Below are 288,358 nucleotides of genomic sequence, written 5' to 3'. Positions count from 1 at the left end.
TGACTATAAAATCTCGTATCTTGTCTCTTCTTGAGGATAAGCATTCCCACTGGTGACCACCCTTTTTTCTATTTCTAGTATTTTGCTTTTCACCTCAGAGCTTCTCTCAATGCTTGTCTCTCCTGTCTTTTTCTTTTCCAAAGAAAATGTTTCTTATGCTTTAATTCTAGTTTCTTTTCAGATTCTCAAGCACTCTTCAACAAAATTGATTTTTGACAATTAGTCCTCTAGGGACCAAATAATGCATTCCACATGTTATAACTTATTAATTCCTTGCTCTAGGCCTTAACTCTTGAGAGAAAGAATAAAAAAAAAAAATCTGCTTTCTTAGGAAATGGATTAGATGACATATTAGAAGTAAAAAAGTGGAGACGGAGGTTGTGTGCTGCTGCTATGTGTTGACCGATAAATAATTGTACATAAAAACTCCCATGGAACTCTAGTACTCTGAAGCTCTCTAGATAAGTGTCAGACTAAAAGTTTCTCATTTCTATGCCTTAATGTCAATTATCTGTAGAACACAATGATAAAATTTTCCTTCACACCCTTAAACTTGTTATTGGTGAGAGAAGGAATAGCTATCATTCCCTAGGAGGAAGTTTATAGCTTGCTAGTGTTAAAGCCACTTGCCACATAGTGATACTGCTCCTTCTCAGCATTTGCCTGCCCTAATAGCATACAGCAGAACTACAGCAGAATCATCCAAAGAAGATTTAGTTTTCCCCAGTAGATCACAGCCTGCATCATATAGTAAAATACCTTATTCTTTTATGTTTCCCATACCACCAGTGTTTGAATATGGGTATTAATTACATTTGTAGACCTAATAGTTTTCCAATAGTACCACTACTACTGCAAACACTATTTTTCAGACAGGATAGTAACTTCTTTCTGGTACACCATTCTCCTCCTTATGAAGTTTCTTGGTGATACATTATGTGCCAATCACACATGCTTAGCATAAGCATCACTAGGACTGCTCTAACTCAGGCTGCTGACACTGTAGAGCCTGAGAATGAAATCAGCTATCTTAATTCCTTTACAGTTTCTTATTATCCAGTTACTTCCAGTTTTTTAACTCTCTTCAATCAGCTTGTGTGGTAGAGAGTACACTTTCAAGTAAATAAAGAAGAGAAAAAGGGAAAAATGTCATATTACATTCTCTCCCTTCTGCAGTCACTTCTACTTGATACTGGCACAGCTTTATGTGAAACAAAACTGGTTGCTGAAGTCAGACTATATAGAACTTGTACAGAACATCATAGTCTTTCTTAATTAAAACGTTGAAGAAAGGATGTGAGGTCCTTCTTAATATGTTGCAAATGAATACAGTAGAGAATTAGAACATTTCTAGTTTTCATACCCATGGAAGATTTTTCCAAACAATCTACACAGACAAGCGTAGAACTTTCCCTTTTATGTCTTCTGTGGTTTAACTTCAGGATGCATGACTTCAAGATCACTGCCAAATACATCTGGCTTCTACAGAGCTTTCAATCAAATCAAATTTGCATTATAAAGCAGCTTTTGTCCATCATTCTAGAGCACTGAACAAATTAACTTTAAAAATAAATGCAACTGAATATTAATAAGTCAAGCTAAACAAATAATTTTGTTTCATAGTTAGAAATGCACAGTTCTTCTACAGCTCTCATACAAATAGGGATTGAATTTCACAACCGAAGATCATACTAAACAGTATTAGGCGAGCCCCAGACACAGAGGAAATAAATGGCAAAGCAGAAGAGGTATAATGGTGAAGAATTAATTGGGCTGCAGCTCAGGTAGAATGGAGAAAAGCTCTGAGCACACAATGAATCAGTGTCAATCTAGCTGTTGGCCAGTACATTTGAAAACCTTAATCCAAAATTTTCAGAGAGATGTGCCTAACTTAGAAGCTAAATGTTTTGTACTTGGACAAAAAGTTTTGTAGTTTGAAAGACTTTGAAATATTAAGAATTTCTATCATTAGTCATCCCTAGGAACGTCAGCTCTTACAAAGTTTACTGGATGCGTCATGAATGAGAAAGTTCATTATTCAAATAAAAGAGGGCAGATACATGTAATCAATAATACCCGTGATTTAGTATTTCTGCATGCAGAATAATCACTTCTAGAGCTTGAGTTTAAAATCTGCAGCTACAGCCCACCAAAATATTTAAACAGTTGCTTAACGCTAAGTATGTGAGTAACCCTGCCAACTTCAAAGGTGCTATTCATAGGCTTAATACAAAGCAGGTCTTAAAGGATATAGTCTTAAACAATTTTAGATCTGTCTCTGTTACTATAATTAAGAGATAATGAGAAGAATATAGGTCAACTGTTTAAGATCACCTAACGAATTTAATCATGGGCATTTATAGCCCCCCCTACTTACCATCTCCTGCGATGGCTTATGATTTGAAATGACTGACAGAGTTGGTTTGGGTTTTTTTCTATTTCTCTGTGCAGATTTTCTAATTTATTATTTTTACTACATCATCTAAGCAATGCTATCATCAGACACCTCATCACTAATGAGTCAAAATCTCAGCACTGTTAATAGCAATATTACAGACCTACATTACTATTCAAAATCAACATGATAAAAATTAGTATTAAGCTTCTAACAACTAGCATCAAAAAAGACAAACTTTTTCTGTCCTTTTTGTTAACTTACAAGTGTCAGTTTGCTGCCTGAGCAAGTGCTGTGGATGTTAAGAAACCCCAGTGTTGCTGAACAGAACTTTTAAGGAAACTTTGCTTCTCGGCTTGCTGCAAAATGTAACTTTGTGCTCATTTAGTCTTAGAGCAAAATAAACTCAGTGCTTATATAAGTGCCCCAAGGAACTTCAGAGACAAACAGAAAGTGTGCATCATGCATACTGGCATCTTTTTTTTTTCCTCACTCTTTTCTTCCTATTTTTCCCCTCGTGATTCAGAGTATATACTAACTTCACAGGGTTACTGCACTCAGGGAAGAAGGTACAAAACCAAGTCCCTCTGGTGAGAATGAAGTCAGACATGGCTGTGCAGTCTCTGGGGACCAGAAAATCAACACAGCAGGGAACACTGCAAAACCTAATAAAATACTCTGGCTGTGCTCCCCTCAGCTATTTCCTTTTAGTTAAATGTTACTGAAAACATTTAAAAGCAACAAACAATGCAAGCAATGTGCATATCCGTGTGCACAAGCACAATTCCGAGCAATTATGATGCCATACAATTTAGTGTATGCATTTTAACTACAATTTTTGTTCCTTCCACTATTCCACCTCATACAACTCATACCACAGGAAGAGATACAGATAACCCATTCTATGGGGTACCATCTGAAAAGACAGGTACACTCAGGGATCTCTACTAGAAGCTGGGGAAAAAAAAATTAGTCCTGCCCAACTAGCAAAGAGGTTATGCACTAGCTCTCCTCAAACTAGTCTCCTGTTCTTTCAGGAAAAGAGGATGGAAACCAGTAGAGCTTTACAGATGCTTCCCATCTCTCCCACCCAGCACCCAAGATGGGAACTTGCCAAACTACCAGGTTTGGTATTCAGACTCTCATGTAGCAAAGCCTAACGTGTTCCTCTGCCAAGGCAAACCTTCACAGCATTACAGCCTGGGGTAGGATCCACCCCACAGCTCTGAGAGATCACTCTTCCATGCAATTTTCTCCATTCTTTGCACACTCTTCACTTCTGTCTCCACCTCCTTCATTTTGCATGTATGGCTGTTGGGTTTTGTTGGTCTGGGGGTTTTGGGGTTGGATTTTTTTTGTGAGGGGCTTTCTTGTGTTTTTTTTTTTTATTTGTTTTGGGGTTTTTTTTTGTGGTTTTTGTTGTTTTTTTTTGGGGGGGTGTTGTTTTTTTGTTGTGTTTTTTTTTTTTAAATAAAAAAAAAAAATAACCCTTACCACTAGCCTTATCCTGATGTCAGCCAGAAACTTTTTGTTGACTTTAGTAGAAACTGGATTAGGCCTTTAATTTAACTTCACTCTCAAGAGAGAAATTAATCACAAAGTAAAACAAAAGCTAATTTAAACAGCTTTCGTCTTCTCCTTCACTAATATTTTTACAGGGCTTGAACTTTCCCAAATAAATTTAAGTATGCCTGTTTTGTCATGTTCATTCAAGATTTGGCATGTTAAGTGCATTGGTTCCTAACACGTTGAAAGGCCCTCATCCAAATGGAGCTAGAGTTGACACACGTCATTCTCGTTAAGTATCAAAGGCTTTGGATTAAGCTTAGAGATATCACTGCTGAATAAAGGTCCACCAATTAAGAACGGCATGAAACACAGAATAAAACAGTACCTATTACTGGTCATCTTCTGAACAGAATGGCTTTATTTCTGTACTTGAAACATCTCTTATGTAAGGCTTTTCCCTAACTTCTTTGGGTAAATGCAAAATACATAGAGTTTGCTACTTGTTATTATTTTTATGCATAACATGTTAGTAGGATTTGATTCTCAGGTTGACTCTGATAATGACCCAAGGCACTTCTACCATTTCGACAAATATCCTGTTTTATATACTTGGTTGTTAAGAGAAGTCCAGCATCAAGAGAAATGACTGAAAGCACGAGATACTACAGTCCAATCATCACATCTCAGGAAAGAGCCATCAGGAAAAACAGAAGCTTCCAATTGATCATTATGTAAAGAGCATGCTAGGTGCTAGTTGGGTTCGTAAGGATTGCACATGAATTGCAACACAAGCATGAGGTTGCTTGTCTTTTTCATCAATGTGAAGTAATATTTGTCTCATTTTTCCCACCTGTGTTTAATTATCAATTTAAGACTTGTGAGAGGCCTAAAAAGTCACAATCAATCTCACCAAGGGTATATGCATTTTCTTGTAGATAAAACTTATGACAGCTGACTTCATGGAAATTCATTACTACAAGGGAAGAAAAGCTGCTAAAAAACAAGAATGAAAAAGATTTTACAATGGGAATCATTTGGAATAAACACTGTGAATAGTAAAAAAACTCCCAAGATAATGTATAACAAACAGAGTTTGTTATACAAAAAAAAACAAAACAGAGACAACAACATCTGTGCTATGTGATGCTGGTGTTAGAGTCCATGGAGAGGGATTTATGGTCACAAACGTACTAAGCAGTGATTTCAATCTATTTGTACATACACACATCATTACTGAAGTCCCAGGTTTTTGCGTCCTGAATGTGCAATGTAGTTAAAAACCTTTATTTCCAGCTAGTACTTGAAGAATTAAGACTGTCATTCAGTTAATACTCATTTAAAGTTACAAAACTATTGCCAGCAAGAACAATTTATCAGAGCATTTGCCAAGCTATTTGGCTGATTGGTTTTGGCACAAGTCTTCTGCAGCCTGCATCATTCAGTCAGTCAAAATGAAAAGACTCTCATTCACAAAACATTGCTCTATTGAAGCAAAGCAGTATTTTATTTTTTCATACTACATTTCTGGGTTATTTCTGTGACATGTAGCACAATTAGAATTACAGGGTTTTATCACAGACTTCTGGATCTCTATGAATATAGTGGAGCAGCACAAAGATTTCCAGACCATACCTAATATTTGCACTTTTCACTCAACTGAAAATTGTGGGCTGCTGCTAATCTCAGGTAAACTGATGATATAAGTAGAGCGTGCATCTATGTAGAATCATAATCTGGTTTTGCATCATTCTTTTCAAAAAAAACTCTGCATCTGAGCCTCTGAAAATTAAGTATGGACTCCACATTCTCAAGAGAGTTTAGTTAGACAAAGGGCAGTCTCCCTCAGCCCCAATTTGTGTCAAATTCTGGGCTCAGAAAAACTTTCTGCTTGTTATCAATAGAGAGATCCTTAGGACTTTTAAAAAATCTTCAGAAAAGTCTTACTTAGTCGACAGTCCTGATAAAAGCATCCTTAGTGTACAGTCAGATGTCATTAATAGGACATGCCTATCAGATATGAAGGAAAGCGATAATGTTACGACATGAAGAACTATTAAGCCATCAGCTATACTTCATAGCATTTTCCATTATCACTTTCTTTTATATTCTCAGCCATCTCAAACGTTTATGAAATTCTTGGTGACTTTCACTTGAACATAGAATGAAGTTTAATTGAACCAAAAAATCTATCCAATGAGATGATGAAAGTAATTTCTTGAATAAATGTTAGATCAAAAGCCCAAAGGTTTAAGATCCAAAAATGCAAAGTTTCAGCCTGTCCCCATTATGCTCAATTTTCAAAGAATGTGTAACACCAAGCGGTACTAGTTTAAGTCCAACTTCTCAGGGGCAATTGATTTTTCATAATGAAATTCATTGTAAACTTACATGCTCTGTCACGTGAAGACTCATACAGTTTTGCTCTGTCTGAAGAAGGCTAAACACTGTACACTGCCCCTGTAGTCTGATCCCCTTCAACATACTACACTTCTTACTGTGCAAATCCAAACCCTTCAGCCTCTCTCAAGCTACAGTGCCAACAAAAAGCCTGTTTGCTGATTTGAAAGGCAGTTGGTGTGGGCCCATACTTCATTTTCATCACACTACAGTTTCACTGACTACATTAAGAATGAAGAAGCATATCTTCTATTCCAAGAGAAAAGAAAGAATTTTTAATTACATAATTGCTATTTGAAGGCTTTGAACTAAGAGAGATGATGATTAGCCTGTTTTCACTAGACTCTTCCCAGATATTATATTCTGTCCTTTGGTATGCAGTTATCTAAACTACATGCAAGTCAGAGATAAGTTTATCCACACAGTTTGTACTATATTCTGGCTACTGTCTTCTGAGGTGTGACCTCTTGTAGTGACCCTAACTGGAAACCCGCTGTACATCCAGGAGTTAGATGTTCACCTCACAGTTAACTTGGGTGGACACAAGCTCGTGCTGTGCTATGCAACACATACAGCTTGTTCACCAGGTCTGTGCTGTGCATAGCCCTTGGCTGCAGGATAAGCTTAGCCAGTTAATTATAGCAGAAGAGCCTGCAGGCAGCTCCCACTCAGCAGTAGCTATTACACCACCTGCGTGGCCTTGCATTTATCCAATACTGCAGTAACAAGTTCCTCTGAACACCAGTTTTTGTTTGACAGTAGAAATAATGAACAGAATTGTTGTCTTTTCAGCCATTTTCAAAATTAGTATTTCAACCAACTCAGGCAAAACTAACGTAACTTAGAATTTTCTGGTTTTTGTCATCTATATGAAGTCTCTTGTCAGCTAATAGTAATACAGGACTTTTCTCTGCAAGTGTGAAAGCACAGCATATTTCATGTGCAGCTCACTGGTTAGATGTCCTATGGAGCCTTAAGAGCACCTTCTCCAACTACTTCTGTTCAGAAAGAGTCTTCAGATTTTGTTTTTTAGATAAAAGGAAAAGAGCCCAGCTATCTCCAAGTTTGCAGAAGCCCCTCTCGCTCACAGTCAGCACAGAAGCCAGGTTCTGTTCTCCATTCTGTTCAGTAATGTCTGGCTAAGAGAGGAGCATTGCCTTTCCAATAAACTTTCTGCCAAAGAATGCAATTTTAAATGGGGAATTTGATATGGGAGCTGTTTGGAGGAAATATTAGTCATACAGCACCACTACAGATTTATTCTGTATGTATTTCCACAAAAATGATAAAGCCCTCTTGAAGCTTTGAATTTGATTCCAGTGTAGTATTAAACTGTTTAAGATGGCACTGCATAATTCAAAAGTAAAAGTGAATGTGCTGTAGAAAAGAAATTGTATAATAGGGACTTAACGTATGAGAAGTCAGCATTATCTGGATCTTTCTAATCATAATTTCAGTTGTTAAAGCACTAGGGACTCCATCAGTATAGACACTATATTCTGATTCAATTACATTATGCATTAAAAAGTGGTGGTTTACAGCATCCATTAGACTTGTTATTACCCTTGTGCCATACTCAATTGACCAAAGGAAAAAAGCTTTCTCCTAAGGGAGGTAAAAACAAAAAAGCATATTCAGTGAAATGCATTAATAAGTACTCCCCAAGAGAAGTTTCAGTTCATTTCTTCCAGACATGAGTATTCCTACAAAATGCATCAAAGTAAACGTCATGCCTCATTACTCCTTTATATTGTTCAGACCCCACATATATAGGTGTAACATTGATTAATGGAAATAAATTACAACATTCTGTGACTCAGAATAGGTGACTCCAAAAGCTTAGCAGGACTAACAACAACAGAAAACTTGAATCAAACTAATTTAGCAGGAAGCTAATCCTAGCCCCATCCATAATATCCAGCATCTCCTTTTTCTGTTTATCTTGAGCCTCAAAGCCATAAAAATAAAATACTGCCATTCTTAGCATTGCAATTGATGGCGATAGCCATGAGAGGATGTTTAACTTTGGTCAGACTGACAAGATACTATTTGCTGTTATTACTAAATATAAGATGCCAGTTTTGCAGTTCACCAATTTAGCTGTCAATTTAACTCTGATCTACAATGCAGCAATTTTCCATTTTCAAAGAGATGAGAAAAAAAAAAGATCTATTCCTAGACTCTGTATAGGATTTTTCAGGCATCTGCAATCTTTAACTACCAGCAACTGCTGTGTTGAAGCCACTCTACTTAGTATTCAGAATGTTACTGATCTCCAAATTAGATTTTAAACACTTTTAGAGTAATTCAGCCACAAGGTTAATTTTTCTTAAGCAGGGTGGGTAAAGATTGTTCATATATTTATTGGTAAATTAACACATTTATCAAATAATTGCACTGTTCTGGTTTTCAGACTTTACTCAATCAACAGCAATGAGCAGGAAATTTTCCCAATCTTCTAAGAATTTGACATGTAAAATACTCCTCATTCAAAAATTAAGCAAAATGTTATTTCTTCTATGTTAATAACAAAGCAAAGCACGTGTTTTAAGGATCAACTGAAATATTTCACTTACTTGGTCATTTCAAAAACTTGGAAATCTTGTTAATGAAGGGTGGGGGTGTCATATTAAATTATGTCAGAGTAACATTTTATTTGAAAACTGAACTAAGAAATAAAAAATTAAGTCACTGACAAAAAATAATTCTCACCAAAATAGAACCTCTTTATGGAGTTTTCTTTTGGGGTAATGAGATATTTTCAGCCAAAAAAAAACCATTATTCTATAAACGTACAATAAATTTACTCATCATTCATGGCAATGACATAATGCCTTTTTACTCTTTTGTGGCAGCTGTAGATACCTCTATTCCTTTACATTCCTATGCTTTGGAACAAAGACTTCCTACCAAAGTCATTCTTGTTCATGAAATATGGACAATAGTATTCAGTGGCCAGTCCGGCCCAAACCACAACAATGAGATAAACATGATCCATAACCAATTGCTTGTCATTCAAATACAGTCAGTGCCTCCTATGTCTCACTGTTTCTCTCCCTTGTTGTTTGTTCCACCAAAACACACCGCTCATTTCACAGCATTACAAGCCTACTAGGCTCTGGCCATCTGTTTCCCTGCTGCGGTGAATCCCTTTTAGACACATTATACAGCTCATGAGACTTCTTTTCCAGTTTGCTCAGAAAAGAAAATGTCTGGCTGATAAATGCTGCCTAGTTGACAATACTGAACACTATTTACAAACTGTAGCTACCTTACCTTTAATCAACACATTTGTCCCTGATTCCAAGACATGATCATGATTCATGCCAAGTCTGCAACAAAATTGTTTTTGAGATGGATTGTATTAACTGTAAGCGTAGGCCCCGCTCCTACAGCAAGCTCCACTCAAGTGGGGTCCTCTGCCCATGCCAGATCCCCACCACAATCAACATAGCTTTATGCAAGTTTTTGGAGTAACTGGGATGATGTTCACACCAAAGAAGGACATCAGTAAATGATTTCTCAGTATCGATACATAAGCTGAATCCCATACATATGCATCTTGCTCTCTGCAGCTTACACCAAGGCACATACCTAGAGCGTGTACATGTAAACCAAAGTCAACAGCAAAATTAAAGTTCTCTTCTGATAAAAAGACAAATAAGAGGACTTGAAGTTCACATTGACTGCAATATCAGATACATCTTTGGGCATATAGATTTGTCCCATGCAAAGTGACTGAAATAAGATGGGATCATTAGAACCAAGAGTATATAAACTTGCAGTGGCCTGTAACCTTTATATATTTTTTCCCCCTCTCTGGCATGCTCTAAATGAAATTCAAGTCATTTTCATATTATCTCATGATGGGCACTGTGGCTATAGCCTTCCATTTATTAGCCAGAGGTACAGCTTCAACATAACACCTTACAAGAAAGGGATCTGGTTCTCCAGTAACTGGCCCTTTTTGTAGTAGCGTCCAGCTGTGCGAGTGGATGGACAATATCCTTCCTGATCTGATGGATAATATTTTCGGTTCTTTCCAGTTCACTTGGGATTCATGTAAATATATAAGACATGGGGTAAGATCCCAGTCCTAACTTTCTTGTCCTGATGACGAGTCCTTACAATCTAAGGGCCAAACTGTACAACACCTGCTTGGGAAGCATGTGGTTGGTATAAACAGTGAATACATGATTGATCAGACAAAAAAAAAAAAAACCCACAACAAAACACACACACAAAAAACCCCCACACACCCAAAACTGTGAGACAAAAGGAAAGTAGGCAGAATAGAAAAACAGATTATTTTTTTTTTTAACTTGTCATAAAACTTGTGATTTCTCTTTCATTCTCATTGTAGAATTGTGTTTATGCTAATCTTTTTTTAGGGAAATTGCTCAACATTGTCTTCCAAACCCAGTTCCTCCAGACATTTAGAATGCACAAGCTTGCTCTCTCAGTTCCAGCAGTATATTGATTTAAAATCCAGGTCTCAGAACGTGGTGATAAGAAATTCTTATTCTAATAGGAATTATACCATTTCATCATTCCACAGTACAGAAATTGTGCTGAGCTTTCCACACTCAGACTTAACTATTCTAATTCAGAAAGCATTTATCTGCCTGTCTGTGAAACAGTATTGTTTAGCAGAGACCCAAGAGCCTATAAGCTTTGTGGCCCACTTAATAAAGGTACATGCTTATGACCTTTGAAATCCATCTTCCCAATTTATTCAAATACTTGCTCAATCATACTCTGAAGCTTGTGGACGTCTTTGTGTCACCTATAACAGGAATTTAACAGTCCAGATATAAAGAAGCTAGACATGACTAGGAATCTCATGGTAAAACATTTGTCTAGCAAACGTTATTTAATGGAAAGTGATGGAATTTTCCTTGTTTTTAATAACACATTAATGTTGGTGAAAATTCCAAAGAAAAATATTCTCTCTGATGAGAGACATGCATTCTGTCATTGCAAAGAGCTGCAGGAGATAAAGTCCCTGATAGCCCGAGTCAGAGTGGGAATTTTACCCTGCATTCCCCCCAGATCCCAAGTGAACATTCTTTTCAATAGACTGACATTATTGCAGGACACTTTTGTCCTGTGAAAGTCTTAAATTCTTGGTTTGTGCAGAAGCCCAGTGGTATCATGTTGATGTTAAGAGTTACTGCTACAAGCTTGTTTCTGACCAGTCACAATAAAAATATTACAGAATCACAGGCTTACTGGAAACGAAGTCAAGAAGCAGAGTTAAAAATTATTACTAAAATCAAATGGGTTGTTTTATTTTACTTTGCTTAAGGCGGTGTAGAGAAAGAAGATTGACATGGCAAAATCATACCTATCACCTTCAATAATACTCCACAGATCTGCAGCCTCAGATATGAATTTTCTTCTTTTATATCTTATTTTTAAGCATACAATCACAGTAATACATTAAAATAATAATAATTCTTACTGCCTAGCCATTATCATTAAATTTATATAATCACTTATTGTTGCAGTTTGTGCAACATACCGATTATATTGACATAACTGGAAGATATTGGTAGCAAGAAGTTACCACAGCATTGTGCTTCTACGCATCTGTGTACATGTGTGTCTTCTAGTGGATCGCTTATTTTTAGAGTGAACTCTTAGTGACCTGAGAACTGAAACGCAGGACTAGCTTGAGCTCACAAAACATCAGTTAACCACAGCCTGAGTGACACCTAAGAAAAAACAGATGTTGTAACAGCAGCCCCAAAAAATAAGGGTAGAAATTACAACAGAGGCCTTGAAATAGCAAGCACAGGAAGATAACAGAGACCACAGAAGTACCAAAACAAATCACAGAAGATTGATTTACAGTCACTATATGCATGCCAGTTTGGGAGCTGGGTAAAACTGCTGTTTTAGGAGCAACGAAGAACAAATACACAGCATATGTAAAACACTATATCAAAGATCTGTTATTTATATTATGTCAATTATGAATCCGTGGAGGAAAAACAAGTGAGCAGACTGTGTTAGCAATCATACAGATGCAGAACCATGGAGGAAGAAGCCATCATCACACTCCCCTCAGCGAAGCGCTCGGGATGCTGACAACTCATTGTAAAACCACCTCCTCTTCCTTTCAAGGAAGATTAGCTCATGAAACTTAGGAGACATAGCAGCATGGGTATAAAGGCTAATGCCCCAAATGGGGAGAGATGACAGAAAGTTTGCATATATCTATTATCATTGCAAGTGAGCTGTAATAACTAAATAATTTGGATATGAACTGTTAGTATTGTGACTGGACTAATAATCATTCTTTGATTAGATAGCTAACACCATACTTAGGTTAACAATAAATTCTCGGCTTCAGGTACATTTCTTCAGTCTGCACAAAATGGAGAGGGTATTTAGTTTGGTATCCTGCCTTTGAAGGCTGGCTGCTAAATCAGGATGCGACTTTACCACGTCACCATACGAGTCAGGATGCTCACACTACTATGGTCATATTCTTACTGGAACTTAACTTTGTTAGGACTGATTTTGATCAGTAACAAAATGTGAACAACCGAAGCATTCCACCTCGGCAAAAGCTGCATGCCTATTTTTCTTTCCTGCATACAAGAACATTTCTGCTTTTCTGGATGACAAAGTAGCTTCTCCTCACCCCACCCCTTGTTATTATACACACACACAAAATGAAACTCATTTATATCAAACTTCTCACAACTAAATTTTCCCTGACCATTTTCTGTCAAGCTAAAATATCTCTTTATGATCAACATGCAGATTAACACACATTTTCAAGTCTAAATGGTTTAAAGGACAGGAAAGCTATTTTTGCACCTCATGCTACAAACGTAATCAAGAAATGCCATGTTCCTTCAATACAGAATGCCAATTATATTGCTCTGCTGGCTCTGAGAAGAAAAAAAAAAAATCAGAATTAAAATTTCAGCTAAGTAACACTTTGTTTTTGAAGCTAGGCAACGCTTTGTCATTTTTGATTTGTTCCAGAACACCTCAGCTGAGCTGTTGCAACAGAGCTTCAAAGAATACAAAGAATGATTTAAAGACAATGCCTCTACTACTTTCACTTCTCACCACTATAAGCTAGTTTAAGAATGATATGGCATCTCCACTTTAACAGAACTAAGCCCAAGCTGATCCACACTGAAACTAAACCATAAGGAAGGACTGACTCAGAGAGCAGGGGGACAGAAATATTCATTCTTTTCCTCCTCCTGTTTCTGTTACCATTTTTAATTGCACTGTCCACAAAGAAATCCCACCTCCATTTCACAGCATCTATCTTTTTTTAATTCACACTACTTTATGGAAAAAATTAGGTCATATAAAAAACAGCCATAAGCATTCCTGTGTCACCTCCTATGCTACTTGTGCTGCACAATACACTGAATGCATGCACCAGTAGTTCAGGAATACAAGTTCTTTTGTGGCTTATCACTTAATTGGCAATTATAATCCTATAATTAACTACAGAAAAAAAGCCTCTGGCAAAAAGCAGCCAGGCAATTCAAACAGGAGATATAAAATTACTCCTAAAACCAGGCAACAGACAGCCTATCTGCAAATACATAAACAAACCCCACCAGAGAGTTAGTCCTGTCAGTTACTGCGCCCACTCAAGCCTCCAGCCATCAAGGGGCCACATCAGTTCAAAAGTGACAGCAGATGGTTGCAGAGCAGCCATCAATCTGATACTGGACAGGACTGATTGTCAGCCATTCCTCAAAAAAAAAAAAAAAAAGGGGGGGGTGGAGACGGCTGAAAAATCCTGACTCACCTTGTTGCTGTAAACACCCTGATATAATCTCCTAGTTGACAATCACTTACAGAAGTAGTGGTGCAATAAACGAGCTCATGAAAGTGTCACTTACAATAAGATGTCAGCAAGCCAAAAAAGCCAAGCCTGACTGGCACCCATCCTCCAGCACTTGACTAAATTCTTCACATCACACTGCAATGTTAATTATAGGAACGCTTGCATCTGCGGCAAACCTACTCTTTTTAAGGGAGTAGCAGATGGGCCAAAACAGTGAGTGACAGAAAAATAAAATCTAATGAGATTCACCTCATCTTCCTTTTCTGATATTCAACACTTCCTCATTCTATCTCCTCACCTTCTAAACCCACCACTACATTACTTCTCCAGTTAAATCATAGTATGGTGGCTCTTGCCACGTGCCACAGATTTCTCACACAACATAACTAAGCCCAGTCTGCCTCTCATCAGGCCATTCAGAAAGCATTCAACATGAGATTTCTTAAGTAATTAAATTCTTTCTTAGGTGTTGGTTTTACAATATTTGTAACTGTACGCACTGAACAGCTAATTCAGCAGTGCCTCAGAGAGACTCCAGCTACCGCAGCTAGCTCCAGAAAGACACCAACACTTACATACTGATTCCCGTCTTCTTAAAAGATAAATTAAGTAAACCACACAGCTCAATCTCTAAAGAGCAGTTTGTGTTATTTGTGACCTCAAGTGTATCAGTTCTTAATTTTTAAATTAAGTACTATATACAAACAATTCAAAGGATAATATATACAGTTGGGAAACAGCCATAAAGATAGACTGGTACGAGCTTAAAGAAAAACACAACACATTTCTACTTTGCATTCATTAATGAAAGGGCCAAGTTCCAGCTCAGCAAAAACATAGTATGGGTCTTATCAAATTTATTACTTTTCTATTTTCTCAATAAAACAGAAAATAATAAATTTTTATTTTGGTCACATAAACATGTGGTCATATATAATTCATTACTGAATGAACCTTTGCTTCAGACATTTCCAAGGAAAGGAAGGGAAATGAGGAGAGGACACATGGTGGTATCAGAGCTCTGCCTTCTCCCTTCATTGACCCACATCAGTTTGCATCTAAAGTACAGACCTGCTCAGGGAGCAAGTCAAGCTGTCCAGCGGTACGAGCTGGGAGCCCATACCCTCAAATTTTGACATCATTGCTTGATGCATAAGTAATTTGTCACAGGACTGGAATCCAAGCATCTCTTAAATTAGTACCCCTACTAAAGGCTCCAGGGTCATTCCTGCCATCTCACTCTTATTTCTCAAACACTAGAAATACATTCCGGTCTTAAGGCTCTTATAATCAGGATAAACAGTCTAAAACCCTTCAAAAATAAAAGGATCTATGTCTCCCTTACGTGGACAAGGCAGCTGCTCACGGGAGTACAGTAAGACAGGCTGCAGCACCTCCAGCAGCTCTTTGGCTTCCTCCTTGAGCAGTGCGTCTAAAATTACTCATGTAATTTATCTCCACTTGCAAACAGTCTCAAGATTAAAATCACCAGAACGTGCAGTTTCTGTTACCACAGCAAAAAAAATATTTTGTCCAGTATTATTTAAATGTCCTACGTCTTTCAAATACTAATTCATAAAGCTGCTAAAATAAGATTTCTTCTTCTCATAAATACACTATAACATGATGAAAATATAGGTTTTTGATAACTAGACGTTCACGGATCTATACTGCTAGAATTCAGTGCAAATTTTTCTTCATCTTTTTCTTTTCAAAAGCCTTTACTCTGTATGTTGAGCTTTTACATATTATGCAGGATTCTGCCTGCTCAGTTTTGTATTGCAAACGCATGGATGCATGGAGTTAACTGGAAGACACAACAGGGGTTACTGGAGACCTCAGCAGAAGTAATAAGCAATGACACAAACGAAAGCATCCCATGTACAGCTTCAAAGCAGGTAAACAGTAACTGCCTCCATCCAGACCAAAATGAAGTACTTTTCCTAAGACCAAGCCTGCAACCAGAGTGAAAAATCTTGGAAAACGTGAGAGGTTTGGGTAAGCTGAGAGAGGTTTCCAGGGTTTGTCAGTGCAAAACTAACATGCTGGGAAGATTCAAAAGACACTGCAACAGACCGTCAAGTTCATTTAATTTCTGACTTGACAGAAACTTAAGGTAAGTAGACCCAACTCTATGAACTTCTGCCCTATAGGAAGATGATGTTCATGTTTCCATTTACTGAGTACCGTGGGTCAGAAACAGTTAGATGAAATCAGAGTGATGGAAGTAAAATGGACATTTTAGACAAAAATCAAAAATCTTTAAAAAAAAACAACATTTTTTTAAAGTTAATTGCACTTTGGAAGAAAATTAAATCTGATCTTTTCAACAGTGTTAGGCACCCATTTAGAAACTACCAATATAGCTGCTGTATAAAAACATCTTCTGAAGCTTACAAAGAAAACAATTGTTTCCAGTTTTTCTGAAAATGCAAGCTTTGAATCCACGTAAAAGATTTTTTTAAACTTTTTAATTAGAAATTTTTAAAATGTGTCAATTCTCTTTTCTTTTAGAACGTAAAGCATGTCAAAAAGAATATCTACTTCCTACCCAGCTCTACAGTTTTCCCTGGATTTAGTCCTTCTCACAGCATTCATCACCTTGCAGTCTCCTCACATACCACCCCGCTGACCAGCTAGGTTAAAAAAAGGGTACTCTTCCACTTTCTCAAAAGTCCAAAACACCACCTGTGTAATATCACCAGCTCCCAAGAGGCAAGAGAGTTGTGTGGGACTGCCAGTAAATTCCAGGGGAAAATTCCAGCTCACTGCAGTGAGAAAAACTCTTGTGAAGAAATCAGATATTTGTTGTAGAGGACGGCATATCTAACAATAAAATGTTGGGGTTTGTTGTTTGGGCTGTTTGTGGTGTTTTTCTTAATCCATAGCAACTTGGTTATAAAGCCTACTATCTTCCCAGCAGCATCCAAAGATGCAAATCCCTTAAAAAAATTTCAACCGTAGATTACCTAGGTGTGTTTGAAGTTCACATAAATTGCTGTCCCTCTCTGTAATACAGTCCAAATTCTTTTCCATGTTGGATTAGCGCACACAGTGATGTGTTCATTTCACCAGTGCCCTGCCAAAGTCACACAGGTGTAAGAGAGAGGAGCTTGGCTCTGTATAAATAGGTTTCTTTATTGTCCTTTTTACAGTATTCTTGTTTATGAGGAGAATATTCAGTTCTGCTTCACTGTGGTGACCTTAGTGGCATATATCATCTCTTATAATTCAGGTTGCTGTTTACAATCAGACTGGGTGCTGTATTCAAAGACTGAAACCACTTCATTTGTTTTGACGTGTGAAGATGCAGAGTGCACCTTTCAATCCATCACTCAGGAGGATGCACTACTGGCAGCAGGAGAGGTCGCTGAGGCAGACGCTTCTCTGGCAACAGAAAGAGCAGCATCTGGAGTTAACTGAGCTAAGGCACTGTCATTTTCTCATCCTATAATATGAAACCAGATCCTATCAGCTCGCAGTGCCGACAAACTCATTTTGTGTGCTTTTGAATATTCCGCAAAGCAATGAAATGTTCCTCAAAACTGGATCATTCAGTAGGTCCATTTGAGAATTTACACATTTACCACTTAAACCTGCTAGTTAAATGAGGGCTCGACCACAGGAAGCCTCAAGGACAGAAATAACACGGGAGTCTCATCCAACTGATGACCTCCATCTCGGGGAAGTATCCTCAGCTAGGGTAAAGCAAGATATAAATACCAGGCACAACTGGAAGAATAGAGGCTTACACTGAAGAAGATTCAGCTTTCTTTTCCCTCCCAGGGGCATGTAAATCCCAGAAATGCTTGAAAATTGGGAGGGCACTTGGGGAAGGACCACACATGCCTTCTTGGTACCAGGTGTGGCCACTGTGAGGCACACAACAACAGATTTGAGGAAACCTTGGTCTGACCCAGTACAGCCACATTCATGCCCCTATCTCTCCCAAGAACAGTTTGAGCAACTGAGAGCAGCCGTACTCCCTCATCCTGAATGTCTTCAAATTCATGCACTATTTGGTCGGGGGAAAGATTGGGAGAAGGGTAGGTAAGATAGGGGATTTTATTATCTAGCTGTTAAGGTACTGGTCTAGAGTGGGGAAAAGACCTGGACTGCAGTTCCCATTTCAGTGACTACTTAAAACTACTACGAGAGAGACAGTCTTCCCTGAGCACTAAGTGAGGATTTATTTGTGACATGATGCCTTGGGTATCCAGTGTGTCAGAATATCCAGGTGGGACTAGGGAAGAAGGACTGTACAGAAATTAAGTGACCATTTCCTTGCACTTTACTTAATCCACCCCAAATGCAGGGATTCTGTTGGTTAGCTGCAGAGAAAGGAAGGGTTCCCACTGCTCCCATTGTATAATTAGACTTTTAAGGAGTTGAAAAGGGAGGATTTTATTTTTCCCCAAGGCACTGGAAATCTATCATGGCAGTAAAGGTGCGTACATACATCTACAGAAAGATTGTAAGCACTTCTGGTACTAGCACATTAAACTCTCAGATACCTGCCCAACCCTAGTTACAAGCTTAGGACCAACTGCTTGATTTACATTTGGAAGCAGCTGGATTGCCCTTCTCTAACATTCCTTAGGGTGCCAATAAAGATACTGTCTATATTGTTTAATACCCTGCACAGTAATGATATCTTTCTCAATAATAGGTTAACCTGATTAAAACAAATGCATTGCTAAGTAGTAAGTTAGGCTGCTTGGTTAGGTATTTCTTGTATTTTATGTTTATTCCCTTTCATGATAATAGCTAAGTAATGGATCCAAAGCACACTATCTTAAATTGAACTGAAATAAGAATTCTCAACACTTTTTTTTGTTTAAGTGTTAAAAAAAAAAATAGAACTGTGTCAGTCTGAAAGGTTTTGTTCAAATAAAGTCAGAATTTTTTTTGTTTCATTTTAAGAGTGATTTACTCTTTGCACCTTTTTGTCACTTTCACATATATAAATAAAAAAAAAAAAATCAGTAAAACCTGAATATCAAAAATGCTTCCAGCATGCCAAAGTGAAAGGGCTTACTTTAAAATCCCTCTTTTTTTCCAACCAAAAGATCTCTTTACTTCTATTTAATTCAAAAAAATCACCTCAAATCAAATCTCAAACCTTCTTTCTCTAGGTGAAGGCCTACACTTGTAACTATAAAAATCTCTTCTAATTTAGACTATGCTCATGTAGTTGTCACACCATACCACACCTTAAAAGGAGCTCCAGCCATGGCTGACACCTGTTTATATGATTCCTGGAGATGACTTTTCTCCCAACAGCATCACTATGCAGCAGCCTTTCTTTCACCGTGTGACATACAGCAGATGCTAAACGTGTCTTATCCACATCTTATCTACCATTTCCCCTCTAAATTTGATGGAAGAAACAGAGGCATATTCCTTTATCTTTTAGACCTCACCTTTAACTCCCAAAGATACCCATTCTTCCAGGACAAGCATGGTTCAAACACGCTTGAACTCTAGCCAAGGACAGATGTAGGTTTATTTTATGGCATGAGCTAACTAGCACATTCACAGTGACAGACACACTGATGAGACTTAAGAAAGCTACAGGTAAAAGGGACAGAAAACCCACCTCCTTTTTTCTGAAGGACAGATTAGTCCAACTGCAATCAGGCAAGAGAGATCTTCTCAGCTCTCTGCATCTGCAAGGCAGTTTGTCTCACCTTGCAGCAGTCTCTTTCAATTTAAGATACAATGAGTTTGTGCAGATACTTAAAAATTAGTGACATTGCAGGACACCTCAAATACAAAAGTCCCCTTCACTCCAATGGAAGAGCAGATGCCATAGGGTAGAGAAAGGCAGAAACAGAAAATTATCATCTACACTCACAGATGTCTTTTTTTGGCAGTAGCACCCAAGACTTGGATTTCTGTAGTTGAGCTGGTAGGTAAATGAATAACAAAGTCAGTAAACCTGGTGTTTCAGGTTCTATTTTGCTTATTTCAGAAAGTATTTACTTCCTCTCTTCAGAGCAAGGTAACTATACCAGGGGACAACAGGATGCATTTAGGTCTTGATTTAACCACCAATGTCATATAATTAAACAAAGGCTCAATGTTTACCTCTGTGCACAATGGCTTGATCAGCATAGAACTTTGCTTTTTCTTCCAGCACTTTCTTCACATCTGTGGAACAGGAAGCTCTGCTCCCATTCTGCCCAGTAACCTTTTCCTTTATATGTTTTCACCACCTGAGTAGTTCACAAAATGAAGTGTAATGACTACCACCTCGGCAGCAACCTGCAAGAGGCACCAAAACAAATCAAGTGCAGCAGTGCTCACTGGTTGACAGCTGTAATGAATTAAATTGCCTATCCCACTTCAATTCATTATGCCTTCCATGAAAAAAGACTTAGATGTAAAATGAGCTATTCAAAAACACATTCTGCATTTCTATTAATCTAACAGAGTAAATTGTTTTCTATGCTGTAAAGCTAACAACCCTTGCGTGCACAGCACTGCATCGCAGCATAAAGCTATAACGCCTGCCCAGTGAGAAGCAACGAAGAGGCAACATAGGGATCAAGATGTCAGCTTCTAAGGCTGACTCAGAAGCTATCAGTCTGTGAAAAATGTGTTTCATTTGTTTAGATGCCTTCATGTACCTGCCACATCTGTGTCATTTAGTTCCTAAATGAATCCAGTATCCTTTCAGTTTCAGCAATGGAAATTATTCTTTGCTTTTGCAGTGTTTCAATTTCAGACTGCTGCTCACTGCCACCTGCTGGAGTTTGGGGAATTTTACAGCAGGGGAAAAAAAAGAAACTGGGCATCGCAGTGGGGTTTTGTTCATGCTTTTATTTACCAGATCCAACCTTACATCTTGCTACTGTTAAAAAGTAGAACTATTTTCAGATGTTTTACCATTCACTTTTACGTAAAAGTTTTGACCTCTTTTGCCCCAAGAATATCATTACCTGCAGGAGCTGGATAAAGGTAATAGAAGGCAGAACGAGGTAATTTTAACCACACTTCAGTTGTGACCAGGTATTCATAAATACAAAAGGAGAGGCAAAAATAACAAGAGGTAATTTAACATAAGTTCCATTTTCTGAGATAAGCAGCAAAATCTAACTCTACTTTTAACATTGCTGTGCATTCAGGGAATCTAAGGATAGCTGCTTTTTATTATTTTGTCTGTTTAAGTCCAGTTTAGAGAGTGAAGTATGTGACAAGTTCTGTCCCTAAGCTTAAATTTATTTACAAAAGTCAAATGTTTAATTAATGCAGCAACTGTGAAGAGAAAGGTATCTAGAAATGTAATAATCAACACCCACAGAGGACATGACTTACCTGGTATCACAGAAATACTCCCACAAGTAGGAAAGTAAATTAGACCAGAAAAAGACCATCCGCATCTCAGACACAGTATAGCTACCTCAGTGTGGCATTCTGTCCAGGCTGTTTAACCCTCTTGCCAACTCTGGTATCCAAAAAACACTGCTAGCAGATCCCAGGGGTATTTAGATGTTTAGAACTGTATCACAGCCTTCTTGGGAGACTTGAGGAAGTGTTTCAGCTTCCCCATATTTTTCCTTGCTGAACCGAGTGTTATTTGGAGGTACATGTTAAGGTTTTCCAGTACTTGGAGCTTTTTTTTTTAAGGTATTATAGAAACATTCTTACTGTACCTAATAAGGGGTTGTTTCATAATCAAATTACACATAGATGCTAAGCACTATAAAGTCACTACAGCACTGACGTGCAAGCCTTTTCCATTACCAGCTTAGTTATGTGTGGTTCAGCATATGGTGTTTTCAACACCGTGGATACTCACAATAGGCTGAATGAGATGGATAAGATCTCACAGCCAAAAATTCATCCAGACAGAAAGTCTTACCAGTTTATAAGGAAGGCCTCAATACCTCAATGCTTCAAAGAGATTTGGATTGTGCACATATGTATGCCTATTGACTTCAGAGCCTTATCGCATTGTCAGGATGCGGCTGAGCCAGTGGAAGGGCCTTTACTGTCTGGCAGTATGTCAAAACCCCAGCCACAGTCTTGCATGTCAAATCAGCTTGATGTACAGCTATTTATTTTCAACAGCACTTAGCTCTAGCCCTCTTTTCCTGCTGTCTGTGAGGAAAGCAGCATTTATTTGTCCTTACTGTAACAGAGAAGCTGAGGTACCATGAGGTGAAGTATCTTGCTCCTGTTACAGAGCAGGGCAGCAGCAGGACAACAGTTTTCTCATTACTAGTAATTTCCACTGCAGCACACTGTTTCCAAAGATAATACTTCTTCAGAATAATACACATCTAGCAGTGTCCAGGAGCCATGACCAAACACCCATTGCTCTCGATGTTCCTGCACAGACCAGGAGACTGACCTATGTCTGCTTCCAGGAGATTCCCACAACATACATCTACTTCTTAGCGTTAACTGCCATTCCACTGCAAGGCAGCAGACACATTACAAAGCCTGCTTTTATTCCAGCACATAGTAAACAGAAATACCATGGTTTCACAGATTTCCAAAACTGTGACCTTGGGACCTCAAAAATGTTTTCTAGAACCTAAAAATCACCTTAGTAAGTGGAAATGAAAGATGAACCTTTCTGCTACCTGTCCCTCTAAATTGTTAGCACATGACAAGTACAGCAAAGTGGCAACACAACTGAATGAGAGATGATAAATAATTAATAAAAAAGTTAATAATCATATTTTTAAGTTAACTGTATATTGCTCTGACAGTGCCCAGAGATCAATGGAGAATAGTCCTGTGGTGCCGAGAACTGTACAAACATAAAATAAAGTGACAGCTACACGCCTGACGAGCTCATGGGCTAAATAAAAAGCTTACAAGGTTAAAGAGATTCTTTCCATCGACTTCAGTAAGCTTTCAGCTGGGCTGGAGGGCATCTGTGATGAGATAGCCACAACAGTCTCCCTGAGCACGTACTCCAGTAGCTGACAGTGCTTGCACCCTTGAAGATGGGAACAGAACAGAGCTAACCAGGCATTTTAAACCGTATTTGTAAAGGCATTCAGATACTCAAAGAAACATAAAAGTGCCTGGATCCAAGTTTCTAACAGGTATTTGGGTGCACAAGCACCACCAAAAGAAACAGACCCACAGAAATTTCAATACCCAAATACCTTTAAAAACTGGGACCTCAGTTTAGAAAACAACCAACCAACTTTCCCTGAGGGTACAGCAGTTAAATGAAGCTGTCAGCATCGCAACACAAAAGCTCTTCCTTAGCTGCTTAGGAATGGCAAAGGGTACGGTTCTCACATAACTCACTTTCCTTTTGAAAACATTGAGAACGAACACCTACCACCACACTACAGCTGTTCCCACTGAAATGCAGATCCTATGTTAAGATTAGTGACTTTTTCCCCACACCATGGAGCCCAGTGAACGCTCTAACATTCGTCCCAGTGAATGTCTTCATAGCACAAACAAAACATGACAGATTATTCTTTTTTTCTTTGATATTTTCAGAGAAAGCAGGAATGCTTCTGGCCTCATGAACTAAAGGACTACACACACAGTACTGAAGACTTTTACTAGAGGGATTTCAAACTACAGAAGACAGAGTTGGTAAATCAATTTTTGTTGAACAAACTTCTTTTTGAACCCTGATTCTTGTTCCCCCTTTTCAATTAATAGAATTGCTTTCAGGAGAGGATATGGGTATGGGGTTTTTTTTGCCTCCAAATAAGTACAGCTTGTTTTTCAAAATGGAATAAATTACAAGTCGGGAATTCTGTGGGTCACACAAATATAATCCAGCATTTCCAGGATCTATTCTTCTGCACCTTTGATGTGTAGACATACTGCTGTCAATGACAGTTATATGTTTGCCTCAAGCAGAGGATACATCCCTCGCTCTTTAAGGGTTACAGGTTTATGGCCTGTGAAGAAACTGTAGCATTACATTCAATTTGAATAACATCAAGCATACAGATCCAATGAGTGATATTTTCAAAGAGAAAACAATTCTTCTAGAAGATATTATGTTTCTGTATGAATCTAACATGAGATTCACCAAGTCATTGTTTGCATATGCTGCATGACTATTATAAATGTGTATGTGTAGACGGTTAGCCAGAACTGGAAGCAGATATTTAAATCTATGAAGCTTGACAGCTTCTTCCACGTTAGTAAGCTGCCTCTGTCGTCACATTACACACTTCTCCTCCCACCTTTGGAAAAACATCCCACTTCTTTTAAGTAGCACTGCTGCTGGGGGATGTAGCTAGGAAAACTGAAGGAAGAAATTTCTCCCAGCTGAGATACTCACTTTCATTCTCCCAGTTGTTTTGCTTATTTATTTTGCATATCAGAAGCCCAGCTCTGTTAAGATCCTATTCACTGCTCTCCACAACAACACCTCAGAACCAAAAATCCCTAGTAGACTGCAGCTTTTTCTTCTGCCACATCCCCAGCCAGGTTTTCCAACAGCTCACTGCCCCAGTAATTCCTCCAAAGTATCCCCAGCTGCACCAGAGCAACTGAGTGTACTGTAGGTACTGACTGGAATACAAATATCATGTGCCATTACCACCATAAACGCATAAGATGTGCCCACCCAGAATAAAGGTGACAAGAATATTTAATGAGACCCTGAAAAAAAAATCCTTTAAGGTATTATATGATTTCTATCTTATTATATGGGCTGGTACAGACTCTGGCAGCCTCTTTAAGTATTGACTATTATAAAACAAAAACTAAAAACCTCTCAGTAATCCGGGCATGGTAGCAATCTGCTTCAGCTGTTACTCTGACTAAAAATAATTTAATGTCATATCAGATAGTGATATATCTAATTGTGTGCAAAACTGAATACGTTTAAAATTCTGGAACTGGGTTCAGTGCGAATTCATTTTTCTAAGTCCAAATATAAATGCACAGAGGTAAGGAAAGAAAGAATACAAAAACCTCTCCCACACAGGCTAAAAGTGTGTGTAAATGAGTACTTAGAGAGGTTTACCAGCTTTTATTTCTTTCTTACAGCCGTTAGACTTCTAAAAAGCAGTCACTCAGTCTTTACTGCTTGCTGTCTGTGAGCATTTGCAGTCTGGCCAAAAAGAATAGATTGTGCAGTGACCGTGAGCACGTGTTAAATAAACACCACCAAAAACTTACACTGAGGAAACATTAAAGTTTAGAATCAGTAGCAGAAGTGCAGAAACACAGAATTAAAACTATTGCTCCATTTCAATTACGAAGTCTGACTACCTTTACCTGCAGGTCACACTTAACAGTCCTGCTTCTGCAACTTCTCTTTACACCAGTAACCCTTTTTCTTGGTAAGTGTCCCATTGGACTTAGTGCTGAAGTCTTTATTTAGATAAAACTCCCATTGAGCTGACCTGAATACATGGATTTTCTCATAGGAGATAAGAATTCCTTAGCATTAGAATTAACAGCATATTGTTCAATATTTGTAAAAACACCTGAAGTTTAAATTAAGGATGGGACTGAAAACATGCACTTAGACTTTGCTTTACATAGATTATGCTGTATGCCCTAAACTGCACCTGAAGTACTTTGCTTTCATTATATTAAACCTGAGCTTCCAGGCTCCGGTTGAAATCACAGCTAATAAAACAAGCTGTGTATCTGAGTTTTCAATAAACAAAGGAAGTGAGGAAGGAAATAATATTATGCACATTTCACAGATGAGAAACTGAAGCTTGGAATAATTAGGACTCCCCTAGCGTACTGTAGAGTTCACCACTAACACCCGATCCCTTGAGCTTTACAGCAAGGCTTTAAACCCGAAGAGATCTTTAGTTTCCCCTGTTCTACCTCATTTAATAAATTTGCTTATGCATTTGTAATTAGATTTGGCAAAAAAAAAAAATGTACTGCTTAGTGGAGTGAGAGGGTAACCCTAATACTCTCAAATTAAAATAGTGCAGAAAAGTTTCCATCTATGTATTCCCACAGAGCTGTAAAATGCACTTCTGCTCCTGTCAGTGTACACTGATTAAGAACACAAGAATGGCCTCTGTGGATCAGAACAGAAATTCATTTAGTCATATCTCCTCTGCAACAGTAGCCAACAACACACATCCAGAAAAAGCAAAAAAATGGAGTAAATGTGCAGTGGTACTGCCCCTGAATACTCTCAACTTCTAACAGTCCATGGTTCTGGGACTGTAATGCTGAGTATCTTGTAATAGGCAGCTTTAACTGTGTTGAGTGGTGACACTGATTATGTGACATGGAAAGATAAGACTGTAAACTCATTGCAACTTTAAAAATACGTGAATCCATGTGTTTACAGCCTAGTAAAGGTGTGTCACAAATATTTAGGATAGAGAATTGACAACTTTCTAGCTATAAATATAAATGAAAATAAATGCTGTGAGTGCTCTACTAGCTCAGTAGAAATACAAGGTATGGCTGGTGTTTACAGGGAAATTGAAGTTCAAGACAGTGAGGAAGGATCTAACCTCCAAGAATGAATCGTGGACTTTTGGCATAAAAAGACAACATGCAACAATAAGTAAGTAAGCATAACTTTTAGCCATGACGACTGAATAACTAAACATTATGTGATGTTCTTTAATACCATTCTATATTGACTAGGTTATTGTATATTAATTCAGAAACACAAGCTTCGCGTGACAGATCATAATAAGATATGACTCCACAGTTCAGAAAGATAAACTCTAAACAGCTGCAGGTAAGAATTGCAAATTACATTATTATATTAGAAGCATACTCCAGTCCTACCTAAATAATTGCTAGAATTGAGAGACTGATGGTTAATCTTGTAGGTCATTCCATAAAGCTCTACTTCAAACAACCAAAGAGAAAAGCAAGACAAATATTTTTTCTGAGGAAACAGAATGTTAAACTTGTATTTGAATTCTGCTTTGAATTGTTAATAACGTTTTTGCAGCATAAGTAACACCATAAATGATGATTCTCCAAAACAGCTCTTTATGCTCTTCCAAATCTCCCCAAACAGCCATTTGCCACAACACCCATCTAAAACCTGAACAAGGCACAGGCAGCTGTTGGGCTCTGATCCTCCCGATGCCAACCGCCCTCCTCCCATTGTTCCGTTTTCCCACGTCTGCTGTACCCGCCTGCCGCCTGTTTATACACAGATTATAAAGTCTTTGGGACAGGGATCACATCTTTGTTCTATATTTGTACAACATCTGCCACCTAGTAACTGACTACAAACTGAATTACTTCTCACTGAAGAAAAAAAAATATGCAGACAGACATTGTCTAAAGAGAAGTGAGATTTATTTCCTATTTTTAATTTCATGGTCAGACACGCTCTATAAAAATATTTTTCAAGTAGATTCATTAATTAGTTCATTTTCCTAGTCACCATGCGACAGTTGAGAAGGCCATTGTTCCACACGCTAAGAAACAAGACTCCCCAAATTACTATAATTATTTTGCACTGCAATGCTTAGAATTCAAAGAGCTTGTAATGAAAAATAGCATGAACTGGAGTACCATTTTAACAGGAAAATGGTTCTTGCAGCAAAGCGAGATGAATATTGGCTGGCGTTTCAAAATTAATCATGCATCCAAAATTAGAAAAAAACCAAGAAGACCCATCTCTGCACTTGGCACTCCTGAAAATAAAACAGACTTCAAGTATGCGATACTGGACGCTCGGAAATCAAAGCATCCAAACTGCTTCTGAATCTCAGTCTTTGACAGTAACTTCTCGTAAAACAGGGAACATAGGATTGAATTATTTTGTTGTCAGTATATTATTCTCCATCCTATTCAAGAACATGCCATCCAGAACAAGCGGGTCAAATCTGATATTTGGATTTGAGCATAGTAATTGAAGGCAAATTATGCCTGCCTCTGTAACTGTCTCCTATGCTCACAGATCCCCTACTGCTGTTCTACTTTGTATTTTTACTTTGGTATTGACAGATTTTCCAGAAAGTCCCTAATAGAATGATGAGAGTATTAGTTATGAGTATATTACATTACATACACTCTTAACGTCTTTACTTTTAGAATGCGCAAGATGCACTTATGTATCAATGTAACAAATGAAGTGGCATATGTAACTCAATAAATTTCATCCTATGTAATTCAAGATTCAGGCTGCATGCCTTGTTTACTACAAATAGACTCTTAATGTACATACATAGCTTCTATTTCATAGAATCATAGAACGTGTTGGCTTGGAAGGGACCTTGAAAGGTCATCTAGTCCAACCCCCCTGCAGTCAGCAGGGACATCTTCAACTAGATCAGATTGCTCAGAGCCTCATCAAGCCTGGCCTTGAATGTCTCCAGGGATGGGGCCTCCACCACCTCTCTGGGCAACCTGTTCCAGTGTCTCACCAGCCTCATTGTAAAGAACTTCTTCCTAATGGCTAATCTAAACCTACCCTGCTCTAGTTTAAAACCATTGCCCCTCGTCCTATCGCTACATGCCCTTGCAAACAGCCCCTCCCCAGCTTTCTTATAGGCCCCCTTCAGGTACTGGAAGGCCGCTATAAGGTCTCCCTGGAGCCTTCTCTTCTCCAGGCTGAACAACCCCAGCTCTCTCAGCCTGTCTTCACAGGAGAGGTGCTCCAGCCCTCGGATCATCTTCGTGGCCCTCCTCTGGACCCACTCCAACAGGTCCATGTCCTTCTTGTGCTGAGGGCTCCAGTGCTCCAGATGGGGTCTCACCGGAGCAGAATAGAGGGCGAGAATCACCTCTCTGGATCTGCTGGCCACGGTTCTTTTGATGCAGCCCAGGATGCGATTGGCCTTCTGGGCTGCAAGCACGCATTGTTGGCTCATGTCCAGCTTTTCATCCACGAGTACCCCCAAGTCCTTTTCTGCAGGGCCGCTCTCTATCACATCATCCCCCAGCCTGTATTGATAACGAGGATTGTCCCGACCCAAGTGTAGGACCTTGCACTTGGCCTTGTTGAACTTCATAAGGTTTGCTCGGGCCCACCTCTCTAGCTCGTCCAGGTCCCTCTGGATGACATCCCATCCCTCTGGCACATCGACCGCACCACTCAGCTTGGTGTTGTCGGCAAACTTGCTGAGCATGCGCTTGATCCCACTGTCTATGTCATTGATGAAGATGTTGAACAGCACTGGTCCCAGTATGGATCCCTGAGGGACACAACTTGTCACCCCTCTCCTTCTGGACATCAAGCCTTTGACCACCACCCTCTGGATGCGACCATCCAGTCAGTTCCTTATCCACCGAACAGTCCACCCATCAAATCCATATCTTAGAGAGAAGGACCGTCTCAAAGGCCTTGCAGAAGTCCAGATAGGTGATATCCGTAGCTCTCCCCTTGTCCGCTGATGCAGACACTCCATTGTAGAAAGCCACTAGGTTGGTCAGGCAGGACTTGCCTCTGGTGAAGCCATGCTGGCTGTCTCGAATCACCTCCATGTCTTCCATGTGCCTTAGCATAGCTTCTAGGAGGATGTGATCCATGATCTTCTCAGGCACAGAGGTGAGGGTGACAGGGCGATAGTTCCCAGGGTCCTCCTTTCTACTCTTTTTAAAAATGGGTGAAATCTTTCCCTTTTTCCAGTCACCAGGGACCTCACCTGACTGCCATGACTTTTCAAATATCACGGAGAGTGGCTTGGCAACTACATCAGCCAATTCCCTCAGGACTCTGGGATGCATCTCATCAGGTCCCATAGCCTTGCGTATATTCAGGTTCCTCAGGTGGTCACAAACCTTGTCTTCACATATAGTGGGAGGAACTTTGTCCCACAGGTCCCCATCTTGTGGTCCTTCAAACCAGGAGGCATGAGGAGAGAGGCTAGCAGTAAAGAGCAAGGCAAAAAAATTGTTCATAACCTCAGCCTTCTCATCTGTTGTTACCAGTTTGCCATTCTCAGTCATCAGGGAGGGCACACTTTCTTTGACCTTCCTTTTCTGGTTGACCTACCTGTAGAAGCCTGTGTAATCTACTCTCTGCTATTTACTTATTGGCACCTTCCTTTATCAGTGACTATAAACTACTATAAGCACCATTGTGCCATTTTTTAAAGTCTGCCTTTCAAAACTTATTATTTGACATTAGAACATAGCAAATGAGGGACTAGAAAAAAGTCACGATACTGAAATTAAGTAAGAGTCACCTCTGTGTCCCTGCTTCAGCATGTTGCTGATTTTCCCCACAGATCTCTCCCCCACAGAAGTTCCTTTCTCCACTTTATTTCTAGAGAAGCTCTTCTAATGTATTGACTTTAGAAAAAATTACCTTGTCTGAGAGTAGAGATGGAGACTGCTTAGGCTGATGTAGGATTACTGGGAAAGCAGTACACAGTGACCTTAAAAAAAAATGGTGAATCAGAGTAACTTTTATTGCTTCGATTACTGTTGCATGTTTATGTGACACATACTCAGGTCCTTTTCTTCAGTTATATAAAACAAAAAAATTTTACTTAGAACCTCTCTCCACTAACCACGGAGCAATGTAAGTTTTTCACATTGTATTTAGTCTATCTTTTCTTGTTTTATTGGTTATCTGCATAAGCTGGGACAATGAATAAAGTGAAAGAAGTTACTGAACAAACATTATGTTGTCCTCAACATTCCTGCCTTGGCAATCATACCCAAAAAGCTCATCATATTCCAAACCGTCATCCTTGGTGAAGTCTGAGTTAGTAGTTCCATTCTTCCATGGCAACTATCACAAATATTTCTTAAAATGCTTGCACATACCAGAAGAGAAACAGTTTAGCAAGAGATAAACACATATTTGATATACTTCCTGTAATGAAATAGTTTTCCTTCACTTTTGTCTTTCTTGGTGCACTAGTAACTACAACATTTAACTTCACAAGCCCTTCTAAACAAGCGTGCCCTGAGAATCAGACTGGCTACTTCAGACTGGAAAAGACAGAGATATTTCCATATACAGAATATATTGCCAGATATTCCCTTTCTTTTATATTTCAGGGAACCCAGACTCCAAGCATCTCATCTGAGGTAGTATCTCAGAGGAAAGAGATGGTTTCTTCAGTAGGAAGAGACCAAGGTGCCTGTTTGGATTTTCTAACAGGCACTACTAAATCAGATCTACCAAGTCCCATCTTTATCATAAAGACTCATAAGGATGTCTTTGAAGAGGCTTACTCCTTTAGAAGATGCCAAATGGACTGAGTGCCCATTGAAAGTTTCTACACAACGGTCTGCTTTTGTCACAGACTGGGAATATAGCCATCCTACATTCGCCAACTGCATCTTACCTGTCTCACATTAGGGTGTATCTATATTTAAAAAAAATACAAGTAAGTCACTCTGCAGCTAGATGCATTCTTTATAGCAAAGAGAAAAGCTGAAGTGATTTCATACCCAGTACAGACAGAATGACACAGTACCATGGGGGATACATTTTCCTGGGGGTTTTAGTACCAACACATATCTCCATACCCACAAGTTTGGCAGTTAATGCCTTAGCCATGATGGATCCCGGCACTTTACATCATACAAGTTTGCAATGACCCTATAAAACTACTTCCCATCCATCTAAAGTTTCAGTGGCAAGAAATATTTCTGACATATAACCAAGGGCCTGGCAGCAGGTCTAATAATACAGTGCTAGGTTTAAAATGCTGCAGTTATCAGTCAGTCACACTACAGAGCATGTCATGCATAGCAAAGAGCTGCTTTATTAGCTTGATGGAATATGCAGCATGTATGAAACGACAGAATGCAGCTACAGAGTAAAAACCAAAGCTGATGCAAAATGCACCATCATGGCCCAGATAAAGTCTGCCATTCACAATAATACTAGAGATCCATTCTAACCAGTGCATGTTAGTTAACAGTAAATGCTTGAGAGATGACAGTTAGGAAGACATCCAGGCTCAAAGCCCAATTTTGTCTTCTTTCTTGGGGTGAAAAGAGGAAATGGAATACACTTTCCTGCAAGCTGCAAAGCATAATAAGATACATAATATAAAGATTAACTTCTCTGAGACTACTTTTCACACTAAATTAGTAACCGTATTAGTGATTCGCTGTGTGCCCCACTCCCTAGACTTTCTTGTCCTTTTCCCAAACAGACTGAAGTACTCCTCCTGACATCACCAGCCAAGTAGCAAACCTTTTATTATTCAAAAGGCATAAAACAGTTATTAAGAAAGTGAAAGGAATGCAGCCTATTTAGGGATATAATAGAGAATGACTAGAAGCAAGGGGCCTCCTTTACCAACAAGCCATGAATAACTGCAATTTACTGTTGTTAGGCTACTTTGTGCAAACCAGATAGCTTATTAAAATGCATTGTATACAATGATAAGCATTTACGAGGTGATCCGCCTCTATAGACAGTCGTGGGACTTGCTACGTTTTCCTGGCACTTTGCTACAGATTTCTATTAATCCTGTTACACAAACCACAGAGAAGATTGTGTTAGACGCTGGGAGGTTTTTGTCACAATTCCCTCTGGTTTGTTGCAAGAAAAACAAAGAAAGGTACTCAAATAGCTGCAAAAGTTCTGCACACACAAAAATAAACCAGCACCAAAACAAAACATCAGTAAAACTTGAACTTCTGTCTCACTTGATGTATACTGGATTGAGCAATGCCAAGTTTATGATTCCTTATGTGCAACCTAAATGGTGGACAATATCTTTGACTATCAAGGTATTACCAAGATATCAAGGAAATCTTAAAAAACATGATCCCCTGTCCTTAGGATACCCAACATTCAAAGGTATCCATACTTACAAATTAATTTTCCTCTTGCTTAATTTAAAAATATTTTTTCAAGTTCTGATGTGATACAGAACTTTTGTCATCAGTAGCAATACAAGATGATAATTTTTGTACCCTGCTCCTCCCTGCATCAGCACACCTGAATCACTGGGCTCAGTGTATATACAAACAAAAAGACTGCAGCAGTACAGAGATAGGGAGCAATCTTCCAAGCCAAAACTGGGGTCAACACAGAAGTGATGTTAACTGTAATCAGGAAATGCATCAGCAGCAAGTGTAGAATCATAGAATATTATCTGCAGTATCTGATGAATCTTTTTCTTCTTCTCTGGCAGACAAAATTATCTAAATAATAGATCTGATGCACTGTGACTCTCAATGCTTTATCAGTAAATTTGGAGAAAAGACACCATTTATAACTGAGGAACACACCAGAGTGAAATAACTACAATTTGCAATCACTAGCTGCATCTCTAAAAGCTGTAGTAAAAGAAAGTTCTACACTGTTGTCAGAAATTATACAGGTGAATACTGGTGACAAATGATCCAAATTATTATTGATATTTTAAACTAAAATTATCTGTTATATTTTTCTTCACTAGAGGGACATTTTAAAATGTTCTGTGTAAAAAAACGTATTATGGGATGAGTCAACATGTTAGTATCGATGTTCAGGATCACATTAGGTCTTCTAAAAAATTCATACAAGTGACTTTATTTTTAATTTGTCACTTTTGTGGCCAATGTGCCAATATCTGAAAACACAGCCGAGAGACCAATAGTAACATGGAGATCTACATCTATCTACAAAAAGCACTACAATTACTTCCAAGCAACCTTAAGGATGGTCTTTAAACACTTTTCATTTGTTGTGACGTGTTAACAGTGCACAGATTTCATCTCACCACATATTCAGAGTGCGTGCAGCACACAAACAACATCAATATAATTTGTAGATGTGGAACTGAAGAGGATTCAAGAGCAGGAGCTGGTTATACCCAGCAATGCCACCAAGTTAGGAACCAATTTCCAGCCTTCTTTCTTTCCAAATTGCCTTGAAATTGATTGCAACTACTACTTCTTTTTATATTCTTGTGAACAAGTCACTTGCTCAGCCCTCAGATTTTAATCATTTTCTGTCTGTTGACAGTTTCATAAGCCTTCTCTTCACAGGCCTCTACTCTGTTTCCTTCACCACTCATTACAGCACCTTGAAATCTGCATTGCTCAATTTTTTTCTCAGCCTCTTGCTGTTGTCTGAGAGATGCCAGCCTCAGACAGTCTCACTGAACACCCTGCTCTTACTCAATTGCACCAACTGATGATTTGTCATACAAGTGACCCCACCAGAGCACTCAAGGGAGTACTCACTGTTAAGTACTCACTCAACAATCAGGACATGTAAAGCTAGAAATAAATTACCACATCCTTGGCTTTAGAGTTAAATTTGATACAGCTGCTACAGCAGCATTTACTTTGATAACTTCAACTGAGTGTTCTGCTTGCACAGGAAGGCTGGATCTAACAGAAGTAGGGCTGTCAAAAACAGTAAATTAATTTACTGATTAGGTGAGGGGGGAAATAAGCACAGATCCTAGAGGTGAGGGCTTCTTTCTGTTGCTTCTATTTGACCTGTGTATTTTTACATCACCTTTGCAGTTCACAAGCCTGGAACTGGCTCCACACACACACAGTCCCAGAGCAGCTTAGAACACACCGTAGCTTGCTTTGGGCAATTGTGGAAACCAGCTCCACAGGGCTGTCAGAGCAGCCAAGGACTATCATTGTCAAGTGCTGCCTCAGCCACATACCCACTTTCTCAGGAACCAGTGCCACAAAGTAACAGCCTGGAGCTCTTAGAAGATTCTTCACTGCCACTGAGTCTCTTCATGCAGAAAGGTGCATTAGAGGTTGCAGGCCATACCCTGAAATTACAGCCTTATCTCTAAATATCCAGTAGAAGAGTAAAAAAGTATTTCTATTTAATAGGCAAGATCAATATTTTCAAGCGTGGGCTGTAAAGCTAGGCATCTCTGTTTGCACTGAGGACTTGAAATAAACAGCCTAAATTTCTGAAGTGCTGAGAACCATCTGCTCTTATCGGCCTCAGTAGTTTTTGAAAAATAAACTGTTTAATTAGATGCTTTGGCATGGACCTGGTTGGCTAACTTTTAACACTAGAAGTTTAAAAAAAAAAAATAACATCTAGAGTGGAATAATCTTATCTAAAGAAAATAATGCTTCCACTCACCATTTGACCTTCTCTGTGTCCTTCATTCAGCCCTGGAGTGACTATAAAATCTCAATTGTTCTATTTTCCCTAATTCTAAAATATCAGTAAAAGTTTACATGTTAAAATGACAAATAGAAGTTTCTTCCTCCAGGCAGGAAGCACCACCAAAATATGAAAATTTACAGTGCTCCTTGCTAGAATTATCTGCATCATGGACTGAAATACATGCAACTAAAAATAACACCTGAGACTATCCTACTTTGCCAGGCATGTCTGTATCTCAAAATGAAGGGCAATGCAGAAATATCTAAACTAGCAGAAGCACTAGTTGGGACATATATTTTGTGTAGTGAAGCATCATAAAGCCTTTTACTACTCTACTGCAACCAGGCTAAGCTCTGCCATCAATCCCGGTTTACTGGCTTTGGTACTGTCTCATTCTGTTATGGCCACACCAATTGTATTATGCTTTGTCACAGTGAATGCATGTCTGATTCTCCTGGAGGGAATTAGCTCAGACTCGCAAAGAAACTAGGAAAATATGAACAAAACTTTAAATCTCATAAAAGAACAGTTTTAAACATACAGTGAAGTATTGTTCTTAATGCTTTTGTGTAGTACTATATCTTTTACGTGCAAATAACCGCACATGGCTAAAAAGCGTGGGGCTGTGTTTAGTTTTGAGTGGCGTTTTTTTATTTGTTTGTTTTAAATGCTACTACAATTTTGAAGAAGCTTGGAGCTTCTACCTGGAAAGGTCAAAGCCTGAACTACTGATTATATACAGCACCTTTTCAATTCTATTTGTTAAACATATGAAGCCCTAATCCCCACCAACACCTCTATGAGCTCCTCAACAGAAACAGTTGATCGTGTGACAAAGGTTTTTGTGAATCTATAAGCTTAATAAAATGCATTTAGGTGGTCTCATATGATAAACTCTCTGTGCTAAAAACCAGCAAGCTCTGAGGTACATCCCTCGTTTCCTGCCATCTTCCAGCTCACATACTTGGGTTCCTTTCCAAAGGAAAGGAGTGTTGGATGGGAGATGCGACACTGTCTGGCAGGAGTTAGCATGTGACACCAGAAACAAGACACAGAAGAGTATGTCTGCACTCCAACACAGATACAGCCATTCTATTACTTGGCCACATATAAGTCAAAATCTCCCCCCGCTGGCAGATTTCAGTAAAGAGATGAGATCAGTACCAATGTGGATCAAGATAAAGATGCAGAAGAGTATTTTAAAGAAGTTTTGATAATGTCAATAGGTGTACGTTTTAACTGGAAATAACTTTAGTCACTCATGGGTTCTTACAAAGAAAGCATATTATAGAATGAAACAGCTTTATGCTTGAATAAATTTTTAATGTAATGAATCATGCCAGTATACCTAGCTTTTATATAACATTATTTACCAGTAGATCACAAAGTGATTAACAAGTGGAAAAATATTATTGTTAGTTTCACACTTGTGAACACTGAGTCTCAAACAGGCATAATGCATTATTACCTTTGGAGAGATTGCAAGCATAAAACAGAGCTCAAAATGAGACTCAGATTTCCCATGTCCGTATCCAGAACTCTTACAACAGACCTGTTCTCTAGGTAAATAAGTATCATTAATAGGAATATTCCCTTCTAGATGTTAAATATTAAAAAGCTTCTAGTTCCATGTCAGAAATGGAAATACTCAGCAATGCAGAAGCACAGCATTCCAAGTTCAGATACAAGAAAACAAGTGTTAGTGTTAATCCTATGTGTAAAAAAAAACCCCACAAACACAAAAAAGCATGGCTTGCAAAAGCAAGGAGTCAAATTTAAAAACACTTTGAAGCTTGATTTACAGAGAAGATGGATTTTTAAAGAGCTAATGAGGGGTGGGATTCCTCCAAAGAGCAGTCTACCAGTCTCCTAGAACTCCTCAGTTTGTCTTAGCCATACGCAGTAAGGACTAAGGAATAACTCGTATTTGTATGTTTTAAAAGCCAATCCCCTATAAAAGTGGAACAACAATTTATGAATTTGCTTAGTTTTGGAACTTCTCTCAAACTATAAAACGTGAACAGTATTTTCCCAAAGTAGCATTAACCAAAAATAGACTGAGGTCCATCCATGAGACAAGCCACACTAAACAAAGTACCACTTATGCCAGGTGGACCTTGTCCCTGGAATACACAGCCTGATGCAGTTGAGAGGAAAGGGATGCGGTTACAGGACAGGTAAAGCACTGCATATAGCCTCCACACAATATGGTTCACTGCTGGAAAACAAAGGTATGGATAATGCCAGAAGATTTCGCGTTGATACAATGAGATGCTTAGTGTATGATGTATCACGTGCTTCCTATTCAGACTTTACTGCTGCTGCTAAGCAGCCATACGAGGGCTCCAACTCATGAGATGACAAGAACCTTCCTTAATCCAAATAGAAGCAACTGTCATCACTGCCTGATCCAGACTGTGCAGTGCCTGTGTACTGCCTCAGGCATAGAATAATGCTGGGATCACTCAAAGCAAATCCTCTGTTCCAGTTCACCACCAAGTTGTACAAGTGCCCGTACAGCTGATGGGATGATAGCGAAGAGACACCCACAGCCATCCTGTGATCCTTTTCTCACATCCTGGGCATCTGGACAAATGTGATTCAAGCAGCCAGCTATTCTCTTTGGCAACCAAACTAGACACAAAAGATCTGTGGGAGAGGCACACTCGCTCTCTCCACCCCCTAAAATACAGTTAGTCCCAATAGAGCAGCTTGCTCTTGGCTAGCAAGCTAGAATTGATACATTTCTCAGCATGAAATCTTGATTGCAAACAATTAAGATGACTCAATATTCAATTAAATAATGCTACAGAGATGTAAAAACAATGTACCTGTACTCAGCTGTATCCTACTCTATATGTTATAATGTGTAGGATTGCAATTTCTAAGCTACGATTATCATAAGAGGATTTCTAAATGTGTATTGAAAGGTTGAAAATCAATTTTCTCTTACCAAGGACATGTACTTCAAAATTAATATAAAATTGCTATTTTAGGTCAATATGTACTTGCTCAATAAAATATGCATTCATCTTCCACTGCAAACACTGAATACATTTTCTTCTCAAAAAAAGTCCTATCCTTTTCATTCAAGGCTTGTCCTCCTGCACTCCCTTTCAAGACAGGATTCATTTGTATTAGACCTAAAATTGTGAAGAATGGTTTGAGTATTGTTTTTCCAGTGGCAGCATTGGCATAAACAATCCCTTACATCTTATCACTTATTTCCATCCTAGAGCTGAGAATGGAGCAGCATGCATAGAGGTATAACTGTTTGTGAGAGTACATGGCAAACCATACAAGGAGATGGCTCTTGAGATAAAAAGGCTACTTTTTTTTCTTAAATCATTTAGTTGCCAAACTCAAGTCACTAAATATTTCCTTGAATAATTACAATGACACAGCTGGCAAAGGGGGAGGGGGGAGGGAATGAGAAAAGAGGACTGTACTGGTTTTTGCTGGGATACTGTTAATTTTCTTCAGAGTAACTGGTATGATGCTACATTTTGGATTTCTGACCAAAACAGTGTTGTACAAATTGAAAAATTTCAGGAATCTTGTACTTGTTTCTACAAAATTCCAGAACATCTGATGCTGGAATCATTGATTTCTAACGCTTTTTCTCAATTAATTGACATGCCAGCAAAAAGGAGTCATTCTACAGGATCATGGCCTCAGCATGAATTCATTTGCAGGTAGTGAGCTGTATCCTTGCCTCTTCAAAGTTTGACTTCCCAGGTTTTACAGAGCGATTCGAAGCAGGAATCCAGGTTTAAGATTATACAATGCTCTGTCCGTGGAAAATTCATGTGCCTAAATAGCTTTAAGTTCTTTGGTACCAGCTGTATTCTTACTGAATTTGCATCACTCTTGTGATACTCAGTCTCTTGTTCTCAAGGATGCTTTGCTGCGGTTCTCTTCAGTAGGAAATATCAGAGAGCTCCCAGCTTAGTCTTGTTCCCATGCCCTTCCAAGCACAGCATCTCCTTAGTTTTTCCAAAGGAAAAAAGCATATAGCTATTTTATTGCAGAGTTGGGTCTATTTCCTTTTTTGAAAACAGATTTTTATTTTATTTTTTTTAACCTTTCTGGTCACCCACTCATTCCAAAGGCTCATGTTTAGCAAAGTATAAGATTACAGACGAACAGTTTTGAGATCTCTGCTCCCTAAACGTGCAGCGAGAGGTACACTCTGGACTGGAAAACACCTCACTGATATCGTTGCTATGGCAAAGCTTAATAAGAGTTTAGAGTCCGGGCATGCAGCCAAGAAGAAAATGGGGAGGGCTGACACATGACATTTCCCCCTTTGTTCTTTTCATACAATTTGCTTTCTGCAGCTGTTCTCAAGAGCACAAGAAATGTTTCAGCTTCCATTATCTCCACAGGAGCTTCATTTTTTCTCCTTTTTTTTTTTTTGCTCTAAGACAACAGTCACAGCTATTGTGACAGATTTTTTTTTTCTTCAATTCCTAATGAATTACATATGTGTTCATAGCAAATAATTCCTACAAAGATTGTTATCACCTGAGGTGTTGATTTACTTTTTATTAAAAGAAACTAGATGGGAAGTTGGGGACACAAACCTAACAGCTTCCTTTCAACTCCAGTTTAACTTGATAGCTGACAAGAATGACATTTTCTGAAGAAAGGCACCAGTTTATTATAAAAAGCAGACTTTTTTGTTCATCATTGTGAAGGGAGCTTACAAAACCCATCACTTACTGCATCACTGCTTATGTTCCATCATCTTTCGCCAGTTTTAGGCAAAGTCGGTATAATCTGATTCTATAATTGCATCCAGTTAGCTTTAACACAAACTGTACAATAGAAGTCAAATATCTTTTTTAACATAAGAGACTGCTGCTTGTAGAAAATATTGTTGTAAGTCTATACAGATGTATTTTAATATAGCATAGCATAGTGGAATACAGACCCAGTACAGGTTTATGTATATACTTCAAATAAGGAAGACAAAGGAAAATATAAAAGGACATTAAATGATCTTTGAAATACCTTGAGAAGAATAGGAGACTTAATTTTCTATAGCTTCCCAAGCATCGGTATTGTTGAAATTGCAAAGTTAAGATAGTTTTATGTACTATGTTATCAGAGCATCATGAGATCACTGCAAAAACTGTGTCACATCCTGTAAACTGTCCTAGCTACAGAAATTGAGTTTAATTAATACTATTTACTCAAGAAATTAGATGTGGAAGAGACAGTTTACCTGTGCATCTATATGAACATGCCTCTGAAGGAATTAGACACAATACTATCCAAAATGACAAAAGTAAAATAATACTAAGGAGAAACTGAGTAAAATGGGAATCATGGGGTCCAGGGACCACCAGGCTCCTCCAGGTGCCAGAGGTATTGACTCTGGAACCTAGATCGTGACAAGCAGGTGGACGCCAAGTTCTTCACTCCACACCATGTTCTCACAGGTAGATGCACCACTGATACTCTTTGAACACTTGTTGAAGTATAAGGTTCAAAATATACCACAACCCCTACATGACCATCAGTGCAACACACTGATTTTTAGCAAATTAAGCACTGCCCTTCCTCAGTCTGCCTGACCCAAGAAGTGGACCTCAGGATGCCCAGATACAACACATGAGTTCAGGCATTGTGTAGATGGAAAGACCAGGGTGGTGTATGGAAATCTCTTCTTATGCAGGAGCCTACAGCCTCCAAGACATCTGATCCAGCAGATTGTGAGCTTGGGCAGGGCCATCACTCTAAAACTGTATTCTGGCAGGCACAAGGAGTACATGACCACTGCCGGCACAGTTACACAGCAGCCCTGGTCTACAAGTAGGGAGACAAAGGCTGTGTTCCTTCACTGCTGCTGAACACTTGATACAGTCCTGCTGTGCTCTCTGATCTGTACGCTACAGCTGAGGCCAGACTCCTCTTCCACCTTCTTAGTCCCAGGGCATCCCAGATGAGTTCTAGCAGTCACTTGAACACAGCCTGCATACTTTTACACTTTCTGTGTGTCTGAGTCCTGCTGACATTATGCCACTTTTCAAGGAAGTTTCCCTACCTGGGATGGCAATGATGCTCAATGTTAAACACATCTAAAGTCAAAGCCTCAGTCTGCGACAACGGAGTGCAAACGGAACTTACTGCCTGGCAACTATAACCCGATCATACATCTGTATTATTCCAAAACAAGCGATTCCAGAAATTCGGTTCTTTCTGAGGTTTCCACTTTGTTCAGATTCCAAAATGAAATTTGAAGTGTCTTTTACAGCAATGAAATTTTGTCTCACGAATGATTTTAAGAAATCCATTACAAAAGAAATAACTGCATGGCAAAAAGGAAAGGTTTGAGCTGTTGCACTGTATTCCTTGCCCTCACAGCAGTTGAGAGCCTAGACTTCAAAACCCTTCCATACAAAGTCGTCTATCAGACACACTCTTACCAGGATTTGCAGCAAACAAGTAAACCATTTAAGTGCCCTAAAACTCTGAAATACTTTAAACGCATACCCTATACAAAAGAAGATCAGGAGGAAGAAAAGTAATCAGTAGTCTAGCACACAGTAAATAAACTTGTAAAGCAGGTGTAAGGTGGACAATTCTTTGAAATAATGAGAGCTATCAATGGCGATATTAATTTAGGAGGATATGAAATAGAAACATGAGGTACTTACTGATGAACTTTAGCTTATGCACAAGGACTGACAGTGACTATCCTTAGTTACAAAGACAGCTATTTTCCCTGTCACACGAAAGTAACTAACAGCTCAGCAGCAAAAGCACCCATGAGGATGCCATAAATGAGGAGTAACTGACACAGGCATTTCTGACTAGATCAGTAGCACTTCAAGATTTAATAATATTTTAATAGGAATGGTAACAGTGCTCTCTGGATGTGGACTGCTTGCAAAACAGCACCATATAATCTGAGGGGTTTATAAACATAATGAAAACACCACATAGCAGTACAGAAGGGTTTACAATTGCTGCAATCCATTTAGCCATCTGCCCAGCAAAAGGTCAATGCAATTAACAGTTTAAAGACACACGTGACAGAAGAGACCAGACCTTATCTTAAAAAAAGAGGATCTAAATCAAGACAATACATACTTTGATTCCAGAGACAGTACCATTAATTTCTTCCTGAAAGACATATCTATTTCCATAATAAAATGCTGTAGCAAAAGGTTTTTATGACTCTTTAACAGATGTTTCAGCCTTATTAAAAACACCAAGGATGTCAAGCTTTAAGACCTAGTTCTGGGACATTGGGCCATATTAAGAAGCTTACAGTCACACACACAAAACTACATTTGATCAAACACCAAAACTCCTTCAAAAAGAGACTCTAAAAAAGTCAACTCTTATCATCCTTTCAGACCCTTTTTCTAGGTTGCCAACTGAAAAACATCACTTGTGTTTTTAATATAAGATTGCATTGCATAGAATTAGGAAATGACAAAGAAAGTGATCACAAGAAATGCTGTAAAAAATAAGCAGCATTTAAAGGACACGTTTCTAAGAAAATGAATTAGGAATGACTAGAGGCTAAGAAAAGGTAATTGGGCTAGAAACTCACATAGCTGGAACTGCAAGGAAACATCACAGGTTTCCAAACTGGCAGTGCTCTGTGGAGAGCTACTCAGACTCGTGGTGTCAATTCCTCTGCTTTTGCTACCTGCAGTAAAATCCTGCTCCCAAATATCTGACAGGCATTCTGCCTTGGACAGATCTTAAGTAAGGTGGCATTTATAGGAAACCTACATCTGGCCTCCTGCACGTGGCTATCAAGCACAGCACACCACATCAAGTGCAGTAGCACTTGAGGACTACTACTGGTTTGAAAATCCCAACGTTACCATTGTGTATATGCTGGAAGCATCCAAACTGTTACGGCCCCAGACATCTAGAAACTCTAAGCAAAGCTATGCCAGCTTTAAAATCTACCAATGTAGAAAAAGCAGTCATATCCAGGAAAACCCAGGTGTATGGCAGCCTTAAGTTCAATAATGGAAATGCATGCACTAGATTGTATTTCCATATTAGTAGTTGCCAAAGGGATGTTTCCTGGGATCTGTTAAGCTTAAATCTCATGGTATTAAAATGATGTGCGAGCACACAACTTGCAGTCACACAATGTTCAGCACAGGCACTACTCTCTGATTTGCACTGCTGGTTACTGCTGTCCACACCCTCAGGGACAAAGTGGTGTCACCAACCCAGGAGCTGCTGAAGGTGTGGCAGAGAAGACTCAGAAGTCAAGCTTGCTCCTCTCTGTCTTTTGGAAGGATTGCATCTGTCACAAATCCAGGAAGGCAGCTGCTTGAGTGAAAACAATTCTCAAGCTTCTGATAAGCATGTGAGGGAGCAAGTTCCAGCCAAGGGAAAAACATTCAGACTGCTGAGTGATTACAAGAACTAATATCTAACAGATTTTCTTAAAAAAAATACTAAAGCTATTGAAAAGATTAGGCTGCTTAAATTTAATCTTTATTTGGTAGAAATTTATATAGCTTCACTGAACTCAACACAAGTACACTGATTTTTCTCTTGCTGAAGATCTAAATGCAACTTGGACACAAGCAGGCAAGTTCTGTGAAATTTCATAGGAATTAGCCATACAGACTTCTACAGAAATTCATCTACCAATCCCTAGAGATGGAGAATGACAAAGAATCTCTACATAGGATCTTTTATTTATCCTCAGACAGAAACAGTTTTCTCAAATGACCAACTGTTATGTTACAACAAAAACGCACACACACACAAAAAGAATAAAAGCTACACAGTCAGGCCAGCTTCATGAAAAGGTTTTAGCAACCCCATGAGGCAAGTAAAAATAACCTATATTCCACAGGGCTGGATTCATAAACTCTACTTTGCTACTTACACAAGAAAAATGAGAACTCAAAATGCAGCTGGGTGACTAAATGCAGACTTCTCACGTAAGTGTGTAGTTGCTGTTTAGATCCATTTAATATTTAGCAAACAATGAAAAATTATGATTTTGTGATGATGAGTCCTATCCCCTTCCTACTTCCAAAATGTTGACTAAAGTGTTAGTCAACTGCTACAGCATCATAATACTAACAATTGTACAACTAGCAGTCATCTAACTCAACTTTACCCCCTTTATTATTGCAGAAAGGCTTAACAGTTCTGATAAACTGCTCACTTTCACACTAGTGGAAAGCAATGGAAATACATACTTTACCCAAACAGAACTGCATCAGACTGCATCAACAGGTTTTGTTTCTAAACAAATTCCTGAAATAGCGTAAATTGTCATTTAGGGAATGCTTGTGTCAACTATTTATTTGAATACCTGTTACTAACAGATGCTTGATGACAAAGTTTTCAAGAGGTCTTGGGAAAACAGAAGAAAACAGGATAAACATTTTCACAATGCAGAACTCACAATTTTCATTAAGCAATAGAGGAATATTTTTCTAACACTACTTGTCACAGTTTTAAAGACTATTACCACAGGGAATATATTTAAGCATATCTAGCTTATCATCCTAGTGTTTACCAACTACTGCTACCTACTTATTTATAGGACCCCATTCTACAACACTCAAATTAGCAATCCTACCACCTACTAAGAAGCTTTCCTGACTTCAGACATTGAAAAAAGGATTCAGTTGTCTAAATACAGGCATGTAGCATCACTTTAGGCAACCAAAGTCACCTCAGACACATGCAGTTAATTTTGCATAGTGTGTTATACTACCCACTCAATACATGTCTTGGAACTCAAGGCAGAGCCTCTGATAAATATAATTTATCACTATTTTTCTGCTTTTTGGTACAAAGCTGTAAATAAATGAAAGGACTCTGTACCATGCAGAAAGCTGTTGTTACCAAATGTGTATTAATCACTTTTAGAATCCACTGCAGTTCACAGTAAAGATTTACCCCACTGTCAGATCTAACCTGCCTTATCTGAGACTTTGATCTAAGTGGTGCTGAAAACTGAACTACAGTCAAAACTGAAGCACAGGTACAAGAACTTTAAGGATTCTATAGCTTAAATTCTTGAGTGAGAAATATATGGATCTCCTTATCCTGCAACTGCTAATGATGACAAAATATCTGCCAGCTGCCATAATCAAGGAAACAGTAACTTAACTAGTGAAAATACCACAATAAAAGAATGATTGTCTGCTAAAGCATATTTAACTTCAGGTAGCATCTCTGTAATTGAGAAAATAGACATCCATTTCAAAGATAATCCTCAAATTATAATTTTCTCACTTACTGGATTTATGTGATTTAACATGCAGTCATTTTCTCATTAAGACTTAAATATACAGCACTCGAACAAGTGATTGCTGTTTTTAAATGACAATCAAGCATTTCTTTCCTGGTGCTCCTCTCTGTGATACCCAGAGCATGTAATTGTTTTCTTTTAAAAGCCAACACACTGTAGGTATCAGTCATCCTCAAATTACTTCACACATCCAGCTGTTGTAGGTAACAACTACCCACTAGAGCCCTGGGCAAGGAGTAAGCCATTAAGCCCGTCAGCTTTTTACAACTTCCTCAACAAAAAAACCAAAGACTATGAATTCCACTTAAAAAAAAAAAAATAAATTTTTTTTTTCATCTTGCAGGAACAGTGAAGCATTGGAAAATTTGATTTACAAAGGTGGTAGAATGCATTTACGTGGGAGATTTTAAGAGCATCTTAGATTACCAAGTATCAGAGATAGTCTAGAGCAGGATCTCTTAATTTATAGCTCGTAGGCCCCACATAATTTGCCAAGCAATTTAGCCTGCTAGCATATCAAGCTACCAAACCACCATAGGAACAAACAGCTATAAACACCACCCTGCCACCCAACCCCAAAACCGCCCTTCTCAGAAGTCATGTAATGAGCGTAGCTTTCAGTGAAGAGTAGCAAAAAAGCAATATTCCCATCTCTCTAAAGTTTAGCGTATTCTTAATTTTCATTGGTACAGTAATGCATGACAGCTACATGCTGGATCATGCCACTTATGAAAACAGGAGCACTCCCTGAATTTTACAGAACTTTCCAACATGCAAGAGTATTTCTAGCACAACGTGAACCAAGTTTGAGCTATGACATAAAATTAAGACGCTTTTAGGAATACCATTTCTGTTCCTCATATTCCATTAATTCAGAGGAAATGATGCCACGTATATCCAGTCATAGTTTCAAACAATGACATTGCAAAATAACTTTCTGGGGTAATAATAAACCTTTAATACATTTCATCAAAACGGTGGATATTCATCTATCAGAACTACCTAGGTAGCATGGTGGCTTTGGGGTGGGGGAGGACAGGACAACATACAACCACACCACTGTGAACAGCAGAATTTTCAAATACTGATGAACTGAAAACTAGTAGCCACATTTAGAAGTCCAGTCCTATGCTTCTCAACCGACCAATCATGAAAAAAACCAACCAACTCAAGCACTGTGAATTCCTGCACAAACAGCAGTCTAAAAGTTACCTGTTAAAAGATCTATTCAGTAGTGATCACTGTTACAAGAGGATTTACATAAGCTGTGACTGGTTGGCAAATGGTATATTAACTAAAAATGCTTTCTTAATTAGTAGTCATTAAATAATTTGAACAGCTCTATTCTCTACTAAATAACAACCCTCACAATGAAACACTTATTCCTCCTTATTCACAGCAAAACAAGATACAGTATTTCATGCTCTTCTCAATAGGCAGTCATTGCTACTGCACTGAATAGATGACGCACACTTTCACATTTAGAGAAAGGCTGTTAGTGGACACATAATTGAGAGACTTCTTGACATCAGTAACTAAGAATACAGCCACGCTCTTTGGCTTTCCATTTGCTTCCCATTTCTTTTTGACCTATTTGGTATTTGTGAAAACACCCTAAAACTTTCAAAAACAGTTCCCAAGTTGTTCAAGGATTTAGCATTCTATTCTCTATCATTCTATTTTATTCAGTTATTTGTATCCTTTAACTAAAAGATATGGCTTTACAGTGCAAGAAAAGCTTATCCTTGGGGTTTCAGAAACAACCTACCTAGCAAATGTGATTGCAGGTTACAGGAAAAGTCAGCAAAAATGCTGACTGAGTATTATGAACAGCATGTAATGGGTGCCAGAAACATGGAAGTTGTTTGTGTTTTGGTTTTGGGGTGTGGTTGTTTTTTTTATTTTTCCACAAAATTATTTTAGTGACAACAATTCTCTATTGTTGAAAATGAACAGCTAACTGTCAAAGCAGCACAAATCCTCTAGTTTATGGTATTGCTATGGCCTTGGAAACAGCCAGTCCACTGACTCAGCAAAAAAAAAAATGGATAAGCTATTGTTATTGGTTCTTGTCTGAACTTGCTTGATGCACTGCTAATTGATTTTTTTTTTTAGTTTAGAAAACACTCTATACAAGGGACTTGTTTCTTCCAATTTTCCACAGAAATAGGTCTCCTGCATAAAGGTTCCATAGAAGAGATTATTTTTCATTTTAACATTTCACAAGCAACGTCTCCCTATAAAATGCTTCCTTCTCCTTGTGTGAATCCAAACAAGCAAATATCCTCTCTGAGAAAGACGAAAACAGAAAAAGCCTGCGTGCCCTTCCTCCTTTACAACATATGCAAGCACCAACACAATTCCTCTTGAGGCTACTTCAATGACAACAGCATACATCAAGGCCACATCAAAAAGACAAAAGACATCTCTTCTATGAATTGTGCAGTACACATTCTGCATGCTGCACCCAATTGTAGAAGCACATAAAAATAAGGGTCACTTTCTAGCATCACAGCTGACTTAGCTATGATTCAAAGAGCTTACTGAGGTCAAAAGGGGGAAGAGAGTTTGCATGAATCTCAATGTAATTCCACTGAATTACATGTAAATGCAATTCTTCAGGCAGATTGTCTGCCACAATATGGTTTCTCAAACTCCGCTCAGAGTATACTAAACTCTCTGCTTATAAAGTTACCACAGACTGTCAGCTACTGTGGTTTAGACCCACATCTACACCACATAGTACCCCACATCCTACTACAACTAACTTTGCTGTGTATGTACCTCTAGGCTGGCAGCCACTCCATAGTCATGTTGACACAGGCAGGAGAAATCCATTTGCAACTGCTGGTACCCACAATCATCATCACAACAACACTGCAGCACTCATGTTCAGTTGGAGGCAGGCTGAAACACAGCTTTCCTCACCGTGTGGGATTAAAAAGAGAAGCCTTTCAGAAAATACCAACGCAAGGACACATACCAAGCTACTGCTAATGGAGTGGCTGAAAGGGGTCACAGAAAGGAGTTCCTGCAGATCAAAGAACTGAAGGACACTTGCAACACAGCCAAAAACAAATCAAAACAAGACAGACTTCTGGTAGCGATGAAGCTACTTGTCAGTATTACAGGGCACAGATAGAATCCCCTCCCAGCAGAGAGGCACAGTACATAGGTCACTGAGGACACAGAGACTCCCAAACTGACAGGGGGCGGGGAGGAAGATCTCAACTGCTATTGCAGTTCTCGGATTAACGCAAGAGCCAGAGGCAGTCTAAACTCTTCATCCTAGCATTTTAACAAGTGTATTTCATAGCATCTTAACAGGATATTTCAGGTTGCACAACATTAACAGGCAGGAGAGATTCTTTTGGGAGAACACGATATAGTAGTGATCTGCATTCACATGAGAATTCACAAAAGCAGAGAGGCATCAGCGTGGCAGGAGCAAGAGGCTGAGGACACTTACCCTCTCCTGTTCCAAGCTTTTCTTGCAGAACTATATTTTACTATTGCCAAAGACATAAAATTGAATTGTAAGAAATGGTATTTTGTAAGGGTGGTAACATTACAAGACAGAACTGCCCTGCCATTTGCTCTAGACTAGACAGCTATGCTTTCCTGTACCTCAAGGGAACTAGTCTGGCAAATTATTTCCTTCTGTATCTTTTTGTGCTCTTTTTTGACATCTAAACAAACATCCTTCCAGCGTCCTGGGCAGAAAAAAAAAGGTAATAAATCCTTCAAGATAGGTACCTGCACTATTATCAACCCTGTTAACGCAAACTCCTGAGTCCTTCCCACCCTTGTTCTCCCACTTAACAAGCCCCCCACAGCCCTGCTACCCATCTCAATGCCAGACTCCCCTGAACATGCACACCATATGAATACAGAAGGGGTAAATTTTATTTCAAATACAAGTTGCAAGAGAAGTGTTATTAAAAAACAAGATCTCCAGTCTCAACACTGGAAAAGTCCATAAGGATGATAGTTCAAGTGTAAGAATTTTATTTTTTTTTCCCTAATACGTGATGGAAATTGGACAGAGTAACAACCATCTGGTACTTTCAGTTCTCTTGTGGACCCTGTATTGAATGATGCAATGTTTTGCTTTCCAGAGCTTCAAAAACTGTGCAGGTATCTGCAGGGGAAGCTGAATGGGGGAGGGAAGAAATGAGACTGAAGATGGCCCAAAAGTCTGAGGGCCAGACAGCTCAGCAAGGGAGAGTCCTTGGACCTGCCAAGAAGGCAGTGAAGTGACTCAGCAGGACCCCACTGCAGACACACAGTGATCAGCCTGACTGCTCAACAGCGCACTGCAGAGAGCCTTACTATGAGCCAGGACTCGATGGAAAAATAACAGCAAGAAGGAGCTCATGAACAAAAAGACCACTTGACTTGAGAGCATGCTCCAGGCAGAGGGACTCTGCTTCTCCTAGAGCAGTGTGCTGCGGCCCCCAGCACTGGAAGCAGTTGGCCCCAGCACGTTTCTGCCTCCTGCAAGCCTGAGCCCCTGGCTCTGCTCAAAGCACCTCTGGTGCCTCCGACCACACGTTGGTGCTTACTGCCACAGCTGTCCTGGATTCTCTGCCCAAGGCCAAGCTGAAAGCCAGTTACACAGGGCAACTTCAAGACCAAATGTAAATGCATTTTTTTTTCCCCCCAAGCACCAGCATATTCCTGAACTGTGTAACTAAATGTGAACTCCTGTACTATTTATTTGCAATTTCTATCATTTCAACTGTTGTTGATTGGACTCAAACATTTCAACTTTTATCCCAAAGCTTTCACAAAAATTGTAATAATTCCCTTCAATAAAACTAAAGAACAAATACTAATAACTTTAGTGTATTTGGGTAAATACATGTATATACATATCTGTACTTCTGAAAAAGTGCAAATGTTTGATTCAAGTTCCATAAAAATCAGACTTCCCAAAATGGGGCCAGAGTGATCAAACACAAAACAAAGCATGGAAATTCATTAAAAGACATTTACAGATCATTCCATAACACCATCCTTGACATTTCATTAACCATTTCTGGTATTCTGTGGAAACATTAAAAAGGAAAAATAGTCAAATTAATATTTATTAAAATTCTATTTAAGACAACACTAAATAAATAAGCTGTTTTTACTAAAAATTTCATGAAGTTCATTAAAAACGTCCATTAAGAACTCACTGTATTACCTCCCCATTATCTCTACAACTTTAATAATATTTTATTACAGTATAAATGTAGTATAAAACAATTGGAGTCAAAAGTCTAATAAACTCACATGCAAGCTTTTCATGCAGAAAAAGTTGCAGAAAACAGCTATCATACCAAATGTGAAAATATAATTTTCATATGTAACAAAACCATTTATGGTTTCATAAGAATACTCAAGAAATATTATTTCCCGATACTTTCATAAAATGTTCCTGATGTTACTTCATAAAGCATACCAAAAAAACCATACCATAGCCACCACTCCAGAAATCCCGAAGATCAGCTCCTGCGCTCACGGCAAGTATCCTTAGTCACTATAGTTTTAACAAGGCTGTCTCGGCATCTGCTTAGAGAGCCCTGGCCTCTCTGCACCTTAATCCCCTAATTCTTGTCACAGGCCAAAATCGTCCTTCCTCAAGCCCCCAGCACACACTATTATTCTGCAGCAGCTCAGATACACACACGTTTTCTTTCTATGATTGAAATCAGCAGCAAGCAATTAATACTAGTGATGGATTAGATGATTAGAGTCTCCCAGAATAACAGGGGCCATGACCAACAGGGCAACAAACCCAAAACCAAGACCATGCTGGACCCCAGCCAGCATCATGAGCCTTCCTTGACAAAGAAACAGGCCTTGGCTCAAAGAGGACTTTCCTTTTACTGCTCAAAAGCTAGAGCTTCGCTGACACAACAACAGGGAATAGCTTGCTAAACCCCAAATAGCTCCCAACATTTACAAGCCAACAACCCACATGAGCGGCAGGGCTCCCAGATGACACTAACCAATGAGTCAGCTAGCCATCGCAGGGCTGAGGCAGGTCTCAGGGTGGTGGCATTCCCAAACACTCCAAACACCTCTGGGCAGCCTCAGGTCAATGCATTTCAGAGGCAAGTTGTCAGACATCTTGTTCCAGGTTGTCTGTGGTGAGGTGCTGGCAGTGGGACGCTGCAGGGGTGGCCTCTGTGAGGAGAGGCCAGGGCTACACCATGCTGGGCACAGATGGTTCCACCAGTCCCACCTCAGGGCACAGCTGAGCCCCTCAGCCAAGCTGGTGGTGCCTCTGTGAAAAACATTTAAGAAAGGGCAAAACACTGCCTGGCAGTCAGGCAAAAAGCGTGAGAAAAATCCCTGCAACCACCAAGGTCAGAGAATGCCTGTGCTCCAGGCATCGGAGTGGGTATTCCCTTGCAGCCTGTGGAGGACCCCACGCTAGACATGCCCTGAAGGAAACTGAAGCCCATAGAGAGCCCACACAGGGGCAGCGAGATGAGTGAGGAGGAAGGAGCAGCAGAGAGGAGCTGTTACGGACTGACTGTAACCCCCTATTCCCCCCACATCACTCAGTGTGTTGTTTTAACTTCCTGTATTTCTCACCATCCAAATCTACTTTAATTGGCAATAAATTAATACTCCCCAAATTTAATCTGTTTTTCCCATGATGGTAATTGGTAAATTATCTGTTCTTTATCTCAACCAACAAGCGTTTTCATCCTACTTTCTCCCCTTGTCCTGTTGGGGAGGGGGGGCGTATGGCTGCAGTGGAAGGTCAACCCACCACACATCTATGGCAAACTGCCTTGATGATACGACATTCTGCAGCCACTGCTGGTTTGCAGGAATTCTGCAGAGCTAAACATTTGCTGAGAAATCCTCCAACACTATGTGATGCTTGTTTCCTGAATCCAGACACAATCCCATGACAAGGACGACAGCTGGAAAACACTGTCTCTCCCCCCATCTCAGCCTCCTGTTGTGGTGGGGCAACTGCCAGGGCTGCTGCGAAAAGCATTGTGTAGTGCTTGCAAAGGGATTGCCTTGGAAAGCCATAGCCATCGCTCAGTGGACTTTCAAGTACACATCTGCAAGCCTCCGTATCTGCATGTATTTGCCATGGCTGGTCTTGCGTTGCACTGTTTTAGTCATGATGAAAGCAGGGGCAGTGAGTCAATCAAAAAGCCAGAGCTAGTGCTCAGGGGATAACAAGAGATGAATCATAGTGGCTTGTACTGGATATGGGAGGGAATAGCATGACCCACAAAGATCAGGAGAAAGATAGCACATCATGGGATGCCAATTAAGAATACCAAGCACTTAATACAGGAAGCCCTACTACCTGAAAAGAAATACTGACTGTAGTAGGGCTGGGGTTTGTTTGTTTGTTTCTCGCCACATATATTGTCATCTGTCTGCACAAGCCAGAAGAATTCAGTACAAAACAGGCTGCCAAGTTCCAGCAGCTTTGGAAGCCCACACTTCCCTCTTCTCGTGCCTGGACAACGCATAGAGCTGCACTCAGGGTGCTGAGACAAATTTAATGTGTCAGGGGGGCAATTCTGGCTGAAATGACTTATAAAATTAGATTGTTACTTAAGCAAACAAAACAAGGATTCTTAAAATTTTAAAATTGAATTAAAAAAAAAATATATCTGTAGCTCTAACTTCAAACATATCTAGAATCGTGGTGTTGGAAGTGGACCTCCAGAAATAATCATCTATACATACATCATTCCGTCAAATACCTGTCTAATCCAGTCTAAAAAAATCTACAGGAAAGAAGCTCCGCCACCTTTTCACAGGTGATAAGTTACTTCTCTGCTTGGAGATAAATGGTTCTCTGGACAGAAGTCAGAGCCAATTAAAAAATCATGAAACAAGACAGACAGTGAACACATGTACATACTCATTGCACAAATAAATAAATGCAATTATAATAGAGTGATCACTGAAAAACCCTCACACAGGAGAAATTATCCTGACACAAAGATGCTTTACTAGTCAGTTCAACTAAGCCTTGAACCCAAATTATACTTGCACTTGTTCCTGTGGTATTTATTCATATTCTGAACGCTGACCCTTTCTTAAACTTTAATCTTTCCTTGAACGTACTAGTAAGTCTTATTCAACCCAGTTATCTCCACCTCAGCCATGGGCAAAGACAGCTTGCTTGCTTCACTTGAAGTCATTCGAGTTTATCTTTCCATTCCCATCAGCCCTCAGAGAGGCTCCTGGGGCAGCCCCTGGCAAATTGCTCAGTCTTTCCTCTTCCCTGTGCCAACATTTTAAAGGTTCCCTTTGATCTTAGCTGCAAGTCTAGGACAACTAAAGCAGAAGCTACAAAACTAAATTTTAATTTTTTTCATTGCTTCATTGTCCTCAAGGACCCTTGGCATTTTCTGGAGTGTGTCTTCTCATAGCCACCCTTTCAGCTCTAGTTAGTTTTTAGTTCAATCCCTGTTCAGGATAAGCCTGAATTCTGGCAGGAAGTCACATGGGCAAACATAAGTACATTTGTTAAAAAAAAAATATTTACACACACAACTCACTCTCATTTGTTAGTCACAAATAATATCTTTCCTGACTAAGTGAATGCATCTGTCAACATCTTTATAATAAACCAAATTAAAGCCCTGCACCCAAATACCTTCTGATTTTATAGCTAAATCATATTTCTGTTGTGGCTGCTTTGCTTAGGTAAAGTCTTAAATTTAGTTTGTACTACAGTTACGAAGTCATGCAGTGGTATTTTTTTCTTCTGGTTCACTAGGTATTAAACCAAGGAGACTAGATGGATAAATGCATATTTCAGCCTCTAGTGATTTGATTTATATTTGGATACATTATTATTTTTAGCTATACATAATCATAAGTATTCTGAAAATCAAATTAGAAACAGATTTTTTAGGAAAAACTAGAAGAAACTTTTTGCTCCATTATGAGAAATAAAATACCCTAAATCCAACACAGCTACCAAACTCGCGTAAGCTTTAAAACAATTGGATTTATAGGCCTTTTTACTGCTAAAGTTCTTGCAGTTTTAAAATGCAGATGTAGCAGAAAATTTTCTTTCTTATTGATACGTTGTAGCTGTCTTTTGCAACTTACACATGCTAAATGCTTCTTTGTGCTCCTGAATTAAAAAGAAATTAAGAACTATTTTCCTGAGGTCTTGATTTCTAATAAATGTGTTTACATATGTATATGAACTAGCTAAGTACTGGGAGACACTAGGTCCATAGACATAAAGGTGTAAGCCCAAACTAGCTGGAGTAGGGAACTGGGGATTACAGCAGGGCCCATCCCACAGTACCTGAGAACGAGAGCAGGGCAGCTCCAGAGATGGCAGGCAGCTTTAACCATGACCCCCATCCATCAAGTACGTTCACAGTGATGAGGCAGGTTCACAGCCAAGCTTGGTGGTCAATCCACAGATCAGGATCAGACACAGTCTACAGACTGCCAGACAGACCCATAGCGACAGGACAGGTCTACCACCAAGCCAGGAAGCCCACACAGAGGCCAGAGTCTGTATCGACAGGATCCACGGACAGGGACACACATAGCTGTGGCCCAGCTGGAAACCAGCACCACTACAGCATTGCTCAAAAAGAGAGTGGTTGCCCAGGGCTAAGTTTAAATAGTGCTCCTGGGCCCATGGGCAGGGCTGAAAGGCCCCAGGTGAAGCTCACCAGGGCCGTTAACACCTATCAGTCCTTCAAGACACCTGACAGGAGGTTCCTTGAAATTACTGGGATTCTACCTTGTTGAAGCTCACTGTCTGAAGAAGCACATCATTCACCCTGGAGAAACTACAGCCAGTGAGGAATAAATCTTAATCTGTTATCAGTGCTTCCATTCATCACGGTATCATTACAGGAAATCAGAAAATTAATCTTTGGTGAAAATGGGGCAAATGAAGTTGCTTATATCTCTCAGTCTGCCTAAATCCTTTCTCCATAACAATTTAGTAGCTCTGTTAATATTTAGGATTCTTTTTCTCCCCAGTATTTGTGTGGAAAGAATTTTGCTCAAAGGACAGCACAACTCTCAGTAAAAAGTAAAAATAAAATGAATTAGCTCTTTCTAACAGGACAGGTTTCCATTGAACTCATTCTACACAGCTACTCAATGTGTTGTACAAATTAGACAGGTGATGTTCTTATCAACAAGACATTCAGAATGCAGCTAAAATTGTACTCACATATAAATGGAAAAAAGAGAAGGAAAAAAAAAAAAACGGAAGTCATCTTGACCAGAGGAGAATCAATCTCTTCCAGAATCAATTAGGTCTCTGAAAAGGCAATTGCTTTACAGCAACCAGAAAACCCATAAAATTCAGAGAAAGTTCCTACTGTCGGGTATCTCTAATAAACATACCTCTCATGTATGTTCAGATGGCTCAAGTTGTTTATACTATCTTCCATCCAAGCAATTTCTCCATTACTGTGTTTTTCCATGTACTTTTGGGGCTTGGCTGTCAGCAAAGTTTATTTTCAACTGGTTTAAATTTAAAAATACAATTTTTTAAAAAGACAAGTGTAACATAGCCGCTATTCAACACATAGTGATTCCTGCCCTGTTTTTAGCAAGGCACACGTTTGTAACAGTGACCCAAGCTATCTCACTAGGGCCAGAAAATAAAGGTCACCTTCTTATTAAGAGTCCTGCGTATTTTCTGAACCCTGCTGTTGGAGCCATTTGGAGAGGCGGCAAATGGTGAGCTACCACAGCAAAGAAAAAAGGAGGAATAATTTCAAAATCTAGTCCAAAACTCTCTTAGCACAAAAAGCCTATCCTTAATCCCTTGCATAATTTGATTCGATTTGAGCATAATGTAGTCTGGCCTTTCAAATACCTTTTAAAATTAATTTTCTTCCTGGTTCCTACATTTTCATCTCCACAGTGGACAAACTTTTCAGACGTTAGGAGGGCTCAGTCTAAGCTATACAAGCATTAGCACCACCCAGCATTTTAAATCTGTGGAGTCTGAAGCAATTAACTCAGAGTAACAGTTTATTTCACAGTGTTTTGGAAATGACACAGTGCGCAGACTTTTTCACAGCTCATCAGTTTTAGAAGATTTTATAAACAAGTGCTTTTAATTTAAGATCAATTACAATCTAACTCATGTGTGATTTTCTAATGAAGTCAAATGATGAAATAATCATTTAAAAGATATTTTTAATTCCTGCTTAGGAAACCAGTAGTAAATCTGAAAACTCTAACACATTTTCAACAGTTCTTTCTTTAGTGCTTGTGGCTTATTACTGAAGGTAGATTTTTATTTATCTGCAAAATACTGTTGTGTCTGAAAGCTGTGTCACAAATGGAAGAAAGTTCATTTTGGTTGTATGTTTAAATCAATTTGTTTTCTACAATTTTATAGTATTTGGTGAACATATTTTTAAATTCTGCATAGCCCTTTTTAATAGACAGCATTTATTACCAGCACACTTCTGATTGAAAAGAGCATTTATTTCCTTTTAATTTCATACATATTATTGGCCAGTTGTATTTTTGCCTGACGATACTCATATCTTGAGTTAGCACAAAGTGACCATATCATCTGCATGCAAAATTCAGTGCAGTCTTGTCCCAGTTTTAATACAGTTTGAGGACAGATATAACAAATGACTCAAGGATATTCTGAGTAGTGGTAAACAGAAAATAACTGCTAGTGCATGAAAAAATCCATTACTTCCCTGTCCCCTATAATTTGATTTAAAAATTAAAATTGGATAATTACTATATGACTCTTTTGTCAATGTCAGAATTAAAAGTGTTAAGACAATAGTAGGCATTTCTCCAAAACCATGCTAGGACTATTTTTTTCTTGTCAGTTTATGTTCAAAACAACTGTATACTCAAACTCTCACTTCTGGAGTTTACGAATATCTTCTAGTGGCAGTGAACAGTGCTTGTTTACATGGACAAAGGGCCCACAAAGACCATGTCTGTATCTTTTAGAGCATTCCCTGCAAAGTGGTGACCTCATTTAACACATATGCATTAAGAGATATTGAGCCTCTGCTACAAATGGTTTCCTCAACAATGCAAACCTGTGATATGGCTTAAACAGACGCATCTGTTGCGGGGATTAAAATCACCCTGTAGCAGCAGTTACACAATGTTTGGCTGTGAAATGCTGAGTAACATCAAGAGAAAGCCTCTGAGATGTTGAAAAATGGAATGGCAGCGCTTGGGAGGCGGCCAAGATTGTCAGAGCTCTTTGTGTGACCTTCTAGCACGCCAAGTAGAACAAAAGAATAGATGTAAAGAAAATAGGAAAAGAAGAAAAAAAATCAACTGTCAAATGTGCAATGTAGTTAAAATGAAATTTTAAAAAAACATTTGAGGGACATAGATAAAAATGGGAGCCTTTGCCCCTTAGGCTTGTGTCTCCAGACTAACGTAACAGCCCAAACCATGACAAAGTTATAAGGAAAAGATGTGCTAATAGGCATAGCCCTACAAGAATTATGAACAGTGAAATCCCACATGTAATTTACCTGGTTTCAAGTTTCCCTACAAATCCCAAGTGCAGAAGATTTCCCTGGGATATTATCTAGGGTTCATAAACTTTTCCAAGAGACTGGAGCATCCATTCCGATGGACTGTTACTTCAGTCCTGTGGAACAAACTAGCTATATATAGCTCTTCATCTTTTAAAACGGTGCCCTTACAAACTGGGCATTCGTTGAGATGCAATCTCATGGAGAGAGAAGCTTAAAATTCAGTTATAAAGTTTAGCTTGCTTTCAGAACCCCTGAAGTTTACATCAGTCTCAAACAATACCTCTAAAAGCACTTGATGGAGAAACTGTGCCGTTGTGTCTTTCTATTCTCATCAAAACTTGAAGCCAAGCCAGGAAGAAAGAAGACTTTGCTCCAAAGCTCCACACAGTAAAAGAGCACCTAAAACTATATAGAAATATTTTGTTCTTTATGTAGCCATTCCAAATCCAAAATGATTCTGTTTCCTAAGAATAACCCAGATTGATACTGCGATGTGGTCAAAAAGAGACCAACGTATCAATGAAGAGAGATAGCAGTGGTTTACGCAACCACTGAAACTTTTACTTTGTTGAATGTTCTTCATCCATATTTCTAAAGAATCAGCGCTCTGTTTATCTGTATCACCACACACTTTATAGGCCTTTACCACTGGATGCACACCTATTCTTGCTGTTGATGAAATTCTATCTCAAAAGACTCATGCAAACAGGAAAACAAGGTCTTTGTTATGAAGAAGACCTTACCATCTCTATGATACAGCTGGAGAGCTTTGTACTTAATGACAGGATCAGCTAAGCCATAATAAACTCTGAGTACAGGAAGTCCTCAGGTTGCAAAACTCACTTGCCACATGCTGCAAAAGAACTAGGGGAAGTTGACATGTTTTGCTTGCAAAATAATACCCATGCAATAGTAAGGCAAAATGGGAGAAGTTTCAGAATTCATGCAATAATTTGTTGCAGAGCTTGACAGTAGTGTTCTAAGAGTAAAATTCCTGGAGACAGGAATGATACAGCGACTGAGACCCCTGTCATAATGAAATCACAGCCTTTTTCCTGGGTTTTTTAGGGAAGAGATGCTTATGGTATTTCTAACCTGCCTGCAGACTGATGGCTGACCTCCACATAGGGCTAACATAGAGGAGGTAATGGTTACTGCTCCTTATAAAAAAGTGCTTTTGATCTGGATCATGTTTAGCCAAACACCATAAACTCCACAATGAGGAAACTCACATCACCTCCTGCAGCACTGGGGGTTCAGTAGAGGCCCTTGAGGGGCAGCCTTACGTTTAAAGCAGAGACTTAAAGTAAGTCTCAAATGTACTTATGAGCACAGGACTAAATATATTATAGGGCATATACTGAGGATGTACAGCTCAATGACTCTTCCTCAGGCTTACAGTGCAGCTAAATCTTGCTTTAATCCATATCAAATCACAGCAGGCTCCAAGGGACCATGTACCATTCAAGCCAATAGACTGAATGAGTGGGCTACAGACTTCTCTGTGCCCTTCCTCATCTCTCTGATCACGCATTGAGCTGCAGACTCCAAAGGCATACCCAGAATATGGCAGTGACTTTAACAGACCGGCTCAAATCCTAACCTGTCAGTTCAGATCTCACTGGGTCATTATTAATTTATTAAGTAACAAAGAATATGTCAGAAGTGTTAGTGGGTGCTGAAGCAGGCATCCATATCACACTGTTACTTATTAACGACACCTGTGGCAGAGAGAAACTGCAACAAGAACCCCTGGCCAAGACTCAGGCAGGCGCTGCTGGGTAGCAGCGTTTGCCCCATCCCTGCAGACAGTGGCATGCTGAGTATTTAAGTGTCATGCAGTGGTCACTAGCAGGAAATATTTTTTAAAGGAAAGTTTAATTACTTTCATATAAAACAACAACAACTCACATTTTCTCTAGCTGCTAGTAATTTTGATTAAGAAATTTTGATTAGGAAAAAAGAGGCGACCCTTTTACTGCTTGCATAATTAAAGAATCACACTGTTCTTCCTGTGGTTTTTCTTGCTTATGATTTTCCATTGTAATCCATTAAGTGCTATAGTATTAGAAGGGATTTAATACACCAGATCTAATCAACAGTACTTCTCGTACAACAGCATTTGTGCTCAGAGAACTGTACATTAAATAGTGTTTTTAGTGGATTATCTGACCTTTGCCTCTCAAGTCTGCATCTCCTAATTACAGCTTTCCTTGTTTTGGTATAAAATATTGGCAAGGTCAAACCCTGCCACAGCACTTGCAAATTTCCTCAAGAGGCTCACAGAAATGGCCTATCTGCTTGTACAAACCGTGACTGCAAATGTGTTTGAATTATCTACATATTTTGTATTCATGAGGTTTACAGTTTTAGCTTGCAGCCAGGAAAATTGCTTTGATTTTTTGTAAGTCTCTGACCAGCAGGCAAATAAAAAAAAAATACAATATGCTTACTGCCACACACAGTTTTTTAAACTCCTGCTACATTTTCCCTAACAATTCCTTTCCCATCAATCCTCCTGTCCTGGAACATCTCCCTGAAATTTGCTGACATGGCAGCAAAGGACATCTTCTTGTTAACACCTTTTAAAATTAATTCTACTAAAGAACATTTTTTTCTTCTTTTGTACCTAAAAGCAATTAGACTTCATTCCTGCATCAGAGAGAAACAAATAACAGGAATAAACCGTCTTCATCTTCAAGATATTATGTCGACACAATGGGTAAATTTATCTCACTGTAACCTTAAAGTCCACATATTGAGCCCAGCTCGCATCTCACAGTCATCAGGCTAGTAGGAGCTGACCAAATGCATTGTTATTGACAAACAATACATTCCTCCACTTAAATCAATACAGGCTCAAATCGATACAGTAGAGCTTCATGGAGCGTGCATCATGGATCTATTTCCACAAAAACATAGAAAAAAATGTGGCTTAAAAATGAGCCACAAATAGATCATTCAAATAGCTCACAGGGCATTCAGACAGGCCATGGAACACCTCCAAGTGTGCCTCCCATTCTGGAGCAATTAGAGAGTATACGTAAGGTCTGTAACATTGCCAGTTTGCTCCTGGAGTTTGAGCACGGCTGAAGTCTATGGAAACACTTCCAGTCCTACCAATGGATCTGGACCAGTCTTCAAGAGTGCAACCAACCACTAGCATCCCCAGCATGCATAATTGCTGTTTGTCCCCTTCTCTGAAAATTAGCTGAGAGGCAGAGATTAAAAAGGCAAACTCCAGTCTCACTGGCTGGTGCTTTACTCACAGCACCTTATGCCTGTGTCATACCCCTTCCTCACCTGCCCTCCACATCCCCAGCTGTGACACACACTCCTCTCCAGGCTTTTCATCAGGAAAACAGCAAAATGGCATTGGAGGTTTTGAAAGTTTTCCTTCTTAGGCTATGATTCAGCTTCTCTCATCTCCTCCAGGTAGTTCAATTTTGGCTGGGCAAAGGTTGTTCAAACAAAGTTTGAACAGGAGCCTGAAACACTGTTTTTCTTCCTAAAAAACTGCATAGCTAGTTTCATCTAGGAGAAGATTCATCTACTTTGATTCAGAATACTGAAATCCCCCTCCTTCTCCTTCATTTTGTGTCTTCATTTCATAGTCTAGCTCTAAATACCTGACCCAAATTTCAGAATGATGCTAGCATGACTCTGGGCCTCCCTGAGGAACGTAGGGGTATTTCAATCCTGGACCATAATTACTTCTGGAATACTAATATTTTTTGCTGTGTGTATTCCAGTCCATTTGATAATTATATCCACCATTATGAGGTGCAAAATCCAGGACATAATGCAGAATACAGCTGGCACATTTGCACTTAAGAAAATATCATATATAGTAGAGTCAAACTCACACCCTGCTGGAATTTTAATGGCTTTTCCTCCATGAAAAACGTTCAATAGCATTATGCTATTGGTTCTTTTTGTGCCTCCATGACTTACATCAGTAAAGTAATCATGTTTTAATAAGAAAGAGTGCTTGTTTAAAAGACAGTAAAGGGAACATGTTTTTTTTATTTAGTTTACAATTTGGAAGGGCTTCAATAAATACGGTACACCAAGTGCTGAAGCAAAATAGATTAAAAAAGAGGCCTTCTTTCCATAAAACACAGAATGACATTTACAGATGTGTGTCCACAGCACACAGTACGGGGTAAGGACAACAGTCTGTTCAGCATCATTTTCAATACAATTTGTTCCCTTCAAAGTTTAAAATCTCAACAGATGATGCAGAAGAAAAGATTGTCTCCTGCTACCAAGTACCAGTATTTTGGCCCAAAAGCTGTAACAGGTACGTGAGAAGTGTGTTTCTCCTGCATGCAGAGTGAAAAATTAAGGTAAATGTACCCACGTTCACTGACTGCAGCCGTTGCTGAAGGCGAGCTGCAAGCTGCCTGTCTTTTCTCCTCTGAACAGTTATAAGGAGTCTGGCATCTAGAAACAGTGACAAAGGGCTACCACTCAGGCAGCTCCACAAACTCGATTTAGAGGAGGTGCCTGAAGAGCAGAAAGCCCACGCTATCAGCACACAGCAGCACTGCCGCCTATCCGCCTGCCAGCCCCTGCAAAGGACAGCCAGGAATTCCCCACAAGCTGCTGTCCCAGCTTTGGTATTCAGAGCAGACACAGCCAGAGAGGATGCTGAAAAACAGGCTCGAGGGATAACCAAAAATGCTGAGTTTTAAAAGGATGAGGGAGAAAGAAATAGCAAGGATCAAGGGTTGCAGAGAAGGCCTTGAAAGGGTAAGACCACCTGGAACTTGACCATTAAAAAACCAATTGTTAAAAGCAGTGAAGTGCAATTTTGGTGAAGTGAGACTGAAAAAGAAATGTTCAGTGGAGATTCAGGAAGAACAGAGGAATGGGCTATATAAAGCATTCCCAGAAATGTGGAAGCAAAAGCATGGGAAGACATGAGAAAAATGTGAAAATTTGTTCCTAGTCTGAAGTAATTTCTTTTAATGCGATATGTGTGCCTGTTGAATGCTGATGGGAAGGAGATAATCAAACAAGTTTTTTTCTTTAAGAAAAACTCCCTTCTATGCTACAGCTTCCTTGAACTCAGTGGGAGGCATTTGAACAAGACAAACCAACACACGAGTCACTCCTCAGCAGAGCAAATGAACTCACGGTTCCTTAATGCACTGGGTAGATTGCTGTCTGTACCTGAGCTACCTAACCTGAAGCTCATCCAGGCATCTCCATGTGGCACTGCAGTCAGTTTGTTATTATAGCATTAGCATAACCAAAGTCTGAGAAATATGAGCCTTTACAGATACCTGTACACCTTCAAATCCAGAAGGCTTGCCATATTCCCACTCATCTGTTGTACAAGCTACTGTACTTCATTGACCTTATTTGGGAGAGATGAAAAAGCTATTTGTTGTCATAGAAACAGTAGGACTTGGTGCTACTATGCAGGCTGATATGCGAGGATATTATTGTTTGGCCTTTTTCCAGGCATCCAGATTGAGAAACGCTAAAAAGCTTAAAAAAAAAGGCCCTGAAACGTTGCCAAACAATCAAATCTACAATTTCCACAAACACATTCAAATATTTACTAATTGTGGATACATTTGACAAGCCCCAGGTATGGCAAACACTGTTGAAAAAAATTATATTCTTGACCCCAAAAAACAAACAAGCAATGGACAGCTTGTAAGGCTACAGGAAATGTCCAAAAGTCCATAATCAGTTATGAAGAGGCAATTAAAACAACAGACAATTGTCTTCAGTTCCTGCCACTTAGCTGAGGCTAATATTTTGAAAGCCTATAGTTAGGGTGGTAACTAAGATCAATACCGCAAAGGCAGATATCCCAAGGGCTTAACAGCTGCCAAAGAGCATCACTAACTGAGAGGAAGGTAAGGTGTTTATGACTTTTCTTTTACTTCATGTTTTTTGTAGCTTGAGAACAGTGTCAGTAAATCATTAAACAGAATACATACTAGTGACCAAACATCCCAACACTCCAGGCAAACAGCTGTGTTCCCCTAACAGCTCCAGCAGAAGACAGGTTTACACCCAAGTTACAATACATAGGCCACAGAAATAGAGGGCAATTGGAAATGGTTTAGATCATCTCATTTACTTTGGACAAAAGACGTTTTCTTTTGCTGGAACATCTTTTTTTTTTTTCCTTGTAATTTTTCCTAGAATACCTTTCTCCTCCACTTGCAGAGCAGTATTTCTTTATGACAGAGTGGAAAGATAATTATGAAGGTGTAACTAGTTCATAGAAAAGGTGGGTTTTTTAACTATTTTATTTGCAAAAGAGTGACTATGACTAGGATAGATTATGCAAAAGTTTAGCTGTATGCTGGGCACAGGTGGGGGGAAAAAAAAGGAGTTTAGAGTATAAAGGTGACCTCTTAATCCATCTGCATTGAAACTTCCCATTCTTGTCACAACAGTCCAATTTTCTCTCCATCTGTTCCAAATAGTTCAAAACCCTGACCCATTTAGCATAGAAATCTCTGCTCCGTTGCTGGAAGCCAGACAAAATAATCCAAACAGCCTTACATGTCCTGTGTGAAGAAAAAAAAATTAGCCCTGTGGCTTGCAAACAGCCTGTCTCTGTCATGCAAGCATGACATTATCTGACATCTATGAGTTAACGTCCAACTGTTCTATTGCCCCATAAAAGTATTCTCCGTTTTTCTTACTGAAGGAATCTATTACAGAATACATCTTACTCTTCTCCCGTCTCCACAGAAACAGCGAGAATGCCTTAGGAATTGTAAACATGCAATTATTCAACTTTCAGCTCTCTCAGGCCATGAGACTGGATGGACGTGACACTAAACTGAGCCATGAGGGAAGTAAAGCAAAACTGCTGGAGGAGCAGTTCGGGTGGGAGTGCTTTTCTTATATTTAATGTCTAATTTCTCCTTGGACAGCAGCCTAGGGCTGCAGCCAGCCAAACAGCCTCCTCCTATGCCAGATCCAGCATCCATCCTCTATTCCAGCTTCCTTCTGTGGGTTTAGACCCTTCATATTCAACCTAATTGCCAACTCCAGGAGCAAACTAATCCAATGCAGGAGGGCATAAGCCATTGGGGAAAAAATAGCATGTGATACACAAAATTGTCAGTAAAGGGCTAGTACTTTACACTGTAATTGTTCTCGTATTATGTATATAATTAAATGAAACAGAACAGTAGGGTAAATTTTAAAAAAGCTAGATTTTCCTTACTTCATTGACCATTCAGACTGATGCCACTTGTTAGCGCTCAACAAAAGAGGGGAACTGAGAAGCCCGCGGCGATACTATTTCTGACCTAAACATAGACTACAATCACACAGTAACTTTTAGCTGACACTCCCCTTCAGTAGCAATCCTGTGTGACCACCGGCTGTGGAAAGCACAGCCCAAACCCTTTTCCTTTCCCTCCATATGCTGAATAAGTACTTTTTAAAGACAAAGGGAATTTGATTAGATATGCCATTTTTTTCCAAGAGAGGAGAAGTCATGACTTTCAAAGCCCATGAGCTTGGGCTATATATTTAATCAGCAAAATAATTCACTTGTTGTCAAAGCCTCTGATTATCCAAGTGGAGTTGGATGCTCTCCTGCATATGTAGTTATTCATTGACTTAGACTGTAGTTCTTCACTGGACTGCACTTAGAGATGTCTGTCACTGGAATTTGTAGGCATTATGATCTAAATAAATAGCGACATCTTCATGCAGACAAATGTGGCAAAGTCCAGTTGGTTTTGGAATTATCCCTCATTTACCAATATTATAACAACAGCTATTAACTGACGTGACACACTTCTACTTTACAGAAGGTCACAGAGTTACTTTAATGTGATAAAATATAGTTTGACGTGGAGTCCCTGGACACCACTTGGAGATGTGGAATGCAGTGAAAATAGAACTGTATTGCATCTAGACATTTAAAGAACTCTAAGTCAAGTATCTTTCTTCTTTTTGTGATATAGTTATCTTTGTTAGCTAAAATCTAACAGGAATTTCAGGTCTATTTCAAATACACAAAATAATCACATGGGCATTCTTATATTGACTTAGGTAGCAGAAATGATAGGACGTGTCCACTTCATGACACATGAAGCAAACTACAGTGACATAGTAAAAATCATAGTGCTCACACTGTATGCATTTGTGCCACACCTGAATATAAGAAACTAGCAAATTTATTTCGGTGATCGCTTCTTCAGAGTATTTTCTCAAAGCTAAAAGCAAATTCTTGAAGGTTGCATGGTCTCATTAAATGACAGGAAAATGAAGGTGGTCTGTATACAAAAGACAAGGAGTCAGACCGAGACATAAGCAGCAGGTATCATTGGGCTGAAGTGAACCTCTGAAATTTCCCTGTGTGACAATTGCAAGCTTGTGAAATTCCTGTAGCTACAAATTCTTTTTCTGCCATGTCCTGAAGAGGGCCTTTCCCCAGCTGGGGAATCAGTTTTCCACAGGAAGCAAATTCACTTCATTGCAAGACTGACATCCTCCCACTCTCCCAGAAGCCACAGATTCTATGTTGGAAGACACCGAGACCTGTTATATGGTCAGTCTGGTGAGATATTGAAAAGACAGGTTAGACAAATTGCTTATAACTAACCAAACTGAAATTCTCAGATCCAGGCATTACTCAGATTTTGCTTCAGGAAAGAAGTAATGGGTGTCCAAGGGAGAAGCATATGCTGTGCCTGGGTCATGCGATGAGTGCTGCAGTACCAGCTGGAAGAAATCTGGCAAGAAACTTGCGGATAACCAGAATATGCAGCTAAGGAAAAATAAAGAGTAGACCTTGCAAAACAGAAAACACTGACAGTAGATACAATTTCCCCCCTCCCTTATGTATCATTTATATAATGCTAGAAAATTACAGTACTAACCAAAGAGGAAAAAACTGGAAAGAAAACAGCTGATGTCATGGCTTAATATATCAAGAGAGTAAGGTTAAAAAAGGATGGTGCTAAAGCATCAACTGAAAAGCTGATATTGCAAATTTTGGCTCTTGTTTGACTTTGCTTTTATATGAAAAGCTTGTTTTGATTTTATTTCTTTTTACAGATTCATAATTTATTGCTGCAATATATAAAACTTGCTGCTTATGTTTTTACAGTGGAACTTTCCTTTACAAATATTACAAAGGTTGGAAAAGGTGTATTTATCTGCCCTCTGCTGGTAACACACAGCAAAAATACAGCACCGTCAGCACGGTTTTACCTGCACAACGTGAAAATGGTTCCCCCTCCACATACAGAAGACCAGCTTCATCAGGGACTCAGCAGTTACACGTGGGTTGGATTTTGTTTAATGTACCTAGTCAAAATAAACGTTTGTCTTATTTGTCCAGCATTGACTTCACTCTACTATATAAACGCTGGGGTCCAATCTAATCCCATTTAAACTGGCGCAAATAAAAAGTATCTCTGTGGAAATCAAGGGAATTATACTATTACAAATCTGTCTAAATGAAAGCTGAATTATACTGTTAGAAATGCACCTGGTAAAATACGGATTGCCACTTTCACAGGTAGAGGCACTTTACATACACTATGTCCATTTTTGTGGAAACACAGTACTGGATAGGTACTGGATGAAGTCCTAAATCACCAGAAATTAAAAAAAAAAATTCCAGAAATATGATTATTATTCATCAGAATATTTTTTAAAACTTTCTACAGACACACTACAGGATCATTAGGAATGACTGATTGTTTTAAAGATAAAGTGAAGATCACAAGAGAGAGGGCGCAACAAAACCACATTCAGAAAGGACCTGATGCTACTAATCAAAACCAGGGGTAGACAGGCCTATATCAGCTACCTCAGGACGGTAAGGAAGCAAAGGATCTGCGAAAACGCTAAACACATCCAGCCCCCATTACTACACTCACCATTCTTTTGAAGTAATTCTTCCCCATAATCAACATTATCAGAAAATGTTATTTTTCTTCAAGCATTTGCTTCTATTTTCTTGACTTCCATCAGTTACTTTAGCAGGGTTTTTTTTGTGTTTTTTTTTTTAAGGAAGACTTGTACAGGGATTCAAGCATCTGAGTGAAACATGCATTTTTCCAGCAGTTCTGCAATAACTTATTAGTGATGGCAGTCACAAAACAGAAGATTTTCTTGTAGTACTACTTCTTTTTTTAACCCAGATCCAGCTGTGATATCTGTTAGACCATCATCCTAGCCCAGAATTCTAGCCAACATACAGGAAAAGGCACAGTTAGTTAAAACTGACAGAATCAACACACTAATTAGCATGCAGATTGTATTCTAAAAATCACACTGCTTCTTTTGCCTCTTCTGCATTTAGCTCGTCTCCTCATATAAGCTGATTGAGACCAGCCAAACCCCAAAGAGCCCCAATGTTTTTCCAAAGAAAACCTTTAGGATTACAAGACATATATGCAGCGTTGCTCTTTGGGCTTCACTATATATGCATTTTACATTAATTCAGTTAGTCTGTATGTGGTAGCAGATCTTCAGCTTTCAGAGCGTGTATATTATTATAATGAAAAATGCAAAAATACTCCACTGGCCATCACGCAGCACTTTTTCTGGGCTTGGCTTGGCTTCACCTTGTGAAGGGCTTCACCCTTTGTGGGTTTTTCTTATTGATGGAAAATTACATCATATTCAAAACTAACATTAACTGTCTCCTAATTTTATTGCTTTACATGATGCTTTGATCCTGCTAGTCTTATATCTATAAAAGGGGGGGGTGAGGTGGGGTGTTAATTGCGTTCCTCAAAGAAACATTTCACCCCCCCATGGAGGCTCTGACTGAATTGCATCCTATGGGCTTCGCTTTCATAACAAAACTTACACTAGAGAAACACAGGATGGTAAAGCCATTTAAATAAAACATTAGCCTGTCCGCTTCTACCTTTCATGCTGTTATTGTAAATTAATTTTTAATCAGTTCCTACCCCAGATACATTCCTCCCTTAAACATACACTCATCACGTACTGTTAAAAGCATTTCTAAAAGGGCAATTTAAACACAGTGCCAAAGCTGCTCCTTAGAAGCCTTCTAATTCACATTTATCTCTGGTATCAGCTTCAACCACAATGTTCTTCCTTTTTACAAGCTACTAGATGTGTATTTGAGCTGTGCTTTGGATTACAATTCATTTCTGCCTTACAGGCTTGCTGAAAGGTGTTCTGTATTAAACAGGAGGCTTTCAAAGCTGTGAAGAGCAGTTAGGAATCCATCCACCACATGTATTTTAAAAACTTCCTCCTAACATTTCATTTGTTTTAAAACATACAAGTATTTAAAAAAAAAACAGCTAGCTATGCTGCTATGAAGTTTGGTCCTGTTCTGTATGACTGAAGCCTTCTGTTACAAAAAAAAGGAGAAGATGAGGTCCATGATTCACAATACAAAAATGAAAAATGACTAAATACACAGACAACACTGCCTAGCAATTGTCTTTTCATTGTAAACTCTCCTGTTGTTTCCCATTTGCCAAACTTTAAGCATTCCGCCTTCATTTACCACAAGGCTGTCTGCATCTGACTTCAGGGGGAAGGGGGACGACAAGAAAAAAAAAAACAACCAACCAAACTCAAAACCACCTGTTTGTCATCATTGCAAATTTATCACCTTCACTGGAAAGTTCTAACATGTCTACCTTTGAAGTGGGTCCAGCTGAGACATATACTTTTGTTACACTTTGTCACCACCAAAATCTGACTAAATCCTCCCAGAATCTTCACCAATGCTAGTTCAGTAAAAATTTAATTGACTTTGGGAGCTGAATTATCTGAGGAGTCTCTCCCACTGAGCACATTCCAGCACTTCATACCAGGCAATGAAAACATAAACACCAGTCTACAGACAAGGCTGCAACACCCAGGATGGGATTTCCCAGCAGTCACTTGTCGAAGTCAAGGGTCCCCTGTGGCATAAGGGGTACTCTGGGCTTTCTGACTTCTTGGAGTGTTTGGCTTTACAACTTTATCATTACATCCAGGTAGCCTTTATTATGTAATTGCATAATACATGGTAGCAGTATAAGACACATGAAAACACACGTGCATTTTTCAAAAGAATTCCATGCTATCACTACTTTCACTACTAGGTCAACTTCCAGTGTAAAGCTTTAAAACCTTGCCATAAAGTGGACACTAACAAAATTAAACACTTCAGGTTGACAACTGTTTCAGAGCAGCAAAACCCGCTACTGAATCTTTTGATACTGCAGGCTGTACACTCACAAATCAGCAGCACACCTGCACGTCTGTCTGTGCACGTTAATACTACAGACACACATAAATTTCTCACAGAAGGAACACTGCACACAAGTGGCATCCTGCAGTAGAGTTCCATGCCTTTGGGGAGTTATTTTTCCCTGTTTAGTCTATAACAGGGTAAATGTAGTAACCATCAGGATGCAATGCAAACCCCGTCTTTTTCTCTGCAGCCAGGCCGTACGTGACTGACGGGTGAGGCTCAGCAGAAGATCTGGGCTCTAGTGGGGATTTATTCCATTAGGACAATGCTGTGAATACTTGATAAGACTGTTTATTATAGGATTACATTTCTAAGCTATTGCCAAGGATGTCTGGGTCAATCAAATTATATAAATAAATCGCAACAAGCATCCAATATATGACTTGACAATTTTGGACCAAAGTGAGCATATGAGGTTTAAAGGCTGATTGTGTCCAGGAGGGGAAGGAAGGAGAACCTTCTTTTAAGTGATAGCCACTGCAGCTGAAGTCGAACCCTTTCAATTCATGATCAGCTGATGAAAACTGATGGCACAGCATACAACCTAGCATCATTAATCCCAGTCAGTTACTTCTCTCCAGTGTACGCCATGTACTTTAGCCGTTATTGCTGTTCTAAAAGGAAAATTAAATAAAACCCAAAGGGATATGGATTTTTGTAATGGCTTATACAGCTTCAGTTGACACAAGCCCTGTGCAGGATATTTTAGAGACTTAACATCCTACAGACAAAACCATAGATGTTGGAGATGGATGATATCTGCTGAGCCATCTGTTCTATTTCGTTGCCAAGGCAAAACTGTTCCTACTGCATATTTATTTGACTTTTACGTTAGTGTTAAGTACTCTATCAGGTGGAGCTTCCACTATTCCCCTGGGCAGGTTGGACTCAGTACAGAATACTTTTCACTGGCAAGATATTTTTCCTGGTGTTCAGCTTAAACTTCCCCTTTTCAATTTCATCCCATGACCTTCGTTGTCCTCTATTTGTGCTTGTGCAAGTTTCCATGTTTCAGCACATAGGGAAGAGAAGCTGCACACATCAAGGACTGCTACTTAAACAGGTTTTAAAAGAGTAAAGAGTGCATATACAGAGGGTCTCAGAGAATATAGCATCTGGTCTCCTCCTAGAGAATGTCAGGACAGGGAAGTCTTAGGTTTCTCAGGTATGGGCTATAATTATTGCAGTGTTACCCAAAATTTCTAGTAGAAGGGGACAGACAACAGTTTCAGGACACCAACTGTTTCTTTCATCCATGCACAAGCAGCAGCAGCAACTTATTTCTAGGCCAGAAGCTCTGCAGAGGCACAGTAGGCAACGTACCTCCAGTTCTTCTCTGTTTGTGGAGGATGGAGCTGGAGAGGCTGCAGAGACAGAGGAGAACTGGATGCAGTCTCCCCAGTCATCAGCCAACCTTAACTTAGCACAGACTAACACTGACCCAGTGTCACACTTTCCACCTGATGCTCAGACAGGTTCAGAATTGCACAGCAAGCCTAGCATAATTGCTAGTCTGCGTGAAACTCCCAGGCTAACATTTTAGTGTACCCTTTTTGTTTTCAATTGTTACATGTCAATATTCCTTGAATTTGGAGCGCTGGTAGAAGGATACTGGGTATAGGATTTTGTACTGCTGTATATATGCACTGACTACGTTTTGCTCTCCTCAAAAGTGATTAAGATCTGACATCTTCAATGCCTTCCTACATTGTTTGCCTTTAGCACCTTTCTCTACACATAGGTTGTTCTCCAATGTAAAAGACTGCAATTAGGTTAACAACAAGGGTTGTTTTTTTTTTCATTTGATCAGCCTCCTACACCCTTACTGATTCGGAGATTAGGTTAATTGAAGTTAATCTAAATTAATCCATTACAAAATTCAATGTCTGTTTTTGTCCTGTTTTTAGTAAGAGTAGAACACTTCTATGTAGTTAAATCTCATGAACTTGTATATCTAAGTAACATTTAAAAGTGACTTGTTCATAATTGATCCCTTTTCTACATAGCTTAGGGTTGGGGGTTTTGTGGTTTTGTTTCAGGTTTTGTTTCGGTTTTTTTTCCCCAGCAGATGAAGCTGACAAATTTAATTTCAGACAATTTCACTATAAATTGCCCCTTTGACTATTTCTCACTGTTTCCCATGGGAACATTACTTGTTTTCAAGGAAGACAGCGGACCATAGCAATTCTGAGAAATATCATTAGGAGAGGCATAAAGTTGATATATATATTTTTTACAGTTTACTACTACACCTAGGTACTATATATGGAGTCTCCATAAAAATCCTAGGAATCCGGGACAATTATTGTCTCTGATGAGATCCCTTAAGATTCAGTGGCACATTCTGGCTAATCTAGAAATAGATTTGCAGTCACAGCCCCACAGCTGATTTATGAAAACTATTGTCTCAACTTTTCTATTGCCTTTACAAACAAAAATCTGATAACAGCATCCTCTCTTCTGTTCACATTTCCCTCTTTTCCTGACTAGCTCAGAACAGTCAGAATAACAGAAACATTAAATACCATAAGTCCAAGAAGGTAAGTCTGAAAGCCTCCCCTATAAACTATGACATTTTATGACCTAGCAACTATTTTAAATCCTTTCACTGTATACATTTGATTTTGCTTCACACTGCTTTCTTTACCAAAATATCACACGGGACCAAGTCATTGCGGTACCTAATTCCTTGCCCATAGCATTAATAGTACTCGATTACACGAATCAGGAGAAGGAAAAGTTTAAAACTCCCATGTCCAACAATTAGTTCCGCAAGTACCCACCTATGGAAGTGAGACAGCTCCGCAGAAGGCCGGTGGCTGTGCTCCCCGCCGGGTCGGCAGCCGCTAGATGGCCGTCGCGTCTCGCCGGCTGGGAAACGCCGCACCGGGAGCCCCGGCAGGCTGAACTTCCACTGCTTCCTAACAGGTCAGGAGGCTTGTTTAAAGACAAAGGCATCGCCGCTGTCTCTCCCATATATAGCTGGAAAGGTGTGCTGGGAAGTATCCTGAAATACTTCTGCTTCCTCACGGTTCCCTTGACTCCAGCATCCAACTGGTCCAGCAGCACAGCGGGGCCTCTGTCCTGGCTCTGCGGGGTCACTGATTGGCGGCTGGAAGTTAAGCTTTCTCTCTTCTCCCTGTCACTGGCAAGAATTTGTTTGAGACACTATGATTAAGAACTCAGGAGTTGTGGGAGGATAAACGAGGGATATAATAGAAATGGGACAAGGACCACTGAAAACAGTTTCAGGCTCATGAGAAAATGAACTTTTGGGGTAGGACCATTTTCCGCTCTCCAGGATGGCAATGCACTTGCTGTCTGTTTTCCCCCCAAATCAATGCTGTAAGCATCCCCTCCTGGCAGCTCTCTTCTGCCATATAAAGCAAGCACTTTTTAATGGAAAATGAGCAGCAGAACAGACTAGAAGAAGTAGAGGGGTGAGCACAGGCAGGTGGTGAAGGTGGGAGGAACAGGAAGATCCTGAAGCAGTGGGATTTTCCACGGCTGTCACTATTGCCAAATCCCAGAGGAGCCCTCTCCCTAACCTGGTTGCTGCAGGGACACTGAGATGTCAGGGAGGCCATAAGAAAGATGAGCATAGCTGAAACAATTGTATTGCCCAGGCACAGAGCACACATCCACAGGAAAACACATTCCATTGCCCTCAGCAATCAGAGAGGAATGTGATTTTAAATTAGATTTTGGGGCATAAAACAATGAAAACAGGAAAAGTTCCTGTTTGCTAAGTTGCCATAAGTTGAGCTGATTGAACAAATTCTCTGCAATCTTTCTACAGGTGGCAGGCTGCAAGCAAAGTACAAGACAAGAGAGACAATTCACTTATACTAGCACAGAACTTCCTAAGTTTTCACTAGCAAGGAGAAGAACCAGACACCCTTTAAGAGGGCATCTGTACATGAACCCAAATGCAGCCAGGAACATTTCTTCTGCTTGTACTAGAAAACTGTTCCCATTAAGTAACCAGTATTTCTCATTCATCTGAACTGGCACAGGTTTTGATAAGCTGACGAAAAAGTCTGCAACATTTGGAACAATCCTGCATACTCTCATCACTATTGCTTGCTAAAAGGAGTCACGCTGTCGTGGTTTAACCCCATTCGGCAGCTAGAACCATGTAGCCACTCACTCACTGTCCCCCAGTTTGGATGGGGGAGAGAATCGGAAGACTAAAAGTGACAAAAAAAACTCGTGGGCTGAGATAAAGACAGTTTAATAGGCAGAGCAAAAGCTGCATACACAAGCAAAGCAAAACAAGTAATTAATTCCTTACTTCCCATGGTCAGGCTGGTGTTCAGCCACCTCCAGGAAAGCAGGGCTCCACCACGCATAATGGTTACTTGGGAAGACAAACACCATAACTCCGAATGTCCCCCCTTTCTTTTTCTTCCCCCAGCTTTACGTACTAAGTGTGACCTCACATGGTATAGAATATCCCTTTGGCCAGTGGGGATCAGCTGTCCTGGCTGTGTCCCCTCCCAACTTCTTGTGCCCCCCCACCTGCTCACTGGTGGGGCGGCGTGAGGAGCAGAAAAGGCCTTGAGAGCTTAGCAACAACCGAAAACACCTGTGTGCTATCAAAAGTATTTCTTATTCCAAATCCAAAACAGCACTACACCAGCTGCTAATAAAAAAGTTAACTCTATCCCAACTGAAACCACAACACATACTTATTAATTTTTTTAAGACAGTTCTAAAACTAATAACATACTGTCTTCACATAGACATTGTTATTTGGTGTGCAGAATGCTATCTGTTCAAAGCTGTAAGACCTTTTAGTTTATTCTTAAAATGTTTATAGGCATGCTCACACACAAGTATTATCCAATTAAAGAGAGTCCAAAGGGAAAAAATAAAAATCACTGGAGGTCTAGGAAAAAACTATCTTTGAGGAATGGGATCGGTTAGTCTAAAGACTAAGAGAATGGGGTGGCAGCCTGCCAGATTTTAATTATATAAAAATTTTCCACAAGAGCAAATGGAAGACTAACTTCTATAGGCAGAGTAGATGGAATAAGAAGTGATGAACTTAAATTGCAAAAAGAGAATTTTAGGAATTTTAGTTGTAAGGATAGCAAAGTGCTAGGATGAATGGCCTGAAGAACTTGCAAGTCTTCACCCACAAAGATCTCTACAAACATGTTGAAAATGTTTCTAGGATGCATACTCATTATGATTGAAAGTACAACAATATATTAGAGTACTTTTCTGTCATCTTTTCTGTTACATGATTTATGTAACTTGTGATATTGCAAGTTTCATAAAATTCAAGTTCATAGATCTTGTTGACTGATCCCTGATATAACACGCCAGCACTGTTTCCCCTATGTTCAGTCATGCTGTAACCCCATGGGAACAGTCACTTCTCATGGACTTTTGCCACTCCTCCTTCCACGCCTGGCAGAACCAAGAAAGGCAGAGGTGGGTTCCAAAAAACTGAAAGAAAAATAGTACCCAAGTTCCAGGAATCACCTATGTTTAAGAATGAGCAAAAACTCAACAGACTCAGAAGTGGTTCATCTTCCCCAAAATCTGAGTTTCAAACAAAGACGTTAGCACATTCTTGGAGATTAAAGACAACTAAAATGTATTTAAGTGGATATTCACATCATTTCCATGATGTGTGAATACTTGAGACAGAAAAATTCCATCTGGCACAGAAAGAGGGTACAGATGTCCTGACCCACAAGAAAACCTTCAACTTCACCTCCTAAACTGCTATTAGGTTAAGTGTTTAATCTCCTACAAGTCCAGCACCCTGGACTCACCTTTTTTATATTTTTTTTTTCCAAGTACATGGAAGGAACAGCACATTAAAGCACGGATCACCCAAACCTTATTAGAAACTATGGTTTCATATGTAAAACGCAGTAATTTGTCTATTAAAAATAACCCTGTGATTCTGCAGAGAAGTGCACTCTAGTTGTGTGGATAACATGGGAAGTTTACCTCAGAGCCTGTCCTTACCGAGCAGCTCTCTCTTCCGATCTCCTGTAACTTTCAGCTCCCCAGCAGCAGCCCCCCTGCCCCTGACGACCCCATTCTTCTGGTTATGATTTTGTGCAAGTTAGCAGAGACTGAGTTAGCTCAGGACTTAATTTTTAAGTACTAGTACTTTCAGAGAAAGAAGCACACCATTTGCAGTGCATGTTCTGTACCATAAATTGGGGCAAATGTTATTTCACAAAATACCTTTATGACTATGACACTAATTCCATTTAATGGAGAGAAATAAACACTCGCACAGCTGCCATTCACTTGTTCTGCACTAGTCTGGATTCTCAAGAATGAGTGAACAAAACAGTTTATTTTCTGCTGATGCAGACTTTCTGGGTTTGCTGAAATAAACATTCAACCGTGCCTGGGCAGGGTGGGGCTGAAGTTTGGTTTTTTTAAACATGCCATATTGTCATTCTGAAACTCATAGGTGCGATCAGCTTTGCAGGATTTCCCTTTCATGCTGGGAGTAACAACTGAGCCAGTGTGCAAGAAGCAGCACAGGAAAAATTAAGAAGTGCTACAATCATTCATTTTTCACCACAGTTGTAACGCTACTCCCATGCAACCTAGTGATAAATCTTTCATTGACAGCAAGAGTTGAAGATCTAACCCAGAGCCAGCCTCAATATATTAGGCTATGATCACTGAGAGAGTCAGATGCAGGTCTGGTATAAGTGGGCTGAAGTTTTAACAACTTTGATAAAATTTCCAACACCTTTTGCCAGGAACAAATTTTATCTGAGCATAGAATCTGCATTAAATTAGTATCATCCCTGTACAACTCTTGCAGTCTCCTCTCTGCTTTATGATGTTTTCCATTCATAGTCCCATTGCTAATTAACTGTTGTATAATAGCAAAGACTAAGCAAATGTGCCTTTTAGAAACCAACCAGCAGGATCCTGGGACAGACCACTGACCAAGGAGTAATGGGGAATGATGCCTGACCTGCTGGAAAAAAAAAACAAAACAAAACAAAAAAACAACAAAAAAGCAACAAAAAAACCCAAAACAACAAAACAAAACACTTAAGAAAAGCAAGACAAGAAGAACGCATTTTCATCCTTTTCCAGAAAAGACAAGTAAACAGTGTAATTTCAGCTTCCCCAGCACTTTACATATAAAAGCTCTCTTTTGAAATACAGACAGCAACCACAAACGGAACTGTAGTAATGTCTCTGCAATCAAAACAGTTCTGGGTACATCTGCATGCCTGGAGGCAGATAAATTTGAGTATCTAGAGCTGGCAGTATGCAAGACAGATCAAGTCCAGACACCAGCTAGCACTGCTGAAACTAGTATGCCACACAAAATACGGTACATTAGCTTAGGCTGCCATGTGGTTACCCAGCTATACAGCTTTCAAGATCAGATGACCAGTCAAAGCACAGAGGAGATGTGTCTGCACTTGACATACCTTCCATGTGAAAGGTAAATTAAAATCAAACACAAACCTCCAGAAACATGTAGCTACAAATGGAAACAAGAAGAGCAGCCTGTTCTTCTGGTCTCCTTTTGCTTTTCATCTCACTTATTCTTACAAACTTCACCTTTGCGAACTCTAATAAACTCACAGGATTCTGTGGCAGCATTTTAAAGATTGCTAGGATCAAGGCAGACACAAGTCCAAGCCTTTTTCCTAAATCACTCTCCAGGTCATGCTCATTTAACTCAAATGCAAACGCACACACAGCCATTCCGAACTAGGAGTCAAAGGCAAATGACTGACGGTGTTTACATTCTCCTCTCATGTATCATCAGCAGCAGAAACTGCTGTAGCTCAACCACAACTAGTCAAACAGGCCAGACATTTCTTTGTAATGGACAGCAGTAACATACAACCTGTGTGTGAATGAACCCCTGAGAATCATTCCGACAACATGGGAAATCTGTTCATTAACTCCTTATGAATTACGTTTAGAATCATCATCATCATCATAGAATCATCATAGAATGTGTTGGGTTGGAAGGGACCTTGAAAGGTCATCTAGTCCAACCCCCCTGCAGTCAGCAGGGACATCTTCAACTAGATCAGATTGCTCAGAGCCTCATCCAGCCTGGCCTTGAATGTCTCCAGGGATGGGGCCTCCACCACCTCTCTGGGCAACCTGTTCCAGTGTCTCACCACCCTCATTGTAAAGAACTTCTTCCTAATGGCTAATCTAAACCTACCCTGCTCTAGTTTAAAACCATTGCCCCTTGTCCTATCGCTACATGCCCTTGCAAACAGCCCCTCCCCAGCTTTCTTATAGGCCCCCTTCAGGTACTGGAAGGCCGCTATAAGGTCTCCCCAGAGCCTCCTCTTCTCCAGGCTGAACAACCCCAACTCTCTCAGCCTGTCTTCACAGGAGAGGTGCTCCAGCCCTCGGATCATCTTCGTGGCCCTCCTCTGGACCCACTCCAACAGGTCCATGTCCTTCTTGTGCTGAGGGCTCCAGTGCTCCAGATGGGGTCTCACCGGAGCAGAAAGGGGGAGAATCACCTCTCTGGATCTGCTGGCCACGGTTCTTTTGATGCAGCCCAGGATGCGATTGGCCTTCTGGGCTGCAAGCACGCATTGTTGGCTCATGTCCAGCTTTTCATCCACGAGTACCCCCAAGTCCTTTTCTGCAGGGCCGCTCTCTATCACATCATCCCCCAGCCTGTATTGATAACGAGGATTGTCCCAACCCAAGTGTAGGACCTTGCACTTGGCCTTGTTGAACTTCATAAGGTTTGCTCGGGCCCACCTCTCTAGCTTGTCCAGGTCCCTCCGGATGACATCCCATCCCTCTGGCACATCGACCGCACCACTCAGCTTGGTGTTGTCGGCAAACTTGCTGAGCGTGCACTTGATCCCACTGTCTATGTCATTGATGAAGATGGTTTGTGCCCACCTCTGTTAGACCAAGAATTTATTTAAATTGCAGGGCTTGTCTGAGTCCTCTACTATCTCCACCTTCATCTAAAATTCCAAGTCTAACAGCAGGACTTACAGTAGAATATTACCAACCTGTCAATTTAAAAAGAGTATTTCCAGGCCAGCATGCCATGTGCCAAAGGGGATCACAGTCACAGACCAAAGCGAGCTCAGCAGCCAGCTTCCCTGGGATAGAACCAAGCAGAAACCCAAGACGTATTTGTTCCTGCTTTCATGTAAGGAGTTCGTATTTTGACATCCTTTCCACTACTACAGCACAAGAAATTGTAGGGATTACTGTGTTACCTAAATCTGCAGGTTTTGAAAGCTTTTTAAATTCAATGCAAAGTATGCATCAGACATAAAATATCATAGGCTTCGTTCATTATTTCATCAAAACTCTGAACATGTTAAAGCCATCATTGTACTGCCTCCAAAACCCAGGCAGATACAGACCTGCTCTTAAGTGGCATGCTTTTTTCAGCTCCCTGGCTCTGAATAGGAGGTCTCATGCATGCAATTGTACAGTGAAAATCCTACTTCTGATTTGTGGGAACTCCTCCACTTTCAGTTTCATTAAATTATTGCCAGATTATGATCACAATGAGGAAACTCAGTTAAGGCATCACAGTTGATTGATGGGGGGAGGGGGGAGAACTCATGCTGGTGGTTAGACTGCCATTATTTTGTGGTTAATATTGTTTCTTTTCTGACTCATTGTGTTATAACAATGACATTCATTTAGAAGGGAAGGAGAAGCTTTATTAGGTTGATTTCCCATAGCAGAAAGAAAGTAGAGGCCACACACAAGGCTAACGCTGCAAGTGACACATATCAAAATGCCTTTAAAGACAGCTAAAAATACTTTGCTATTTGTTCCACTTTGCTCTGAAGACAAGTGTGGTTCAGAGCCACCCTAACCTCATTTCGTGCAGGCACACAGTCAAACAGGACAAAAAGCATGACCACTAAGAATATTTATGCTTTCGCCAGTGTACTTGAGCAGATTTGTTGGCAGTCCCTCCTATCCCTGTAAACAAATGCTTTGATGAAATGTACAAGTCCTAAGGAAACTTCTTCAGGAAGAAAGATCAAAACTCTGGTTATTGTATCAACAAAGTTATCAAGATCAAGCCAGGCTGATGTGAAGGCTGCTTGATAACCTGTATGAGAAAGCTGGGTCCTCTGCCTGAATAAGCATTAATTCGTATCATAATTCCCAAGGTGTCAAGATGGGGTGGTAGCAACCTGTTCTGTGCCTTGTGTCTTTAATAACCTGTTCCCGAAAGGCAGCCCACAGGTGGATCACAAACAATATTCAGGTAAGTTTGGAGGACTACAGTAAAGGCAAGACTGAAATAAGCACTTTGTCTATGACCTGTGACACAGCTTTTACACTTGTGCTCAGTGGATTTTGTAATTAAACTCCAGCTACCAAGGTTTTGTTAGTTAGGGCTTTAATTTCACCTAGCATCATCTACTCTCACCACACTTCAGCAGGGGAAGTATCTTGCAGCCACACATAGTTACACGAGCACACAAAGCCACCACAGCTACTGCAGGTCTACACTGCTCCCACACAAACACCACAGCCCCCCATACTGTGAGGGGAGAAACCAAGGTAGACCCAAGGTCCTCCTTCCTCTTGGACACAACACCCAAGGGACACAGGGACACTGCCCTGCCTTGCCCAGCTTCCCCATGCTGGGCGTCAGCCCTACCTGATTCCCCTCCTTTCCACCTCAGGGGCCAGGTGCCCCCGCAGACTGCCCTGCGCCTCAGGCGGAGGCCGAGAGAAGCCGCCAGGTGGAGCGGGAGGTGCCCGGGGGCGGGTGGGGACACGGGCCTTGCTGCCACCTGAGAAGCTGCGGGATCGGTCGGGCCCGCGGGGTCCCGCTACCGGGCCTCGGCTTCTCCCAGGGACGTGCCGCTCCCCTCTAGCCCGCCGGTTTCCTCACCGCGCTCTAAAGGCCGTGTCTGCTTTATGGTGGGCGATTTGGTGCAATGGTGAAATAATCAGCGGTAAACAGAAGTGTTTTAAGTGCTTCCCCACAAAAGTTCTGCCTCCGTGAATGCCTGGCCTATTTTACAGCTGCTGCGCTTAAATTCTCACCTTTAAAGTTCAAGCTTAACACCCATTAAACCAACATTCACAGAGGCTGGGCCGCATTTCGAGCTTTCTGAGGCGCTGGTTTAACCTTTCAAGAGCTGCGAACGCCGGCGGGGGCCCCTGAGGCCAGGGGCGGCGGCGGCCCCCGCCCCCGCTGCTGCTGCTTGCTGCGGGACCCCTTAAACTTCTCTCCCCGTTTACAGCACACGCTTCTTATTCATTTACTTATTACCAAGATAAAAGTGTTTTTCAGGGGTTTTTTGGTGGTTTTTTTTTTTTTGCCTTTTGGTTTATTTTTGTTTGTTGGTGTGGGATTTTTTTGTTGTTGCCTCGCTATCGCGCCCGGCGAGCTGAGGGCTCCCTTCCCCGCCGGCCCTGTGGGACCCGCCGCGCCGCCCGCCTCGGCTGCAAGACGGCCGCTGCCCGCCGCTCGGCCTCGGCGGCGAACCCAGACAGCACCGGGCGCGGGGGAAGCGGAGGGGAAAGGGAAACGCGGGGCAGGAAGAGCCGGGCCGGGAAACCTGGGGGTGGGGGGCGCAGGAACAGCACAGAGGAAGGGGGCCGGGGGCGAGGGGCGCGGGAGCGGTTGCAGTGGCCTCGAAAAGGGTCTGGGGAGGAAGAGACGGCGGTTTTCGCCTCAGAATAAGCGACTCGGAGCCACTTCTGATCTCTCTGAGGGCCGTCGCTCCCCGAAGGGGGTGTGGGGCGGGCGAGGGGCGCTGCCGCCATGTTGTGAGGAGGGAAGCGGTGGTGTGGGGCCTGGGGTGCTGCAAGAGACACCCCGTGAGCAAATGCAGGAGTCGTGCTTCTTAAAAGAAATTTAAAAAAAACACCAAACACCTTAATTATATTCTGAAATACTGAGGTACTTCTGAGTCTTCAGACATCAAAATTCAGATGAATGCTAATCTGAAATACCTCACATGTTTTAACGTGTTCTGCTTTCCGTAGGCAGAGTCAGCTTTTTTTTGTCTGGTGCTTTAAAAACTTTTCCGTACCGCCCAGCACACTTCCATAGCCTGGCTGCTGGGCTGAGTATTGTGTTTCTCCATTCTGGTCTCTCTGGTGGGAAAAGGCTTTGCTCACTGAGCCTTTTATGTTCGTTCATCCTATTAAAGCGCCTTGCTTTGTTGTCCTCTGAACCCTCTGTCATGCCTTTGCATTTTTCAGCAAGTGTAGTGAAAAGCAAAACTTCACGCTGGAGCATTAAAGAGTCCCAACTAGAGCCGCTTCCACGGACAAACCATTTCAAGTTAAAAAATTCAGTATTCCTTCACCATCGCCTCAGTTGTACAGACAAGTTCTCCTCCCTTACACCTGTATGATTTATTAGAAAAATAAAATACAACCACTTTCTCATGGGAAACTGAAAACCTCTGAGATGAAAGTTAATCTTGAAGATTTCCTCAAGCAACATTTGCAATATGACGTATAAAAACAGTAAGAGAGCTGATAAAATGCAGGTGCATTGAATTTCTAAGACCAGGAAAGAAAGGAAAAAGTTATTGGCACTTTTTGGAAGAGAGTTGTGGGCTGCTTTGCAGTAACGTCTCTGTGCCTATTTAAAGGATTTGTTCAAAAGGTGCATTGATCAAATAACCCTGATCAGAGAAAGAAACTACACACCAGCTACAAGCAATTTCTTATCTTGCGCCTAAACCAGCAGTAGAAGTGGGAGTTGTGGTGGTGGAAGTAAAAAACATCTGAAAGTGCCTGGTGTTTGGGAAACGGCTCACATGTATTCCTTGTGCAACAGGCATCTGAATGGTCACCAGATTAGAAGAAATCGTTAGACCATAGTTGTGTCTTCCCTGAAAGTGAGAAAGATAATAATGCAGACTTTGGCAAGTTGTTTTTCAAAAATAGCACCTCTTCAGAATGTGTTTTTCAGCCAAGATCTCGATCCTTCTTCCAGCCACAAGGAGAGAATTGCACATATTACTGGACTATTTTTTTCTCCCACCTTACTGTGGTACAGCAGCATCCCGCTCATGAAGGCATAAGGAAATATTGCAAGTACCTGGGCAATAAATGACCTGGCAGATGATCCTCCACATTTAGAATGCCACAGATACCAGCTCTTTAAATAGTACCGCAAAATTAAAAATATTCACTTGTAAACATCCTTGTGTATATATTATACGTATATATTTGTGGGATGGTGAGAATTCATGAGACCTTGCCCAGAGTTGCTCAGAAAAGAGCTGCAGGATAGAGTTCACAAGTGAAAATCTTCAGCTTTGTGTCTGTATTACCACAGAGGATTCCTTCCCCTCATTTCAAGTGGAAAATGTCAGACTGTAGTCCAACCCCTACCTCGCAATCCCAAATTGTTCCTGAAACCTGTTTTCCCGTACACTCTCAATTACAATAGTGTGCCAAATCCAATTTTCACATTGTGAAAATTGCGATTGCACTTTCTCTGTAACCATATAAATTCTATTTCTATTGCTTATAGCAATTCACATCCCCACCTTCGCATTATCCAACTGTAGGTGCTCGATATGGACAAGAATTTGTCTGAGATGGTATTCCAGCAATTTATACCAGTGTCCTGCTAAATCACAAAGTCTTGCCGTATGCCAAGCGTATCTATGCTTAAGAGGGCAAAACTACCTTTCACAGACGGCTCAGGTCAGCAGCAGAGTGTCAGCTGTCGGCTATGATTCAAACCACAGATTTTTCTGGGGTAGTGATACTACTTTCATCAATGATTTCACGAAGCCTAGCAGATAATTTTAACCCAGTCTTTATTCAATGATTTCCCTCTAGCCTGCACTTTTCAAATGTTCATTAGCTATGAAAAATTACACAGTCTGTATTTTGAACCTGCACTTAGCTAAGAAGAGTGATTCCGAATAAACACTGCAGATGCTACATACACATGTTAATATTTAATATGGCTTTGGTCACATGCATTTCTGATGAGGCATTTTGATGTATAGTTATTGTACCATGTAGTTAAAAGTGGATCTTCTCCAAACGATAATTCACATAAGCTCAAAATAAATATTAGCCTTTGTGTCAGGTTTCCATTATGTGACTACTAAACCAGGCTTGGTGGAAAGTTCACAGAGGTTTGACGAAGCTTTGTCAGCTCTGCTTTATTAGGATTTTTCCGTGCTGGAGCATTCCTGGGTGTGGCCGATGGGATTTCCTGCCTTTTTGTCCCATGAAGGTAGCACAGAGGGTCCGAGTGCAAGGAAATGGTTCCCGTTTCACTCCTGTACAAGATTTTTTGTTACGTTAAGAGATCTGGCCATGCAGAGCATTGCCTGGGGGGGGTTGTTTGGAAACTGCTGCTTTGGTACGTTTCTCAGAATTTATGGATGAGCAGGGAGGACACAAGGAACGTGTCACCCTGTTCCTGCAAGGGAGAGGGTCCTTAACATTGTAATTCTCCTCAGTGGGTCACATAAATCTACACTAGTCATGTTCCAAACTTAAAAAAACTACACTTTTTTTTTGTTAAAATTTTAATTTATATTAGATACTTGAGTTTCAGATCTCTCTAGGCACTTCTTTTTTCAGCAGAAAACTGTTAGCTATACCGCATGTTCTTATATCCATCTTCTGTGTGCGGAGTGATTACTGGTAATTATCATAGAAAATCTTGCACATAGAGCAAGGGATATTTCTTGACCCTATGTGATTCTGGCAGACAGTGTAAAAAGAAATAAGGTTCTATCAGAATAAATTAGACTGTAGTAAATAAGCAAACTCTTTCCATCTGTGAATGCAAAGATGGAATTAGCAAAGTTTGTGAAAGCAGATTATAGGAACTGAATTTAGATGGATTTTGTTTGTTTCCTTGAAGGTTCAGTTGTAGTTGTATTAATTTCACTTTCCAAGAAGAACAATATGGGAAATTATTGAAATACAATAGATGTTTTCCTGGGGAATTTCAGAACCCCATAAATGACAAAGCCTGTCCTTGGGGAATTTCCAGCATTTCAGAGCTGAGTAGGTTACATCGCTCTGGTCTACATATCCACATTTTTGGATGCTTTGTCAATCCGAACCTTTTTACAACATCTGATAATGCCTCAGTCCATGCAAAACACAATCACCATTGAGATCCTCCAGGCCAAATTAGGAATTAGGAAATGTTACACTTGGGCAATCCCTGTATTTCTCAATTCACAGAGTAAGAAAAGGATGGATAACAGTATTTTTACATTTTTTTGTCCCCTAGTTTTGGTCCTGGCTGCCTGCATTGTACAGCAAGGCCAAGGTTTGTTCCAGCTGAGCTGTCTGCAGGGTGTTCTTGCTGCAGCCCCTCTGTTGCCCAATATACACCTGCTGTACCTGGGTCTCACACAGGCATACCGAGCCAGGCAGTTGCCACGGGAGCAACAGACAGATTTCATGATCATTTTCCATCCCTGTTCTATTCCTTACAGTGGAAGAACAGCTACGAACAAGAATATAAATCAAAGGGCCAGGTTGCTCTGGATAATTCAGGGTATTTTATTTCATGTAAACATTTGGTGTAATGTACCTTTTCAGTTTTCAGTTCATTTTCTCTGCCTGTTTGTCACATGGCCAACAACAGGACAAAGCTGCACACCCTTTCGGTGCATACAGAAGGCAGCCCAGCGCCTGTGACGGGGGCTTCCTACACTGCGGTCTTCCAAACTCTGCACTGCACAGGTGGCCCAACATGCTGGCGTACGGTAATGCATCATCCCCCTGGCCAAGGAGCTGCGGAGTTCCCCCATGGGAAGTGTAGAGCAGTACAAATGGCCCGTCTTTTATTTTTTCCCCAGTAGGAACCCTTACTTTTATTATTGTTATTATTTTATTACCGTTATTGTTCCCTGTCTGAATCTTGTCTACATGCATAGATGTGGCCTGTCTATGGAGGAAACAGATTTCAGTCATCATGATCAAGACATAGGAAATGCTTCCCATGGCCCAGTGCCACGCTCTGATGTTTGCATTTCTTTTACTTCATGAATTACGTAGGGCTTTGAGTTCCCTACCAAAACTGGGCTCCCATCACACAATCACCTCCATAGGGGAAACGGTCATTTTCCGCAAAGACCCGCAGTGCAATAGACAAGATAGATAAGCGAGGGATACAGAAACAAAGGCAAAGCAAAGGGAAGTGACTCACCTGTGGGCTATCAGCTACGAATACAGAAAGGCTGGTGGTAGTCACAAGGGGCCAGTGACACAGCCATGCTGTGACATAGCTCGTCCCTTGTCACAGGATCTCAGATCCATGTGGGACAAACAGCGTTGATGCCCATAAGGCTTCAAGAGCGGAAGGACCCTCGTCCTTTGTATAAAACCATCCCTGCAAGGTCAGACGTCCCCACACATTGCCTGATCCCCATACATTGCCTTTATTTACTCACTTGGAGCACGTTGAGGGCTTAACTTGGACTTCCATGGTTTATATGCTTTTGGTGCTCTGCACAGAAGTGACTTTATCCCTGGGACAAAGCAGCTCTTTCCCTCATGACTGTCAGCACCCAGCGCAAGCCATCCCTGCCCAGATGAAGGCCTGAGCCAAGAGGGACTTTATCTTGTGCGCAAATACAGATTTGACATTTTTTCCAGGCCTGCTCAGGTCACTAATTAAAAGCCTAGGAAGTGAGCACACATGAAATCATTCCTTCCGTACAGGCAGACAGATGGAGAGAAATTCCAGCCTGTTTCCACTCTTTTGTCTTCAGGGCATTTTTGGAATTTCCTTCAGGAAGTGAGGTTACGACCCAGAGCCTTCCTCGGTGAGTAGGCTCTCGTTTCCCACAGTAAACCTTGCACAGCGATGACATACAGTACGAGAAGGTGAGGTTTATCTTCACACTCCAACTGCATCCTGTACGAGTTCCATGGAACTTAAAAGTAATGCCAAGAGGGAATGGCCGCAAGAAAGGAAATGGAAGTCAAGCCTCTGGGAAGGAGTAACGCGGTACCTATTCAGCTACGCTGCCACGGTCTTCGCTGGTGGACCCAACGGACTTGCGGCGGTTACGTCGCTGAGGCCACCATTCTATGGTTCATAAACTTCCTTGATGTTTGCAATAAGCTAAGAATTAAACTTATGAATTATATTAGTGATACAAGCAAATTATTTCACTTATTCTACAGTCATGGCAAAACTAGCAGGCATCCATTTTTTCTTCTGTTTGTACTTCATTAGCTGTTGGAAAGAAATCGCTATTGTAGAGATTCTTTTAATAGTATTTCATCAATACAGCAATTCAGCATGTGCTGAAAATGAAAAATTATATTCTAGTGGTCATTTTGTATTTTACATGATCCTATAAGTGGCGTTATTCATCTTACGGCCACGCAGAATTGGCTTAATCCCAGTATGTCCTGAAATCAAGGAATTCTTTCACTGACTTCTATCAACAAGAAACCACACCTGGCATAAGCCCCCCCCAATAGTACAAAACTACGAGTAATCTGATAACAGAATCTTTAAAAAAATCAGTTTATTAATGTTTAGAAGTCAATAAAGCTATGTGCAAATTGAACAATAAAAGTCAGAAACATTTTAAATACTATTTTTTAAACCAGAAAAAAAATCAGTTTAATTGCACTGGAAATTTTACTACAAAGGCAATAAATTTTCTTTACAAAATACCACTTCTAGGAATTGCCAATAACTGTAAATCAGTCAATTGCTCTGAGCTATCCCAGATATACCACTTTTGTTACAGTAATACTCTAGGTGCATGAAGACTCCTGCATCTTATTAACTTATTTACATTGTACACATTCAACCCCATTAGCACAGGTTAGAAAAATAGAGGAGTAAAAATGATGCTGTAAAACAAATACATTCAATTTAATGACAGGTACTTCTTCCATGAACTGATAAAATACAGATGTCTTTGCTGAAATTACAGACATTAATAAAAGTGACAAAATGTATTGCATTTTGTTATGGAAGTGCATTTATCTATAGTCATTTCAATTCACCTTTCCTTTTATTTTTCTGAAAGTCAAGATACTATTTTCAGATTTTCTGACTGACCTTTGGAAAGAGTCTGAACCTGACACTGAAATGCCCCTTCAGTTTTTTACTCTTCTCGCTTAGGCAAAAACGCTGCTGTTGTCACTAGTATCTTGTACAATAAGATTTACCTTCAGTCATCTTAAAGAGAAATGACCTTTAGTTCTACCTTGCATTTGTCATGGTAATGCAGTTTATTTAATGCTATAGAATAACAAGGCAATCAATGTATGGGGCCAAATGCTGCTCTGAGCTACTCCATATAATCTGACACAGCCAACGGAATGGTACAGGTGAAAGTAACTGCAGAGTCTGGCTCGTGGTCTTCAAATGTAACATGGACCGGTAGAAAAATTCACAGCTATGATCTTGCTAAATAAAACCCCAACAGCTTTGGACTCTGCAAATAAAACCTTACGACTTAACTAAAAACTCTGGAAAGTGATGCCAAATGATGGTTGTGCACGGTCTAAGTTATATTTGTATGATCTCTTTCCTTGTTATGTGCTAAACAAACGCTTCTGACCTACTATACCAGAGCCACCACTAAACTCAGTACAGAAAGATCTTTGTGTCAGTGGTTTGCTGCAAGTAAAGGAGAAATAACTTCACATTCTTCTCACAGGGAAAAAAAAAAAGAAAGATTCATTCTCCCTCTCCCTCCTCCCCCTCTCTCTTTCTCTCACACACCAGGCATCATTTCACCAAGGCATCAGTCTTTCAGAGTTACTAAGGAGATTTCAGGATATGAATGTGCCTGACAATCCTGAGCTGCCTCAGTGCAAAGACAAAACATGCTCCAGGGAAAAAGATTTTCAAGCCAGAACAGTCTGTCCCATTTCTTGAACTCCAGCCTCGCAAGTGCACCGTTTGCCTCGTTAGAACTAATGCTACTTGCTCACTTAGCCCAACGCTGCCGCCGTGAGCCGCGAGGCGTCTCAGCTCCCCGATTTCAGAGGAAGGCTCTGAAATACCCCCCCATGGTTACTCCTAAGAAGATGAGGTAACATTGCCCGAAGACATGATGGTTTCAGGATGGTCGCCTTCCTCCTTCTGTGGGTGGGAGGAGTTGTCAGACTTACTCCGGCTGAACTCCATCCCTCCGATGATCGGCCTCTTGAATTTGGTCCCAGAATCTGCTGGCGGACATTTGCAGCAGCACAGAATCTTGATGAAAGCCCTCCGCATCTCTTTGTTTGTCAAGGTGTAGATGATAGGGTTTGTGGCTGAATTGAGCACGGCCAGTACTAAGAAATACTCTGCTTTATAGAGGATTGGGCAGGTCTTCACTTTACACCCCACATCCAGTAAAAGCAGGATGAACAAGGGAGCCCAGCAGGCAATGAAGGCACTCAGGACTATGATCACTGTCTTGAGCAAGGCTAGTGACTTTTCTGAGCTCCTAGTAGCTTTGGTAATGTTTTTCCGAAATGTCAGCCTGCGGCTCCTAGTCCTCACCATGGAGTAGATCCTGCAATAGAGGACAACGATGGATAGCAAAAGGCCAGTGAAAACAGTGGTGCAAAAGAGAATATAGTGCTTGTGGTAGAGAGGCAGCACGGTGGAACAGTTGGATAAGAGGCTGATGCAGTTCCAGCCCATGATTGGGAGTCCCCCGAGTATCACGGAGATAACCCAGCAAGCACTGATCAGCAAGAAGGAACGGAAGCTGTTGCTGCCATTGTGGAGTTTCATCTTCAACATGGTGATGTATCTCTCAATGGCAATGGCCAATAAACTGAACACAGAAGCTGACAAAGCAACAAACATGCTGCCTTCTCTTACAAACCACTGGGAGGGGGTGAGGCTATAGGTTTTGTGTCCAGATAGCAGGAGGTTGGCAGTGTAAGCCACACCAGCCAGCAAGTCTGAAAGAGCCAAGTTCCCAATGAAATAGTACATGGGTCTGTGAAACTTCTTGGTTTTCCAGATGGTGAGCAAGACAAAAATGTTCTCCAAGATTATAAAGCAGCAAATGATGATAAAAACCACCGACGTCACTTTTATTCCACTGTCCGCATTCTCATTTAGCTTTCCCGTGTAATTATAATGCTCTTTGATGACATAGTTGACATCAGTGTTGGCAAGGTTGCTGACGACCTTCAGCGGGGCGGTGGTGCTGGAGCTCATGGTGCCCGCCTGGGCGCCGCTTCCCCAGCGGCCACCGGACGGTGACGCGGAGCCCAAACCCGGTGGCTGCCCCGCAGCTCCTTGTCCCCGCAGCCTTCCCGACACTGCTGCACAGCCTCAGAAACCGCAGCCCTGAGAACAGGAGGCACAAAGCCCAGAGTTAAAAGAAGGAAGGCAAACAACGTAACAAGTGATAAATGGTTTAAGATAATCCGCTAGTTTAATTGTACATCAGAGTCACAAATGTAATCACACAGGAATCAGTTTCATTCAGCTGTTAAAATACATTTAAAAGCTGGTTAGGTGTATTCAATAGGTAAAGCTAGCAAGACAAGAAAAGTTCTGTCATGCAGAGCTGAACGGGTGAATTGGAGTCGGCAAGGACTGCATTACTGGACTTCTTCCAGTGTGAAAGATCTCAAAGCTCCCCAGCAATAAGTTCTACTGTATCTTTTTCTTCAGGAGGAAACGCACTTTGTAATACAACAGCAGAGATTTTGAAAGGGAAAGGGCTTGATTTGATTTAACTGCAAACGCATGAAAGCCTGCACAGAAATTACTTGACAGGAGACCTGAATTCTCCTCTGTTAATAAAGTCAGAATATGTTTTGGAAGGGGGCAGTTATACAATTTACTGATGCCATCTTGAACGGTGGTGAATTCACTGATGTACATATAAGCAAGAGATCATCTCAAAGCTGTAAACAAGAAAGGGGTGCCCGTACTAAATAAAAGTAAGAACGTGCTTTACAAAACCTGGAGCAGTAAAAAGTTTAGAAAATAAAGAAAAATATGTAAATGGGCCAGATAGAGGCTCATTCAGTGGGTCTGAAACAAAGAACGGCAAAAAAAATACCTTGCATTTGAATAATTAGCATTGCAAGCTTTTGAAGTAGGCATGATTAAGGAATGCAGATATGAGGGAAAGTCCCTTTACATATAAACATTTGCTCGTGGGCATTTAAAGAGAATTAAAGCCGTGAAATCATGCAAGGAAAGAAGAACAGGCAGAGTTGTTAAATTACAGCCTGAGTGGGGCAAAGCAGGAGGTGCGAGGGCAGCGGGCACGGCTCCCCGCTCTGCTCCCGGGCTCCAGCCCGCACCGCTCCTGTCCCGCACTTCACACTGCTCCCGCTCTGCTGCTCGCACCACTCCTGTCCCGCACTTCGCGCTGCTCCCGCACCGCCCCCGCTCTGCTGCTCGCCCCGCTCCCGGGCTCAAACCGGCCCCGCTCCTGTCCCTCACTCCGCGCTGCTCCCGCCCCGCTCCTGTCCGGCGCCGCTCCCCGGCTCCATCCCGCACCGCCTCCGCCGGACGCGGCGCCAGGGCGGCCACAGCGGGTCCCGGACAGCCCCCTCCGCCTCTTTTGTTTCGGGAGCTCCGGGGGGACGCGCCGAGCCGCGGAACTGGCACTCGGCGGCGGCCCCAGGCTCCGCAGGGGCGGCCCCGCGGTGCGCGGCCGCGGCCGCCCGAGCCTTACCTCGCTCAAGCGCGGCGCGGAGCCCACATGGGCCCTGCGCATCTTGCGTGCTCACGGAGCAACTCCCGGCGCCGGGCCGAGGGCTCGATAGTTTTAATGTTTCTGCAGCTGCTGCTCTCCACCCCGTTTCCGATTATCCCCGTCTAACTCCTCCCTGCTTGCGGCCGCGGGGCGCCTCCTACGAGGGACCTGCCCGGGAGCTGGCAGCGCCCGTCCGGGGCACCCTCACCGCCCCGCCCCGCCCCGGCCCGCCGGCGAGGGAGCATGGGCGGGCGCTGCTGTGCCGGGGCTTTTCGGCACCCCACAGACCCGGGGAGGAAAGGGGGGCCGAAGCGGAACGCCCGGGAAGGCTCCCCCGCGGGAGGCGGGGAGGGGCACGCCCCGGCCGGGCTCCAGCCGCCCCTGTGCTGGACGCCGCCGGCCCCGCGGGAAGGAGGCGGCTCCCCCGGGAAAGGAGGTGTCGGCGGGGCCCGGCCGGCTCCGAGCGCGGCCCCTGCGCCTCGGCGGGTGCTGGTGAGCATCTCGCCCCCGTCTCCCTTTCCCCCCTGAGTAGGCACAGCAGGGAAAAGGCCAAAGGAAGCATCCTCTACGCCGCCTCAGCCCTCGCTCTTGGGGGACGTTATAAGTAACGTTTAAGGAAATACCTGGAGGAGGCTCTTCCCTTTCCCACTTTGCCAGGTGGGTGTGGGTTTGTCCCGGCAGGCCCGCTGCCTGCGGGCGCCATCCCGCAGGGCGGCACCGTCACTCGTGGGCTGCGGGGCAGGACTTGGCAGCTGCCCACTGCAGGCTCACTGCCCGACACTACCAAACACGGCCCAGTGCTGGTGTTCCCATGTGGAAAAATCGTCTCTGACTGTTCAGAGGATGCTGTAAGATACCTACATGTTTGAAAATAGGAAGGAAAGTTTTAAATTCATTTTTTTAAACAAAATTGGCAATCACAACTACTTACGGTAGTAACAGTGCTATTACATAGAGACTGAGAAAGACGTAGTGAGTTTAGGTTTTACAATTCCTTCTCTATTCAAACTTTTAAAAGAAAAAAACACCTCCATTGGTAATCTACTGTTGCGCCTCTTCCTTCCTTCTCTGTTCTCTTTAACTCCACTTTATACTGAAATGCAAAAGAATATCACAGTAGACCAGAGCTTAAGTATTAGGTCTTTTAGTTCACAGCATCACACCAGTAAATGAGCAGTAGCAGTTGTTATGGGGAAGCAGCTTTCCTGTGAAAGCCGGTAAGAGTAACTCTACCCTCAGGAAGAGAGTCCCTCTCATTTATGCTAATAGTCATGCTTCAATTGCTCCACGCCTCTCCCAGAATGACTCAGATAAATTACACTGGCAAACAGACATTTACTCTTCCACCACAAAGCTAGAAAACTTGAAAAGATGTTGAACCTCCTGAGAGCTTGGAGGAAAATACAGCCGTTAAATTACAACTGTCAAAAAGGCATGTAAGATAAATCATGCTTGAGGTTGACATATGCATCCCCTGCAACTGCCTGACATACCCTAGATATTTCAAGCTTCCCCCCTTTATTTAGCTAATCTATAGAAAATACTAAAAAAAAAAAAAAAAAGGTGTATTCATCTGGCATTTTCCTCTAGGAAATAATTCACACATAATTTTAAGCAAGAGGGACATATTAAAGGAACATGCTTTAATTAAAGGCTAGAATGACTCAGGGTTTCAGAAGTCAGATGTACAGCCTTTCATGTTTAGGCTATTGGTTAACCAGCTGAGAGGGCTCCAACGCAGAGATGTGACATCCAACAAATTACTTGTCAGAGGCTGTGTAAAATACCTGGGCAGTTTCAGTTGCACTCCAAACAGCTGGGTATTTGTATCACAAAAAGCATCATTAAAATTAGATCACCACACACATTTATAGCCCTCTTGACATCTCAGCAGAGAGGAAGCTGAAGTACGGCTTCATTCTTCTCAGGCAAATGAAGCCAGATCAGCTGGATTTGAACTGAGGTTGTCTAAAACCTCAGAGATGATAGGTTAAAGTGGCTCAGCTGCACAGGTTGTAGCCTGCTTACACGGGCTGAAACACAAACAGAGGTACACTCAGGTTGGTCCAGCCAACTCTATCAAACATACGCTGGTAAGTGTTCAGTGAGGTGACTTACACCAGGCTTATACTCTATCCCCACCAACAGAACGAGAACTCTTTTCTCAGTACCTCCCCAACTGCCAGGTCCAGTGTTAAGGCAGCTTGTACTTCTGTGAAATACACTACAGAAGCCCAGGGCATATATTTCTCCTTTGAGAACTCGACTCTGGAATTGCCTACAGTCAGAATAAGGCGAAAGGACAATGCAACATTATTCGTGCACCATTTCAGAAATAACCAGAACGCAGGTCTCAGCTGAGTGCCGGCAGGAGGGCTGTGCACATTGGGACACCAAACTGATACATAAGAGCTGCTTGACCTGGGCAAACTGGTTAAAAGAATGTGTCTGCAACATGTTCACAAGCGGAAGGAGGCAGACAGTTTTGTTCACAGGGATCGTGAATATGCTGTTAGATACTTGAGTTTTTAGGATGAACAGAAAGTCATGTTTTCGGGCATGGCAACAGTAAAATAAAATATTGACTGCCTGTGAAAACCAAAGTTCTTGTGGAACTTCTGATAAGAACTTAATGTGGTGGGGGTTTCAGAAACCTGGATAGTCACAGGGCAATTTCCTTTGATCTTGTGAGAAGAGAAGTTGCAAGCTGGGGTACTCCCAAAGCCTGCATACTAATAGCTTGGTGGCCTCTGACACCAGCAGAAGACCATACTCTTAGCGCTAGCACTGCTGGGCAACTCACAATTCCATTGGAGGAATGTCTGAACATTATCCATCTTGAAAAGATAAAGAAATCTCTACAAAACAGATTAGCAAAGGATTTTTCTCCAAGACATTACTCTTCTGCACCTTCAAAAATCTTTATCTATATAAGCAAAAAGTACCTTTATTCATTCTGACGCAACTTTGGCCACAAACCAGAGCCATTCCTCCCTGACGTGCTAGGTCAAGACAGGAGATCCTTGAAACACTACTGACAGAACAGGTTTGCTCACCAAGAAAGTACCAAGAATGGCCTGCAGAATCCCCCAAACTTCTCAGGACTAGAAGAAATGTAAAAAACAGTGTAAAAAGTCAGATTCAGATTTCTGCTGCTATTACGAAACAAATATTCCATATTTTGAATAATCTTTCAAGATTTACATGCATTGTAGCATGCTCTTATGAGTCCCTTTCAGTAACTAATACTTTTCAAAATCTGTAAGGAAAATAACCAAAACCAAGGTAATTTGTTCAAATGGGTTAAAATGACACCTTAAATGAAGTACATGCAGGCAGAAGAAACTTAATTAATATATTGTGAGATAGCTCAACCCTTACTGGGAGAATATGCTAGAAAGTTCTGAGAAAGCAGAGACAATGCTGAAAGTAAGCATTTCTGTATCTGTAAGAAAGCAACAAAGAAAAGAGTAAACTAGATGATTTTATTAATTTGTTAATGTAACAGTAAATACAAGCCATTGATACTGATTTTTGATTATTGATTGGTATTTATTAGATGCTCTTTGAGTACCCAAGAGAACAATTTAGATTTATTGTTCAGTTTAAAATGAATTAATGTTCCAGTGGCGTCACTTTTGCTGTATGGAACGATCTGGTTTTAAATTATCCTTTCCACAGTGGATAGGTTAGATTAATTAATTTTCTGTTGATATTCATAGCGTTCAAAAATTCCATATCTTCTTCCTTCAGATTAAAATCAAAAACCTGGTTTGGAGAAAAAAAAAGAAAAAACAGAAAAAGAAAAGTGATGAGAACATTGCAAAGCCTAAAGCACAAACATTTGTTTAGTATTAACATTCTATAATTTAGATGGTCTGTTTTATTTTAATTTTTGATATTGATAATCAATTAAATGGCCTTTTCGGTTTTAAAAGGCTATTGTAAAAAGTTTGCTATATTCATTTTTGTGAGAATTGGTACTTTATTTTTAGATCACTAAGCTGAACATAACATTAGGAAAAGCTTAAGTCCAATTGGAAAGAATTGAAGTAGTTGAGAAAGCGACATACGATAGCTTTACTGGCTATCACTGCACCCAAAGCCACAGCACACTTTAGTATATCTCATCATGGCATACGTTTTTCTCATGTGTATTAAAATATAGCAGAAGTTCTACAGTAATGAAACTGTATAATGCAGCATTAGAAAACTTTTTGAAGGTTAAATTTTTTATGCTAGTGATGTGGATCAGTCAACTGAAGTCCAACTGTACGTTTTCTGATAAACTAAAGACATTAACAGGCATAACTGAACTTAACATGCCATTCTAAAGAAACAGAAGTCTCGGATGGAAAATCCGCAATTATTTGGCAGATGACAGATATTATTTACGTGTAATACTGGGGGTGGGGGAGGAAGCAGTAAAATAGCCATTTCCCAAAAAAACCAAACCAAAACCACCTGTGATAATTTTTCAGATTAATCAAAGGTACTTATATCTGTTTTATAATGCATTCATGATAATCATGCAAAAATCTCACAAACCATGTGATATAAAATAGCTGGTTGTCGTCTCATTAATATAAAGAGTCCATTAAATACATATTTTTCAACATCAGGTAAGTTAATTTATAGCACAGTATATGTATGACCTTGACAGCTATGCTTCGGCCTAATCCTCCACCACCTTTATACTGTACCCAAAGAAGTGATTTACTACAAATTCATCTTGGCAACATTACGCTTATGGATATTCAACGAGATGAATCCAGGTCACGAAGAACCATTAGGAAAAAATAAATTCATAGAAAAAAGAAAAACAAAATGTAAAACAACCCAACAATCTCTGCTCTCCTTGTTACCAGGGAACTGTGAAAGTAATTGTACACTCCCCCTCCAAATTCCACAAGCCTCCCTTGGCTTAGTAGATTTGTGAACTTGCTAGTATTATAGTTTCTTTATTATACATGCTAGTCAGAAAAATAATGTCTCGAAAGTTATTTTGGGGGACAGGTGCGATAGAAACACTTCTGCAGCCTGATTAAAAAAAAAAAAAAATTCCTGAAGTATGCACTTTACAAAACCATTCCCATTATTTTCCAATTAAATGTTCTTAGGTACCTTCATCTCCAGTAATATAAAAGATGAAATTCAGAAACAGGCAAGAAAAAGGAGAGAGGGGGCCACTCAGAGGCAGACAGGAAGCTATCTGGCTGCATAGAAAACGGCCTCACCCTTTCCACTGACTTTCAGTTTATTTTTTATCTTTTCTTATGTGTTTCAAGAGAGTTCCCTTCCATTAAGAGTCACAGTGCTCCTGCAAAGGCAGCTGATTGCACTTAGATAGATAACACTGATAAACTGTATCTTATTTTAAATAATGGTTTATCTCAACTAGAAAGGAGTGCCCCAATCAGTCGAGTGTTCAATTTTCAGGTGTATTCCCTGTTCCTGTTGGCAAGATGACGGGTTACACTGATAAAATGCATGCATTGCTGTATCTTAAAAATGGTCACTGTAGAAAGGTGAAAGAGTTTTCTCCCTAGAGAAAGCTTGTCTGACAGAAATATGGACAAGAGGAGGAATTCCAGCCCTGGGGAAGAATATGCATATCATTCCAAGAATTCACTTGAGGGATGAATTCTGAGTTTAAAAAAAAATAATATCAAAAAATAAGCACTTCCAGGCCAACTGACCGAAGGAGAAATAATGGAGTTAAACTTCCTGATTTTGAATGGTCAGTACTTTTACATCCTTTTGGTCTTCTAGGTTCTGCTTCTATTACAGAACATCACTCCTCACAGCTACCCCTAAATCTCACTACTGTCTCCCAATTTCTTATCAGTTCTGTTATTTCTTTATAGCATGGATCAAAGTTGTCAGTACTTCAGAAACGTTCATTTCGATGAGGTGATGTGGACTTATCTTCAACAGCCTTTGCTTAAAACCAAAACTATCTACCACATCTGTAATGTCAATTTAATTGTAGAGAGGCGCATAAAATACGAATCCACTGAGCCTGTCTTTCCCTCTGCAACCTGTTCAAGAGTAGAAGAGGACTTGCTTAGTGATTCTAAATTAACTAACACGGTATAAAACTTGTGAATGCTGTATTCAAAGGAAGAGGCTCCAGTGATATACCCCAAACACACAGGAGATAACAGGGTTCCAGTCTCTTGGGGCAATTACAGCTTCCGGCAGAAAATAATGGCTATTAGTGATGGCACAATGTGCAAAGCTGCACACTACACCCCGGAGAAAGACAGCACGGGCCAGCTGAATCCTGGCACTTAAAAAGCTTATATTGCCTCAAATTGCACTTTTGTAAATAGTTAAAATTAAACTCTTTCGTAGTTCTAAAGTCACTACCTGTAGCAAAGGAATTGTTAGGAAAGATTACCAAAAAAAACCAACCGCACCCAGAAAAGTCCTGAACCAACAATAATTAAGCCTGAAGGAAGTTAGGAAACTACGTATCAGATTAAAACTGTAACTTGCCACAACTGCTCCTCCAGAAGAATGCTTTCTTAGTAATATTATTTCTATCTGATTATTCCTTTCATTACTCATTACACTGCTTGGAGACCATGATCTAGATCAGAGAAAATGGTGGCTTGACTTCCTAGCAAAAGCAGATGCAGACACAAAACCATCATAAAAATCTCTTTGACAGAAGAAACCATGAATTAGGAACCCATCCTCACTGTAGCCTAAAGTCATCTACGTGGGGGATTAACAAGAAAATCTGGTTTAGTTCCGTTTAGCTCGGAGCAGGGAGGCGATCAGTCAGAAATAAGTGTAGAAAAAACAGCTGTTCTGACCAACATGGGACTTCTAGCCACATAGTTAGTCCTAACTAGTATTGTTCTGGTAATAAAAATTAAAAGCTAGAATTTTCTAGCATATATAAAGATTTGGTTCACTTTGTATGCATCATCTGTGTTGGAAATAGTATGTTGATGTGGCTGACAACTGTTTCTTTAGAGAGAATTAGAGGTAAAGCTCCGACTTCTCTTTTGTAGTTTCTCAGAAAGTCTTCACTGCCAAAAAGCCGCATTGAGTGAACACTAGGCACATGATTCACTGCTAGTCTTCCCTTCATGAATTCAGATACACTCTGAAGCACCGAGTCCCTCAACAGCACATTAACAGGATTTATTTTTTTCATATTGCTGAAGTATTGTTCTATGAAGTGACTTTTCAAAAGCAGGATTAGCCAATGACCACTGGTAGAAAGGTTTATTTCTGGGGAATCTTTCCAGTTTTCACTTAGGCTTTTTTTAGCTTTTGCAGAAACGATGGCAGTGACTAAGAATTACCTTAATTTCATAAATAAGCCTTACTTTTTGGAACTATTGAATGCCTCATCACAACAGTTAAGCCAGGTACATAGCTGTTCTTAGACACCTGAAGGGGCATTCCCAGATACTGAAGGACCCCAAACTGCAGGCCACGCTTGAAACTCTACAAGATAACCTTACTGTGGAGATTGTGTATCTTTCTTGGAACAGTACATTGTACAGGTATGAGCGAGCACAGCATTTCATACAATAACTTGTATTTTAAAATAGTAAATAATACATTAATGATTCCAGAAGCAAATCTAGACAAATTTTTGCGGAAGTGTTCACTAGGAAAAAACAGCCAATTATTCTGAGGAGCTGTTATCAAAAAGGTAAGTTTGTCTGTATTTTAGCCAAGCTGTATAGAAGCTCTACTTTGAGGACAAACAATGCAGGCTAGAATATAGGATTGTTGTAAGTCACTTCTTGATAAAAAACTAAGGAGCTTTGTTTCACGATATGACTAAAGCAGAACAGCACTGGGAAAACTGCCTCAGGAAGTCCACACACAATATAAATCATAGTCAGATTTTCCATACCTTTCTAGACACAGGAACTCCTAAAATATCAAATCAATGTGACTAGAAGTTGAATACTCAGTCGATAAAAGACTGCAGACATTGCTCAAAACATATCTGTAAACTACATATATCTACATCTATCTCTCAATATAAATACATATTTTATAAGAAAATCTGAGGAACAGTATAGTCTCTTAATGAGATTTCCTGGACAAGTCCAAAATGAAAGACAAACTAATTCTCACCAAAAGCTACACAAAACTCACCAGAATTTCCAGTAAGAGAAAAAGATCAGTAATAACAAAGATGCCTCTTTGTTAGAGGAGCTTACCTTAGAGCTTGCTACTCAACTTTTAATCCATTTGCGCATGGACTTCTCTGGAAAGATTTCTACTTTGTTATACCTACAGGCTAGTAAATAATATGCATAGAACTCTCTGGTTCAACAGCATTATTATGCAATAATCGCATAAAACCTTTTTTGGTGATGCTCAGTTATTGCTTATTACAGTGAGATTCTATTTTGTATGGAGATTTGCAGTAGATTGTACCGTATAAATACTGTAATAGTAATGGTATTAATGTATCTTTTTCACACAGCTTTTTCTTATTCATACATTGTATCCCTCTAACGAAGCACTTGAAAAAATATTTTGGACTTAACACCTGTGTTGTACACTAGTAGTTAGCATTTTTTCTTACACTTTTAGGGGTATCTCCTTATGCTCTTTGATTAAATGGCCTGATGCAGGGTCAATGGCATAAACACGAGGCTTTGCATCGGCTTCAATGAACTATGGATCAGGATTTGAGATGGAAATATAAGACCTCTGTACAAAAGTGCTACCCTCAAAAATATCTTCTGTCTGTTATCAACATTAAGGATTTCAAATCAGTTATCATTAATAGCAGATATTAATCTTATGATTACGTTCTTATTGTGACCTTCCCTGAATTTAAATTACATGGTGTGACTCACTGATCACTGACAAAGGAAAAAGCTCAAACCTTCATTCACACAATAAGGCTTGGGTCCCAGGAAACATGTCTCCCATCATGCATTCCATTCAGAATTTCAACATCATCTTCTGCTATTGTAAAATCAAACACCTACGGGAATGCATATACAGTTAACATCATGAACATAGAGAGAATCAGAAGTGTTTCTGTTATTTGAACTGACCAAGATTCATCTAAATGTGAGGCAGAAATTTTTCTCTATTTTTCCTTCTGGAAATTCTTATATTTTGTCATAGACAAATATTCCATTAAGCTGACAGGTTCCACTGGGTTCTTTGCTCCTTTTGTGACTCGTTTTCATTTGTAGAGTCTGTTAAGATGGCTTTGTAGCACTCTGACCTCAGGCAAGGGTCAAAGACAAGGGTAGTATCAAAGTGGCTTTTGACAGCACTCTATATGGTCACTGCCAGAGGTATATGTATAACCTGACCACAATCCCTCCGGAAACCTGAGCTCAGTATTCCACTTATATCCCAGTTTTCAGTTTAGAATGTTACAGTTCTTTTCCTCAGAATTTAAGCCAAAGAGAGTTGTTAGAAGGTAACAGGACATTCACAAAGCTAACAAACCAAAGGCTATATCTATCTTTTCTACGTGCACTTAGACAAAACACTCATGGAAGTACAGAAACAGATACAGGGCTATAGTGTCTCAGCTCTAACTCAAACTTGAAAGCAACCACCCGTCTTCATGCATAGGTTCTTACAGCCACCGACTTCTGCTGTGGTGAGACCTGCAACATGAATGATGGTGTCAGTGTTTTCTTAGCAGGTGTCTTATTCAGACATCATCACTTCTGAACAGAAGTTGCTTTAAGCTGGTCTGTTGACTTTGTTAGTGCTCCTCCATGCTCAATAAAAAGATCCCGTAGAGCCTGAACTGCTGCCAAATGAGCTCCTCCCATCCTGCATTATCCAGCAATCACTGTCTGCTGGAATGACCTTTGTAGTCAAATCTCGGTGCTCAAGCTTTTTAAACCTAAACCAGGGACCAGTCACAGCACTAGAAATGCTATGTATTATACTATATACTGAGGGCTTAGTGAGGTCCATGCTTGCACCAACCTGACTAGAGGCGGTAGACACTCAGGCCAACACACTGGCACAGGGGAAAGAAAAGAGAGGAGGCGTGATAAACAATGTCTGGTAACTGTGCCAGTTCTCCTCTCCTCCTCTCCACTCTAAGTGTTTTAAGTTTTGCTGCAATGCATTCCCTCAGTTGTGTAAAATTAATTGCTGGGGTCATAGAATAAACTGTAAAAGCCATAATTAATCTGGATGTAAAATATCATTGGGGAAAATAAATAAAATAAAAATGAATAAGGATTTTAAACCTGGTTTTGTTCTCTGATCTGGTTCACAATACAGTACCACAAACAGCTGTGCTTATACCACAGAAGGCAGTGTGCATGTCAGAATAAATAGTCAAGGGAGGAGCTATATAAACAGGCACAGCCACCAGGAGAAATCCTCATAGCATGTGCATTGATTTGCACGTGCGCACACACACACACACTCACTCACTCTGATTTAACTAGGAGACAGAAGTTTCCTATCTTCTTGCAAAGTTGCTACCTGATTTGCCAAACAGTTCATACCCCTATGATATTTTTGGAAGTAACAATAAGGTGGTTGTGTTTTCCCTTCCCCTCCCCCAAAGAAAGCACACTTTCCGATTAGAGAAATGGAGAGGAAAAATTAAATAATGAATTAAAAACTTATGGTGTGAAAAGAGAAAAAAAAAAAAAGTGGGAGGAATCATGCTGCCAGTCCTCATTTGTTCCCCACTTTGTCCATCCCTTTCATGCTGGGACCTTCTCTGCAAGCCGAGTGGAAGGAAGAAGGCAGGGGAAGAGTCAGCTCTGGCAGGACTGTGATTTCTTTAGAAGGTCTCTATCTGGGATACCCCCAAAAGAGTTTTACAGCTTTCATAGTGTTACACACAGCATACAAACTCCTTCCATTTGTCCTATGTGCCTATCACAAAAAGGACCTAACCATAACCACATTAGGATGTTCTACAATCAGCCAAGGAATAAATATAAATATTAATAATAAAAATGAACTATGAAAGCTCTTCCTATGAATATCTTTTTTACACATGGTGATTAACTCTCCAGTTGATTTCTGACATTTGTGAATTACTGTTTTCTACTATACTGCAGTAATTTTATGGTACTGTAACTTGCCAACTTTAACTGAGTTGCCCCAATATAAAACTGGTATAGGAAAATGGGCAAGCAAACCAAAGTATTAAAACCAGTAATACGGATGTTAGTCAGACTTGAGTGCATAATCAAATCTTACCTTGCAGTTTTCCTGTATCCTTTCTGCTTTTGTGGACTTTGGAATAGTGACAATCCCATTCTGAAAAACATAATGCTTCTCATCATTAAAATGTACATAGTTTCAAAGAAAATACTCTCTCTTCGAAACATTTCAAGACATTCCTCATGTCTTTTGAGGTTTAATTTCATTTTCAGAGGACAGTGACATTTCTATATGCTATTTTTAATTGCAATTATATACACTCCATTAAATTCCAACACAGACTATGTGGTTTATGTCAACTTAATATGCTATTTCACTGCTTAGTACTTCATGTTGAGTGATAGAAATGGAATGATGCCCCGTGCTGCTTGTAAAATTTAGTTTGAAAACATCTCTTTTATGAGTGGTTCTTTTTATTCTCTACAATCAGATTATTTGCATATTTAAAAATACTGCCATGCTTTGTGTACTACATTCCAAATTTCCAGTACAGCTTAGTTAGTTCATGTGATATCAACATATTGAAGGAAAAATACTTTCTGTATAAATTCTGGTTTGATGCACAAAACCCGAACTATTTGCATTTTTTTCCTGAGAGAGGAGACATGTTTTTATTACCACCCTCCATTACCTGTATACTCCAGCGTATGCAAATCTGTGCTGGAGTTCTGCCATATTTCTTTGCCAGCTGAATGATACTAGGATGAGTGAGTGCTTCGCCTTTGGCTAAAGGACAGTAGCCTTCGAAAACAATATCTCGGCTCCTACAATAATCCACCAGCTCCTGGGGTCTTTGGAAAGGGTGGTATTCAACCTTAGATAAATAGAAATAAACTTTTAGTAAAAGCCTTGAGAGTACATTTAGTAGAAAATGTCATTGGTAACTATTTTTAACTCTCTTGTTTCAAAAATACAACATGAATGAAACCACTGCTTCTGGTAGACAGATACAAGTTACCAGTTTTAAAAGACGTGAAGTATATTAATCCACAAGCATTTTGCCATTAATTGGCACAATATTTTACTGGGTATTTTATGCTTCCCCCAGAAGTGAGGTGCATGGAGCAGCTGTCTGCCCTACTTGCAGCTGGACTTGCACTCTTGTTCTGGGCTATGTTTGAGAAATATATGCAAATGTATAGCAGAAGTTAGCATCAGATCATTTTTATTGGCAATGTGAGCCTACCTTCTCTACTTCCTTTCCTGTGTCTTTACTAATGATATTTGAGTTGCACGGGCAAGGGGAGGGTGCTGGGCAGGGACTGGGTTTGCAAGAGACCAACCACAACAATTTGCTTAGGATGAGGGCCTGACCTCGGAAGCAAAGCCCGTTGGCATGGATTGTACATGGAAAATCCTGTATTCTGTGTGTGGTGTCACCAACAGCTTATGCAGGGAAGCAATCGTGCTGTGGAATGAAGTGTGAAGGAGACCCTTTGTAGGAAGGAAGATCACAAATTGCCAAGAACCAGTTAAAAAGAGGAAAAGTAACAAGCTACAAAGACACAGTCGTTGGAAGCAAAAGGAAACAAAAGTTACCGGAAAGTAAATATCTTTGAAAAGCCACATGTTCTGGCATGTAACAACAGCTAAAAGAGAACCGCTGTTTATTCCTTACTATGTCATTTAAATAAGTATATCAGTTTATACATTGTAAGAAGCATACCTTCCTCTGCATTCCGATGAAAACGGGTAGTGTTTTCTTTTATAAAATACATAATCACGTGATGTATTTTTGTGACTGGCCGTCACCGTTGTTTCAGTGATCTAACTCTTGCACATTTTGAAGAAAAATACTCCTCTGAACAATTACCTCAACACATGGAATCTGGAAAATTTCTTCTGCCACGAAAAGGACAAATGAACATTTCCTGTTTCTCATCTTTAGGACATGTTGTCTTTTCAGACAACAATAGTCGGGAACAATAGGCTGGCAGTCATTCAATATGTGCTGAGAAAAAAAACTGTGCCCCTCGAAGGCTGGGCTGAGTCAGCCCAAAGCTGCTATGATCTAAATTACTAGGTAGACTCTGGAACAAGGTTCAAGCAGCAGACACATCCATGTCTTCAACCTTTGATGTTTCTTGACCTTTGAGTAGCCTTTGTAGTTCATGTTTATATGTGTAAGACCGGTGTTTAGGTCATACAGTTATTCACTTGTTTGCACCTGAGCTGACTAGAAAATATTCTCACTGTTTTTACACTAAACTATCAGGGGAAAAAAGAAAGAGCAAGCGAGGTGTATTACTCAATTATTACAACAATAAGCAATAAGCAATTTTGGTAGACATTCTTTACACTAAGTGTAACAAATAACATAGCCTAGAAAATACTAAATAAAGAATGATGTATTTAGGGTGAAATGCTGAAAAATCTGCAGTACCCCTATGGCATCAGGTAACTTATTCAGCATTTATTACTAATATACCTGCAAGCAGAATTTACCCGCTCGTCCAATAAGATTTCTAGGCAGCACAGTTCCAGGTTACACCAGAAATATTTCAAGCAAGAGCAGCATGCTGAGATGTCACCTGCCTTCTTCCCAAGCAGAATACACAGCAACAACTACTTGACAACAACTACAGGAAAATTATATTTTGTGCCTTTCACTGAATCAAGAGACTCCCAAATATTGTGAACTGAGTTTTGGCACATGCAGTTGTGTGCTGGTAGCAGCAAGTATTTTTCTTCTTAAATATGTTGCTAAAATAATCCAATGCATAAAATAAGCACTCTTGAAATTATTTTTCTTGTGAAAACTTTCTGGAAGGTTCTAGCAGCATCTGAATGCAAGGGACTAGCATCCTGAGCTAGAAGAGGCACAGGGTAAGTGGCCAGCATGTGCTTCCCCTCAAAATAATAATTCCTACTTCCTAGCTTGCCCCACCCTTGCTATTTTAGTCACCAAACTTTTCTCAGGAGAGGGCTGTCTGTCATACGGTGGTAGAAGATCTTGATCTTTTCTGGCACTCTGCCCTAAGTGATCTGTGTGTAAAATCTGGCATTTGTTTAATAAAACAGTTTGCAGCTCACATTACAGAACTCTTCCCAGCTGCTACCTGGTCAGTCACAGAGGAACTCTAAGTAAGCACTGTGTTTTTACAACGGTCATAGCACAATGGGGAAAAGCTGAGCCTAATAATGATCCTGACACACCGACCTACAAACTCATACGTCAGATGATGGTATACAAGAGCCTTGCTCTTTCCACCCTGCTGTGGGTTCTTTTCACCTGGTAAGCTTTCCCTGCGTCTGGACTTCAGTCAGTTTCTCAATGGGAATAATGCCCAGTCTTACTATTATTTCTCTTTAAAAAACTGAAATATAAGCCTAGAAATGCTTTCTCTATAGAGGAACAGTTGAGGTGAGTTTATGTACAAAGGGGTTGTTTCCTAATGCCTCAAAAGACTGAAATACATTTCTACCTTATACAAATTTACATAATAGAGCTCAATATTAATGGCAATATTAACATTATTAAATCACTCTGAGGTCATGACACAGTAATTTGCACTTCTATAAAAGTAGAAAAAATATTGATGAACATTCCTACACAGAATCTGGAGAGGGACAGTTTATATTTGGTTTCAATGCATCACTTTATTAAGTGCAACATATATATTAATTAAATTCTTATAAAATGTATTTTTTTTCCCCTAATGAGCGACAGGCATAAGAGCCTTCAAAGACTTCCATAAACCCAAGCTTACTACTGCCAAGTCAATTACAAACTCTGGAATACAAGCCTCTAACTTCTAGGTTGTAGGCTTCATTCTACATGATGATAAAATTAAAATAGTGTTTAGCAGTATTTTTAATAGTAGAATGTAATTTTAAAAGGTGCTTACTTACTACTAAATGCCTTAACAATACTATATTCTTGAAAAGACAAGCTTTTCCTACTTCTTTAAAAGCCACGATGGTCCAGGTTTCTTCCAGGAACAAAGAAGAGAGGCAGTACTTACAACTTGGTTTGTAAAATAGAAAGAAGCATTGCTTACTGTCTGGTTTGCAAAGACTATAGAAGTCAAATACGGAACCTCCTTTCTCCCGCCTTCCTACTTCCTCCTCTTCACAGAAAAATAACTTTCAATTTTAACATCATAAGAACTGTTAGAATTCTAAGAACACCCTAAATTCTTTATGCAAATTTAACATAGCTAAGAGGGAAGTGATTTTCCTTCACTTGTTTGTTAAATATTTAGACTTTGTATACAATGATTGTTTGCAAATGTTTTGTATTTAGAAATAAGTTCATTGAAAGAGTACACTTTTATGCATAAATATAGAAAAGATCTTTTGTATTGTAAATTCTGGACAGTGAAATAAGAATTCAGTATAGCACTTCCATTCCGAATTTAAATTTAGGAATTTATTAGTCATTTGGTAATGCTTAGATAATCTTACCACCAGACTCAGCAACTCTCCAACACTAAGCAAGAAACAGAATAAATACTCTTTTCAGGATAACCTTAACTATAGTTATGATTTCTGTAACTCTAAAAAGTTAAATTAATCCTATAAAAAAACCTGTTCAAAGTGAAGCAGTTTGCAGTAGCATGGATATTTCATTGTTGGGGTTTTTTGGTTTTAATTTGGAACAACGCAGTGCATCACCTTAAAGAAATGATGATCTGAATACAGCAGGGGCACCCTCCCAACCCCCAGTATCACTACCGTGTCAACTTTTTATCTCCTTTTTCAGACACAGAAAAAGACATGCCGTCAAATAGTATCAAGAAATAACTTTTGTCCATTAACGCTACTGACACAATAAGACTGGTAACTTTTTGACATTGTGGGTAAGAGGAAATTTCAAAACAAATCCAAGATTACATTTTTTTTTCCCTTGCAGTGATTTAGTAGGACACTGAAAGGCTCTTCTGATTTAACAGACAGTAAAAACTTATGCCAAACTCCAGTAAGACTTTGAAGATGTGTATTTCTGAAAAGGAGACACAACTGAACCTTGGAAAACTCACTGATTCTTAAACAGTCATCAACCTGCCTGTCTTAAGGCATATTTCAATGGTTTATTTTGAATAACTGAACTTAAATGTTTTATATGGTTTTAGGTTGATTTAACATTACTCACAATTGTCCTTTAGTAACCTTTAGTGTAGTGGACAGAAAAAATCAGAGATGTTAGGTTCTGACAGTCACAGTCTGAGCAACCTTTTTGTGGTGGTTTATGACATTCAACCAGAAACAGCTGCCAGAAATCCTCACCACCTGTACAGAGGGGAAAAGCACGCGCCTGCACTTCATCCATGCCAGTTCCCAGCTCTACGTCAGCATAAGCATGCTTTCACTGGCAGGAGGTGGCAGGAATGGGAGCATGAACTTTCAGCCCAGCTGCAGGCAGAAAACTGCAACAAGGGCAAAGTTGTGTCGTGGAGGTCTGCCGGCACATAGGTGGCCAGTTTTTATCTGCCTACGGCAGCAAAACAATTTTGCCAGGGCTGTCGCAGCACCTTTGTAAATGAGAAGTTCACTGAATTTAATATGATTTTGAAATACGAGCATGAAATAAGGGGGGAGCAAGGGAAACGGCACCCTTGCATGGATACATAATCACCTGAGGCTTTCAGTGTTGCTTAGAGGAATTATGTATAGTATTTGAACACAGGCTCTCTAATCTGGAGATGCTAAATGTTCAGTGCTCCTTGAATTTTATTTCCAAACTGTTTTATCATTAGAAACTGGTACAGGGACCATTTGTTTGTGCCTTAAGACCAGCCACAAACAAGTAGCCTGGAAGAAACTGGGAAAAAGAAAGGAGAAAGGACTTCCTTCCCCATCCCCAGTTCAGGTCATCTTCCTGACTGGTTTCCAATATGTATATAGAAATGAAAGAGAAGAAACTGTATGACTAAGGCTAGTTTGGGTGCAGTCTTTCAGGCATAGGGGATTATTAACCAAAAAAACCAAAGCAAAACCCCAAACCCAGATACTTTAAATATATTTATCCACTCACCTGATTAACATGTGGAGTAATCACACAGTCTTCCTTCAGTTGCTCAAGATGATTGATAAGAAAGTTGCTTACACCAATTGATCTACACAAACCTAATGAGAAACAGAACAAGAGGAAGTTTTGGGACAACCCTAACTATTTGGGAGGATGACTTGAAAAATACCACTTTAAAGAGACAAAATAACCGTACTCATCACTTCTGTACAGCAAAATACTGTGAAGAAACACAGAAAAGCAGAACCGAAATCTAGTTTGACAGTATTATCTGAAGGCATGGTTCCGTCACAGTCACACTAGGAAATCATTTTATAATGTAAACACACTGGAAACTCCCCAGTGTATAAAAACTCCAGGCTAAATTCTGGGAAAGGCTGATATAGTATAAGCAAAGAACAATTGGACTCCACCAGAATGAAAAGAAGGAAATGGTGTTCTGAGCAGCTTGCCAAAACTAAAGAAAAGTGGAACATTTGCAGAAGACTAATAAGGTGTGAGCAATACAACACAAGAACACGCAGCTCAAATGAACTATGTAACACTGCTTATATTTGTTTGATCATTATGAGACGTTACGTAAAACTCAGTATAAAAACTTTAACTGTGAGCAGTATCTAACAAGAACCAAGAAGCTTAAAAACGTAGCTAGATTTCTTAGCTCCTGTTGACATGCAAATAAAGTTAAATGGCATATAGATGATATGAAGATTATTTTAAGATAAGTCTTAAGTGTGCATGCAGGTGTACATATTAAGTACTGACAGTCCTGAAATCAGATGTCTTCCTTCAAACCTCACGTGCGATAAAGCACAACTCCCAATACTGGCCTGTCACCACACCTCGACTCTGACTCATCTTTGATAGTTTGGTCCTTATTCTGAGCTAAACACAGTTAATAGGGAAACCAACTGTGGTCAGGTTAGCAGTGGTCTTCTTCAGCTGCTGATTCCACGGACTATCAATCAGACTCATTTCTTCAGGATGTGAACTTTTTCTTGATTGATTTGATCTGCATTTCAATCTGTCACTCTGCAGATGGAAAGCCTGTCTCAAGGTGCGTGAACGCCTAAGTCCAATCACTGTTGTTAATACAGTATTTGTGCTGGCTAACATAATGCATATGCATGTTCTTATCTATGTATGTGCATGCAAATATATATAGCAAAATCCAAAGGAATAAAGCCCGAAGTTATACTACTATTTTTTCAGGAAAAAAAAGAAAAAAAGGAAGTAATTGGGCTATTTCAGACATTTGATGGCAAAGGAATGATTTCTGGACTGAAATTGCCCTCATTCCACAGTTAGAATCGCCACATTCTTGAGGTCTGAAAAAATCAGTTTTGCATTAGAAAAGCCACTAACTGTGTAAATATAGGCAATTTGACTGCTATGTTGCTTTTACATATTTCATCAGCACAAGCAGATAAGATGCAGAGCAGCAAAACCTGCACACATACTATCACTTTTTAATGTGGTATCTTTCGTAGAATACAAAAAGGAGAAAAAAAAATACATTAGCGACTGAAATGCTAGACAGCTTTCCCTTACAGAAATTATCATTGTTCAAGATGTATAACATAATTAGGTTACAAGCTGCACTGTAGCGATTTGCATAATTTGTATATAATCCGCCAGAAGGAGCAAAACCTGAGCTTTTGACTTCTACTGACAAACAACCCTGCAGTGTCAACACTAATAAATCATTATGCCAAAGTAGCCAGAAAAGCACTTGCAGTTTTAACACAATGGTGAACCAAATATTGTACTCTATTGTTGAAAGCAAGGAGTTACAAAAAACATGCTGTTATTGCCCTTGAAGAATAAAGCTTTTATTTCAGGCTGAAATAAAACAAAACTCAATCACAAACATGAAAGATGAAAGGGCTTATTAAGCTTGTCTGCTTCCACAGAAAGCTTTCATTTTTTCCCCCTACAATATAATTTTAAGATGTTTTGCTTCTAGCATACTTCTCATAGGAGACTTTGAAGTCTGTTCCATAGTCCCATTGCATTCACTGGTAAGTTTTTTGTTAGATTTCCCATCAAGAAATTTCAGGTCAGTTACATTTTGTCTTAAAAGTCATCCGAGTTGCTGCTACTAAAATCACTATTATGGCATCCCTGTGTTTAGAGTGATGTCACACGGAGAAAGCTAAATTCAAAATTGCCAAGAAAATAAACATTTTCTCAGACAACAGAGAAACAATAATTAGAATTTCAGTGTTTTTGCGGAACCAGCATTTTCTTAACACTTTTTTTTTTTTTTAAGAGAATACAATTTAAATATTTCATTTTCATTAAATCCACATATTTAGTTTTGGTAAAGTTCGAACCCTTTGTTTCAACTTCATTGCTTTGGTTTTAGTTAGTTTAATAAATGAAAGTTAAAGTGGTTTGACTTTTGTATTAAGTTACAATGTAAAATACAATAAATATGAAAACAATTGCACAGCCTGACTGTATTAAAAATCTTATTTCAATGCATGGTAGAAACATGAATTCAAAACACTGGAACTTCCTGAGAAACAGAAAGTCTAAATTTCAACAAACAATCAATGGATTCTACTCCAGAGCATTGCTTCCATCTGCTTGATGGAAGATTAACACAGTTGCTCTGCATTGTCCAAATCTGGGAAAGACTGCCTTAAAGCAGGAGATTATACAGAATTATTTCCACATTTGCGTCTGCTGATTATTTCCTAAGAATGAAGAAACAGAAAATTATGGACAAGAAAATGAAGGTCTGATTAGCTCCTGGGCCTTATCCGACAGACCAACATTTGTGACCACGTACATCAAACAGCATACATGAAATAATCACATCAGCAGTAGAAATAAAAAAAATTACATATTGAGAAACTCGCATAAAAGGGTCCTGACTCATTGCGTTGAAACAACCTGGGGGCAGGGGGAGACACATTTCCTTATATTTCCTCTCTCACAGAGCTCCGACAGAGGCAGGTTCCCCAGAGTTTGTGCCACGGGTCTCAAACCCACCAGAATGCTCTTGAAAAGGGTGGTGGGCGGGAAGCATTTTTTTTTCAATTTAATACATGTTTAGTGTGCTTAAAAATCCCATTTCAGACAATTCAGGCACAATTCACATCTTAGCTGCTATGATAACAGGTGGTTTTAAAGTCTATTCTTCTTTTCAACTTAACAAATGTAAGAAGATCTGAAGTTCAGGTCTTCCGAGATAAAAGTTTGCTGTGTGCTAGCTGCAATCCCTCTAGAAAGTACACTTTTTAAAATACACGTTTATACTGCCTTATTTACGAAGTCACAGAGCTTTGACTCAGGGAGAAAAAGCATCCTCCTTATCTGCTTGAGGAAATAAGTGGTTTGGCCCATATGAAGCAGATTTTGAGAAAGTGCCAGGTGCAACAAACAAAGAGTTTGCATTTCCCCATTAGCTCCCAAAGCTTACTGAAGCTTTGTCCTACTCCTTGTGACCCTGACTTCACAGGCTCGAAGAAAAACTTGGCAATGATGCTTCTTTTATGCATGCTAAAAATTGACTGACCACAATGGTGGAACAGAATTTTTCATCCAGCTTTGAAAAAACTATCATGAAACTCTGCAAGACACATTAGAAAACATATTGGCAAAATAATGGTTGATTATAATGGGAAAAAAATAGTATCTTTTCTATCCTACACACACAAAAGAATCTTGCTCTCCACCACATCGGTAATTTCACCACACCATATTACTCCCAGCTGCTGTGAAGTAATACATCATTGCTGACGGAGGGTTTGCAATGTAGTTGTGTATTAAGCTTAAAGCATTTTTTTTATGGCAACCTAGAGAATGATTGGGTATTTTTTCCTTTACTTCGTATAATACCAAATTATACAAAGTTTGATGGGCACTGTTTGTCTTGCAACATAAATATACTGTCTTGGCACCACAACATTGTTTTAGTACAATAGTGAGCCTTATCTTTCTCTTGCACTACTTTTATCAAAATTCTAAATACCCTCTGGAATATTAAATGTACAAAGTTCAGATCAAAAAAGGTTTTTTAAATAACAAAACTGGATACTGGGTTTGTGGAGCCCATTTTCCTCCCCCTCCCTGCTGTGCTACATGAGTCACAGCAAGGGAGAATTCCCACGTCCACTGAACAGTGCCCATTCTGTTACATCTTCTATTCAGGCCACAGAATAAAAACACAAATGGATCCACTTTTCCCAAGAGGTCAACTGCAGTAACTGTGTCTTTATTAAAGGAGGTTACACAGGTTGGAAAGGTCCACATTCTCTCTGATACACACTTCTCTGTGGGTAAATGGTATTACTCAAAGAAACCATACAAGATTTGATTTCAGCACAGCTTGCTAAATCAAAGCTGTAGACTGAGTGTGTCCCACATGCAGATTGCAAGCCAAAGCCTTGACAAATACAGCAGATGCCTCGGACAGAACCAATAAGGAATTAAGTTCTAAATCTATGAAATACCACTTGTCCCATTTCACAGACTAAAAAACATATACACCAAAAGGCTAAGTGTCCTGCCTAAGATATACAGGAAGACTGGCAAAATTGAAAACAGAAAAATCATGCTTCCTCCCCCAAAGGATTTCTTTTTATCCTATGCATTACTCCTGCGACAGATCATCTGTGAACTGTGAGGACAACAGGAGCGGAAGGATGAGTAGAAGTCAAATTGACAACTTCTGTGGTGGAAAATTCATTACAAACATTCAGTTTACACAACTGTTAAATGACTAATTAAACAGCATAATGCAGCAATACTAGCTTAACATATTCTGTCTCTTTGACCCGGCTACTTATTCTCACTGCTTCAATGCAACACTATCTTAATTATGTTGACATATTTTTTTCTCGAGTTGACATTACAAAACAGATCAGATTAAAAGAAATCCACCAAAAAGGCTGTTTGTCTGGTTGTTTCCAAAACTGAATCAAGTCCCTTGTACTCTCACAGATTTTCCCTTCTCTTATGCCAGTTTTAAGTGCGTAGAATAAGAACAGTTGGGCAATCAAACTGCAAAAGCAACATGGTACAGAATCAATCCCACTATACCCTAAATCAGTATTGCCACCACACACTATGTTGTGAAAATGTGATAAAAATTATCAGCATCTCAGCTAACTGCTTAAAGGCTATTAGAATACGTACCCTTAAAACTAGCACTTTGCAAATTATTATGGAGAGCACACACTTAGATTCTAAATAGTTTGTCCCCCCTGTAACTCTGATGGCACAGTTTCTTGACCTGGGATACCCTTTGGACTTCCATATCAGAGGGGATAACGATTCCCAACTGGTATGAATAACAGCAACCTGACTGATGTCAATAAAGCAACACTGATTTATAGTAGCTACGAATCTAGGGCTTAAATTCAACATATACAAAATAGATAAATGATGCCTTTTCCCCAAATTGTGTACCTTATTTATTGAGGCAAAAAGTTATTTTGGATGAGGACTTTCCTTTGAAATGTATTTCAGCATTGCCACCTTCTCAGGTGTTCTTGTGTTCACGCTGGGACCTCCAGGCACCTCTGTGTAGGTACACAAATGTGTACATTTGCTTTAAATAAACTAAGCAAAAAGATTTATCTCAATTTTTGACAAAAAGGATGCACTTGGTAGTAGAAAAGCCACGAATCATACATTGCAATAAATCATTAAAGAAAGAAATATGAGGGCTTATTTTTACAGTTAGGATTACCCATTAAGTCCTTAAAATAGAAAAAAAGAAAAGAAAAGAAAAGAAAAAAAGAGAGAAAAACATAACAAATAAGGACAGACATTCGTCGAAGTTTAGATTTGTTCCCACTTTTACATCTGCACCAAAATGACAACTTCTATGGCAATTTCTTATTCTTAAATAAGATACTGCGCATTATGAAGACTTCTTTATGATCTTTAACACAAATATGTGTAATTTTTTTTTTGCATACTTCTTTAATTGCTGTCTTATCTGATCAACAGGGTGTGGTGCAACCAACATCCTCACCAACTGCAACCACCTTCAACCCATGAAAACACATCTTTGAACTGTTTCTGATAATAACAAACCCATGAGACATCTTCATCTGTACAGAGAGAATACTATAAAGAGCATGAAAAAGATGTATTGCTAGGGAAATTAGTTACTTGCTTTTACTTATTAAAACTGTAGCGCAACTTACATACACATACTCACATATGACTTCTACAAACATAAACACTCTTGAGACAAATATTTTGTGGAGGTGTAACACAAATGTTTGTGAATTGTTAGCTGTTCATCATTTGACAATATAAGCAAAGATTTAAAGTAATTTTTCAGTAAGCATAAAAGCAGAATATGTCATCTAGGAAAGGATGTATCAGAAGTTTGTGCCACCTACACAAAAACTGTATTTGGTTTACTGAACCCTCGCTCATACTTTTAAGAACTGAGAGAAAATGGAGGAAGGAAAAGATGATGATTGAACTGGTCTATGCTCAAAGATGAAAAGGACAAGAATATTGTTAAGGTTGATTAGATTTCTTCTGTCACTTGGAATTAGGCAAAACATAACTTTTTTTCCAAGAACATAGTGACATTGTTTCAATTACTGAGCTAAACAATTCCTGTTACTTTATGGGACTCTCTTCAAATCATACATGAAGACTATTATACTAACATATTAATAGAATAATTGTATTTATTTTGAAGAGCATTTCTCTGTGTTAAGACATTGAAGGATTTTGATACAAGCATGATTATTTCATGTAAGCATAAGCTGTACTGCTTACACTAAAAGATAAGCAAAAACTTTTACTTTGGTAAAATGGCAGAGAGTCCCTGTGGGATCTGAACCCAGAAAAACCACCACATTACTACTCTTGCCAAGTTCAGGGAAAAGCTGGCTGGAAGCCCTCATTCTTCCCAGCATTTTTAGATGAAGGGACAAGTAATCATGTGCATGTGTGTATGAAAAGCTTGCCGAGATGATGGGCTAGCCACAATGCCAAAATCAAGGTCATTAAAGATACTGCATATGGAAAGGGTCATTTTGCTAGGAACAGACCAATTACCAGTGAGCATATATAATGACTATTCATGATGTCAAAGCAGCTTGCCACACTGCTTTCATCTGCCAGCAGACAAATGCCTATACAAGAATGTTGCAGCTGTCAAGGGAATATTTGACTCAATGTATATATCTTGGAATGGGTTCTGTAGGCAGTCTGGCCTCTGTCCTGAGGTATTGGAGAGGATAATTCCACAAAATGACAATGTACGAGGCCACAAAAATTCAAACCATAGCCTTGATATTACAAGAATCCTAGTTGATTTCAGCTGTTACAACAGGAAGAACCAGTTATTATATACAAGTGTCTCACTGACCAAAATTAAGATTTTTTTTTTTTTCCCCCTTCAGCACTGTTGATCCCATAACTCTTTAAAGGAAAACATGTATGCAGGCTGTTGAACAAAGACACACGTCTAGAATTCTCTGCCTCTCAGCACTGCAGTACAGATAGAGACTTCTTCACTCTGACTGCAACCTTAAGACAGATGCACGTACAGCAATGGAGTCACCCGGCTCCTGTGAAACAGCCCCGAACTGGAGCAGATTGACAAGTCACAGAAGATAACAAAAAACAACAAAGAAAGGCTACATTCTCAGGCATAACAGCATTTAAAGAAACTGATTCTTGAAGCTGTAAGGTTGCCCTAAGCTAGTAGAGGATAATCAGTTTAACAATAAGATCTTTCCTGCTATGAATAAAGAGCTATCAGCTTGATCTATCAGAAGTCACCTAGTATTTTTAAATGGGAGTTTTTAGTGCAGGTGGTGCCTTTATCCTATACTGTCAGCTACACACTACAATTCTAAAAACAGTAAAGAAAATAATAGTTATCCTCCCCCATTCATTTGTTCCTAATTCTCAACATAAAAAAGCTGCAATGACTGATCAGTGGAAATTGCTGCAGTTCCTCAGGAGCTTTTCCATTAGAAAATCTTCCGATCACTTGGGCTGACTACCAAGACCAGGTGCAGAATTCTGATCCCTGAGCTACTGTAAGACGTGGCACAATTCCCTCTGGTAGCAAGGCTGGGCCTAAATGCATGCAAATCCCAGGGCCTGAAGACTTGTGGGAGACAACAGGCTGCAAGACAAAACAGAAATCTCTGCATTGAATCCTTTCTTAACCAGCATGTGAACGTCTCACAAATCAAGCAGTGTTATAATTCATTAATATGAGGAATAAGCATTCTAATATACTTTCTGTATGATTGGAGTAAAGATACGTACAATTTATAAATTTTGGTTCATGTTACGGAATGATACAATTGCTATAGATTTGTACATTGCACATCTGCATCTACCTTTGTTCACCAGGACTGTATGACATTTTTCCCCGGACAGATATTAAGGGAACCAGCAAATTTAATGACTGAGCTCTGTCTGTACAACAGGAATACTAAAAAAGCAAACTAAAAGTATAACCTTGCCTTGTTTGTAGGGAAGAGAGGATAGAGGGTACAAATACACAAATTTCAGGTTAAAGAGGGAAAGATGCTGGCAGGACCTGTAATGGACTCTAAGAAACATACTAAAGGATTTAGCCAGGAGGAAATAAAAGATGAGTATGTTTAGCCAAATACTCTGTAGCTCAAGGGCAAACCAGAAGGACACAGGTCCATGTTCCAGACACAACCCAGAGGGATCGGAATACCTGAAGTGGGTAAAACTTTCAGGGTGTGTGATTTTAATATAGATAATATGTGTATTATGTCATACTGTTACAGTAATGGACAACAGTGGCTTCAGAATCCGTACAAGTGTTTTTGGGTATGGTCTCATTTCTGTCATGGTCTCCTTAATGAAGTCTCAAGAAAAATGCCCAAGATTCTGAAGGGAGATCTTGAGACAGCTGTTCAGTTGCATTAAGTAGTTGAACGGTGGATTCAACCACAAGGGTGAGAGCACTAAAATACGAAACCTTCTTTCAAGCGTGTTCCTGAGACCCCAGCCTTGGGGTAATAACCAGCTTCTGTTCAGTTTCCAAAGAGATAAAGCACATTGGATTCAAGGAGTGCAGCCCAAAACTTCAGTATAGGAAGTAATCAACTGGAGAGGGTAACCAGATCTGTAACAAATACTATTAAGATTCTCACTTTAAATTGTTCATGTTTCCAGTTCAAATGGTACCAGGACAAGAGATTCTTTTGAAAATGTTAACCCCAAGTTCCTTTTGATGAAATACAGAAACAGTATAGTGGTAAGCCACAGTGGGGATTTTTCAGTGATAGCAAAGGATCTCTCTCGTCAGCTGAATCTATTATTTTCTATTTCTGAGAATATTCTGATGTTATAGCTCAACTCCAAACTTTCATTAAAAGTATATATAGGAAGCACTACTAAGCAGTCAAGGATTAAGAAACAGTAAACTTACAGATGCCCACACATCTCAATGAATGCACATCTACCAATTTACACACCAATTTCATTGGCACATGCTGCATTCAAATAACAATAGACCTGCTATTTCTTCTACAGCCAGAGGAACTTAGGAGTTTACTAATATTGGACTCACTATAATCTGAGGAGATTTGTTTAACTTTTTAATGCAAGTTTTCTGCTCCCTAAAGTATTTATTTTAAACATTTTGACAAATAATTCAAATTTTTATTTTTTTTAACCTGTCAAATGGAATTTTTATTATCTGGGGAGAGGCTTATAAATTAGTGCATGCTGACCAGGACAGGGGCACAGAGCTACACCCTCTGGTCTCTCCTCAGTTAGCTGGCTGAGAAGATACTTCAGGCAAGAAGCCCTGTAACTTGTGCTGCTGCGACCCTGTGTCTCAGCCGCTCTCAGATGAACCTGGTTGAATCTATCTTTGTAGGCATGACCTAAAAAATAAATTCTCTCAAAGCTATGAATGTAGATGCAGTTGGGATTTTTCTTGTGTCAACTTGTGACCAATCTAAAACTTAACACAATCTTAAAAAAAATCTGCATTACAGACTTTTACAGTTTTGGGTAGTAACAGTTTATTTCCCCTCCTCCTAGGGGAGGGGAATTGTTTATTATAACATTAATACAGACTACTAATAATTTACATTATTTTCAAATGTTGCTTGCCTGAGGTAAGTGGAATTTTGCAGAACAAATATTAACCTGGATTTAAATCCAAGTTGAAAGAATGAGATTTTCAAACATCTGCACTCAAAACGATCTGTGAATACAGAGAAGTGATTAAAGAAAATCTTATTAACTTCAGCCAGACCAAAGACTTAGGTCAATATTGAGATATTTTAACCATCTCATGAGTCCCTTGCAGATAGATATGCATTATCAGTCCCATAACAGAAACCATTTTTTTCCCACAGAGAACAGCCTTTATTGTCACTGCACTTTCTAAAACTCTTCAGTGTGGACACAATTGCTAAACCCACTAGCTAGTTGAATAATTTCAATATTTGCTTCGCAAATTGACTGCGGAAGCATATTATTCATTTAAACGGTCAATCCTTATATGTGAAATTGTTAGTTTCTACTAATTTTTTTTCCAAGAGTAAACATTTCCTAAAAAAAATAAATAAAATGTAACAGGATTGCAAACAGGAACCGACAACTACCTGAACCAATGTCAAATTCAGAGAAGACAAAGAACTCACCTGTTTAGTATAGAACTTACAATTTTTCCCCCAATAAGTGAAGATGATTTTTCTTCCTCAACTAAGGATTTTGACCAAGTCCTATATTCAATTCATACCAAGGCTAACATGTTGCTCACGTAACACATAGCGAGTCACATAAAGATATCCAGCAAGTGTTTAATCTTCAGTGGAAAGTCTAGTGGTTAACCATGCAAACAAATTATTTAACATTTTCCTCAGGAATCATTGCATTTCAATCTCCAGAGTGGTTAACATTTGTGTATAATTACAGTAACACATGGTCATGGTCAGGACATCCAGAGTCTGTATCCCTTAAAGCAAAAATGTAGAGGTTAATGTTCTAAGGCACTTGATTCAACCAGACTAATAAATTTTCCTTCCCCTGTAGATGATCTGACTGAGGTAATTTAGACAAGCAGAGCTGGAAACCTTACGCTCAGCTAAATGAATCATGAGTCTACAGAACGCTTAAATTCAGAAAAAGACTGAGGGTAGCAACATGCAAATTGATAAAACTGTTGAAGAAATGCAATTTCAACAAAAATAATTATAACATGGGATGCCTTTAAAGAGGTAACACGCATAGGGACAAAAAATAAAAGTAATTTTTTTCTCTGCCTATGAAGTCAGGAATGGTATTTCCAGTGTCTTACTGGGAGACCATCGAATAGCTCAGAGTCTTTCACAGTAGGAAGATAAAGACAGAAAGAAAGAGTTGTGTAAAAGTAAAAATCACAAACACATGCAAAAGCATAATAAAGCTAATAGGATACGAATAATAATAGAAGGTGAAAATATAACCTGTTTGCAGCAAATTAGGATGGCGTATCTAAGCACAAATGACACACACTAACTTAAATACTCATCAGAAAAAAAAAGCTTTCTCAATGGGAAGATGAAGTACCTTGTCAAATAATCCATTTTTGGATTTAAAAGTCATTGATGCTTTGCAATATTAGGTCGGTGAAGTGTGTCTTTAAAACCTGAGTGTTGTAATCCCTTACATGGCAGAAAACACTTTTTGCAGCTTCCCTTATGCTTATTATAAAAAGCAAGAACAAAAGATATATCAAAGATAGTTTACTTCTGTGTTTCCAGAGGAAGACCACAAGTAACTGAAGGATTGAAGCGTAAGAGTACTGCTTTATTTATTGCTCTGATAAAACTGATAGTGGCACAAACCCTGTGATTGCCTTTGTACAACTGTCCTGCTACAATCACTATTTCAGTAATTCTGGCTTTGCGGATAGACTACTTAATCCAGTAAGTCTTCTCCCTGTCTGTGGAACTTCTCTGATGCTGTAAACAGGGTGGTCCACGTTGCCCAAGAACCACATGACAGGATCTTCTCTTACAACACTATTTCTCATAATACTGCATACTACAGGAACAAAATCTTCTTCTTAAAACTACATGATAAATTTTGCTTTGGCCTGTCTCATCTTCCTATTGCTATGAATATAAACTGAAGTTTGCACCAAAAATCAAACTGACAGTTATCAGAGTTCGAGAGAAGAGCTCTCCTCTTTGATATTTTTTTCCTCCAAAAGTTAGTACCAAAGAATCTGCAGTTGAGTATTTGTTCCTCATCAAGCCATTTTGTTTTGTTCACCCTTTCTAAAACACAAATGGATCTATGAAGTACCACAATATATGATAAATGGGAAAACGGCATCATACAATTAAAAAAATAATCTGAAGGAAGTAAAACTTAGCATGATTTATGCTTAAAACAGAGGAGACTGCTACAAAAGACGTTCTATAGTGTTCCATACATTTCAATGTAACCTGTAGATTTCCTCAAGCAAGTACGCACACCATCATTAGTCTCATGGGCAGAATTTGGCAATGTTTTATTTACAAGCAACACAAAGCTCTCTTATTTAATTTACCAAAATGCTAATGCTGCAGTTTCCAGAGAGATTCACATAACTCACTCGCCCAAATCCCACTGAAATATGAGCATCCAGCTCCAATTAAGTTTTTGAACATCTCTCACTATGAATTCCCCAAATCCCAAAATGCACTATTCCTTCTGCCAAGATAGGTTTTCATTATTATAATCACCTTTCTCATAGAGCTCCTCCATCGCTCTCCAGGTTTCAGCTCGGACCTCTCGATTGCTTTTACCCGGAACATGTGCATCAGGCCAGTGTATTAAATAAAGATCTAAAAAAGAAACCAGACTATTCATTGAAATGTCAAAAAAAAAATATATATCAAACCATGTGAAACAGCATTTTCCCTCCATAACAGCCCCTAACATATTACCATTAAAATAGTTACAATTACTACTCCATGGTCATTACTGTATACATCCATTTAGTTTTAATAAACAAAATCTACATTTCATTAACAGCTAAAGGTAGCATAAGTTGCACACGTGCCACAGATTCAGGTCACTGTAATCAGAATTTCATGGTCACATATGCACTTAAACTTCCAACGCATAACAAGCCCCATTTAAATCAAAGGGATTTTGGTCCCTGGAATTAAAACTGGACTACTGCTGAAACGCTGGAAGATAAGTATATTCAGCAGTTCTACAGATATTTTATACAACCTCAGCAGTGGATCTGTTTTTTTTCCTTTCTAAAGAATACTTCCATTTATGAATTTCTGTTGAAAATTAAAGCACATTCTCTTATGAAGGTTCTTTTTTTTTTTTTGCTATAATTTTGTGGCAGCATTGGTGATTTTTTTTAAAACATTTTTAAAATGTTATGTTAAGGGAACAAAATTATGCTTTACTGCATTTATGAAATGTTACCACAGTTTCAAATGCAAGATGTACTGCTGATGGAATTCTCCAGGCAGCTATTGAAACTGGCTGTCTCAGGAAAGGATTTATTTTTCTTCCTGTTGTATCCATGCAAGAAAAGACTATCCTTCTACTGAAAAAGGAAGTATTTCCAACACAAATTAAAAATGAGAAATCTACATGTATTGGACTCAGAGTTCTAAATCAGATTACCTAAATTTAAAAAAATGATAGGATCTATAACTCCTTTGTAAGTTTGTAGACACCGCTAGGCATTCTGAAGGAGAAACTTAGGAGACACATTGAAAACAGTATTTCTATTCTTTAAAATTCTATTTAAATTCTAACTGCAGATGAAACAGATAACTGCAGGCATCCCAGTCAAAGAGGTGTTGGTCTTTGACACATACATTTGTCTGACACAAAACAGGAAAAGGAAATAAATGCATGACTGAGATGTGCATCGTTGTCTTTGTGCTTTACAATACTCCTTTTTTGGCAGTTCAAATATAGAGTTAAGAAATAAAAAAAAAATAGACTCGTTTGCAATGAGCAGAGTTTTTTGTTCTCTGAATGCATTACCCCATTCATTTACAGCACCTATTTTGGAAAACACAGATCCTCTGCCATGATATTTTTTCAATTCACATTTAAGGACTGAACTAATGATTACTATACCACTGGGCTGGTATATTAGCTTTCACCTCTTTAAATACAAATGCAACCTCAATTTAAGAGGAAAAGGTAACATCAAATTCATCATAATACACCAGTTCCCATTTGGGCACATCACTGCAACACTGTTAAGCAGAGTATTTTGCTTACACTAAGAATCTAATTACAACAGTACAGAATTTGGCACAGTAAGATACATTACACATGTATCAAGGAAAAAAATTATTTTGGGTGTATGACAAAAATCATGAGCTAAATTTGCACTTTCTTATATCAAGAATCCATTAGATTTTTAAACGCAATTGCTCAGACAAGCAAATATCATATATATAAGGATTTGCAGCATCTAGCTTTATGTCACATTTAAAGAGAAAGTTGCTCATTCTTTGCCCTTATATACATAAAATACACTCCCAACGTAGAAAAGAGTAAAAACACAGATGCAGTGTTGTTCATCGCTGATCTGCAAATAATTACTTCTTCTCTAATTGCTCTGAAGAAAGAAGTTGTATTTATTAAGAATAAATACCAGTGTATGATACTGGAATAAATACCAATTTCTGTGACATTTAAGTGAAAACTAATATTGTGATATTGATTAAAGCATTTTGTAAAGTTATGTTCAAAACTCAGGACTACTCTAATTCTGTTGTCAATAAAGTCTCTTTTAAAATTTCCACTGACTTATATTAGATGAAATCCCAAGGATTAGCATTACGAATTGCTAGTATCAAGTGTTAATTTTGATCCAAAATTATACATGCCATTGGTGGTTCTTACTGAATAGAGACTGCTGCGTTTTAATTTAAACTTCTTTGCTTGGATAAAGCAAATGTCACATATAAGTAGGTGCAAGTTTACCTCATGTAAAAATGGAAGAATCACTTATCTTTAATTGCTGCTTGTTATGGTCTTCAAATCAGACTAATAAGAACTGCTTAACTATGCAGAAACGTGTTGTAGAGCACCAACAAAAAACAATCATTAACTTCAGCAGAGTTTCACCAAAAGCTACTTTTCCAAAAGCCTGAATATTCAGTTAGACATCACAGTTTGCAAATGTTCACAGAAATAGCTACACCATGGATTTCAACATACAAAGATGCTTTGTATTCAGACCTCTCAGAAGCACTCTCAGAAGAACAACTTCTAACAGATTTGATAACTGAAAGATCTCTGGCCTTGGATATTTAAAAAATGGAGTACATCACCCTTCCTTGTATTAGTGTCTGAGACCTCTTCAATGCAAACACGATTAGCTGTTGGTCCTTTATTTTAGAAAGGTGATGTTATCAGGTATGTGATGTCTATATCATCCTACTATGTTTATTTTAATTTAGGCTTTTTGTTGACATAAAAATTACTTCACAGTTATAAATATACACATTTAGGGCTAGAAAGCATCTATTGGACCACAAAGCACAGTGCTCCTGACTGCAAGAAGTGTTTGGGAAAGATGTGGGGCAAAGGTACCTTATCTCAGAGATAAAGAGTAGAATAGTCTTTCTGCCAGCCATGCACAAACCACCCCAGCACAGCTAGAAGCAGAAGGAATACAATGCACCTTACAATAAGCGATGGAACTGCCACTCTATTTAGATATAAACTAAGCATAGTTCATTTTAAATTAGGATCTGCTTACTTTTACTGCATCTGTTAGAAAACTTTCTGTAATACCTACAGGCAAATAAAAACAGTAAGCGCCTCAGCAAACCAAGGCCTACGATTTCATCTTCATTTGTACACACATTCACACCTGCACTCACACATTTTCTTTTGCTAAAAATATTTCCACTCCTGGCAAATTACATGAACACAAACACTCTTATTTTCACTCTGGAAGCAAGAAACCAGTTTTAAATTATTTATCAAAATAGATTAAGGTTCCATTAATCAGGAAACTGGAAGTTTTTAAGAAGAGACTACATCTACATAAGACATCATCTACATAAGAAGAGAACGATGTGGTTGTGCCTTGTAGTGTGGGATAGATTAATCAATACTTTGAGATGTCTTCCAGCCATGTATTTTTTTAAAAGAATCTTAACTCAAAATAAAAAGCAACCAATGATTCACAGTATCAGGATGTACTTGAGAAAGAATTAAAAAAAAAAAAACAAACAACCAAACCCAAACATTTACAATCAAATTTTGTATCTACCAACTTTTTACAGCATCCTTTAAGACAATCAAGCTGTAGCAGTGCAGTGGTAAGAGGGCCTGAAGTTCATTTGAATGTTGAAAACACAGTGCTGCAGGAAAACTAAAATTAACATGTGAACTGCTTTCACACGGGCATTTAAAATAGAGTGGCTTATTACTTCTTAGCGGTTGCAGCACTTACAATCAACGCAGTTCCTCTTAACTTAAAAGCACAGGGCCATTTCACACATTTAAAAGCCAACATGTCATGGAAATAAAAGTTTCCAATTCTATTCAAATTCCTAATACAGTATTAAAAAAAGGTCAAAAACTCACTATAACAAACCTAGTTTTGAAGAACAAGCCCTTGCTCATAACAAACCTAAAAGTATTTTTTTCTCAATGTTTAGCACAGTTATCTTAATGCAATGGTTGTATTTTCCCCGCTTTTCTGAATTGTCGCTGCACTTAGTATCCACATTATGTATTTTTTTCTCCTGACCAGCCTTTTTTGTTGTTGGTGGTGGTTTTTATTCTACTGGAACAAGGATCAATGTGAAGTAACCTCCAAAGTGTTTGAATTCATACACAACCTGAACTGGGTGTATTCTCACCATTCATGCGATTCACCTATTATACTAAATATGCTGCTAGAACATTTGTCCAGCGCCAGCTGGGGATTTGTGACACGTTAAATTTTCCTGAACGTGACATACCAGAACAGTCAAAAGGAAAATAAAATCGTTTATGAATTCAGTAACCCACAAATGACATTCAAGAAGAAGTTACTTTGGAGGTTTGAGACAAATCCCAAGGAATGTATTCTGCTACTGCCAAACCTGTAAGATTTGCTGCCATTTCATATTGGTTTACTGTGACTGCTAGTTGAGGACCACATTTAGAAAATGCAAGGAGCAGAGTATCTGTTACAACCACTGCCCACAAATAATATAAATTTCCAGCTTCTCATGGATATATAATCTACTGATTCCTGGAACACTGCTCTCCCAATACCATTTGCCCATGCATTTATCGAAAAGGTTTCATAACAGTATTTTACAAGGAACACTTTTTCTCTTAAAAAGCTGGGACTGCTTTCAGCAGTGCATCTGTTTTAACAGCTGGCGTTCTATATACTGCTAATACACAGATTTATCAATTCCTGTTAGATTATATGCCAAGTCTCTAATTCAGTCTGCACGGATGGACTGTGTAGCCCATAGGGATCCTCAAGAAAATTAACAGGACTCTCCTTAGAACAGAGCTTAGCTGCACATTGAGCTGCCAGGGCTCCTATAGCTTTTTCTTTTTGCAGTCTTCTGAATGACTAACTTTCCCTCCAACATAAAGGCGTAAGTTCACAGATGGTATTATTTAGGAACTTTCAGTTTTCTATATGACACATGTATCTTCATGGAAAGGCTGTGAATCACCACATATTTCGTTAATATATAATGAAATCAGGAAATTCTGATTTAGGTACATTTCACATACCTTTATTTCACTTTCCTATTTCATAGAAAAACTGCCACTTTGAACACATGCTTGCAACTGAAGAATTTACTTTCCTCACTAAGCTTAGACACAAATTGCTTTGTTATTACCAGATCTTTTTCTGTCATGGATTTCATGTCCTCTCTATGGTATACATTGGCCAGCAGAAAAGGGACATAAAATGCAGGTATGAATGAAAACAGAACTAGGATATCTAAGCTTAGTCGTACAAGCTTATAACTGTATTTTCAAACTGCATTCCAATTACTTTTGTTAGACTTGTGATAACCCTCAGAACTTCCAACAAAAAGCTCTTAACTCTAACCATTCTTGAAATACTTGAAGAGTACGTATTTCAAGATATTGTCACTTTTTGCTTAAAAATCCTTCCGATAGCACCTTCCAGCTGGGTGCTTTCCAACAGGAGATATAGGGCTCCCTAAAGCATGATGCTTTCTGTGAACCCCATGAAACACACCATGTATTGTACCTCTTCCAAGGGTCTACTTCACCAGCATATATAGCGCTAAATGCAGAACTCAGCCTTACCTCTTTCACATGAGTGCAGTTCACACTGTGTTAAACAAAAACGGTGCATGGAGTTGAACCAACAGTTGAGATTAAACTCAAGCAGCCAAAACCGTTACTCGACTTGCCATCCCATCCTTCTTGCAGAGGTCACCATCCTCATTGACAGATCAGTGAATTGCATATGACTATTTCCTAAGCCATCAAAGTTTTACAAATTGTTAAGTTAAAGCAAGCTGAAGCCAGCATTGATTTAGGTCACTATGTCAGACTAAGTAGTGGTTCAGAAAGAGCTTTATAAATTTTTCAGACATCTCCACATCAGCGGAAGAAAGGTGAGGAAGATGGGAAGACGGGTGAAGGTATAAAACAAAACAAAAAAAAAGGAAAAAAAATCTCGTATGGAGGGAAATGGCAGTTGTAATACTCCTTAATTTGTCTTAGTAATATGAGCAGAAGAATTCTCAGAGCTGAACATATCTGACAAACTGAAGTTCTGTTTATGCCAGTCCAGGGATTCACTCACACGGTGACAGTATTTGTGCATTTCTTCCTTTCAGATTTTTTTCCTTTTTTCATGTATTTCTTCTTAGCAGCAATATGTAAACAGAGTGTTTGTGTGAGCACCTACTTTAAACAGTCTACTAAATGAGAAAATAAAAGCAAATTACAGTATTAAAAGGAATCACCGAAAATGATTTCCTGGAAGTGAGTCAAGTTTTCCTCTCATCGACATTCAGCACCAGTGCCACAGCAAGCAGAAGAAAAAAGAAAGCAAACACAAAACATAACAAGCAGAAAGCAGAGAGGAGGAAATGTGTTATTTCTTATTTTAGAGGAGAAAGTCAGGGCTTGAAATGTTGTTTATGGAAGTGCCCTTGCAGTGATCTGTATTCGCACAGAACAGAAAAAAGATTTGAATTAATTTTGCATTATTCTGTACCTGTGGAGGAAGTTACCAGATACATTTCCAGAAAGAATGGAGCCAAAGATGTGCATACAAATATCTCAGTCTTTAACAGAGTCAGGTTTTTTTCACTTCATCTTGCAGAGTACCCAAGCAAAAAAGCCAGTACATACAGCACACAGCTGCCATTAATATTATATGCCATTAATTCTGCAAAATCTGTACTTCACAAAAGCTGTTCACTTTGTCATTAAAGTTTATTTATTGGTAACGGGGGGGACGACAGGGTGAGTAAAGAGAAGAAAACGAGGGTTTTCAGGACACTGACAGATAATGTCTGATGGTTAGGTCAATTATTCCTTAATTATCAGCATAAACACTATCTCCACCAGTGTCATCATTTTATATTATTACTTTAAATTCACCTTCCTGTACCTCCATTTTCTTTTCATTGCTCTGGGTAGGGAAGAAGCAGCAAAAGCATTTCAAAAAAACACCATGTTTATTGTTATCAGGTATCTCCTCTCCCATGATCTGTTGCAAATAATTAATTGCTGTCGTTATTGCAGCTCTTCGACGGTCTACTAAGGGAGTAACAATATCACATCTTTGACTACAAGAAGTTTATGATCAGGGTAAGTTTAAAAGCGTGTAAGTCTAATTCAGTGTTAGTTAGATTTAGTCTTCTAAAGTCTGGTAGATACTTCCAACATTTTTGCCAAAGTATATTGCATCAGTCAGACCAAACCAAAGGCAGTTATTCAGAATTTTAAAAAGTTAACAGACCTACAAAATAAGTTTTAGAAAGGACTCACATTCCTTAAGATTTAATAGACCAAAGAAGAAACCAGGCATTTTTGTTGCCCTATTACCAATACGTTACTGTAAAGTTTATGAATCCTTGTTTCATAGGTTTCAGGTGTTTTTAGCAAAATATATAAAACTAATGCAGTGGTTCCTTAAATCAATTTGACAATGAAATGTACCTTTACAAAACATACCTTGATCAGTTTTAAAACATTTGCAACAAGGAAGAAGTCTGTGCTCTCAACTATATATATGTGAACTTCCCAGAGAAAAAACAGAACAAGAAATCTGCAAATGCATAAATAAAAGCAGAATTTGGTTTCCATGATCTATCTGTACTACATTGTTTTTTTTTTTCAGGAATTCATTCATCTTTGCCAATACTTACACGGAAGGAACAATAAATGAGCTATATGTAAAGATTCATACCAAGATATTCGACACCAAGTCTTTCACATGACTCCAAGCAGGCTTTTTTTGTGTTTTCATAGCCATAATCACTATGCCACAGTTTGGTAGTTATCCAGAGGTCCTCTCGCTTCACACCGCTCTCTTTGATGGCTTTTTGGAGAAGGGATTCACAGCCATATCTTTTTGCTGTGTCAATATGACGAATGCCACATTTTTGTAATGCATAGACCACAGCATCATGAGAATAGCCACCTTGATGGGAAGTACCTAAACAAATAAAATCACGAGTGAATTGTCAGTGGTGAATTATGAGGGACATGTTTTATAATTCGTTTTAATTTTTGCTTTCCTTTTGTATATTGTCACAGAACCTTCTTATTCAATTTTCATTTCCTAATAATAAAAAAATAGGAACTGACAGATTTCTAGGCTGGGAAAATACATAAGGTGCTAAAACGTTGACACTGATCAGAGGTAACTCCACCAAAATCAAGTATCACCAGCGTTTAACTGTAAAGAAGTGATTTCAGAAGCCAGGCTGAAGACCATCAAAGAGAAAATACATACTTTATGGAAAATTAATTTATGGCACTTAATTTTCATATAGGAGCACAATATTTACAGATTAGAATATTAACAATAAGAAATAAAATACAACTTAAAAAGCAATTTACTTTGCAGAAAGCATATCCCAAAGCCTTTACTCTGTTGAATTCCTGGTAGCTTCAAGTCATTATTACATTGTACAACCCCAGACAGGGCCATACATGCACGTGCAATTCACATAATGTCAAGTTCAGCAATAACCAAAACAATGGAATCCTACACAAGAGTTACAGAAAGGGCATAAGGGAGTTTCAGTAACAAATACTGTAACTCTTATTGTGTAGGTATTCACTGGATATGTATTTTGCATGTCAAGGGGACGGAAGGAGGAGGAGACTCAGCAGGAAAAGCAACCAGCAGGAGGACTGTCAGATAAAGAACTGGTTGAGTACAAGGAGGATGATGTTTCTACTTACCCTTTCCTGTTAGTTGTTTTTCCTGCCATGAGCCCCTCACCCATTCACCCTCACTCAAACACTTCTCACAAACAGTATTTTCTACAGTTTTTTGGAGGAAATGCTCAGTCAGTTCCAGCCAGCTACCAAAGCCACCTTCTAAGATGATGATGAAAGGCCCTAGTGCTATAAACAATAGTCATCATGCAAATGGCTAGGTCACTAACTTCAGAACGGCCCTGTGCCGTTGTGACAGCAACAGGTCTTCAGCCACTGCTGAATATAAATAAATAAATGAAGGACTCCAGGTCAAAGAATAGTAATATAGAGTGAAATTTGTATCTGCTGTTAACATTCTCTTCCCCTCCAAACATAATATTTATTTCTACACCAAACACTATCTGCATGTTATGATATTAACTAGTGTATATGGCTACCCAGACTGTCAGAAAAGGGAAACAAATGAAAACACACACAGTTACCTTAAACTCATCCTTAGAGCCTCCCATACCTGAACTGGAGAGAGATCACCTCTAGGAGTCCGCATGACTTTCTCACATATGTTGTAACAACACATGCAAGAATGAAGAGAACTTGCAAAAGTTCTACTTGCTTGTAAGGCAAGCCAAGTTCTCCTAAATGCCTATCATTTTTGTTCATTCCTAATTTTAGAAGGAAAGCCATCACCACCACCTTGCTCAAAACTTCAAGTCATTTAAAATAAGACATAGTATGGTATGATATCCCACACATACACCTGAGGATCACGACATTCTGCTGATCGCAATGGGACAATCCCCACTTTATGTTTATGACCTACAAAATGTGGACTATTAAATTCTTGATTTATCTTCATGGATTTTAGAGTGATGAAATTCTAATACTATATTCCCACAATTTTGAAATGCCTATCATAAGTATTTTACCTTCCAAATGTAAACAAAGTTTTAATGTTTTAAAAGACAAAATTTAAAACTTTTCGCTATAGCCACTAATTATAATTAATAACTGGCTTAATTTCCAAGTCAGATAGAAATAGATGACCCTGTAACTTGTTTTACATCAAAATAAGTCAAGCTAGGTCAACTTACATTTTCAAAACAGGTATTTCAAAATCCTCATGAATTTTTTAAGAACTTTACATGAATGCAATGCTACTAAATCTCAACTACAGGCAAAGAATATATATGGAATAATTACATTATTAAGACCCTAAAGGAATTTTATTAAAGAATTATATAACTAGCATAGAAAAATTACTATACTTTTTCAAAACAATCCCTTCACTTTTAATAAACTGGTATTGGTGCCAAATAAATGAGGTTGTAACTATTGTGTCTGTTTCTGGCTGAATGGACATTTCTAAGCACTGAATGAATGGAGTTCATTTAGAGGTCTTGCAAATGGACTCCGACTCTTCATGCATAATGGATTTCAGTAAGAACATTTAGGACAAACAACTTTTTTTTTTATTTAACCCTTTTAAGTTAAAGGGAGAGAGGGGGAAAGAAGGAAAATTCAGAATAATTTTGTTATTGTTCCCCATTCAGTGATGGCATGCACACTTGTTTTACAGGAAATAAAGAGAACAAGATCAGTCTGGAGGGAATTATCTCAATTTCTATGCCTAAAAATGAACTACAACAGACTTCATGCACTAAATAATAATTAAAAAAAAAGCTTAACAGTTCTTTAATATTACCACTTTGCAAGCCAACATAAGCATGAACAACAAGTTTCTAAGTTAATTATGCTATTAACATAACAGGTTAGACTTTAGAAATCGAAGTTTTCTTGTGTTTACTCATTTGATTAAATATTTTACAATTCATAGATGCAGAGGGTGCCAAAAGAAGGTGGAGTGACTTAAATTTCTATTTTTTTACCTTTTAAATCCAGACTTCACATTATTTAAAGACATTAACATTCTTACATGTTCGGGATTACCATGTGTTCACAGAGATGTAATTCACACTGTACATGTATATTTAAAGACAAAATCCAATCTCGCATTTAGAACTAATATGAACTAGTAACCATTGAATTAATATATTTTTGTTCTAGAATTCTCTGATAAAAAATAGGAATTCCTTATAATAAATGAGGTCAAATATAAGTAAGTCTGGAAAAGCTCCCTATCTTTTAGGTTGTGTTTTAACTTGTTTTTCTAGGGGAATAGCACTGTTCTCTCACTGACTGAACTAACCCAAATTTGACAGATCTTAAGATGTCTGAGATAATTACATTCTAACAGATTTTGTGAAAATTGGAGGCTGGGAGGCACCAGGATATTGCACTGCAACCACAGATAGGTCAAAGGACGCAAATCCCTTGAAAACTAGGCTTAATTAGTTACGTTGTTCTTGTTGTCATGATTACTCATCACTTTCTTGATATCCTGAAGTACACTGCTATCAAAACTGGGATGAGAATCATGCTCTGGCAATCCACAAAAAGTTCCAAAGATTATTAGGAAGGCAGAATCCTGTTGACAATGCAGTTGCTACAGTGGGGGAAAAAAAACATCAAACCAACGCAAAATCCCACACCCCACAACTACCCCCTGCCCCGCCCCTCCCCCCCCCCGCCAAGAAAAAAATCAACAACATCCCCCCAACATCAAAATGTAAAACAATTAACAAACCAAAACACTACCCCCCCCTCCCAGTTTTATGCACCGTCTCAGCTGACTCTCAGCCTCATTAAACTTTCTGTTCTCCTTCACGGAAGCTGCAGAACTACAGAGAGAGATCCAAAACACCAACAGCTTTTCAAAAGAGAAGCAGGACCTACTTTCTCTCCCTTTCTCCCTCCCTTTGTGCAGGAGTCTGTCTTCATGTTCTTTGTGAAATACGAAAGTATTATTTATCTGAATATATAAAAATGTTCTGTGATGTGTATAACTTTGACTACTTGAAATCAATGGAATCACCTATAGTAGAAGAGTTCCTGTTAGTGAAACCCCAGCCAGGATATTTAGAGACCGTACCAGAGATTAATGATCTTCTGACATCAGTACTCAGTACTAAATTAAGAACAGTTGGCAAACAAAACACCTACAAAAATGCCTACTCCTTTGCCGATTTTTTTATCTCCAAGTAATCATTTGAGAAAAGAACTCTCAAAAACAAAAGCTCAAACATCCTTTTATCAACGTTTACATACTCATCATGTATATATGTTATTGTATACCATAACAGGCTTGAAATACCTTGTTCTATTCATTTTATTTCTATTATTTCAACGTTACATCAACATTCAGGCCACATATCACATCTTATGAAAATATTAAAGTTTTTGTGTCAAAATCAAGTTTGATTTCACTAATTACCTTATGGCCAAATTTGATGATAAAACATAAACTGTTGCTTACACATAAAGCAAATGAACATATAACACATTTCAAGTTTTATTGCTACCTATTGACAAACGCACATGCCTCTTCTATGAAATGGCTCAAGGATAGACAGTCCTTACTTGTTGTCCTTCCTTACTATCTTACCTCCTCCTTCACCTACTTCTGCATTCATATGATCCTCTGACAAGCTGATTCAGTTTGTTAAATGGCCAAAAAAAGTATATAGTTTTAGAATTACTCATAAACCTGAATAACAGTCAAGAGATAGGGCAAGTTCCCCCTTCAGCAGCAGTTAAATAATTTTATATACTCAGTGTTTTTATATATTCAGTAAAATAAAAAAACACAAATCACAGTGGTGTTCAAGCCAACCACCAAATGACCAGAAAGACCTCCATGAACTTGTCTTCTGAAGCCTTTCTTTCCATTATGTCCCCCAACACCATCCCTAGAGCTGCTCTCAGACAACCAATGTCACACTAATTTTCTATAACCACAGCACTAGAACTCAGGTGTTCTTACTGCTATACTTTGGAAGTTTTTACTTAACAGGGTCAGTTACTCTGAAAACCATATTTAGCACCACAAAGTATTCCTAGCATCCTCTTCTTTTCTAGAGTGTAGGGCTTTCCTCTGCAGCAGGTGAAATCAAGCTCATTATGAAGCTATAATACTCTAAAATTTTCATAAGGTGGCTACAGAGTATTTCCAGTTATGAGATCAAAATCTAGTCACAATCACTTTTACAAAATAACTTGAACATTTTACCCAGAGTCCAAGAGTGGCATCTTATGTATGTATAATAGAGCAGCAGCCCTTGCAGAAATGGAACCTATGGAGTTGATGGGCTTCTAGAAGAACTGGTAGGACAATGTCAATGATAACTGAAAGGCACTGAGCAGACTTGTATTATAAAACCAATGTTTTGGTCAGAACTAAAGCAGCACACGGGTTTATCTAAAACTCAGTCATTTAAGGACATCAAAGGACAGCAAGGAGCACCCTGCCAGTACTGCAGTAAGGCAGGTACTTTCATACTGTAACAACACACCGATATAAAAAGCTTCACCAGAGAACTCCACATAGGGATCTTTGTTGTATTTACACACATTTTATAGCATTATAGCTGTACTGTATGGATGTGGTACTTTCATGTTCCTAAATAATATCACTATGCTAATGAAACATTGTTAATAGACCTGGCCTATGTAAAGTGTAGATATTACACCATGAAGTTTCTCTTGCCTCTGTAAAAGCAGAGGCAAGAGAAATAATATCCATAATATCTGGATTATGGATTTTATTTTTTTTAATATATAAGTTTTACTTTGGTCATGTTTTTTATTTTTTTTTGCTAAATATTATCCATTGCTTAGTGAAAAAGGGGTCACTCCAGGACTGTTTTTTTCCTGTGTGACTCAGATAGAATAAGCTTATAGAATTCAATAACAATAAAAGTAGGCGAGCATGATTTTAAACTCTGCAATTCCACTTGCGCAGCTCTACATAGGCACCAAGAAACAGAATACAGGACTAGAGCCTTGCTGCAATGCAAAACGGTAGGAGAGAGCCATTACGTGTTTATTATGTATCCAGGGAGAGGGAAGCCAGAACTGCTACTTTTCTCTCTTCCTGAGAGGAAGGAAGAAACGGCAATGAGCCATTGTTGACAGACACACTCTATTCCCTCCATCCCAAAGAGGCTCTGACTGTAAAGGATATTCAGCTCATCTACTGTAAAATGACTGTACATCTCTGATCACTGACCTACCATTTATCTAGTCAGAACATTATAAAGGAGGTATTCAAAGCAACTTCTCAGAACGCGTTTCACAACAAGTGCAGAAAATCTGGAAGTAGCAGCTATCATCAGTGGGATGCTATGGCTTTGATATGGCACCAATTCACTAATGTATTTCTGGCAACAAAAATACACTATCACCCAAAAAATGCAAATATTTTTTCTGCAGGAATAAAGAGCTTTCCACTGTAAAGCACCAGTTATTTAAATTATTCAGCTGTTGTTTACAAATGTTTTTATCATGGAGAACTTCTCAATTAAATTTATAGGGAACAACAACTCTGGAAAGCGACCTATGCATTTGAAAGGCAATTATGACTGTGTAATCCACGTAGAAATTTCATAAGCAGAGCAGCAGCACACATTTATTTAAATGCCTTTACACACAGACTGCCAAATCTTGAAGGCTTTTCTTTCACTCCACACTTTCCCACAGCCGTGAGAACTATTTCTCATTAACAACCAAATTGGTTTCAGATGCTCTGCTATAAGATGTTACCTTAGAAACCATTTGGTAAAAGACTGTGGCTTCCTTCCATAGAAATCTCAAGCAGTGAAAAGGCAGATTTTCTGGCATAAATCAAATCCAATTTCTAGGGTTCACTAAACCTTTTCTCCTCAGAATAATGTTTTGTGACTAGATCTTAGCAGTTAATAGTGCACGAAGAATTGCTGGTGTGAACCAGTTTTAAATGATTTTCATTCTATTCCCTTTGTTAACTCAATTGAAATTACTTCCAGTACGCATCATACCTTGATAGAACTTTTAGCTTCATAACTAATAAGGATATGTATAATTTACAGCAAACGGACTGAATAAAAATACTGTTATTTCCCACCCCTTTAATACATCTCCTTAAACTACTCTATCTGATAAAGATTACATTAATTGGTTAGCAACATTAGACATTTGGAAATACTTCACAATAAATGAGACAGACCTGTGGCAATTTTTCCATCCTCCAAACAACTGCCACAAAAAAGAACAATCAAAAGGAAAAAAAAAAAAAAGAAAAAACCCTAAGCCTACACTCTGTGCTTAAGTAGGACATTATCATAATCATTCCTGCTGTGAAATTTGACCTGAAAGTAAGTTATGTAAATAATTCACAATTAAGCATAATCAACATACAATTAAGTTGAGCGACAGCAACTTTAAAAGTGTGGTTCTCCATGAGACCAAAAATTCAAAAACACTTAGAATATTGTAAAAAATAATATTACAGAAAAAGTTATAAAGAGAACTGCAATTTATAGTGACTTGTAGCTTAGAAGATGAAAATATATGTAGAATAACTCTTCATTGTAGGATTCCAATTCAAGATGACATTCGAGCCAATTTTGACATCATAGCAGCGCCCTTTATACCTACCAGACTACTTGCGGAATCAGTGCAATTGTGAATCATAACAAGATCCTACTCCTGCAACATCACATGACAGTGCAAGATCTGCTACTTGCAGTGTCCCACCACTAACTGTGTTCATGGCTTGGAAGGACAGCAGCAACCTAGCTATCTGAACAATAAAGAGTGTTTCAGATCAAATGCAATTTTTTCCCCACATCATCTAAGAATTTAAAATGTATTTTCCTCAAAGTTTCCAAGACAAACAACATTTCTTGTAGCCCCTTCTCTCACATCACACATTCAACCTCAGAACAGTATGTATTAGAATGCAAAGCACTTCCATTCAGGCGTTAAGCCTGGGGAACAGAGCTTACGGCTATGAAACTGATGTAAAGCCACAAAGGTGGCTTTACCCCTTCTCTCCCCTCTCCCCCTGTAATGCGGATTTTGTATCACTCTCTGTGCTGGAGGTACTTGGCATAAACATTAGAACGACTGAAGAAAGTTTAGGAATGAGTACCTCCCTCCTCCCCATTTGGAGGCGTGAGGAACTACTGCAATTTAGGTTACAGCAGCAGGTAACATCACCATCAATGCTGCCAAAACCATGCTAGGGAGCTCCAGCAAAGAAAAAAAAAGGTACAATGACTAAAATCTGCTACATGAAGGTTGAAAGATAAAAGTCAGCTTTCTTTTTTTCCCCACAAAGTTTAGTAGCCTTTTTCTACATTACAGAAACATGGTGAAAGGTAAGGTAAATAACAAAGGAAAGGTAAATACACTGGAACTTGCTTTTCTGTTCATTTCAAACTGGTTACAAATAATTTGTTCATCTAGTGAGCAATTAAGCCTGTAACATATAAAAAGTATTAGTGGCAACACCAAACTTAAAAGCAAACTTAAAAGTGCTTCTATTAAACAGTGACAGAAACCTAAATTTGTTTTTTATTACTTAGACTTAGTGATGGACATTTAAAAATCATCTGTATCACATCAGCAACAGTGTGATTAGCAAAAAGAATCCAGCATGAGAAAGGAAGCTATCTTTCTGCTATTAAATCACAGTTCATATGTCAAAATATAAATAAGGTAAAAACCCTGGCCTCATAGATTTGTAGGTGTATGAAAAGAGCAGAAACAAAGCAGAAATTTCCCCAGAGAAAAAAAAATAATAAATTTCTGGACTCTGATATAAGCAAAAATTGGCCCAGAATTTTGCCACAGATGCATTTACTAGTACCCTTTAAAACAATGTTTGTACAGCGTTCAGTCTTTTCTAAAGAATAAAACGCCACGAGACTGGAAGCAGGGGAAGTTGGAAGCAAGCAAGGAAGGTAGGAGCTCAGCAGGTTTAGTCAGGTTAGGAGAGGACACTGCTTAGTTCCACTGTCTACAAATACACAGCTGCCTGGGATGGAGCCACATTTTGTACACGAGAGAAGTTAAATATCTGGAGGCCCTCAAAGCTCAAGTACAACTTCTCAAGGTCAGATCTACTGAAACTGTGGATGAATTGAGACAGAAAGATTTATAGATGTGGCATTTTGTTCATCACAAGAGGCTATTAAGGCAACTTGGTAACCATGGATGAGAAGCGAAGTCCCGGCAGAATAAAAAAAATGGTTGAGACATAAAACAAAGGGAAGAAATAAACAGCCAATTCTTATTACAGGATAAGATTAATAGGGGGGAGTGCCATAGGTCTTGGTATCAGGACCACTGTTCCATAAATTTCCTTAAGAACTAAAGCCATGAAGAAACAAGAGCCATGAATAAAAAAAAGGCAGTAACAGTGGAGAATGACAAAAAGTGAAGGCTTGATTCTGCTGCCATTGAATTGAAAAGCAAAATCTCATTTGATTCTAATCCCAACAGGAAAGGGTCTTTTTTGACCACAGCTAAGTTTAAGAATTAATATGAGCAACTCCAGGAAGAATAATTAAAAGTAGGATTAGTAACGCATAATGGAAGGAAATGTTAAAATACTTCCACTCAGCATTAAGATTCAAGTTATACGTAGCATTCTGATGAAAAAAAAGGTAACACAACCTGATGTAATGAAAGTAGAGTAATCCGATTCTATGCTTTTCTCCAGAAAAATCCCACTTGTGAAGAGAACTGGGAACAATACAAGAAGACTTGCATGGTTGCAATGCAAATGATGCAATGTCTTAATGCAATCAGCGAAGTCAATAAAACCTTACTTTTACAATTTATTTACTTAGATAAAGCTACAGCTGAATATGAGGAATCTTATCTATGGAACACCCTGAAATGAGGACAGGAGAGATTTTAATGGTTTCCCTCGAGTATGGAGGGATTCTATGTATGTGTCTATGTGTATTATTTTACCGTGTTAGTAGTGCAACATACTGACAAATGCAGTAAAAAAAGCAATTTCAGCAAGTTAGTAGTGCTGTAAGTTAACTGACACCATATTATTTATTTGGATTGATTTTTATTCCTCCCAGGCTTTGGCTATTTCAGAAGCTGCTCAGAGCAGTACCTGTCTGCTTTCCCAGTTACAGTGCCTAGCATAATGGCACTGTCCCTTCTTGAATGATATCCCGTAAAGAACATCATTACTACTAATAAAATACTCTCTGTGTGAGACATGGGTAAGGCACAATGAGTATAAAGACTTGATTATTTTGTTTAGTAATTGCCTGTCCTGAAGGCCCTTCCCAAACAAGCATGCAATTAATTTTATACTTTAACAGAAGAGGATCATTAGAGAACTTTATATCTCATCAAGTTGTTATTAATTCTAGCTACCCTAAGGATTACATAGAAAGCAACTTTACAAGGAAACATTCTATGAATTTTTGGTATCGCCAGCACATCTTGTCAGGAAATCACATATTATTTGACCAACTCCCCTGAATTTCCTTATTACTGTGCCTGTCCCCCCCCCAAAAAAAAACCCATCCCAACAAACAGCCACCACAAACCTCTCTCTTCTAATGGGACTATAACTGCCATATCAAACAGAAGATAGTTTCACTAAAGACAGCCAGAACGAGCCTTAAGAGATGTCTAAAACTGGCATTTTTGGGTCCTTTTGTAAGGGTTTTTTTTTTTTTTTTAGTAGAATAAAGCATTCAGAGAATGGTATTGGTAAAATTCATGAACAAATCAAATACGTTTTACCACTAAGAGTCTTTATTGAGTTTCCCTCATATTACAAAGCCTTCCAACAAAGACTGATGCCATGCTGAATTTAACCATTCAGTACACAACCTTGAAAAAGCTTCCTAATATTTCAGTTACAGGAAGAAAAGCAAGAAAAGCCCTTGTGCGACTGAATTATATTCAAATTCTTTAGAGGGTAGCATTTTTACCCCTCAGACTTTCAAAAAAAAAAAAAAAAAGAAAAAAGAAGGAAATGGCAACTTTCTAAGTGGGGGCTTCCTACTTCACAGGAGTAAGCAGGAACGGCACAAATCATATGCATTTTTCTTCCAAAGCCTGAAGAGGATGATGGTGTGTGTACCACTTTGACAAGTGATCTATTTTTGAAGATGTTGCTTTAGATAAGCACCAAGTATCCTGTATTTAAATTAAGACAATGTAAGAATATGTAATTCTCTACTATCCTACAAAGACTCACAAAGTATGCAATTCTTAGATACATGTAGCTCTTATGAAAAATTGTAACAACACCAACTTCAAAACTGACATTTTATACCAGTTATTTGCCCTGTATTTCTAAAACACTAAAAAAAGTAAGTATTGCAAATATGGAAATAAATTATAGCTATTTTACTAGCAAGATAATGAATGTATTGATTTTCTAAAGCAATCTACAGCCATCATGAGGTAATGTACTCTCTGAGGCTTATCTCTACACTTGTATCAAGTATTAGGGCCGAAACGCCAATTCATTTTAGAGTTAAGCCTACTCTAGTTGAAAGCAGCCTTTGTAATGAACATTATCACTGACCGTAAACATGCCTGACCCTCTGCATATGAATAACATTGGCTAACACAATTGTTAGAATCGAACCATAAGAAACACAAAGTTATCAACAGTTTTTATAATCATACAATAAACAAGATGTAGATTATTTTTATTTGCTAATTAAAACTGTAGCTATACAGCATATTTCTAACACAAAGGCAGGCTGCCATAATAATCAGTAGGTGTCTCAGGAGAGTCAGCTTGTTTTACTATTGCTAGTAGACTTGTTTTTCTGCTGGACACAAGACAGATACAATACAATATGAATATGCATGTAAGTAAATACAGAATTTTGGAGGTACAGAATTTGGCATGTTACTCCAAGTAACCTTTCAGACAGATCATAAATTTTGCACACTACATTGTCTTCTCTGGTGTACAAATTCATCTTCCTCACTAGATATTTCAAAGGAAATGGATCCTCCTCACCAAGAACACTTCACGTATGCGTGCGCAGAGCGTCAGAAAGAGAATGGTAACCTAATGAAAGATCACTTAACCTCCTCCCTTCCCATCTTCCCTTTTGCATCAAACATCGACCAACTTATTGAGCTTCTCCTGTACAACTTTGGAAGCCAAATCAGCTGTGACATGGAAACTCATTTAAAAAAAACAGGAAAACTCAGTTAAAAAAACAGCACCACAACACCTTTTGACAACTGAAGCTTGGACAGAAAGATATTTTGGACCGAATGCACATTACATGTCTCCTACTGCAGCTCTCAGCTGCTGCGAAAGGGGTTTCATCACTTGGAAATACCTTGCATATCTATCTGAGCTGCCTTCCAGTTGACACGACTGGATAGTCGCAAGCATCTTAACATAGTATATTTATCTCTCTCTGAAGCTTTTAAAAAGATTATCTAGCAACAGAGGCAACATACATATCTGCCCTCTCAAAGATGACTTTTCACAGATAACAATTATGTCTGCATGTTTAGAGGGATAAGAAATGACAAAGAAACAACCAAATCTTAAATCCTGCAGAAAATGCATCCTCATTAAAGTTCTCCTCTACTTTACAGCTGAGTAAAGAGAGTTCTCCTCTAATTTTATAGCTGTGTAAATTTTTTGTGCTGCAAACATTAGTTAATGCAGTAAAGCTGTAACAAAAATAAGTCATTAATTGGTAAAAGAGTAGTTAAGTGTGAACACCTACCATAGATAAAGATCTCATTGTGTTAGGCTGCATATCATGGTATTTATAGCTTGACCACAAATTCAAGCCTGGTGAGTCCTGAGGTTTTTTTCCCTCCCCTCTCCTTCTTTTCTTAAATCCACAATGTTTTGTGGCACATATCACGGCTTTCTTAAAATTATGTGACTAGTTCTCATCTATTACAAGATCGTCAAAAAACTGCAGAATGTATAAACAATATGTCAAGTGTTACTCTAGTAAGACAAGAACAGATAAATGACGTCAAAGAACCAAATCCTGCAGTTCATCACACCACTGTAAGTCAAAAGAAGCTCCTTGAAAGCCATACCTGACAGAAGTTATTGACCTATAAAAATTCAAACTTAATTCTCTTAACCTTGTATGTTACTATCTATTTTATTGTGGTTTGAGTTCAGGCTTGACAATCAACTCCTCAGTACTTACTAATATAATGAAAGGACAGTGAGCAGCATGCTATTTGGTAGAGCATACAAAGGAGCCTTTCTGCCTATTTTCTAGTCAGCTTATTCTTTCAATCGCCTGAAAAATGTATTGCAATCACCAGTAAAAAATGATGGTTCTGCAGGTAGTCTGAAATACATTTCAGCAGGTACTGAAACAATGGACATAAGACAACTGAGTGAGTCCATTCTCTAAAAAAAGACTATTTATATTTGTTTTTATAAATCTCCAAGCGAACTAAATTGGCAAAAAGTTACAGGTTAAAGCAGACACTCCCCACAAAAAAAACACAACCCAACAACATAGGCATTTTTGCTCATTATATAGGGACTGTGTAAGGGATAGCTGCATCAAGTAATCTTAATAGATACTAAAATAACAATTTCAGGCATTGGGTAAAACCAGTTATGAACATTTTGTAGAATTCTGAATTCTTTTTTTTAATTTTTTGGCTGATGATGCTGAATTGCTAAGGCTTTTCAACTAATATGTGCAGCTCAAATGACTTTGGGTCCTCCGAAACAAGCATTACAAGCCCTAGCTACTCACTTAGTGTTTCTGGATGAAAAAACAGTCCGATTAAAACCAAAGGCCAACTTCTATTGACTTAAGTGGCTTAATACACTCTAAAACCCACAGCTCCAATTTTGCTCTCCTTTATACTAATGAAAATCCTAAATAATTGCTCTGAAGTCAGTACATATTCATAAGATAAAGATGAAAAGAGCACGAGGGTCATTTTATTTTATAGCTTAGCTTGATACTTGTGTGACTGATTAACTCCAGTGTCACAGACAAGTAACATAAGTGCCTTTGATTTGTATGTTTATGTAAAATAATGGAAGATCTGGGATATCAAATTGACCCATGATAAAACTGCATCATAAAAAACTGATTGAGAAGGGTACTTATGTTTTAGTATATGTTATGAATAAAACAGGCTTCTGGAAAGACTATTAAGAAGACACAGAAAGAGAAATTCAAATACTGTGCCAAAAGAATCTGAGGCATTAATCAAGAGATTAATTAACACCTTACTTTTACAAGAAATAAAAACTAATTAGTGTCAACTATATAAAAAGACAACTATTTAAAAAATAAAAACCAACACAGAAAAATCTGGTGAAGCATACAATGGTCATTGGTAAGTGTATGGTATGTGTATGCCCCTTCATGGCGCACCCTCCAGGCACTCTTTGCTGCATCTCCCATTTTGGAAGAACGAATAGTCTTTTCTCTGTTATGCACACAGCATGGACAGTACTCTGACATCACAGAATTACTGGTATTAACCCTCCTCTACTCACACGGTCCTATGCTGACTTGGAAAATAGCCTTTAATCATTTAATACTTTGGTTCTTTTGAACTGTTAGCAAATCCACCGAGTAAATGGATTTGGAATTCAGAATAGTATAAAACTGATATTCCCATGAAAAAAGTACTTTGCCGCCAGCCAAGCTTGGGTTTATACCATCTACAGTCCAGTAGAAAAGAAAATCATTTTCCCCTTTTCTCTAACAGCTGAAAGAAAAGAAATGCTTTGCTTGCTTTGTGGGGAGAAAAAAAAATTAAAATCCTTCTTTTGAATTTCACAGACAGTTCTATGGCCCAAATTCTCATTGCAGGAATGTATTCTGGTCGGCCTGTAATTTGTTTTGCTAGGACTGAACGCAATAGCTTTCCTGAACTACCACTAGCATTAACTCAGACATGGTCTTACAAGGACTTCTAATTTCTTCCCCATGTTCACATTTTAAAACCCAAATTCTTCAGAGTTTAACCAATTCTATTGCAGAATTTCTTACCACAAGTTGACAACAAAAGTAAATACAAGTTATAAGAAAGTTAATTTCCCTTTGTGTTTTCATCTTTTCAGTCACAATTTTTTTTCTCTTAAAAACCTATTAAAAGTGTCATACACACTTGTGCGAGCAACAGCCAAAAACATGTGTTTGCCAAATTCCAATATGCCACTACACCTTGGTTTTCAAGAAGAAAAAAAAAAATTGCACACCAGATTCTGATGCATTGCCAGGGCTTAACAGCATTTGGATTTTTTCAGTGTACACACAGGCCACACGTTCCTGCAACCGCAGGGCACAAAGTTCTCACAGGCTGCCTGACTCTAACACGGTGCTGAGATTCCTACACAAGCCTTCAACCGCAACAGGTGCGGCCCACAAAAAACCCCAACTTCCAGTAAAATTCAGGCTTGAAAGTCCGCTTTAAAGAAAAGCCTCATAAAACAAAACAAACAAAACAAAAACGTCGAGTAATACCTTGGGGGAGGCAGGAGGTTTGTACTCCCAGGCAGAAAAGTGCCTGTCCTCCCACTTGCCTGGCTGTGGGGCAGCAGGAGGAGCACCAGAAGGTACCATTTAACAGGGCAACGAAGATTCACCCAGTAAGAAATAAACCTTTGGAGGACCGCAAGGCCCAGCTCAGCCCAGGCCACCTCAGGAGGAGCCTCGAGCCCAGCCTGCCCGCGGCGGGCCCGAGGCCGGGCCGGCGGCAGAGCCAAACCGCGAGGAGCCGGCCGAGCCTTGCTGTGAGCCCGGCCGCCTCACGACGCCTCTCAGAAGGAGGCGTCTGCGGTACGACCTTGGGCCCGGCCCCGCCGCGGCACTTACCAAGCCCCAGCACCGGGATGCTCCGGCCGTTAGCCAACGGCAGCACAGGACAGCCGTGCGCCCCACCCCCCTCCGCCGCGGCCATGCTTAACGGCGGCGGCCCGCGCCCGCCCCGCCGCTGTGGGGGGGACACGGGACTACAACTCCCGGCAGCCCCTGCGGCCGCCCGGCGCCGCAAAGCGCGGAGGGCGGCACGGCGGTGCGGCCGGCGGGAGGCAGGTGGGAGAGGGGCCGTTGGCGGCGGATGGGCGCGCCCAGCCGGCTGTGGGGTGGGAGGAAGCCAAGGGGTGGGTGACAGGAGCGGGGAGACGCGGGGTGAGGCCTCGGCGGCGTGGTAGGGAGTGAGGTGCCCCGGCTGATCCCCCTTTCCCTCCCGTGATAGGTGACGGCGGCGGCTGTGGGCCTGGCGGCTGTAACGGCCGCCTCGAGGATGCTGTATCTGGTCGGGCTGGGCTTGGGAGATGCCAAGGACATCACGGTGAAGGGGCTGGAGGTGGTGAGGCAGTGCCGCAGGGTGTACCTGGAGGCCTACACGTCCGTCCTCACGGTGGGGAAGGAAGCGCTGGTAGGTCCGGGCGCTGGTGTGGGGCAGAGCCCTGAGGCCTCTCCCGCAAAGCCTGAGGAGGGTGCTGGGGCTGGCGGGCCGGTGACGCCCGCAGCAGAAACTGACAGTGCATGTTCTCGGGGAAAGTGCGTACGTGACCTTCGCGTACTGAGAAAATCGTTTCACCACTTTGTGAGAACACCGGAATGAAAAATAAATTTTCCCTCCCGCAAGTAATGTTTGTGTTTTAACACTAGTTTTCATCTTAAATTCTAGCAACTTGGCAATCCTGAAATCTTGGAGAACTTGGTCAGAAAAATGTCTGATCAAATTTTAAAGAAAATAAATAAAATACATACCAGAAAAATACATATTTTGGAGCCTTGAACCTCTGTATCAGCCTGAGGTGTTGTGCCTGCTGGGAATAATAACTGGAGCATCTCAAGTTTCCGTGTTTCCTTGTGGGCCAGGCTGTCTCACCATGACTTCCAGAAAATAGACAGTTTAGTGAGAGATGGGCTGCTGAACAACACGGAGATAAGCTTTTTGTTAGTAAACACGCCTTGTGGAAGAAGACAGTAGTAAAAACGTACAAATTATAACTCTGATGGGCTCACCCATCAGATAGAAAAAGTTCAGTCTTGAAATAATATCAAAAAATGGGCTAACCTGCCCAAAGAACAGAGATCTCATCTCCAAATAAACTGTGTAGTACTATACAGAGATGCTGTCTGGGTCTTGGATGCTGTATAGCCATAATGTATTGTATACATATCTGTATGTACATACAGTACATGAGACTTTTAGCTTATAGTCAGCATTTTGTGGTTTCCACGTACAATTCCCATAGAATATTTGGCGCCATCTCTGGTATATCTGCTGTGTTTTAAAATTAAGATACGCTCCATGTTTTTCTGTTTTTTCAATACACTGAAGCAATCTGAATTGAAATCAGTCCATTCAAAACAAAATGTTATTTTTTTAATTGTTGGATAGTTGGAAAATTGCAAAATAGAAATGATTACTTGGATACATTTACTTTGCAAAATCTGCATTTGCTATAAAAAAAATGATGGATTCCTAGCCAGCTGAAAATAAAACAGCAAGAAAAATGCTGAATATTTTTGGTGTGGTTATTCTTGGGGGTTTGTTTGTTTTGGTTTTTTACTGTTTTAAGTCTTTTGGAAACCTTGAAGTCCCAAATCTGAGGTAATTTGGGAAAAATGATGAATAAAAACAAAGTAAAAGTTGCTATCTTGCCTAAGAGGGAATATAGGAATAAATCACCAAGTGTCGATACTACAGCCCAGTTCACATACAAGTGACAATGCTGAATGTTTTATTTAGTAATCTGAAGGTCAGCCTCTCCTAATCAATATGAAAAGTTATGGGAAAGCTCTCAAGAGATCTGGAATCCCTCTTTCCTGGAGGGATTTTCTGGAAATCCTCCTTTGCTGATGCATCTGATATGCTCTATAGTGTGCATTCACTTACAGTGCTGGACTAAAGTTACTCTGGTCTAATGGTAAACTCACCAAAATGTACGTAGCATTGTTACTGTATTCTCAGCACAGAGTGCTTTGCTTTATAGATCAGCTCCTATTGCTACCCTACTACTTACTAATGCGCATCTAGTGTAAGACACCTAATAAAAATAAGTGGGGTGTCAAAATTTCTTGGAGTTTGTTTAGTAGAGACCTCAGGAGTACTCCAGGGTGGCCATCAACTGTTCTCAATCACAGATACAAGATTTGCTTATACATTTATTCGGTCCCCTTTCTATCGCATCTGTACAGGTTGCAGTCTGTTTCTCAAGCAAAATAATATCCTCATTTTACAGAGGTGGAGAAACTTAACCAAAAATAGCGAGGAAGTCATCTTTAGAAAAGGGAACCGAACCCAGTAAGTGAGTACTCAAGCTATTGCATCCAATCCATCATTTTTTTTCTGGAAGCACTACTCCGCTTCTGAACAAGTGTGATGGTTGTCTTGTCAATTCACTATTCTTGGTGGACAAAGATGAATCTATCACTGAAGTCACAGGAGAAGTCAGAGGAAAATCTTTCTGGATCATAACTGATTAATAGATTTATCAATTTGTTAATATTTATGATATCACCCACATTTTCTGAATACTATTTAGAACAAAACCACCTTTTTCATCTATGCCCTGAGAAAAAGAACCTTTATCTAATCATGTAAAGACCATGCGAAATATATGGTAAAATATGACTTACGGAGACAGGTATGTTCAGGATGGTCAGATAACATGTTTCTAGAACTAACTGAAGTTTTGTTACACATGAGGTTGATTCTGGAAATAATGGTATTTAAAACATACAAAGAGACACAATAATTACTGAGCTGCTGAAGGAAAGCAAAGGGTGCAATCTAATACATGTTTACCTGTATACATGGTAAAGTATTTCTTACAGAGAACTGAAGATGAAAGATTAATATTAAATCATTACTTAGATGTGGTTAGTTACAATGTATGAAAGAAAAAATCTAAACTAGGTTTTGGTATAGCTAGTGTCGTATTTGTATCTGGTTTGATGTCAGTATTGTAACTAACCTAAGCAGTTCGGCTCAGACTTGTGAAGGGGGATGCCTTATCGTAGGATGACCAGTTAAATTAACTATACCTAGAGTCCACCCAAGTACCTTCAGTATGCAGGTGTGACTGAACTGCTTCTGGAACAGCTCCTCAACTGACACAGAAGGCATAAAAGACCCAAGTCAGTATTAGAGTAATATGCTTGACTAATTTTTGTCAACTCAGGAGCTGCTTTATGGGAAGCTTACGTGTTCTTGCAACGGGAGACAGGGTTCTTCAAGACATGGGTCAGACTCTTGGGGGGAATAATAAAGTTGGCCTTCCCCGTGTCCATTGTCTGTGTTCCTGAGTAAGCACGCACAGAGATATGAAAACACTTTCAAGTATTTTATTTTGGTGTTTCTTATTAATTTCAATTTCTAGGAAGAGTTTTATGGAAGAGAATTGATTTTGGCTGACCGAGAAACAGTGGAACAAGAGGCAGACAGCATTTTAAAAGAAGCTGATGTTTGTGATGTTGCATTTCTTGTAGTTGGAGATCCCTTTGGGTAAGACAAAGCAACATTTTAATTATTGCTCTAGCTTGATCGTTCTCTTTTTTCAATAGGAAGAAGCCAAACTCCATAACTGTAATTTTTTATGAAGAAGCTGATTTTCAGACCAGAAGCACTTCTTATGCCTTTGTATATTTGTTATTGCATTACAAATATACATGCAATTGTCTGCACTTTATCTTGCTTTGGAGTTTTCTTGCCCAGATATCCCTTATAGATAGGAATGTGGACCCTCCAGGATGTATAAATCTTTCCTTCAGCAGTCACTTATCATTTCATTCTCCATGCTAGCTTTTATAGAGAATATTTTGTTTCAGGTTTTATCTGCTGACAGAAGAAATTCTAGGATATCACATAATTAAGACATGTGCTATGTTTTGAGAGAGTATTCTTTTAGTTGCTATTTGTACTTATAAACTGCAGCTTTTATGCTCAGTTGTTTTACAATGAATACTGATTGTTGGTTGTACAGTGCTTCTGCTTTGATATATGCTACTTTTTAAAACCACTTAGGCCGTTATAAATGTCTTCTCATTTTGGTTTATTAAGCCTTTTGTTTCCACTTTTTATTCCTGCTGAAAAGTATAGTCTTTTTCTATCACCAGAAGGATCTCCTTCTGTCTTTTCAGTCAGGCATCATCAATCTGTAATGTCAAGCCACAGAGAAGAGCTTTTAGTCTCCAGCTGGTGATTCAAGATTTATACCACAGTGTTAAGGGGCACAAGAAAAATCAAATCACTGAGCACCCTATTTGTAAGTGAAAAAATAGAAAGAGTTTATGAAAAAGAGGAGCAATGTGCACATCTGTCAAAAGCAGATAATTTATTTAAATACAAGTTGAAGGGAATTGGCAGGAGATTATTACATTAAGCTAGCAGACGATGATTCAAAAATATTAATTGTACTCTCAGTGCATCTTAACATTAAAATTAGGATTCACGTAGAGCGTAGAGCCACGTTACCTGTACCCTTGTGCTCTGATATAAGTACACAAAATGAAAAAAAAAATCTACGATGTATTGAAATGTAATTTCTACTTTTAAGCAGTATTTTGATCTGCCTCAGTTATCATTAGTTTCAGTGTTTTAATTCTGATTAACATACTACATCATTGTAGAAAACGACACTTTTTTTGAATGAGTTGCTTCTCTCATTTATGTTTATGTTCTTAGCTCTTAATATTGCAGCTAGAACTGCTCCTATGCCCACATAGGGCCCTAAGGATTTAGGGGTTCATGAGTTTACTAGGGAAGAGTACTGGCTGTTTCTGTCCTAAGAGAAGAGATATGGGAGGAGGATAGAAGCCGTATGACTGCAGCCGATCGTAGAGTTTCAAGTATATTTGCAGGTCAGAAGAGTACTTGGCAGCCTTAAGAAGTCTCAGGTGTTGGTGGTTAATGGTTAAAGTGATAAAACAAGCTATGCCCATATCATTCTCCTCAGTGTTGTTCACTGCAAGTTTTTATCTGCATTCGTAGTGACAGCAATGGATGCGTTAGCAGGAACCTGACAATTTTAGTAGTGTACTGGAAGACCCACCTTCATCTAGCCTGGTGCTAACATTCATGTTATTACTACCCATAAAGCTCAAAATCTGCATCGGTGACAGAAAATACTAGTATAGCTCTAGGTGCAGAGGGCTGACTCCATGAAGCCTTTGCTGGTATTAGCTAAGTGCTCATGAGGGCACTTCTGCTTTTAACTATAGTCATTATGGACAGATCTACTGGGAGAAAATACTGGCTGAGCAGTTTTCAGTGAATAAAGCCAGCTGATCCCTTGGTCAATATTAGCATAACCACAAAATCCTCCAGTGCTCCTTGTCCTGTGTATGTGAAGGGAGTAATACAAGGCTGTAAAACTAGTCCCCTCTTCTCTTAGAGCAGGCATTCTTAATACACCTTTGCTTGTGGAAGTCAGGCACATAGTTTGTTTACTAACCTAAGTGGTGTTTTAGATCACTTCACTGCTTTCTGCTAGGTCTGGGAGTCTGTTTGTACCAGGGTCTCTGATTTCCCAAATTCAGATTCCTCTTTTTTTTTTTCCCCTCCAGTGAAATTGATTTCTTTTTTATATGATTGATCCTTACCGCCTTGCCAGCTGCTGACACATTTGTGTTCCGCTCTGAAGCACCTGATCTACTGATTGCTGCTAGTCAGACATGCAGTGTCAAAATTATCAGACTGAAAATCAGGGGAATTCTGTTAGGGTAACTGAACCAGGCTAGGGTGAAAGCAGTCTTCCTATTTAATTATTCTGATTGGCATACACTATTTCTTTCTTTGCTTCCTTCTTTGGAATGGCCACACAGAAATGTGTGGTATGTCTTGGGAATGAGTTGTTTAAGGCCATTGTTCAGGTTTGATAAATTTAGGCAAGGGGTAGGGTAGGTGGATTTTCATATTTCATGTGGAAAATGGAGTGTGCCTAGCACGTATGCAAGCATACATAGCATGTATGTAAGCATACATGCAAGAAAGATACATATGTAAACATTGCTGCAGTTCAAAGATTTGCTGGATCTATATATACTTACCATCTTAGAAGGACTCCAATCCCAATTGCGTTAACTACAAGCCCAGTAACGCTTGCACCAGTCACTGCAAGGCGTTTATTGAGCATTAGACTTGGAGCCAAATTTAGCTCAGTTCTAAGCCTAACTAGAATTTTCTTAATTATTTCAGAATAAACTTGATCACTCAAACTTAGGCATTATGAATTTGAATAATTCGGCTTAAATATTATAAAAGTTGATTTAGTCTAAGGATGTTTTTACTAAGTACTGCATGCAGTTTACCTCAGTGTGTTTGAAGTTCTTGCTGGAGTGTGTTGCTTTCCTAGCGTGCACCGGTGCAGATAGGAGAAGGCCTGGCTGTGCAGCAAGTAAGGGAATATTGGAGTTTTGTGGAAGCCTATGCCAAGAAGAGTTGTAAATTCAACAGATGTCCAACAGACATCTGCAGAAGACAAAGGATAAAGGGAACTTTCCTTTTCAAGTACTTGCCAAAGCTACTTTAAAAAGTAACAATTGTGTTGGTGTTACAGTTTAAATTATGCCAGAAAGCTGCAAAGAACCTCAGTATACTGAGGATGCCTGTATTTTCAGCTAGGGAAGATGACATATGGAAGCCTTATTGGAGTTTTTACTTTCCTGTAACAATTAGTCAAGTTATTGTTGCCCTTTTGGCACCTCTGCCTTGCCCTAGTTGTGAAGGGTTTCATTTTACTTCCAAAACGAAACTATAATGCTAATGACACTTGGTCACTTTATCTTTTCAACCTGTAATTCCTTTCTCTTCCAAACACAGGGCCACAACACACAGTGATTTAGTACTACGTGCAGTAAAATTGGGTATTCCATACACGGTCATTCATAATGCTTCGATAATGAATGCAGTGGGCTGCTGTGGTTTACAGGTAATATTTTTGTATATATGCTATTGCACAACTGCTAAACTTAGAATTCGGGAGCTCTTCTACTGCTGTAGCAGTGCATGTTGCAATCTGAAGTTTGAAGATCTGTAGCAACTGTACACTTCTGTTGTCAGAATTTGTTAACACTTCCTTTTCAGCACGTTCCATGTCAGCAAAAGTCCCTTTTGATGAGTGCATGAGTAAATGAATAGTAACACTTCTGTTCTTCTCTGCTGTTTAACTTCCCTCTGCCCCAGGAGACTTTGATATTTAAGTTATTTTACAGATAAAGCTTTGCTCGTGTTGGCTTCCTTCTACTACTGATGGTCACCTGATAATTTTATTCTTAAATTAGGTTGTTATCCTGTTGAGAAATATGCTGGTCTTGTCATAAAAGGAATACATGCACAAGCCTACCTACATGCCCAACTTAGATCATAACTAATTCCAAAATCTTGTATATGTTGTATTCTTTCTCTCCGACGTTGACCTGTCTTTACTTTCTGCCCATCTGCTGAGAGAGGAGGGATTTGCCTAGCCAAGGACTAGAAGAACAAATGACAGTTTTTGTGCTTCTTGAATTGCTAAAGTAGAAGAGGTCTAGTATCCCCCAAGAAAATACTTCACTGCTTCCATTTACACATGTATAGGCCCATTATTACTTTTCCTGCACGAAAATTGTTACGGCCGTGTCTGTATCATAACTAATCACATATGAATTAGTTGAAGCTTTCCCCTCTTGTTTTCATTCATTACTTTAACACAGAACCTGCCCTCTCAAGGTTCAGAATGGTTCTCTTTGTATGGGAACCGCTAAACCAAGCTCCCAGTTTACCAAAACAGAAAGCAAGCACAGGAATGTAAGTGTACTACAGACAAGAATTGAGAGTTTGAACAATAAGTTATCATCACTGAAGGAGGAAGCATTCCTTCCTAGCTTAGCATAAAAGAACACCATTTTTGAGTTTCAAAAAAAGAAGTGACACCTTCAAATTTGCACTGACAAACTCCAATAGCCTTATTTCAAGGCTGCCCAGCAGCAGAAAATCTGTTGCAGTAAGTTGGGTATTATCTCTGTCTTTGATCACATCTGAGTGGTTCAGAAATGCGAGAGCCCTGTCTGAGCTGGCAGTTCAGCAACACTGCATTGACGCCTGTTCAGAGATGTGAACGCTAATGGGAAAGCAGCGTAGGATTCACATTCCTTATAATTCTTCCCGTGAGCACTTTCTTAGTGATGCCTGCCTGTTGCTGTTAAGACTTGGGCAAAATTATCTTTTAGGAAGGAAATAGGCTCCTTGGTGTCTAAAATCTACACATACAGCAGACAGATGGCAGCTGTCGCATGACTGCACTTACTGGGGCGGGTAACACAAGGGTTGAGGCTGGGGCTCACCCTTTCCCCTTTTGGCTTCATGGTGGTGCAAAGTTTGCTTCTGCTGTCAAACTGTTGACAAGTAGTTTCTACTACCCACTATCTTTTCACTGTTCTTTTACATTCATTAGGAAGGAAGATGCAAGGCCTATAATCCCGAAGAGAACAGATGACTAAGCTTTCTGAAAGTTTGCTTCCCCCACAACTCCAGCTAGGCATAGGAAAGAGAAATATAGAGCTTCTAGGTTAACTGAAAAAAAGAGCAGAAAACTAACTGGGAATATGTTGTGAACAGACCATAACTTCACATATGCCAAGTTTTGGAGATTAGTTTACTATTCCCTTATCCCATGCTGAAGGGAACAGACCAAGAAGGAAATGTGATGTTAGTCACTCTGGCGTTAATCCCCTTTTCCATTCTGGCTTGGGAGGGGCTGCCTTCTTATAAGTCAACATTCCTGTTGTTGTATAAAGCATTATAGGAAATAGTGATCATATTGTATTACCGGACAGACTATAACCAGCTGTGTGTTTAACTCCTCATTGCTCCTTACAGGCATAAACAGCAAGTGAGAGGTATCTTACAAAAAAGCAGCCTCTGATATAATTAGAGTTGTGGTGGAAGTTTATAATTTCTTTCAACAGTCTTTACTTGCATGGCTGTCTCCTGCCATCAATTTAGTTTTGGAGTTACTGTGTTTCAAATTGAAAAGTTGCTGTCAAGTATAGCAGGGATTCCTCTTTTGCTTCACCACAGAAAAGGCTTGGCTTTTTTTCTTGTTTTAATCTGATTGTGATACAAAACCTCTTTCTTTCTTACTAGAGAAAAACAGGAAACACCTTTATACGCTGTTCTGAAAGCCATGTGCGTAGTGAGCTGTAACTGCTGATTAGGCCCTCAGTAAAATGCAGCTACAGCCCACTCTGTTCACAAAAGAACATGTCTCGTGTCATCAGAGCAATGTTTCTGTGCAGCCAACAACATTCTGGTAGTTGTGCAGTTTTCCTGTACAGCAGTGGGTTACTGAAATCAGTAGAGCATTAGTGACAGTTTATCACCTTCAATTCATAGATATATTTCTTGCCAAATTGTAAAGAAGGGTGAATATCTATTTTCAAATACTTTTTTTTTTTTTTACCATCTTGACCATTTAACAGAGTCAGTGCAACTGTTTTGAAGGCTGCACAGGTGAAGACTGCATTTGTATAAAGAACAGGGGGTATTTTAGTTTTGAGAATTAAACTTTTTGAACTTCTAGGAAGCTCTCACAGATTGATACAATGAGCTATAGCTATTGAAAGCAAGGGATAGTATAACTTGCCAAAGTATTAGTCTGACTAGGCATAAGACTCTATGACTTGCCATGGCTCCCTTTCTTACGCTGTTCTTGCTATGCTTCACTGTGTCAGATTTATTTTTTTTTCCCCAAAGCTGAAGAACCTCTTTTCCCTCAAAAACAAATGAATACAGTGGCAGGGGAGAAGCCAGGGAAAGTGTGGGAGTGCCTCTTAGCATTTTCTCTGCAGGTTCACCTCTTTTGTCTGGAATCTGACACGTAGGTATGTTGATCACTGTGACTCCTGTTGTAGTGGGGGACAACCACCAGTGAAGAAATTAATGCAGTTTAGTATCTATGCACACTGCCAGGGAAGTCAGGGAGTGGGGACTGAGGTCCCGAGGGGAAGGCCAAAATTCTCAGAGAGCACTTCTAGTAGGTGGTAACTAGTGAGGCAGTTCAGCTTTCCTCAGCATCAGCTTCACTGTAGTTCTGTACCTTTGGAAAGCTTAGGGTTTTAGGTAACGAGTTTACCTCTGTTTACCTGTTCTACCATAGCTCAGCTACGCTGTGAACAAGACTTTGCCTTGGCTCTATCCGACTAGGATTCAGCACTGCAAGCTGAGAGCAAAGGGAGAGCCTAGCCTGACTTCCATGGCTTTATCCATACCTACACTTGTTTTTCAGAATAGGGCTGATTGATTGATAAGGCTTTTAGCCCTAGAATAAAGAGGCAGAAAACTCAGGATCTCTAATTTACACCGTTTTCCTACCTTCCTAATCTGCATGACATCCAAATTAGTTTGAGAAGGTCAGTGGCCACAGGGGTGCTCTCAGGACGCAATTCTCTTAGATCCAGTTCTGGTAATGTGTCTTCGAGATAGCAGTGTGGATGGTCAAACACACGAGGAAGACTACATCATACTGACCTGTGATGCATGTGAAGGAATGATGCAACTTGAAATGGCTTCAGATAATGGCATTACCATAAAGAAAGAGGATTGAGAACTAAAGTGCAAAGCCAGAGGCAAGCCATGGGACTAGTGTTGCTAGTTTCGAAAGCATTTACTTTGTATTTTGGTAGGGTGGCTAGAAAAAAACACATCATGGCAAAGACCTGCCTTTCTTTCGAGACATACCCACTTTCCACCTGAATAGCTTCAGAACAAACATCTGCATGTCCTCTTGTTTCATTCAGTGACTCATATTGATTTTTTTTTTGCAGTCCAGTTAATTCTTGTAAGACAATTACAGTTATAAAATAGTTTTGTCTTTTCACTACTAGCTGATCACTTAAATGCAAAAGCAGTGCTTACTATGTTATTTTTGAGTCTTTACTGAACAGATGAGTACATTTTCAGTGTCAAGTAGAAAAATACTACTTATAGATAAGAAAGCTGAAGGATGCTATCATTACTCATTGTGCTCATAGTCAAATAGAAAACCTGTGGTAGCTGTAGGAGCAGAACCTCTGAGTTCCACCCTCTCTCTCTGTGCCCTGATCTTCAAAAATACTCTTTGCTCTAACAGGAGGGCCTCTACACAAAGGGTTTTTTATTCACTGACAGTTAGAACAAACTGTTTTCCATCACTGGTTGGTTTTCTCACTTACTACCAGCTTCCGACCCTTTTAGAAGGTGGCATTTGTGTCTCAAACCAATTCAGGTTAAATCAGTGCTAGTCACACTACTTTATTACTCGCAACTGCTGTTCAACTTAGTGCCACTTGTCTCTAGCGGACATGACCCAGAAACATCCATCTAATCAGAATAGATTTTTTTCTCCATTTAGATATCTCCATTTCAGATTAGTAACCCAAGTGACCAGGGTGGGAAGGAATCATTGTTTGATGTTACTGGGAAGAGTCCTAGAAGGTTATTAAAGATAAGGTGACATTACCTTGGAGGGAAAAATCCTGTCCTGTTCAAGTTTGCTTGGAGTTTCTGAGTCTTTTGGTAGCTGAATTTTATTCTGCTTGTGGAGTGGCTATTTCCTGTATCAGCACTTAGGAGATAGCCAAGAAACAAATGTGTTCTTCCCTTCAGTTGCTTTTATGTGATTTGTTTCAGCTGCCTCCTGAAGACTGCAGTCATGTGGAGTGGGCTTCCCTCTGCCAAACATCCTTTTCTTCACAGTTCCTTTCTCTCTGGCATGTGCTAAGGGGACTGGAGGTTTTTGGGACAGCTGAGCCAATCTTTTGGCTTGCAGTGCAAAAAGGAGTCATAACCCCATATGTGTGAATGGTAAAAGCTTTCAATTTCATGTGAAGGTTCTTATGAGAGAAATTCACAGTTGCTAAAGGTCCGTGGTACTAAGTAAGATAGCGTAAAGGGCTAGAGCTAGGCTTGTGGTTGGTTCATATGACCAATTACAAGCAAAAATGAAGCTTGACTGATTCTAGCTACCTCTTTGTTGATGATTGTCCTACCTCCTAATCTGTTCTCTGGCAACAGTATATAATATAAAGAACAGCAGAAGCCCTTTAATCTGATGTATATGGTCTGAAGGGTTGTTGATGTGTTGCAGAGGATGGGGGAAAAACCTGACTTGTTAGGTTCCTTCTTTGAGGATGAACGTTGCATAGCGTCATGTCAAAACTCTTATGACAAAGATAAACAAAATGTCTTAGCTTTTCTGTTCATTGCGATTTACCAAGAAGAAACCTGGGATAATGCAAGGTGCTCTACAGTCTCCAAATTCCATTTCAGAAGAAAGAGCCTTTTGGTGTTTGTCAGCGGATGTGATCAAGCTGTGCAGTATCTTCATTTGCAGAACACACCGGTCCTGTGAGAACTATCTGCAGTGTAACCTGTGACCATCTCTATACAGAACATAGCTGAGTAGTGTTTCAGTCCTGCAGGGTTTACAGGCATTTGCCTGTAAATGGTGGATACAGGTGCCGGGTCCTTTTTAAGATTCCTTTTTACCTTCTTCCCCTGACATCTATCCAGTTCTGAAGCTGTTTGAAATTTTAGGAGAGGAGGCAGGCAAAGAATTGCTTTGTCACCATTGCAGCTGATACAGCAATAATTCTGGGAAAGATGCTGTAAAAATAAACATTTACATTTTGAAATGTTTACTTCTTGGTTTCTCTGCAGCTGTTGCCCTGTTGACCTTTAATATTATCTTGCATCTTCTCTCCTGCTTGCTCTAGTACTTTTTAGAGGGGATGGGGGATCTTCCTTTTTTAATTTCCCTATTTAGTCCCAACTTGTTCCTTCTTTTTATGCCCTATATTTTTGTGGTGATTAGCCACACCAGTATTTTAAGTGAGGACTGTTGATCTGGATAGCTTGAGGTGTCTGGTGTCATTCAGACTGGCCATTAACAAAATTGCTCAGCAGTTTCATTGGAATTTCACTTGCTTGCAGGCTTTCTGGGCTGAGATCATGGTGCAGCACTTTGTCTCTCATAGTTTATTCCAGCCTCTCAACTGGCAATCAATTCTGCTTATATAGACAACAAGCAAAATAAGAAATATCATTAATAGAAGGGTTAAAAATACTAACTGAAAACAGTCACCTCAGTACTAAAAATTGTCAGACGTTCTTTCATATTACGTGTGAAGTTGTAGCTCATTCTGAGGTGATGAAAGTGTGAGTTAAGAACTGCTTTCTGCAGTATTTTGTGAAAGGCAGAAAACTCTAGCAGACAGCAGACAGCATTGCCTCGCAGTAGAGAGTTCTGGCTTCCTTTCCTGACTTCGGCTATTGCATTGCAAAATTCAAGTGCACAAAGCTTTGCTTAAGCCAATTACTACTTGGGCGGGGGGGGGAGGGGTATTTCCAAAGACTGAGGTCTTTCAAAATGACCTTTTGAAATTTTTCTGTGAAGTTTTTGAGCATTAGGGAGAAGGTAAGAAGGTCAGTTTCCAAGCTGAGAGCATGAAATGTGTGTCCAACCATTTCACTGAGCCCCTTTGAAATTCTGGCCCTTTTGTGCCTGAGCAGAATGTAGGCACTCCAACAAATCTGATGATTAGTGCAAGTGTGATGCTTGAGATGTGTTAGCTTGTATGGAACAGATCTTGCCCACTCCTAAACCCCAGCTGCTTAATGTAGAGTGCAGCACACAGAAGACCGCTGGGAAACTTCATTTACTGTTGCCTCTCTTTAAAGCTGTGCCAGCAACTGTACAGCATGATTGTTTCACTGACAACATACAGAGCTCTTCATTGTCTTATTAAACTTCTTGGCAATCTCAAAGCATGACATTAATCCTTAGTTGTGTTGCAATACATCTTGGTTAACAAACGTGTCACAATTTTATTCCAACAACAAGCATGATTTCTGGAATTTTGGGTCCCTATTCAGTCTTTTATGGTTGGTAGAGAGAATCTTTTTTAATTTCAGTGAGCTCTGGCTCTGGTGAACCTGCTGTCCTCTGTAACTGATGAATCCTTAGGATAGTAGTGGAATTTTTGGTATTTACTGCTCTCTGCAGCAAGGCTTTTCTTAAAAGTGTGATACTTCATGCTGAATTTCAAGAGGTAGAAATTAGACCACAGCACAGGAAACTGTATTAGGAACAAATTGAATCCACATGAGGTACAGGGAGGGAGTTAAAAATCTAAGTTCTGATACTGTTACGTGTTGCTTCTTTAACACAGGCTTGCTCTGGTGGAAGAGCAGTGCCTGTGTTTGCATGTATGTCACACGTCTGCAGAGATCAATTGCTAGATGAGAAAGAAATATTTGTTTGTGTCTGTAGAAGTGCTTGTAAGGTAATTGGTTACAAGAAGTCAAGCACAACAGGGGTATCCATTTATTACTTCAGTTCCACAGCCTTCATAGGTTGTTGGTGTACCAGAAAGCTTCCAAAGTAGTATTTTTCCCTTTTTAATTTCAAGGTAAAATATGCATGCGTTAATGCTAGGAAATCTATTCTTTAGAAGTTTAGTTAGTAGAGGGGTATAAGTTGCAAAGGCATTTCCAGGCGGGCAATAAAATATGCCCCGTTCCATCTTGTTGGTGTAGAAGCTACTTCTGTGCTGCCCAGGTGCTGAGAAAATGGTGGTTTTTGAGACTATAAGTAGAGTTTTCTATGATATCAATACTCGTGAAGATATTCTGAAGTTATTTCTACTGAAGGGACAGGCCATTTTGACAAAAATGGTTTGTTCTTTTTTTTTTTGACATTCAGTCTTCAGTTTTCATGCAAAACCGGTAAACAAAGGACAGATTCAGTGAATCTGACTGGCAGTGTTTGCACAAAAAGGATAACTTGCTTAACTTCTTGCTGGCAAAGATGATGGAGAATCTTTGTAATGATCAATGGAAAAGAGAAAAATAACAATCAGAAGTGCTGTAGGGTATAAAGTTGAATGCCCAACTTGTTTTTAACATGGGGTTTAAAAGATCTGATTTCCAACAAAATACTTATCAGATAGTAACTTTTACCCTTTTCTGCACATCATTTTCTTTGCTAAAAGACAGAAGTGGAAGTTTCTGTCTTCCAGGTTATCAAAATGCCAAAGGGACAGGGATAACGATTGAGGTTAATTGAGGCCACTTTCTGCAGTGAAGGAGGTCTGCTGCTCTTTGGGAAATGACTGCGGTGGCTTTCAGGTGGCAGATAGTAACCTGGTTAGTTAGGCTGGGACCGGACATTTCAGCAGTTGTTGATGACTGAAAGTGTACTACCAATGAGAGTAAAGGTTAACTTGTTCCCAGGTGCTCTAACAGTGAAGGGCAGAAAGAGAAACTCCTTGTTCTAATAGTTTTTCTTCAGATTTGGTACAAAATGGAAAAAGTTCTAGCTAGCCATATGAAAAATAGGCAAAACAGCTTGTGGTTTGTTTTTTTTCTTTTTCTAAAACACAGCCTTGAAATAGTTAAAAAGTTACATCAGGAGCAATTCATTTGGTTCAACCTATATTTAGTTTACTGGAAGAACCTTTAGGTTGTGAAATGTACGCTGCATGTTCTTGTCCTTGTGCTAGAATGAAATATTTAAAAGAGGAAACGTTTTCAGTAATATTCCAGGAATCTTTGAATAAATGCTGTTCCTATCAGCATGAATGGTTAAAATTTGAGCTTTTGGTCCCTTGAAAACGTGTTTCTGCTTTGATACAAATTCTGCTCTGCTGGTGTAAAGGAGTTAAAACCTCAACCTAATGCCGCAGTAAAATAAGTATGTGTAGGGGAATCCCCAGATGGCATGGAGCTGCCACAGCTGCTTCTACAGCGGGTCCTCTGCCAACAGAGCACACACAGTGCCTCCTGGAGCGAACTTGGAAAAGCAGCTTTTCCTTCCAGGTTTACAGAGAAAGTGGGGAGGTCAGTCCATATAGCCATCAATGCTTATCAGTATGTAAAGGGTGGGTGTCAAGAGGATGGGGCTGGACTCTTTTCAGTGGTGCCCAGCGGCAGGACAAGGCGCAATGGGCACAAACTGGAACACAGGAAATTCTGTCTGAACATAAGGAAAAACTTCTTTAGTTTGAGGGTGCCAGAGCACCGGAACAGGCTGCCCAGAGAGGTGGTGGAGTCTCCTCTGGAGATATTCAGAACCCTGGACGCGTTCCTGTCCAGCCTGCTCTGGATGAACCTGCTCTGGCGGGGGGTTGGACTAGGTGATCTCATAGAATCACAGAATGGTTCAGGTTGGAAGGGACCTTAAAGATCATCTAGTTCCAACCCCCTGCCATGGGCAGGGACACCTCCCACTAGACCAGGCTGCTCAAAGCCCCATCCAGCCTGGCCTTGTTCCGGTGTCTCACCACCCTCACAGGAAAGAATTTCTTCCTAATGTCTAATCTAAATCTCCCCTCTTTCAGTTAAAACATTTTTCAGCTTAAAATCTCCAGAGGTCCCTTCCAACCCCTACCATTCTGTGATTCTGTGAATGCAAAGATAGGTAAAAACTTTACAGGTAGTTCATTAGCTGTTCTTTAACATGCTTTACTGTTTGGAGAGTAAAAGAACCACAGCAAATCTCTATTATGAAGAAAAAACAGTTTACTAATTACAGATTTTGCTAAAAAGAAAGGAGGAAATGCAAATGAATGCACTAGAACTCATCAAGAGAAGGTCAGGGCAGCTTTTTTAAAAGGAAGCATTGTTTTTAATGCAATGTTGTATATTTATGAAAGAGCAAACTTAAGCATCTCATAGGAGAGTACACTCCCTGTAGTATGAAACTTCTTTATTAACTAGGCTCAGGACTTTGCAGTGTTGCCAGTTGTTCATGATTTTCATAGCATTTTTCTGTATGCTCTACTACTTATTTTTTTCTCATTGTGCATGTGTTAATGCATTTGCTTTGCTTTACAGTTGTACAATTTTGGAGAGACAGTTTCTATAGTTTTCTGGACCGATACATGGAAGCCAGAGAGCTTTTTTGACAAGATCACGAAGAACAGGCAGAATGGAATGCACACACTGTGCTTACTTGGTAAGCAGCAGCTCTCCCGGTTCCTTAGCTACCATCTTCCGCAGCACCCAGAGACAATAGTGGTAGGCATGAGATGAAGTCTACAATTAAACAAATGTTCTTAGCTAATGTATATCTTTAAAAAAATACCAAAAATTGGAATGTTTCTATACGTGTATTTGGAGTCAGTTCAGCCATTGTTCATGCTACAGTGGCCAGGAATTTCTTAATTCCTCTTCAGAAATCCCATAAGAATTATGTCTTTGTAGAGGTCAAATAGGAGCTGGAAGACCATATTTGCTCTAAAGATCAGCATGATTTTAAGCTAGATCAAGCTCAGGATCCAGCTCAGATTGCAGTGACTAGCAGCTATCTTTTATTGACTTAATGAGGTTAGAGCTCAACACATCTGACTTTCTGGGGAGCTAAATCGTACATTTAACCACATTTCTGTTTCGTAAGGTGATTTCCCTTTTCTAAATTATCTAAGGATGTTTTGGCAAAAGGTGATTGTCACGTGAGAAGCTTCAGTGCTGTAAAAAATCCTTACTGATCATGGAGCTGAAACAGAATCCTGCTCCTACCTGACCAGCGTCCCCAGGCTCTGCCGTGGTGCTGGCTGATCTTTTCCCCACCCAACAGCCCTTGGCTGAAAGCCACTCTCTGAGTAACTCTACTAGTCTAGGCAACTCCTTAAAGTTTGTGGAACTGCCTACATATAGACTACAAGATACTTGCATATTTGTATATATAGCTATATATCTTTCTGTATCATCTTTTAGACACAGCTGGGATCGGTCTGTGCTAAATAAATTAATATTTTAAGTAAAAACAAAGTCTGTGGTAACTGGAGGAATCCTGAGCAGGAAACAATTTAAATGTGTAAGCATCACTGCACATCAAACTTTCCAATGCCTTGAAAGTTGTTTGTTTTCAAAATTGGCTAAAAATCATAATTTTGGTAATTTGTTTTAAAGAAGGATGACTTTATGTATGTTTTAAACAAAGATTATTACAACTATAATATGTTAAAGTATTCTATAGAAATCTTGTGGAATTTCTATGATCTCCCTTTTTAATTTTTTTACACAGTAGCGAGAGTAAAAATTTTGAAACTGTAAAATTGAATTATAAATCTCATGCTTCAGAGTCAGTTGTGGTACCTGCATCCAATTGTAGCTGACAGCTGAAAACTACCAATTTCCAAGTTAATTGTTCCCTTAATACTATTTAGTCATTTTGGTCTGTGTATTGATTGTTTATCCAGCTAGACGAGATTACCAGATAAGCAAATGGGACTAAATCTGCACTAAAAAGGTTAGTGCTCACAAACTTCTGAATTCAAAGTGATTTCACAGACATACAAGCAACTTGGTAAACTACGCACAAATAATCTTGCAGATTTACATTTTAAACCCCTTTCTTTATAGTCACTTTGGTTTAGGAGTTGATCATGTAACTTAAGCACCACTTTTTTTTAAAATCAAGATTAAAAATGTATCCAGATTTCACTATGAAAATATTTCGGGAGCACTTGAATACAGATAACATTTGATTGCCTCTTGGAGAGATTGTGGTCAGTTGGAGTTTCATAAAATTGCAGATGTGCAGAGTCTTACCTGATACCTTCTCTTTTTTATTTTTGCCCAAGTTGGTTTTTTTTCCCATAACAGAAGATTGTTCTAAATTTTGATTGGGAGAGGAAGGAAATGCTAACGAAAGTCAGGTTCCTGCATGGCAGTGATGTAATCACTGTCGATCAGTCAGAGGGTTTTACCTTTAGTGACCACGATGTACTCATAACTTAAGAGTACTCCCAGTTCCCTGGTGTGCTTCGACACACAGGCATTTAGCTATCCTACGGTAAATATACCTGCTGTTTGTGTACTGCGCAGTATTTTTATTCATCTACGTTGCTCTGAAATCTGTGAAACTTGCCCTATCTTTGGGTAAAATAACATGCATAAAATGCCAATACTTTGTGATTAATTAACATGTGAAACAGTAGAATGTAATCCACATTCCTTTTGCCTGGAATAGCTAAAACGCTTTTATAAAGTTTATACAATCTGCTAATTAAATTAAGCTTTGCCTACATAGAAAACTAATTGGGAGGTTTGTAGGGAATCTGCGTTGTAATATCTGTTTTGTTCCACAGATATTAAGGTGAAGGAGCAGTCTCTGGAGAATCTAATGAAGTGAGTCACCATTTTGAAAATATATAGAAACGCACAGCGTATCTACGAAGGATTTTTTTGTACAAGGAACAAAAGTTCTTTGCGCATTGTCTAATGCTGAACTTACCTGCCTTCTGCTCTTGTGCTTCTCAGTGGCCAGGGTCTTTTGTTTCTTAAAAGGAGTGCAACATTTTGTTCGTTACAATAGGACCTGGCTTTATTTACAGTAGCTGAATGAAGCTGCAGCACAGCATAAGCTTTTTTTGAACTGTTTCTGTGAGAAGCATTAAGTCAGAATGGGGTAAGCTTTCTGCTTGGCAAATGAAGTGTTATTTTACTGCTGTTCTATCCCATCCTGAAATAGATTAATAGCTGAAACACTGTTCTGAATTCATTCTTCCTTACACGCGCTAGAAACAGTGTGAAGTACTGAATACATACCACCCTTTTTAAACAGCTAAATAAGCAATACATAGAAAATGGTTTAAAGTTCATTTAACTGTATTCACAAAAGCTCTTGCCACATCTTAATCATCTCTTTGCAATCTGTATGTTTTGACAGTGGCGAATATAAATGGTTACTTTATACATATGCTGTAACTCTGGTCTAAATTAACATTTGTGAAGTCTCACAGTATCATTGAGGTTTGTTTATTCTGGAGTTTCAAAATGAAATCTATTTGACTGAATCCACAGTTGGCAAAGAAAGCAGCATTTCATTTAAGAATGCATTTCTAGTCTGTAATCATCTGTCTACAGGGCATTTGACAGAAAAACAGTAGTTTGCCCTTGAATTTAAGCCTAACACATCTTTCAGGAGTAGCTGCAAAACCTGTATATTGCTTCCAGCAGCTGAATTTGCTTTTAGAACTCAAATGATCTGCCAGCTGGAGACCCCGCTGTTTCACAGGTGTGGTGAGAGCACAAAAGACTTCTGTCTTCTGTAAAAATTCCACTCTTGTCTAAAAGGGCCAGGCCCTCAGGCCTGTGTAAGTTCAATTTGCTGGTCTAGAAGTTTCTTGAAATAAACTGTAAGAACGCAAGGGATAATGAAACCGGTTTATGTTAAATTTCTCTACTTTTCTTTCCCTGCAGAGGAAGAAAGATTTATGAGCCACCACGCTACATGAGTGTGAATCAAGCTGCAGAACAGCTTCTTGCCATTATTCAAAACAGGAGGCTCCAAGGAGAAGAACCAGGTACTTCTACTGCAAGATTTCAATCTGCTCCTCCCCCTCTCAAGTCACACACATTGATGAGCCTCTGAACTCTCCTCCCTTCCTCTTAATCTTAGCATTCCCTTGCTTTGCAGTGGAATTGGGCTGCCTTAAATCCTAGTCATGAGATGGATTTGGCAGAGCTGGAAGATAGCATAGTTCAGTGAGCACAGACGAATGAGCGCTAGTGGCTCTTGGAGGTTTAGTCAAAGCCTGAGTTTGGTAACCCTGTACTGTTTCTATCCATCTTTAACTGTGTGCTCTTTGATCCATTAGAGTCACAGGAGGCAGAAGGATTCAGAGCATTTTAGATCAGTCGAGCTTCAAAAATCTCTGCTACATTTTATTTAGACTGGTCACACTCTGCTCTACATGAATACCAGCACAAATCTGGGTTAACCCAACGATGCAGAACTGCGACTTTGACCTTGAATTCTTAACACTAGTCAAGAGCAAACTGGGAAAGGTGTTTATCAAGACCAAAAGTGAAATCACAGCAGCTATAAAGATGTGTCGCAGAAAAATTCTAATAGAAATTCATCTAGCTATAGTCCTCCTTTTAAAAGTATGTTCCTTAAATACCGCTATAAAATGAAAATCCTTTCATTTTATCCTTTATATAGAATGAATCAGAAGCAGTAGTGTCCTCAAGATGAACGTAATTCTAGAATGAATATCATATTCCACTTCTGCTGCCTTCCTATTCTTGCTTATGAACATCCCCGAGATACAGCTTTATTTTCTTTGAAGAACAAGCTTCTTTCTAGGCCACTCCAACGATTTATTAATTGGAGGGTTAAGAAAGCAGTGTTAAAGCTTAAGCATTTTGAGTACTTTTTCCTTTAGTCAACAAATTAAGCATTTAATCTCCTTTCTTACAGAAATTACTGAAAACACAGTTTGTGTTGGCCTCGCACGTGTGGGTGCTCCAGATCAGAAGATTGCTTCAGGAACACTCCATCAGATGTCCACAGTGGAATTAGGCGGCCCACTACATTCCTTGATCATCACAGGCACTATGCATCCTCTGGAATTAGAAATGCTTAAGCTTTTTTCTGTAGATAGTTCCAGTTTTGAAAATAATGCATTTCAAAGGACCACTTAAATAAAAATGAGGCATTTAATTTTTTTTATTCCATCCTTAATTGCATGACAGCATGAAGTTATTCCTGTGAATATTTAGAGCTTGCTTAAGTGCAGTTAGATTGTATATTGCTTCAAAAGACAACACTGTAGGAACATGGACCTGCTTTTACCTGAGGCTACAAACTGCACCTGCTGGTTATCAGCTTCTAACACGTAGACACCCCCGGAAACCCTGAAACCTTAAAACCCCTTTGTCTGATTCAGTTCATTGACATCTACGCCAGTCTTAGGTTGATGACTAGGATAAGAAGCGCAAGCAGAGAACTGAAGAAGCCTACCAGGCAGCTGTCTGCCATCACTTTTGCGGTAGGACATAAATGAAGCCTACTGCATACATGGTGGCATTTTAGATGTTAAATTTTGCTTTTCAACTTTCCAGAAAGTTAGTAATTCTCTCAGCAACAGAAACCATGAGTGTGCAAAACCTGTCAGATCTGTATCCATCTTTACCCTTGGGAGAGGGAATATAGACAGGTCACAAGGTTCTTTATGTCTAAACCAGGAAGAACACAAACTCCCCCCTTGGACGGTTGGTGAAACAGAGGGAGAAGCTGCGCACAGTTTCTTACTTCAGAAGGTTGCAACTTAAAATAGAACTGGATTTCTTCATGTGTTAGTGCTAACATTTATGGAGTGCTGGACTCAAACTGCAGCAACCACAACCAACCTTAAGCCAATTCTCAGAAAACAGACAAAATTCTCTTTAAAATCAGCTAATGGATGATGGCGGTTGCTATTTCAAGTAGTGTTCACGGTATGTATGACAACAAAGCAGACCTGTATGCAAATTTTTTTTTTTAAACTGAAGATTTATTGGAAAGAAATTTGATCCCATATCTTTTCAGCAATATAGGACAAATAACATTTTATATAGACTGTATTCAAGTAGAAAAGATTACATTAAAAATTTCTAATATTGCACTTGGGACAAGTCATGGCTAAGCTACTAACATTAGCATTCCAGAACAAAATCATACATAGTCTTCAGAATTTTAGTGAGCTGCCTTGTGTTATCATGAAGATTTCTTTACAGGTATTTTCATATACTGTACTATTCAACTTAAGCTCACTGCTAAGAGTAATTCCTGTAATTTAAAGGTAGAGGGCAAGCAATATGCTGAACGCAAGCAATACGCTGTATGCTACCAGGAGTGATTTTGGCAATTTCTTCATTCACAATCTTTCACGCTTCAGCCAAAATACTGTAGCGATTCATTTAACTCTTGTACAAGATCCCAGCATACACATGAAAGACTTCAATGCACATGGGAAGTGAAATACACAACTCCTTTTACACATTATTTCCGCCAAATTACCACATAGGCGGGAAACTTTTGTGGCTCACTGAAACAGACAAGTAGATTAAGCAGTATTTGCACACAGCCAGACACAAAGTCCTCACATGCCAGGCACAGCAGAAGTGGAACTGGCATCTTTTCACATTATAGTGGTCTCTGGCCAGTGAAGTCCCAACAGGGATGGTCACTGCAACAAAGCCTGAATGGGGGAGAAATCCCAAAGGGAATCCCGGCAAGTTGCAGATAGGGATTTTCACAGAAGCGTAAAGGAGGAATTAACCACTGAGTCAGTATTAAGGATCAGAGAAATGGATTATTTAAAAAAAAAAAAAAAAAAAAAAAAGAAAATCCCTTATACTCATTCCCAAACATGCTTAAAAGGGGTGGGATAATCAGGAATCCCAGCAGTGGCAGTCTGGTGGCTGCCGGGGAAAACAGGACAGGGCTTAATTAGTAACTAAAGCTGTTGCTCTGAACTGGTATTTAAAGATCTGTTACGTGAGTATTGATTAGGATTTGCATTTTCTAGAAGCATGAAGGTTTCTGCAACTGAAATCTGCCCTGTGAGGGAAAAGCCAGGAACTTCACTATTCGGTTGTTGCACAGTGGGTGCAAAGGGTGGGAAACTGCCATTCAGCAGCAGCCTCTCCCCCCGCTTGTATCTTGTTGATATTCCCAAAACAGGTTCCCTTACAACAGTTAAAAGGAGACACCCTTTCTTTCCGTCACCTTTACACCCGGCTTTACTTCTTCAGGAAAAAAATATTAAGAACAGTACGAGTCACTAAGGTCCACTTTATTAGTAGCAGCGGTTTCAATTTTTATGTAAAAATAGTGTCAGCAGCTCTTACTAATGATGCAATTAAACTTTTGTTTTAGTAAGCAGGATTACATAAAAAGCAGAGTCATTTATTTGGACCAGCACTTTTTGCTTTAGTTCAGCAAATTGCCCAAGTAACGTAATGCTCTGTAGGGGCCCTGCTGATGTAAGGAACAAGTCTGTCCATATGTACAGGCTTACAGGATCAGCCTACGATGGAGCAGGCTTCACTCTGCATACTCTTAAAGTCATTTTCTTCCCGTTATTCACCATGACAAACATTTGGGGCATTTTAGTACAGGCACTCTGCAGCACTTGTTTTATCTTCTTATTTTGCTGTAGGTCCTGTAAAAATGATGCAGTTTGCAGGCTTGGTCGTTGGGACAATATGGTTTTAAGTTACTGTTTTCAGTCACAGAAAAAAAAACCCACCACACCACCACACAAAGGCAGACCAGTAACCCCACGAAAACATGAGAAAATCATACTTTGAAAACTTGGCTCAAAATTCAGTACTGGATACCAGGAAGCTGAGTTTTAGCAGATGGTCTGCGGACATTCATCCAGCTCTGGATGTCAGTCATTCACGCAAATCTTTATTTAAATGATGTGATGCATCCCCAATAAAGTGTTAAAAGCAAACCATTATATAACAAACTAAGGGTTGGGTAATTAGCAAAACAAAAAATAATGGAGCTTTGACTCTCAGTATGAAGAAAAGCTGCACTTCCAATTGTATGATTTGTACTCTCCTAAAACCTGAGCAAATATCCCCTTAGTAGGTGAATAAAATAGAACAAATGTCCCGCTGCTTACTGATGTACTAGATGTGATGGTAGTTACCTCCTGGACACGTCATCTACTGCCTTTTGCACAATTTTGTGATCCTTACCCTTTTCCAGAAAACCTAAAAAGGCTTAAAGTCTACTTTGAATCTGAATTCCCTACACTATCCTCAATTATATTTAACAAATGATATATTTCTTACTGTAAAAACATCAAGTTGTCCTTGAAAATAATGAAGAAATTGTTATCTTGGTTAGGAAACTCAGACTTGTACATAGGCTTCCAACAGTCAGCTAAGTACTCATAAGCAACAAAAAGATACCAAAAAATTATTAAAATCAGTATTTTGTTATTATAACCAGCTTACAGGCTTTTTTCACTCTTTTTACCATATTTTAAAAGTTGGTAGATGTACATTTTAACCACACACACACACAAAAAAAAACCACAAAACAACAAAAAAACCCCCAGTTGTCACTCAGGCAGATTGTCACTTGGAAACCGACAGGAGTTGTCTTTTAATTAAGAAGACTAAAATAGCGGCCAAGCCCAGCATGTTGGGCAGTACTACGGTACTTCAGCAAGTTCAGGAACACTCAGTCCCGAAACACGCTGGTATAAAAATGACATAAACCAAAGCCTGCTCTTGGATCATGACACAATTGCAATGAAGTTGGCTGGTGCCTGCCTTTAAAGTGATATCAGCTGATCGTCTCTAGCCTCAAACAGTAGTAATATTAACTATTAAAAAAAAATAAAAATCAAGAAATCATGCTGTCAGCCGACAAAAAGCACTCTATATGCAACATACTACAAAACAGTATGAGGGATCTGCGCCCTATAATCACAACCGTATTTTAATTACCTTTTCTGTGAACATATATGCAAATGGTATCTTCAACTGCGAAACTCAAATCTGCTCAACAGATTCTTGCGCCTTACCCCGTGCCGTCTAACTTTCAGATCCCACCCTCCAGTCAGGAATTCCGGGCCTGGCAGAGCATCAGCGAGGTGGGACGGTGGAAGGCCGATGGGGCGCCGGCAGGAGGCCAGGAGAGACGTGGAACAGTGCAGCCAGCTGGAAGGGCACGCGCTCTGCACCCACGTCCCCAGGAGAACCACGCACCAGCAGGAACCAGCAGTAGGGATAAAGGATCTGAAGACTGGAACAGTCTGTAAAGCTTAAAAGCAATATGTATGTGGCTTTTTACCGCTATTTTTCTTTACACTCAGTTTTCACTTCCAAGCACGAGTACAACCTCAAGCTTTGTACAAAATCAACATTCATGTTTCGATATCTCATCTGGAAAATTCAGGAACCACCTATCAATTTGGCAACCATCGTGCTTTCACATCAAAAGAGATCACAATTCAGGTGCTATATAGGAACGACATGAAGTAGGAATGCAAAACGTTCTTAATCTCTGTCATGAACTCAGCAGCGCCAGTGGCAAACAAACCACTTCTGCAAATAAATCTACGGTACTTTCATAGTGCCTAGCACTTACTACGCAGACATGGTCAGCTTCAGAGGGCCTTGATTTCAGTGTTACCACGTACCAGGTACCAGAAGAATACTTAAAATCTGTATCAGTTAGTAACAGCTATGATTTATCAGAAAAATCCCCGTCTTGGTTTTTTTTTACTCCACAATGTTCTGTTTGTAAAATGTCCTCTTATGAACTGTTCCATTACTAAGTTGACTACTACAAGCATAGTGGAATTATCATCTGTAATACCAAATCTAGCAGATTGTCTTTGAAAACAAGGCTCAGATCTTGAAAGTGTAAAATGATTTTAAATGCTAGAAAAATATGGCAGACTGATGTTTCTGGAAAAAACAACTTACTGCACTGGGGATTATTTTTTTTCCCCCCACGAAAACACACATGGCTACGGTAAGACAGTCAAAAATGTTAGACTTGTCCACCTGGAAAAAGCATAATTTTAAATAGCATGAACCATGGTCCTTATTTCCATTTCAGGTGTAACCACCAGAAACTACTATTTTCAATATTTGGAAAGCCAAAAGTTATCTCACCAATCACTTTAATAAAAATTATTACAACCTATTAAAATCAAGGCGATTTAAGCTTTCACAAACAATTTAGGGATTTCATTTTTCCCTCCACATACTTTGGAAGATAAAAAACCTCAAGCGTTCCTTCCACCACCAGCATCTTCCCTCAGCTGCCTGTTGTTTCAGTGACTGTGAACAGGAGCAGCATCATGTAATGTCTCATTACTCTTAACAGTATGAAGAGACAAATTAGTTGGAATGAAATCTAATATTTTGACTAAAATAACTTCCACAAGATATGTGCAACAAAATATCCAGCTTGCTTTGGAAGGAAGTCTCTTCACAATACCTTTGCCTTTTACATTTAGTATTTTTCTGTCTGTTTGGTAAGACGCAAGTACAAGGGAAGTCTAACATCTACAGTTACGCAAGTACACAGCCCCCCCCCACATACATCACTAGTAAATAATCAGACTGCAAACAAGATATTTGTAAAAGTAATAAAACCCTTAGATGCTCCATATTTATGCTGGCAAATTCCCCTCCTGATATAAAAGGCACTTTGAAAACCCAATATGGTTTGGTTCATTAAGTTTGCAAAGTACAAACAACTGTAGAAACATACAATTATATTGAAGCATGTCAGCCACTGTGACATTATCTACAAAACAAGTTTCCAATTGTTGATAACACTGGTTTTATGGGAATGAGCAGTGGTTTCAGCAGCTTTACTGAAGACATGACAGGGTTTCCAGTACCACAATCAGTAAGTAAAAAACCCTCAAAAATTTTTAAGCTTAGGGGCCACAAAAAGACAAGACCCAAAGTCCATAACATTCATTCAATATTTACTCCTTAGAAGTGAACTCCATCCATAGCCCAAGGGCAGAAATCTACTCAGTCAATTCCGGAACAGTGGCGGAGGCAGGCTCTGTCTTGAGAAGTATGTTCTTACACCAATACAGTACAGAAAACTTTGGTCCAACAGCACAATTTCAGAAATTCACTACATGGCTGCGACATCAATCTGTATGTAAAGCTGTCTTACTCCTGCCTATGGAAAAGAGAAAGAGAGTTAAAAAAACCCTGTAACATCAAAGCAATTTAACTGTCCTGAACACCAGCCCACGCCAGTTAAGTTACCAGCAAAACAACTCCATGTCTTATTTTTCTGTAATTCATCTTCCACATTTAGCATATCATTCACTAAGATACTGGCAATTTGGAAACCTACAAACTTTGAGAGTGCTGTACGAATACATAGCACTTCACACAGTCAAGTGCACATATGTAATTATATATTAACACGAGCTTTGCTACATTACCTTTTCTGATTCAGCCTAAATTACTGTCATACATGAAGCTGCACAGAAGTGATTCTTTCTTTTGAACAAGTTTAACTTCCTGAAAAGCAAGCTTCTTGAAGAGCTGTCAGTTTAAAATGGAGCTAAGTACAAGTGCGTAACATGGGATTTGTTATTCGAACCAGTTCTACACTAAGATTTTAGCAAGAAAGAACAATGGCTGCAGTGCATTTACATCATGACGCACTAAAATCACTTTTGGTAAAGGCATGTGAATTGTACGAAAGCATTTCTCTCCTCAGAAATCATATTAAACCAGACTTATAAGGACTTGCTTAGTTTTATCATCGTTCAAAATAGAACAGCATTAAGAAAATCATTTAGTCATTCATTTTAACCTCAGCGGCAGGCCAGCACCACTGCTGTGATGGTCACTGGTTATGCAACATGATCTCGAAGCATTAGGTTGAACACTGCTAAAGATCAGATCTGTCTTAACTATCAGCAACTTGCTCTTACCTCAGTTGAGTTGCAAAACCAACTGTCAATTACATTAAGATAATGAGGGCCAATATTACTGAGGAGAAAAAAAAAATAAATCTCTACTTGCTCCAACTGTTCGTCCGCTTATTACCATAGGTTAGTTAAGAAAAATGATAGACCTTGTTCTCCCCAATTCCCTTCCTAGACACATGGCTCTTGATACCTGCACAGCTACAAAACAGCCGAAGAGCTCATCACTCACTTGGAAAATGCAATCCTTTGGAGACTTGAGATGTAAAATTAGTTTTAATGCAACAGAATGTTCTGCACAGTCCTTCACAGGAAACATCCCTTAGTTTCAAACTACACAATCTGAGGAATAAGCCATGCAGACTGATTTCTACCTACTCAATCAAGAGTTGTATGTGATGGAACATCTCAAAAAGGACCAACCTTTACTCATAAAGTTTGATTTTAGAATATTTGTAAGAATAAATTCTCCTTCCCTAAGTCTCTAACATAAAAACAAGTATGTGTGTTTATTTTGACTGGGTTCCCCATGACTGACTACTTTAAAATTCCTTAAACTTCAAGGAGTTCAAAAGAATTCATGCACTCAGGCAGCACACTGTAGGGTTGGCTTCAGTGGTGTTTCTCCTGAGAGACCAGAAACTGAGTGTGTGAGATGCATAAAAAAAAACCAACAACAAAATAAACACAAAAATCTAGTCTGGAATTTTTGATAAATGTTATAAAAGAGTTAATAAAAGGGGTGCTTATCAGATGCATAAACAATTCACCAAGCCATCACATACAGGAGCTGCCAAGGCAGTAGGCCAACAGGACACTTAGAACAAGGGAAAAAACACGCACGTGAGCGCACAAGGACTTTCCCCACTGTAGAAAGCTTTTAAAAGAACATTTATGCAAGCACTAATTAAACTGTTTACAGAAGTGGTTTTATTTTCAGTATCAAATACACCTGATCAGAAGCTCCCCTTCTTCTCTGTCCAAGTGACTTAGAGAAGTCAGTAATTTACATACCTCCAAAATATTACCCTTTAGCTGACAATATTTTGTTACCTAAAATGTTGGTTATAAACAGGAACATTTGTCGCCTTTTCAGCTACAGAACTCTCCGTTACTCAAAAGCAGAGAAAGGATATTATGGAAAAATGTAACAGGTTTTTTCAAATACGGTCCTCCAATGTCAAGAATAAAACCAGGACGTTTGGCTCTGGATGGTATCGGAGAGAGAGAGTTTCCAGCTTTATTCTTCACGGAGTTCTCTTGCTGGACAAGAATTTTCTATTTTATCTCGATAGACTGTAGGTTCTACTTGTAAACCATTCACATCCAGAAGCTATACTGCAATAGGCAGCCAAACTGAATTTCATGTTTAGTGGTTGAAAGTATAAGGAAGCAATAGAAAAATCTTTCTGAAATTTGTAAGATTTTAATCTTAAGGCAAGAGATATCAACTTCTAATAAAGTTTCTGTTGTTCACAAGAACTCCAGCATTTCCTATCAGCTACAAGTGCTATCAAATACGTCACTATCTTTATAAAAAAATCTAACCTGTAATATTCCCTGAAATATAACCTGAATATAACTTAAAATAAATGGGAACACACTGGTCGTATACGACATGATGGTGATGGTTACATTTTAACTAGTGATCACCACAGCATGGATATTAGTAAAGACAACAAAATATGCAAAGACTATGGATTCTTAGAGGTATAGAAATGAATGACAAATACAGCATCAGCACAGTGAAAGACTTACATAGGTCCAGTCTGTGGTCGAAGCCCTATCTTGAGGGAAGCCTCATCCATTTTCTCGGTTCCTCATAGGTTAACATAGAGTTTCAACTCAATTTGATGCACCTCAGGCAACTACAGCTGTTATTTCCACTAAGCGGCACCAAAAACTAAGGCAGAGAGGTACAGCAATTCCATCTGCACTACTGAGTATTTTGAAATTGTTCTAAACTGCTGGAGCAGAGAAGCTTTTCAAAACACACTGATACCAAAACCAGAAACATTTAATTTTTCTTGATAAGAACGACAAGGTCACATCACGTGACGGGCAGTTTACGCTTTGGTACGTGATTTCCACTGCTGAGACATACCTGAGTGAAAATATTGTGAGTCTGGCTTAGAATCCACCTTCCATCAGCATCAGGAGCTACTAATAATTTCAATGTCCCTATGTAAACATCAGTACAGAGGGTCCAGAAGTGTGGATCATGTAAACTGTAAACTCCTTGCAACTGCTGCACCTAAAAATACAAGCAAATTTTAAAAAATATATTTCAGAAAATGTTTATCTGTACTATGGGTTTTTTTTACAGAAAATATTATAAAAGCTGATGCACCCTTTTACTTCTAGTTCACTGTGCAATTTGTGATATTTCCTTTAAATTCCTTATTACCATCTCAGTAATTGTAAGGAAGGTGAAAACATACAGGTTGTATGTATGTGTCATGATTTTGTATTTTGCTGCATTTACAGTCTTTATATATTTTACTGAAACCATTTCTGAAAACAGTGGTGTCCAAGACAGAAGAGTCACAGTTATTAAATTTGAGAGGGCATTCAATTAAAACAGCACTTTTTGCAAATGCAGGAATTTTCCCATAAAATAATTTGTGAGAGATTCTAACTATTAATGGAAATATATTAATATTTCTGTAAATATTTTGTGAGGGCTTGGGTTTGTCCTTTCAAAACCTTTCTTTTTCCTCTGTCCAATTTTAGCAAACCCTCCACGTGACGGTTACAATCCTGAGGAAAGATGGCACTTCTACAAGTGCTTTGTACGAACTTTGCAAAGGCATTTCAAATGTTCAGGTCATGACACAGTAATAGGTAAGTTAAACAGGAGTACCAGGAGAGATCAAATCCAGAGTACTCTATGTAGTCTTAAAAATACACTTCCAGCGTTACTCCACCTCATTTTACTAAAGACAGAACTAAATTTTGAGGGAGTCAAAAACTGAACAAAACAGAAAAACATTATGTACTTCGTATCAGCACAAAGTCCTCTGAGAGGAAAAGTTTCAGGATCTGTTTTTCTAAACCAACACAGCTCATTTTAACACACAAACCGAGTTGAAGCTACATGCAATTTAGGACTTCAGAAAGTTAAGAATCAAACCAGTACCTCCATTTGCACAAGTTAAGGAACCTTTCAGAGGCATTACTGGGAAAACATCATAAAATATCCTCAAACACACAGCTGAGGCTCACTCAGTCAGCACCTTGATTTGAAGCAAAAATGGCCCAAGAGCTCACCCTCTGGTAGCACTGAGGCAGGGCGTTCTCCAGGGAAGGAGGAGTTCGCTGCATCAAAATTCCAATGGATTCTTTTAAAAGCGGAACAATACTGGAAAGAAAAAAGGAAGTTAGCTACTATTACATTTGCAAAAGATGTTGAACAAAGAACAACATAACATTCCTTAACGCTCTTGAAGAATTTTTCTTTAGTTGTTTCACGAGAAGCTGAGAAAGTTGCCATGAAAAGCTGGTACAGAAAATAAAAGGATTGATAAAATTGCTATGGTGTCTTACTAAAGGCAAGATTACTTCTCCTCCAGATTTTCCACAGAGACAACTGGCGGACAATCGCAAAATATTAGTAGTTTAATCATGAGATTTGAGATGAAATCTCTCAGTGTCTTTAAAGTTATATGACAAAGCAGCTGATTAAGTATAGCTCAAAACCAAAACCTGCTTCAATGGCAATCACCTCATGACCAACCATAAAAACATGCAACTGAAATGTTTTTGATTTTGTGTTTGGCTTGAGACATATTTTTCTTATGAACTAATGGGGAGATCATAAAACAAAATTAGTATGGACCAGTCCAGCTATAACAAAGTTATTTTGTCCAAAACAGACAACTTTACATATTCTTGAAGTGAACTAAGTGTAGGGTCTCATCCAAGCTCAGGGACTAGACATATGGAAGCAATCAGAGGTTCCCTCCCGGCCAAATGGTCTTGTTTAATCAGCAAATTAAGATGACACTTAATATATTTTTTATTATTATTACTTTCCCTTTTTTTTTTTTAAATAAAACCAGGAGACCAGTAAGCCCATACCCTGAAGCTACCGCTAAAAATTTATACTCTTATTAAGCATTCAGTATGATGATTTTTTGTTTAGGAGTAGTACATCATGTCTGCCTTAGTAGAGCATCCTAAAATTTTCAAGAGGATGACAAATATCTATAGCCCAATACTGAAACTTAAATAGCAATCTAATTTCGAGAGCATGTGAGTCACCTAACACTCTCAACCAAAAGTGATGATATATTTCAGAAACTGTAAGCTGAATTTCAGCGTTGAGCACTGGCATCACAGCTGGAGTACGTAGAGTGATGGCATTAAAAGCAACCAGCAAACATTTGCAAGAGATAAATTGGGCTGTCTGTTAAAAGGAAAACTGCAGAAGCTTCGTTTAAAGTCTCATGAAGTGATATAGAACGCACTGCATAGACCAGCTGTGTATTTGCAGCTGGTGAATAGCACGACCTAACCATTCCTTTCCATTTTTAAAGAGATGGTTCCATTTGTACACAGAAGCAGTGCTGGCTGATCGACCGCTCAGCTCACTCCTTGGCTAATCCGTCGCCAGGGGTGGGAGGGAGCTGGAGGGTGCATGACTCTTCTCTAATGAACCTCTGGAAAAACAACCACCCTAAAATGAAGTCTACTTGCAGGCACACTGGTTATTTCAGCCAAATTCACTGCCTGATGCACTTCATCATCAGGTGCAGTGATGAAGTGGCCTCACGCAGTTGCACTGCTACCAAGGAACCACTTCAGAAATAGGAAGAAGCGATTAGGAGCAGGCAGGAGCTGCCTGAACTGGACCCGTCATGCAGACAATTAAACATTTAGCAATGCAATAACTGTCAATCTGTCGAAAGGAAGCTTAATTAGAGTGTCACATTCTACAGACAGTGGATTACGGAAGTTTAGGGAAAAAGGTTCTCTTATCAATGGACCCATCTCAATAAAAATAATATCCATGTCACAAGCATTATATCAAAGGGAGCTGGAGTTGCCAAAATACTCCATTGCTGAATTGATTTCAGATTAACTCACTATTTAAAATGCAGGTTGGCTTCTTAATAAGAACCCTGAAAGACCAATAGACAAGTTCAGGATGCAAACTGAATACAAGATTTTTGAACACCGACTCCATCCCCATAAATTTAACAAGGCCCCTCTAACACATGCATCCAAAGGCTTCAAAACACACACACACACACGTACAGGCTGCATATTTTTTCACAGGGAAAGGACTAAAGGAATGGAGAATGTAGGAGTTTGCCTTTTTATCGGAACATACCATGAAGAGGAAAAAAAAAAAAAAATCCACGAAAGAAATCTAACCAAAAAATGTCTGATTTGCACAACTTGTTTACATTATTTGATAAAACTGATGTACATTTTCTGATGGAATGGCAAGTACAAGATTTGGAGAGACAGCCTATGGAAATTTAAGACTGGCAGGTTGCGCATGTTAAGCCATCCCAAAAAAGGATCTGGTCAGTGAAACTGGTTGATTCATTCTCGAACAGGACAAACACATTGAAAAGAGGAAGTTAAAACCTCGTTAGAGAGCTCTTCAGCTGAAGATGCATTTACAATTAAGATATTATTTATTTTGAAAACCTTGTTGTCTAAGAAACTGATCTTCCAAGGTGAAGTCTATGGGATCAGCAGGGTGTGTACAGGCACCAAAGGGGATACAGTTTTAAGCAGCACATATTAGAACCATTAGCTCAAAAGTAAGTCATATACAAAAAGGTGAATGGGAAAGACACTCCACTCCCAGTATAGGTGGTACAGCTCCCTGCTGGCGAGACTTTACTATTCATGTTTTCGTAATAGCTCCACATAAAAGCTTTAAGAAAAAAAACCTCCTGTGCAAGTTTTTGTCAGTAATGCTGCAGAAGTTACGCTTTTATCCAGACTTCACAAAAAAGCTAAAGCCATCATGTTTAACTGAAAAAGCAACATCTTTAAAGTCCAAAGAATAAAGGTAAATCAGGATGTGGCTTGATACTGTAGGTGATAAAGTTGAAGCATATCCCAGGTCCCACCTCCCTCCCCTAACTTAGACACAGTGTTCAGAAACAAATTTATCTTTTGCAAAGCTGAAAAGGCCAAAAGACAGCTGCAGCGATGCGACGTGCCCTCACAGATGCTGTCAGAGCACAGAAGCCCACGCATGCATCTCTGCATCCAAAGGGACACTATCTTACAAGGTAGTCTTTCATTGTAAGCCAAACATGTTGAAGTATAGAATCCAGTTTTCTTACGTCTCAGATTTTCCATTGTTTCATGCATACTACTGAAGCAGAAAACCTTCAATTAAAAACCCAAACTCCACACAGTATCCTCTTTTCTCAAACACTAACTATAAACCAGTATTACTTAATCACCAGGAGGCACTAGAAATATTAGTTCCATCTCATGTGACTGAAGAAAACACTAGGAAAGATGACAATACCAAGCAGGCTGACAATGCGGTTAGAGAATTTGACCAAGCTTTCCTTTTTTTTTTGATTAGTCATTAGTGCAAAATACACGTGGTTGTCTCTGCAGAAACTATTGCACTGGTACTTCCCTCTTTTTTTTTTCCCCCCCTTTATTTACAAAAAGATTATTGAGAATAAATAATGCTGAATTCTCACCAAGTGGAGAGCTTTTTCATGCGTAAGCAGTCTGGTAAGCTTCCCTGCTACAGCAGACTGATTACAAATCGCCTCTGATTACTAAGCCTTGAATTGAAAACATCACACTCTTCTACAAGACAATGGAATCTGAGAGAGGCACTAACCCACAGCAAGACTCAGGACACAAACATATCCTCTACAAAAGCCGTAATAGCAAAAGGAGCACAAAATGAGTTAGCATATCACACTTTCACATACACTGAGGGAAGCGAAAGGTGTTCAAACAGATAAAAGCCATTGACATGAATCTGATAAACCCACCCTGCCGCTACTACACACGGCTTGATTAACAATAAAAAGTGAAAGCATCAGACTCTTAATCAACTTGCATCACATTCAGATAACCCTCGTACCCATTCCAGTCCATCCTGTATATGCCGCTGTTTTTGTAGGCATAGCTAGCAAGACTGGCATTTCATGATCTCGGACAGCAAGGCTGAAAACAACCCCGGAGTGAAGAACCCTTTACACAGTCATTGTAGCCAGAGCACAGCAGGAAATTTCATTTTGTGCTCTCAGCACTACGGAAAACAGAGGATAGTTGTGATGATAGATTTTGTGGAAGGTAAACGAACACTGCTAAGACTCCAGGCCAGCTTTGGTTCCTCAAATACCATAGCTGAAAATCTACAGCCAGATTTCAAAATCTCTTTTTTTCCACCATCCACATCTGCAGTGCCAAGATTGTCAGACTATTTCAGAAGTTTAACTTGACTAAAATTTTTCTATTAGGCAATTGCAATTTTAATCGCACTGCAGGCTTTGCTCAAGACAAGGATCACAGGTTTAATGTTTACTTTTCCAATTTTAGATTGTCTGTTCTTGTAATAACGTAGTACTTTGATTCTCAAGCAAGGCTGGCAGGTACCACTACCCTGCAAATAAAGGTAGTGCACGCCATTTAGCAATGATGGCTCAAAACACCACCAACGACTAGCAAAACTTCCCCAAACTAGCATGCTTTAGAACATTCCTTATGAATCTTAGTGAGCGCAGCACTTCATTTAAAAAAGTATTATTTTTATACTGTTATGCCCCAAACATTATAAGCATATACCCCAAAGTTACAGGCATGTTCTCCCCCAAAGCTCTTTCATATTATACCATGCTCAAGCAGCTCTAGACTTTATTTAAAATGATGTAACCCATGGAAACAACTTCAATAAATAACTGAAGTAAATTGCCTCATTTCCTTGACCACTTAATATGTAGCCTGCATGCTCTATCCAACCTAGTATCATATTTAGTCTACGGTGCCTTTCTAGAAACATGTGGCTCCAATAGTGGTTTCGGACAAACTTCTTGCTTTTTACTGGAGTTGTGGCTTTTGCTTGATGACTAATTTCACGTAGCTGATCAAAATACTAAAATTGCTTCAACATTTCAGAAAAAGGCTTACAATCCTATGGCTAAAAAAATAAATGAAAATATAGTTTTAAATACTAAAAGCAGTTTAGAGACCTGAGAAATTTTTATTGATTCAGGCACATTAAATTACAAGGAAAACACCTTGGAAAAAAATTGAAGAGTGTCAGCCTGAACAACTACAAAATAGACACGCTTTTTTTAAAAAAAAAAAAAAAAAAAAAGACTTCAAACAAAATGCTAGTAAACCAGACTCGGCTATTTTAAGCATGTCCTATTTATGCTTTATAATTAAATGGACACTTGCCTGAGATAGTACAGAAAGCAACCAAAGGAAGATTCATCAGATATTAGTGGTAGCATCCAGGAACAGCCAAGAGCTACAACCCCCCACTCACATCAGCTTCACCCTTCAGAACTGGCCATAGATTTATGGTGCAGAGATTTTGAAAGATTACAGGATATAACCCTCCAATTGAGAAACCACAAACTACCAAGCCCTCTGCTTGTCAACGCTCAACACATAAACACGTAACTGGAGAAAACACAACTCTATAGCAAGCAAAAGCATAATGAAATTTGCCAAGTGGAAAGTATCTGACTTCATACCCTTGCTTCTATATATCTGAACAGTAGCAATATGTGGGCTATTTTTCTTCCTCCAAAAAGCTAAGTTTTAAAGCATAAGATCTAATAGGTATTAACAATATTTCTATACAACCCTACTGAAGACAGGCTTTTACTGGGATGTATGTAGTCATAGTATACTAAAGGGACATGGCTGATCTTACCTCTCTATACTCCAGTAAAAACTACCCGATTTCTGCTTCCACCAAGCTTAGAAGCGTATTTATTTGTCAGTGAAAACAATCTCAGAAGAATCTCGCACCGCATTTTCACTGTGCAGCCAGAATGTTCTGTGCTAACTCACGAGGAGTTAGGCAAAGAATATGTCACCTTAGAGAAGCCTTAGTGAAGGATGACAGGAGCAACACAGAGCAACCATGTCAGTAGGTGACAATTTGCACTAATTAGAGATGTTGTCTACAGGAAGCCCCAACCATCTGAATTAAAAAATACTGCTTGACTTCTCTGAAGAGGCGTTGCTCAACCCTTCGTGCATCTGCACAAGACAAAATAGCTTACAAATTAGAGGCTGCACAGCTTTATATTGCAACAGTAAGTTCTTTAGTCATCCTATACAGATATTTTTGTGATTTCTTCTGGCAAATGTTGCCATCATTTCAGAAAACTGAACAGAGCAGAAGACCCAATAATAGGAGCAGGCAAGACTCCAGTAAATCAGAGTGAGCGAGTGAGCTGCCCAACACTGAAGCAAGCAAACACTCTAAGTAAAATGAACAGTTATTTCATGCAGACACAAGCAATCTTGGATTAAGAGCAACGATTCCCCTCTGCACTTACATGCAACAGCTTTGATATTCTACTGGCTTATTAGACATAGTTTCCATGGAAGGGAATAAGGATTTGTGTTCTACCTTTATTCCCTCTTTGGATACGTGAGTATCCCAGAGAGTATCCCAGAAAGAACAGAGGTTTAAAAAAAAAGAAAAAAGGGGGGGGGGGGAAGGAGCCCTCGATCAAACCTCTCCCCTACCCATGCCCTGCACACCCTGTAAGGCAAAATCAGACTAAGCAATAATGATTGAAGCCAAATCACTACCAGGTTAAGTAGTATAGACACATTTTATTCGGGGGGATACAAAAAAAAAAAGGCAAAAACCCCCAAACTTCATTAAACCCTCAAACAACTAAAAATGTACCAAGTATTAAACACTAAATTCACCAATTACATGGTAATTTCTTAATTTTAGTTTGTCTTTCATTTTTCATGTAATATTTTCTTGACGATTTCCTTGCTAAAAAGTAAGCTATTAAAATGCACCTCAGTGTCTCATGAACCTCTAGGCATCTTATCACCATCACCTCATTCAACTTTTTATCTCAAATGTTAACTATACATGAAGAATCAAAAACATCACTTACAGTTTAAGGAAATTAAACCAAACTCTACATAGCTTACACCATTGCCCAATACATTTGGACTACGCAAAATGTTCTATACACATTCCTAAAATGTATGCATTTTGTATTTAAAATCTAATGACCTGTATGAACACAGTATCATCAGACTTTCAAAAAAACCACAGCTTACTGCAATTGCATAAATAAACTGCAACAGCTAATTAATCACCTTAAAGTACACTAAAAATGTAAATGCACTGATATCCACATTTTGATTAAATATTTGCTTGGACGTGCAAAGTGTAACATACCAATGCAGATTTACTGGTATATATTTTTCAATTAAACCATGTTTAAACACCAGTTTCAGGAAAATTACAAAATTGAATTGCAAAGTATTTATTTTTGTAAAATTTGAAACAAAAATTCAGTGAGATAATTATTTTTAATTTCAAGATAATTTCAGTACATACTCAGTTAATGAAGCAGCTTGAGTTGAGAACCTGAAAGTTCTTGGCGATAGTTTTGCTGGACTGCTATACTCATTTGCATATTGCCTGCTCTAGTTCATCAGTTAATAATTAATACATTTAATGTAGAACCAGAGGTCTAAGCAGCTAATTAAAATGGAAATGGACAATTTCATATACCTAAAATGTGGAGTCATGCAAAATGGCTTTGGAAGATCAGCAATAAAATACAGTGTATATTTAGATTTAAACCAATCAGCTGAAGTACTCTTGTAAGAAGAGGCAGCACCTTGGGGCTTTTATACAACTTTATTTGGAAGAAGCAAAGCTTCACAGTCCCAACTAGGGGAAAGTCCCCCGACAGCATTTAAACTTTGGGACAACTTTATCAGACTGGCCTTTGCATCTCTGACTCAAAACTATGCTTCCTTTATTACAGTCACAAAGAACAGATCCTGAGTTTTAAACACACGTGCATGGGTTCACTTGTTGGGGTGCACGTTTACTCTTATCCCACCCCACCCCATCAAAGTTGGTTTCACTAGTAAAAGGGACACAAGTGGGCTACTCTGCACAAGTAAAACTGACAAATAGTCCTCTGAACAGCAGACAACTATTTCATCTAAAGCCAAATCCCCCCACCCCAAGTTATTTATCAAGGTTGCAAATAGGTCCACCGAAGTGGCCAGGAATCGCTGTACTAGATACTGAACATCCCCTCCTCCCCACCTCACACCCACACACACCCCATCAGTACACAGACAATTAAAAAAAAACGAGACACAGCTCTTGCCACTATCAGTTTAAAGTCTTTGCAAACAATGTTTTTCCACTCAAATTTTAAATTTCAGAAAATTTCAGTATCATTTTTTCTCTGGGTTAGATTTAGGTGACTTGAAAAGATTAAGGACAAAACTTTTATATATCCTAGCAATCAGCAGTTGGGCCCCTGCATTACTGTTACAAAAGATGACCTTACGGGAAAATCTGAAAAACCTTTTGCATTAATTCTAGAACAGCACTTCACGCACACAGCACAGTGAAGAATAAGGCAGAATAAAACAATGGTTTTGTGTCCAGAAGTGTAAATGAAGATTAGTAAAGTCAAACAACGAAAAAGGGGACTCAAGCTCCCAAAGAATACCCATCTGAAACTAACAGTCATCTTGTTTATGATCTCATTTAAATGCATTTCAAGCAAAGCCATCAGTAGTTAAGTCTGTTGGACTGCTTAAAAAAAAAATAAATAAAAACAGCCCAACCCTGCAATTAGTGTTTGCTCCACTGCTGTGCCAGACGTGTCAGTCTGCAAGAAATGCAGGCTTGCTTCTACGGACTACGATGCAGCTGACTGCACTCAGTTAGCACAATGATTCTAGACATCATTTATAGTGCTGTGGACCAACAAAATAATGCTACAGGCTGAGATCTGCTATCAGGTCAAAAGACACATCAAACAGTGAACTTCTCCAGCATTTTCAGCATAGAACATGGACCTCAGACGTTCCTCCTAACTGTGCTGGAAGACCTACAAACAGCTTTATTATGAAACCTCTATTATGGAAGGCAGTCTTCTTCCAACCTCTGTACAAATGGAAGAAAAAAAAAGTTCTCATTCCTGTGGTATCACGTGGTACTCCGCCTGTGCTTCGCTGCACACAGAGCCAGACCATTAAAGTCGGAAGTGTATGGAAACCTGTGTTTTACTCAGCTATTACCTCAGCAATAGTTTTTTTCCCCTCGGTAACCCGCTCATTTTCTTTCCCATTTTTTGAGATTCCAGTAATAGAATTAGTTTGTAATAATTTGTCCTTTATGAAATTACAGGAGGTTTAAGTCAAAATATTAAGTTTATATTAAAGTGGCAATTTAATCGCAATTTCTAGCACAGCGATTTCTGTGGGCATTTAGTGCCTGAAACACGTTGCCCTACTTTGATAAACAGGGAGATTCACATCAATAATTCTGTGAAAGCTGCCATGCATATGGTATAAACATGCCATATACGGTATAAGCATAACCAGCTGGCAGTAAATCAGATGACATTCACCACTGCTGAAGAGACAAAGGTGTTCAGTTATGATGTTGTGACTGGAGTTGTGGCACTCCGCCCTCTGCCACCATTGAAACTGCTGCCAGAAAGCCTCAGTAAGAGCATCGCTGAAGGAAATGTTTGCTTCCCCAGCCTAATCCAAACAGTTTCACATTTACAGTGATCTTGGTAGCAACAACCAGGAAAGCACCATCAGATCTTAAAAGGAATAAGGATGTCTCAGAACACAAATAGAAAGGAAAAGACATCTCTCGCCAGGGAATAAAAAAAAAATAAAATATGCCAGCCTTGATTTGTCAAGGACAAGGGCACATCCTGTGCCAGCAGGCTCAACTCCGCTGCCCTGAAGCCATTCTGCTCCATTTACTGGAGTACATTGGTTTATATAAGCATGTACTAAATACAGAGAGGAAGCTTTCTACAGCTTGAACCTGAAAAACATTTTGTAGTATTATGCAAACGGGGGTAAAATATGCAGATTTAAGAGCAAAAGCTGCAGCTGCAGAAAAGGTAAAGGAAGATAGCTCATGTAAGAGCACACCAGAAGAGCTGTGCAGCACAGAGGTAACATATCTCTCTTGGAAGAAAAGCAAACGTCGTAAGTCATTAGCATAATAGACAAACCTTTTCTTCTGAGCTGTAATGGTGCTGTAACTAGCATCAAAAATACTACCAAATATCAGTGATAGCAATGCTTACCTTACACCTATAAGTAGTGCTATCAACATTGAACAAATAGGATCTGCTATCATTAGACCATAGTTCTGCATCAATATAGCAGATATGATTACACCAATACTTCCAAGCGTGTCTGCAACAATGTGTAGAAATACACCTGTAAGAGATTAATCGATATCATTACAACTTGGTATTCTTAAAGCTAATGGAGTATGTCAAAGAATTTACAGAGAAGAGTTGCAAGAACTAGATAACATGATTTATGCTTGTTACATTTATGGTCAGTTTTTGGTCAAACACAAAGAAAGTGATCAAAAGATTTCAACGTATTTGTAGAAAACAGAGCATTTGAAGAATTTCCATTATTTTCTGCATTTAGCAGAAAGGGGTATTTCATAGCATGGCTGTCAAATTAAGCAGTGATTAACAGATATAGCTAACTTTTTCATTCAATACCCACCCATATTACAGTAAGGAAACTCATGTTCCCTGATGCCTACAGACAATGGTAAGTACTGTAGAAGATGGAAAGACTCTGAAGTGAAACAGCTCTGTAAAGCTTTGAAAGATGCTAATGTTTCATTGACAACATCTTGTAGAAGTTATTTGGCAAAGAAATCCAAGACAAATAATTTCGAAAAGTAAACAACACTGCAGACATGAACAACTTCACTCTTATTTTGAAGAATAACATATTACCTTAAAAGACAAAGAAACAAGCACTTTGCAGTTAGCTAAAATTTAGCCTTTGGAGCTCTCTGGTGGCCATGATGGGAACAGTCACTCAGAATCGGCATTTTGAATACAATTCTCCAGACTCTGATAATCCCTCCTCACAAAAACAGCACACAACTATAAATCAGCTCTTTAGTGCTTTTTCCAAGTCTACATTTGTACTGGGTCTGGCTGGGATGGAGTTCAGTTTCCTTCTTAGCAGCCTGCACGATGCTGTGTTGTGACTAAAACTGTGCTGATAACACACCAGTGTTTTAGCTATCGCCAAACAAACCGCGCTCACACAGCATGGAGGCCGCCTGTTTCTCTCTCTGCCCCCACAGCAAGTAGGCTGGGGTGGGCAAGATGCTGGGAGGGTACATAGCCAGGGCAGCTGACCCTACCTGGCCAGGGGGATATTCCATACCATATAACAGCAAGCTCACCAATAAAACTGGGGGGGGTTCCTTTCCAAAATAGCTGTTGCTCAGAGATTTCCTGGGCATTGATCTGCTGGTGGGAGGCGGTGAGTGATTATCTCTGCATCACTTGGGGTTTTTTGTTTGCTTGGCTGGGGTTTTGGGGTTTGTTTTTTTTTGGGGGGGTGGGGGGTGGTTGGTTGGTTGGTTTTCAGTTCAGTTTGGTTTGGTTTTCTTTTGTTCTTTTCCCCTTCACTTACTAAACTGTCTTTATCTCAATCCAAGATCAGTTCTCACTTTTACTCTTCTAATTCTCTTCCCTGCCCCACTGCAGGAGTGAGGGAGCAGCTGCTGGGTGCTTAGCTGCTGGCCAGAGCCAACCCACCACAGTACTGAATATAAAATTGAGTCTTTTTAATATGCTTCAATTACTATGTGCCTTTCATGAAAAGACTGACTTTCAAATATCTTCTACTGAAGTTATGAGTATACATATACATAATACAGTATATTATAAATTCTCAAAGAGGTTGAAAACGTTCCTTTTCAAGGATTACAAACAAGCCAGAAAATCATCCAATAAGAGAAGACAGTATGTACATCTGGGTATGCCAAATAATTACTACCTCTTACATTACATAACTTTCTCCCTCTAACTTTTGAACACTTCAAAAAATAATTAATCAAAGCTCAAAAATGGCATCTAAATTATCAGTAATTTATTTACACTAATGCTCAGGAGATCATGGACTCCAATACTCCTTCAAGCAATTTAAGACTGAATTACCATCTTGTCTAAAGCAACTGTAATAGCTCAACGAAATGCAAGTTTTAAGCTCAGGTACCCTTTAACAATTACATCAACCTGCATTTTTCAAATACTTTCTCTCTGAATAATACAGTTTTTCACTTTCCAGAGCATACATTGCAATCAGGCTCCTCGGGTTTCTTCTTTTAACCATGCTCCTAGGTTTTCATCATTTTTCGGCATTAGTAACAGAAGATGATTCCCAGCTTTTGGGATCTGCTTTTCTAAATGGAGTTGACCCCAAGTTACATTCAGACTTCAATGAATGTCCCCCATGCATGAATCCCCAGCCATGCACAGGATACGACACTGCTCTGTTTGCAGGTGGAAGAGGACTTCATAAAATAGCTCCTCTAAGAAAAATGTGGCATTTACCCAGAGGTTCCCTCTAAAACAGATGGGTGACAAACAGTCAGAGGCAGGCAGACCATGATCAAACGATTAAACCACAACACTTATCGTCATACCTTGTAAAATCTGTTTGCTGGATCCAGCCATCCCTTCAAGAGAATGGTCATCTGTGAAGACAATTATTGGCATGTTAACCTACGCAAAGGTTCTCTCTAGTGGTATATTCTGTTACAGTCTTGCTTTCTGAAATTTCTTGAACAGACAAGCTGCTCACAATGACTAGCTTTTACTCTAGCTACTGTTTTTTAATGCAGCAATTCACTTCCTAAAACACATGTTTTTTAAAAGAAAATAACATTTTACACAATAGATTTTAGATATGTATATATAAAAATAAGAAGATCAAGTTTTTTAATGAAATAAGACCTTTCTAGTATTTAGCAAAATAAGGCCCTCCCAAGTATACAAGCCACACACACAAGCAAGAAGAGTAAGGTCAAATAAACTTGCTAACCAGAAGTATTTCACTTAAGCAAGCATTCACACCTAATGTAAAACAACGGGGATAAAACATGGAGAAGGCAGAATTAAGTAAAAAAATCCTCTCATCCAAGCAGATTAATGCCTCCATGGAACACATCAGAAAAATATTTTAAGAAAAACTTGTTAAAGGGTATTGAATGACTTCTAGTGAAGATATACAGCAATTTGCGCTAAAGTTGATTGAAATATCAAATGGCACAAAACAGATAGCTACATTCACTGTTCCACTGGGGTGGGGGGCATGGGGAGAGCAAGGAAGAGGCAGGAGGGGGGAGCTCCTGCTTTCCAGCCAAACTCCAGGAGAACACCAACAAGAACCAATTTTCTACTAAAAATAGCAAATAAGGGACAAGTAAATATTTTTATACTCTTTGTCACCTCCTGTCTGCAAGTTACCACACTATTCCCTGCTCTGAATGTGCACATTTTCAGTCACATCGGATTCTAGTTTATGGCTTAAGCAGGAAAGACTGACAACCCTATATTACAGGAATCTGCATTGTTTCAAACAGGTAGTAACCACACTGTCCCCGCTCCTGTAGTGAAGGCTACTGATCACACGTTGTATGGATGCCTCTTCATGGACTGTTTGCCTTTATAGAAAAGGCTTAAGCATAGATAAGCTACCAAGTACCTTTTTTATAACCAGCTTTAAACCAGATTACAACTACACATACGGGGAAAACCTTATATTTGAGACCACAAACCAAGTACGACATATCAATCCCTAAGTACCCAAAGTAAAATTGTTTGTTCACCTCTCCTAATATTGTGATCTGTACAATTCTTCAAATGGAGAACACTACCAAAGCAGCTTAACTTTGTCTATTGATTTTAATAAAAAATTGAAACAGAGCACTTCATAACTAATTTCATTACATTGCTACAGCATACACGTATCTTTTGCCAACACATAACATTATTGTGAACATCGAGAAAACGTAGGTAAAGCAAAACCTTTAAAAACTAACACTGAACTTACTGCAAGTGCATTTACCAAAATGGGCCACAAAACGTGGTGGTGGCATACCATACCACACATTTAGTGAAACTCCTTCCATGTATGCTCGCAACAAGCTGCCAGCACCCCCTCTCTTTTTTTTTTTTTTTTTCAGTAAATCATTAACAGCAAATTTAAATTGAGTCAAGATGGTCTATGACATTAACCAAGTACTTACCATGACAATAATCCTGACCATGAGAGTGCCCATGGCTATGGCCATGATCATGACTGTGTCCATGGCCATGTTTATGTTCATGGCTGTGACCATGACCTCCGTGACTGTGTCCATGGCTGAGACCACCATTAAATAGAGAATGGCTGTGTTCATGCCCTATAAACAAATATTACCATCAGAGTATAAATTTAAGTATTGAATAAAAGTATGCTTACATTTGTATCTAAGTGACTCAAAACCTATTCATCTTTTAGGTCAACTTAAGATATGGCTTTAAATAAGTTAAGAAAATTAACACGAGCTGTTTGTCATCTAAATCTATGTGATGCAGCTGTATAAAATATATAGCTGATTTAGGAAGTCAATTGCTTTTATACATTCCCACTTCTGAGACACACTGTGCTACACTGAGTATAATTTGAAAAATGTACACATAATTAGATACAAGCACATTAAAAATAGTTGTTTTAAAGAAACCAGAAATTCGCTACCGTTCACACATTAAAAATTCAAGCTTCAGTTGCTGCTTACAAATGAAAGACTATTTTCTTCCACCAGTCTATATCAGTTTATATGTTAATCTGAAAGAGATATCAATTAGCTTTGCAGAAAAAAACCCAAACAATCCAAAATATTTACCATATATATTTAGGCAAATAAATTCTCCATTTAAATTAAAAAGACGCTACGTTGAGAAGCACCTGAAGCTGAATCATCCCATACTTAAAATTTGGTTCAGACACTGTTTTGTAAATTTTCCAGCCAAGACCTTGCTTAACTCCAGCTTAATTTTGTCCAGAAGACACTCTGCATATCTCTTCCAATCAGGTGCAGAAGAGTGCATGTTCCAGAAAGCAGATTCTGGAGTTCTACGTCTTCCATTTAATGGATATTAACATGAGAAGTACGGTAGTGACATACTAGAGCTAGCAGTAAAACATAAAAGTCAATACTGTAACAAGTCACATACACATTTGTCTAGAATTGACAATAAAAAAGACATTAAAAATTTAATACTGCAGTTCTCATTGGAGGATTATAAGGTCCTGGAACACAGAGTGCCAAGAAAGGAAAAAGCCCTGAAAATTATAGATATCCTACCAGAGCCATGCGAATGCCCATGACCTCCATGTTGAAAAACAAATATTCCTATAAGATTTACAATGAATCCTAGTATAGAAACAGGAAGAAGTCTCTCATGATGCACGTCAGGAGGCTCAAGTGCTCTCTGAAAAAAACAACAAAACAAATGAAGAAGCAAATGTAGAGTTTTACAATCTCTTTACATTATTAAAAGGCACTGAAAAAACTGCTTAGGTACAGGAGCATTCTAATACAAACAGGCATATATAAAGACATAATGAGAAATTACTTGGGACTTTCATTTTTTGGGATGGTACAAAGTTTTATTATTAAAGCTGGGGAAGTATAATAGAATGTTCTGATAGTCTACCTAACTTTTATCATAAGATTTCATTATACCGTGGGATGTGGCTTAACATCACGTGAAAACAGTCAAGTTTGTTGCAGTACGTGGATTGCCCAGGTCATCCAAACGACTTCTAGAATGACATTTCTTCCTTTCTTCTTAGAAGGGTGAGGGGACGAGGGGAATTAAATGAAGACTGAGAACAAATTGTGGCATTTTAAAAAACTTTTTAAATCTTGATTTTTTTTTCTTTTAACCCTACTTTCTTTGGAAGTTTTTTTTTTTTTTCCAATGAAACATTATAGACCTAATACAATTTGCATCTGAAGTTAAGTGTTGAAGAGTGTAAATTACTATTGACTGGGGAGAGAAACATTCACCATCTGTCCACAGGGGTGAAAGGTACAGACAATAGCAAGACAATGAAACCTTCAGCAGCTGTAAAATTTTGGAGCAACAGAGAGAAAAGGAGTCACCATCATAAGCAAAGGGAATACTCAGCATGGGAGCCAAGACCAGCAGGAAAAGAAGGATGTTTCAACATTACCCTTGACCCTTTCAGTAGTAGTTTTTCATTTTTCTAATAAGTTTTGTTGCTGTTTCTAGACTTGAGGCAAAGTTTTCCCAAGCTTTTAGGCAATTTCATCCCAGTTCGTTCTGATTTTGAAGTATTTACAGGCTTATCTATGTGGAGGATATGTTCCTGAAACTCTTCTCAGTTATCTACTAATTTAGAATGTATTCTGAACTAGAAGTCTAAACAAATTTACAGTGCATCTGCCATTGTAAAGGACAAGCATTAATGCAAACTGATCAGAATCAGTTATCAATTTTACTCTTAATCCTACCTCACTTCAGTGTAGACATCAAGGGTGTCTAAATTTTAATATTGAAATTATCACCTGAACCATCTTGCAAAAAAAAAACCCACAAAAAAACAAAACAAGAAAAGTGCCCTTGTAAATGTTAAAGGTATTACTGTTTGTCATTTATATCACACTTCAAGATTTGGAAGATAATGCTCTTTCTTTAATGTGTTAGTCCAACAGGACGTATTTCCATTTCTTATGACTAACTTCTCTTCTCTGAATGACTAGTTTTGGCCTTTCTTTCTTGGTCTCATTTATCCTTTAACAATGAGAAGTAAAGAACCTTCTATGACATACTTAGCTGGCTGAAAAAAGGATGGAGTAAATCTCACAGAACCTTTACACACAATCAAAATAAACTATTTAAGAAGCTAGTACAGATACACTGAAAGATCTGTGTTTCTGTGTCACAAACCAGCAATTTCAGAAGGCTTTCTCCATTTTTAACCAATTATAAACATAATAGATTTCAATAATTTTATCACCATTGAATATGCTCTACAAATAGAAATGTGACAACTGATAGTGCAATTGACTTCATAACATACCTCAACACCTTCAGAAAAAATAAAGAATGCTGTAAAGATGAGGAATAAACCATTTACAAAACCAGCAAGTACTTCTGCTCGAACATATCTGCAAGAAACGAAAAAGCAATAGCAGATATTACCACCTTCATTTAAACACGGAAAATTAAAATTAGAACTTAGAGACTGGAGTACAATCTTCTAGTTCTCAGACAGGGATTTACCAAACCGAAGATGCAGTATATAAACTACAGGTAAGTATATGAAATTCACTATGTTGTATTTTGACAGAAATCACCTGATCTAGATCAGCCATTATCTGACCTACATGAGAGAAGACTTACATTATGTCAAAATCTTCCCATTTAAGATCATCTCTACTGAAAGTTATGGTATAAATGTGTATTTGGAAGCCACAAAGTAAGATAAGCACATGAGATGTAATCAAAGTCTGCTGATGTAAAGTTCTGTTTAATATCAAACAGCCATACATGAATTTGCTCCCCCTCTAATAGGGGGACTTTTAGTAGAAGTTTTAAATAGAAATTCATTATTTCAGCTGCTGAAGTTTTCAAATAAAACCAGCCAGGTTAGAGTAACATGTAATTCCAATACAGCAAACATCAGACTTAATAAATTGTGGCTGTTCTCTAAGAAATGGAACACTAGCTGTTTAAATGCAGAGCAGTAATTAATACAGAACATGCTTTCATTGCAATTAGTTCATGGCACAATCAATTCTTCCTAAATTGATTTCTAGGCACACTGGAGTTTCCACCTTAATTAAACAGTGCTTTAAGTTTCAAACTACATAATCCATGCTTAGGCAAGACAGCTGAAGCTAAATGCTGAAATTCAGGTCAGTAATGCTATGGAGAATGCAGCAACGCATGTTACAGCTCATTTGTTGTTAATTAATCAGTATCACCAATTAATAATATTGTATTGCTGGCATTGTTTTACAGGGCACAACTGCAATGTGCAGTGGAACCAAGTGCCCCTGAAACAGAACCAGCTGTAGCAGCTGCATCTGTGAAGGCTGGTATGGGATGACATACCCCAGCCTGAAGGACCTGTGTTAGCAGTAGCCACAGCTGCTGAATCCTGCTGGCTCCCAGGAGCATCCCAGGAGATTTAGCTCCTCTCAGTTGTAACTTTCTGTTCCAAAGAAAGCATGGGGCACCAGCAGCCTGAGATTCCCTGTAAACACACCTCACTGCACTGTGGGGACAAACCCATGATGCAGCTGCTCTTACTTCACTGGGGCCATGAACACACGACAATGCAGGACAACTTTCTGCTGTGTAACTTGTTTCCAGTTACTTCTAAGATCACAGAGATCTTAGAAGTGATAAACCTGCTCCCCAAAAGCAATGCCTTCACATTTTTACTATTTCCAGGTGGGTATTAACTTAAAGGTTTACACAACTCACCTTAAAACCCCACACTTTCAACATAGCTTTTCCATGTTCTGCAAAAAAAGGTTTTGTTCATACAGTGAAAAATTACCACCTAGACATTTACTAAAATACATTAAGGTAACAGCCTCAAGTTTCTTACCCATATGAGAAGGCATCGTTCGACCTCCATTTTGAAATAACTGATGCTGCTAATCCAGCCAATAGAGCAGTACAGTCAAAAAACATATGAAAAGAATCTGATATTAGACCTAAACTGGAAAAGAACAGAAAAAAAATATGTTGTGCTCCATATGCTACATGTTGAGTATGAAAAAACCAGCATTTAAACTTTTACACATTAGCAGAATACACTGTGATTCTAAGCTTTCAGACATGGTTTTGCCGGCACAGAGGAGAAACCCACAGAGGAGTAACCCAAAACTGCTGACAAAAACTGCTTTTGTCAGCTTAGGGAAGGCACTTTGGAAAAGCACTTGGCGAAAAGTCCTCCTGGCATATGATTTTGGTGGTAGAGGGGGGTGGTTTCCACTGACACAAACCAAAGCCCCTGGAGCAGATACACCCACAGCCACATCTCTCACCAACATAATTCTAGTGGCAGGTATTTGCTCTTATATTTCTATTTAACAGTTTGACTACATAAGCAAATTCGGCTAGAAAAGTGTATACACACAAGTTGCATTTAAATACTGACCCCACATAAATTTGTAAAAGTAAAAAAAAATGGGTTTAAAGATAATGCTTTTGAGTATCTATTATATGCATTGTATACATAGGCTAACTAGCGCAATAATACTAAAACCGTCCTGCTGAAGGCTACCAACACCACCACAGTGATGGCACTAAGCACTTGCAAAAGCAATATTCTCAAATCCATTTTCAAACTTGATACTTTGGAAGAGTTTTCACACACAGGGAAAACTGGTGTTTACAGTGGTGCCCTGCGACAGGACAAGGGCCAACGGGCACAAACTGGAACACAGGAAATTCCATCTCAACATGAGGAAAAACTTCTTTACTTTGAGGGTGCCAGAGCACTGGAACCGGCTGCCCAGAGAGGCTGTGGAGTCTCCGTCTCTGGAGATACTCAAAACCCACCTGGACGTGATCCTGTGCAGCCTGCTCCAGGTGACCCTGCTCTGGCAGGGGGGTTGGACTACTTGACCTCCAAAGGTCCTTTCCAATCCCTACCATTCTGTCATTCTGTGATACTTTAATGTTTGCTGTAAAAAAACCCCAATGTATCAATCAAAATAAAGATTCATAAAATGTTGACAAACGTATGCCTGTGACAAAATATTTTAGGCCTGTAAAGACTGAAGTCTTCCAGTTATAATTTTGACAAACATTCCAACACCATAAAGTCTACTTCAGCATAGCAGTTTTCCTCTCAAGCATCTTATTTCAGAACTAACACATCACCAGATGAGCATTCACACTGCAGCAACTCGACGCTTTCTATGAATTGGGCAGGCCAAAAAAATGGAATTTCAGTACACAGGGGATTCTAAGATCATATTCTCTTTTGTCTGAAATAAAAGCAGGACAGCAAACAATATACTTGTTAAGTATTTTGACTACTACATACCTTTCCTAAATAACCATCTTTTATGTTTACGTCTGTTTTTACATTTTACCTGAGCAGAGGAGCCAGTCCCTGGTGGCATTGCCAAAGCACCAGATCTGCATTCTTTTTAATTTATTGCTGCTCAGTCTCCAAATTTCCAATCGCAAACCTTCAGACAGTGTTTTAGCCTGAATCATAAACAAGCATAGAATTTATCCAAGATGCATCTAGTTCTTCTCACTATAACAGACTATGATGAGAGAGGGATAAGTAACGTTACTTCACAGCAAAAAGCAAGGTTTCCAGCATCCAGATCTCTACTGGGATCACACAAATCCAAGGTTAAAACGCTGTGGTGAAGCTACACTAAATCAAGGGAAGCAACAATGGTACTCCTGAGAGCACAGAGCTCTATCAACGATTTTAAAAAATAAAAGTGCAGACAAGAGTGCTAAATTGCCATGGATGGTTGCTTCTTCATTTTGCTAAGTGTAAAGATAGCAATTATTTGCTCCTTTTGCTGGTGATCACCATTACTCTTCTAGTTTGACTGGACTATGTCCACACAGAAATAAAAGCAAACAAACACTTGGTCCATTTGTGCTTTTAGCTGAATGGAACCAAGCTAATTCCAGTTCAAAAATTATAGAGTGACATTAGATTGATGATGAGCCACTGCTTGTAAACTTTATCAATCCTCAAATCTTTGCCTTATCAGCTGCAAGGCACTGACTAGAAGACACGCTCCCCTTTGACCGAGAAGCTGAAGGAAGAAGAGGCTGAAAGACCACTTCTTAAATGGTTTATTTCAATGACCAATGCACAACTACAATCTTGATTGATAAACACAGGAAAAGTTTAGCATGCTGTTTTACCCTACAGACTTCAAAGCAACTTAACTTAGTTCACGAGTTACCCAGTCAGGAGAACTTGCACCAGTTTGTATGTAAACTGGATTTAACACCACACTCAACAGTTGCCAAATATTACTAAATTACTAATCATAAACAGGTTCTGTAAGTCTGCAAGGAAGTATGTGCATCCAAACACAAAAATTGATTCCTATTTGAAAAGACATTTGATACAGAGGTACTGATGAGCATTTGTTATTACAGTTGTCCCAAAAGTTCCATTTTCCCAATCCTTTGGTTGTCTAAGAACAATTATGTACACAACTCAGTTCTTGCAAACTGAAGAACAAGCACCCAGGTACTACAGCTATGTGAGTTCAGGAAACAACTTACTTCGCAAACAAAAAATAAGGAAAATGTAAGAAGAAAAAATTAAAAAAAAAAAAATTAAATTGAAGACTTTTAGAGCTTGCCAACAAAAACTTGGGGTGCTGAAATCATAGATTTGATCTTGAAATAAGAATATCCTAGTCAAAGAACTTGCAGCAGTCTGCTAAATTTAAATGGATAAAAGTGTAGTTTTCTGAATCACAATTAAAAAGAAATTTCTTAGTCTGGAAGCCAAGGGAAGAATCATCTGAATTATCATGGCAGCCTGTCAGCCTTGCTATCTTACGCTCACTGGCATTGTCAAGGACACTAGAGAGAACAGAATTCAAGATCATGCTTCTAACACTTGCAGCATCAGGCACTGGCCATACCCAAAGCTAGGACACAGTGGAATAAAGTGCTCCAAGATGATACAGAAAATACCCTTTACAAATGTCCCATTTCTGCATCTCTAACATGGAGAGCAAAGCAGCTGTGTTTTTCGCACTCAAGAAATAATTTTCCCTATAGGGCTCCTTGTTTGCTTGTTATCTCTTTGTTCTTCCAAGGCATGAACCGTCTGCTTTGACTGGAGGCATTCCTCTTTATATTCTCTGATACCCCTCTCTACTAAAGAGATATGTGGCAAGATACTCTTCTGTTCTAGCCCAAAATCTAGGCTTAATGGAAAGATACCTGAGATTAGTGACTTGAAATATAAACAAGAGGTCCAACTAATAACTACCCAGCAAATCCCAATTCTTAATCTCTGTAATGAACAAAAATAAGTAAAATTCTTCTTAATTCCAGTAAGCTCAATTATTCAGTGACAAATTTCTGGCAAGCGTCACTTTAGTTTCTCAGTTTAATTATCTCATATACAGGACTTTTGCTGGTATAGATTTCATTTTTGGTCACACTACCAAAAAAATTATTACACTTAAAAGAAAGGCATCAGAACAAACTCACATGAACATAAAACTCTTTATGCCCAAACCACTGAGAAAAATATTTGCATCTTCTGAGCTATTAAAAAAGTATCCATACTTGAACAAACAGGCTATGCATACAATAATTCTCATGCAATTGCAAAGTGTGAGAACCCCACTGTGAAAGTGTCAACCCCAAAGTGAAAACCAAGCACATCCAAGACGGTCTGCAGGTTGCCAAGATGGCACTGCTTTCTCACTAGTGCTACAGCAGCAATTACTGTCAGCAAGGTTGAGGATTTTACAGTACAGTTTGACATTCAGAGAAAAATGGTAAACAGTAGGATGCAACTGTTTCCAAATCCGCATTGCTGCTTTCACTCAAGAGTCTTAATTAAGAGTCCCAGTAATCTGCATCCACACTACAGCTTTTGGCAAAGACAACTTTAAGTTCCATATGGAAGGACACACTCTCGGGGTTAAATGACACTTCCATGCCTGCCCACTTCAATCTGAAGCATTGACCGAGAATGAAATATCACAAAACAACTCTATAAAGAATGAAGCATGATGGAGATACTACTGCCATTGTCTGTTCTCTGCCTGCACACGATACAGCAGTATGAAAGTTATTTTTCATTTCTGACTATATTTCACCACAGATTTTTCAGTAGCAATTTAGGCAAGTCCTTCCTGTCTTTTCCACCTTTATGAATTTCTGTGCTACACGAAGTACCACTTAGCTATACCAGGACACGTTAATTCCGGTTTCTCGCCCGGTGACCGGGATGTTTGGTGCAGTGCTGGGGTTTTGCCACCCCGCTACCAACGCACAAGCGAAGCCACATTCCCAGACAAAGGATCTCGGTGCCAAGCGGCAGGGCGAAACGGTTACGGCCCCCGGGTCCTGTAACTCACGCCACGGCCGGGCCTCCTCCTCCTCAGCCAGGAGCCGACCAGCACGGCCGCCGAGACCCCAGTTCCGAGCAGCATTCCTCCATAACAAGCCCGGTCGCGCCGCCAGGCCGCAGCGCCTCCCCCTTGGGCCGCTGGGACCCGGCTGAGGGGATGACGGGGCCGGTCGCTCCCGCCCGGGGAAAGCTCTGCAGCAGCCCCCAGCGCTCTGCCCACCAGGAAGCCAGGCCCGGACGCACGGCCCCGGCCGCGGCCCCGCCGAGCGGGAGACGTGGCACTGGCCGCAGCGGGAGGCGCCGCTTCCTGCGCGCCGGGGGCCGCTCCCGCCCCGCCGGCCGCCCCGCTTCGCGCCCCCCCGCCGGCCAGTACCTGTTACTCCAGATGCCGTAGAGCAGCTCCACGAAGGCGAAGGAGAGATTGAGGCAGAGGAAGAAGAAGAGGTTGCGGGAGGTCTTGTCCGCCAGGATGGACCTGCGCACGGAGCACACAGCGGGTCACACGGCGGGAAGCAGCGGCGGAAGGCCGGACCCGCTCGCCGGGCGGCCCAGCCGCCCTCGGCATCAGCCTTCCCCAGCCCCTCCGCCGGGGGTCGGCCGCGGCCCCGGCCCCCGCTACGCCCGGCCCCCGCTACGCCCGTCCCCCATCCCGCCTCGGGCCGCTCACCTGAACCAGCCCGACACCTTCCTGAGCAGGTTGAACTTGGGCGGCTTGTACTCATCGTCCTTGATGGAGAGGGGCAACATCTTCCCGGGGCCGCGGCGTGCCAGACCGGCAGGGCAGGCAGGCGGGGCGGAGCGGGGCGGCAGCGCTCCCCCCACCGCCGGCCCACACGCCAGTCACGCTTCCGGCCGGCCGCTGCGCGCCTGCGCGCCACCGCCACGGCCGCACGGGGGGCGGAGGGGGGGCGTGTGGCCGCGGGCCCGTGGCGCGCAGGGGGCGGGGCTGGGGCTGCCGCGGGCGGCTGGGCCCCGTGGCTGTCGGTCACACGGAGCGGGGCGCGCGCTGCCGGCTGAAAAACCCAACCCGGACCCAAAACGTGAATTCCCGCCCGCGTCCCGTTTAGGATGCCCGGTGCTGCCGGAGGAACTGCTGAGGCAGCCCTTGGTACGGGGCTGAGGCGGCGGCCCGGCCCGAGTCGCGGCGAAACGCCGCTCTGCCGTGACAGCCAGGGCTGCCGGAGCCGGGCGGGGGGGCAGCTCCCCGCCCGCGGCAGGACCCCGAACTACAAACCGGGGCCTGCCGGGAGGAAGCGGAGGGACGCCCCGCAGGAAGCGGGGTACGGCGGCGTCGCCGTAGTGCTGCGGCGGTCCCGCCCGGGCCGCCCCTGAGTCACCGGAGCGGCCTGCGCGGGCGGGCAGAGCCCAGCCGAGCCGCGGGGTGCCGGGCCGGCACTTCCTCTCCGCTGTCCTGCTGCCGCCGGGGACGGCCGGGACGCACAGCCCCGCCGCGGGGGGGAGTAGGCGGCGATACCGGCGGCCTCCGGAACGTGAGCGGAACCGTGCGTGAGCGACGGGCGGGCCGGGGGCGTGCGGGGCGGCCAAGCGCCCTGCCCGGGGAGGGGAAGCAGTTCGGTTCTTGCTGCCGGTAGTTACGGTGAAGCGCTGCGATGAGCTGCTGCCCGCAGAGAGAGGGGAATCCCTTCAAGATGTCTTTTTTCTTGGAATGAGGATTAAAATACTGTATTTTGACATAGGGTTTTTGTTTTTCTTAATTTTCGTTTTGAAGAGGTGCTCTCTACAGGGGGTATTGTAAGCATTTTTAAGGAGGTCAATTTCGCATTGCAATTTCATAACTTAATTGGCAAAACTGATTGGCGCTTTCTTACTGGAAAGTGTGATGACACTAACTCTTAAAGATATTATACAGGCACTTATTTCAATTGGATAATGTTTAACAACGTCATCCTTGCTTATCACTGCAGTCTATTGTGTGCAATTGAGTTAAACGCAAGAATGTATGGCAAGCCAGGCAGTCTCAGTACCACCGTAAATATTTATACTTCCATCTTAAGTATGCTTTTAAATTTTAACTAATTAATCATTACAGAAATATTGGCAAGTATTGTGTCTAGGTTGCAACAGGGGAAAGAGAATCTAAGGTTCACCTTTTTTAAAAGCATGTATGACCAAGATATTGTGGTCCTAAGAAATACTGAGTAGCTGCTGCTGCTAATCAGTTTTAGAGGTTCGGGCATGATTGTTTACACCTATAAAATGAAGCAACCAAAACAAGGGATTAACTTCTGGAAATAGTTTCAATGAGCTCTCCAGCCTCACAAAATAAGTCAGTGGTAAAATGGGAACGCAGATTTGGGAAGACCTGTATGTGTGGGCATATTCATACATACGGTATCCATACAAACTGGCAATTCTGTACTTCTAAGAAGTTCAGTTTGTATAACCTAAACAAATTACCCTTCCAAAATTTGCCATAGGTTTAATTATTAAATGCAAGGTCTTGCTCTCTAAACTTTTGTAGTACTATTCCTAAATTAAAATTAAAGCTCCCTTTCTTTGTTCAACTAGTTCTAGAAGAAAAAAAATCCCTCCAACAACCTAGGAGCCTTAACAGACACAGGATGGGAAGAACAACATGCTGTGTTTTAAACCCCTAACACATCTGCTAAGCTTAGTGCAAGGTGACAGGGATGAGCCAGAAGAGAAAATAATTTTATTGGGACTGCTCACCTGACTGTGGAAGCCAAATAGGTATTTTAGTGGTGCCTGGTGAACAAAGCAACAGACTGTGAGGTTCTGGAGACCTACTTGTATCCCTGTAGTTGCCCCTAAGGGTGGAAGCCATAGGTATTGCATTGGTACAAAGCAACAATTTTACAAGCAGAGACATAGCTGTGCTTTTCTTTCTACCCAACTGGTGCAATAACTTCTTTCTGGAGCCTTCATTGAAAGGCAGAGACAACTATTCAACTGAGCAGTAGGAAAAGGGATTGCATAATTGCCCAAGAACGCATACATCAAGCAGCAGTTAAGAGGAACGTTTACTTGTAAAAGAATGCTGGGTAGCACATGGGATAACTGTTGATCTTCAGTTATAGAGTCCCTTTAATTTCCAGCAGATTCAAAGATCACAAACAACTCTCCTGTAAAAACAAGGGTGGAAAAACAATCCTACTTGGCAACAATGAGGTAAGTTGAGAGGTTTTTTAGACTAAAGTAATTTAAATTCATTTTTTCAAGTGCGATATATGCACTGTGGGGAAAAAAAATGATCAAAACTTCTGTGGAAAAAACCACACAGATACTCTCTCCAAAATTGTAATTGGTGGGGCTGTCCTGCATCACTTAATTTGATCAGAATTCCCTACTGAAAGCCTAGATGAGTAACTGTTTAGCAGTAAGCTTAGAATATTCATCTTGTATTCAATTCATACTAATCTTGTGAGTAAAGGAGGAAGAACACGTGTGGTGACAAGTTTGAGGTGCAAACTATGGAATGCAGTGGTTGCTGGATCCTGCTGAGATGACAATTTATAAATGCCTAGAGACTACTAAATGCCAGGAGTGCTACCTGAGAGGCATGAGTGTCGAGGCTACCTTTTAAGGGGCCATTTTTAAGAGCTCCTGTTTAGTTCCAAAACCAGGAAGATCCAGAAACCCCTGCCTTATACTGAGGCTGCTCCCCTGGTTATCTGATACATAGCACCTAGCATCTGCTGGTTTCTGCTGAGTTCTGTATTTCACAGACCAGCTGTTACTGATGTTGCTGCATTCCTACATTACTCCATTTGGCATGTTTCTTTTGCTTCCCCTGTGTTAATAGCCTCAGTATGATCAGAATCATATTTTCCACGTTAATAAGCATTATTGAGCAGATACACAAACTATTGACAAAATGTCCAGCAAATCAGTGATAAAGATTATTCCTTCCGTGTGCGGTGCCTGAGCAACAGAAAAAGAAAGACCATTTAACTTCCTTCTTTCTGCCAGAGCTCTTGAGGAGGCACCTTCTCTCCCTTTTGTTTCCAAGCGACGGCAGAGCTCCTGCAATGCTGAAAATACTGAATCTCCGTACGAGTTTATTCTCTAATTTCAGCTGGATGGGTTTGGGGAGGTGTGTAATTGTTCAGTCAAAGATGCAGTACTGAGACAATAAGAGATGATGAACAATCTAGAGTTAAAGAGTTACTCTAGATTCGTTTTCACAGAACAAAGAAATTGAAAGTTAACCAAAAAAAAAGTGAAAAGCAAGTAAACGTAGAAACTGAGCACCAGAAGCATCTGTCTTGATAGTTGAAAGTAATTGGCCTGGCTCCTAAGATCCTCCTTATTTATTTACTTAAACAAAAGTCTACTTAATATTGTAGGAGATTTGCTCAAGTAAGGGAGATAACTATATGTGAGACTAATGACTTTTCCTTTCCTGTTACTTGTTTTAAAGGTATTTTCACTTCTGTAAGCTTCCAGGAAGAGTTATGGGAATCCGCCTACTACGCTTCACTTCTGTGGTGATCCTTGTCTTGCTTCTTGTGGCAGGTGCTTTAACAGCTTTGCTTCCCAATATCAAAGATGACAAAATGCCCAATTTGAGAAGGGAACCAAAAACCCAGAGTCAGTCTGCCTTGGATGCATTTACTCTTATTATGCAGACATATAACAGAACGGACTTACTCCTGAAGCTTTTAAATCATTATCAAGCCATCCCCCACCTACATAAAGTAATTGTTGTGTGGAACAACATTGGTGAGAAGGTACCGGAGGAAATGTGGAATTCCTTGGGGCCTCATCCTGTCCCTGTTGTCTTTAAAGTTCAAACTTTAAATCGCATGAGGAACAGACTCCAGAATTTCCCTGAGCTGGAAACAAAAGGTAATGAGCAGTTCATATCGCTACTACTAATATTATTTTCACACTTAAATTCTGAATGCTGAAAGAGAGATGGTTTGAGTTATACTATGCCATAAATCCATGGATCTGTTGGGCTACTTCACAGAATGTGCGTAATACAGAAGAAAACTATGTTATCAGATGCACACCACCACCAGCAGCAGGCTAACAGTAAGGAAGAACAGAGGGAGGTCAAATGCATTTCATGGGCTCTTGCAACTGTGTCTCTTCTCCATTTCCTTTGTCAGATAAACATAGGTAGTTCAGCTGCTCTTCCCTTTATAGTGTAGACTTAAACATATCCTGCATGTATATTGAAATTCATGCTGCATATTGTTGTGTCTCTGCATTAATTTGGACTTAAATCATCTGGTAAAGACTTGATTTAATCGATTAATTTTAAGACTAAGTTCTCAAGCATTTTCTGCTCTTCAGAGAAACTTTCCTCCTTAGCTGTCTGGCTTTCTGTCTCAAATCATGCATCCTTTTTAAGAGTATTTCCCCCGCTCTTTTGGCTATTCATCTAAATATTCTTCCTAAGCTCTTTCCAGGAGAGCAACAATAAGCCCTGTTTGTTTCAAGTGGAAAAAACCCCCATATGTTGCATTACAGACCTGACCTTACTCATGATTAGTAAAGGTATTTCTTTTTACTGCCCCCTTCCTAACATGCCTTGCTACTCAAAACCCATGACTTCTAAGAAGACACTAGAAATGTCAACTTCCCAAGTGTTTTATTTACTGTAATAGGATTTATTCTGACTACAAACTTAAAAAGCTTTAATGCATCTGGAGTTCTGATCTAAGAATATCTTTCCTTTTCCACCTCCAGATAGTCTTTTCCATAAAATTTAAGGCAAAGATTCTTCCTTCTGTAGTTAATCATATTGAATGTTATGTGTGCAATTTATTAAGCTTGCTTATTTAGAACTTGCAAGTAGTGAGGAGATGGGTAAAATTTTATACTAAGAATCCCATATATATCTCATACACTAAAGAACAGTATCTAACTCTTTATTTCAGTTGTATTTTTACACAAGGTTAGTAGAATTTTAAGTTGCTTTGCCAAACGCTCAAAGTTTTTTAATGCATATCTGTCCAGCTGCACTATAGATGATCAAAGGTTGCTGAGGTTTCTTTACAGCCTGGCAAATATCTAAAATTTAGGTTTGCTTGCGGTTACCACAAAGCTGCAACCTTGCTTTAGTGTTGAAATCTAAATGTTTTCTCAGTCTGCTTTCAAGGAGTTACAATTCAGTTCTGCAATTCAGTGTAAGAGTCATAGAAGTTTCACAGCTAACTTGTCTAATACTGTGCTGCATACTGTGCTCATGTATTTAATCTTTTGATAAGTTAAAAGTTTTTCTTCTTTCTTTTTTCCTCCCGTCAGCTGTTTTAATGATGGATGATGACACACTAGTCAGTGCTCATGACCTTGCTTTTGCCTTTTCCGTTTGGCAGGTAATGTTTTGCATCTTGGCCAGCAGTATTTGTGAGTTACAATTGAGATTAATGGTTTTCATTATAGTAATACTATATTGTAATGTTTTACCATTGATTTTCTAGCTATAAAGTTAAATTTTAGGACTGAAGAAATTGTAAAAATATTCTTCAATGGTAGCTATACCTGTAGTCTATAAACTTCAAATTTTTAACTCCTCTTGTACATGAACACTGAAGTTGCTGACTGCTGAAGCTATTTAAATTGATAGTAGGCTGCAAAACAAAAGTATGTGGGTTTTTTCTCTCTAAGAGAAATAGTCTGTAAACTTACTTGAGTGCCAAATATACAGCTGTAAATTGTGGATAGATGTTTCTTGGCACTACATGATGTGGAATGAGGCATATTGTGTCAGTTTTGCAAAACTGTATTTAATGGCAACATTTATGCAGATCAAAGGACCATATGCCAATAATTTCCTTCTTTCTTGGCAGTAATCTTGTGCGCCTCTCATTTAAAAAAAGCATAAATACTTAACACATGTTTCACAGTGTGGGCTTCAATTTCATTTTTTAAATTTCTTTTTTCTTTCAGCAATTTCCAGAGCATATAGTGGGATTTGTTCCTAGAAAGCACATTTCTACTCCTTCAGGTGTATACAGTTATGGCAGCTTCGAATTGCAGAACCCTGGATTTGGAAACGGAGATCAGTATTCTATGGTTCTTATTGGTGCAGCATTTTTTCATAGTGGGTATTTAGAAGACTTTCAAAGACAGCCAGAAGCTGTTTACGCCTTAATAGATGAAACTCAAAATTGCGATGATATTGCCATGAATTTTCTGGTGGCCAAGCATACTGGAAAGCCTTCAGGAGTGTTTGTGAAGCCTGTTGATATAAGAAATTTAGAAAAAGACACTAACAGTGGCTATTCTGGAATGTGGCACCGAGCAGAGCATTTGTTACAGAGATCTTACTGTGTAAATAAACTGGTAAATATTTATGATGGCATGCCTTTAAAATATTCTAATATCATGATTTCTCAGTTTGGTTTTCCTAATTATGCCAATCACAAAAATAAAATGTAAGCCAATGAATTTAAGTGGTTAGATGTTAAACAGTACTCAGTGAATTGTACGGAGTTTAAGGAGAGAAGGTGGTGTAATTACTGCATCTTGTCCATCCTTATTTGTAGCCTCTGAATTTTTTCCATTTGGCTTTTTATGTTGGTTTTTTTTTTTTTTCCCTTTCTTACTAATTCTCCAAGGTAAGTTTTGAGGAAAATGTAAAGATTACATACTAATGCTTAGCTGTGATAAAATCATCCCTTTTCCTTAAAACCTGAAGAGCTATTACAGTTAATTAGGCCAGTTCTTCAGAAACATGCAGGCAAAAATGCACTCCTACCCTTCAGTGCTTATGTTTTGACCTTTTTTTTTTTTTTTAATACATGTATCTAGTCAAATGAGGTCTAGGCATATTTTTGATAGTTATATGTTGAGATGCTTCCTTGCCTTTCTGCTCCTCACCACCTCCTACCTAGTTCCCAGTGAAACTATAAAGGGCTACAGTAAACTGTTGGCCAGGCTTCTAGACTCCTGTACAAAACCCCTTTGAAGTTTGTATATAAGCTATTCTGTATTCTGAGATGTTCCTGAAGCTGCTATGAAAGCAAGCCAGAAAAGAGTACCTCACCTTAATCTCAGATAGTCCTAAAACCATTGCCTACGATATCTACCAGGGCTGAGATAGTGGAAAATGATCTCTGGTGTGGCTTTTTTTCCTGTTGTGAATTTGCCTAGAGTTGCTGAAACACTGCAAGCAGCTGAAAAGTAAAACCTAGCAGCTGGAAATGTAAGAAACATGAATACATCAAATATGAAATTTGCAGAAGCAGCCAGAAGAAATGGTTGGGATGTTACTTATTAATACTCTCTTTAGTACGCAGTTTTATTTTGATATTTTGCATGTACATTGTAACAAAAATGTACCCAAGAAAATCCTCACTTTTTAAAAATGTCTTATTTACAATTCCTAGCAAGAGCAAGCTGTGCTACATTTATTAGAGTGCACATTTTGTAATATTACAGGTTTACTGGTTTTTTTAACTACTCTTTCAAATGATTATTTACTTTACTTTTTGCTTCCATTCATCTCTGTTTTTGGTGGCTATGACAACGGACTTAAATTGTGCAATGAATGGGTAGAGCATTATTAAAAAAAAAAAGGTACAGTGATGTTTGACAGAGCTGGACTATTATCAGTCTCTGGATTCCCTGGCTTTCTCTATAGCAAGAAACAGAGCTGCTATTAACAGCTTTTATTATGTTGGGAATCTGTAGTTCTGGAAACGTGTTAACATAGACAGGACAGACCTTTTCCATTGCAGTTACAGAACATTTTTGTGGTACGGAGGAAAGAACAAAATCTTTTCTTGGATCAGAGAGAGGAATCAAATCCAGCATCCAAAGTAGATTTAGTTTCATCTCCATCAGCTTTTAATTGGGTTTTAGTATCAGTTCAAAGGTATCTATGGGTAATCAATAACAGCTAATACCTAGTACACAAATAGTGTCTGCACAAGTGGTGTATACTTGTATCATTTTTTGTAGTAAGCTGAACAGAAGTGGTTGAAAAATGTGACAAGTTCTTTATGGCAGGGCTGATTCTGGGTGTGAGTCTTTGGGTTTCTTTGGGAGAATGGAGAATTCTTTTCTCTTGTTCTATCAGTGTTAAAGGATTTGGTTTCTGTTCAGTGAAGTCTTCCTAGTACTTTTGCAAAATTTCAAGGGCAAAATCGTAAAACAGCAATGTAAAGTCTGCTTAATTTTGTTGTAATAGTGAAAGTAACTTTTAATTATTGTGCTGTAGTGATGATTAGTATACAAACAGGTCTGTGATCTTTCCAGAAATGCAACTTCCCTAGTGGTAGTTTACTGCATTTCATTTATTTACTGGTCTTCTGTAATTTCTGTTCTGTGCAGTATCAGCTAGAATTGTGAAGACTCACAGGTGTTGTTTACCTTACTTTTAAAATGTGAAATGAACTGTCAACTCAGCCAAATCTTAGTACTGTTTTTTTTGTTTTGTTTTGTTTTTTTTTTTTTTTGTTGGGGGGAAGGAGTTGTTCTGGGTTGGGTGATTGTTTGGTTTTTTTTGTTGTTGTCATTCTTCTGTATCAGTGAAAGAATTAATAGAACAAGCTTTTATTATACTGGTAAATTTAATTTGTACCGTTGTCAAATAAAATACATAAAAAAGATTTAGGATGTATTTATTTTCAGATTATTGATGAAGTTTTTCAGTGCTAGATGTCTAAAGTAAGCTCACAGTTTGCATACAGATGAGCAGCACCAAGATTTCATTTCTTAAAAAAAACACGTGTACTTGTTGGCATGTATGTTCACTTAAATTAGGTATGGCTCACTTATGAGGCAAAAAAGCCATCAAAACAACACCGCTTAAGCAGTCAGGCTTAGATAGCAAAGAAAATTCAGATAAGACTTCGTCTCTAGCCATAATTCATTGGGCTTAGGAACCAAAAGGGTTTCATTTGTATTTTTTAACAGCTGGTAGCTTTTTATCCCTTGATGGTTATAAAAGTTCCTTAAGATTCTTTAATGAGATATACTACTGGGAGTTCATATTGTGAACAAAATATGCATGTGATGAGCTCTTCCTAAGATATCTAGATGTCATTTGAAATATTTTGGAGTCTAAACAGATTTATCATCGCCTCTGACTGTTCTGTAGAAATTATGCAACACAGGATTTTAGAAATGGTATCCAAAAGATATATTTAAAAAGTCCTTGTTGAAAAAAACAGGATATAGTCTTAAAATGATGCAACAGGACTATAAGAAAATTGCTGCTTTACCTATGGTTAAAAAAATGCCACAAGATGTCACTGTAGTCTTGATATTTGATATCATCAAATGTTAAAAATAGTAAATGGAATTGATTATAATAACAAAATTGTATGAGGTGAAAACATTCTTAAAGTTAGTGTTTTTAGAAGGTGAAATTCATTAGGTAATCACACTAAAAGCTATGAGACACAATACTGGAACTGAAAAATTGTGGAGGTTATTTTGTACCTATTTTTACAGGGAAGAAGAGAGAGATTATTTTAAGTATTTTCTATGCTTTCAGAGGCTCTACCTAATTCCCACAAATGAGAACTTGCATGCAACCAAAGCAATGCTTGTAATTTTGCAAAAGGTATATAAGCAGCATACAAACAACACTTGTCAGTGGGGCTTGTTTCTAATCGTGTTTGCCTCCTAGATTCACCAGCCTAGCTAGATGGATTTACAAATAATAGGCTTTAACACAAACTATGTATCTAGGGATTCTAGATGCTGGATAACTATCCTGTTACGCTGCTCCATCTTTGATTTTGTTGCCTAAGATACCTTAGTTAAAGCTAATGTGAGTATGCTCATACTAGCTACCCTCGAGTGCAGCACAGACTTAGAAATCTATGTAACATTGAACTGTAGTGAAAGTTTTGAGTAAAAAAGTGTGTTAAAATAACTATGGTTCTGAATAAAATAGATTGATATCACTTTTCTTACACAGGCTATCCCTTAGAATTGCTTGTAAATAAAAAATGGAATATTTAATTAAGGGTTAAATACAAGTGAAAGTCATATAGAACAATACAGAGAAAGATAAAACACATTGATTTACATGAAAAGCAAGTACCCTCCAACAACCGTTATTTAATTTGCTGTTACAGAAGACTATGGTCTCAGTCTTGCCAAGCATCTTGTATGGAATAGTACTTACTACTGAAAATGAGATTTCTTACCTGACTTCACAGGACCAGGCCCAAAGAGAGTCATATTTAGAAATAGTAGCTCTGGAGCTATGAAAAAAAAAGGAAAAAAGAGGAATGTAAGAACACAGGTACAAATTGTTAGAACCAATACCAAAAATAAGCAACTATAAAACAATTGCACGAGAAGTATTTTCTGTAGTACTTCAGCATATTCATAAGGTTATCCAGTGCTTATGACACTAGATTAAAAATTGAAGAGTCGAAAGTGTTTTACACTCATGTTTAACCTCATCTGCAGGCTCACTAGAATTAATTATGTGAACTGATAGTTACAGTAGGTTATTTATAGTGTTAGGAAAACATGGTGATAATAATGTGGACCTCGGGGCTGCATATTGCATTGTATTACAATGTCTTATTAAGGGGTTTCAAGGGTGTGACGTTTTTTGTTTTGGGGAAGAATAGCATCCTTTTTTTTTTTTCTCCTCAAGGTACCTCTCCTTTGCAACCTTTTGCTTGTTTAGTTGTAAAAACGAGATGGACCGTCCGCTTTTAGCAATTCTTTCTGAAGGGGAGGGTCACATAAGAAAGGCATTTCGAATGCTTTTAATGTTTTCATTTCTTTGGCAGTAAGTTAATTGCAGGCTACAGGCTAATTCAGCTTTTGCAAATGAAACGCCAGAAGGTCAACCTTTCACTTTTTTAAAACATCAAGCTACAAGTGATTTGGTGTAGTTTTAGGACAGTCTTAGAAGCATAGGTGAACCTCCTCATCGCCGGATGACTTCTCGGGAAAAGCGAGAGCCCGCAGCTCGAACCGGTGCGTGAAGAGGGCTCCATACGATAGGGGCCCGCGTCGTTCCGGCTTCCCCGAGATCTTCCCCTCAGTTCTCCACAGCAGACGACGCTGCCCGGCAGATGGAACTCCTCCTTGCCTCAGGGAGGGAGAGAAGGAAGGCCCAGCGGGTGACAGGAACCCCGCCGGGCGGGAAATGAGGCGGCTGCCTGCGGCTGGGGCTGAGCCGAGGACAGCCGCGCTCGAGAGGTGCGCCCGGCGACAACTCGCTCTTCACCAGGCACCACTCGCTCATTGGCTGGAGACCTTGGAAGCGGCTTTTGATTGGTGGGTCAGCTTGTCTATCAGGCGAAACGGTGGTGCCAAACCCGTACGGGCCGGGACCCCCGCGAGGAAGTGTCCCGCGTAGGGGAGAGAGAACTCCGCCGGCGCGGCGCTTCCCCTGAGGCGGCGTCCCGCCCACCTCCGCGCCGACCTGCACCTGCACTGTTGAGGTACCGGCTGCGGCTCGGCTCTGCCTCCCGGCCAGCTGTACCTCAGGACCCCGCTCTGCCTCCGTGGGGCGTTTTGCCTCGGGCGGGGGTAGAGGAGGCACTGCCCGGGCCCGGAGAGGGCCGCGCTCCGCCAGCAGGTGGGCGTGCGAGCGCGGCCGAGGCGGAGGGCGGGGCGGAGCAGGGGCGCTGGCGAGCTGCCCGCCCGGTGGTGAGGCGCTGTGAGGCGGGGGGCGGGGCTGCCGGACCGGGGGCGGTCAGTCGCACGCCTCGGCCCCGGGCCGGGCGAAACAAAGGCTCGGTGAGGCAGTTGCCACAGCGCCGCCGGTCGCTTGGTAACCGTCTGCTGCTTCTTTATCCGGGGGCGTCTCCTGGCTGGGGGCGGGGTGGAGCTGAAAGTCCCTGCGGGCGTTCGCCCGCTCGGCGGCTCGCCGTGTCCCGGAGCTAGTTCTCGTCTCCGCTGCCATTCCTATGCGGGCTGCGGCAGCGGCGCTCCCCGCAGCCTGGCCCCTGGGGGGCGGCCCCTCCGGGCAACGGATCGCTTCCCAGCGAGCACGCCCCGGCCCCGCCGGGGTTGCTCGGGAGCACCATGAGTTCGGAGCCGCCCCGCGCCTCGCTCCTCCGCGCCCTGTTTAAGATGGAGCCGGCGGCAGCCGCCTCCGAAGTGCTGGGGGGAGCCTCGGAGTTCGTGAAAGGTGAGAACGGGCCGGGGAACCCTCCCCATCCCCTGGCCGCGGGGGGTCCCGCTGGCCGGAGCCTCCCTCAGAAAAGGAAGCCCGCTCGCTTCTTTCCCGGCCTCCTCACCTCCCTCCCCCGGCTCCGTGGGCTTTGCTGCGTGCCCGGCTCGGCTTGCGGCCCCCATCGCCTTGCGGTTTTCGCGGGCCGCCTGCCCCTCGGCTGCCGCGGGGCACGCCTAAGCCGTTCCTTCCTCCTCTCTCTTTCCGGTAATCAGCGGGGCCAGCACCTGTTGCTATGTGCTGCTGCGTTCTGGGTCAGAAATCTCCCCCCGCCTCGCTCGAGTCCCTGCCGAGGGGTGTCTGGGGGGTCCCCGTGGGTAGGGCCCGCAGGCGGAGCGGGTACCGGCGCCGCCGCTGGCTCCCACGCAGCAGAAAAAGGCTCAGGCTTTGCCGTGTGCCTCTTCCGCCGCCGGGCCGCGGCGGGGCAGGACGAGGCAGTGGGGCGACAGGCGTCGCCGTGGGGAAGCGCCGGTCTGCTTTATCCGTCCGACGCTGTTGTCCTAATCTGTCTTTCAGATCGGCTGTACTTCGCAACTTTGCGAAATAAACCGAAGAGTACCGTAAATACCCACTACTTCTGTACTGATGAGGAGCTGGTCTATGAAAAGTAAGTGTCGCGATCTACTGTGTTTTGCATACTCAAAAGTGATCACCCGAGACTCTTCCCAACACGCTTTAATACTATATAGGATATTTTTGCCCCATTTAGCTACTTGCACAACGCATGAGTATAAAGTTAGCCTGGATATACTTATACACTAGCTGAAACTAGTTTGACAAGATTGCTATTTTAAAAAACACAAAAACAACTACAAACCAGTTATATGTCTTAAATTGTGGTTGAGCTAGGGGAAGGATATCTGAGCTTTGTAAGATTTGTTTATAAGGTGGAGAAGATCAAGACTAATTACATCTTATTAAATGGTGTCTTAAATAGAAGACTGTTGTTTGGTATGAATAGATGAAACAATAGTTTGTTTTATTTTTCTGTATAGAGAGTATGAAGCCATCACCTCATACAGAATCATAAGAATGCAAAGCTTAAACGTGCTTTTGAAGAACATCTGCACCTTTTTTTATAAGTCTGCAGAATGTTTTGAGATAGTACTTCCTGTTGGCTTTTGTAGCTTTAGAACAGCAGAAAAACTGTTTTCTGTGAAGTAAAAGCTTCACGTGTTTGGAAGACACTGACAGTACATAAAAGGTCAACAGTAAAATTGATTATAGTTGTGAATACATTAAAGGACGTAAAATACACTAAACAAATAAAGTAATCATTCTATGCTGTGGTTAAAAAATAGTTGCTCTACCCTGCGTTCCCAGATCAACTGTTTCCTGTGTGGTGATATATCTAGCCATTTGACAAGAGTTTGCTGCAGCATAAACAAAACAAAAAACGTGGTTCTATGTTAAATATAACTTTCTTTCCATGTGAGTTGAAGAACTTGTCAGTATCAACCATGCTTCATTCCCTTCTCCAGTGACTTCACTACTGCTTCTGTGAAGGTGTAAACCAATTTTCCTTGGTTTCTAGCTTCTTTCTGTGCACAGCTTACAGTTTTAGGGTTTCTTTTCTACGTATGTTTTCAAGTCTTCATTATCTTAAGCTATGTATCCTCTACTGGAGTTACTAATGATTCGTTCCTAAAGCTGACTCTTCTAATTAACTGCTTGTGTTGGGAGTAGGTTCTGTAATGATCATTAACTAATTTAGGTTGGAAGGGACCTCAGAAGTACCCTAAGGCAAGGTTGACCTAATAGTAAAAGCAGAATTCAACCGGAGAAGATCCTGAGCAATTTGTGTTATATGAATAAGTTTAATGAAAGAAAAATTTGATCTTTTATCTTTTCTAAGACTTCTGTATTATGCTTGTCCTGAGGTGTTTTGTTTCTAATTCTTAATATGCTTCTAGGAAGGGTGGAATTTGATCTTGGGAGTGGGAAGGGGGAGCAGTTCTGTACTCTGTCAATTACAGATGACTGTACTAACCAAGTGCTGTAACTGGGGTATTTTGTGCAAGGACAGTATCATATTTTAAAAAGTACTGAGAAAGTGGGGGGGGTGGGGGGAGTAATTTTCTTTAACATGTATAAAGGAAATTCAGTAAGTATACTCCTTAACCCAATTACCTGTTAACCACATACCAGGGTGTGACTTGATACCAGATATAATTACAAGATAATGAAAGGAAGAGAAGTTTCCTTTATCTTCTAGGGCACATCTAAAGACTTTGGACATGTAACTCATGGTTTATTTTTGGACTTGATAGTTCCTAATCTATTTGGCCTTTTTAAAGATATCATCCTATATTTGATGTTGTGATAGTACCCTCCCGTTTGTACTTTCAAATTAAATTACTAAAACATCATATGAGGTAGAAATTAAGTGACAGTTATCAGGTAGTATCAATGAATTTTGTGTAATAACCTAACTCTTTTACGTAACAGTGCTAAACTTTCCCCTGTTACTTGTATTGCAGCACTCATCACTACATGCAATATTTGGTAGTAAAACCATGCCTGATTTTTTTTGTTTTTTTTTTTTCCTCTCTCTTCCCTCTTATCTCCAAGGAAGTTTATATTGTCTCACGGCACTAAAAGCAGATGTCAGTAGGGTTACCATTTTATATTTTATTTCAATGTCTTTCTGAAATGGAAAAGCTAGAGCTAAAATGAGGAATAGAATGCAAGTCTCTTGGTTCTTGGGGAAATACTGATCTCACTAGCTTTCCTTTTCTTTATGCTCATCAGCAAGCTTGACATCAGTTTTTTCTGTTTCACAAGCTGTATAGCAAAGTGAGGGGCCTGACATCAGGGGTTGTCTATAAGTAATAGTGGAGCATGATTTTAATAAACCAGGTCAGATCTTCTGCTCATTTTCCCCAAAATGCAGCATTCTTACTGAGAAGGTGACTAGAAATAATTATTACATGATAGCAAAATAAACATTTGGAAGTTAGTTTGCAAGTGCTATAGCTCAGAACAGTGGTTTCCAGAGCCTTCATTCGAATGGCTTGCCTGTGCTGTTCTTGCTGATCAGAATTTCCTGGCCACTTCTGCTTTTTAATCGAATGACTTGCTCAGATTGTTATGAGGAGGGGGATAGAAGATGGTGTCCACCCAAGCACAAATCCTTGGCACCTATGAGGTACACAAGTAATCTTGTTAATGCAACTGTTGATGGACTTAATTTGGCTTACATGCGTCGTTCTAGTGAGAAGACAAAGATACTTCATTGTGCATGGAAGTAGAATGCTTTTCTTTGGGCTGTTACTCTGTGAACTTCAGTGATAACTCTTAAGTATGAAGTGTTGCAGAAGTATATTTAGCTGACTTTACTGAGGTGTCAGTTTGCTTTCACTGAAGCAATACATAATCTGAAAGCCTCATGAATACATAGGTTTGGGGTTGTCTGATTACAGAAAGCATATTATTGGATCACATAGTACTTAATCTCACTGCCTTGCTTCCCTTTTTTTCCCCATACTTGAAGAGACATAAGGAAGTAATAATATGCATTAATAGTATACCCATTTATTAAACAAAACAACTGTAGTGATAGATCTAATGGTTTTGGAAGTTTAGGTCTGATAAACACTGACTTATTCTTGCAGTTTGTCATGTGATTTATCACTAAATTGCACATTAGGTGTGGTTATGTAATCTTGAGTACTCTTCAGTTTTCACTTGAAGTTGTCAACTCTTCTAATGAATGCATAACACTGTCTTCACTTATTTAAACATTCACTCTTTTAAAAATAATAAAGATAGGCTTAAATGCTTTTAAGAACATCTCAAATGCTAGTTGACTAGGAACTCGCTACTAGCACTGTCATTATTTTAGTTAAGTGCGCTGCAATTTAACCTGAGCCTATTATACTGGGGAAATGGCATGTAAATTCCTCAGTTGAGGGAACAAGAAACCTGAATGAATTTATCTAATTCTGAATTCTCTTTTTGGATTGTTCTGTTTCTGTAAGATGTTGTCAGTCCTTCTGAAACTCTCTGAAGTCCCTCCTGAGAGATTCTGCACTGCTGCTTATAAAGGAAAACAGTCTTTCAGGGTAATGTAGCGCAGGTTACTATTACTTCAGGAAAATGGAGTTAATGAGAAATAATCCAGCTTGATGAAGACTGTCATTTGGCAAATAGACAAGCCTTGCCTTGGCAAGGCCTCAATTAATGAGTTAGGCACTAGTAAGAAGCTTTTTATTCTCTAAGAATAGCGTCCTTCATGTTTCACCTTTCAGTAAACAGATCTGGGTTGAGAATACTACACTTGACTGGTTAACTTGGCTTTCATGTATTTTTATCAAAGCAACTTTTAATGTCCTTTCCATTGTTGAGTAGTTTTCTCAAAAAAAAAAAAAATTTAGATAATGAGAAACAGTCGTCTCTTACTGATAAATTATGTCAGCTTTCATAAAGCATAATGTTTTTTTTCAGTCATTTGTTCTGACTTTGGCTCTCTTATATAAACAGCATTTGCAGATCTAGTCTCTGACATCTTGTGAACAGCTGTAGAAGTAGTTAATATGATATTCTCCGTACATCCTATGTTTTACACTAAAACTTGCTTTCAGCCATGGTACGTTACTTGCTCATTTCACAGCAGTCTTAACGTTAGCTGCTACTTTGAGTTCAAGCAGCAGTGAGTAGAATAAGACTCTCAAATACTTAGCTACAACAATATTAAATGGGTACTGTTTGGACTTTGATTTGTAGGACTAGTTTCCTTCACTGCATGTGTGTATGCAGAGAAGCAGTTTTTCTTTCCTGTGAGAAGAGTAAGGGTTAACTTGTTTGTTTTTAGCTTGGCCAAATGCTTCTTTTCTGTGACTACCCAGTAGCAGAACTTGCATAGGAAACCTGAACTTCTCCATCATTCTGCAGCTTATATTATTTGAAAGGAAAAAGAAAACTTAAACTTAGCCTTGTTACAACAAACAGAGATGTCACTTCACACAGAACAGGGAGTTCCTTGTTCACATCAGTAGCTTTTGAAGACTTGAATTTGACTGTCAGATGACCAAGATAACTTAGTAAGCTGAAGTCCATAAAAAAAAAATTAGGAAATTGACTGACTTCTATCAATGTGAATGTAAATACAGAGCAGAAAAACTTCATTTACTAATACTAGCTTTTGTATGTCTAATTCTTATGCATGAGTATTAAAGAGTAGTACTACAGCTTTATTTTGTTTTCCATCTTAATGAGTTTAAATTCACTGCAAACAAGAAAATCAGAAGATCTAGGAGCGGGAGTGTCAGCTTTTCCTTCAGACATCAACTGCTGATATAATTTTATATTTGAAACTTGTAGAGTGCTATCCCTTTATACCTGTGGTGGTCTCTCCAGTCCAACAGTTTCATAAATTTTATACCCACACATTGCTTTACCATATCTGCCTTCATTTCTTTGTATGGAAAAGATAAAAGCAATTGCCAAAAGTATTGAGTGGTTTTTTTGTTTGTTTGCTGTGAAAGGGTAACAGGATAAGACAGATCTGTTTTCTAGGCTCCAATTTTATATTGGACAGGAGCATAGCTTGTTATGGGAAAGCCCTTATGAGGAACTTAGACTCTGTTAAAATGACTCTTTTTTTTTTTTTTTCTGTTGAGAGTAGGTTTTTAACATGACCTGAAGATTCTTCTATAGGGAAACTTTTTAGGGGAGAACCTCTCCACTGATACTTTGTTCTTGACATCAAGGAGCATTGTATCAAAAATGCATATATCTGGAATAGCTATTTAATCATCTCTAATTTGTTCCTATGAGTTCCTTTTGGATTCTGAAGAATCGGGATCTTGAGGAGGCTTTGGAACCTTGAAGGGGAAATGGAGTGAGTACCTGGTGTTTTGCATAATCCAGAGCCTCTGCATTATTCTTACCTTCAGATGTAAGCAGTGGGGTGATATGTAATTTCTAGGGTTATATTTGCTTTATCACCCTTTGTCTAGTCAGAAGTGTGCAATCCCTAAGTAGTATTAAGTGTTAGGGATTTTGTCTCATCCCAGATAAGAAAGCTCCTAGCAATTCACATGTTACTGGAATTGGTGGGGCTAGAGCAGCGAGACAGTGCCATTGAGCATCCCACCTCTGTTCATGTGCTTGAGAAGTAGGAAGGAGGAGCACACTTTAGGATAAACAGGGGTTGGAGAAAGAAGACTGAATAGGCAAGATTTCCTGACCAGCAGTCAGGTTGTAATAAATGAGTAGATTGATCCTCTTGGCTTTTGTCCAGAAACTTTGTTGATGTGTTCCCCTTATGATTTGAAGTGTTTTTCTGTAGTAGCCAGTTGGCTGCTTCTGCAGTAGCTGGTTTTGTACTGCTTAATGGCTAGATTCAGAGCACATGCAGCAAGGGCCTGACAGTGCAGTGACCTGGATGTTCTGGTAATCCAGCCTAGGAAAGGGGAAGAGAAAAGCAAGTGGAGAATGTTTTTCTTATTCTAATTCAGTCACATTGCTTAATTTAAATAGTAATCTGGATCTGTGTAAAATGCTGTAAAATTAGCATAGTTTTGCAGTTCAGAAGCTGTATTTCTGCTAGTTCCTGAAGTTACACACAGAATCACAGAATGAATCGGGTTGGAAGGGACCTTAAAGATCATCTAGTTCCAATCCTCCTGCCCTGGGCAGGCATATCTCCCACTAGACCAGGTTCCTCAAAGCCTCATCCAGCCTGGCCTTGAACACTTCCAGGGATGGGGCATTGACAACTTCCCTGGGCAACCTGTATAAACTGCTATAAGGTCTCCTCGGAGCCTTCTCTTCCCCAGGCTGGATAACCCCAACTCTCTCAGCCTGTCTTCATAGCATAGGTGCTCCAGCCCTCGGATCATCTTTGTGGCCCTCCGTTGGACCTGTTCCAACAGGTCCATGTCCTTCTTGTCTTGAGGACTCCAGAGCTTGACACAGTAAGTTCTTGTGGTTTGAGTAATTGCGAGTTTGTGTTGCTCCTCTTTTGGCGGAAAAATGAGTTTATATGGTTGCTCATCTCCAAGAAGGCAAGCTTCCTACCTAAAGAATAGTTGTACTCCAATTCTGGTGTACATACTCCAGAAAATGATTGCAATTGTTAAACTACGCCTCTGTTTTCAAGTTTTCAATACAAAACCAATAGTTGAGTAAGCTGCCACACAAGTAATGTTATCCCTCCGTGCATTATTGCATTGTTTGAACTGACTTGGTGGATCTGTCCTATTTTTTCCCCCCAATATAGTAATTAGGCTTTGGACCCTATTCAAACTACTGGAAATGCCAACAGCCTGGTAAGAATGGATGCACACCCTCATGTTCCTCATGTGTAGCAATGACATTGAACTTAAACTGGTCTGTCATGAAGAAAAGAATCCTGAAATAGCTTTTCAGATAGGAATCTCTGAATATCCTTTGGTTTTGTGTCACAAAATTGTAAATGAATGGCTGTATAAAACTACTGCTCTGGTGTATTCATCTGTGAGGGGAAAAGTATCAGGCTTCTGGGTAAAGTATAAGTAGTGCAATTTATCTTTGAAAGATAACTTGATATCTTGGCTATAAAATCTAACTGTGATGTTAATATGAAGGTTATCAATTAATTTCCAAGTCCGCCAGGCTACAGTATTCCTTCATTGACCATAAACAGGCTCCAGCCGGTAGTTTAAGATATGAAAGCTGTTTATCATTCTTCTGCTGTACTAGTGTTCGTGGTATCCAACTGCTTACTAAAAAGTGACTTCAGCATTCAGAAGAGGTGCCCAAGGCTTGAGCCTGACTCATGGCACCTTCACGTGGCCTCCCTTGGAACTGCAGTCAGAAACAACTTGAGTTGCTATCTTAAAGAGTTGTGGACTACATTTCTTTCACCATTAAATTCCCTGGAAGAATGTGCAGTAACTGCTTGCATGACAGAATAGACCAACGAGCACTTTATGGGCTGGCCTTTCTAGGTGCATGACCATTCCTATGATACAATACAGCAAATACGTCAGACTTTATGCTGTAAGAACTGAGAGGAAGGAGTGGTTCTAGGAGTCTATTATAAGGAGAATACAGACACAAGAAACCTATGCTACCGCTTCCAGGTAGCGTTATGATAGTATTTTTGAAGTAGAGTATTTAAATATTCATGTAGTATATTCTGGGGGTTTGCTACTTCTTAGTTTGAGAAGCATAAGGATAGCAAGTTTCCATGGGATGAGGGGGAAGAATAATTTAAGCTATCATCTAAGTACTTGATTAAAACAAAATATAATTAAATGTAGATTAATACCATACTTGCCTTCTGTTCTCATATCTGGTTCCCACCTCTGTTGTAAATGACTGTCTCTCTTAACTGGCTTTAGCTTCAGAGGCATCCTGATTTCTTATTGTGTATAAATGCTGATTAAAACCTCTATTTAGAAAGAAAGTATTTTACCTGTAAAAGAGATGTAAGTAAAATAATATTGGGTAGATTGTTATCAGTGACTAATATATAATAAAATTTGATATTTTTAATGTTTTTTATCTTCAACTTTTTGCCAGATAAAATTCTTTATTCAGATAAAGGCTTGGTGTGTCCTTTCTTCCCCATTCCCCTTAGTCCCCATTTCCCATCTTCCACTTATATTTAACTCTATGTCAAAATTCTGTTCTTAAGAAGAAAATCCTCTGGGTGAGTCAGGATCAAGTGTTTCTAATTCAACAACAAAAATGGTCTGTTATACTAAAAGTAATGAGGGTGCATAAGATTAAACCCTGCTGTTTAAACATTTCAGAAACTGTATTTAGTTCTAAGGATATAAATTGAAAAAGGGTTTTGTAGATAGAAGTCTATTGACTTCAGTACAGAGCCTTGTATTGTCTTTCAGAGAACTCTTTGATTTGCAGGCTTGTAAATCACTTGTTTCACTTAGCCCCATTAAAAAAGGACATTCAAGCTTCTTCCAGTTTAGAGGTATTAAGTGGAGAAAGTTAAAATTGTACATGTAGTAAATAACCCTCCCCACCACAATATCTTATCAACAAAGCCAATGGCTGGTTTATATTGCCTACATGGTGTTACGCAGATCACTTAGGAATTGCCAGTGTTTGGTGTATGGGTAATAACACAGGTGCAACAGTGACCGAAAGTGCCTTTCCTTTATGATTGTATTTGGATTCTGAGAAATACCTTGTTCCTGCAGCATAGGCAAGCAGTAGTAGTACCAGAGTCTTAAAAGCTGATACTTACCTCCCCCCCCATATTAAGAGATTAAGAGAGGCACAGCATACTTAATGGTAATAAGTGATGGAGAAATAGTCAATCTAAGATTGTGACATCTTTAGCTTGGCAGCTGAGAGAATCCGAATAGCTCTATTTTGTAGGAATATAATTACTTCATGGGTAGACTCAATAAATGTATTTTATCCTTATCCCTACCAAAATCGTGAGTAATTTGTCAATTTTAGATAAAATGATTTGTAAATTCATTTTAATGTGTTTTTCCTACACTTCTCTTTGAGTTTAATCATGTGGAAAAGTAGAAGTGGATATATTACTTTATATTGATGTACTTCTAGCAAATAAAAACTTATTATCCTAAAGCATGGCTGTACTTATTCAGTGCTTTAGATGAACCATGTATTCAGTTATATATTTGAGCTGATCAAAGCTACTTTGCTCACACTGGTTTAAAAAAAAAAAGTATTCTGTAGTCTAGTAATTATCATATCCCACACTTTTTCACAATACTTTAAAAAGTATTTTTCACAAAATAATCTTAATCCTAAATTCTACTCTTCCATTATATATTTAAGTGAATGGATATGCTAAAGTTCATGGAACGCGATAGGGTGGGGTTTTTTTTGATTCAGAGAAGATGTTAATGCAGCAGAATGGGAAGAGATGTTATTAAGCCTTCTATATAGCTTTCCTAGAAGCTACGTTCACTCTAGTAAGAGTTCCATTTCTAACTTCCTATTTGTCCTAACTCTAGTGTTGTTAGAGCTCCAATTATAACTTCCTATTTGCCATGTATTGTCCTTCTTAGAACAATTTTTTTAAATTTAATCTCTATTAAAAATTGTATGGGGGGGTTTTGTTTTAAAAATAACAATAACTGTTGACCATATCTGTCAGACTTATTTAAGAAAAGATGAGGAATTCTAAAGTTAAACCCTGCTTTACTGCTACTGCAATTGCAATTTTGAGTTAGTTAACTTATGTGCAACCTACAAATAAAGTCTGAAGAGCTGGACATCTTAGTCTCTGGCCCAGCTAATAAGCTTCTTCAATTAAAGCATTATGTCATAACATTTTTACTGAAGGGTTGAACTGAATCTTAACAAACACGTTGTTATCTGGTATTGTAAAGCAGATGATATTGAAATAGCATTGGTGCGGCAGGCACTGTCCTGGACAGTGATCAGACTAATATAACTGTCTCTTTTTGCATGGGCTTGACTTTTTTGTTAGAGAATGTGGGGAGGAGTTGTATAAATGAATAAATAATAAAGTTGTAAGCACCAAAAAGATAGACCACTCCTACTTCGTTGTTGTATCCACTTAGAATAGCGGAATGGCTGAAGCTGGAAGGCATCTCCATAGATCGTTTAACCCCACCGCCGGGCTTAAAGCAAGGTCCACAAGAGCAGGTTGCTCAGCCTTGTACAGGTGGGTTGTGACTCCACAGCCTCACTGAGCAACCTCTTCCCAATGTTTGAGTGCTCTCAGAGTAAAAGCTTTCTTCTTATGTTTAACTGGAACACAATTTTCCTGAAAAATAAACCCCCTGCCATGGGGAAGAAAGCTTGAAAGGTACTATCACCTAATCTGTCATCTGATTTCAGGAAGTTTTCACTACTTCAAAGCCAAGAAGTTGTAGAACATAGTTACCTTTCTCTTTTGTCATTCCCTCCCAAAAGCGCATTCAGATGCTGATGGCCTGTTTTGTTTGTCAATAGGCAAGAAGTGTCCTGTTTCTTTTATCAAAAGACTTAAGGCAGAGCAGATTGAAACAGTTTGAGTAATAGTCCATCGTCACTGTAATTTATAACGTGTGTGTCAGCAAATTTTAATGGACCATCAAGATAAAGACTTCTATACCCCAAAAAGAAGAATATTGGAGATATTCCAATATATATAAGAATATTGGAGATAAGGAGAAGCCTCTAGAGGGTGTCACTGTAAGTTGCTGGTATAAAGGCTGCTATTGCTTGTAAAGGTGCCTCGTGAAGGGTTAGCTAGGAAAAGTGCTGTGAATACCTACCAGGAACTTACTTTTATTGTGCAATGATTTATCTGTACAGACTACTGCTACTAGCTCTTATCCTAAGGGAGGTGATTGCTGCTTCAAAGGTAATATGGATGTTTAAGAAGAATCTAGAAGACAGAAACAAGAACAATCATAGGACATTAAATAAACAATAAATGGGAAGAGCAGCCTAGAGATAAGAGGACTGGGGGGGGGACAAAGGGAAACACAACTATATGTAAAGTGTATATGTAATATGTACTCTCTGGAATAGTGGAGGATGGGATAAAAAGAAACAAGCTTAAATTCCAGACAGGTCAAGACAGGAACATGATTAAATAAATTTTACTACCCATAAGAAATTAATATTTAGCTTATTCTTCATAGTATGTAATGATATATTGTCATCTTAAGCAGTTGTAGAATCTTTATCTAGGATGACATCAGCATGGCTAAAAGGGGAATAGATCATGTCTTGAAGTTCTTAACTCTAGTTTTGGCCAAAACCAGACTAGATGTTGTGGGATAAAGAAAAAAATTCTGTAGTCAGTGTGTGTATATAATGGAAAAGGTAATTACTGGAGCATCTTAAACTGAAGCTACAGATGTTTTCAAATTAATTGTTACTATTATCCTCTTAAATAAATCAATAAAGGGCTTATCTGTTGCACCATATGTATTGGTTACTCAGTATCTTCCAAAAGTTACTGATTTGCAGCTTTAACTGTCAATAATGTGCATGTTGAAATTTGCTTAGCTTTTTTGTGTAAATAACTTTTTTTGTTGTTCTTTTTCTCATAGTTTCTATGGAGATTTTGGACCTTTAAATTTGGCTATGTTATACAGATACTGCTGTAAACTAAACAAGAAATTAAAGGTAAGCTTTGTTTAAAAACAATGTTTCTGGTTTTCTGTTTTGAAATTCAACTAAAATGTATTATCCAGTTTGAAAGTGGTTGTTAGGTGCTCATTATCTAGATGGTTACTACTAAACTTTAAGGTTATTCTTTTTTCTGAATTCCCTCTGAAGAATGGGAAAAAATGAGTATGCTCTCATTGTTGCTCAGCAGGTGAGGCACTGAAGAATGTGTTCACCTTTTTTCACAACCTTACAGTTTCAAGACAGTAGTAACAAAAATCCTTCTGGATATTTAATGGGTTTGCAGCTAATAAAGTGGGTGTGCCAGTATAAATAACTGGAAAACCAGATATTAAAAAAAACCGAACCAAACTACCCCCCACCCCCCCACCCATGAACAAGAACAAAACGACCCCAGAATCACACTATTTAAACTAAATCTTACTCAGTGGAAAAGTTGAAACTTCTAAGTCTCATTCAATTTAATAAATTGTTGCTTCTAATAAGTGTTACGGAAATGTATTTTTACACATATAAAAATGGTTCTTTTTTCTGTCGTACTTGTAGAAGTGTCACTCCCTATCAACTAATTTGTAGAAGCTTTCTTATTTTCTTGCTTCCATATAATGGTTGTTGATTCATGGCAATTTTGAGTTGCTTTTCACTAAAGATAGAAAGTTTTGGTATTTGTACCACAGTAGCTTTTTCTTTTGACTGCAAAGTGTTGGTCCTTTCTTTATAAAGTTGTCTAGAACCTGTAAATGCAACAGTTAATTCTGAAGATCACCATGACTGAGTTTTGTTCTAACAGCACAATCCTGTCATAAAACTACAAGCCTAATGTGGGTTGACCCTTGCCAGAAACCAAAACACATGGCAGCTGGTCACTCACTCCAACTCCAGCCCCAGTGTGGGACAGGGGAGAGAATCAGAAGAGCTAAAAAAACCAAGAAAAGCTTGTGGGTTGAGATAAAGACAGTTTAAGTGGGGGAGTAAGAAGTAAGGAGAGATGGTTGGGGGGAACAAAACTAGCGCTGCAAAGGCAATCACTCACCACCTTCCACCAGCTGACCAGTGCCTGGCCAGTCTCCGAGCAACTGCTACATTGGAAAGACTGCTACTCAGATGTATTGGTGAGCTTGATGTTATATGGTATGGAATATCCCCCTGGCCAGGTAGGGTCAGCTGCCCTGGCTATGTACCCTCCTAGCATCTTGCCCACCCCAGCCTACTTGCTGTGGGGGCAGAGAGAGAGAGAAACAGGCAGCTTTGATGTTGTGCGAGCGCGGTTTGTTGGCAGTAGCTTAAAACATTGGTGTGTTATCAGCACAGTTTTAGTCACAACACGGCATTATGCAGGCTGCTATGAAGAAAACTGAACTCCATCCCAGCCAGACCCAGTACACTGAGCACATAGCTGTTCATTTAACCTTGTCCCCAAATGCCTATGAAAAAGCAATTTGCAGCATGTATATAAAATTTATCAACTGCAAGAAATGAAATGGATGTTTTAATTCCAAAGTACTAATTAATATCACTTGTGTGCAAACAGCAAGGAGACCCTTCACTAAATATTAAAGATTTTAAATCTTTATATTATAGATTATTAGACCTGTTACTGACAGAAGGGGAAAATGGGACAACAGATGTGATAATGTTGGCCACTGTTAAGAGGATTCCTCTTCAAAAATTACATTACGTTTTGGGACTCATGTTTGCCGTACTAATGAAATCAGTATGCAAGTTTATTGACACTATCTGCTGCTTCCAGGGGCATGCTGATTTAAAGTCAGGTAGTCTTAAGAGGAGGCTCTGCAAATTGAGGGGTTTGTAGAGTTGCTGTAAGCTTTTCGCAAAAAAAAGAAAAAAGAGAAAAAAAAAAAGTGCTTCCTGTGAAAATTTACATTGTTTCTTAATACAGAAAGTTAGTTACAAATAAAAAAAAAGCCCCTCTAGTATTTCTGATTTTAAATGCCAATGTTCATATTAGGGAAAACATTGGATTTACTGTTTCGGTGTTAGCACTAAATAGAGCTTATAAATACATTATCACCCTATTTTGCAGTGCCACTGCCTCATTCAAACACGTGACCAATGATGCTCACTCACTAGGAAACTATCTTTTTCACCATAATTCTGCTGTTTGTGACCTTATATTTGTATTATTAAAAATGGAGAGGAATGCTTGCTTTGTGAAGTGGTTACTCCAGAGAAGAACCAATAATAAATCCACTATTTAAACTATGAGAATGAGAGAGATTAGTTCTGTTTTTTCCAGATTCAAATTGAGACTATGATCGTTCTGGGACCTGAATGCAGTCTCGTGTATCACTTTTGAAATGTACCTGCATAGTTTTATAGCTGAACTAGAACACCTTCAAACTGGACCCTAGGTATGAAGAGTTTCACCCAGAAAATAAGAGCACAATTAATATATACCTCAGGACTTGTGTGTGTTTGGTTTTTTGGTTTTTTTTGAATGATTTAGTACTAAACAGGAATGTCTCTACAGTCTTTATACTTGTTATAAGACCGTCGTCTGTATTGAAGGAGGCAAGTTGCTCGTCATAAATGGCTTGTAATTAAAAGGATTGTATATTATAATGGAAAAAATACACAAGGGAGCCAAATTGAAACCGAATTAGTAACTCTGACACTTGCAGGGTTGACTTAGCAAACTGTGATGTCATTTTAATGTAACTTTTATACTTTTTGAAAAAAGCAAACACTTGCAGTATGAGGTGAAGAGTACAGATGGTCAGGAACAGGACAGAAATCTCTTGCAGATCAGCAGCAGTCTCAGCTGGGAGGAGATGCTGTTTGTCGCTGCTACTTTACCAGAGGCTAATACCAAGTAGGTTAATTTAAACTACTAGTGTGTAACAGAGAAGGGTAACCTGATAGTGCAACCACTTGAAAGTAATACCTGGAATCAAACAGATAGAGCTTGGGATACCACCTGAGTGGTATAGAAACTGGCACATGAATAGATTCCAGTCTGGCTGAGTGGCACTACCACTGAGGTAGGCCAGTACCTGCTAACGTAAGCAGGTTCTTCTAATAGTTAAAATAAACACCCAACTATGTCCTAATTTAGATACTATCTGCCATGGGTGAGCACGCCTGTAAGACCAAATCCCAGGGCTGAAAGCAGGCATCTGATATGTACCGTAGGCCTAGCTACAAAAGACTACTGCTCAGCTTCATTCATTGAGAATTATGGATTCACAGTTTCTGCCCTTTTGCCACTCACCTTCTCATGTCTGTCCTTCAGAAATGTCCCCGAGAGGATTTCTGAGGCTTGAACTAGTGTGTGTAAGACAAGTTCATGACCTGTGACTTAACCTGCCAGCAAGGCGTTAATGCAATGAGCAACTGCAGCAGCAAAAGTATGGTAATTCTCACGTGGCACCAGGGCGACACGTAGGTAGGCTGTGATCAGTGTTCCAGAGATGGGAAGTGCCGATTAGACTAATGACGTGGAGAAAGAGTCTTGTTGGGCAACCTGCTGCTTGCATACCCTTGCATTAAGGGTAACCGTGCCCTGTGACCAACAGCAGGAGTTGCTAATTGTAGGAAGTAAAAGGCACTGCAGATTATCATTCTCTGGAAGTCCAGCTTCTACTATGGGATGGTTGCTGTTGCCATGCTGCAACACTTCGGGAACCCTGAGGTAATCACGGTGCTTAAGACCAGATGAGTCCTGCCATGATTTGGTATATAACTGGTCTGGTATGCACTTCATGTACTTTTACAACAGTCTTTAAAAGAAGGGTGGCACAAAAAAAAAAAAGTGTTTGTAAAACATGATAGTTTTTGCATAGATATGGTGTCTCAAAAGGAATTTGAGACTTAGACTTTTATTAAGTTTAAAACTTCTATGAATAGGAACAGGAGAAATGAGAGTATGAGATGTCATTAAAACAAACAGACTCCACAAACTTCCTTTTCAAGCCTTTCAGCTCTATTTGTGTTTTGGGAGAGGAATTAGACATGGAGGCATTTTTCTGCTTTCTCTTTCCTTTCTTGGGGTGCAGGTGGGGAAGGAGAAGGGTACCAGTCTGAAGTGTGCTAATGGCAGACCAACACCTTTAAGTAAACAATTGTAACTTTATGCTGACTGATTTTAAAATGGTAAATAGTTCTCTTCTGAAGAGCTGAACAATTTATTCATATATCTGTTTGCTGAGAAAGTTTTTGCTAAAGTCCTGGTTTTGCTTTACACGAAAACCTTTCTGACCTTGTTATGTTTGTAATGTTTTGATTGCTGATTGCTATGGAGATGAGCTTGACAAGCGAAGTCAACAGCAAGAAAAAAAATGCTTGTCCATGCCATCTTCCTACTTGTTCTGTGAAATCTGTTTGGGGAAAAAGTGCTTGACTAAGCAATTGTGATTCATTTATGAAAGAAACATTTTTTTCTTCTGTTTAAATAAATCTGATTTATTCAAAACTGCTTTTAAAAACCTGCTGTGTTTTGTGTGTGTATAGCCTTACACAATCTCAATAAATTCAGAAGCAGGGGTAATCAGAGAGGGCGTGTTGCCGAGATAAATGATACAAGTTTGGAAGATCAAAGGCAAGAGAGGGAAGTTTCTGGCAGGCTTATGAACTATGGGGTTAACACTTCCTGTATGCTAACTGTATTGCCACTGAATCACAGAGGGATTTGCTTTGTTGGTTGGGTTTTGGGTTTTTTTGGTTGTTTTTTTTGTTTTGTTTTAGTATAAATAAACTGCTGGGCATACACATGGAACTATAATGATTGTAAGCATCTCCTTTAGGACAGCTTAAACTTCGAGGCAGGCTATGTGTGCATGTTCTAATACATCATCTTCTAGTAATAGTTTGCCAGCCTTGTTTTCACTGCTATTTGTATGTACATATTATGTACATACACGTGTGTGTGTGTATATATATATAAAAATATGTAAATAGTATTTGCATTAGTCCAGGCTTATGAAACACATTGCAGTAGTTTCTTGCTTGAACAGTGCAAATATATTAAGCCATATCCATTAAATAAAATATTGTCAAATAGTTTGGTAATTCTAAACAGCTATCAATCTAGTAATTATCCACAATGGCATCTTCTAAGCCTGTCATGAATTTCTGTGCAAGTAAATGTCTCTTGAGGTCTTCAAGAAACAAGAACTAATGTATTATTAAAAGGAAAATAAGTAATCTCACCGTGACAATAATGTGTTCTGGAACCCTCTCATACACTCAATTAGTGTTATCACCTAAAACAAAACCTGCTAGGCTTTTCACGTAACCTCTGCTTTTAGTTCAAAAGATTGTCCTGGAGTACATTCCTCTGGGATATATCTTGACAGATACTGTTCTGTTATGTCATTAGACATTTTGTCTTCTAACAATGTGTGAAACTGCTAAGTAAAATAATCTATAGTGCTTCGTAGTGCTTGTGTTTTGCCTTAGGAAAAATAGTATTTAGGAAAAAAATAGTATTTGCAACTATATTAACTACAGCTATTCTGTAGACAACTTGTATTAAAAAATTCCTTGTTGAAACATTTTTGGTTCTTCAGGAGCTGCGCAGTATCTAAAGGAACTAAAGCCCTAATCCATTCACGCGGAGCTCTGGAGCTGTCTTAAAGGACCATCTTTAACACTTGCTCTCATTGAACCTAGCCAAAGGAATAGACTTAGCTTATTAAATGTGGTCAGAAAAATCAGTATTTTTTTTTTTAAATATAGATCATATGGCTTAGTATTGATATTGAAAGTGTATCCAGTTAAGAATTTGTGTGTTAATGTTAACAGAGGCATTGCATTGACACTTCATCAAACACTTACTGTAAAACTTGATTTTCTGTAACTTGTGCAAATAAAAACAGTGGGGGTTTTTATAGGCTTCTGAAAAGAAAAATCTTGATGCAGTGTTCCTCTGGTTGCTATGCTATAAGCCATTAATGTCAGGTTTTAATTTTGTGTTAAAATTTTAGTCAGGATTCAAAAAACATTTAAGTATTTCATACAGCAATACGGCTCATGAGGTTTAAACCCTTACATTTTGAAAATGAAGCAATGAAAACGATACATTGCTTTCATTTAAATGTTCTGGGAACTTTTAAGGTGAGCTGTCAGTTTTTGGCTACTTCAGGTACAAAAGCATCTCAAAATGGAATGACTTGATATACCCATATGATTAAAAAAGTCCATTCTGTAAAATAAAACAAGAAATATGATCTTATTACTTAGAACTTCTGGCTAGCTAGCAGAATGTGCTTTTTGCAGTTTAAAATAGGATTTCAGGTGAACTGTAAACTGTTGCAAAGAACTTTGGTTTAAAATAAGTAGTAGTCAACAAGTTATAATTGAAGTTCTGTCACTGTTGCATAACTGCTGTAATCTTATCCCACCTACACATCATGGGTGGAATTGCAGTTAGAGAACACTAAAATTAAAAAATTGAGGAGGGGGAAGAAAAAGGAGGGATCTTAAAATACTGGGATTAATTTTGTCAATTTTTAATAATAATTGAATGCTTCACTAATTAAATAACTAGCTGTGCTTTGTATGTTTGCATATACACTGAGGGAGATGATGCTGTTGGTCTCAAATTACAACTGCTTCCAATCAACAGCAAGCAGCTATCTCAGGGATTATGGTCCTATTTAAATAGACTCGGTTGCATTAACTCTCACTCCTTCCACCTCTGGAAGTTGTGGGTCATAAGAGCAGACTGGAATGTACGCTTAGAACTAGTGTTAAAGGTGCTATTCCTGTGGGGGGAGGGAGTAGGATGCTCACTGTGGTACGTACATCGATTTTCTCCTCAGTTTTTCAGCCACTTGGTTTATTGCGAAATTTGATTCTATGGTTAAAGCTGTCCTAAAATTTGCAACAAGATTTAAGGTGAGAGTTGATGTTTACAGATTTGTGGAAATGAAATATACTTGGCACTACTTAAGTAAATAGAACACAATTTTGCAGCAGGTACCTTTTCTCGCACCCCCAAGCGTTATCAGTGGCCAGAGTAGAAAAGTAAAGTAAATTAAAATTGTCAAATTGGAGTTAAAAACCTGAAATTGGGTAACAGTAGCACTGGTATAAAGGCAATTTATAAAATGTGCAAAATACGCTTCAAATATTTAGAAACAAAATCCAGTATGTCTGTTGATGACTTCCTCAAAACTGTAGTAGTAGTGTAGAAATCTGTCGGGAAAAACACAAGTGATAGTGTTGCAGAATATAATGAAAGTGGAGCAATTCAAGAAGCTGAAAAAATGATAATTCAATAAATTGTCCAACTCGTCTTTTTAAAGTTACAATTTTATATCTCTCTGGCTTTAAATAGTTTTGCTGCAGTTTTTGTTATTTTTGTTCTGTTCTGGTGCTTGTTGGTCTTGTTTTCAATGGGAGTTTTGTCCGCAGGATTCTGACAGAGGCTTCTTTTCTTCCTAAAGAAAGAAGAATTGCAAGTGTTAGTAATTTTGTCTCTGCCTAGCCTTTTTTTCAGGCTTTTCACTTGTGCAATCTTTTTTTTTTTTTTTTTTTTTTAAAATCTTGCTGTTGAAGCTTTTTAAAGATATCTGTCACCCCATTTTTAGGTAGTATAGATGGAAGAGTGATGTTTAACTTATAAAATACCTGTAAGATTGATTGCTTCAGTTTTTCTCTTGTCTTTGCCACAGAATTATGTGCTAAAGAGATTTAACGCATAGGAGGGTGTTTTAGTCTGAATATTTCAATGTCTTTAATCAATGTTCATAAGCTATTGTTCAAATATTTAAACTTGAAAAAAAAATCCAGTATTTTATATTGAACATTTTGGTTTAACTGCATTTTATAGGGTATTTTTGTACAGCAAACTAAGAGATCTGCCCCGATACAGTGACTGTTTCCTTGCACTGTTATCTATAAAGTAAGAAGATTGTTCATGGTATAAGTAACTTTTTCTCCTTTAATTTTAAGAATCTCTGGAAGAATTTTTTCTGATTTATTTTTCAGTTTTGGAAAAGTTACTTTTAAAGGTATTTTTAAAGTATATTCTTCTCTCAGTAAATATGCTGTTTGTTTTGGTTTTATTTAAACAGTATTTCAGTCTATCAAGAAAGAAGATAGTGTACTATACCAGTTTTGACCAGCGGAAACGAGCAAATGCAGCGTTTTTAATAGGTGCATATGCTGTAAGTATTATTTATCACATGGATATTTCTAACCTTCCTTAAGAGACATCTGCTATGGGTAAAATAGCATCTCAAGGGATGGTCCTTTAGGAAGGTAGGCAGATTCTCATTTGATTCTTCTCTAAGCTGTCTTTGAAAATTCTGCTGCATGCATTTTAGGGACACCTGTCTTTAGCGCTAAAGTCCATTTACTTTACTACAGAGGGAGCGGCTTTGGTGGATCATGCACATGTTTCCCATTGGGTACCATTTTCTTGAATGTCAAAAATGCAAACCACAAACTAACCTCCAAACTTGGCTGTCTTAAGATCAATTGCTGCTCATGGCTGTAGTGAGATTCATACAGGGAGGAGAAAGCTTTTCCTCACAGCCTTTCTTAAAGTTAGTAGACCAGAGGCATAGTGATTATTGGATGGATCTCTTTTCTGAGTTAATTTTCATAGCCTACCCAGAATAATGGAAAAACTAAGGTATTTCACCCTCTTAATATTAGAGATAATATGCAGGGCTGTCTTAGTTACACAGGCCTGATTTGTTATGATATCACTTAAGTTTTGATAGTTCCGAGCTGACACTTGCACAGCCGCTTGTGTGTCTTCACAGCAGTGTAGCTCAAACTTCAATTTTACCTTTGTGCTCTGCTGTCCAGAATTGGAGCACAGTTGCAGAAAACTCAAAAGAGTATTTGCAGTAAAGACACTGACAAAGTATTGAAACTAACAAGCCGCTGGTCCTGAGCTGACATCCACATGGTCAGCTGGGTTCTGGAAGTCTCTGTTAAGTCAGGCTTTATACTGTGTGAAAGTTGATCTATGTCTTTAAGGCCTGAGGTCATGCTGAAAGCAAAGCTCAATAAATGCAGATGATAATCTTGAAAAAATTAGGTTGCAGATTCTTGTAATTAAATAAAATGTTTTACTACAAGAATGGGGATAGCGTGTAAATGCTCTTGAGAAAGAAGATCTGTGTAAATTTAAAGATGGGGAAAAAATGGGGATAAGTTCAAATTTTAAAGATCTTCCACATTGCCAATGTGTGACAGTTAATGGAGAAGGCTTGTTTTATTCGTCTTGGTGTTAAAACATTAAGTGTCAAATGAAACGTGGAAAACAGTGGATCAGGTTCTAGGAATGGGTTTCCAGTGGTGATTATGCAATTTAGATTTAAACAGCTTCTTAGACAAGTTGAACTGAAATACCCTATTTTGTATGTTTGTAAATTGCATCTCGGGAAGATATGTTTTCTAAATTTCATTTTTACAATGGACTTTCAATACATTTGGACTAATCATGTCCAGCTGCTAAATTATTGTCCTTGCTCTTAAGAATTCTGCAAAGATTACCTCTGTCATAAAATTCAGATTAAGAAGAAAAAAAAATATTTAAAGTGTTACAAGAACAGAAGAACATGCCGACTTCTCTGATCTTACAGAGAAGTTTAGGGTTCCTCCTAAGCGGCCAAGACTGCAACAGACTGTTTCACTGATATGAGAAACAGGGTGCTACTAGGTTTTGCAAAGTCTTACCAGGTGCCACAGAGAATATTTTGAAGCTAGTATTGCTTTGCTTTTCCCCTTCATCTGTTTGGAGACTTATTTTAGTTGTTAGGGGTTTTTATGCAGTCTTCCCCAATGGTTAAAAAAAAAGTATTTAAAAATTGTTTTAAAACGGAAGTACTTTCGTGCATACCAAAACGAAAGTAGCCTGATTTGACTCAATTTGTCCATAGTAGTTTTTAGGGGGAAGACAGGTGAGAAGGCAGTAGGTTTAACTGAAATATACTGAAGTGATTATCTGAACTGCCTATTTGTCATTAAAGAATTCATTCTTGGAGAAATCGTGAAGGAGTGTCTTCTTTCAGACAGCAAAATCAGACAGCATTTTCTCCTGTCTGATAAGATATGGATGAATTGGGGGCTGGCTCCCTCTTTCCTTATTCTTAAGGTATTTGTTATGTTTCTTTTCTGGTTGGAAACTAAGGAACGCCTACCTGGTTGTGTGCTCTGCTATCTAGTAAGGTTTGAATTCACCAGGGGAGAACAGCAGGATGAATATTAGCCTGTTTGTAGTTCTAGAGAAATGGGGCAGGGGGAAGATAGAACATATATGTGTGACACTCGCTTCTCCTGGTAAACCTAGAACTTTAATTTTACCCTTGTAGCAGACAAGTAGTAGTTACGTCTTGCAGTTCTTCAAAGATAAAAACTTGATTAGCGGACCAAAATTGTGACTTTTGAGCAGTCCTGGTGAAACATAATGCTTTTTTAGTGGCAAACTCTGAAAAGAGATCCAGTGAGCTCTTTTTCCTTTTCCTTGTAGCTAGCAGGTGGGCTGGTCATATTTCCTTCTTACAATTACTTTAAGTGTGTATTTTGGTAGTAGTAGCTTTTATTAGACTTCTGTAATGCCAATAAGGGAGAAGAGCTGTTGAGTTCTTAAGTTTGTAATTTTATCACAGCAAACGACTGGATAATAGCGAACTACTATGGCATGTTCAGTCATTTGGCTGCTGAAGTGTTTTTCCCTAATTTAAAAATATTAATTAGACTTCTTAGCCCTACCTGAACTTTTACGAGTTTATTCTCTTGTAACCTAAGCATATCATACTACTGCTCAAATCTGTAATCCCTCCCTTGGAGGGTCGGCAAGTACAAAGGCCTTTCAGTTACTGCTGCGTGTACAGCCACTTTGCTGTTTCAAGCAACGCTTTTCTTCAGATTGCCTTAGATTGGCTTCACAGAATTCTTGCGATAATTTAGCAGCTCTAGAGTGGATGTGTTCCATATACTTCTAATTGAAAAATAGCACGTGCCAGTGGGTACAAGATGAATGAAGGTGGACTTGCAAAATACTGATTCCTGTTTTGTTCTGTAAACTTTGTAGGACATATGCTATGAATTTTCTTGGCGGTGTGTACCTGGCCAGTATTGATACATGTCTTGTTCCTGCATAGTGTCCCAACTGTGGAAGGCTTTATCTTTCAACCACAGGAAGTCAGGAACATAAGAATGGAAATGTCAGAGGAAAAAATATTTGAAAATTTTCAATATCTATTAACTCTGTTTTTTACAGGTAGCAGTGCCACATGTTATGAGTTAGAATAGTGACAGTGGGGAAAGGGACAAGAACCTTGTCCCTTATAAAACAACTCTTGTAAGAGGATAGTTACTATCTGTAAAGTGAGCGGTTTTTTTTAAGGCTTTTACTCGCATTATTTCTTAGATACAGGTTCAATTTAGACAAACTATTCACTACAGGCTCCTTGTGTTGGGGTTTTTTTGGGTATGTGTTGCAGAATGAAAGCACTCCGAAGATTCATATATTAGATTAAAAAATGAAGCTAAGTTTCAGTTGCTGAGTTTTCATTGATGAAGATGAGTCAGAAAATGGTCTCCTGGGTTTTTCTTAATGGATAATGTTACTTTTTAAGGACGAAAGACATGTACTGTAGTGTTTCCTTCTCCATTTCATTATCCTTCTTCCTTCAGTTATTGCGTTATTCTTGACATCTGTGATACTTTTGTTTTTTCAGGAGCTCTGTTTAGTGTTTCTTCCCCTCTCCTCCTTCCTTTTGTGTTCTTAATATCTTTTTCCTGTTTCCATCCCGGTATCTTTATTATGAGCTTATACAAGCTCTGTGGACCAACAACAAGCATTGTTTGGTTCAAAATATCTGTGAAATAAAAGCTGTGGCATTGGGAAGACATTCATATAGTACTAATTTGCCCCTGCTTCAGATTTCTGACTCTTTGCTGTGTAAGATGGAAACTCATCTTTCCTTGAAGTCCTCTGAACTGCCTTCTAAGGACCTTTTGACTATAAGCAGGAATTTAGGCTTTAAATGTAAGCTAATTGATGTGATTATTGATACTGACGTGAATAAAATCAGTATTTTTCTCTGAAATACACCCCTCACTGAAGTCTATTGCACAGAATGCATTCTTCTTAAATTCAGAACCTTTACGGTGAAGGGGGACTATAAAGGAAATATAAAGGAGATATCTCAGAGAAATCTCTGAATCTGTTTCAATGTTGGTAATTACTGGTTTGTCCCAAAAACAAGGAGTTAGAAATAATTGAATTAGAAACAATTGTTCTGACAACACAGAATAAATGGAATGGTTTTCATCCAGAAATTGTGGTCTGTTTTGGTGGTGGAAGGTTTCAGGAAACCTTTGCTTTCAGAAGTTAAGGAGGGGGGTGTATGGAAGTTCAGGCAAATACAGGGACATTAATTTTGAGAAACATGTAATTTGGGCACTGAATGAAAGCAATATTGACACTGCTGCAGTATTGAGATTTAACATTTGAAGATGAGTGGGGTTTGTTCCTCATCTTGAGTACTGATTATACTGGTCTATCCTATCAGTGTGACCATGATAAGTGGAGCAGCAACATTGGAGCCTGAGACTGAAATACAGCTCTGTATCAGGGAATTTATCTTTTGAAGGCAAATCGGTTTGTGTAGGGAGTTTTGGTCCAAAATTAGACCAGTTGTTGAAAACAGTGAAATAGGTGGTAGTTGAAAAAGAGAGATAATTCTGGACCCTCTTTTCATTGTAAGATGGCAAAGAGTTTTTCAGACTGTTTTATTTGAGTCAATTTTTTTTGTTCTTTTATCTTTATCTTGTCTTTTGTGCCTGCCTTGCCCATGCTTGAGAAAGAAATGCAAAAAAATCTACCTACCATGTTGACATCTTACAGAATACTAAGAACCCCATTAACTTGAGATATGATTCCAGATACAAAGCAAATTGTAAATACTCTGGGAGTGACCATGACTCACCTATATTCTAATGTGTTCAAGGTTAAAAGTTGAATAAAGCTTCTAGATCAGGAACTGGCCTATGTCTTGGTTAAGAAAATAATTATTAGAATACTGTATATTTAACAGTTAAATGTGCGTAGAGCTAAAAAGTAGCCAGGTAGGTGCTGGTTGTAAGGTGAGTTGGGGGGAAATGGCTACGAAAGTTGTGTGGCTTTGTTTACAAAACATGTTTTTGCATGTGGAATATACCACTGCAAACTGGATGAAATCTTACTTTGTAAATAATGCACTTGCTTAATATGTATTCTGAGTTAAATTTATTTTAGGATCAGTTTTACTGTACAAATAGGAATTTAAATGCAACAAGATGTGGTTGTATTCTAATTTCTTACTTAAGTAAGCTGAGCTGATACTGTTCAGCGATAGCAGAATGAGCCTTGGCTTAGGGTGTTACATTAACTATAGGTTGGTCTCATAGTAACAGGTTCAGCTTGTTGAATTGGATATTTTTGTTAATTAGTAGTTTGATGTTGACAATTAGGAATTAAAAAATATTTGTCTTGGAAAATCTTCCATTGAGCTGTGGTGGAGAAACGTTTCCTTTGTCAGCTACTGTGATAATATTTTGACTCATCTGAAGCTGGACAGAGAACTCCTAGCGTAGATGCCTATTTTTCATTTTAGCACAATGTTCAGTCTGTCTTAAAGTCTCTCAGTTGCAGCAATATGTAATTTTAAAAATTTTATTTAAAGGGGGGAATGACACAAACCAGAAATCTCAGTTTCTGTTGATTTCTGAATCTTTTACTTTGTGTACGTATGTCTTTTCTGACCTATAAATGTCGTAGGAGTTGGTCATAAAGGAGTATAATATACATTTGTAAGGGTTTAGTGGGCTGGGGGAAGGGTACATGTAGTTAATGACTTTTCAGGCTCAGGGCTTATTTTTTTTTTTTTTCCTCTCCCCCCTACCCCCTTTAGGTAATATACTTGAAGAAAACACCAGAAGAAGCTTACAGAACACTTTTGTCTGGATCTAATCCACCATATCTTCCATTTAGGTATGTGAACATGAAAAACGGGCCTAACTTTTGTGTTCGGAAATTTGCTTAACACACATTTTTCAGATTGCCTTCACAGAAAAGGGTTTCATACCTGATACAGATGTTGTATCAGAATGACTGATCTCCAGAAAAAATATTTTTTTACTTCTGGTGGAATTACATGCTCTGTGTTGGAACAATAAAGCCATTTCAATTGATTTAAAGTTTTAAGTAACACTCACAGTCTTGCAAGCTGTCAAGTTTAGAAAATAGTTCTTAGCATGCTGGTGATTTAGCAATTAAAACTTTTCTATATGATGCTTTGCTATTTGGAAGTCATTCAAATCTTTTAAATTACCTAGTACCTAACCAGCTAGACTTACATGAATGGAGTTTTATGCTGTTACATTTTCTCTATTTTACAGAACAAGTACTAATGTTCCGGTTATTAGATTGCTTTGCCTTTCTGTTTTCAATGAATCATACATAATTCCTATCAATCTGTCTGTATTCTCTGTACTAAGGCCATATTGAGACTTGAATCTGAGGAGTTTTAGCTGTCACGTCTATCTAATAAAGAGACTTCCAGATTTTTTCATGGTGTGGACGATGAAATGCCCTTGGACTTTGAGAATGAAAATACCTTACGCTATTCTTATGCAAACACTGTCAATAAAAGACAACTTCAAGAAGGTCAATGTCCTCTTTTTTAGGGGAGTCAGTGTTTTACAAGTAGCGTTCACTGTTAGCTGATGTACTTGTAAATGTAGACTGACCTTGTGTATATCAAATTCATCTCATTCTACAGCCACTCACGAAAGGAAGATCAGATTGTCTCTTTTCTCACAGCTTGTATAGGAGCCAGATACAGTATAAATTGTTGGGGTGGTAGATTTGTATGTGACAACCAGTTTGACTTTGAAATCTTAGACCTTCAAACACATTTAAAAAAAAGGTATCAAATTAGTGACAGCTTTTATTGGCAGAGAGTTTATACATTCATCTGGTCATCAATAGCTCTCCAAAGCCCAAGAAGTTTACTGAGCTGTTAATATCCATATTTTTTTCAGCTAATTGTAAAAGATACTTGGTACAATGCATAAAAAAAGCAGTTATTTTAAACATGTCATCTCCAAATTTTATATAAAATGCAGGCTTGTTGATCTAAGTTAAACAAATAATAATATATAGTTTTCTCCACCTTTTAGATTCTTTGGTTCCTGATTTTCTCACAGTTTGAAGTAATTACATTGGTACTTTCCATTTGCAGAAGGTTCAGCTATTGGAAAATTGCTACAAGAAATTCTTTGATGCAGACTCTGTTATTCTGAGCACAGAAACGGTGTCAATACATTCTTCTGTCTCTCTGTCATTTTGGGGAAGCAACAAGTGAAATATTTCCCTGCAATATTTCCCCTCTTTCTCGGGATTACTATGTAGTATTTTAGCAGAGTCTAAAAAAGCCCCGATTGTCCCTTTCATATCAAATTATCAGTGGTCCAGCTTTGGTAGGAGTATTTCTTACATATAAGAGCTTTTAATAAGTGACTTAAATTTTTCAGAATCTTAAGCTTAGTTTATTCAAAACTTGCTTAAAAAGCAAAACTCTTAGTAGTGGGGGATGCGTGCTACCTCAGAATAGCTGTATCTTGTTCAGCAATGAAAAAAAATTACTGTTTGGAATTTTAGTAAATTGTTATGTCTTTAGGTTCCTTTCTAACCTGCCAACATAAAGATTTAGGGTATGTAGAAAAGAGGTTCTGACAAAGCAAAGAACCTTAATTGTCAGATCCCAAAATTGTAAGACGGAAGACTTGGGAGGAATAGTGTGTTTACAGAACAGTCTCATATGACCCTATTTGCTCAAACCAAAGGCTGCAGACCTTTACCTTGCAATTAATTCCTTATAATAATGATGATGATAGCAATAGTAATAACAATTAAAAATGCTATTTCTGCTTGGCCGGTACCACAGTAACAAATTTAATGACATGAAAAAATTTCAAGTTAAATAATTATTCAAAGCAAATCCTTGTGAGTTTGAATTCATAAAATTCTGTTACAAAATACAATAGTTAGCTACTCTGGGATCAGCAAAGAAAGGGTCAAAAAAGACAAGAAACAGCAAGATTTTCTGAAGATAGCTTTATATTATATACAAAGCGCATTTCATGTTTCCCAGGCGAGAGAATGCAAACTGAAAATATTGAAGTAGGCAATGTTCAGCAAAGGGACTCCTCAGTTTTTTCAGTCTGGGTTGTCACAATGATTACAAAAGTATAATTATTTCATTCTGTTTTCAGCTTCAAGACAAGAGGGCAATAAATGTATGGATTAGGCAGCCTTCTGAAACATAACTCCTCTGCAGTCTTTGTCAGCGTGTTTCAAGCGCTGGGGGATAAATGATTGGCTAAAACAAAATCTTTTTTGGGAGGTGGTAGGTTTTTTGTGGTAGTTTTTCTGTGGTGTGGTTGGGGTTTGGTGTGTGTTTGGTTGGTGGTTGTTTTTTTTAACGCAAAGCTTTGGGTATTTTAGAGGATGGGAGCGAGGCAATCTTCTTGAGTAAAGCATTGCTGTTTCTAGAAGGAATATAAGGTTACAAGATTTTGCTAGAAGAATTAAACATCTTGATTTCTTGAGCGTTCTGTCTTATATGGCGTGGGGCTGAAAAGCACTTAAGTTTCTTTTGGAGCTGCTTTGGACTGTGTCAGGTCTTGGCGCTGGATTAGAGCCTAAACAGATTCTGTTACCTGCAGCATAGTTTGTCCTGCTGGGAAAGAAGGCTGTGTAATCTAGCTGTATGAGAGGTGAAACAGAGGAGTGAGGAAATGAACTGAAAGATTCTGACAAGATAGGAGGCTAGGTAAGAAATGAGGAGTCTGATAGAGAGGGGATATTTGGGAGTTGCATTCATAGGACAAGGCTGGAATAGATACATAAGGAGCTTAAGAATTGCTGTGGCTCAAGTGGGATCTGGTGAGGGCCTGCAGTGGGACAATCTAGATTAGCTGGGAATGGGGAAGAAATAATTTATTCCTCCTTCCCTGGTTTTGCAAGGCCTTTGAGATTATTTTCGCCCTGTGTCCATTCCAAGACATTGGGGACATCTCTGGTACAAAATACAGCATGATACAGAGGGTCAAGCAAATGAACCTGAGCTGGAAGCAGTAGCGCTGCCTTAGGTAGTATATCTGCTTAGCATCGAGCTGTGCTGTGAAGAAACAATTGGTGCTGTGAGAAAGTTTGCACTCATTCCACATCTTAAATGTCTTGAAAAGGACTAAAATGACTCTTATGTACGATGAAAAACATAACCCAAATGTCTTACCTCTTCCCTCCTATTCTAAGGTCTAGGAAGGAAGTAATTTAAGATAATAATCATCGGTATTCAGTACTTAATTGACCTGAATTTATTCTTGGAGCCTGGAACTTAGATATTATATAACTTCTGGAGTATATTGAAGTGCAAGAGTTTATCAGTGAGCAATGATCAGTTGAGTGTTACAGCTAGACTATTTAACAAGTTTTTTTAATTTGATATCTGAAGTGTCTTCTATTTAGAAAAAAAAATCGACAACTTGCAATAGGTAGAAGCTGCAGGATTGTCAGATTCTTTATGGAGTACTGAGGTATGTTTACATGAAGTGATCACTGGGAAACTGATCTACTTTCATCTAGCTCAATGACCTCAAAAAACCCTTAATCGGCTTAGATCTTCAGCTGGTATTTCATTTAAAGACAGCTTCAGAAAATATTGTTCAGGGCTGGAAGGAAACCAGAATAGCCGTCTCACAAGATACGTGGAAAATTTTTTGGTTTGTTTTTATAATAGAAGAACTAAAGGCAAAGCAGGAGGATAGGGCACTACTGTCTTTGAGACACTTCCATCTTATTTCTGGCTGATTCACTGTCACTGGGTGATGCTGTAGTCTCTTGTAGATCTTGTACTGTGTCCTCTCATTTCCATTTCAGAAAATGGTGCTAACAGCATTTTAAATCATCATAAATACCAGTTTCCTATTGTGAAGCTAAGATTTAGATTTTTACCTCGAACTACTCTGTGTTGACTTTATATTAAAAAATATATAGATACATATTAGTGTTATTGTGTTCAGCCTCTAGATATGACATGAATTTCAGAGCTAGATTTTAATTTGTAGCTTTTGGGGTTTGTTTATTTATTGGCAAGTGCTGGGGAAACAAACTATTTTGCTATTGACAGTGCTTGGAGGTTTGGTGAAAGGGAAAGCCGTATGCAGTATTGAGGTCGGCTGCAATAACTGTGAAATTGGATGTGGGATTTGCAGCTCTGTAATGCTGGCTCAGATTCGTACTACCTCTGTATCTCATAGAAATACTCACGTTTTTCTCATTTTGAAAGCAAAGAGGGTACTATCAGGTAATAGTTGGTAAAACACTGTTTAAAAGTCAAGGTGGTTATACATTTCACCATAAAAGACTGGAAGAATACTGTAATGAAATGTGATCAGCAACAGAAATCAGAGCACCCACACTGTAAAACCGTGCAGATGTCTGTATGTACTCTGTTCTATTACGAAATGAGGTCTTCCCTTCTCTTCTGTGCTTTTTTAAACACAGATTTCTGAGTTGAGCAGAAAGTAATAACGCTTGAAATCCAAATAGCTTGGTTTCCACTAGTAAAAACACCTAAATATTTTTGTATATTCATAAATAGTCCCAGTAAGTTAAAAATTACTACTGTCTTAAACGTAAGCACATGCATTAGTTGTCTGTAGGATAGGATGCTGACTGTGTACAATGGACAAAGAAGAATAAGTTTACATAGGAAGAATGTCCAGAATTAATTTTAATCTAAAATTATAGGCTTCATCAAGGTTAATAAAGGTTTTTTTTCTTTACAGTGCTTTCTCATAACTGTTAGTGCTTGCATTTAGTTTTAACTGTGGTACAAAGTGTGTCCCATTCAGAATCTATTGCATTTTATACAAGCTAAAATTGGTATTATTAATTATTGCTCTAAAACTTTGAAATGTATCTGTCATTGGTAGAAAGAAAATGCGTGCTGGTGGATCTAGTGCTATATAATTGACATCTGAAGTCAATGTGGTATGAGAATAGCTGTATTTCTAACAGGATTTTTGTGTAACGTTAGTACTAGTTCTGACAGTATCTGATATTTTTATCTATGGTCTGGAAATTTATACATCAGTAGGGAGGAAGATGGGTTGACCCAAGGAACGGTGAAATTGAACTAGCAGTTTTGCATTAGTTTTTAATTATTTAGTTTTCTCCAGTAAATGTATTAATTCAGGAAGATTCAGAAAATAAGAGGAAATTTTTTTTTTTTTTTTTTTTTAATATTTACAAAGCCACTTAATGATTTTACATGACTTCTGACTGATTTCTCTGGGCTAGAAAAAGAACTTGATAACTCAGCCTGGAGGCAGTCCTCTAGGTAACTGGGAGGGAGATTTGTTTTGGGTTTGCTTTTAACAAAGAAAGAATCAAAATAGTTAGTGACTTAAAATAACTTAGACAACTCCCTCTAAACAAAAAGATATTTTACTCGAGTAATTTATCTAAAACATTCAGGAAATCAGGTCATGATAAACTCTTTAATCTTTGCTTTTTGAGTATTCAAGGTCTTTCTAGACATGTAGTTGGCAGTAAGATTTGTATTAAGCATCTGTCCTCTCTAATACTTCTGCAAAATGCTCTTTGACTATACTCTAAAGGAATACTAATACTTCTCTGGAATAATATAAAATCATCTGTTTGATAGCAAGATGGAATATAAAAAATGTCACTTCATAAGTACACTGTGACTTTGTTTCATAAATAAACTAGTTTTTTATACAGGTTTAATGTTTAAAACACCTCTGTGAAGTGCTTTTTGTTGCTTGCTGTGTGTTCTGAAACTTGGGTTTCATCTAATACCGAGTCCACGAGCGCTTGCCTTAGCTGTACTTCAGATATCTCTCTACTGTGTCAATGGGTCCGGCACGCAGAGCCCTCATGGATTATACGTAAAACTTCTGCCAGATGAATTTCTTTGTTCTTACACCTAAAATTCAATACCTGTGGATACCTTGGCTTAAAATTCTGAAGCGTAACAGTAAAGTTTCAGAAAGAGGTTTTTATCTGGAATTGATTCTAATCAGGCGGTTTTACTTCTGGAAACTAGAAAAGAAAATATGCATATTCCTGGATTTACCCTGAAAAGGACCGGGAGTGCTAAAATAAAAATGTCTATGGCTTGAAGGAAAAAAACATGCATAGATTTTGTTCTGTTTTCTCATTTTTTGAATCACTGTAGAAGGAAATTTTATGATTTGCTTGTGTTTTCTTACCAGAAGATACTTGAGGGGCAGAGAGAGAAAAAGAGATTATGGCAAGGTCTGATATAATACACTTAGTATATGCCATGGCTCATCAAAAATCATGCTTTCCCTTGAAGCATTAGGTAATATTAAGCCACCACTTCAGGTGTTATTTCACTACCATGCTGTACTGTCATTCGTATCTAGTGTTTGTTGATTGTTTCATTACATTATCCATTCTGCCACAAAAGATAGATGGGGGTGTGAGTTTTTCAGATGGTAACTCAGTGTGTTGCATTCTTTAAAAAAAAACCATTAGAATACTGCTATTCTTTGAGTTTCTGGGAAATTAGGGTTAGATTAAACAGCTTTTTACTTGTTCATTCCAAAACTTTGCCTATTTGGAATTTTCCTGTCTTTCTGTTATTTCACGGTGCATGGATGGTAAGTCTCAGCAGAGCTGTCCTCTCCAGTCAGAGCACACCTACTTTAATGATTTAGGTGCACAGCAACAGAAATGAGACGTTTGAGGCACGGATGGTGTAGGCAACACATGTTAGCTGCCAGCATGCGCGTGCATTCCACTGGTAATAGCCGTCTGTGGGAACTGTAGCTAAGAATACTGTACACCTGGAATTGTGATAGGCTTATCTTGTGCATCTAGGTCAAGTTCAATGTCCTCCCTCCCTCTCTCCTCTCCCTTCTCCCTCTCGCTCTCACAGCACTTCTTACTAATATATTAGAGATGACATGGCTTTTTTCCCAGTATTGTTTTTATGTACTGCATTATCAAATGCCTTATCAGTTGAAGAAGTAGTTGTATACATGTAGGTAAAATAAAAATTTTATTTTGTTATAGCAAAATAACAGGTAATCTAGAACATGTCTGCTGCAATCATATCTTCTATTTATATTTCTCTAAATACTTAGTTTTGTGGTTTACGTTGGTTTAGGTTTTGTTTTTTTCTGTCAGCCCCCTCAGAAAACTGCTACAGCTTTTGAAAATTGTCTGCTGTGTATGTGCTCCCGTGGGGGCCTTTGGATTTTTTTGCTCAGAAGGCCTTTTTGTTTGCTAAAATGCTTTTGTGCTAAAATCATCTGTTATCCAACTTTCCCCAGTCAAAACTTCATTGTCTGTAAAGTTTGTATTTTACAGCTTTGGTTATGTTCTGCTTATCTAATGTAATGAAAATACTTTATGGCTTTTAATTTTGAAAAACTTTCTTGTTGGATTTGAATATTTGAAGGTTTATTCACACTTTGAAGTTCCCATTCTAAAACACTGTGACTAAGTATTTTTTAATAATCTAGTAGCTTGAAAACTTTTCTAGAGTAGCCTTCCTGTAAAATGACACTACCAAAATTGTAGCTTTTAATTTTCTTAAATACATTTTCTATGAACACTGCTTGCTCAAAACTGCTATACTTTTTCTGCCCTTAAAGAATGGTTGAGAATATTTTACTCTTAAAGTACTTGGGATTGAAGGAGCATATCAATATAACAAATTCCCATCTACTTACAGCAAGTAGACTATCAAAAAATAGAAGTTTTCAATGAAAGATTAACATTTTGAATCACTTGTAGATTAAAGATGCATCTGGCTGAAACCTAAGATTTTGCTATTCTGATAAATTGCAGTTCTTAGCATTCTGGATAAGATAGCTTAGAGCAAAACTATAAAAGACTTTTTTAATGAGTAATTAGGAAATAATTTGCCCAGGCAGAATTTTGTTAAAATTCAAACTTGTCTGAAGCAGACTTTGAAAAATACTTTTTCTTTTTTCCACAATACATTTGTTGCTGTTATTTTTTAGTGGTATTATTTATTTTTATGTTGATGTCTCTTACTACTTGTATGTTTTGCCTTGGGGTATCCTGTCATCTTTTAAAGAGAAATTATTATTTTCGTAGTGGCAGAACTAAGGTCAAGTAGTTTTAAATTTAATTGCATCTGGATATATAATTAAGAGCCTGTGAATGAAATCCACACTAGTAGTCTATTTGCCTTTCCTTTTTAGACAGTGCTACTCTATCAAGACTTGAATAATGGTTAAAGCAAGTTTTACTTTGTTTGATACTATCCTAACACAATTGAGAGATGATGCAAAGCTTCCTGTTCCAGGACAACATAAATAATTTTGTAAAGGGCGTGTAGTTAGATGAAGTAAAATTTGCACTTAAAATAATTTGCAGTACCTAACTGCGTTTACACTGAGCTACATCTTTGGTAGGGGAGAGCTTTAGCATGAACAAGCTTCTAAAAAGATGTCATCTTTGAACTTTAATTCAGGTTTCTCAGAGGTGATTGAATTACTTGAATATACTCTGTTGTGTGCTACCTTTCCCTGGGTTCTTAAAGTAATTCTGTATGTATTAAATTTATTTGCATTAAATCTGTAGGGATGCTTCATTTGGGAACTGCACGTACAATCTTACGATCTTGGACTGTTTACAGGGAATAAATAAGGTAATAACAATTTTCCTTAGCAAAACATATTTAAATTGACTTTTAAAACATGAAGGAAAATACTGTTAAAAAACATTAGAAAATCTGATTTCAAAGCAAAATGTGTGAACGAGTAGTATGCTGTCATGAAGCCCGAGGTGCTGAGGACTGTGTTTGAGTAGTGACAATGGAAGGTGACACTTCTGCCTGGCCTTTGACAGCTTTCTGAACTGCACCTTCTGAATTGGAATGTGCAAATGCACCAGGCCTGGCTGGGGGCACTTCTTGACTCAACAGTGGAAGGCAGTGCACTAGATCTGCTAGTAGATCATTTATAATCACTGGTAAAAGGGAATAACGTAGGTTGATAAAGTCAAGTGAGACAGACATCTTGGTATACTGTGATTTATTCTACGCAGTTTTTGCATGTACTTGACCCCAACTTTCCCCCAAAACACTTGATTCAGTGTTTGACACTAGTCTGTTCAGAATTTTTTAAGAAGAATGAAAACTAGTGTATTTTACTAGTGTTAGTAACTGTCAACAGTCCTGGTCCTGGACATTAAAAAAGCTCCAATATTGCTTTTTTAAAAATGTTACGTTACATCTTAATTGGCAACCTTGTATTATAGGATATCCTGCATACTATATAAGCAAAGATTAAATTTTATTCAGCATTTCCTGGTGATCTTGGTGTATGGAGCAAGCTATATGAGCAGTTCTGTACAGATACTTTATAGACTATTTGTAATTCTTAAAAGTATGGCAAAACAAATGTTTCTTAAAAATTGAAAAAAAAGAGAACAAGCTTAATATTTTTAGTTCTGTGGGGGTGGGAAAGGAGCTGTCAGTTAACACCAAGACTCTAATTTGTGTGGCATTCTACAGATCCTGAAGCTCTGTGAAGCAGTTGGTGCAGTCACTGTAATTTATCTGCAACAAGCACGTCAAAAGGACTTTAAGAATCAGTTTTTCCTCCTTTGTTCCCATAAAATTTGTTACTGAATTTTTGTCCAGTTCACCTACAGAGGTAAAAATACTTTGAGCAGAAACCATGCTTTAATATAAAGTAAAATCTTAGTCTACATGGGTAAATTTGGTGTTTGCATGCCCATATATCATATACATGTAATTCAGGGGGGCTACAAATTCTGGAGTGCAGCCAGCCAGCCATGCTTAAATGAAATACATTTTTCAAAACCAGCTGTTCAGCCAAACCTCTCAGTATCTTAGGTTTCATGATGGATCCAATCATTGAGCCTATGTTGTCTGTAACAAAGTTATTTTTGTTTTGTCTTAAAAAAGGTGCTCTAAATGTAGCAAATAATGGCAGACTGATGATTATTGGTTTCTAAATCATAGATCTGTGGTGTGGTTTTTTTATGACACCTTAATCCCACGATGTTGTATAATAGCTATACTTCTCAGAATGTAGTAGATTCAGTATAAACATATGCTGCAGAACTGTCTTCCACCTATTCCTGGAAAAAAATCGGGCTATGAATTCCATATTCAAAGAATTGTTTTTAGTATCATATTATACACAAATCTTTAGTACAAAATCGGCATATTTAATAATAGTACAGTAATCAAATACAAAATATGACTTCTTTCAGCCCTGTAATAAATACTGTCTAACGTAGTGAACGTCATTCTATCAGTGGAATGTGTATTAAAAACAAATAATAAAATACATGCTATACACAGTACTGTATTCTGTATATGCCATTTTCCCCGAGTATTGTGGTGATAAAATCAATAAACTCTTAATGTTCTATATTTTGTTATGTCCAACTGCATGAAAACATATTCAGCATAGAAATAATTGAATGACTGTATGACAAAAAGGGAATTGCTTTTTAATATGTCATCTGCCTTACAGAAAAAAACACAAATAGTGGGGTGGGGAGAATCAGTTTTATGATTTAAGTGATATGCAACAAACTTATGTCCCATCGTAATGTCTTTGAAGGGGAAATAATGAGCCTGACGTGCTCTCGTGACATTGTTGGAGTTTTTGTTGTCTGTGTTGTTAACCTGTGCAAAATGTAATGTTGTCTTAACATAGAGGCTTCAGTAAGCCAAAAGTACACTTAGTGATTTAGTTTTGATTCTCAAAAACAGTGTTATAAAATTAGCTTAAATATCATATTTCAGAATAAACTGACACCTTGTTGCCTTTTAGGCCTTGCAGCATGGATTTTTTGACTTTAAGACATTTGATGTGGATGAGTATGAACACTATGAGGTTTGTACATTTAATGAGTTGAATGTGTTTGGTTTACCTAAAATGAGTTAGAATATACAGTATCCCACAACTTAAAACATACTGGAAACACATTTTAATTCAAGTAAAACCCAGTGTTCATATGCAAGGTATGTACATCCCAAGCTGTGTACTGTATGTGAAAAACATGCAGGATGAATATCCTTGCAATTTCAGTGCATCACATAATAAGTCTACTGTTTTCTCATAACCTTTCTGGCTTCTGGGACCTCTTTCATGCTTTCCCAACCTTCCCCCAGGACATGATCCAAGGTCTCTCAGCTGACCCACAGAATCTGTGTTTTCTTTCAACACTTGAGCTGCTTCTCGAGATGCTGTTAGTCACAAATACATGATAAATTTTTATAGCCACATAGATTAAGCACATTTTGAGCTTTTTTAGTAAGGATGCATTACATGGGGATTGCAGTAATAAAAATACATCCAAAATATTTCCCTAATGAAAGCTAACAGATGCCATTCGTTATTCTGCCAGCCTTCTTACAACTTAAGAATAGATACTCTGAATGACTTTAGATGCTTCTAGGACTTTGTTCTGTAACATACACAGCTTTATCTGCTAGTAGTAGACAGTTACCTCAAACTATATTGCTACCAAGAACCTTTAAAATATCTCTGCTGCCCTTGTGAACTGGGCTGTGTACAGAGGAAATGGCAGGCACAGAAGGTTTGCATCAATCTGGTCTAGAAAAGTTACGTGATCTTTGTCTAGTATTTCCCACCCTCAAAGGAAGGGAAAGGGCTTTTATCGAAATCAGTGACAACCATGTAGTTGTATTGGACCTTGTCTTTGGAACGCCCTGAAGTTCCTGCAGTTGCATTAGTTAAGGAGAAAGATATATGAAATAGAGGTGTACTAAACATTTGAATATACATTAAACTCTCTTCTTAAGAGTTGTGTTACTTTATTGAAGCCAGTATTCATCCCCTCAGCCTCTCTATTGCAATTTTCAGAGAACTTGGAAATAATGAGAATAAACTTGCTGAAAATGTCTATTTAAAAATTTATTCTCTTAAGTTGAATATTTCTAATATCAGGCAAGTTTTAGGGATAATTGCTTTTCTTAAATTTCTGTAACATTTGATAAATAACTGTTTTACAAGCAAGAAGATAGAGGTGAGAGAGCATATCTGAAATACATACAGCTATAGGAAATGCGTCACAAATATTCAAGAAAGGGTGAAGTCAGGGGAGGAATAAACAGTGGAAAAACTTAATTTACAAAATAAATTATACAAATCTATGGTGGCTGCAGTAGGCACACTATAACGTAGCTATTCACAAAATTTAAAAGCATTTGTAGAAGGATGTCTGTGTACCATAATGTTCCATAATGATTAGATTGAGAAATCGGTATAGCCTTTGCTGAATTACTAAAATTAAATGAACAGTAACTAAAATTTAAAATGCAACATTTCTTATTTTTTGCTTAATCTATGTACAAAAGGAAAACGTTTGTTCTAAAAAAAAAAAAAAAAAAATGATGATGGTTGGGAATTCATAGGAATCTGTATATATAGGTGTTAATCTGCCTGAAAAAAGTGGTAAAATAATTGTCTAGTCTAAAGCTATCCCATTATCTTGTTTAATGCTTGACATTATTTTAGCTTGTGAAAAGTATATATGTGTGAATAATGTTTTAAGTATGCTGCCCACTGTCTGAGTTTAAGAACCAAGAACTTGGAATCATCTTTAATTTTTTGTCCATTTTTTGGTCTGTCTTCTATTATTTTATGCATGGTCAGCTTTGTATGTTTCAATATGTCCTGTGCTATATTTCTAAAACTTTAAATGTTCCAAGTTTTTGCTATGTTAGGTCTTCAAATGTGTAGTTATGTGGAGAAAAGTTGCATAAGACTTAAAGGGGGCAGGCTAAAGGAAATGCTATTTCACATTAATAGTTCTTTCAGCTTACTACACTATCAAGGCAGCTAATTCCCCTTTTGTTGGACTAGATGTAAAATACTCAAGTTCTCTTTTTAAAAAAAAAAAATGTTGTTTGCATGTAATGTTGAGTATATATACACACATACATATATATCTGTAGTTCAGATGGGTTAAAGTTTTAATTATTCACAATAGCCTATGTAACTATAAAGAACTATTTAATTCAAAAATAAAACTGGTAATACAGATATAAAAATACTTCTGTGGACGTGAAGGGGGTAGAGGTGCTACAATGTTGACATTTCAGCCTGTGATACAAACTGGGGGGGCGAGGGGTCCTGACTTGGCAGAACTTGGGTTCACTAGTCCTTATGCAACCTTGTTAACTTCCAGGAGTTTTCACTGTGTGAGGACATTTGGAGCAAGCCTAATGGGCTTAGCTAAGCAAACACTTGGTGAATTGATAACAGTAACGTCTATTACCAGAATCTTTCGCTCATTAGGATGTTTTGATTTGCTTGAGAGCTAAAACCACAAGCTTAATAATGCAGTTGGACTGAGTGCCGTGTCCTTAAAAGTCACGCTGAGAATAACTGAATAACTGCATTGCCAAATGAAGAATGAGCACTCCTCAATTTTTAAAAAAAAAAAAAAAAAAAAAAAAAAAAAAGGCAGTTTTGAACTTTAGCTAAGTATTTCCAAAGAAACTTCTAGTTTTGGCACTGACAAAATCTGCAGAGCCTTTTTGAAGTTTTACATGCAAAACATTACAGTTTGAAAGTTGGGGTTTTTTTTTTTTCATTTAGTCTTTTTATTTGATTTATACTTTGCTTCTGTGATTACTGGCTCATCAGAGTTTATGCCAATATGTAAATTTCAGTTTCTACAGGGAAAGAATAATTGTTTTTGAAGGCTAATTGGTTTTTAATTTGTTTTCTGTGAATTGGGTTTTTTAACCAGTGCCTTACGGGGAAGTGTGTTTCCATATTCTTTGATTAAAACATACAAGAATGTTGGTGTTTGTTAGTGTTGTTATAAGTAGGTATCTTAAAATGCTGAACCCTCTACGGGAGAAATATCTGAGGTATAGGATCTTTCTGCTTTTTTTTGAAAATTAAGCAAAATTTTTTGCGTTTCACTTTATTAAGAGACTTCTGAGAAGCAGCGAATGATTAGTTAGCTTGTCCCATATAGGTAAACTAGATAATTACATTTGAAGTGTTTCATTTTAATGCAGAAAGAACATAGTAAAAAGTAAAATAAAATCTTGAGTAATTTTTTTAACTTTGTATGTGCAGTTATAAAATGCCTTTCTCTTTCTCTTCTGAAATTTTTATAGCGAGTGGAAAATGGTGACTTTAACTGGATTGTTCCAGGAAAATTTTTGGCATTTAGTGGACCACATCCAAAAAGCAAACTTGAAAATGGTATGGTGTATATTTTAATACTGTTCTATGATCCTGTTTTTTTCCAGCGTGTTAAACAGTCACGGCAAATGTGCAGAAGATAATAGAGGTTAGAGATATAGATTAATTTTCATCTTCAGAAATAGAACTTAATTCCAAAGGTTTTAGAATTCTTTTTTGCTAGAGGAATTCTAATTCTTCCAACAGTCAGTGGCTTTCAGTGACAAAGTGCCTGAGAAATTCAGGTCCCTTACTTTTCTTCTGGAACCTGACACCTGCTACATTAAGGTGTCATAACTCTGCATGCAATAAGTATGCAGAATTAAAGGTGAGTTACATAAAGCAAAGGAGACCGTATTAAGAGTTTTGTAACAAAGGCCAGGAAAGACTTTAAAAAGCAGCTTGCCTTTACTACTGAAGATTCTTGGGATAATGGGAAGAACTTATGTGATTCTAGTGGAATAAAAAAAGGAGAAACTTGACCGACAGAGGGAAAGTAGAGATTTGTTCCAGCTAAAAGGAGAATCAGTCATTTAAAAACTATAATCAGATTTTTTTGCTGAATTTCACCTTATTCTTTGTACCATGTAATTTTTTTTCTATGTGAGCATGGGTTTTGTTTTTTGGTTTTGGGGTGGTTTTTTTGTTGTTGGTGGGGTTTTTTTTCCCCTTCTGCTCTCACATGTTTTATTAATGGCTGGAATGCTGCTAATTGCATAGTGTCCACTGAAGATTTAAACAAAATCCAGGGAAAATATTTAGATTGGTTTGAGTTTCTTCCCCAATCAGTGTTACAGTCCCCTCTTGCAGAATTTTTTTTAAAATTATTTAAATTGTTCCATGGAATTTGGAAAACCTGTGTTTTATTTTTAACATGTATATAACTAAAAATCACTAAGTTAATTACTAATGTTTAAAATCCAGTTATGAGGCTAGAAATAAGCCTCACCTAGTTGAGTGCAAGTATACGTTACAAAGCTACATTTTTCTCATTATGTTTTAACTCTAATTGCATTTACTAATGCATATATGACTTGTGGAAGTGACCCATGTTTTGTGAGGAAGCTTTTCAATTTTATTTGAACAGAAATAAAAATTCTGGAGATAAACCAGGGAATTTGGTTAATGACAGACCTTCTGTTTTTTGTGGTAGCTATGTTGTTCCCGTGTTTTGTTTATAAGACTTAATTGTTAATGGAAAATAATAAACTACATTTTTCATACGTATACCCTAAAGACGTGAGCATGTGCACACCCTCCCTCACGTTCTCGTCAACAGGGAACATCTGTTTGGTGAAAGCGTATGCAGTTGTGGTGTGGTTCGTCTTGAACCCTCCCTGCCCCTTGCCCCCCATCTTTATCTAGAGGATCCTTTTGTCTCTCAACTGCATCGAGGCACTAAAGCTTTTTTACTTCCCAGTGGAGCAAGAATATTTCTGGTACTACAGTTTATCCTTTGACTGTTCCTCTTGTCCATAGTATAGATCACCAATCTCTTTTCTTCATAAACACAGTGTTTCCTTTTAAAGCACGTTCTTATTCTTTGATCTGCAGCTTGACTATAGATAAACAGCTGTTCTGAAATGCTGAATTCATAAATGCTCCTAGCATTATGTAGAAAACCCTACTTGTAGAGAGGAATAGGCTAGGAATAGGCTAGACAGGAGACAGTACAGTGTTTCACATATGCTGTGCTTTAGGGTTTTTTTTCTGATCCTTTTTTAAATATAGTGGCCTTCATGAGCATTTTGTGGACAATTCTTTTATATAATTTACCATGTTTATTCTGAATAAAATATTCAAGCATTTTCAGTATTAGCATGTTTATAATTCAAAAAAGGCTTTGTCTGCTATTTTGATTAGTAGGACTTTGAACTTAATCTGTGACATTAAATGATTGTTTCTTTATTTTTTTATAGGTTATCCTCTTCATGCACCTGAAGCCTACTTTCCCTATTTCAAGAAACATAATGTCACATCAATCATAAGATTAAACAAAAAAATTTATGAGGCAAAACGCTTTACTGATGCTGGTTTTGAGCATTATGACCTGTTCTTCATAGATGGAAGCACACCAAGTGACAGTATTGTTCAGAGGTTCCTGAACATCTGTGAAAATGCTGACGGTGCTATTGCTGTACATTGCAAAGGTATGCGGATTTAGTTATTTCTCAGACTGAAGTTCAAAATAGGTATAAATCCATAGAGCTTATTCCAGAAATAAAGCATTTAAAAAGTAGCACTTTATGGTTGTGAAAGTAATATTGCCTTATGATACATGCTTATGATATGACAAATATTTGTTATTTTCATGTGCATATTAAGTTCTTTCATCCTACACTACTGCTTACAGTAATTGACAGTCTGTTGTTCATTGTTCTGTTTTTTCTTAATATCATTTGAAGGCGTGAATTTTAGTTGATGGAGATTTCTCTTTCGTGGTATGCTTTCCCAGCATTATGATAATTGGTTAGGAAATGCAAAAGACTGAAAGGTTTTCTTTGTGCTTTTGGACTGTTCTACATTTTTCTGTGGAGCATGACTTCCACATTTCAAGTTAATGTGAGTTATTGTGATGCCAGCATTTCAAACCAGCCTATTTCAGCAAATCAGCCAGAAAATACACAAAACATGCTTAGTAAAGAAGGATTAACAAAGGCTTTGAAGGGTACAGCTTGATTTATGTTTAGAATTGTGTAAGGACATTGTGGAGACAAATGTCTTGCTGATGTCAAACAAGAATAGTGGTATTCATTCATAATTTTTCCAGGAACAATAAACGTGCATATCAAAGATAAATAAGTTTACTTGCTAACAACTTGATACTGTGGCTAGAACCCAGAAATTCTGGCATTAATAAACTGGGCATCTGCTAATTGACTAAATGAGAGTATAAATTATTGATTAGCAGGGGCAGATTGTTATTCTCCAGGCTTAGTTGCTAAAGGAATACAATACGCTTTGCTAGCGACTCGGGTATGCACTTGCTAAACTGAAGTATTTTTGGTCTTTTGTCTGACTGTTTAATAAGCAAACTAATAATCTCATTCTTTTTAGGTTTTTTTACACCCTTTTAAGTAAGCTTATACAAAGTTAAATCAGTGGTTAACTCAGAGTTAATGTATTATCTGTAGTTTTCTTGTATTCTTACTGCAGAAGTATTCCAAGCACAGCTTCCACACTAGAAATTGCTTGTCCCAGAAGTTATAAATAGTTTAATGTAAAGGATTGCTATAGAAAGTTTGTACATTAGCAGGATCTTCGAGAAAAAAACTGAACACTTAGTGATATATGCAGTTGGTAGATGTTACCTGCAATTTTCAGAGACCATTTTCTTATTCAGATGTATGTTTAGTATAGTACAGCTCTCAGTTATCTATTTGCAAGTTGCTTTCCTTTTGCATTTAAAAAAACCCCAAACCTAAAAATCCAAGCCTAAAACTTTCCCTCTAAGAATACTTCCCCTTTTTAAACAATTCTTCAGAGCTAGTCTTCTAGCATGCAGTTATGGAATCTCACTATTTGTGAACTTTTATCTGAATCATCTTAACTTTCCAAAAAGTCACAGCAAGATTTAGTTATTGGTAAAATGTTAAGAGCTTGTAGTTGAGTATAGAATTGTCAGCAAGGATGTCTGGCTGCTTAGGGAGTTTCTATTTAGAGAGTTGTTAGTGCATAAACAATAGCTGGCCACCATGAGACTCTAAATTACAAATATTGTATTTGTGTGAAAATAAGGTTTAAATAGAGAGACACTTTACTAGTAGATGAGACACAGGGCTAGAAAGAGATTAATTCTTACTGTATAGTTAGAGATTTGTCTCACAGTAAAAGCTAATTTTTCTGTCTCTCTATTCTCCCCTTAAAACCAGGATTAGTTTGTGATTTGGGGGCAAAGGGTTAAATTATTTTAAACTATTTATATATAAAATTATATGCTGGTCAACATTCATTGCTGTTTTATAGGTTGGTTTCACAACAAAACTGGTTTAAAAAGAAAAAGCCACTGGCTGATAAGACACATTGCTGTGATGTGCACGTGTATTTGCATGTATTTGAATCTTGATTTGTAAAGTATCTGTGTTGGCCTCTCAAAGGTACTTTGATTTTGTTTTTTTACTGGTTTCATAAATGTGAAATTTCTATCCAGTTTGGTCATGGTTCTTTTTTAAAATATCAGCTTTTTTTTTTTAAGTTTGAAGTAAAGTATCTGTGTTGGCCTCTCAAAGATACTTTGATTTTTTTATATTTGTTATATATGCTGCTTATATCTACAGCATTTAAGTACAATTATATGATAAACAGGATACTGAATCAAAAATTCTTTCTTCAAAAGGTGGTGAATAACATTGCAAAGAAGTCTTCTCATATCCCATACTTTGATAATTATGAAATGCCCGTGACTTCCTATGTGAACATTGGTATTTTTGTTTCTGTAGCCGGCCTGGGGAGAACAGGAACGCTAATTGCCTGTTACATAATGAAACACTACAAGTTCACACATGCTGAAGCCATTGCTTGGATAAGAATATGTCGACCAGGCTCTATTATAGGACCCCAGCAACACTTCTTGGAAGAGTATGTATACTTTCTTTGCTGCTAAGAATCAGCTGCTTCTCCTTATCCATCTTGCACTATTTATAGGATCTACTTTCTGTCTACTGACGTCGTATATTACTGCCTGTTGCAATGTATTTAAGGTTAGTTAATTTGAGATTGAAATCAAACTTACTCAGTAGCAATCGTCTTCCCTGGAGTGCTATGTGTTTTGTCACCTTAAGAGGCAGACGGTCTCAAGACTCTGCACATTTGTGGTCTGGGGGATTTAGGGGTTAGATCAATTTGTCGGAAGTGTAAAGTCCAGATGTGGACAAAAGATAAAATCAACAATAAAGATTTATTAAAATATTAACACAGAAAGGATAGATGTTTATACACTTTACATATAGTCTATGATGACACTTAAAATGAATCTTACAATAGTATAATTGATGTGGTTTTTTTCTTTTTTGTAACTAAGGATTAAATAAAGTGTGTGGTGGACAGCTTATGATCTCTGTCAGATTCCTAGCATAATGTATGAAGCGTTTCTGATTTGGAGCTAATAGTCACTGGCAAAACAAATGTATGGTTTTAATACAGCTCTTTCTTAAAATTGACTGTATAGTTTGGGTTGAGAACATTTCATGTACAGATAATTTGAATGGGTGATTCAAAGTTTGATCCTGACTGGAAATGAATGACAAAGTTGCACTAGTTTCAGTGATGTACACATTAAGTTTAATTTCGTACTGGTATCTACATTGTGCATTTACTATTATAGTGGTTATGCTGATATTTTTGAGTTGATACCATGATGGTATTTAGTTGGAGGCATTCTCACTGTTATGAGAAGAAACATTTTGAGAAAATCCACCACAAATTTGTCTCTCTTTGGAAAAAAAGAGAATGCAACAGCTCTGCTGGGTACTGTGTAAATACAGTAAAACATGCACTGACCTTGCATCTTAAAATCCATATGATATCAGAGGGAAAGAAGGAGTATTACTGTAATTCATAAGAGAAAGTGAGCATGATTGAGAATATCTATTTATTTTCCAGTGCAACTGAATGGACACTCCTTTATTTGAGGTGCCCACCATTATTCAAAATACCGTGAATCACAAACTTTCACAAACCACAAGTGCTCACTAAAGGCAGATTAAACTTCTCCACACCATGCTGATGCTTGGATGATGCACTCTTAAAAATAACTTCCACAAAAGTGCAACATTAAGAGAGAAACAGAGTAGGTAGTGTGATTAGTAAGTGCTGTTTACTTAAAAGACAGGAAAAACAGGGCCCATGTCTTTTCTGCAGTGGTGTAAATACTTGGTTTGATTTTATAGATACGTAAAGATCCTTCAGATTTTTTTCATTTGTACCTACATTGTTCATAGCTAAGTGCTGTAGTATTGTTTTGGCAATCAGATAAAATTCAAGCAATGTCACCAGTAGTGTCAAAATGGGATTGAGAAAGAAATAGCTAACAGCAGTTGCATCGTTCTAATATAAAATATCTCGCCCTCAGGGCTGCAAAGTTGCATCTGACAAAAAGGTAAAATCTTGCAGCTTTGATCTCCCTACCTTCCGAGATGTCAAAGCTTCATCTCTCAGGTTCTTTGAGTTTAATAAGGGACATTTGAATACTTTTGGGTTGCTTTTTTAGAGACCCTCCCACCCAAGTACATACCAAATCAGTTTGTTGCTGTGAATGCAATTAATCTTGAAAGATTTCAAGGCAATTTAAATTCAAGATGTTTTCTGGGCTACTTCTGTTAGGTGGAATAAGTGGTGCTCCCCTTCCCCCAGCTTCCTTCTCCTCTTGATGTTTTCTTGGGACATAGTGAAGTTTCTGGAAGTGCTTAGCTTTCCCATTTAGCATGGAGAAGTTTAGGCAGTTGGCGCAGGCTACTTGGCTCTTAGGCTTTACCATAATATTTTGCTTTCAAACACAGAAAAGTTTCCAGTGAAAGTATATTCTGATTTAATTCCTCATTCTTTTTTTCTCTGTTCAGTGTAGGAATTTATTTTGTTACAGTAATATGCAATAGGATCTCAGTTCTTGGATGGAAGTAGTGTGACAGGTACCTACCCATCAAACTTCCTTATTGAGGAATAATGCAGTCTCAACAAAAAAAGCCTGCTTAGCCCATGTGTGTTGTAGCAATTAAATTATTTTTTTTTTACCACCTGTCTGAAAGATATAATCTTTCATTTTCTGAAAATTGATACTAGAGTCCTGTTCAACTTTACATGACTACGACCACTTCCAATGTGCAGGTCAGCTGTATTTTTAGCGCACAATACCTGTATAGACAAAACTCAGGCTAATAAGAAGTTGGAAAGTGCTGTATCATCATTTATTCTACACATTACATATATAAAAGCATTATTTTATATAAATTTTTAAGTTGTGTTTTAAAAGCCATTAAAATACCATTGCCAAGTTCTGTTTAGTTAATATCTTTTCCCAGTAGGATTTTGTAAAATGAAGTTTTAGTACCCGTAATATTTCTGTGATGGCTGCAGACCTGTTTTGTGATTCTGGGTGGGTTTTTTGTGGTTGTTTTTAGCCATTGAAACTGATGGGGTTTTTTGGTTGGGTTTTTTTTTTGTGATAGACATTCAAATTTTTTTTTGCCAGAAGATGTGCAAAAGATTCAAATGTTGGTAATGTGTAAGAGTAGCATGTTTTCATATTGTTTTTTATGTGTATGAAATTTGTTGATATGAACTGATTTGGTTTTGTATCCTAAAGGAAGCAAGCAATGTTATGGCTGGAGGGAGATCTCATCCGATCAAAGCAGAAACGACGAGTAGTTGATGGAAACATTAACAGGGTTCTTTGTGGCTTGAGTGACATTTCAATCAGTGACAGCTTGAATAAAGTACAAGACTTGGATCAATACAGGGAGGTAAGAGTTCATAGGAAATTTTTCAAACAAGCAGACAAGAAGCTGACCTTTTAATAACTAGCTATAGATAATTTTTAGATGTTTTTTTCGTCTTGTATTGGTACTAGATTGCTTTTTCACAGCTAAACTTTTTTTATAGGTCATAGTTAGAACAAATCTCCACTTTTTCAAAAAAAGAAAAGCTTAGGTTATATTTAAAACTTATAGGTCATTTTGCAAACTTCAAAATGTTTGCATTATTTGAAGTCATTCTTTCAGAGTTTTCAGTTGTTTATTAATGAATGGAATATATTTAATCCTGGAAATATATTTAATCCAAGTTTCTGACTAATAATCATGAGTGTGTAGGTGTCCATCCCTTATCCCAGTGTTACAGATTACTGATGTGACATGTACATTTATGGTAAGGACCTTACAATTGTTTATTGGAAGTATAGGCATGAAATGTGAACTAAAGTGAACATACTTCTGCTTCGGGGCTACTAAAAATCTTAAACTTGTAGTTTCCTATAGTATCTGTGAGAAACAGTTTAGAGGAGCTATGCATTTGATTAGTCCTGTCTTAGCTCTGTAATAACTAAAGAGCTTTTATGTTGCTGATGGAATCTTTTGCTTGGTGTAAAAGACCAAGGATGTAGTGGTCACCTTCTTCAGATAGTTATTAGCATAAATTAAAATAATCAGCTATCATGTGATCTATCATAATCTGGAAGAGCACCTTGAATGCATTTCTGTAAAGGTACTATTTCCCTTTTTGAAGTTCAATTTGTGGCTTGGAATATGTGAAGTTAAATATCTAGATTGCTAACTGGAGAAATGTAACGCTGTGTAGAGATGATCTTGTATGCTAAATAAAGACTGCTGGCACGTAGCCGTATGGGGAAAAGTAATGGGTTTTGAATATGAGCTACTACACCAACTTTACTGCTTTCAGTATTCAAGGCAACTAACTTGCAGGTAACTCAACTACCTGTATACTGTGTAGCAGCTTATGTACAGATTCACAATATAAATGCACTGTAACCCTCTCTGTAATATGTATATTTCAGTTTTTTACAGACATTGTACTAAAGCTGTTTAACATTCAGTTTTCAAAATATTTAACTTATCTCTTTATCTCTTTGGATATTTGGTTATATTTCAAGACCTTATTATACTATGTTCTCTAGAAGCTCTAAATGAAGTAATGTTCCCAGTCCCAAAAATGCATAAGGTCTAAGATCAGAGGACAGAACAGCTACATGCATGAACTGTTGGGCAGGTAAAGACAGTGCAACAAAATTTATCAGCATTGAGGCTGAATGATAGGTAACAATGGCCTAGCATATAATCTTCAATTAAATCCGGCTAAAATATTTATCTTTTCCTATAATTAATGCAACATTTGGACCATCACATCATTTGATTAACTTCTGTTGTATTACTACTTCTGTCAATCTTTCATGTTGGTTAATGGCAGAAACTATTACTCTGTTTTATGCAGAGTAGTGAGATCACGTAGCCACAGTAGGAGCTGCAGTAGTACAAACAAATACTTGATCTGAGGTCAATTGAAGCATAATTGGTATAAGTTTTTTCATTTGGCAATTTAAAAAGCAATCCCAGTTCTGTTACTGCTTTGTGTCACGTCATGTATCTCTGCTACTTAAGATACTGTTTCTACTTCATATTTGGGTTTTAGAAAAGTCTATTTTGAGATCAGTAGGAAATTATAAGTAGGCATTTAAACAGTGTTGGCACACACTTTTAGTATTTCTTAGAGTTCATAATGTTTTCTAAAGCTAGAAGAGAAGGATAAAGCTCTGAAATCTGTTCATCCTTGTTAAGTTCTCATAGGAAATTTTTTTTCAAACTATTTTTCTAGAGGTCATGAGAACTTTTTATTTAAAAAAAAAAATTAGCGATTTAGGAAAGCTGATTTTTAGCTCCTCTTGCAGGACACACAACTGTATCTAAATTTCTTCTTCATCTCGTGCATATCACAAAATTGTGCGTTACTGCTTCCCTTCCACATTGATGATAACTCTAAAAATAGTTATGGAGGAAGGAGTTGGAGTTTAAGTTCTATAAAACCAGACAGCTTTGAAGTAAATAAATACTGGTGTTAGACTCAAGCATCTTGAACTGACTCTGAGATCAGATTCTGCAAAAGGCCTCCGTGAATGTGTGTTATACAGTAACACATTTAATTCGCTGGAACTGTGCAAAGACAAGACTAGTGCCCCATGTATGCAGAAGACTCTAGATTAGCCTTTTAATTATAATCCTTGTGAATTAGATGTTCAAACTTTGAAACTACACTACTCCTAAGGATTTGATATAGTTCCTTGCTTGCATACTTTGTGTTTCCCAGAACGATTTGGAAGACAAAGCAGGTGTGGAAACTCAGAATGGCATGACGCAGGGAGATAAGCTTAATGCCTTAAAAAGTCGGAGACGGCTATGTTCTGCTACAACTGGAGCTCTGAGGTAATTAATTCTGATGTAATTTGCAATTAGAAATTCAGTCTGTGGTATCAGATCTTTATGGCAAGTAAATGACCTTGTTTAAGCCAGTGGAACTAGTTGTACCACCTTCTGTGCTGGAAATTTCTGTAAGTATATATCTATCAGTTGCAGATTTGGTTTATTAATTTCTTCTTCTTTTTTTTTTCCTCTGTCTCCCTGTTCAGGATGCCTACTGATTATGTAGCAGTAAAAGACAAAGTAAAAAAATATTTCAAAACCTTCAAATTTATATCTAACTAGCACTTTAAAACTTATGTCTCAAAAAATAGTATTCAATTAACTTAGTTATCTTTCTATAATTACTCTTCTGCACTCCTTATATAAATTTTGAATTTTTCAGAACCAGTAAAAATGTGAAGTTTGAAAATAAACCTGAAGTAGTCCTCTGTTGTTTAACTGTTAATTAAAATAATGATTGTCAATAACTCTTAACTCTTGTTAGTCTTGTGCTTTAAAGCCTGTGTGAGACACGCAAGTATGCTTTGGGGGAGGGGAAAGGCTTTTAATCCTTTGATAAAGATTACTGCTTTGCTTTCTTTAGGCTGCAAGACACGAAACTGCACACCAGGTCAATATCACAGCCTTTCAGGTATTAACTTTAAAATTATAGTTCTAAATGTATAAAACTTGGGTCTTAAATTTTCAGTGTTTTGAATTATACTTATCACATCAATTGATTAGCAATTTCAGACTTCTGAAAAACATTTCTAAACACCTTCAAACAGGGGGAAAAAATAAATCTAAGGGACAGAGGGTTACAGCTCTACTTCAGGGATACCTTGAATTCTTCTTAATAAATAATTAGCACATACAAGTCACTTCCTCAGTGACATTTTCTAATATCTGTGCTATTATGCAATGAAGGATGACTAGTTAACTCTTATGCAATGAAGGATGACTAGTTAAGGCATAACCACTTTATCTCTGTAAAATTAAATACTTGTCTCAAAAGTCTAAATTGGCCACATATTGCCTGCGTATCACAATTTTTGTCCTGTGTGTTTTAGCAGATGAACTAGAGGTATTGCTTAGTGGATGCAATCAGTGCTCTTTATTTTTTTTTTTTTTTTTTGGAAGAGGTACCAGATAAATACAGAGTTTTAGTACCTTTCATATTTTAATACTGGGTCCTCACTGTACACTTTACTACATGCTTTATTCAGAACTTTCTGTGGAGCCAACAAAGCCAGTCGTTTCTTCTCATTTTCTAAATGTTTATTCCATTTCTGATCTGTATTAATCTCACATCAGTACTGACAGTACCCCCTCAAAAGAAAATAAAAACACAGCATCAAAATTGACTTAATTTTAAGAGTTATAGGAACGGCAGAATTGAGTCTTTTGGTTTTGTAACCATTGCATCCTTTACCCCATTGCATCTAAAATACAACATGAAAGATAAAATATCTGTCATTATAAAGTATTAATATTGCAAAGAACACATTATCTTCAGTTTTGTGACAACCTGGATGTTTGAGATGGATTACTCCAGGTGGCTAACCTTGGGCATGTCTGTTTACCCTTTCTTGGTGTGGAATATTTCTGCTTAATGTCATTCCTTCTGTGCCTGTAGCTTGTACTCAAGGTCTTTCATCCTTTAAGAGCTGATCATGATTATGTCCTCTGGTCTAAGGATGGAGAGAATTTCATACTACTGTGAGGCCATTCATTTATTCATTTTTAATAAATTAATATGAACAGCTATAATGCTAACATTTTTGAGTAGTCCAGTGTACCATACTTACAGCTCACTACCAAAATATGAAGAATTTGGTCATTAAGATTCCCACCCTAGAAAGAACTGTATGTTTTGTGCAACTTGGTAAAAATGTTCTTGCTGTCATTTGGAAACTATGATGATGTTCTCATGAAAGCTACAGCGTTGGTTTTTCCTACTCATACTTGCTTTATAAGCGCAAAAAGTATTCTTTGTCAAATTTACAAAATTTAAAATTTATAATCAAATTTACAATAAATTTGATACAAAATGGACACTTAGTCTTCACAAATTATCAAGGAAAAAAGTAGCCTGTAACTTGCTAATATGGTACAGCAAGGGAAAAACTTGGGAGTGGGATATTTGAAAAGATTTTTGAACAGATATTTGAAAACAGGCAAACTGTTGAGTTTTTCCTCTTGAGTTCTCAGTACTCAGACTTGAGAATTCCCACTTTTTAAAAGATGTGTATGTATTGAAAGACTGTATGTGTTTCTGAGATGTATATTTCAATTATAAAAATCTTGCTTCTCACTAAAACTCTGCACTCCTTTTAGACTGAATACTTCAGGCAGCACAGAAGGATCCATGTCTCCTCTGAAGGCCTCCAAAGTGATGGCAGTTAACTCACCATCTGCAGAAAGAATAAGCAGAATTGCCACATCCTCAGGCTCTAATCTTAAAAGGTTGGGGTTTTTTTTCTTCTCATTTTGGTACAAATACTTACTATGGACTACAGTGGTTTTCAACACATACGCAGTCTATGAAGTGCTTGCTGTTCTTGGATGTAAGGCTTAAATTTACTTACAAAGTGATTTGCTGTTCCACTAGCCAAACTGTAGTTGCTGGCAGATTCAAACAACAAACAAAACCCCAAACCCATACTAGTGGTATGCGAGTTTTGGTGGAATTGTATCAAGTCAGAAACAGTACTACAGTGCTCAGGTTGGTTTGGGTTTTTTTTAAACTCATCTGAGTTTATAGAAGTTTTGCAAGTATTCCCACAAGTCTATATACGATTAATCTCAGAAGAATACCAAGTGCTAATGAATATGATTTTTATGAACTCTTGATTTATTGCAATTTAATTCCATTATTACTACTGTACTAAGTAATTATGGATGTTAAATGAAACTTAGACTGATTGATGCATTTTTAATAACTTCTGGGCATAAATATTTACTTGAAGAAAATAACTAATTTAAAGAGATATTTCAGGACACCCTATTTTTATTCTCAAATTTTATCATATTACTTCTTGATTACTTGAAGACTTCTGTATCATGTTACTGATTTCAAGAAACAGAAGAGGAGTTCTTAAACTGCTACATGTACACAAAGTACTTCAATGTATATCAGCCACTGCCTAAAGCTTTTAACACAATCTCCTACACGTGCATATGGTTTGACAGAGGTGAAAGCTGGCCATGGTAATGCTTTGAATAAACCAAGTTTGTGAACTCCTGACAAAGAATTCTGGTTTTCATTATTTGAGAGCTAGAATATGAACCTGTGTGCAAACACAAATTATTTCACAATGGTCTACATTATTCACCTAATGTCTTCTGAATTGTCTGTTATTTTTTTGTATATATCTGTACATACCTTGTGTGTATTTTTTTTTCCCCCGCATGTGTTTTCTATTCAGCGTTTCCATAAACTCCAGACTAGCCAGTTCTCTAGGGAACCTGTATGCTGCTTCAGATGATGATGAGAGCAAAATGACATCATTGTCCTCTAGGACAGGTTTTTCTGTAAGCCAAATCTCCAGCCACTTGAATGGCAGCTTGCAGCTGCCTCACAGAAATAACCATGAACTGAACAACAACTTATACAACAGAAACAGCAGTAGTGGCAACAACCTGAGCAGCCAAACCAGTTTTCACAGCGCCGTGACAGATGAGTACGCATCAAACTTCCTTTATGGGCCTTACAACTCCTCCAGCATGATACCAGAGTCAATCAATTCCTGTAAGTTCATAGTCACAACAGCACTTTCAGGCATCTGACCAATGCATATCTTCCTTGCTTCTGCAAGCAAAGCTGTCGCAAAAAAAAATCTTAACCCAGCATGATTCTCTGACTTCCTTTAATGTTTCTGAACAGCACCTTTGTCTCTTACTTTTTTAAGTAATTCTCATTTCAGCTGCTTTTTTTTTTTTTTCCTTTCAAGCATCTAGATCATGGAGGGTTCATGAAAATAAATTACTCCTGAACTTGAATTAACACCTTTTCTGATACCTTTTTTTATGGACCACCTTACCCTTTAGGTTTTTTTCATTTCAAATTATCCATAACATAGTTTATAAGTTTATTATGTATCTTAATGTTCATGCAGTAACAGAATTAAAGAAGCCTTTGTGTGTATCATAGTAAATGGAAGATACAATAGTCTTAAAAATAGGTCTAATTTGAAAGATGAGTCCATTTGACTTGAAACCTAGTCCTTTTCTAACACCAAATGTGAAAAGTATTTTAGAACAAGATATTTCCGATGGTCTCAACATTTTAGCTGTTATTCCTCAGCAACTTTGCTGCCTTGGGCTTATTTTGTGCCCTTTTTCTGTATGAAAGAGTCTGTATAAAGAGGATGCACAGATAAATTAATTTAACTTGAAAGTGATTCTATATGCAGAGAAGAGAGACTAGAGAAACTGCAGTTATGAAATCAGAAATAACTTCAGCTATTTTAGGGAAAAAAACCAACTATATATACTACCACTATAAAAACAAGATTTGCTATCCTACTAATTATAAAAATTAGCGCAGTGTTCTTAATAGAATATATTGCCTACAATTAATTGAACTTGTCAGCCTCTGTTTAGTAGTACTCACACTTCAGATATTTATTTTTATAGTTGCTAGAAATAAAATTAGCTTTGTATAAAATAAACTGCAGAACATGACACCTTTCTTTTCTGTTGCCTTCCACTGGTAAATTGTTTCAGTATAAAGAAAGTTTTAGTGCTATAAGTGCTACTGTCTCTTTGAGTGTGGCGAGTCCCCTGTCTGAAAACAGCTAGTACCCACATTGCATGTAACGAGGATGTCAGCCAGAAGATGATTCATGCATTGTGTTCTCTGTTTCCTCAAGAAGTGGGGCATCTAGCCTCTCCTTAACAGCTAGTATGTCATAGAATTGTCAGGGTTGGAAGGGACCTTAAAGATCATCTAGTTCCAACCCCCCTGCCATAGGCAGGGACACCTTCCACTAGACCAGGTTGTACCACATACAGTTCAAAAGCCACACATTTATAGCTTGGGAGTATGAACTGCACTTTCTTGAGGACAGATGACAGTAGGAAATAAATTCTCATTGTTCCATTGTGGAATTAAATTGTATATGTGACTGAAACCTAACTAGCATACAAAGTACATTGAAAATTGAGTTAGTTGAAGGAGTTTGATTCTGTATTCTCATAAATTCAATGGATGCTTCAACTGGAAAAGGAGTAGAGTAACTGTGCTGGGATGTGCTTGACCTAAAGCAACTCTTCAAAAAATACTTGATGCTTTCTGACTGTTTGAAAGTACATTTAGCTTCTTACCCACTACAACTTACCTGGAAATAAATGTTAATATTCCATGATCGTTGAGTGTTCTCCATTGAGTTTAAATTTGAGTTTAAACTATACTTTAAACATCAGCAGTAACTTATTTGCAAGAGGCTTCTTGAATATTGCCACATCCTTTCAGTTTTTTGAAGTTGTTTTACCTCTTTAATTTGGCTGTGTGTTTACCTGCTACATGGGATTGAGGTAAACTATATATAATTGAGATTTTTCTCAAGTGGGATATAGAAACCATCCCAGTTTTCTTATGATGAAACCAGTTCTAGAACAAGAGAACTGGCTTAGTTTAAGTAACTAATTTGGTTTAATTCCTCCAGGTGTAGAGATGAGCTGTATAGCAAGCTGAGGATGTTTGACTTGAGGCACATCTACGAGACTTTCATTTTTTCATGAATTCTGATGGTTCTGGAAAGTCAGCCTTTTTACGTGTTCCCAGTCTTTTATCCAACATGCTCACAGAAGTTCAGTCCTCAGCAGGACTGACAGGGGCTCCAGTTGAGTATACTGGAACCAAAGTTAATACACCAACAATGGTAGAGAGGAATCACTCATCTGAATAACTAAGTGGTAAAGTGTCTGATTTTTTTTTTTCATTTCTTACCTTCAATATTGTCTCATATTTAACGTATTTGAACAATAATTCTTTAGGTCAATCCATTCCCGTTCTTTTCGATTGTACCCTCTGTAAAGGATATGCTGCCAGCAGCAATTCTTAGGTTTTTTCCATATTCTAGTTACAGCTGCATATTGTGCATAAATATGTAAACCTACATGCAGAGCCCTAAGGGGAGAAATGCCTTTATAACTGTAATGTGACTCAGTCATGAAAATAAGGTGACATTGTTCACAATAGGCCAAAAGTTACAAGAGTACCAAATGATAATACAAACCATTACAGAAACAATCAGCACATTTCCTCAAACAACTTAAAAGGTTGAATGAAAATATAACATGTTAAAAACTAAGGACCATGTTCTTAGAAGGCAGTTAACCAATGACTTTTTATCTTACCACTTCAACCACTAACGTCCAGCTGTTTTGCTTTTGGTGATATTCATCAGTGGTCTTAAGCTGATGAGCAAAATATGGAGTAGCATCAAGCTACTTCACTGCTTTAGATACTGAAATTACTTACAAGTCTTGTCAGACCAATCTTAGTCTTGTTGCAATTAGTGTTTATATTACATTGCGCTTTTTTCTAATTGGAGCACATCAGATAGTGACAGAAGTCTATTACATATACTGGTCTTTACATTTATTCATTTAACTTATAAGAACTCAAATGATAGGAATTACGTTCCTCCTCTTTTTGTTAGCAGAATCTCACTTAACCCGAGTTAGGTACCGAGCTAACCATCTGTAATCGCATAGGTACTCTATTTTAGAAAATCACCGTATCACTCTTATTTCACTTTCTACGTTTGTTAACTATCAACATGAGTGGTGCAGGAGCATTTTAACATGGTTAGGACAGAAAATTTTCAGTTCTAATTAATGTTCTTTTATCTCACTAGTGAGGAAATTGGGAACTTCATTTTTATGCAATGCAAGTACATCATTTTTTTTTATTTTTTTTTTTGCCCGGTATGGAAGAGAGTTATTCAATACTCTTTTTTTTTTTTTCTGTTTTGTAATGAAACATCTAAAAAATAATTTATTTATACTATTGTCCCACATTCAATTTAAAACAAACCCAAAATAACCATGACTGTGACTTCCTGTTGTTATCAGCCCGTATATTTTTCCCTGTTTTTTGTCCTTCATCAATGTAAGCTTATCATCCACTTCCTTTTTATCATGTTCATGCTGATGAACTAGAAGAAAAGCTTGATTTTCATGGAATAGACAACTTGCCATTCTAGCCAAATAGAATAAATATTTTATTTGCAAATGTTACACATTTGATGTTTTGATTAAACAGAATCTTTTGCAATTATAATTTTCAGAAATATTCTTATTGAGTATAATCACATTGAAGGTATCACAATAAGATTTTTACTTTGTTCTTACAGTAGTTATAAATCCAAATATCACTCTTTAAAATGTATTTTTATTGAAGAATATGTAACTGGGTAGTCTTAAGATGAGTCACCTTTTGCTTCTATAGCTGTCATGGAAACTGGCAAGATGGAAAAATTTCAAAAAATTGAGAAGTGTAGCAGTATTTTAAAATTCATATACATGATCTTTATGCTTGTAGAATAGTTCTTCTTAATAAGAACTTACCATTAATGAATATAGGACAGCCTTTGCAAAAGAGAGACAAACACTAGTGCATCTTACTGATCTGTAAATTTAGTGGACTCAAAGGATCTCTTCAAGTGCGTATGCATTTTCTATATGCTGATTTATTTTAGTGGATCTTGTGTATTCACAGTAATTCTTGCCTGCTGCAATCCTCCTCTTACAACAACGTTTTGGGAGAGCTGATGCACAATTCAAAAAATTTAAATTACTTTTTTCAGTTATCTGGAAAAAGCACATGTTCAAGTCCTAAGAAATATCCCTAAATGCTATAGGGTTGTTCCCTCTTAAAAGTTAACTCACAGCGGATTTGGTCCTGAAGTTGAATGCACATCAATGGGGTTCTAGTGCCTCGATGGATCTGTGCCTTATTTTCTTTTCCAGGAGGCTTTATACGAGTCCTATTGAAGAAGAAAGATGATAGTGATCTAAGCAGTTGCTTCAGCATGAACTTCACTAGATGTTATTAACAGTAGCGAAGCTATCTTAGTTCTTTGTTTAAATGTCTGATACCTGGGTATAAAATGCCATGCTTGACACTGCATGGGACCACTGTAGGAGTACACATTGAGAATTCTACTCAATTAACTGATTTCATGCTCACATCACTGCAATTCAGCAGTCAGTTTTCTTTGGGTTTTTTCCTTCTATTTTTACCTCTATTTTAAATAAGATTTTGTTAAATACCAGCATATAACTTGTAAAGGTGGATTGGGGCTTTTTGTTTTTAATAAAGCTTTCAGAATCATAGGCCATACTTTGAGTCACTACAAATGGGAGGTAGGAATGTAAATTTTAAAATAGAAAACTCTTCAAAAGATTAAAAAAAAACCACCACAGTAAATGACAATTACAGGCTTTGAAATATTACAGTCAATCACTTTGGACAATGTGAAGAGATTTTAGGGCACAAATAACTGCAAAAGCAAAAAAAAAAAAAAAAAAAAAAAAACCCAAAAAAACCCACACCAAACCTCAACAATCCCCAGCTAAAATTTAATTTTTCAAACTCAAAAATTAGTCTGTAAACTTTACAACAGTTCAGTTGTTATGGCTATTACCATGTTTTTAGTAATAGGAACTTTATGGGAAGTCACAGCAATTAATCTTAATCTGGAAAAATTGCTGCTTAATTTAATTGTTCCCTGTATTCAGAAAAGGCTTTGAAATGTTAGGAAGAAATCATTGCTATGTGAAGCAGAGCTATGGTGAGGGTGGGAACATACTGGAAAAACATATTTCTCAATTTGAAAATAAAGAAAATAAACCCTGCTGACCCATCTGTAATGAAAATTAGCAAAACATGTTATCTTGTTTCCAAGCAATCTGTGCAGCATGGATGTTTGTTCTTTTGTATATGTTGCCATTAATTTTTTTTCTGTATTTTTGTAACTTGGATTCCTAACAATTTTAACTTCAGAATCTCTAATTTATGGTTTGCTTGTTTATTTATTTTAATTATGATGTACAATTCCTGGTTACTACTGTCTGCTAAGTAAAGGGCTGCTGTTTGTAGTTCTTTGTCAACTAATGCTGTTCCCAAGATCAACAAAAGCGTTTGGTGCTTTCTGGTCATCTTTCATCTGTCCAAGCTTAAAGTAATCTATTCTACTTACCACATATGAGAGTATATAATTAAATTTCATGCACTTTTTTTATGTTTGTTAATCAGCTTTACTTGGAATTCAGTTTTGAAGAAGCCATTTCAAATTCTGCTCTAGTTAAGTGTAACCATCTTTCTAATTGTTAAAATACACTTCTGAAAAAGACAAAGCTTTGAGATTCATTAAGAGAGCAGAAGTTTCAAGTGCTCGTTAATGAAGGACTATCCTTCTGCCTCACTCTTACACATGTAATAAATAGCTTGACAAATGCTCTCACCAAAGCTAATAATCCAGAATGATTATTAGAGAATGGAGTGAGGAAAAATAAGCTTCTCTGATTGTTTATTCCATGGTGATTCTGAGCCTATAATGAAAAAATACTTGTTACATCTGTTTAGTTTTACAGTATATTCTATTAAATGATACTTTTTATGTTGAATCTGTTCACTACTAAAACCAGACCGTTTTTAGTCAGTGGCATTCAAATCTTTATACGCTGACAGCACTTCTTTTTTAACCTTGGCAAGAGTATCCAGATGGTCTCAGATCTTCAGGATGCGAAAATGCATTTAAAAGACAACTTTGGAAATACACACTGAGAGTTAAGACGTAGACAAAAAGTGGGTTTGTGATATTAGTTACAGCTCTAAAGATTTATAGATCTTTTATGCACTTCTACTAATAGGTTTCACTGTGGATGCCAAAGAGCATTTCTATAGTGAGTAGTTAGGAATAGTGGGAAAATGGAAGAGAAGATTCCAAAGTTCTGAGCTTTCTTGGGATTCACGTTGTTCTCCGGTAGTTCTAATTGTGATGAATTCATGCAGTTTTAAAATATGGTTTGGCTTTTTTATTTGCTATTTGTTTATAACCATACTAGTACAGCGAAGAGCGCTCTCAGTTAAGGCTTTTTATTCATCAGGATGACTTCCTATACGTTACATCTGTATAGGAGGTAAAAAAATGTTTGGATGCTCTCTAAATGGATTAATTACTTCATAATAAACCTGTAGACTTCCATAGAACCAGAAATGTAAATAAATAGACTAGACCGGGTTATGCTTTCCTCTTAATTATACTGACTGCTTGCTAATCCAGATGAACTATTTGCAGTGCTTCATTTTCATCTGGTTTTAGTAATCATACATAAACTTATTCATGTGCATAATTGTATTGCTGTAGCTTTTTTCTTAGTAATTAGCTACACCATATATGTTTCCTCTGTCATTACCTGAATCAACGTCTAAAGTATGCTGTATTTTTTACAGTAGCACTTTGATTCTCATTCAGGATAAATGGAAACAATTCAATTATAGTAACTGCAATTGTATGTTTTTCCAACACATTTTTAAGGTATTGTTTTAAGGTGGTGTTTGTAACTCAGAACATTTTCTTGTTACCAAAAAAACCCCAAACCCAACACGCTCTCTTCACTAATCTCTAGAATTTGGTTTGGAAAAGTAAGTGTTGATACAGGAAAGTTGATGGACTTCACTGTATCCAGTTTTTTTAATTTCTTCTATTTTATTCGATTTTACCTATGTAGAGATTCAGATCCAACTCTCTATTTATTTTTCTTCTTCCTGTCCTTCCTCTAACTTATCTTTAAGTTCAAAATGCATATTATATACAAGTATAACCTCCCCAGGGATTAATCAGTTTTTCTTCTCTGCACAGTCCCTTCAATCTGAGCATGTTCAGTACTAAAGCCTTGCTGCTTTGGTGAAACCTGTTCAGATCTTAAAATTGAAGTCCTTCATGAAGGAGGAGAACTTAAGGAAGGAAGCTGCTCACTCAGAGGAGGAATCTTCAATACAAGACATATGAAAACCTTAACATCAAGAGGAGACTTCTTAACAGGCAGAAATCTCTTGTTAATGACTACTGCAGATGCACTGATGTTGAATTTATGGAAATTATTTTGCCCCATGTTATATACAGATTTAACTTTTTAATGCTGAGACAGCTTGAGTATATTTCTAATGAGTTTCATTAAGACATTTATTAACTTGTGTACAGTGTTAAAAGATGTATTAAGAGAATATTTTGGTAAGCAATATATATAAAAATTATGTAAAGATTAGAGTATATTTTAATTTAGTACTGTTCACTTCTTTGCTACAAAAATGTGTATTTTAAAGAATTTTTACGTGTTTATTAAAGATGAAAATTTTTTTATGAACAAGATGTTTTTCTTGTTTTATGGGTCCATCATTATTGCTAAAAGCCTAATGTAATTACTTTTTCACTAATTGGTCTTCTGGTAACTTAATGGAAGTCTAACTAGTGAGAGATTAGTTACCACACTATCAACTGAAATCTCTTGATGCATAGTCTGCTTTCCACTTTCAGCTGCTAATGTTTCATACGGAAACACTATGAAAATAAAAAAAAAAGGAAAATATTTGTTGAGATGTAATGTAACTTACATCTTCCATTGCAAAGATGAAGTAATTTATCCAATGATTCAGTTGTACAATTAAGGCTTTCTTTCAACTTGTCTTAAAGGAATGTTTTAACTTTTTTCAATGTAGAATGTTAAATTTTGCTATGCAATATATACTGCAAAAATGAAGGCAGATCGTTTAAGAATGTGTATGTACAATGAATTTGGCAGTGCTGCACACTTACATGTTTTTAACCTATATTTGGCAGCATGTGTACAGTTTCATTAGCAAAACATATGAAAGTAAATGTTGGAAGTATATTAAAATTTTACTTACGAATTGAATGCTTCATAAACTTTTTAATTTGAAAACTATTGTTAAGCATACAGCTAAGGTAACCTCCTGTATCACAGAATGTTTTTGTCAGTAGTAAGGATGCTCTTTAATGTATAGTTTAATCAGGTGTGGTTAGGAATGAGACTTGGAGTGAAGTGGTATTACAGTGAAGTACTAGAGATGATGTGTAAAATTTCCAGAACTCCGCAAAAAATGTAAGCAGCTGTGAGGACTTAATTTGACGCTAATTTAGAAGACAAAAACAAAACAGATTTGTTACCTATGAGTTTTTCCGATATCTACGGAAACTTGAAAATAAAATTTGGTTGAATTGTCAGTCTTTGTCCCTGAAGACCTGTGAATGCCCTGTATTTGCTTTACAACTTAAGATAAAGTGCCACGCTATTTTTTTAGAAGATTGGATCACAAATTGCTATGGAAAGTTGTACTGAAAGTGTTAATAAGCAATACTGAGAGCAGCTATATAAATCACTGAATAAAATTTACATGCAATACTGTACTTTTTTCATAACTGTGTATATGTAACATATACACACACGAAGTAGCATAAGTGTGTGCACATATATACAATATACTGTATATGAATTATAGATTAATGGTAAGGTAATTCTACCTCTTATAAAGAATTTTGTCATGTACTTTGTTATAAATAGCTTTCCTTAATAAAATATTCTGTAATTTTGAAATGTAGATATATATATACACATATACATACAGCTAATTGATAATAAAACGCTTGTATCAACCAGCTTCCTTGTTCTTGGCTTTTCTTTCTTGGATCTTTTGATGTAAACTAATATGATTAGATCTCCAACTGAAGAATAGCTCTTCACTTCTAAAGCACGTAATGTATTTATAAATAAGATGACGTTGCAAAAAGACATTAGTATGACAGGTACCTTTTATAACTGATCTTCCTAGCTAACCTCCTTGTACTTTTTTGCATGTGCAACAGGTTTCTTAATCTCATTAACAGCAGGGTCTTTGTGCATAAGAACCTAAAATATCATGCTTTCATTTAGCTTTTTAGCCTTCCTTCAATTAAAAACTAGTCACAAATGGTTCTAACATTATCTAACTCGGCTGCTGATTTTCAGCAAATTTGTTCTGTTGCATGATTTTTTATCCACGGTGCTTGATATTCCTGTCAGATTAGTCTGTACTGCAAAAGACAATAAGGACAGTACGTAACCGTTACACAGCCACTGTAAAGGAATGGCAAAGCCAGGAATAGAGTGGATGCTTTAGAAGTTTCCCAAATTCTAGTGCCAGTCTAATCTAGAAACACAATAAAAGCCTTCTGCCACTAGATTCAGAAAATTAAGGGATGTTGATTTGGATGTGTGGAGTAAATATAAAGGAAGAACAGCTAATCAAAAAGTTTCTAGTACGGAGGCATCAGCCTCTCCCTTAGCCTTTTTCTAGACTTAATTTTGATTTATTATATGAAATACAGTAAATGCCAGCTAATGTACAACTTATTGTTCTTAAAAATGAATGATAAATGTAGCCAGTATTCAGTAACAGTTTCTTAACAACAACAAATCTGGGGACAGTGAAAAGACCAGGGAGGTCTTTAGAATCTTGTAGTTTTTAAGAAATACTCTGAAACTTGTTTTATATTCTCTGTTCATTTATCCTTGAACTTTACCATTTCTGTTGCTTCATATAGAAGTATATATCCTTGTTTTGGAAGAACAAGCTGTAGCACATGAGATCTTTAAAAAGCGGTTTGATAAACATGTAAGGATGGATTAAATAGATCTAGAGGTCTCTACTGGGCCTGTGATTCTGGGGCTAATGCCTTATGAAATTGTTAATCATCTCTTTAAAGTATTCTTTATGAAGCTTTTTGGTGAGGGAGATATTTCTTGTTACAGATTTAGAGAATATTTTTCAATTACAGTACTGCAGAAAGAGGAGGATTTTAGTTTCTATAATAACTGTTCTCTACTGACAGCTAAACAATGAAAGGCCTCAAAAGGTTTGACACTTGATTAGATCTACACTGTAAAGTGCAGCAGGCAAAAAATATGGTAATTAAGGGCCTGATCAAGTAAATCACTCAGGTATGCCTTTAACCTTAAGTACATGAGCAATCTAATTAATTAAAAAAGAACATAGATAATCATATTTGTAACAAATCCACATTTGGATCAATAGTCCTGTCATTTGCAAACATCATCCCTTCTGTCAAATAAAAGATGTGCTATGTTGCAACAAAATAATCCATTGAGCCACACAAATTAACTTCATTATCTTAAACAATTTATATTGTAACTGTAATTACATCCTAATATATTGTTTTGGTATTGTCATTTGTTAGCATCGCGAGTTTAACAGTATCTAAGAACACTGTATAAAGGTGTCTGATCAATATACAAGCCATACCTTACAAGCTGAGATTGCTTACTTCTATAGCCCACATATAACCAACCTTTAAAAGCAGTTTTTCTCCTAAAGTCACCACAAAATTAATCAGCATTCCTTTTCTGGAAAGCTTTTGAGAGGAAATATAAGTTCTTTTTCTCAGTTCCTTATTAAATCTTTTCCAGGTAAGGAGAGTTAATATTTTGTCCCTGATTGAGTAAAGCACTGTAGAGTTCCTGGGAGAATCCCACTAACTCTTCTCCATTTGGGAAGGGACTGTTAAGTCTTAATCTTCAACCAGCTTTTAGTCTGCCTAAGAACCTGTCATTCACCTCTGCGGAAACTCTGAATTAATTTTGGTGCGAGACCATTTCAAACACTATGCTGATTCTGTTTTATCTGTGTACTTACTGACACCAATATTCACCTCCGGCAGGTTGGTGATGCAGGATTTCCTGCAGGCTGAAACAGGCTGACTTTTATGAAGAAACATAGAATATGTAGATTGAAGACCAGCTTCCTCAAATATGAAGTACTGTCTTACTAGGGATCTGTGTATCTATCATGTTTGAAAAATTTAATTTGGAAAGTATATTGTTATTATAGACCAGTTCTAAAATTAACTTCAAGATTGCAGAAGCATAGTACGCTTTCTCTTAACAAAAATAAGATCAGAAAAAAAAATCAGTTTGAGTACCTAGCAGAGGAGTTTCTACAGTAAATGGATTGTATTTCAGACAGAAGTGACTGATACTGGTTTGAAAGCTTGCTGCAAATGAAAGTTGTGTAAATGAGTGAGAAGCAGGAACCTGGTAAGGCAAAGAGAAGAGAGTCAGACTGTAGTTGCAGTATTCCTGGAGCACGATAGGGTTTGGGTTTTTTTTTTTTTTTTCTTCTTCTGGATTTAACAAGTTGAAAATCTGCTGAATAATTCATGAAGAGTGGAAGGGCTGAATCTTCCTGGAATGATATACAGTGTACGTACTGTGGCACAGGAGAAACTGCAAAGCTTTGTATCAGTTGCTGCCGTTTCTGCTGCTGATTGCAAGGTGCTGCTGCTTTTGGCATTTTCACAGCTACAGAATCCTCAGTTGCGCTCTGGTCTGCCAACAGCTATCTGCTCCCTATGGACCCACCTTCGCTAGCTACAGTCTGTGGGATCTCTTGCCACCTACCTGCCTTGGACATTGCCATTCTCTGCATTGTTACTGACAACTGCGTTTCCCGGACCTTGCAGCTTGTATGACTGAAACCTGCCTTAGAGTCTCTCAGCTGCACGTCCTCCCTTGTGCTTGGTGGGAGACTCCTGCAGCAGGATCTTCTGACCCGGACAAGGATGGCATTTACAGGGAGAAGTCAAAACTGAGCTGCATTCAGCGAGATGCCCAACGCCTCTTCCTGGAGTGCTAGCTCGCCTCTGCTGCTGCTCTGGGAGGACTCCTCCGGGACCCGCATCTTCCTGTCGCTGCTCTACGCGGTCTTAGCTATCTCAGGGACTTTATCCAATGTGATGGTCATCTACTTAGTCTTCTCCTTCAAGAAGCTGCAGACAACCAGCAATGCCTTCATTGTGAACGGCTGTGCGGCGGACCTCAGCGTGTGCGCCCTGTGGATGCCCCAGGAGGCTGTGCTGGGGCTGCTGCCTCCCAACTCCTCCTCCCTGCGCTCGGCGGAGTACCGGCTGCTCCGAGGGGGGCTGCTCGGCCTCGGCCTCACCGTCTCCCTGGCCTCTCACCTGCTGGTGGCCTTCAACAGGTACGTGCTCATCACCAAGCTGCCCAGCGTGTACCAGGCCCTCTACCAGCGGAGGCACACGGGCTGCATGATCGGGCTCTCCTGGGCCCTCGCCCTGCTCCTGGTCCCGCTGCTGCCCGGGCTCTGGACGCCGGGCTCTGCCCAGCAGTCGCCCCCGCGGCAGACGGACGGCGGCTCTCGCTACACCGCCCTGCTCCTGGCCCTAGCCGTGCTGGGCCAGACCGCGCTGCTGCTCCACTGCTACCTCGGCATCGTGCGGCGGGTGCGGGGCAGCGCCAAGCGGGTCAGCGTCCTCAACTTCCACCTCCTCCACCAGCTGCCCTTCCCCGCCGCCCCGCCGCCGCCGCGCCGGGCCCAGCGCCGCCTCAGCAGCGTCTCCGTCCTCCTGCTCTGCTGCGTCTTCCTCCTGGGCACCCAGCCCCTGGTGTGGGTCAGCCTTCTGGGCTTCTTCCTGCGCCCGGCGCCGCCGGCGCTGCAGGCCGCCAGCTGGCTGCTGCTCTGCTCCCTCTCGGCCCTCAACCCCTTGCTCTACACATGGCGCAGCGAGGAGTTCCGTCGGGCGGCACGCTCCGTCCTGCCCCGCGGCGAGGGCCCCGCCGCCGCCCCGCGCCCGGCCACCGCCGCCGGCCCCGCCGCTGCCGCCCCGCCCTGCCCGCAGCTGCCGCGGCGCCGGGGGACGGTGGGCAGCGCCAGCGTTGCCGCCGTGCCGCGCTGAGGGGCCGCGGCCGGGCGAGGGCCCCCGCGCAGCCCGCGGCCATCCGCCCCGCCGCTTGGGGGCGCCCGCGGGCCCGTCCCGCGGCAGGCGGGCGGGAAGACCCGCGTCCCCTCAGGCCACCTCACGTCGGGGAGGTGAGCCGAGCCGCCCGCCGCGCCCCTTCGCAAGGCCCGGTCCCCCCTTTATACATTCTCCTGTTGCCCCTTACTGACCCCGCGCAGCTCTTTGCCTCTCTCAGCGCACCGACAGGCAGCCCCGGCGGCTTCCCCGGGGCGGCGGGACGGGCGCTGGGGTGGGGAGTCTCCTGCTCATCCGCAGCGCGGCCCCCCCCCTCCTCCCTCAGCCCCGCTCCCCTCACGGCAGCTGCCCGCCTCCGGCTGCCGGCCAGGACTCCAGCCAAATCCAGAAATCTGGGATAACTGGTAAATATGGCAACGTACGTAACTGTTGTTGTGCTTTAAAGATTTCAATATGAGTCAGGCACCTAGACAGCTCTTTTCGAGACTTACTGCAAGTTTGTTTGTATAAAATCTTTGTAATTCTTTCAGCATTTGAAGTAATTCTTTGAAGTAAGCTCTCTGAACACAAGGTTTGCTCGTGAAGAACTGACAAGTGTCTCATTACACACGCACACACACACATCCACCAGGAACGGCTTCCTTTCCCGCAGGTTACCTAATCTCTGTGCTCCATACAAGACCCTCCTTCAGCTCTACCCTGGCAAACTTCTGGATGTTGCTGTCTGAGGAAACTGTTAAAAACGCATACAGCTTTGTGGAGATCTGGTTCAGGTATTTTGTTTTGAAAGCTCTTTATATAAGGCCTGTTTAGACAAAGGCCTCTGCCTGTGGTGATGCACTTGATACAATACAATGCAATATGGAGACCAGTGTTGTCCATCTAACCTGTCACCTGTTCAGTTACCAGTTTATTGTGTTTCTATTAAATACGTTATTGCTGAAGTGCGATTTCACAGCCTCTGCTAAATATAAAATGACAGATTCTGTGTGGCATTTGGGAAGGCGACAGCTCCTCGCACGGAGGGTGGCGAGGGAAACAAACTGTGGTGGTGGGTGCTGCAGCCTCATTCCTCCCAGAAATGGACCTAAAATCCCTGTGTTTCCCACTCTGTTACTTGACCACCTCCTGCCTTGTTTCCAATGCAGTTGCTGTTGTTCTTGTGGTGACGATACTTAGGGCTCTGTTTGCCTTTTGGCAGAAAAGACTGGAAGAAGGTAGCTGTTTTCTGAATCCGTGGGCATCCACTAGCAGTACCACCTAAAATATGCTATCTTGAGAAGAAGAATGGACACATGAGAACATAGGAAAGATCTTCACAAGAATAGTTTGTTGCATTGGGTGACAGGTAATTAATACGAGCTTGGAAGCTCTTATGAGGATATTTGAACGATGGGACAATAACAAGGAAGAGACAAGCACGATGCGTATAACATAAAAAGCCCTATGGCCACATTTTGTAATGCTCCACACTTCTCTTGCCTTATTTGATGGGGTTTGAGTTTCAACAGAAATTGCTTTAAGAGGAAGGGCAGAATTTCATTTTTGCCCAAGTCTAAGAGCTGTTAGGCATCTGTGGTACAATGATGTATCTAAAATCCCCATACCAATATTTTATTTTTCTAAATAAAAAAATTCACCATCATTACTGAAAAGATTTTTCTTGAGGTCAGGATTTGGCAAAGACAAGGAACGAAGACCTCAAAAGGAAAAAAAATAATACCTTGACATTCTGAAAATGTATCAACATTTTGAAAACAACTTTAGCCACTTACAAGGACCTGTGGAGAAGTAAGAGAAGTTTCCTAGAGTTTGAGGCTTACAGAGAGCTTCTTCTTCCATCTTGGAGGCAGTGTGAGAGACAGTGTGCCACTGTGAGACAGCATCAGAAGGATGGGGAGGGCTGTCAAGGAAACATGAAGATACAAGATATGCAAGATTTATTTTATCAACACTGTGCACGTATCTTGGAGAGTGGAGAAGCCGCTATATCCTTGTTGTAATCTCTCATCCTAATCACAGCAACTGTGCTTTTGCTAGCTTTGCGCAGCAAATGGAGAAGGAAAACTGTTCCAACCACACCTGTACCAATTCTGGAAAATATTCTGGATCACTGCCAAAATAAAGCTAAACCAAGGGCCACCCAGGGGTAAGACCCTGTTCTGCTATAAAGTAATCCTTAGGCTGGAACCCACAAAAGGATGCACATCGCCACTTCCCATCATGGCTAAAGGAACTGAAGGCAGTTGGTAAAGCTCAGTACTGGGGCCATAAGCAAAAGAACAAACTTTAAAATAAAAAATTAGACTACATCCGACCCTCGTTTTGGCTATGGAACTTATTAGTCTGGAATTAAAGCAATAACCTGTTTCAGAATTCAGTGTCCAAACACCAGATAACTGGAACTTCTGGGCTTCTTCCCCTGTAAAATAGCATGCAAGTTAAATCTGAAATGCCTGTATTTTATATGGACTATGTTTTAAAAGCAAACATGTATAAAAAATGCTATCATGTACAAAACTCCAGTCAGCTATCCTTATGCTATGCATTAATTCCAGAGAACAGCTGGAAATCCCTTGGAATCCCTTGATGTAATTACATCTGACTGTAAATCTTTGACTGTTTTAATATACTCAGGTGACCTAAATAGCATTACGCAGAAAATAATTTTAATTTAAAGTAATTAAGAAAGAGTAATTGTCTCAACTTAAGATTAGTTTCTCTGAGAAATTACTGCTCAGAAAAGTCCTTTATGCCTTGTTCTACAGCCATATTCTTTGTATTTCCACATTGTAAATACTTCTTGGTAAGTTGCGATGAAAGCTCAGCTTAGCTCAACTTCTGTGGTACTGCTTCTTGGTTAAGAAAACTGATCTGACTCTGAGTTTTTTGGCATCTGTGCTTTACTTTTAGAGCTGATTCAAATGTGTCCACTGCTAGTTTAATGGTGACTTTTCTTCATGATGAATTTCTGTCACGCTCAACTAATTTACAGATGGAAGGGATGTGTTGCCAATTGTCCTTTAAAACGTCTCAACCAAACCATCTTTCAGGAGGTGTAAATGAAGATGGTGGGAAATCCTGTCAGCAATTCAGGCGAGGTTCTCTGTTGCTCTGGTGTTGTGCCAAGCAAGTTGTCTGAGCACGGCCTAAAGCTGCCCTTCCTGGAATGGCTGGTCAGCTGGCTTCCATCTATTAGATGAGGGTCTGATCTCATTAAAACGTTGGATTTATTATACAGTAGTGCAGATCAGCCATGTTGTTCATGTGCAATAGGTTCCTTTGCTATTTTCTCAGGGCTTCTGGAAGCAAGAGCAGCTAGGAGTTAGTAATAGGCTGGATGAATTGTGGCCAGTTATACTGGTGTGGCTTGAAAACAGACGTTTGGTTTATTATGGCCTAACTAAATCTGCCACTCAGTTTGTGGTTTGCCCATGCTGAAACACATGTGGGACCTGCCTTTTGAAGGTAAAATCGTGATGCCTCCAAATAACGCCCTAAGGCAAAAATATGGTTATTTGTGAGAATTGCTTGGAGAGGTGTATGTGAAGTTATAGTTTGGATTAAATCTTTTGAAGTTACCCTTAATTTAAGATAGTTGTACAAAGCCATTGAGCTGCTTTGTGGAATCAGGTGTCTACAATAATACGGGCCTCCACCAAAACTGAACAATCATTGCCCTAAACAAAAGTGTGTGAAAACATAGAGTCAGCAAACCGAAGCTGGGAAAATACGACACGAGGAGATAAAGATAGCAGGGCAGGGGCACTTTCAGTGACATCCTGAGAAACAACACAGGGAAAAGTGTGAAGGCCAAAGCAGGGCTGGGATTATGATGAAATAAACCATCTCAAGTTATTTGGTTCTTTATATATGTAAGGAAACAGAATTCTATGCTTTTCTTAATAAATAAAACGATGCAATTCTCAACTTCTTCTTTTAACAAAGCTTTCCATACACCAGCAAATTTTCTTTTAACATTTGGAATCAAAAAAGACTAAAGGAATGAGTTGCATCAGTGTTCTTTATGGAGACTGCATTCAACAGCATTGCTGGACTTACAAGCAGGGATAGCATTTTAGCTAACCTCCAGATTCAGTCAGCCATAAGCACGCTGTGAACCTTTTTTTTCTAACTACCAAATTGATGCTATTTTTAAAAAAACCCACATACAGATTATTTTCAAATGAAGACGTTTAAGTGTAGCATTTCATTAAAGAAAAAAGTGACAACATATACTTTAGCTTTCTATTTCATCTTAAATCACATAACTAGATTATTGCAGTATTCTTTAAATTCAGAAGTCCCTTTCCCAAATGGCAGCGAAAATAGCTTTTCTCGTGACTGTTTAAATTCTAAGAAAGCTACCTTTTTTTTGCTCTTTTATGTCAATCCTTCCCATGCACTGTCATCATTTTACCAGGGTAATAGTCTATTTTCTTTCTTTCTTTTTCCCTTTCTTCAGTATTTTCTGTAATTTCCTTCACTAAGGGAAAAGTACTTGATCCTGCTAATCAGGGCATGACTCCTTGAGCAGTGTAAGTTTTGGGAGACAAATGTAAACTAAGTCTAAAGAACTGAGGGAGAAATCCCATATAGTTAAATTTCTACTCCAGACTGAGTAGGTTTTGAAGGTGGGTTTTTTCCTGTGTAGAGTAGCGGACAAGTGCTGTGTCTATCTTTACAGATACTTGCATTTGATTAAGGCTATGTAAAAACCAGGGGCAATATAGAAAAAAGTCACAAATAGTTTGAAGGCTGGAGAAAAAAAAACTCTGCAGCTGTAGAGCTCATTATGATTAATATCAAAAGTGACCTCATTACAGAATACACACCCTAATGCAAGTATTCAAACCAATCTGTTACCATACAAGGTGATCTAATGATCTCTTTTGGAAAACGTGGCTTGGAAAACATGACCTTAATGGAAAATAGCTTTGCTTTAGGAGCGTGGGCCACCTCGTTTGTTTGTTGGTGATGAGTTCAATATGGCAAGGCTTCCTGTGCAGTCTTTGCCCTACACCTAGTCCAGACAGGTGTTCATGAAATTAAAGAACTGGAAACAAAATAATCCTGAAGAAAAACCACTTGTGGCTGCTTTCTGGCCTGAAGCTTTGGGTTTCTGAAGAAACATAATGACCACTCCAGGAAGGTTAACTGTTTGGTGTTTAGGGCAAACTATAGGATATCTAACCTGCAACCCCACGGCAAGCTTATCACAAGTATAGAGCCAAGCTTTTGCGAGTTGTTCCTAAGGAAAGCAAACTGCCCGTTGGAGGGGGAGCTCAAGCTAAACAAGGGAGCTGGGTAGCACCATAGGCTTCAGCATGCTGAACTATGCCTTCGTGAGACGACAGGTTGAAACAATGAATAACAAAAATGTGCCTCTGCCAAAATTTTTCAGCATTCTTTTCTATACTTCTGTAGGATTCTGCTTCAAAAGTTTTCCTGCTGCTTTAGAAGTGTTAGCAGATGAAACCTGTATTTAGTATTAATAATAAAAGAAACACAAAGGAAGAAAGAAATATTCTCATTCTCACTGGGCAGAACCAGCTCCCGTGGTTCAAGGACCAAGGTACAAGGAACAAAGACAGAGCTGCTATTATGGAAAAGCTTTACTTAAGACCAAAGACACCTTGTGTTCAGGAGCAGCCCTACAAAGTGAAACAGCTGCTGGTGAAAAATGCCATCATAGAGCCATACAGTAGGTTATTGTCACATTTGCCGCTTTCTGAATGGACACGCTGGTGGTGTTTGCCTGTGATGTTGCCTTTAGAGAAGGTATTAGTATTTGTGAAAAATATCTGTGCAGCTTGGGCCTCTCAGTAAGGCCAAATTTTTGTTACTGCAGCAGGACTTGGGCTTTCTGTTCCCTCTCTTCCTGAGAGTTCAGAGAGCAGCTGGGTGAGGAAAGTAGAAGTGCAGTCCTTTGGGGAGAAACAACAGGAACTACCATACCTGGAAGAGATATCTTCAATATTTTGTTATTTTATTCATAGCTTTATGTATCTGCCATCTCAGATGTAAATTTCCAATGGATGTCTTCAGGCTGTCTGGAGCCTTTGCCTGTCCTGTGACAGTCTCAGGGCAGAATTAAAAATGCAGGTATGCATCAGGCAAGAGCTGCATCCATCCCGATCTGTTCTGAAGCTAATGATGTGATGGAGGTGCAATGTTAGTCTGAAAGCAACAAAGTGAGCATTAGCAGCAGGAGAAAACTATGAAAGAGAGCTCTTGAGAGACAAAGTTGAACTGAACAATAGCAAAGAGTTACACAAATTTTGCTTCATGTTTGTTCTGCTGAGGTGTCAGTGAAATGTCCTCTCTGTTTCCTTCTGCCCCCTTTGTCTGCCTTGCCTCAGTGTACTGTAGTGCTGGCACTTTCTTCTCACCCTGGAGCCTCTGACACTGACTTTGATGTCATTTGGTAAAACACTGTTTCTGTGATTCTTTATAAACTTTGCATCTTTCATTCTAAGGCTCGGTGAAATGGCTGTAGCAGTGTTGTACCTGTGGAGACAGGAGCAGCAAGGTTTGAACAGAGGTAATAACCAGAAATATTGTGAAGATATCAGTAGTACTTCTTCATATCTATGTTTGAGTATTACTCCTTTCTCTTCTGTTGCATTTCATCGGTTGCTATTTATTGGAATAGCTTCATTGCAGGAGTGCCCTCTTCCATAAGAAAATCTCTTTCAATTAATGCTTTTTTATAAATGTAGTGGTAAAATCTTGAAGGTTTTGAAATGTGTAGCCATGTTAGCTCCTCCATAGAGCATATTTGTCCCTCTTTCATGCAATAGAGCATCTTCCTTTACTCTAGATCAGTTGGGGTTTTTTTCCAATTTGTGGCATTATTTCTCTCAGGCTGATTAAATGAGAGAGTTGGTAGACTGCAACATGGGAAAACAAAAGAACAGCCTCATTACTACTTCTGTTTGATTTCAAGGCAAAGGCACTTTTCACAGCTCTCACTGTGGCTATCAGCTTTTTTTTTTTTTGTATGGTAATAAAACAAGACAGTAGAACTATCTTATCGTGCTAAAAAAAAGATAAATAGGAACACAAAAATTATTCGTTGTATATGATGAGTAAATGTGAGCTCTCTGGATTCTGCAGTAGATATCTTGCTTGACTCTTTGCTGTTCATTGTAACTGTTATGTACAGGAAAGTCACACACAAATATAACAAATGATGGCTCTGAGCTGAATTAAAGGCATGAATTAATTTTCTTCTATCTCATGCATCATTAAATATTGCTATTGTACTGTCTACTGATTATCTATATTATACCTGTCACCTGATAGCAACCACGGTCGTTATGGTAATGTCAAGATTATAATTATAGTCCCTTCTGCAATGTAGTCATGCTATGCTAAAAAATGTATCTTTGAGATGGTAGTGTCCCATGCTTGGTCTCAGCCCAAACATGAATACTTTTTGAAATTTTTGAGGGGAAAAATATTTTGTTTATGAGTTAGTAACATTCAAGGAAAAGTATATACTTATATGTACATATACGTGTATATAATTAAAAAATACCTAGCCTTTTGAACAATGGCTTTACTTCATATGAGATAAACAAAACTTGTCAGAACTTCTTATGCCTTGCCAAACATCCCTTCAGCTGAATTTGGGAATTTAAGAATATAAAAAAATGCAGTTATTACTCAGACATCAAAGAAATCATGTGAAAGCTTGTTAGGCAGCATGTGTCAGTGGGGTAGATAAGCTCATGCTATTTTGCAGTTCAGCGCGTGGTGCCCCAGGCGTTCTGGCTATGCCTTCCAAGGTCTCTCTCGTGGCAGAGGCTGGTGACTTCTAATGCCCAAAAGCTGGTCTTGGGAACCAGAGATGCGTGTTTACGAGACTGCAGAATGTGGGTGGCAGGTAGAAGGTGACTTCCCAGAAAATAAAATACATGCTTTCAGAGAATTATCTGATTTCTGTAGAATGTAAGGACGGAACTCTGAGAACAAATTTTAAGTCGTTATCTGGTATCTTCTTCAGATTTTGTTACTATCATTGGTCTGTTTTCTTTTGGATTTGGGAGCAAATTGTTCATTTAATTCTAAAGAAAAAAAAAAGTCTCGTAAGTATGCAAATGTGTAAAGCAATTCTTTTCCCAAATGTAAAAAAGTTATAGGGCAACCATATTGAGGAATCTGTGGATGCAACCTGGGGAGCAAATAGTTCAGAATAAAAACCCACTACATATAAAACGAAGGGTCTTGTAACTATTACCTCATCTAGTAACATCTGACACTATAAATATTATGTTAACCTAAGGAATAAAATAGCTTATTATATATTAGCCTTATTTGTACTTTAAAAATAATTATGATCACCATAATCAGGATAGAATGGCACGTACAAGTTTTTATCTTTAAATGAGATACCTGTAGAAATACTGCGGTGTTGTTTTGTTTCCTGTTCTCATCACTTACACAGTACTATATTGAAATACTGCTTTTTATTAATTGATTTTGAGAACAAAGTTGGTGAGTTGTTGCAATATATTTTTGTTAATATTTTGACATCAATATTGGGTTTCAAGCACACGTGTACAAAGCTGCTTATGTGCCAGCCATTCCTAGGGTGGCATAGGTACTTTTATTCAGATAGTCTATGAAGAAACTATTGCCAAGAAAGTCCATTTAAATGTTCAGTGATCACAAGGTTGTCTAGACGTTAAGCAAGGGTGTCTGATGCTAGTGGATGC

General features: G+C 38.8%; 7 protein-coding genes across 18 annotated transcripts; 4 read left to right on the top strand and 3 right to left on the bottom strand.

Annotated features, from left to right (window-relative positions):
* Positions 1-87,564: 87,564 nt before the first annotated feature.
* On the bottom strand, positions 87,565-91,902 carry S1PR1 (sphingosine-1-phosphate receptor 1). The gene is made up of 2 exons (XM_063344681.1): positions 91,705-91,902; positions 87,565-90,356 (listed from the first exon to the last, which is right to left on the bottom strand). The coding sequence occupies exon 2, from the start codon at positions 90,222-90,224 to the stop codon at positions 89,085-89,087; it is 1,140 nt and encodes a 379-aa protein (XP_063200751.1). The 5' UTR covers positions 90,225-90,356; positions 91,705-91,902; the 3' UTR covers positions 87,565-89,084.
* Positions 91,903-95,161: 3,259 nt separating this feature from the next.
* Positions 95,162-145,097, bottom strand: LOC134519789 (uncharacterized oxidoreductase ZK1290.5-like). 3 transcript variants are annotated; one of them, XM_063344412.1, is made up of 8 exons: positions 144,943-145,097; positions 129,240-129,488; positions 121,564-121,665; positions 108,860-108,951; positions 103,514-103,696; positions 102,919-102,978; positions 100,601-100,702; positions 95,162-95,493 (listed from the first exon to the last, which is right to left on the bottom strand). In XM_063344412.1, the coding sequence occupies exons 1-7, from the start codon at positions 145,025-145,027 to the stop codon at positions 100,607-100,609; spliced, it is 867 nt and encodes a 288-aa protein (XP_063200482.1). In that variant the 5' UTR covers positions 145,028-145,097; the 3' UTR covers positions 95,162-95,493; positions 100,601-100,606. The 3 variants fall into 3 exon arrangements, with proteins under 3 accessions (XP_063200482.1, XP_063200481.1, XP_063200483.1); XM_063344411.1 differs by lacking the exon at positions 100,601-100,702 and having other exon boundaries at positions 95,165-95,493; XM_063344413.1 differs by lacking the exons at positions 95,162-95,493; positions 100,601-100,702 and adding an exon at positions 101,177-101,345.
* Positions 145,049-166,561, top strand: DPH5 (diphthamide biosynthesis 5). Its single transcript, XM_063344414.1, has 8 exons — positions 145,049-145,161; positions 145,325-145,507; positions 148,467-148,591; positions 151,907-152,015; positions 161,939-162,059; positions 164,197-164,236; positions 165,311-165,414; positions 166,314-166,561. The coding sequence occupies exons 2-8, from the start codon at positions 145,373-145,375 to the stop codon at positions 166,535-166,537; spliced, it is 858 nt and encodes a 285-aa protein (XP_063200484.1). The 5' UTR covers positions 145,049-145,161; positions 145,325-145,372; the 3' UTR covers positions 166,538-166,561.
* A 1,643-nt stretch (positions 166,562-168,204) lies between these two features.
* Positions 168,205-200,360, bottom strand: SLC30A7 (solute carrier family 30 member 7). 3 transcript variants are annotated; one of them, XR_010072302.1, is made up of 11 exons: positions 200,153-200,360; positions 199,859-199,960; positions 194,998-195,111; positions 193,459-193,546; positions 191,714-191,840; positions 190,613-190,768; positions 189,008-189,058; positions 186,621-186,756; positions 176,556-176,680; positions 175,424-175,573; positions 168,205-172,556 (listed from the first exon to the last, which is right to left on the bottom strand). XR_010072302.1 is itself a non-coding variant. In XM_063344404.1 (11 exons), the coding sequence occupies exons 1-11, from the start codon at positions 200,230-200,232 to the stop codon at positions 172,509-172,511; spliced, it is 1,143 nt and encodes a 380-aa protein (XP_063200474.1). In that variant the 5' UTR covers positions 200,233-200,360; the 3' UTR covers positions 168,205-172,508. The 3 variants fall into 3 exon arrangements, 2 of the variants coding, with proteins under 2 accessions (XP_063200474.1, XP_063200475.1); XM_063344404.1 differs by having other exon boundaries at positions 176,590-176,680; XM_063344405.1 differs by having other exon boundaries at positions 176,590-176,680; positions 194,998-195,106; positions 200,153-200,337.
* A 57-nt stretch (positions 200,361-200,417) lies between these two features.
* EXTL2 (exostosin like glycosyltransferase 2) lies at positions 200,418-209,033 on the top strand. 4 transcript variants are annotated; one of them, XM_063344406.1, is made up of 5 exons: positions 200,418-200,593; positions 202,566-202,635; positions 203,888-204,315; positions 205,723-205,793; positions 206,368-209,033. In XM_063344406.1, the coding sequence occupies exons 1-5, from the start codon at positions 200,554-200,556 to the stop codon at positions 206,857-206,859; spliced, it is 1,101 nt and encodes a 366-aa protein (XP_063200476.1). In that variant the 5' UTR covers positions 200,418-200,553; the 3' UTR covers positions 206,860-209,033. The 4 variants fall into 4 exon arrangements, with proteins under 4 accessions (XP_063200476.1, XP_063200477.1, XP_063200479.1 ...); XM_063344407.1 differs by lacking the exon at positions 200,418-200,593 and adding an exon at positions 200,665-200,991; XM_063344409.1 differs by lacking the exon at positions 200,418-200,593 and adding an exon at positions 200,800-200,975.
* Positions 209,034-211,682: 2,649 nt separating this feature from the next.
* CDC14A (cell division cycle 14A) lies at positions 211,683-275,486 on the top strand. Of its 5 annotated transcripts, none has more exons than XM_063344430.1 (16): positions 211,683-211,981; positions 213,095-213,185; positions 224,581-224,656; positions 232,699-232,791; positions 238,540-238,619; positions 247,305-247,371; positions 249,536-249,598; positions 252,865-252,952; positions 254,851-255,081; positions 257,371-257,509; positions 260,232-260,388; positions 262,742-262,857; positions 263,438-263,485; positions 265,171-265,299; positions 266,262-266,584; positions 273,711-275,486. In XM_063344430.1, exons 3-16 carry the CDS (start codon positions 224,615-224,617, stop codon positions 273,722-273,724), a joined length of 1,590 nt encoding a protein of 529 aa, XP_063200500.1. In that variant the 5' UTR covers positions 211,683-211,981; positions 213,095-213,185; positions 224,581-224,614; the 3' UTR covers positions 273,725-275,486. The 5 variants fall into 5 exon arrangements, with proteins under 5 accessions (XP_063200500.1, XP_063200499.1, XP_063200495.1 ...); XM_063344425.1 differs by lacking the exon at positions 211,683-211,981 and adding an exon at positions 212,045-212,536; XM_063344428.1 differs by lacking the exon at positions 211,683-211,981 and adding an exon at positions 212,795-212,832.
* A 2,657-nt stretch (positions 275,487-278,143) lies between these two features.
* Positions 278,144-287,025, top strand: GPR88 (G protein-coupled receptor 88). Its single transcript, XM_063344941.1, has one exon. It carries the CDS (start codon positions 278,529-278,531, stop codon positions 279,615-279,617), a length of 1,089 nt encoding a protein of 362 aa, XP_063201011.1. The 5' UTR covers positions 278,144-278,528; the 3' UTR covers positions 279,618-287,025.
* The last annotated feature ends 1,333 nt before the right edge of the window (positions 287,026-288,358 follow it).

This window comes from Chroicocephalus ridibundus, chromosome 8 (genome assembly GCF_963924245.1).
Source record: "Chroicocephalus ridibundus chromosome 8, bChrRid1.1, whole genome shotgun sequence".
NCBI classification, from domain to species: domain Eukaryota; kingdom Metazoa; phylum Chordata; class Aves; order Charadriiformes; family Laridae; genus Chroicocephalus; species Chroicocephalus ridibundus.
The sequence above is the reverse complement of the archived record's forward strand: the minus strand, read 5'-3'. Positions and strand labels throughout refer to the sequence as shown.

Excerpts from the sequence above, each read along its gene's own strand:
- S1PR1 (XM_063344681.1), bottom strand. The coding sequence starts at position 90,224 with ATGAGCTCCAGCACCACCGCCCCGCTGAAGGTCGTCAGCAACCTTGCC.
- LOC134519789 (XM_063344411.1), bottom strand. The coding sequence starts at position 145,027 with ATGGCCGCGGCGGAGGGGGGTGGGGCGCACGGCTGTCCTGTGCTGCCG. Across the intron at positions 129,489-144,942 it reads CATCCCGGTGCTGGGGCTTG|GTACTTCCCATCAAGGTGGC; the intron begins GTAAGTGCCGCG and ends TTATTTGTTTAG. Across the intron at positions 103,697-108,859 it reads TTACTCCACATGTTAATCAG|GTTGAATACCACCCTTTCCA; the intron begins GTGAGTGGATAA and ends TATTTATCTAAG.
- DPH5 (XM_063344414.1), top strand. The coding sequence starts at position 145,373 with ATGCTGTATCTGGTCGGGCTGGGCTTGGGAGATGCCAAGGACATCACG. Across the intron at positions 145,508-148,466 it reads CGGTGGGGAAGGAAGCGCTG|GAAGAGTTTTATGGAAGAGA; the intron begins GTAGGTCCGGGC and ends TTCAATTTCTAG. Across the intron at positions 152,016-161,938 it reads TGGGCTGCTGTGGTTTACAG|TTGTACAATTTTGGAGAGAC; the intron begins GTAATATTTTTG and ends TTTGCTTTACAG.
- SLC30A7 (XM_063344404.1), bottom strand. The coding sequence starts at position 200,232 with ATGTTGCCCCTCTCCATCAAGGACGATGAGTACAAGCCGCCCAAGTTC. Across the intron at positions 186,757-189,007 it reads CAGCAAACAGATTTTACAAG|GTGTATTTCTACACATTGTT; the intron begins GTATGACGATAA and ends AATCTCTTACAG. Across the intron at positions 176,681-186,620 it reads GCACTACTTATAGGTGTAAG|TATTGTTCCGCTTTTAAAAG; the intron begins GTAAGCATTGCT and ends TTTTCTTTCCAG.
- EXTL2 (XM_063344406.1), top strand. The coding sequence starts at position 200,554 with ATGCCCGGTGCTGCCGGAGGAACTGCTGAGGCAGCCCTTG. Across the intron at positions 200,594-202,565 it reads AACTGCTGAGGCAGCCCTTG|ATTCAAAGATCACAAACAAC; the intron begins GTACGGGGCTGA and ends AATTTCCAGCAG. Across the intron at positions 205,794-206,367 it reads TTGCCTTTTCCGTTTGGCAG|CAATTTCCAGAGCATATAGT; the intron begins GTAATGTTTTGC and ends TTTTTCTTTCAG.
- CDC14A (XM_063344425.1), top strand. The coding sequence starts at position 212,431 with ATGAGTTCGGAGCCGCCCCGCGCCTCGCTCCTCCGCGCCCTGTTTAAG. Across the intron at positions 213,186-224,580 it reads GAGGAGCTGGTCTATGAAAA|TTTCTATGGAGATTTTGGAC; the intron begins GTAAGTGTCGCG and ends TTTTTCTCATAG. Across the intron at positions 263,486-265,170 it reads TCAATATCACAGCCTTTCAG|ACTGAATACTTCAGGCAGCA; the intron begins GTATTAACTTTA and ends CACTCCTTTTAG.
- GPR88 (XM_063344941.1), top strand. The coding sequence starts at position 278,529 with ATGCCCAACGCCTCTTCCTGGAGTGCTAGCTCGCCTCTGCTGCTGCTC.